This window comes from Pipistrellus kuhlii, unplaced genomic scaffold (genome assembly GCF_014108245.1).
Source record: "Pipistrellus kuhlii isolate mPipKuh1 unplaced genomic scaffold, mPipKuh1.p scaffold_m20_p_2, whole genome shotgun sequence".
In the NCBI taxonomy this organism is placed as follows: domain Eukaryota; kingdom Metazoa; phylum Chordata; class Mammalia; order Chiroptera; family Vespertilionidae; genus Pipistrellus; species Pipistrellus kuhlii.
Genome location: NW_023425515.1, coordinates 7,136,749 through 7,425,106, shown reverse-complemented (window position 1 = coordinate 7,425,106; position 288,358 = coordinate 7,136,749). Strand labels below are relative to the sequence as shown.

At 36.2% G+C, this 288,358-nt stretch overlaps 1 long non-coding RNA gene across 1 annotated transcript; it reads left to right on the top strand.

The window, feature by feature from the left end:
* Positions 1 to 115,821: 115,821 nt before the first annotated feature.
* Positions 115,822 to 124,779, top strand: LOC118723933. The gene is made up of 3 exons (XR_004989422.1): positions 115,822 to 115,841; positions 117,137 to 117,155; positions 124,656 to 124,779. It is a non-coding gene; the product is annotated as an uncharacterized LOC118723933 (long non-coding RNA).
* Positions 124,780 to 288,358: the final 163,579 nt, after the last annotated feature.

Below are 288,358 nucleotides of genomic sequence, written 5' to 3'. Positions count from 1 at the left end.
AATCAACTGATGCCAAATTGAGTTCAAGCTCTAAGGGAAGATCCTCTGCTAACAGCCTATGTGTACAAAATCTCTTTCAACTAAATACAGAAAGATTGGAAACATCTTGACATTTTTGAATCCTATTTGAAAGAAGGCAAGAAAAGAGGATTAAAGAAATTACATCAGTCTATATCATTCTCATCAACAGGGGATAAAATGGTTGGACAGAAAAAGATGGTAGGAATTTGGGGAGAAGAGACTGTGCCACTTCATTGTTTGCAATAGTAAAGGGCCAGGAAGAAAAGAGTGGTTCAATGTGAGCTGCCATCTTTTAAGAAAGCTGGCAGGTTTTAAAATGTTTAGAATAAAGTAAATCCATTGTTTGAAATTCAGACAGATGTTTTAAGAGAAGAGATAAATGTATATCAATATGTATATATAAATATGAATTTTTGAAGTTATCAAATATATTTATGTATTTAACAAGTAGAAAATGATATCTATCTTGAAGCATAAGTATATTAATGATTTTAAAGAGGGATATTTACAATGAAGAAATACAATAACATAAGAGTTAAGAATTTAGGCTTTAGAACATGACTTTCTGAGTTTGAATTCCAATAATTGCATTTACCCACTGAATGATAGTGTCAAGTTACTCATCCTCTGAGTGCCTCAGTTTCTCATCTAACAAGTAGAGGACCTGGTTTTACCTAAATTTTAAGACTTTATGAAAATAAAATGAGCAGTACATATAAAAAACTTATCAAACTTACACAAGTTTGGTATATAGCAAGAAAAAAATTATAGGTATTATTTTAAAGGAAAAGTTATAGAATATGGCTAGAAAAGAATGGTAGAAAACTACTATACTTTTTCTAAGAAAATGAAAAGGGAATAAATATTTCCAATTTAGCAGAGTCATGCAAACAATATTTTTTCCCCACTGCAACAATACGATGAACAAGAAAGATAAACTTACTGTGTTTAGTAAGAAAAGCAAATCAACTCTCATTGTTCTTGTAAATTATCTGATATCAGTGATCTGCCAAAGGAAAGGGATATGAATGAATATAATTTAAAGCCAAAATAAATGAACATCAGGTAAGCAAATATCTAGGAAGCTTTAAAAAACCAAAAGTCTTGTGCTTAGAATAAATTACATATTGTTTGATCAAGATCTTTATGATTATGTGGAGATTGAAAAGGTTGTGGAAAACTGGAGAAAAGCAAATGTTTTTCAATATTCCAAAAGGGATGAAAAGGAATTCTACACTTAGCAGTAGTAATGGTATTGCTGTTGTAGATAAACTGCTAGGCAGCACAAGAGATACTCAGGGGATTCAGAAGAGTAGCCGTTAATGCAGAATTGCAGATGCACTAGTGCGGTGACTCAGGGAAATCAACATCCAAAGCCTGAGTGATGAAGATAGGGGAAACCTTCCTTTTATCTCCTTTAGTTTCTTTGTCCCTCACAAAAAATGAATCAGGCTTCTGGACTTTTCATGGGCTTTGCAGCCCCATGTTGGTTGGGATGGGGGAAGTGAGATTATACCCAAAGGCCTGGCCTGGCTGGCGCCAGCACTGACAACCTCCTCCAGAGGTTGTGTATGGTTCATGCTTTGTGGCCTCTGCAAAATGGGAGTATTCCGGGAAATAGGCTCTGCAAGGCAGGACAAGCATTACAGATAAGAATGGAGCTAATTATCTACTAGCAAGAATATGAGTCAGGATACTGATTACTGGCACAGATTCACATTGCTAGGCCCCCAAATGTCTTATACTCCCCTTCAGTACTAATAGGGATAGTGGAAATACCTACCCTGTGGTAATGGTAATAGCAGAAGCAGTGATAGCAGCAGCAGTAAGAGTAGTTAACATTAAGAATGTACTTACCATAGCCTAACCATAATAAATGAAATGGCTCAATTAAATATTGAAAATAGTATAAATAATTGTTCTTATTCAAAATTCACATGTAAGAAAAAAAAATGAAGCTAAACGAAGTTAAGTAGCTTGGCCAAGATCATGGAACTATGCAATGTGGACCTGAAATAGACAGCTATGGCCTTCCAAATAGGTAGGTGTCCTATAAATTTGCTTCTTTAAATGTTATTTAAATGATATGTTTATTTCTAATTATTTATTCCTTAAAGGGCTTTTTGAGATCTTTGTGCCTGACACTGCTCTAGGGTTTGAAGTAAGACAGTGATTAAATAAAGTCCATGACATCAGGATAGTAACTTTCTGGTGTGGGATTAGGAGATGGGCAGTAAACCAATACAGACATGAATAAATACTTTGTCCTATGTCAGAATTATAGAGCAAAGACAAACAGGAAACAGGGGGAGGGAGAACTGGAGAAACAGTGTGGGTGCTGTCTTATATTGGTGACTAACAAGGGCTCTCTAATAAGGTGATACTTGAATAAAAAACAAACAGAAGAAAGCAAGGGAATAACCCATGAGGCTCTCTGAAGGAAGAACATTCTGGGTAGAGGGAGTGACATATTAAAATCACCTAAAATGAACACAAAGATTATTTTGCTCTCAGGGTAAATATATATATATATATTATAATGTTTTAAAACTTACTTATTTAAATATCTAATTGCATGTAACACCTAATGATCATTTTGCTACATTAGATCTGATTACTCAAGCCTATGATAACTCTCAAATTATATACACCCTATATTCCTTCTTGTCCAGGCAGGATACTTAAAAGAGCATACATAGTCCAATACTCATTAATGTTTGAAACTAAAACCTATAAAATAATGGTAAATGATACAATGCTATCTATAAAATAGGGGTTACATTTCTAATCTATAGCAGAGACACCAAAAGACACAAAGGAGAGGAAAAAAAGTTATAAAACCTCCAAATTTATCTTGAATTGTACCAAAGCTCACTTGTGAATGGCCAGTTTACCTTAAAGTTAATCTGACTGGTTGATGATGCAGCCATTATTGCCATGACTTTACCAAGGTCATTATCAACATCAATACGGCTAATGAACTTCATGGACATCTTTGCCTCGATTACCCCTATTTTTCAGTGATGGATGATATCCAATTTATGGTGAATAGGGAATATCTCCTTCCTCTTAGACTTGGGAAATGCACAGATTATTTACTAAAAAAAAAAATTGGAGTCGAAACTGGTTTGGCTCAGTGGTAGAGCGTTGGTCTGCAGACTGAAAGGTCCCAGGTTCAGTTCCGGTCAGGGGCATGTACATGTACATTGGTTGCAGGCACATCCCCGGTAGGGGGCGTGCAAGAGGCAGCTGGTCGATGTTTCTCTCTCATCGACATTTCTGGCTCTCTCTCTCCCTTTCTCTCTGTAAAAAATCAATAAAATATATATTTTTAAAAAATTGGAGACTGCAGTATGGATAGTTGTAGTCATTACATGTATTTTGTGACCATTGGCTGGATGCCTGACTAGGAAATGTAGAAAGAATATTCAAATTTCCCTCAAGTTTCCCCCAACTCTACCATGGTCACAGAGTCTCAGAGCCATGCTGGATCTATATAGTTTTAAAAAGACTGACGGTAAAGAGTACCAATCATTACAGAGTCTGTTTAAGATACCTTGAGAAATAAAAACGTTGGCAGCTGCTGGCAGTAATGTCTTTGTTACTATTTTGTAATCTCTTCCAAAGAGAGAAATGTCAATATATTGGACAGGTTCTTCCAGAAAACTAACTGCTCTGGCAACTCTGTGGACTGGTGGAGACAGACTGTGAAAGGCTGCCTCTTCTTTCCTTCCATCCATGACCGCCATCCCCACTTCCAGTGTTGGCATTTTGCCAAGGCATTCTTTCATCTTGTTAAATGGAAATGTCAGTCATCTGTTTTTGTTAGTTCTAGAGAAATTGATTTCAAGTTCGGAACACAATTCAAATATCTAGTAAGGTTAAAGTAGCATTTGAATATAAGACAATACATTTAAGTTTTTTGTTTTACCAAATAGATACATTTCACCATGTGCAATACTATTTTATAGATCTGTTCTATCAGGAAATATGATTTATAAAGGGATTTTAAATACATAACTTTTAGTATGAGAGAATATCTTCAAAGTCTATTTTAAATTATCACTGTTATTAAAAACTTTTTAGGGCTACATGATTGGAAGGTATAAAGAAAATAATGCAACTTGATGCTCATATTAATGTTCTACTACATTTTTGGAATTCCATTATATAGCAGATATAATTTTATATGTTATGAAACAAGATTTAGATTGATTAATTTGTAAACAATCTGTTTTATTTGTGATTAAGTTATGTCATGTTGAATTCCCTTCCTCTGATTTATAACTTCTTTCCTTGTAAAAGATGTAACAAGGTTTTAATGCTAAAAGAGCAAGTGAATAATATTTATTGAGTAGTCTGTTAGTACACAACTACCAATTCCTCGAGGGTTCCTAAAAGAAATAGGATAAACACTGGCTTTTATAAATAGCAAAAGAGAGAGCAGTTAGTTGGGAGTGTAACTAGGTCTGACTCTGTCTCTAGTTGGAAACAGCAAGAGAAGGATCAAGTCATTTGACAACAAAATGACCACTATAGTAAGTACCACTATCTTTGGCCCAGGTCTCTGCTACCTCACCCATAAATTGATGTAGGACTGAGGCATAGAGAATCACTGGTCACTAAAGAGAGTATGACTAACCATCTTCGTAATCTGATTTTATTTAGCTATAGAATACTAAAGTCATAGTTCTTAATCATTTTACTATCATAAGAATGAGAATAAGCTAATAGCGACTCACTAGTAAGTCCATAATCAACCAGAGTATTCTCTCATATTGATTATAAGATATGTTTTTCAAAGTATTCAATTCAGTTTAACAAAATGCAGTACCCCATTTATTCTCAGCTACATTGATATGTGGCTATAAATTATCTCCCCTCTTTTACTACTGTAAGTAGTGGGTGTGGGGTAGTAACTTATAAATTACTGTAAACAACAAAGAGGAAGTAAAAAGTCAATCACAGATTCTTGGAACAAGTCTCAACCCTTAGAAAATAAAAGACAAATTAAGTTGGGTATGTTTCTTTTAAATGCCATTTGTTGTAGTGATCATTTTAAGCATTTTGATAGTTGAAATCAGACTTTAGGATTCAAAGTCAACATCAGATACCTGGAGAGTATTATGCTAAGCAAGAAAGACAAGTATCACATGATCTCATTTGTATGCAGAATCTAATAAACAAAAGTAAACTGATGAACAAAACAGGCCCAGAGACATGGAAGCATGTAGCAGATTAATGAATTTCAGAGAGAATCAGAGGAGAGGGTGGGAAGAGATTAATCAAGGTATTTTATATGCATATGCATAACCAGGGACATAGGAAGTACCTTAGTGAAGGCTTGGGTGGGACGGGATATGGAGGGAAATGTAGGGGAAAAGAGGGAGTCAACAGGAGAAATAAAGAGAACTTCTATAATACTTTAACAATAAAGATACATTTCAAAAATGATATCTGGATTGTCACCTACTGCTCACAGGAAGGAATATTGGAGAAGGTCATTGGAGACTGCTTCTTGGTGAGCGCCATGACATCAGACATCTTATCCTTAGTGTTCTGATTTATATAATCATGACTATGCCCCCCCAAAACCAAACCTTCTGGATGCATTATGATTCACTGAAAGATTATAAATGGAGATAATTTTTAAAAAAAAATTTTAATGAAGAAAATTGTGCTCTTTCTCATGTTAAGGCATGCTATTTAAATCTGGGTGACTTTTAAAGCAGGAGACACTTTTTCATCAGATTTGGCTCTGGTTGCTTTTTGCCTTCATCAGACTCTCGGTGCCAAGTTTTGAAGTTTGCGTGTTCAGGTTATTGAGGGTGCTGCTTTTCTGAGTGCAAATAGAGTTCAGGTTCCTTAAAATAGAGAAAGTGATTGTTCCCTTCCCCCTCCCACTTAAAAAATCACTTATGGTTCAACATTATTTGATTTAGGTCAAAACTAAAAATAAAATTCCTCCAAGTTGTGACTAAACAAGGAAAACTTCTCAAAAGCACTTAACGTCATAATTGAGCATCAAGGAGGTACATGAAGAACTGCTATTGGTTTTGAAATTTAACCCTGACAAAGTGTCTTCTTCTGGAAAATAACTGCCAATGCTTTCTAAATCTGTGAGCTTCAATTAGCACCTGGCTTTGCTGTTGGTTTGCTGGCCCCAGTCAACACATAATTTTTCATTTTCCAGTCTTTGAAATAAGATGTTGCTTGAATGGCACACATTCTTAAGAAAGTCAATTACCAGCACTCTTCAAATAGGAAGTATTTTGAGAATGTTTTCTCATAAGTATCCACACGTTTTAATAAAGTTATAGCCATGAATACCTTGTGAGGAAGATCCAAGCATTTTCATTTATGCTCGTTTTCTCTTTCTGACATCCTTTCTCTCTGAAGGTCTCAGTGTCTGGCTGCTTCCCCATTGACACACGAGGCCCTTCTTACAGAGGGTCCTCATCAGGATTGTCAGCCACATGGTCTCAGGATGGACACAGCCTCCTTCCCTCCAGTTTTTCTTTCCATGATTTCCCTCTCTTTCCTTTCACGAACTTTACTTCCAAAGAGCCACTCAAATATACTTTTCTTATATTATACTTAGCATTCACCTAGGGCTAGTCAATAGATATTCAATGTCTACTCTAGGCCAGACAATACTATGGCATTAAGACTATGGAGGCATATAAGACGATAGACCCCTGCTTTAATAGAACTATGTCCTTAGAGAACTAACACCTAAATAAATAAGTAACCAAATAAAAATGAGAAGATTTCTGAGTCGATGATTGCCAAGAAAGGAATAATCTTGGGGATAATGAAGTGATTAGGGAGGTGCATATGGTGGGATGGAAGGTGATGGAAACAGTTTATGAGACAAGAAAGTCAGAGAAGGCATCCCTGAGATATTTTTCTCCTTATATTTGAAGGTTGAATAAAAGCCAGTTGGGTATGAGTCAGTCAGGCAAGAGCACAGCTCAACCTGTTCCAGGACAGTGTGTCCAGAGAATGGTTCACAAATGTGAATGATGTGAAATGGGATGAAAAGGTAAGGACGGAGTCTACTTTAAAAATTATATTGAAGCCATCATGAGATATTTGGATTCTGTTCTAAAAGCAATGAGATGGTATTATGAAATCAGTAGTTTGCTCAATTCTGAAGTGTTGTTTTGATCTGTCAGAGTATGAAGTCAGGAGCATGTTTGTTGACAATGTAATGTCTTAACTAACTTAGTAGTTCTGCAGTAAAAAAAAAAATAAAAAAAAATCAGGCAACATGCAAAGCTCTGTCTCACACTGAGGTGACAAGAAGACTTCTTAAAGTGTTTCTCTAAATCTCATTAAGTAGGCAAACACCTGTTCAGCCTAAATGTAAAGTGGTCCACTGACATGTTTTTCTTCCCAGAAGCTATATTTTGGAAGTAATTTCAGAAATCTGGAAGATGCATTGACTCTTTTAAGTAATGTTTGTGTCAACCATGTAACCTGAAAAAGTTTGTGTAAGATTCTGAAAACGTCAATTTATTCATTTGGAAAATTTGGTTATCAAATGACATTCTCAGTATAATGCGTTTTAGATTAATATCAATCAAGTCACAAAAATAATTAAGAAGCAGAAAGTTCCTGTCCTTATGATATTTTCAGCCTAAAATATTCTACATATAAACATAACTAAGAAAGAGCAAAATCTTATTGGAAGTAAATTTTAAGATGGATTGTATATGTTTAAATGGTCACACACTTTTTGGGAATTTTTTCCAAGGTCCAACCAACTGCTATATCATACATCTCATCTGTAAAAATTGCTCTATTTTAGTTGCCCTTCTGACAACCTTTCTCCTAGACTTTACCTACCCACTTTCATGTAGTATAGGCCAATAGTAAACACAGGAAATAAAGAAAGAAAATTATTGGACCAAGGACTGGCTTTATAGGTATGAAACCTGAGCTGTCATCCTAAAAAAGACACCACTCTGCTGTGATCATTTTGAAATTTTTAATAACATTTTCTCAACCTTATATTTTATAAGTTAAATTTGATTGAGCAATGGGACATACATTTTCTTTTCTTTTTTTCCTTTTTCCATTTTCCATTTATCTCTAGAAATTATATAGCTTGTCCTGATTGAATCAATTGCCCACATGCCTACCTATGGTCCTTAATCTCTGAATTTAATGCTATAAATTCCTCTATTTCTTTTTTTTTTCCTTTTTTTTTAAATATATTTTTTATTGATTTTACACAGAGAGGAATTGAGAGGGATAGTGAGTTAGAAACGTCGATGAGAGAAACATCGACTAGCTGCCTCTTGCCCACCCCCGACTGGGGATGTGTCTGCAACCAATGTACATGCCCTTGACCGGAATCGAACCCGGGACCTTTCAGTCCGCAGGCCGATGCTCTATCCACTGAGCCAAACAGGTTTTGGCATAATTCCTCTATTTCTTTAATATTAGACCAGGCACTAAACTTAAATATGTTAGTTGAGTATCAACAATTTCAAGGTATGTGATAAACTTCTAAGGTAGGTGGCAGAATGGTAAACTGCAAGCAAAATATTTTCTTTTCTGTAAATTGTGGCAAAATGTTTTCAAGTCATTACTTCCCTCACCCCCCCAAAAAAATTGTATTGCTAAATACTTAAACCTTTAAAACTAAAATTGCAAACTAAGGGTCAGTAGGTCAAGTTCAGCCTACACTTAGGTTTGACCAGTAAACATCCTTTGTTTGACCAGCATAGACATTTACAAAATGTGAAAGTGACAGCTTTTCATTGGGGCCTGAAGTTCCAGGAAGTCAATAGCTCAACCACTTAATTGTCTCTCACAAGTCAGTTACACAACTTGGTTCACTCTTTCAGGTCTTTTCAGCCTTATCAGAGGTTTCCAAACTTTAACATGCTGTAGGACTCATTAACCCGACTCCCGGAGTTTCTGATATAGTAGACCTGGGTAGGACATAGTGATTTCTAACAAATTCCTGGCTGTTACTGGTGCCTCTCGTCTGGGAAGCACAGTTTAAGCCCCACGGGTCTAAGATGGTAACTGCTATTCCTGCTATTTGCTGTTAAATATAGTAAACATCACCCCAGATATAGAAAGATTATGTACTTTAATTAGTCAAGCTAATGGAATAGAAAAACTTAGCTGTGACAGCATATATTAATGGAAGCAGTTAGTGAGTCTGCTTTTTTTTGTCCTCCTAAAAAGGGAAAACTATCCTGTATTCACTAGTCCTATCACAATCCTATTTCGGTGTCCTCATTCTTTTACTAACATGTTTTGCTTTTTCCCAAAATAGTAAAACGACTTAAAGATGTAGTCAAGTTGTGTCACCCTCGATAGATATCAAAAGCAATGAGGTAATGGAAGACGATGGTTGGGACAGTGGATGATCGATTCATATTGGGCAGGCTCTTATCCGATTGTCAAACATTTGTGAATGTCCTGCACCCAGGATGCCAAGATTCTCTAGACATTTAAGAACTCAGTAATATCCTTCAGATACACCCAACTCTCAGCTGGAGGCCTTGTGGCTCTAAACATTCCAAAGCAATGCAGAGTTCAGCCTGGAGGCATTTCCCTTGTCAGCGTCCTCTCTGAGACATAGCGTGTGAACTCACTCAAACAAGGTTGTTCTGTGATCATAATCAGCCATCAGTTTCTCAAACCCAGACCTTTTAGGGGATATGTGATACAGCAGTGTGCTGACTAAACTGGTTTTTCTAAATCTAATGTGTTCTAAATCCCTCTGTATGTCTGCTTTCCATTTGTTTAATAACTTTGCTTGAGTAATGAAATGGGAGATGATTTTAAAAGAAATTAGCATCTTAATTTTTCCATTTTTTCATTTATTTTCTTTCTTTCATGTATGGGGGACAATTAGAGGGGGGCTTATTAATATACTTTTATTAGAAGTTTCAGTGGAATTTTCTCTAAAACATGCCTTTAATGGGTTCATTAATTTTACTTATTCCGTTAGCCATCCTCAGGCACAACTATGGTTCATTTAGTTTTTATATACAGATAATTTGTTTTCCATAATAATGGGAGATTGTAAGGATGAGGATAAATTAAAGTAACATTCCTGTAATTGTGTGCATGCCTCTCTGATCCTCTACTGAAAATCACTCAAGCTGGAAGCTGTCTCATTTATCTTTGTCTCACACAACAGTGAACATAAAGTTGCTTTGTATAATATAGTAGATATTTAATAAAGGTAAATTAAATTGAAATAACCCCCCCCCCCCAACCAACACACCCACAACTTGCTGCTTCATTTTCTCATTTATTAAGGAGGGGTAATGGTTTTGACCTCACCGTTTCTCTAAAGGACTGAATAAAATAATGTATGTGAAGCACTTAGCTCCATGCCAAGTAATAGATGGGCATTCCATATATGTTGGCTTTTACTTATTGATAGCTATTTTTACTGCTTTTTGAATATTATTTATATTAATGGCTTCGAACACTTGGATAGTAAGTGCTCTAATAAATGGGTCATTTTGCTTAGCAAATTGGCCCTAATTACCTTCCATCTTTCCTTCTTGTGCCCAAAGCTTTGTTAATTCTTTCAGTGTCTTATAATTCGATTAGCTTTAAATCCAGATATCAACAACATACTCTAATCTGCAGTACAGCCTCAAGATTTTTGGGATACAATATTACTGTAGAGTAAAAAGGTAATTGAAAACGAATACGAAATATTCATTCTTCTTAAAAGAATATTTCCTGTCTGTAATGAGAGAGAATGTGTGATCCCTGGTGGTAGTTGGACTGAATATGAACTGTAGCCTAAAATAGAATAAGTCCCTTTGTCCAAAGTTATACTTTCATTTTAATCACTCAATAATTTATGCTAACCCCTGTTGCATATCATATAATATGTGATCATTGAATTTTCTTTCTTTTTTTTTCCCCCTGGGGGTTTATTCATAAGACAAGGCTAAAACAGAATCTTGGCTATTTTCTACTTTGTCCCTTTTTATTGAACAAATCATTCAGTTTTTCTGGGTACCAATCCTGTCACCTATAAATGAAGTAATCTCTGTCATAGACATAATGCTGGCGCCAGAACTTGTGGGTTTCTTCTTGAAGATGCTCAAAAGGCTGCCCAGATAAAGCACTGCACAACTCAAGGGTACAGGTCCCAAAACTCCAGCACAGGACTATTTCTTCTATATCTTGTCATCCATGAAGATATGCATTTCTTTGGTAGTCATGCTGCCTCTTCCCTGATATGAAGAAGCATGGCATGTTACATAAATTATTTGTGCACATTGTCCAACACAACCAAGAGAACAAGGAGGGCATTAACCACATATAATGAGTTTGCTTTTACTTTCTGTTATTGCCACTTAATCTTTAAATGGAGGACTGACTTTTTGGGATTTCCTAAGATTGGGGATTTATATACAGCAATAAAGACTGTTCAAAGCAGGAATATAAAATAAAAAATATTATCCCAAAGCACATTCATCTAAACACAGCTTTTTTTTTTTTTTAAAGAAGGAATGCAATCACCTTGCATGAATGTATATCTAGTAGATACAATTATCTCTATGTGTTAGCTGCTTATGGACCTTCATATATAGGAAAATGTGGGGCTGCATTGTGAGCCCAAACTAGCACAGCTGTTAGCAATAAGGGGCTATCTATGGAATTCAGGATGGAGGCCAGATTTGCCTCTGTAGCACATCTTTTCTTTTAAGTACATGATTCCATATTTTACTTCTTGACTTGATTTCATGGAACTCAGAAATTGCTATACACACACACACACACACACACACACACACACAAAAGCATAATAAACTCTTGCTATTCACTGGAATGGTGCCAATGGAAAATTAATGGACTTTTCTGTAATTATTGAATTGTTCAATTGATGAATTGTTGAGTGCTCTGGGATTTCATACCAAGAGACCCATATGGTTACAGAATCTTAAAATTGGTAAATTCCTCAGACATCATCCCATCTGTATGTGACCCAATTTAAGCTTGTCCCCAATTTCTCTTAGTCCCGCCCCTTGCTCCTGCTATGGTTAGCATTAGGTTATCACCATCTGATTCTGGGTTTGTGCCTGTGTCTACATCCTTGGGAAGGAGGCTGGCCTTTACTATGATTTGCACTGTGCTTGCTGATGCAGGAGCCACACTGGTGCTGGGACTCCAGTCTGATCCCATTGCACCCATATGAGCTGTTGTTGTTGTTGTTGTTGTTGTTGTTGTTGTTGTTGTTCTTCTTCTTCTTCTTCTTCTTCTTCTTCTTCTCCTCCTTCTCCTCCTCCTCCTCCTCCTCCTCCTCCTCCTCCTCCTCCTCCTCCTCCTCCTCCTCCTCCTCCTCCTTCTCCTCCTCCTTCTCCTCCTCCTTCTCCTTCTCCTTCTCCTTCTCCTTTTTCTCCTTTTATCCACTTCTGGGCTTAGAAGAATCCATGAGATATGGCTTCCCTACGGCATCCCAAAAGGACTGAATTTGAGAATCTAAAATGTGGGAAACATTAGCACCCTTTAGGGCAAACTTTCACTTGTGAGAAGCAAGAAACTGGAAGGAGCAAGAAGATGCATCCTCCTTCCTCTCTCCACTAGATGGACTGATCAGAAATCTAGAGATGTGATCTCCCTGATGTTCCTTATGTCTAAGTCACAGACTGTCTTTTCTCTTCAAGCTGTGGCCAGTTCAACAATTCATAACCTCTTATTTGTTTCCTTTCTAGTCTGCCTTGCCTTCCTGTGTTCCTCACTCTTATTGAGTTGCCATTGCACCTCCCGCCCTCACTCCCCCAACTCCCCTAGCATTAGTGTGTAAGCTTCACATTAGGTAGCTTTTTTAGAATCTAGACTGAGCCATGTTTTAAACTTCTTGTCTATGGGAGAGGAAACAGTGACTAAAACAATTAAATTACGTCTCTGTGGTCAAAGATTGTAAAGTACATTTTTAAAAGGTCATTCCCTTTGATCTCATCAAATATCTACAATAAAATTATCCCATAATCAACATCCAATTGAATAAACTATTCCTCTCCCACCATATAACCTATCCAGCCCTTATATAATAACTCACAATGATCAATTTCTATTGAATACAACACATTTTGTTTTGACTTAACTTACATATTTTATCTCAATTTCAGGATTATACCTTATCTCCATGCAACCTAGTATGTTCCCTGAGAGCAAGAGGCTCATTTTGAGTTTTTTGTTTTATTCTCTGAAATTCCGAATATAGAGAAGGTCATACATGAAATATTATGAAGAGTTTTGCTACAGATAAAGCAGAGTTAGTCTTCCTTCAGGGACATTTTCAATCATAGCAAGACTTCTGAGAAATCCTTTACCATAACCTTTTAAATACCAATGGCAAGTCCTTCTATGTTCCTGTAGTCCTGCTATGTTCCAATGGCAAGTCCTTCTATGTTCCTTCTAGATTTTGCAATATATTTTCTCTAACATCTTTCCATTTAACTTATTTTTTTTCTATCTTAGGCTAATTTTTTTTATATAAAGAATATATCCCTTCAAAACCTACATCTTTTAAGAGTATATGATGCTACCTTATGAAAAATAAGATATCATTGGCTTTTGTTTTATCCTAATTTAATGATGTAGTCATGTTGCTATAGAAAGAACATTGGTGGTTTTACAAAATTAGTCTTATAGGCAATTTTATAATAAATGTCTAAAATGTATCCCTAAAAAATAAATACCTTATATTTTACATGTATTTTAGATTAAAATATCTTTTTTAAAAGCCTTTTAAGGTTTGAAAATTCTCTGACATCTCACAATATCTTTCACAATTTTAATACAATTGTGCCATGCTCATTCTAAAAAAAAGTCATTCCTCAACTTAACTGAATAATTATGAATTAGTTCTTAAATGTGCATGGCAATACTGAAGAATTCTGTTCATTTTTTTTTATTGTTCATTCATCAGTCATACAACCCTATAACATCAGCTTAATAAATCAACTACTCAAATCAGCTTTCAATTTTTATTTATTTATTTATTTATTTATTTATTCATATTTAAAAACGTATCTATACTAATAAAAGGGTAATATGCTAATTAGACTGGGAGACCTTCTGGGAGACCTTCCAGATATCCTTCCGAATAAAACCATGGTGGCAGGGCCAATGTAGAGGAGGTTAGGGGCGATCAGGCCAGGAGGGAAGGGCAGTTGAGGGCAATCAGGATGGCAGGCGGTGGCAATTGGGGGAGAGCAGGCCAGCAGGCAGAGTGGTTAGGGGCAATCAGGGAGGTAAATGGTTAGGAGCCAGCAGTCCTAGATTGTGAGAAGGAATGTCCAACTACCAGACATCTCCAAGGGGTCCCAGATTGGAGAGGATGCAATTGGAGAGGGTGCAGGCCAGGCTGAGGGACACCCCCATCCCCACCTCGTGCACAAATTTCATGCACCAGGCCACTAGTGTGTATGTGTATGTGTATATATAAGCACACATATATAAGCCTAAGCAACTATCTGACCATTTGACCATCCAATCGGTAGCTATGATGAGCATTGACCACCAGAGGGCAGACGCTTAATGCAGGAGCTGCCAAGCTGCCGTGACTTGGCAGCTGCGGTTCTTGGGTGATGCACTTGGAACCAGAGAAGAGGGAGACTGATTTGGGGGGGTGTCGCCTGAGAACCACCCTCTTGCAATCCAGGACCACCAGGGAGATGTTGGAGAGCTGATTTCTGCCCAGTCCTTGAAGGCCAGGTTGAGGGACCTCACCTGCCAGAGGGACCTCTCTGCAGATGTCCTTCAAGCTCTGGTGCCACTCCAGCTGGGAACAGACCATGAGAGGTTAGCTCCAGGGTATGTTCAGCCAGTTTTGCCCAGTCCCATCCTGCTAGCCACCTTCTAATTAAATTTTTTTCCTATCTGTAGGAATCTGTGCACCATGTCTTTAATATATGAATATTTTTTTTCTTATTGATTTCATAGAGGAAGGAAGAGGGAGAGAGAATGGAAACAATGATGATGAAAGAGAATCATTGATTGGCTGCTTCCTGCATACCCCACACCAAGGACTGAGCCCCAAACCCAGGCATATACCTTGACTGGGAATTGAAAACCATGACCTCCTGGTTCTTAAGTTCATGCCCAACCACTGAATTATGCCAGCAGGCAGCTTTCAATTGTTTTGTTTCTTTTTTAATTACTTATAATTTTACTTCATTTTTTTCAGTTGGTTTATTGGTACAAGTTCCAAAAAGTAGTCCATGCTTTGCATCTGGTGGCCAGTCTCTTAAATCTATAGGCTTCTTCTTTCATTATTTTATTCTTGCAAATTGTTTGTTGGAATAAACAGGGTTGTTTGATCTGCAGAGTTTTCCTGAGTCCTAGATTTTGATGACTGCATTTTGTAAAGTCATTGACATTTTCCCCTGTGTTTTCTATAAATAAGTAGTTAGACCCAGATGTCTAAGCAGATTCAGATTCCGATTTTGTGGCAAGAATCCTCTATAGGTGGTCATATACTTTTATCAGGAGACACATAATGTTTGATTATCTTTTTTTTGTGATATGAGGGGCCAGTAATAATCACTATCTAGCTCCTTGTTAGAGTTGAACAAAAATGGTGATTTTTTTTCTTAATTCAATCACTTCTTTGTTTGTGTTAGTTGTACTATTTTTATAAAGAAATTTTCCCAAAATTATTTGTTTACTCTGAGGTACAACTTATACAGGAAAAGAGCATGATAAATCCTTATTTTCCTTTTATTAATCAGTAAGCAGAAGACAGTTGGTTCTTGAGCATCCTCCAAATGTGATAAATTACATTTTCCTTAAATATAAACAGGAGTGCATGGATTTCAGCATACTTGATGTATTAGAATCCACTGAACTTTTTATTATATTTAAGTTCAGTTTGGCAGGGGAAACTTAAATTATTTCCTTTTTTTTTTTTTTTTTTTTTTTTTTTGTCTAGACAAACCCCAGTAGTCTCTGATAGTCTCCTTGCTTTCTGGTCAAACAAGATATTCTAGGCTTTTCTTATGCGTTTCCTGTCTGAGACCTTTGTTAGTTATTTTCACCCTCCACACTTCCCATTCTACCCCCCCAAAATATCCTGTTTACATTTAATAGGAAAGAGTTATTAGAGACCACAATATGATGTTGGTATATGTATAATTTTTAAACTTAGGGGTATTTCCTGTGGGCATACGAATGAATATTAATATATATTTCTGGTTTACTTCCTAAACATCATATACTTTTCAGGGACATAGAGCAAATAGACAGGGTAAAAGGGATGATACTGAAGGTGACATGTCACTTAGCCATTGTGTGATTTTTCTTGCCATCACTGAGAACAGAGACTCTGTTTATTCTACATTTTAATCTGATGATAAATCATCAGTCTGAGTGAGCACAATCACCCTATTGATCCACATTCATCATCTTGCACTTGTGAGGGTTAGCCCTTTGCTCTTTAAGCCTCTGAGACTTTTAGAATAATGTATTGCCATAGCATAATCCTGACTGATAAAACAATTATTTTACACAAAAATGAATGCTTTGTCAACTTTCTCTCCAGTTGACAGTTCTCTTCTTCCTTAGCTTAAATCCATAGTCTAAAATTGGCTTATGTAGTTAACTTTCTATTCTTCACTAATGGCAAATCATTCTTATGACTTTCAGGATATTTACATTTTTTTGACATATGGTTTTCTACATTGTAGTATAATACCCCTAAGTGTTGAGTGCTTTGCAAGTGTGACTGTTGATAATTTTCAGCAAGTCATGATTTAAATTGCTTTGTCCTGGAGTCAATCTGCGAGCCATATTAGGACATTGATTTTAAGTGATTGCATCTGTATTCTGTCATGTATATAATCTGCAAAATACATTGTGTTGACCAAATGTTTCCCTTTTTGTACTATGGAGATACAGTAAATATTACCTCATAGAATATTTTCCTTGTAGATCACTGTAGCTGCAAACTTGCTTTGCTTTGAAAGATATTTTGGTGTCCATATAACATTGGGCCCAAAGATACTTAGTATTCCTGATACGTGACTACATATAATAAAACCCTCTGTAACATGACAGAATCAGCATGTAATGTTGGCACAAGGCAGGTGCTTCATAAATATTTATTAAATAAAAGAATAAGTGTGTTTTATCTCTTCTGTTGTCAAGAAATACTTATATTTGCAATAGTAGAAGAATATTACATGCTTTGATTTAGAAATTCTATTAGAATAAAAATAAATGCCAATTATCAACTTTGTATGATTTTTTTTTTAATTAAAACATAACAGGTGTCCCATATGGGTCCCTTTCATCAGTTAGAGCACATATTCCCCAGCTGCTAGAAATGCTGTCTGCATCTTCCAGACTACTCATTCCTCTTCCCCTATGGCAGAGTTATGCTCCAGTATCACAATAACAAATGACTGACTTACTGATATCTACTTAATAAAAGAGCAACATGCTAATTGACCATACCTTTGCGATGCCCACCAGCCAATCAGGAGTGAACATGAAAATTAACCCAACAAAGATGACAGGTTAATTTGCATATGCAGGCACGAAGTGATGGAGGTGGGGCAGCACACAGGATGCAGGTTTCCCACCCCACTCCAGCTGTTCCAGACTCTGGGAAGCATGGGAAGGCAGAAAGGTGGCTCTACACTGGAGTGGAAAGGCAGCTCCGGCCAGAAGCCAGGGGAAGGAAGGCCCATTCTTGTATGAATCTTTGTGCATTGGTCCTCTAATAAGGGTATAAAGCATGATCCTTTTGTGTCAAGGTGGGAAAACTCAGTGGTGTGAATGTGCTTAAGAGATCCTCAAGCATCAGGTCAAGATTAGACTTTATGTGAGGCATGTCCTTGCTCAGTATTTTATCATCCTTACATTACTTCTCTCATTCCCTTACACATTTTTTTTTTCTAAAGAGTAATTCATTGATATAGCACATGCACTTAAATTCCTGTTTGAGGCTCTGCTTCTAGAAAATTTAATCTTAGACAGCTGGTTCAGGAGTGGCCCTAGAAAGCAGTCTCTAAGGATGGGATAGTAGAGTCAAATTTCCTATAAATTTGCTTTGTGACAATGGGGACCACATCACTGAAGGTAGGTGGAAAATATGAGAATTGTTATTCCCTGAAATGCTATGGCAATCAAACTACATATTTTTTTTGTATTGCTGGTCAACTGAAATAGTATGCAGGTGGGAGTGATGCACTGGCTTGTGTAATATGACATTTGAGAAGCATAGGTAAGTAATAATTAAAATGAATGTGATATTATGTGACTACTGATCATGATTTTAAAAGTGAAAATGACAGGCTCACGAAGATCAAACACAAATTCTGAAAAACATGTGGATGTCAGCGAGTTTCACCAATATTGCTTTAAAAGTCCTCATCCCCTATAGCTGGAGAAATGGCCAATTTAAAGACCAGTCTAAAAAGAGTAGCAGAACTTCAAAGTAGCAGATACTTCAGATAAGAATTGTAGAACCTCAGAGATGAATAATCAGCTCATCAAGTTGGTGACAAAGCAAAGTTCTGATTAAAAACAATGTGGAACCATGATTCTTAGGGTGGAGATGCTCCTAAGAACTTTGAAATTCCAGACTCTCTTAAAGCCTCTGAGCCTGAATAATTATCCTTCTCTCCCTTGTTGAAAATCATAACCTAACTCTATCCCTTTTGCTTGAAGACCTTTCAGAAGCCCTCAAATGTTCCAGGTGCCTTGCAAGACAATTGTTGCCTTCCACCGTGGCCACATTAACTCCTACACTCCTACCCTTCTACCTTATGATTCGCATGGTAGAACGGTAACTACTACCAAAAACATAACTAAGTAGTAGCTCAAATAAAAACTTTGGTGTTAGATATGATACCTTTACTAAAGCATATTCACAGTCTCTGATGTGACTATCAATCCAGTGAATTCATTTTTTTTATTAGAAAGTAGAATTAGAAGCAAGTCACAAATAATAAGTAATGACATTTATCTTTTGTCTTGCCCCAGGGTTATTTTAAATATCTTGCTCTTGGTCACAATACATAGTCCAACGGGCTATGGACCAGATGGATATTCTACATAACCTTCCTTGGTCCACACTGTTGATGACATCATATTGACTAGAACTGATGAGCAAGTAATGCCAATTCTGGATGCTATGGTAAGAAATATGCACACCAGAGGTCATGAAATCCACTCCACAACAGTCAGGAGCCTACTACGTCCATGTTATTTTAAGGATACTATCTGTTTGAGGCAAAGTTCAATAACTTGTCCAAAGTCAAGGACATGTTATTGAACTTTGCATCTCCTTCCGCCAAAACAGAAGCACAAAGTTGGTAGTCTTCTTCAAGTCCACCTTTAGGAACATTTCTGCAATCCATTTATTCAGGGATGTGGGAAGTCTCTGGTTGTAAGTGGGGCATAGAGAAAGACATGGCTCCGTGGCCACAATAAGCAGGTCTTGCCCATTAGGCCACAGGATGCAGTAGACTCCATGGTTCTCCAGGGACATCTGTGATTTAAAACAAAACATGTGGAGTCAGTCTCTGGCAAACTCCAAAAGTAACAGTGAAAATTGCTAGTATCCAGGAGGAGCAAGGGCATTCCATCTTTAGCAAGGAGGTACACACCTTTGATAAAGCAGCTTCTGAAGTGCCATTGAGAGCTGCTAAAGGCAGAGCACACAACCAGTGGATACCAACTGGCCTGGTGACCAGAAATGCCAACAGGAGCTGTATACTCTCATGTCATGGATTTGACTGACAGAGGGGGCTGGTGATTATCAGTGACTAACTGTTGCTAATTTCCAAAGAGAAGATAACACAGAGAACTAGAGATGGGGATGCTTAGATCCTTCATTTTCCAATTTTTAGCAAAAACAAGAATTCTTATATGTATTTGATACTTGGAGTTCTAGTTAGAGATATGAGACAACTAGGCCCTTTTATTGGAAGTATGAGGTTTTAAAGAAAGGGGACATTATCCATGATATTACACTCAATTTTTATTCTAAAAACCCCCTCTACAAAGAAGAAAAGATTGTTTTGCAATAGTCTCCAACTGATTTTCAGCTTTCTTACCCCAGGAAATCTAGACTAGGTGATGTAACCATTTCTCGATACAAGGAAGATGACACCTAAAACAAAAACCTTCTATGAACAGTTTGGACCAAAGGGAGACTCAAGATGAGTTTGCTTTTTCTTTCCACTCGGAAAGATCTAACCAACAAGAATATCAGTTTATATATATTTTTAAAAAGCTTTCTCCTAACACCAATGTTGTTGACTATATTTACCCCCTTAATATGGATTTTGAAGTTATTGGAGGAAATTGGAGTACAGGAAATTGGACTTGCATGAACAAATGATACACATATCTGTCTGATATTCTGCAAATTTGAATTTTTCCATGATCCATGAACTAAATGCCTATACATTCCCATAAATGGGGTCAATTCCCTTGATTTAGTATTTTCAAAATAAATGCTGGAGGTTTTTGCATTCATAGTCTCACTTAGTTCTCTTAGAGACACCTTAGGGCTACTGAAGGAAGACAAGTCAATGAGTGAACCATAGAAACCAAGGACTATTGACTAAGTAGTAATGTGAAACTGCAAGTTGTACTGGTAATAAAACTGCATTGTGTGACGATCACTGATGTGTTTCTTGTTAATATTCAGTCCGCTGAGCTGTGTTTAATTAATTTATTCTCTGATCAAAACAAGAGAAAAGCAAATTAAAGTAGTAAATAGACTGTTAACTGAAAATGGAAAAATGCCTTTAATTGTTACCTTTTAAATTTGCTAGTTAGATTACATAGTTACTTTAAATGCTTAAGAAAGAAACAACTGAAGTTGTTCACTAATCTTCAGTAAAATAGCACATTTATTCATTTGTTCATTTATCCTTAAAAAAAAAAAACTGCTTTGAATTAAATAGACTCTGCCACTGAGGTAGAAAACAACAGGAACTTAGAAAAGCTCACCTCACTGTGACCAGTCACAATGCTTTTTGGAATAGAGTAATCCCCATTTCTTCACAGCTACTTACACATTATTCAACATAGCCATTTTACTTTATTTTTTATATAAATTTTATTTTACTGTTTAAAGTATTACAAATACATTTCCCCCCATTGACCTGTTTAAAGTATTACAAATACATTTCCCCCCAAGACACTGGGGAAGTGGGGGGAGGTCACGTGCCTTGTGTCCATTGGTTATGCTTATTTGCATGCATATCAGTCCTTCAGTTGATCTCCACCGCCCCAAAACTCCCCAGCCTTCCTATGGTAATTTGACAGTCTGTTCAATGCTTCTCTGCCTCTATATCAACCAGGCCAGGAATCAGCAAATTATGTCCTAGGAGCTGGCCATTGTTTTTGTTTGTTTGTTTGTTTGTTTTTCCCAAGTAAGTTTAGTTGGAAGCCTGCCACTTATTTCCTTACATACTGTCCAGGGCCATTTTCATGCTACAACAGCAGAGTTGATTAGCTGCAACCAATATCTTACAACCCACACAGCCTGAAATATTTTCTACTTGTTCTTTTATAGAAAAAGCTTGCTGACCCCTAGTCTAATACATAAAAAAGTAATATACAGTAGATTTCATTACCCTACTATATACATAACTGCCTTGCATTTTAAACTAGCAATGGTAGCTGCTTTAGAAATATCTCTCTATTCTACTAATAGATATAAAAACATCCCTGTTTTCACTTAACACATCTATAAAAAAGTAGGAAAGAAAGAAAATTTATTTTATTTGTTTTGTTTGTTATTTGGCTGGTGCCTCTGGAGAAACTCTGCAGCAAAGTCTAATAACAGACAAGGTCACCTTGTTCCTGGTGCTGAGTTGAAATTTGCTCTACCAGTTCCTGAGAAGTATCCAGAAGAATTTCAAAGGAAGTTTCATCTGGTGATGCAGAGTCCTTAAACTGTGACCTTGATTGTACTCTCAGGGTAACCTTCAAATGAGATTAACACACTTTTCATTCTTTAAAAGGAAATAAAAAATAATTTGAGTAATTTGAAATAAGTATATTTATATTTATTAATTGCATAATTTACATATTTAGAATTATATTTATTATAGCATATAAATATCAATAATATAATTATAGATTATATTTTAAGCATTTTCCCTCATAAATGGTCATTTAGGACTTTTAGGCTCTGACAACAAGTTAGAAACATGTCTAATGAAACTGTGTTTATAAGCATGTTTTTTTGTTTCTTTCTTTTTGGCACCAGACATAAACTAGATCCTTTTCATGGGGATGTAATTTTAAAAAAAATTAAATTAACTGGTATGAGTGGTAGGGTTTGGAAAACTTGATCTAGCCAGAGAAAATTGTTTGGGAGGAGAGAGGATCGAGGTGTGGGGCCATTTTAAGAGTTGATACAAAACTTTTAAATTTGATTCCAGGAAAAGTCAGAACTGGGTAGGTCAACCAGTTTTGTGGGTGTGTCGTTATATCCAGGAATTCAGTCATTATGCATGAGGTCAGGATTCTGGGAGGTCTGTCCACGCAGGAAAAGAAAGCCAATAAGTAGGTTTAAACAGGCAGGATCCAGGTCCCTGGGTGGCACATAGAAAAGAAGAATAAAATTATATACTTAGGCGTTGGTTTCCCATCACATGGATCAGGCCTCAGTGCAGGAATCCAGCCTACAGGGGCAACAGGAAACTGGTGGACTGACAACCTTTTGGATTCCCAAGGGAATATTGAGACAATTGACAAGAACCATTGGAAGTTAAGGAATTAAGGTAAATTGAGGACTGGCCCCAGTCAAAGATTCCTTGAGAAGGCAGAGATATTTTAGGGAAACTGTGTCTGTATTTCAGGTCCTTGAAAAAACCTTCCTCTACAGAGGATAACATGAGATACTTCTCACAGAATAGGGCAGACAGTTGAGGCTAGTCTAAACTTCACAATTGGCTAAAAGATAGAAAACATGGTAGGATCCGATAAATTCACTGGACCTTCCTGTGGTGCCATCAAACATATCTGGATTGCACAACCTTACTTACTCAATTTTGGAATGAAAGAGAATAGTGAGGAGAAACCTCTGATTGACTTCAAAATATACTTATTAAACTAAGAAATAATAATCAAATATCACATTATGAAATTTTTTTGTCACTCTCAAACCAGAGTCAGATAGCGTGAAGGCCATCTGTGTTATAGCCTTTAATGCTTGTCTACAGCATCCACGTTATACCAGATCCTGACTTCAGAGTTTCTGTCATCTGGGTTTTGCCCAGGTATTGACAGTATCATATGCGTTTTTGATCTGATGTGTGGACTCTGCCTCCGAAGAACCTGCTCTAGTGACTCAGCAGGGAAGGCTCAAATCCTTTCCACATGCAAAATGATCTTCCTATTTTTTCCACAATACTTTGTTCCGCCTTTCCAAAAATCTATTTAGCTAGATTGTTGCCTGATAGCATGTCAATGCCATCTTACACAGGGGACTCTCTCAGAATAAGTGCTTTAAGAATGTTTATTCATTAAATTACGATGACAATCAGGGGCTTTTAGTATTATTAGATTAACTTGTATCATAATGGTAAATCACAAGAGAATGTCATGAACTCTAGCTTTCAATTCTGAAGTTTAGATGCAAATATATAGATTTGAACATAACAGATTTATATCACTTTGAAAAGCCTTAATCTTTTAAACGTTGGGGAAACATAAACTTGCTCCATTTTAGGGTTAGGTCTAGTTTGTCAAACCTAGACTACATACTTCTATTTCATGTAATGATGCTTAAAACCATAAGCATGTTGTTTTTAAAAGTAAAGATTGACATGTGAAGAATTATTGACATGTGGAACCTAATTTAATAATAAATTAATTGGCCATTACTGGAGAAAATAAAAAGGTGATATGTTAAGAGATGTAAGGAGGAAAGTGAGGCTGGATAGTTCTTCCCTGTAGTACAGATATTAAAAAATGGTTTTCAAACCAAAATAAGAAAACAAGTCAATGAAACTGAGAAAAGAGGTAAAAATATTGTGCAAGGGTGACTGCACTTTGGGTTTGACCATGGTAAACTTTGCAGAAGCAAAAACTAAATTTCACTAAGAAATCCAGATTTTGTTAGGTTTTTGGTAATTCTAATTTCCCTAATAATTACTGTGTATGGACACTCATTCAATACACAGAGACTAAAGCCTAAAACCAAGGCCTAGTTTTAGGTCTTAACTGTGTTTGGAAATATGTACTTTGCAGCCAACTGATAGTTCCTGGGATGATTCAAATGGTACATTCATGAATACTTTTTCAAAGTTTATTTAAATATTAAATATGAATTTGAAAATATACCTGGCACATAAACACCATGATTTAGGTAGTTGCCCAAAGTTTTGTTTGTTTGTTTGTTTCATAGAAGCTATATAAATTTAAAATGTGAGAGTGAATCTAATGTAAACCTTTAAATATATAATAAAATGTGATACACAGATTTGGCTAAATATGTAAAAAGAATGTGAAATTAATGATGTTTTGGAAACTCTGAAATAAATCCCAAGGAGACTAGATCTTTTCAAGAATTGAAGTGTTCCCACTCACAATGGGGGTATTTCCCTCCCAGTTAAGGTACCTGTGAAGTCAAATTGGAAATCAGAAAGTTAATTGATAAGCATAGACTCCACAGTGAAGTCATTTTTCTAGTTTTGGTAACTATCAATAAAGTCATGTAAAATTATTAAACCATTTTGGAAAAATAAAGTCTTGTTACAGCATGTGATGTTGGAGATACTACATATATATGAGAGTCTTGAAAAGCTCCTGAAACATATTAACACCCTGAAGAAAAAAATCTGTGTCAACTTCTAGGGACAAGAGTCCTGGGAAGGCAGGCCCCTCCTCTGAAGGAGGAGGCAGCGGCTGAAAAATGTATTCCCAGCAGGGAATACCAGACCTCAGTACACGGAGAGATGCTTTGGTTGAGCATGAAATCAGGTTATATTTCACTTCTTCCCTTATTTCTTAACCCTCTGTTTCTTATCTGTAAAATAACTTGCAGAGTTGCTGAGATGAAACAAAATAATGGCCCATGGCAAGCACTCAATAATAACAGGATGTTTTGCCATGAGAAGATGGTCATGCTTTTCAGTGAGAGCTGTGACCATGATATTGAAGAAACCATATTACTTGGAGGGACCTGTGGGAAGTGTGGGCAGTCTTAAGTACAGACCTGCAATCACTCAGAGGGAAAACATTCTTTCCACTGCGGCGCTCTGGCAGGAACGGCGTCTGGTGGTGGAGGCAGCTGTGGTCATAACACACATTATGGAAGCAACAAGGTTGGCCCGGCACCGGGAGCTGACAGCAGCCTAAGTGAAGGGTCATCCTGAGCCTACTGGGAGATGCTGGGAAGAGAAAGGATCAGTGATTTTAGGAGGGTCTTGGGGGGACAACGTGACATGGTGGTCAGATGATGGATTCTGAACTTGAACAGGCTTATGACCACTTATGTGTCTCGACAAATTGTTTAGCCCCTCAAAGCCAGTCCTGTCATCTGTAAGAAGGCTGGTGACATAAATGTCCATCTCAAGTATTGCTGGGAGGGTTAAGTGAGACATCGGGATGAAGTGCCCAGCCCAATAAAAGTACTCAATGCAAACTGTCTCCCAAGGAAAAATAAAACAAATCAACAAACAAAAATGAACCAAAGCACTGTTACCTTCCAGACTGTAATGTGAAGAAACAAAAAAGAATGGATTTTTGTAAAATCCATTAGACTCCATCGCAAGCCTTGACACCATTCACATGGTGAGTCCATGACCCCATATAGCATGCGTGGGTTTTCACTTGTTCATACTGAAGCAAGATTCAGACTGAATGTTTCTGGGGCTTGAATTTAATACAAAAGAGAAAACAGCAGGGATTTCCTCCCCACATTTGAGATGATTAAATTTCCATACTCAGAGTGTCCTTTGTCCTGGTGAGTTCCATCCTTAGATATACTTTCGAAATAAAGATGAGCAGCTTTACTTCTCAACATTTAAAACAAAGAGTTTCATGCTTCCAAGGAATTAAAAACAAGTTAATGTCTTTGAAAATGTCTGCACTAGCCTCTTTGATAAAATGTTCTCCAAAGATGGGAAAGCACCAAAGCAAGGAGAGTGCATACTATTAATAGTTGCTCTGAAAAGTCAGAGTCTGAAGCTATGCACCCTTTTGCTCTGCACAAGTGTTTGCTGTTGTTATTATGGAAAAATATGCATATAAGTCAGGCATGTGAGCTCATGTTTCCCTTGTATGTCTCCCCATGAACTTGTTTTCTATAATTCTAAGATTACAGTAAGATTACAGTATCATCCTCTTCCCATCTTGTATACATTTGTAAAGATGCATATTAGGCTTGGCTTTCTGCCATAGCATCTGACTCTAATGGTTAAGGAAACAGAGATGCAATTTCCAAGAGATGGGCTCTTTAAGTCCCTCTGAAGGAGACATATAAGAACCGGTGACTTCTGAATCGAATTATAAAAGCTAGCATGTTTGGAATAAAAATAGCTAAAGTTGTTTAAATATGGACATTTGTGAAGTAATCCTCTTTAACTGTGTCCTTCACCTAAAGTAACAGAATGAATGTTGAGACTAACTTAATTTTGATGGCCCGAGTTTCTGTACTGTTTTAAATATAGTTTAAGCATAGCTCATTAAGGACATCTGTGGTGTAATGGATAGTTGAGTAGATTGGAATTGGAATAATGCTTTCCAAACTTGTCTGCAGGAAATAGGTCCTGCAAGATGTTTACAAGTGTTCGGTGAAAAGAGGTTTCCCTGGTCCAGCAAGCAGGAAAACGCTGAACCAGCAGGTTTATGAGTTTAGGACCCAGCTCTGCCATCAATAAAGTACCTATAGTTGAAGGAATTGCCAGTTCTCTGAACCCCATTTGTAAGAAACCAAAAATTGCTGTCTCATAAGATTTCTTTTCTTTAAAAAAAAAATCTTTATTTTTATTGATTTCAGAGGGGAAGGGAGAGGGAGAGAGAGATAGAAAGATCAGCGAGGAAAGAGAATCATTGAATGGCTGCCCTCAATAGAGCCTGCAACTCAGGCGTATGCCCTGACCAAGAATCCAACCATGATCTCCTGGTTCATAGGTCGATGCTCAACCACTGACCTACACCTGCCAGGCATAAGGTTTCTTTTCTGAAATAAATAATATACATGAAAAAACAAACAAACAAACAAAAACAACAACAAATAGCCGAGACCGGTTTGGCATTGGCCTGCGGACTGGGGGCTCCCAGGTTTGATTCCGGTCAAGGGCATGTATCTTGGTTGTGGGCACATCCCCAGTGAGGGATGTGCAGGAGGCAGCTGATCGATTTATCTCTCTCATTGATGTTTCTGGCTATCTCTCTACCTTCGTCTCTGTAAAAAATCAATAAAATATATTTAAACACACACACACACACACACACACACACACACACACAAAATACCCTGAAGTAAGAATACTTAATGTATGTCAAGGGACCCAGCCTCAGCTTTGGAGTTTGCAATGAAGGGGGCCTGAATTGGGCATTCTTTTCATGTGGTTGGCATTCAAGTTTAGGAGCAAGTAATTCCCACAGGGAATGGAAATGTCCTCTGCTTATTAAGAAGAGCTCTGGCTGCTCTGCTGGAAGTTAGGATGGTGATTACCTCAGAGAGGCAGTGACTTTAATGAAACTCAATGGGCCTGCCCAGGACATGCACAGATTCCATTCTCAATCTTGTGCTACTTACGTGGATGTGGTTAGTTTGTAAAAATATATTGAGCCTTATACTTAGGCTATGTGTACTTTTCTGTGGTGTATTTTACTTGAGTAAAAAGATAAACAAGAGCATTAAACATTTATTTCTCTTTTTAAATTAAAAAAATAATAGTCCCCCACTCAGACGGTATCCTACTTCAACATAGAATTATCTCTACATGTTATTTGAGACACCCTGTGACTGGTGTCTGCTTTATATACTATTTTTTTCTTTTTATACAGCGTTAAGGTTGACCTGCTGTGACATAACATTCTCTCTTTGTTATGCCTAATGATATGCTTCTATTCTTAAGTTGTTTCAAGTGTTCTTCAAGCACCACTAAAAGAGACTTAAAACCAGGTTGTGTCACAGGCTATTTTTTTTTTTTTAAGTCAAGTAGCTGTCCTTGCTCTGCCACTCAGCCAAAGCAATACTATCTTCAGTCAACATAAAAGACAAAGAAAGAATAAGTGCTTCAGCTTGCAGCCAAGTCAGATCCAGGGAGTTTAAATAGACAAACAAGTAACTGAACCTTTGCAATTGATGGTGACTACAGATTTCAGGAAGTAGAAAAATAATTCTAAAAATTTGTATTATGAGTATTTGCAGTGAAATCTCAAGAAGAAGTTAACATTTACTAAAATTATTCTCCAAAATGAAAATAATCTGCATATGGCCATCAGTTATGTATTTTAATTAAACGGTGAATTTTATGAATGCATGTTTCTAATATCTAGACTTCTGGTTTTTCTCATCTCCTTCCTTCTCTTCAAAAATGTTGAGTTTTTCCATTATTACTCCTCTTCATTGTCTGTTTTCTTTTTTTTTCCAGTTCACATAGATAACATAGACTTATAACATAAAGCAAGGGATTATGTATATGACTAGCACTGAGAATCATTAAAATGTATATGCCAGGCAAATTATAAGTAAGACGTTAGATAAATGAACTAAGGGCTGACCATGTTTTCAAATATTCATTTTCTCATCTCCCAGTCCTTCAGAAAAATGACAGAGATTGCTTTTTCTTTGGTAGTGGCACATGCTAGTTGCTAAAATAAATTTAAATACATGTCACTTGTCATTAAATACTTGCTAATGTCAAGTGTCTAAATATTATTGAACAAAACATGAATAAATTACTATATGAAAAAATTTATAGCAGTATCCTTATAATATATAAGATTGGATTGTTTATGTCTTCTCCATTAGGCTATCCAATAATTTAATAACTGATTTTAAAAGTTAAGACCATGAAAAGACTTTTTAAAATACCCAAGTGTCTTAAATTTTCCTTTAGTTCATGATGACACCATGGTGATTTCTGACACATAGGGCTATTTTTTGAAACAAAAGGTTTAATCAATGAAAATATATAAAAAGCAGCAACATTGTAAAACTTAAAAAAAATTACAATAAATAACTTAGCATGATTTAGGTGAGAGCTCATTTTCTAGGCTGCCAATGGATAAATAGTCCATGCTTAATTGTACTCAGGAATAGGTTATTATTAAATTATACTTTGAGTATTAAGTTATGCTAGTTTCATTTTATGTCATTTTGTTATCAAAGGTGTACTTTTTCTGTTGAGGTCATTGCTGAATTGAACAACAACAAAACACAAACATAAAAACTCTCAATTTGAGTTATAATCAATATAAGCCAAGTCAACAAATTTTCATTGTTTAGTGTTGAATTCTGCCTTTTGGTCTCAAAATACATAACTCCCATTTTTTTCCTACAATGAGATACAGTAAATATATATAAAATAAATTTTGCAATGAATAACTCAGTTTACTGAATTCTGATGGACTCATAGTCAAGTTGATGTACAGTAATTACACATTAACATTATCCACAATGGTTAAATCTTAGAAATATGGATTTGACTCTTAACACATCAAGAAACACAATGGAATACTATGCTGCCATAAAAAAGAAGGAATTCTCATCATTTGCAGCAACCTGGATGGAATTGGAGAACATCATGCTGAGTGAAATAAGCCAGTCAATGAAAGAGAATCACCACATGACCTCACTCATTTGTGGATAATAAAGATCATTATAAACTGATGAACCAAAAGATAGATACAGAGACAGTAAAGCAACAAGCAGATTGTCAAATTTCAGCAGGGAGGGGAGGAGGAACTGGGGGAGATAATAGATCAACTGAAGGACTTGTATACATGCATATAAGTACAACCAATGGACATAAAGCTCTGGGGAGGGAGGGGATGTGTGGGAGGGAGGGAGGGGGAAAAATCAATAAAATATGTAAAAATAAATAAATTAATTAATTAAATTAAAAAAAAAACAGAAACAAAGTGCTAGAGTAATACATATTGGTGTTCTGTGTCATTTGGGCATAAACACTCCATTCATATTAAAGCTGTATCTTACGATAAGCAAAGAAAGCAATACATGAATTAGGTATCATCCTCATGAATAAGAGATCAAAAATAAAAACCCTTTAGTGGAAATTAGCACCAAATGCAATACCACACACAAAGGGGCAATTTGATACCATCTACAATGCCAGTACCTTTGTTAATGACTGTCATAGTACAGCTTTTTACTAAAACTGAGAAGGAAAATATCCCTTCCTGTATCACGGTTTGAGGGTGGCCACCTTTGGGAGGGAGGCACAGTACTCAATGTGGAGGGAAATAATTGGTCTTCACAGAGAATACAAATGCATTCTTTTCACCAGTTCTCAGGAAAGTCAGCTTTTAGATGTTTGGACAGTTCTTGCCATTCTTATTATACTTGTATAGAGACTAAAAGAGTGGAGGCTTTGTAGCTGTTTCTACAAAAGCTGGCAGGTGCCCTAGCTGCTGTTGAAATCTGTTGAATTCTGGCAAGAACACTAAACTTTCATTTGTTCACCCTTTTCTTTTGCTGCTTATTTGCTTTGGAGCTTTGGACCACAATCATTAACGAGTGTTAATGGGGCCTTTTAAAAGGAGCAAGTAGGAAGGAGAAAAATAACAAGAAAGTAAAGAAGTCAAACAAAAATCACAAATGGAGTGGAAAGCAAAGCAAAAGAAGAATTTCCAAAACTTTTAGTGTGACTGTATTTAAATAGGGATGCAAATGATGACCTGGTTCATTACCCAGTCATGGAAATAGTATCTTCCCCAAATCCATTCTTTTCTTTAATCTAGAGTTTCCCCCATGTGCAGATTACTAAAATGAAGTTCATAATATTAGATCAGAGTCAATTATTGAATAGCAGGTTCATCCTGCCTATGAGGGTCATTGAAATGACTGGACAACCAAAATTCTCATCAATTCTACTTCCTTAAAGAATAAATAAGTGTAAAGCACTTGATGTTAGTGATTAAAAAATTAAAAACAACCAAATACTTGGTTTCTATTATATGGATAGCATTTGAATAAATAGTTATTATAAAATACAACTTAGTATGCTGAATAATTATATACTCAATAATAGTTGAGTGACTTGAAAGAGGATTAACATCTATATAAGTACCTAAACTAATCCTGATGAATAATTTGTGTACCAGACACTTATAATTAGAATAGTACTAAAAGATTAATTAGAAATTCTTTTAATCCTGATTTACTGATTCATTCCAATGATATTTATAAAGCACCTCCTACATGCCAAGTACAGTTTTAACTATTGGGAGATGCATCGGACAGCTATTTGCTAGAGGTGTTTTATATAACATACAAACCCTAATCCTAGTGGGTTACAAGAACATGAATGTCTTGCACATGGATCTGTAGATAGACTGTAGCTCTGCTAGGCTAAACTGGACTAGGTTTACTTTGTATGTAGGTGCAGATTCAGGTCTGTTATGCTTGCCTATCATTGTAGAAATATTCCCCAAAGAGCATGATTTAGCCTGGACATGTTCTTCACATGGGGGAAAATATTTAAAAGTGGCACACTGTCATTCCTGCTTACATTCCATTGATCATAACAAGTGACAAAGTGTAGCAATAAAATGTACTCTTATTTGCTGAACATTAAACATTAGACTTGTCTGAGGTATAGCAATGAACAAAAGAGAAAGCTCTATGTACACCCATAGTACTTACATTCTTGTGGGAGATAGACAATAATAAAATCCTGCAGAATAAAAGGGTAATATGCAAATAGATGAAATGGCAGAATGACTGAACAACCAATCAAGGCATAATATGCTAATGATATGCTAAGGCTGCTCAGCTGCTCACTATGACATGCGCTCTCCACCAGGGGACAGATGCTCCAACCAGGAGGTTAGCTTGCTGCTGGGGTGGGACTGAGGGAGATGGGCCATACATGCCCTGGAACCCTCCCACAGTCCCTCCCACACCAGTGGGGTCTCTCAACCTGGCCTGCACTCTCTGACAATCCAGGACACCTGAGGATGTCAGAGAGCTCGTTTCAGCCTGTTCCCGCAGGTCACTTCCCTTGTGAGGGCACCAGATGCAGGGCTCATGGCTGGTGAGCACTGCTATGGCAGCGCGAGCATCTCCAGATGGGGGATGATTAGGTGCGAGCCCACAGCAGGCACAGAGGGGCAGGAGCAGCAGGTAGGAGAAGTAGGCAGCATTGGACTGCAGGTTTTAACCTGATCCCCACAGGCCACCCAGAGGGACCCCAACCAATGCACCTGGCCTCTAGTAATATCATAAAAATACAATCATGTATGTTAAAAGATACAATTCTAAATACCTTAGTATAACACACATTGAAAAAGTGAGCTTTTAGAAAAAAAATAAAAATAAAGGACTTACAGATTTAGCCATGAGAATAGTTAGAAGAAAATTATTTCAGGCTAAGGGACTTTTTTTTTTCTTTTTCTAAAGTCCCAAACTGAGAGTGTGCTTAGCGTGTTAGAGAAAGAAAAGGAACCAAAGTATCTGAAGTGATATGGACAAGGGGTAGAGAGGTAGTAGGCGAGGTGAGAGAAGTAATGGAGCAAGGTACCCCGAAAGGACCATGCAAGACCATTATAAGGACTTTGGATCTCACTTTTACTGGATTTTGGAGCCATTGAAGGAGAAAGTGTACTTCTGGAGATACTTACTTCAAAATCACCAGTGTCTAGATGGTATTTAAAGTTAGAGGATAAGCCCTGACTGGTGTGGCTCAGTGGATAGAGCGTCGGCCTGTAGACTGAAAGGTCCCAGGTTCGATCCCAGTCAAGGGCATGTACCTTGGTTGCAGGCACATGCCCAGTAGGGGGTGAGCAAGAGGCAGCTGATCGATGTTTCTCTCTCATCGATGTTTCTAACTATCCCTCTCTCTTCCTCTCTGTAAAAAATCAATAAAATATATTTTAAAATAAGTAAATAAATAAATAAAGTTAGAGGATAAGAGGAAATCACCAAGGAACTAGAATACATTGTGAATGTAAAGAAGACTAATAACAGAGCTTTGGGTACCCCAGAATTACTTTCCTGTAGAATATTTCTTTATGCGTGTTTGATGATAATTAATGGAACTACAATATTTATTATCTGATCTTTCTAATTCAGAAAAAAACTTACTGTGGTGATTACTTTGTAAGTTATATAAATTTTGAATCATTATATTGTACATCTGAAACTAGTAGATGTAATATACTACTAGAACTGTATTCTAATTATAAATGAAAACAAATTTTAAAAGAAAAGGAAAATTTTAAATATTGCCATAGAATTTGTTAAGTACAGTGATCCAGATGGACAAGTTCTAGAGCACTTCAATAGAAATATAAGATAAGCCCCAAATGTGAGCCACATATGTAGTTTTAAATTTTCTATTAGTCACCTTAAGAAGATAAGAATGAACAGGTGACATTTATTTTAATGACATATTTTATTTAACCTAATAGATTCAAATAATTTTATTTCTATATATAATCAATATATAAAAGGATTCATGAAATATTTTATTTCTTTATACTCCTTTTCTCTATTAGATCTTTCAAATCTGCTATGTATTTTATACTTATACATTCTGCCTCAATTTGCACCAGCAATAATAGTTCAAGTGCTCCATACTATCACATAGCTAGTGGATACTATACTGGACAGGACAAATCTAGATCTATGAAAGTAGTCATCAGTCATCCTGTAGAAAATCAGGGATACCTCACTGGGGCAGGAACTCTTGAACCAGGATAGAAAAGGTATAAAGTTTTGAGATATGGAGCAAAAGTCACATGGTTCAGCTAGAATGAAGAACTAGCAGGAGAGAAGGCTGAGACGCCAGCAGGGACCAGACTTGAAGGGCCTTGCCTACCACTCTCTACCTAAACAGCTTCCATCCAACCACTCCCTGGCCCTAGAACCAGCCTGTGGTATTACATATTAATGGCTCGATCCTTTTAGAAAAAGTAAGTTTAATTACACGTCTCCTTTGTGCCAGAAAACAATTCACCAATGAGTAAATGCCAATCTTAAGAAAAAAAAAGATCACATGTGTTCACTTGGAGGCTGTTGCCGAAACCACCAGCAGCCTTTCACCTTCCTGGCTGTTTCTCGCTCTGAAAGGCAATTTTGCAAATGACTGGGAAACCTACAAGGTTAGCTCATGTTTTGGTTGGCCTCCTGAGGTCTTGCTCTCCAGATGCCCACACTGCTTGTTTGATTCCTCGGCTGGCAGGAGACGGTAACCTATTTGGATTCCATGGGAGGAATGGGAGGAAAAAGTGTTGAGAAATGCTTGGTGCCTGGAGTTTCCTTTTACATGACATTCTTTCGCACACTTGCTTGTCAGGGCCAGCGATTCCTAACATGGCAGCCACAGCCACAGATTTCTGACCTTTACTTAACGGGGAGTACTTGTCTAAATATAGACGCCTGGGCAGGGACAGAGCGCTCTAGAGAGAAGTCATTCATTTTTGTTCGGAATAACCTAGCCTTGTACTTTTCCAATAGAGGAAAGATACCACAGGAGGCCATGATCCCTAGAAACGGTGTCCAGCAAGCTGCACCCAGACATAATTGCTAAATTTGTTTTGTGGGGCACTTAATTTGCTTTTGTATTCATTTAATTTTTTTTAAAAGTGTGTGATCAAGTTAACTTCCCTAGATGAAAACACAATATTTTTTTCTGCATCCAAAGAATAGAGGTAGCAACTAAAAAGTACTACTAAAGAAACGATGAAAAATGACGATTCTTCCCTTCCACATTACACCTACATTTGAAATATATGTGTGTGTTTTGATGTGTGAAGCTATAACCACGCGTTCACCTTTCTGCCTCTGCCTGTCTTCTACAAGCTGACTTCTCCCATGCTCTATTTGACAACCGTTTCCCAGTGTTTACCCTCCCTTCTCTAACCACACTTACGCGGTATTTGTATTTGTTTCCTGTTGCTGATGTAAGAAATCACCACAAATTCATGGCTTCAAGCAACACAAATGTATTACGCACACTCCTGGAGGTGAGAAGGCCTGAAGTCAAAGTACTGGCAGCTCTGTTCCTGCTGGAGGCTCCAGGAAAGCCTGTGTTCCCTGCCTTTATGGGACTGTGCCTGAAGCAGCCCCTTCTCCATGGTCAGGGCCAGCAGTGCTGCATCTTCAAATCTCTCTTCCTATGACCTCTGCTTCCTGCTTCGCATCTCCTTCTTGGACTCCCAATTCCATTGTCTCTATAAGGATGGTAAGCAATTACATTTTACCACTTTGATCATCTTCCCATGTTAAGATCCACAGATTCCTCACATCTGCCAAGTCCCCTTTGCCATACGAAGTAATATATTTACAGGTTCTGGAGATTTGAGGGGAGGAGACATTATTCTGCCAAACATAGTGAATGACTTCCAGCCTTTATCTCTAGTCCATAATCTCCCTTAGTTTCCCAACTGCCTGCAAATACACAGGCATATCAAACACCTCAGGTCTACAGGCTTGAAAATGAATGTTTTCTTTTTCTCTCAGAAAGCTGATCGCCTCAGTTCCACTGGAAAACCATTGGCACATCACCTGAGCATAGAGAGAGCTAGGGTTATTTCACTTCCACTTGCATCAAAGCCAAACCTGACTAGTCTTAAATAGTTCCAAATGGATAGCTGCTGCTTCATTCTTTGTACCTCTTTTTTGGTTCCAGTATCATTTATTCTCATGTGAATTGTTGCAATAGGTTGTATTCTCTGCCCTCAATCTTCTTCCTCAATTATATTCCCAACAGTTCCATCTAAAATGCAAATTTAAGCCCTACCAGCATGACTCAGTGGTTGAGCATAGACCTATGAATCCAGAAGTCTCCAGTTATTATGGTTGCAGGCTCTATCTACCCCCAGTGGGGTGAATGCAGGAGGCAGCCAATCAGTGTTTCTCTCTCATCATTGATGTTTCTCTCTTCCTCTCTGAAATCAATAAAAAATAAAATGCAAATTTGACCATATGGTTCTCACACTTGTCTTTTAAGGTTCCCCACTGTCTATTATCATACACGGTCCTTCACTTGGCACATGACATTCTCCCTGATCTTGTCTCTGATTATTTCCTCAGCCTACGTTTTACAACCTCCCATTTCACATCTTAGAACTCATTTGCTTGTTTGTGGTTTGCTTTGCACTCACTTGTGTTTCCTGGATTATGTGATTCTCTCATCATAACCCTGGCCAGCCGTGTCCTAGTGACTTCTGTTGCTCTGTGTTGTGATCATCTATGCATGTTCTTCTAAAATGTATGTTTCTTGAAAACATTCCCTTGATTTTATGTCCATATCACTTAGCTAAATCCTTAGCACGGTGTAATCAAGTTTGATATTTTGGTTTTGTAAATTCAGAGCAAGAGGCTTTATAAGCCCTTTCAAATTATAAAAAGCAATTAATTTAAATGTTCTGGGTGACTTAATAATTTGTGATAATTTTGGTCTAACACATCCTATTTGGGGGGACCTGGGGAAATTGAAGAAAAGGATTAGGCTTTATAATGAAGCAAGAAATTATACTGACTACTTGAAGAGTGTATGAGCTTTTGGTGAACAAGATATATAAAAATAATTTAAATAGAATATGCTCATCTAGAATTTCTGTGTGATTGACATTCAAGCTGTTACTTTCTTTCTTTCTCTTTTTCTCTCCCTTCCCTTCTCTTCCTATTCATTCTCTCTCTCTTTCTCTCTCTCTCTCTCTCTCTCTCTCTCTCTCTCTCTCTCTCTCTCTCTCTCTCTCTCTCTCTGTCTTTTAATAATATGCTTGAAATGTACCATAAGTCACTGTTCTCATCACCAGATTGTTTTGGGTGGTTTCAGGCATATGAATCTGTTTATAAAAGATCCTCTTACACTCTTTCTTGCCCTTCCTTCAGCCTCACCCCTGATCTAACCTGACCATGACCTGAACAGCTCCCAATGCAGCTCTGCTCCCATCCCTCATATATGTCTTTTTTAATAGTTTGGCATGTGAAACTCAAGTGCTGCTAGTTCATGTTGGGAGGTCTAAAATATCCTACCAACTTTAAGCAATTACATTTTGGTAGACAACTCATGATTCCCGAAGCAATTATTCCTGACATTTAGTTTTCTTCAAGGTTATTTCACACAGAGAGGAAAGAATAAGACATTAATCACTGGTTGAAATTCTTAAAATAATCTTTACCTTAAGCCATCTTTGCTTTGTGTGTGTGTGTGTGTGTGTGTGTGTGTGTGTGTGTGTGTGTGTGTTTAATCTTGTGTTGCCTGGACTCATGTGGGGAGATGCAGGTTCTGAAGACACAGTTAAGAATCCAGTATTTACATGACAAATACTGGAGATGCACCAGATGGCAGGGTCTCTACTGCAAATGGCTACTGCAAATATAGAGGACATTGGTCTGCCCTTAGCTACCCACCATATCAAATTTTCTCCTGGGAAGAAGGTATGTGCTGTTCTTGATCCCTAGCTGCCAAAGTATGGCCATTTGACCTTGTGCCTGCAATGAGATGCTCCCAATGAAAAAAAAAATGCACAGAGATACAAAGACAGGCAAATCCATTGAGAAGGTAACCATAGAGAACCCAAGGTGCTAGAGTGAGTTTCCAGTGACTGGGGCTTTCTAAGTAGAGTTTTAAGATAATGACGATGTTCTCAACTGCCCACCTTTCTTTGTTCCTATCATTTTCTGAGCCTAGTTATGTAGACTTTTCTTCATTTCTAAAACTTTGGTGTGCATAGCCTCTACCTATCAGGTACGCCTTGTTTGCAACCAAAAATGTTTACTAAATTGGTTAGGAGTTGGCGAGAAAAGAACACTGAGAAGAGCTATCTTAGTAAGAGTTACTTCAGGAACAAAACGTGAGGCACCAATTTGAATGTCAATGTATTATTTGGAAGGTAACTTTAGGAAGCTCTGGTGGGAAAGTGGGAGGTGAGACAGAGGACAGGAGGTGATGAGCACACTGAAGCTGGGGATGACTAACCTCAGGCCTGTAGGGAGTTGCTGCTCCTGAGGATAAGGAAGCTGAGGTATTTATCTTCAAAGTGCCCTCTGTCAGTGACCAAGAGCATCTCCTGGGGGATAATAAGTCTCATACTTTCTCATACTGAGCAGCACATAGAATGAGAAAAGTCTCTTGGCCTTAGAGATACAAATACTCACAGAAGGACACTCTTGTGTATAAACCCCCAACTAAGGGTTTATACAGAGAGTACTAGCTATGTGATAGCTTTTCTTTCATGTGTCAATCACTAACCCAGCTGCTGCTTTGAAGATAATCTGTAGATGTAATCAAAGCTCCAAGTGGTGTCTTTGAGTAAATGGAATTATCCTGGGTAATCTGAGTGGGACTGAGTCAGTGAGTTGTCAAACCTTAGAAGGAGGGCTGACATTTCTCGAAGAAAGAAGACATTCTTCTTGTAGGCAACACTTTAGACCTGCTTCCACAAAGTTACATCTTGCTTGTCGTCTTCCTTTCTACTGAATGATAGCTTCAGCCTGCGCCATGGGCTTAAGGCTGCCTCTTCTTAACTACCTGCTCTATGGATTATAGACATTATTAACCAGTGTCTACAACATGTCTATCTATCTATCTATCATCTATCTATCTATCTATCATCTATCTATCATCATCAACCTAACACAAACACACATGTTCTTTACAGTTTCTACCTCTCTGGTTGAATTTTGATTGGTGTAGATGACTTTGGTATCTGGATGTGGGTGGTGCCATAACAAATACACAAAATGTGAGGGTGGTTTTGGAATCAAGGCAATAGAGATGGAAAGAAATTTGAGGAAAATTTTGAAAGTACAATGGAGAATGCTTAAAATTATTTTCAACAGATTGTAAATAAAATATGGATTTTATGAGCCCTTCTGGTACGTGCTCAGAAGGAAGTGAGGATCTTGATACAGGAAACAGGAAGAAGGGAGTTCTTTGCTATCTAACAGCAGAAATTTGAGTGGAATTATCTCTTGCAGTTATGTGGAAAGCAGATAGCTTTCTCTGGCTGGGAGCAGAAGGAAAATTTAGAAATATTTAAAGCACCAGAAGGTTTTGATGCACTGTTTCTGGGTCACAGATGGAAGGGGCCATGTGCAAGTACTAGAGAGCAGCTTTGTTTTGCTTTGCCAGGGTTGCCATAACAAAGGCCCACAGACTGGGGGCTTAAACAACAGACATTTATTTTCTCACCATTCTGAAGGCTAGAAATATGAGATCAAGGTGTCAGCATGCTTTTTTTTCTTTTTTTCTTTCTGAAGCCTCTCTCTTTAGCTTGTAGCCATCTTCTCCCTGTGTCTTTTTATTGTCTTCCAAAACTGTTCAAATTTTCTTTCCAAAGGACACCAGTCATGTTTGTCATCATTAGTACCTAATCATGTGACCTCATTTTTACCTCTTTAAAGACCCTATATTTAAATACAGCACATTCTGAAGTACTGAAAGATAGAATTTCAACATATAAAAATTTGCAGGACACAACATAGCCCAAAACAAATCTCTAGGAGCTAAGAGCACTTGCCTGCCAATAGCCAGCAAGAAAATAGGGATATCAATCCTACAACTGCAAAGAACTAGATTCTGCCCCAACAATCTATATAAGCTCAGAAGACATTTTCCCTCAAAGCCTTCCAATAAATGTCCAAGTTGACCAATACTTAATTTAGGCAGTCTTCCCTTATTTCTGATGCACAGAATTGTGAGAGAGTTTTTAAGTATCTACTTGAGTAGTAATTTGTTATGTATCAGTAGAAAACTAGCACAAACATCATATACTTGTGGACAGTCACAATTCCTTAAAAAACAACAATACACAAAACAAAGATTAAATGAAATAAACCACACTCCCCTCAAGGGAGTTGAGACCAACCTCATACTTTTTCTCTTTCTACTAGCCTCTGACACACTTCTCTTTCAACATGAAGTTCATGATCACAAACATTTCTCAAAATTCTACCTGCTGATAATTTTGACCCTAATCAGTATCTTTCAGGGTCATTCCTAAGTGAAGTTATTGTGTGACACAATCTTTAAAGAGGTAAAGATGAGGTTATATGAGTAGGTACTAATCATTTTGGCTTTTAACAATGTAATAAATTGATCCACCCATGAACCAGGACCATATTTTCTACCTTCTATATTATTTGATTACAGAGAACCCTCCCACGGTCATAGATGTGAGCTAAAGGAAAGAGACATAGGTGATAGAAGATCTTGGTTACTTATTTGCATAATTTTTAAAAATATATTTTATTGATTTTTTATAGAGAGGAAGAGAGAGGGATAGAGAGTTAGAAACATCAATGAGAGAGAATGATCGATCAGCTGCCTCTTGCACACCTCCTACTTGGGATGTACCCCAAACCAAGGTACATGCCCTTGAATGGAATGGAACCTGGAACCTTTCAGTCCACAGACTGATGCTCTATCCACTGAGCCAAACCGGTTTTGGCTTATTTGCATAACTTAATCATATGCTCTAGAATTGGTTGGGCTTAATAGCAAATGTACTATTGATATTTCCATCATAGAATCAATATTTTTGTGCCTGGCTTAATACGTTATTTGGTGGCTCTGACAATATCAAACTTTTGACAGGCATCTCTTATCACATTGTCACTAACTATTTTATGTTCTGTTGCTCAGTCTCTAGCATGGCCCCAAAGCATATAAGGAGTTGTTTTTCAAATGGTTTTTAGTTCTTTGCTAAAGATGGTATGGCCCTGCTCCAATGCCTAAATCTACTCTGTAGTTTTCTCTGTGGTTTGCCAGAGATTGGACATGATGAATGTGTCAACCATAATCACTTCCTGCAGCATGGAATCTGCTAAGCTACGGGCGCCAAGTGGTAGGTTACTTGTACCACAGCCTGAAACTGCTGCAGAACCAGCTCACTCAGGGCACATTCGAAACCGACAGCGGAATGTGTTGAAAACCAGGTTTGAGTTTTGACAGATGATAGGTAGAGTCAAAAAGAGGCTAAATTCATACATCTGGAACATTATTCTATATTGTATCCTGGACCCTGATTAGGGGAGTCCTGAAATTCTGAGCCTGGATAGACAGTTAAGAAGGACATAATTGAGCATCTTGAACCCTATCAGTCAGTAGGGTTAAATTTCCTCCTCCCAACTTCATCTTGATAGCCCTTGCTTCCATGATATAAAAATATACAAAGGATCCACCCAAGGTAAATGGCTCTGAAGATAATGTTGTCTCCCTCACTATCTATCCCTACTTCTCCTGCCCAGCCGATGTGGCTTAGTGCTTGAACATTGACCTATGAACCAAGAGGTCACTGTATGATTTCTGGTCAGGGAACATGTCTGGGTGGCAGACTTGATCCCCAGTATGGGGTGTGCAGGACACATCTCCTAACTGCTTCTAGACCAATCATATAGGTCCAGCCTCAGTAAGGCTTGGTCAGTAAAGTAGTATTCAACATACAACTGCTGACCTGGCTAATAAGTACCAATAAGAACTAGAAAAACCTGCCTGAGAATGGATCTCAAAGGTGCTGTATTAAGTAGAACAAAGTACATGCCTGGAAAAGGGTGACTGTTTACATAGCCACAATGGAGGGGGGGGGGAAAGCCAATCTCTTCTATTATATCTATAGAAATATCTAGTGTGTGTGTGTTTATCCCCCCTCCTCCCCTCCCCAATTTACAAGTCTGCTTTTCTAAACTGCAAGTTCTTTGGGGCCAAGGACACAATCATGGTTGAAGTGTCCACTACTTTAAAATTTTAATAAATATTAATTGTACTGAATAGTTTCAAGAATGAGGCCTGTGTGGTTTCCTGCATAGCAATCACAGTGGGCTCTGTGCCTGGTGCCCTGAGGAGCTGGGGACCGTGTGTGAGGCCTGCAGGTGTGGACCCTACACTCCCCCACCCAAGTTTTCACAATTCTCTGTCCAAAGATTCAAGAGGATATCTGAGAAAATAAAGCTTTGAATGGACCTGAGTGAGTTGTGACCGAGGTCTCCAGACATCTCTCAGTTTGTTGCCAAAGTGACCCTTTTACAAACCAGATTTCCTACCGTGATATTTTAGGTTGGGGGCTTTGCAGCCAGAATTTTGCATTTACAAGGCTGAATGCATGAAAGAATATCCAAGGGGATATTCTGGGGCCAAAGGCCTTTGAGGCTACTGCTTTTAAGATCTTTTGCAGGGATGACCTTACATTATTGAATCCAGAACAAAACACCCCAAACCATAAAGGAGGAATCCACACACTGCACTACATTAACGCTCATATATTGGGGGAAAACTCCAAACAACAAATAAAAACAACAGCAATGATACATGAGAAGGGCTGTAATCCACTGGAGAGGATTATGATAAGCCTTCATTGATTCTGAGTTGCACCAATTATGCCTGGAAGTAGATGTTTTGCATTTTGAGCCAGTTCTAAGAGAGTAACATTAATGGAATTTTTAAAGGGAACATTACACTTAATTTGAGAATTTGATTTGATTGGCAATAACAAAATTGTCATAAATGTTGTAAGTTTCAAGTCTTGTTGTAGGAATGTCAGATGATTAAAAGAGTGGGTACAAAGTGAACTATATGCAATCAAAGTGTCACTCTTAAAAAGAAAAAAATAATACTCCTAGATTCTAGAGATAATTGACAGCTTGGAAAAATCCACCTGGCCAGTCGACTTTCCTCATTCTACAAACACTGAATAGCATATTTTCATTATAAACTCGCAGCCAAAGTGTAAGATTAAACTCTGAAATGCAGGGCAGGGACTGCTATGGTTGGCTGAGTTTCAGGTTCGAGTGTCTGTGTAGACAGAGCCATGCCAAAAGTTATTAGATCAGAGCCAATCTCCTCCAACATCTCAGAGGGGACTGATCTTGGCGCTTCAGCATTTTGCATTTGGTTTCAACACTGAACCTACTTCCTTCTCCACCTCTCTTATCTCCAGAGACCTCCCAGGGCATGAAAATAGGAACTGTTTCTCCCCAAGAGCTTCACAAAAAATTGCAATCTATGAAATAAAACTCATTAATGGTGGTCCAGGGTAGTATGTTTTTTAGGAAGACTTATTTCTTTTCTTTGTTCTCAGAATTTCTTTTTTTTCCCCCTCCTGCTAAACAGTCTTTTTAGAAATCCTAGACAGTCTCTTTTATAAATGGTGTTGGGAAAATAGGACAGGTACAAGCAAAAAGAAGAAGGAGAAGAAGAAGAAGAAGAAGAAGAAGAAGAAGAAGAAGAAGAAGAAGAAGAAGAAGGAGAAGAAACTAGACTAATGACTTACACCACACATAAGAATAAACTAAAAATGGGTAAAATACTTAAATGTAAGTTGTGAAACGATAAAAATCATAGAAGAAATATAGGCAGTAAAACCTCAGACTTCACACACAGCAGTATTTTCACCAAACAGCTCCTAGGGCAAGAGAAACAATGGAAAAAAAAATAAACAAATGGGACTACATCAAACCAAATCCAAAAAAGCTTCTGCACAGCAAAAGAAACTATCAAAAAAATCAAAAGGAATTCCACTGTAGGGGAGAAAATATTCCCCAATAATACATCTACTATGGGTTACTTTCCAAAATATATAAAGAGCATATACAATTCAATACCAGGAAAATGTATATTCAGCAGCATAGTTTAAGATATTCAGAACTAGTATGAGAATTATAAAAGTACAAAATCATGGAATTAGCAGAGGAGCAGATGGTCTTCCATTCATGAGCAACTACTCTGGAATCCAGAATATGAGTGTCAGAAGCCCCAGTGGAATACCCAGGCATCTGAACAACACTCTTAATTGGGTAATTCCCCTGGAATTACATACGCTATGATTAAGACTTATAGGGAATAGGGGATCAGGACATTTTATAAGGATGATGACAATAGCAAATCTTTAGAGTAGAATTTTTTTTAAATGATGTTTTCCAGAGATTCTTTTGGTTCATAGAAATTCATACTGATGCTAAAATAGCCAAATCATAGTAGATTTTAGGAAGGGGTCTTAACTTCTTTCATAGGTATCTCTTGAGGTGATAGAAGGTAGGATTTCATGTTAAATATCAACTCACTGAAATTTCACAATTTAAATGAATCTCATCTATAACGATGTCCTTTTTTTATTATATTATTCAGACCAGCATTTTTGTATGTATGCATTTATTTATTTTTGTTTGTTTGGTGATTTGTTATAGGTGGTGAGGAAAATGAACTTTCAAACTACATGAAATTAGTACTTACAGGTTTAACACACAGTTCCAATGTCTTTATTATTTCATCTTAGCAGACAGTTCTTAGTGGGTTAAGGTCTGGTAACTCTAACCAGGTTCTACTTTCTACACCAATTCCCATGGATCTGCTCTTTTTTTCTGGACAGTTTAATCCAAAGACTCACTAAATGTTTTTGCACATGGTATAATATTTGCTATATTGAACACAAACTTGTGATGAGGTGGGAAAATCATATTAGCAGTTGGCATCAGAATTTTTTCTTAAAACACCACACACACACACACACACACACACACACACACACACACACCACCCAAATGTATTTATTCAGAGAATAAAAACATACATACACACACAACCTCTTGACAAGTGATTAAGAGTATAAAGTGAGGTCCCCAGGCACCTGGAAGTTGATGGAAATGTTCTAAAAGAGAAAGAGGGGTGGAGCTGTTCAGAGGATAGAAAGCTGTATGGAATGTAAAGTAACTCCACCCATTTTCCATTAGACATTGAGTCAAGTTGCCAAACTGAGAAATGTTGCTTGTGAGTATTTACATGTGTTGTCTGTGCGTATACATGCAAACCCCTGATAGGCTGGGTACCTTCTGTACTGACACAATGACACAAGGCCACACAGACTGGCAAATACAGTCAGAGGGAAGCCTCAGGGACCCAAGTGTCAGCAGCTTCCAGAAATCATGAGGAGGGTTCCGGGCAATCACAGGTTTAGCCAGAACTCTGAAGATCAGAAGGATTCAAGAGAACTTATGTGTCTCTTGGGACTGATACAGAAATCAAGAACATTTCCCTGGAAAGAATAGAACTAGAGGGTCAACCCTGGGTTCTGGCCTTTCTCTGGATTTAGAAAAAATAAACACTATGTATCTTGTAAAATGAGAATAGTTTTTGGACTAGGTTAAGCCAAAATATTTTTCGCCTATTCTCAGCCCACAAAAATATACTCTTGTATTTTCTCCTATTAGCTATGTAATTGTCTCTTTCACATTTAAATATCCCATCTCAAGTTTACTTTTGGATGTGGTGAAGGAAGGGACCCAAATTTATATTCTCTTATAATGAGCTGTTCTTGCCAATATTATTTAAAAATATGTGCCTTTTCCCCCCAGTGATCTGTGATATTATTCTCCTATAAGCTTTCCATGCAACCATAAATTAGTTGAAATCTCATTATCTCATTACCTCATTATCTTATGATCTCATTATGGATTTATAGCTCTTTTTCTTTCTTCTTTTAAAAAATGTAGTCAGGGAAGTATCAGGGGAATAAAAAGATACTGAATATAATTGATGTAACATCTTAGAAATTTTATAAACTAGTAATACACCAAATATTAAAATTCAACCCAAAACTACCAAGGCTTAATGGGAGGCACTCACATAAAGATATCAATTAAATTTATGTACTAAATCTTCAAGAAACACATATTGAGTGTCTATGATATGGGAAAATGAAAATAGATTCAGACCGAGAGCTGGTTTTTGAGTTGCTTTGTTTATTTTTATTGGTCCATTGTCTTCAATCAAACAGTTTTCACTGTACTAAGTAATGTAAAATTATATAAGGCACTGTACTAAGCAATCATTGTCATTAGATATTTAATGAGCTTTGCATTTAGAGAAAACCAAAGAAATAATATGAGATAATGAGAACTGTGTCAAGAACAGAAGCAAGAGACTGTGGGATCACCCAGAATTGCAAAATAGAAAGATAATATTAACTTTTTTTAATACCATGTATTTTTTAGGACAAGAGCTTGGTTATGTGTAACCTGGCTGTCATATTCTAAAGAGAGGATCAGGGCTGTTACCTGTAAGTGTGTTAGCACTGATTATTGAAGAAAGGTTTTAGGAACAAATTTCTCATTCAGAGGCTATTTTAACAACAGATCCCTCATTCAGAGGCCATTGTTCTCCTTAGCTATATTATCTTCCCAGAGCAAAATCAAGAACCATAGATTAAATAATAAGAAATCTTCACAGCTAAAATAAATAGCACAAAATCATGCACTAAAATCCATAGACTTGAACCATAACAAGACCTTCCCAGATTCTTGCTTTGTGGGACTTATTCCCTAATTCATAAAGTACATATAAATCATTCAGTGTTCATTGCAAATTAATCCTGATCAGATACTGTCATACTAGAGAAAATGTCTCTCATCTGAAATTAACTTAGAGCCTAAGAGCATTGGATATTCAAAAAACAGGTTGAAATACATTTTTCATGAAAATAAAATGTGATCAGACTTTTTTTTTATCCAAGGGTTAATTTCAAACCCAACTTCATATGACTTTAGAGAATAGATGATGATAAAATTCAAAAAGAGAGTGTTCCTTATATTCTATTAAGTCAACAGCTGATGGAAAATATTTAAGTAAACAGGAAGTTACTTGACTATTAACATGATTGTACTTTCAATATAACTTGGTTATAAGAGACCACTAGTAGCAAAATGTACCCCTGTGATTTATACATTCTCTGCCTTACTTATTGAAAAATAGAAAGCTTACCTTGGTCTCTAGCTTTCAGTACTTAGCAGAGTTAATAAAAGGATGACTTTCTTCACCCTTATCTTTGTGTTTATGAACACAACCAGCGAAGAAGTTTCCATTAAAATTGGTAGATTTTTCAAAATATTCTTTGGATATGAATTTTGGCCAGGTTTTAAAGTTACTCATTTGTTTTTGGATCAGCTTTTACAATGCAACTGGGATTGTTGTGTGTGTGTGTGTGTGTGTGTGTGTGTGTGTGTTGTAATGCTAAGTTGCATCGATTGCTGTTCTAAAAAGTGGAGCTACATGAAAATTAAACCTCAGAAAAACACCATGTTTGAGCAATGTTAAACATCTCACTTGAACTGACTAGCAGGGCAGAGCCATGCATTTCTTGTTATATTTATTCTTTGTGAGTAAAGCACTAAGTTAGAAAGTAATGGGTCTTCCTGTATATATTATATTATATTCAGCAGTGAAAAATGTGCCTGAAGTCCTGAGTTCATGTGGTTTTTAAATGATATCAGCTTTAAAATGAAATATTATTATAAAATTCAGTGGGGCTTTTTTTGGTATGGCTAGAAGTAAAAGAGTTAAAATTTAAGTAACTAAGAAGACTTTTAGAGTTCACTATAGTTATGAATTTTTCTGTTCAGATATTCTGTCTTTCATTAATCTTTGGAAAACAAATCATAGTTATCAATTTCCTTGAGAGTACTCAGCTCAATAAGACCCTCTTACTTAAAAATGCAAATTATTTACTAGAATATAATTGACACTTGGCTTTATATGGAAAGTTTGACTGAAAATTTAAGAGCATTGTTATGAAATGGGTATTTTTATTGCATAGGTGGAGTTTCCCATAACATAAATGTGAGATTCTTCTAGCCCTCAATCCCCAGGAGTGGAAAGTTGTTTGTCTCGCTAACACTATGTACATTTTAATCAGTATCCTGTTAGTATTAAATGGAATTCACAGCAAAAATTACTTGACATTTTATTATAGTTTAAAACTTTTTATCCACAATAAAACAAAAAGATAATTTTCAAGTTAAAAGTACTTGGAAAGAGTTCTATTATATACCTATAATAAAACTATTTTATTTTAGGACCTTTTATCAGTAAAATAGAATATGGAACTAATAAAAGAAATAAAAAATGCTGGGTGTGAGAGAATCTCAAAACATAAGGAAATTTTAAATTAATGATACAAATCCCTTTTTGGTAAAAATATTAATAGTTTGATGAGCTTACAAATAGACATGATTGTAGGAGGCTAGAATAATCTATGGAAATGTAATTGGATTTTAAAACCAACAAAAAATGACCTGTGAAAGTAACCAAGCCAAAAATTTTGATGTTGAAGTAGTTTTCTCATGGTTCACACCCATGAAATAGCTTTGTCATGATTTTACATTGGCAAACATTTCATTGGGATCACAATGAGGTAAGGAGATAGATATTGTGAGGCACCCTAACCTTATTAACCAACTCTTTTTTTTTTCAATGGTCTAGTTTTTGAAAGAATTATTAGTTTAACATTATTTGTAAATAATTGATATTTATAGAATTTTAGTTAGGGAAAGAACTTTAAAGAATTTTGTTTTCTCTCTGTGTATAAATTACTGTTTTTCAGAAAACAAACTTGAGATACAGTAAAATAGCTCTCCTTAGTGCTTTAAATGTATTATGTCATTTAGTTCTTATAACAACCCTATGAGATAGGCAGTTACAGAAACTAAAGTTTAGAAAAGCTGCCCAACTTATCCAAAATCTCTCACTGGTGAGTGTAAAGTTGGTAATGAACTAGGTGAGTCATGTGTCTTCAGATTCAGTCCTTTCTACCATGTATACTGCCTTCCTGTGCCTGGGTTCTTGGAAGCAGTAAGAGGGTGGAGATGAGGAATAGTTGGTGCTGAGTGAGTTTGGGAGGACTGTTTGATCTAGGGACACACAGACATGGGTTGGCATGGAGAAAGTAGAATTCTCAAGGCAAGAATTTTGAATCTAATTTTGTAAACAAGGAAAAGGAAGGTTTAGGCTATCTCTGAGAAGATACAGTGACTTTATTCTAGATTTGGGATCAAGTCTCTGTCAGTCAAGAACAAATGAAAACTAGTCAATAGAGATATTAGCAAAAAATATGCAATTGTTTATTTAGCAGATATCATTGAGCACCTCTATGTGCCAGCCATTGTTCTAAGTGTCAGATACAATGGTGAACAGGAACAGCAAAGACAATAAGTACATTGAACTTACTTTATAATAGAGAAAAGCAACAATGAACTAATAAGTCAAACCAATAAGTAAATTATGTAATTTCAGGCAGAGATAAGCTGTAAGGAGATAAGCAGATGGGGAAAAAGCAAGAGAGGATATTTTGTAAAAGGGATTAAGATCAATCCATTCATGTGAACTCCAGGAAGAGAAATGCACACATATAGTGTCCTGTTTCAAATAGTCATGTGTTCCAGAAACAATCTGATGCTGGTTATGAGTGGAAAAGTATTATAGTTGGTGAGGGTAAGAGTGGTAGGATAGGATTCAAAATCAACTAAGTAAAAAGGATCTAGATTGTGTAGGGTTTTATGAGTCAGAATACAAAGCTTATAATTTAATTTAAGCAAAATGGAAGACTGTGCAAAGATTTAAGCAGAAATACTCTGAGAAAAATGGACTGGGGTGGGGAGAAGTAGAATAGGCAGTTGGATAGTTGAAAGTGGAGTTCAATATAATGTTGGGAATGGTGATATATTTATATACATAGTAATAAATTATAACCACCAGAGACTAGAACAGGGCCCCAAGGACACCAATCTCTAGAGCCATAAACAGGAAATAAACCAACTTAGCTATTATAACAGTGGAAAATTAACCCAAAACAAAGGTGTTCATGAAGCCAAGTGAAGAACAAGTTTCAGGATGATAAGATAATGTGCATAGCAGTCCCTTAGAGAAAGTTAGACATGTTGAAAAATGATCACATCCCCCCCCCCCCACACACACACCCAATAAAGTTTTTTAATGAACTATTGAGTCGGAAAAATAAATAAAAATAAGTCAAATAAGTGTGAATTGGAAACAACTTCAAGATGTTAGCTCTTAACTAGAAATGAAATGAAATTATAGAGTAGATGGATTATTTATTTTAGAATGGAACACACGCACACTTTTAATGATTTAGTTGAAACCAGTGATGCAGATAAGAAGGTAATAACCAAGAACATTTAAGAGGGGAATAAAAGATATGATATCCACAGAGTGGCTGCTCCGAATGAAGGAGAAACTTTTGGAATATAATGAGAGCAATGATGTCAAGATGAGTGCAGGTAATACTAAGTTTATAGATTCCTCAGTGAAAAAAAAATAAGGGTTTCCATGATGAGAGAGTTTTTCTTCAGTAACTCTATAAAATCTTTACCCAGCAAGTTTATTGTGTAGGGAAGAGCCACAAATTTCTCTAGAATTAAAAAAATAATATGCTGTCATAAACAACATTCAATAATATAAAAATGCTAAAAAATAATTACTTAAAATACTCATAGTTAAGCACTCTCATAATTTTGGCAAATAATTCTGACATCTTGTTCTGAATACATAAAGAGAAATAAACATAAGTATATAATTTTTATAAATGGAGTCATTCAAAGTATCTTTTAAATTGCTACTTCATTTAACACTGTTATAAATATCAAAGGTGACATCTGTAACAATTTCAACAATAAAGATAGTATTTTCAGATGAAATATTGTTTTCATATCTTACATTATTGCAACAATCTTGTATTAATAAAAATTTATTAAATTTCCATAATTTTGATAATGTAAAGTATACTACAATGAGTTTAACCCATCTATACTAATAAAAGTCTAGGTCACCCTCATGTCCTCGCAGGATGCCCTCACATCATTACAAGATGGCCACCCCCATGTCAACACAAGATGGCCATCAGAAGGTGGCTGCTCCCACATTATTACAAGATGGCCTCCCCTACATCATAACAAGATGGTCACCACAAGTTGTCCACCACAAGATGGCTGGCAGGAGAGGGCAGTTGAGGGTGATCAGGCTGTGAGGAGAGGGTAATTGGGGGCAACCAGGCCTGTAGGAGAGGACAGTTGGGGTGAGATCAGGCCAACAGGGGAGAGCAGTTGTGGGTGTTCAAACTGGCAGGCAGAAGTGGTTAGGGGCAATCAGGCAGGCAGGCAGGTGAGTGGTTAGGATCCAACAGTTCCAGATTGTGAGAGGGATGTCCAACTGCCAGTTTAGGCCCAATCCCTGAACAGGCAGTTGGATATCCTCTGAGGAGTCTCAGATTGGAGAGGGTGCAGACTGGGCTGAGGGACTCCTCCCCCCACTCCCCTCCACCACCCCCATGAATTTTGTGCACCGGGCCTCTAATCTTCAATAATCTGTTAATGTAAATATTCAAGTTGACAACACTGGATCAAGTAGTATATACATTTAAAATTTGATATTTATCATTTACAGATGTGCAAAGAACTTGTATACAAAGCTATAGATTTAAAAACTGTTGTAATTTCTCATGACAATCTCAAATGCAATTAAGATGAAATATTCTAATAAGCACTTACAAAAAGATATTTGAAATTTATGAATAATTCTGTATTTGTTTTTAGAACTAATTTTGATTAATTTGTACATTCTCCTTGCTACTTTGTTCCTATCGTTAATTTTCCATTATACTTCCAGTAATAAAAACCTGAACAGTCCCATGATTATATCTATGTGGTCTCTGAGTAGAAAAGAAAAATCCAAAAATCCAAAGTTATTTAAGAAATTCCAGAACTCTTCAAGATAAGGTCATGTTCACAGACTGCTTAAGATTTGAGAGATTTGATTCAAAGTGAAAAAACTTTTGAATATCCTTTTGGGTGATTTTGCCACAGACATGTTTCATAATACCGTACAAAGTTCAAATTCTATTTGTCAGATTTTAGTGTTTCAAAAGTTTCACTTTGCAGCTGCAAAAAGATAACCTCTCAGCTGCTCTTATGAATTTATGGGAGTTGTACTTGGTGTGGTGGCCTGCCAACTGCTGATAAATCACTCTAAAGTCTGGATAAAAACAGGACTGAAAAATTCACTTCTAAGGATTCTGCAAAACAACCAAAATGGACCAGATTCAGTTTTTGCTAATACTTTACTTGTCTATTCCTCTTGTTAATGTATCCCTTCTAGCCCAGACATGTCCACCCAAGTACAACTTAGTGAAGGAGAAAGAGCATCAGCTCCAGTCCAAATATGCTAAACAAGATTCATCAGTCAGCAGGTGTATATCTTTTTTGTTTTGCTTTGTTTTGTTTTGTTTTGTTTTGTTTTGTTAATCCTCGCTGAAGGATATTTTTTCATTGATTTTTAGGGAGAAAGGGACAGAGAGAAATATTGACGTGAGAAAAACACATGGATTGGTTGCCTCCTGCATGTGCCCTGACCAGGGCCCGGACCAGGGAGGAGCCTGCAGACAAGGTATGTGACCTTGACCGGAATTGAACCCCGGATCCTTTGGTCCTCAAGCCAGTGCTCTATCCATTGAGCCAAACTGGCTGGGGCAGCAGGTGTATATTCTTAAAAGGTTTACCCTACCTTACTTACCTGACTTTCCTCATCCACAAGAGGCATATCTTAGCCACTTCCTAATAACAGTTCACTTTTGTTCACCACTTAATTGCTATGATTTGAGCATAAGCATTTATTGTCATAAAATTATGCTCCCAAACCTTTAACTCTTTAAACTGATTGAGGACTCCCGACTACTTTTATTTATATGATTATATTTGTCAACATTCTTCACTTTATTTATTTATTTATTTATTTATTTATTTATTTATTTAATATTTTATTGATTTTTCACAGAGAGGAAGAGAGAGGGATAGAGAGTTAGAAACATTGATGAGAGAGAATCATTGATCAGCTGCCTCTTGCACACTCCCCACTGGGGATGTGCCCGCAACTCACGTATGTGCCCTTGACAGGAATCGAACCGGGGAACTTTCAGTCTGCAAGCCGACGCTCTATCCACTGAGCCAAACCGGTCCCAGCAACATTCTTCACTTTAGAAATTAAAAATGAGAAGTTTAAGGCTGGTCGGGTAGCTCAGTTGGTTAGAGTGGCATCCCCATGTGTCAAGGTTGTGGGTTTAATCCCGGGCAAGGCACATGCAAGAATCAACCAATGAATGCATAAATAAGTGGAACAATAAATCCATGTTTCTCTCTTTCTCTCCCTTCCTCTCTCTATAAAAATCAATCAATAAATAAAAGAAAATGATGTTTAGAAAAATGTATTTTTAATAATAGTAATTATGATGAATCTATTATATGTTAAATTAAATTACATGTTTTTGTGAAAACTTTTTTAAAATGAAAAGACTGTCAATTATATATTTAAAATCTAATGTGTTTAATGGAGAAAAGCTAGAATCACCTGCACTGGTACTCAGTTTGTTAATGTATTGCTTTTTATTAAGTACACAAGGGAAATCCAATCTCACACAGATATGTAGTTGGAAAGGGAAGCAATATTTTAATTATATTTTCTGATAGTTATAGATATTCTTTATTGATATTATAAAAACTAGATAAGTGGCAATTTCATAAATGTTACTTGCAATGTAAAACCATGTCTGTGGACATTTTATACTCTGTTAATTTAAAATCCAATGGTCTATCTTGTATTTACAGTAGCTCATTTACCCATACATGATTTGTAACATCATATATTGGTTATTTGAACAATATTAGTTCATTGAGTTAGGCAGATTTTCCAAATGTTGACACACTTCATTATCCAATGTCAAAAACAACAGACATTAACATCACCGCTGATCTCCCCTGAAAGGTCTTTAAGTTTTGGGAAGGTGCCAGCCTCACAGTAACATACAAATTTCCTGAAGTTCTAATTTTAACTTTAATTTTAGCAAATACTGCCTGGTGTTTCCATTTAATTGACAAGCTCATGTGCTTTCTGAGAAAATATCTGTCAAATATTCTAGTTTAAATGACCATAGTTTAACTATCTGTCATTATTTCAAGTAAAAATTGGGTTCTAGGAAGAAATCAGTTGATTCAAATTCACAAAATAAGCATCATTTCTTTTCCTTTAGACAACCAGGATAGAGGAGTCAGCAAAGTGCTTTTAATGTGCACTTCCATTTTATCTCTCAGAATGTTAAAAAGACATGTGCATGGTCCAATGAAATTTATAATAAAATCACTGCAACACAGATACTTTTAAGTGAATAAAATATTTTACATAGACATCTTATTTTATATTTAATCTTTTACATCTATGCCCTATTATAGACCAATCATACAACATATAAGATCAGAATCTTTCTGTTCAGTCAGATTAATTCTATCTCTTCAAGTTCCTAGTTGTGTGAATTTATGTTTCTTAAAATTACTGACCAGAGAAAATTTATATATCACATTTATATATTACACAGAATACATCAAACATATATAATACTTTACACATGACATGTTACACACTGTGTTGTAGATTGTATATCATGTGTCATACATTATATGTTAAATATTACATGTTATACATTACCAGTATATATTATATGTCATATGTTATATATTATGTATATATTTTATATAATATAAATCTATAATTTATAATAATAATATGTCCTGAATCACATATTTGCTATGAGGTTTAATGGACATTTCAAAGTCTTAGCCCAGCTCTAACCAGTTTGGTTCAGTGGATAGAGCATCGGCCTGTGGACTGAAAGGTGCCACAACCAAGGGCATGTACCTTGGTTGTGGGCACATACCCAGCAGGAGGGTGTGCAGGAGGCAGCTGATGGATGTTTCTCTCTCATCGATGTTTCTAACTCCCTATTTCTCTCTCTTCTTCTCTGTAAAAAAATCAATAAAACATATTTTTAAAAAAAGTCTTAGCCCAGAAAGCAATTGATATGTAATATTAAAATAAGTTTAAAAGTCATTTGCCCAGAAGCGAAGCCCCTGGCCCTGATTGCATGTTCCAGGCTCTTCCCAAAGTGGTCAGCTTCTTCTAGCTGTATGGCATCCAGCATGTAGAAATGTGATTCCTTATTTCAGGTTGGTGAATGGCTTTCTCTCTTCCAATATTTAAACTAAATTATAACTCCTAATATAGCTCTTTTTTAATGTGAAACTATATTTCCTCTTATCTTTTTGAACATCATGCTGCATTGGAGAAGGAAAGAAAAGCACTTTCATTTGCCTTTTTAAGCATAATTGAACATTATTTTGAGTCCATTAGACATGACATCTCTCTGCTAAGGTTTTAGAAAATAGTTCATTCATGTTATCTGCAAAAAAAAGTGAGATACTTTTAAAATATATATACTTTATTGATTTTTTTTTTTTACAGAGAGAAAGATGAGAGGGATAGAGAGTTAGAAACATCAGTCAGCTGCCTCCTGCACACACCCCCTCCTGGATGTGCCAGTAATCAAGGTACATGCCTTTGACTGGAATTGAACCAAGGATCCTTTAGTCCACAGGCCAATGCTCTATCCATGGAGCCAAACTGTTTAGGGCAATGAGATGCTTTTTATTGGCTTCTTTTTCCCTTTTTCTCTACCAATCTCTCCTATAGTTTTTCTTATTGCCTTGATGTACAAAAAATAAATTATTCCTATATAATTTTTATAACCAAAATTGCTTCAATTTGTATATACTTAAAAAATATATACTTTTAGTTTTTCCCCCCAACAAATCTGATTATAGCAGATAGTTTTATTTAACTACTAGAGGCCCAGTGCATGAAATTCATGCATGGGGGTGAGGGAAGTGTCCCTCAGCCCAGCTTGCACCCTCTCCAATCTGGGACTCCTCAAGGGACATTCGACTGCCCACTGGGGATGTGTCCACAACCAATGCACATGCCCTCGACAGGAATCGAACCTGGGATCCCCCATTCTGCAGACCGACGCTCTCTCTACTGAGCTAAACCGGTTTCAGCTAATTTTTCTTCTTTATTTTTGCTGCGCCCTCACTTAGAACATTTCCTTAAAAATAGAATGGCGTAGAAAAAGGCACCATGAACATGTGTTAACGTTGACAAATTATGATCATTTTAACTAATATGTCAGTTTGGGCCTTTGTCCTCAAAAGATGTGTAGAAAACATTCTTAAAGCAATTAATATTCTATTTCTACCTGGCGGATTACAGTGAGGTGGAAAAGTCCAGTGAGCTGGACATCTGTGCAATGAATATTTGCTGAATCGAGGTCTTTGTAAACGTTCTCTACAATATATCGTGAGGGGAAAAGCAATCAAAGGTTTTTGTTTTTCTTAATGGCCAGATTGGTGAGAAAAGAAAATGAAGTAAGTGCCTTTGTTGCCCCTCCTTCCCACCATTTATTTGTCTTGTTGTGAAGAGTATAAATTCTGTGTCTACTCTATGGGTTCATGAAAGAGATGAACTAGATTAGTTTAGACAAAGGTAAATTAGTCCACCAGGTACTGTGGGCCTGAAATAAGATAGACTTACAATAGATAATGTTTTAAAGATAAAAATGTCATGCACTGTTGAGTCAATAGGTACTTTCAGAGATTCTGCACTGATCTCAGTGTTTAATTTTTGTACCACCCCTTTCCTTTAACCAGGAATTCTTATTGCTCTTTGAAGTGACTGGTCTTTTGTTTACTCAGACATTTTCTCTGACTGTTTTAATGTAATCATAGCTGTAGAGAAACAAAAAATAATTTGAATGAGGTTTTATTTTATACCTAAATAGCTATTGAATTTCTATGGATAATATTGGGCAATATACCCTAACGAAAAGGGAAGATAATATGTTTTTATCTCTGTTCACCATTTTGTCATCTAGAAAGATACGTCTATAATATTCAGAATAGCAATTTAAAAGATGACACAGGACTGATGGAGCACTACTTAACTATTCTCAGATTGGATTGCACTTTTTATTTAAATACCAGATGCCTGGTGCACAAAATTTGTGTGGGTGGGGATCCCTCAACCAGCCTGCACCCTCTTCAATCTGAGACATCCCTCTCATAATCTAGGACCTCTGGCTCCTAACCACTTACCTGCCTGCCTGCCTGATTGCCCCTAACTACTCTGCCTGCCTGTCTGACCACCCCTAACTGCTCTCCCCTGCCAGCCTGATCACCCCTAAGCCCTTTGCCTCAGCCCCTGCCACCATGGCTTTGTCTGGAAGAATGTCCAGAAAATGTCTGGTCTATTCAGTCTAGTAAACATATTATCCTTTTTTCCAGTATAGTTGATTATTATAGCAATATTGAATATAGTTTATTACAACATACTGTTTACAGTAAGTGAAAATATGTAGTAGCATATGGGATTAGTTACACTAAGTGTGACTCTTACATACCCCTGCATACCTCTTAATTCTGTGGCCCTTTGGCTGTTTCTATACTTGAGAAAAAAAACCATGAAGGCTATTGGTCACCCACTTAAAATCAAAACATATACTTAGTTGTTAATTTTTCTCATTTTCTTTCCAAGGTTTTAAAAGTCAGTAATAATATACTCTATAAATATTGCATACAAATTTTGCAGAAATTCATAAAAAATATCTAAGAGAACATCTGAAATGTTACATTTGCTCATTTTTTTACTAACATGAAATATACTTGGCTAGAATCAGTTCTGTTTGGGATATGAGCTGTTTGGGATGTTGCTATCACAGTTGTATGAGTTGTTGATCATCACAAAATGAAGCGGAACTGGTCATTGACATTATTTCAAGACAAAGCCAAAGAATAAGCTCTGGTTAATGCAACGTTATTTTGTGATTCTTCTTTCTTGCATTCTTCCCCTTATGTATAACATATTGGCTTGGAAAAAGTTCAGATATGATTAAAAGTGTTAAAATATGGATAAGTTTAGTTGGATAATCTTAAAGAAGACTTCTAATTTACAGTGAGTACATTTTTTATTACAGAATTTTGTTATAAACTCCAAATGGAAACAACTATCTATATAGAAAAGAGAATATAAAAAAATACATTTTATACTCTTTGAAGACTTCTCCTAGTAAAGCAATATTTTAGCAAGGCCATTTTCTGTGCAGAAAATACATATATAAAGTGATGGGTTCCTTGTGTTATGTCCCAGTAGATTCAAATTGATCTGAAGAGTGATATCCACACTCCCCATCCATTCCATGGGGAGGCTGATAGAGGGCGGAGAAAGCCTCAGTGTCCTGAGGCCTCTTAAAGGAGAGCATACTGTGAAAATGTAGGTCTGTTGTTCTAAAGACAACAATGAATTTGCAAGGATTTGGCAACATGTGGTTAGGGCATCTTTAACTCATCATTGAAAACTTAAAAAAAATTAGTATAGTTTCTATTACATAGTTTGTTTGTTTTTAAAATTGTGATTAAATACACTGCTTTTGATTTAGGTAATCATTTTAAGTGATTAAAAAGAGATGCATTCTATTTATAGTAGAAATGTGACATTTCTAAGGGCTCTATCATCTTTGAATTTACATATACTAAAATCCTGTCTAGAAAAATAACATTTAGAGAAAACTGTCAAAAACACCTCTTCTTGGCATATAAATGACTGCCTTCGTCCTGCATTTTTACATGACCAGTCTTCCCTCCGTGGCTGTGTATGTGTCTGTTCTTATAGTTTCCTCTTAAAAGGGTAATAATCATATTGGATTAGGGGTCACCTTGATGACCCCATTTCACTTAACTTTTTTAAAGATACTATCCCCAAATAAAGTCACATTCTAAGAGTGAGGACTTCAAATATAAATTTTAGGGTGACATGATTCAGACCATAACAATATCTACATGCAAGCAAATGAACTTTTTAAAAATACACTTCAATGTTAGAAAACTTAATTTTCAGATAAGTGAATATAAAATATGCTTAACTCAGAGATTATACCTTTGTCCTCAAAAAGATTGGCATGCAAAATTCATATCAGCATTATTCCTGCTTTTCAACCTAAATGTTCCTTAACAGGTGAATGGGTAGACAAAATCTGTCTTAGTTATACAAAGGAAAACTATTTAGCAATAAAAGGGAATAAATTGGCACATGATATGTTATGGCTGACTCTAAAAACCATGATGCCAAATGAAAAAAACCAGACATAAAATGTCATGTATTTTATGATTCCATTTATACTGAGTGTCCATAAAAAGAAAATTTATATAACAGAAACTTGATTGGTTGCCTGGGAACAAGTAATGAACTAAATGGGTGTGGGAGATCTTGAGAAGAGCATAAAAATGCTTTAAAACAGACAAAAGGTGTTAATTGCATCACTTGGTAATTACTGTTCCTAAAAGTCATTGATACATACACCTGAAATGGGTAACATTTATAATATGTAAAGCATACCTTAATACATCTGTTTAAACATGTTCAGAAAAAATATTTTGCATTTTGGAATTTAGATAAAGAAAGACTGTAGCATAAAACAAGATAATTAACATAATAAGATTATATATCCAGATACCCAATTGCTTAAATATTTATTTTGCTCTACTCTTTTAATGAATGCTGTTCCTGATGCTCTTTATATATTATTATTCTAAGTGTTAGAAAACTTAATTTTCAGATAAATGGATATAAAGTACACTAGAATGTAAAACTCATGAGTTTGAGGATTGTTTATCTCTCCATACTCAGAATTAAGCATAGGGTTTCTCACCGAGTAAATGCTTAATTTTTTTTAGATTGATTGAATGAATAAATGAATGAATGAATAAAAGGGTTATACAATAGCAAAGACATTCTTCCAAAATGCCAATCAGTGCTTCCATTTGTTGAAAATTATTTAATAGAAAAATTCCTTTCTGATAAAATAATAAAGAAACATTCAATTCCATTTGGTTTTCTAGCTACCAACTCCCTACTCTGTAACATGCAATCTAAATCATGCATGACTGTCACCTGGTATTCTTTATTCAGCATATATGAATAACGTCTCCAAGAACAGTTTGGAGACAACCCGACGGGTAAGCATTCCGAAAGACTCTCGATAGGGCTCATTTTAAGCAATGCACAGATTAAAGTCAGATAGTCCATTTCCTCCTTTATTTTTGTGCCTTCGCCCCATGGACTGTTGCCTGGCAGGATCCCAAAGCAATTCCAAATTCCGGCATCCAGAATTTCATGTGGAACTCACCTCGGACAAAGGCTGCTTGTGTTTTTTTCAATGATCACTTTCTTTCCTGGCCTGGCACATAAAAGATGGAGACTTTTCTCCCTCTTCTCCTGAATAATGGACTTTAAAAACCTATTAGACATCTCCAATATAATATCAACCTGGGGAGTATGTGGCAGAGTATCTCAGGAGTGCCTTGCCAATAAACACAAAGAATTAATCAGCCCATGCTTTTGTTTTATTAGCCTACCCTACTCCCAGGAGATACAGCAGGAGTAAAATTATTTGGTCCAACATTCTGAAAAACTTGCCAGATAAGAAGGGCTCCTCGCCACCACGTTGGTGACAGGTTGATAGCTGCATTTTGGAAATGTTTGTCCAGATCCAAGAGCTGGGGTTCAGTGCCATTTATTTACTTGGGAGATTTTTGGCAGGAAGTACTATGCCCTTACCTGGCAGAAAGAGAAAGGGTGGGGGACTTGCCTTCATTTTGAGTTGTTTCTAATTCAGTTTGAAGGAAAATAACTACATAGCATAAGTAAAAAAAAAAAAAATAGATAGAGCATCTACAGGCTGGGGTTTAAATGAGCTTCACCTCAAACATCGACAGTGAAGTCTCATTATCCTGTATATCTTAAAGGCATATTTCCCCGACTTTTCAGCTACTTCCTAGGAAGGATTTTTCTTTTAAATATATTTTATTTATTTTTTACAGAGAGGAAAAGAGAAAGATATTGAGCCAGAAACAGCAATCAGCTGCCTCCTGCACACTCCCTACTGGGGATGTGCCCGCAATCAAGGTACGTGCCCACAACTAAGGTTTGTGCCCTTGATTGGAATTGAACCTGGGACCCTTGAGTCTGTAGTTCGACACTGTATCCATTGAGCCAAACCGGTCAGGGCGGGACAATTTCTATTTAAACAATTTTTAAGCCATGAAAAGGCATATAACCAGGTTTGGTTGTTTTTGTTGTTTGTTGTTGTTGTTGTTGTTGTTGTTGCTGTGGATCTTACATTCATATGTCAGGCCCACGGTGTTCCAATTATACAACTTGTTTGTATCCCCTCAGAGATGTTCTCTGGGCACGGAGGGAGACAAATTAACTGCATCCCTCTTGGGCTAGGACGTATTTCCATCGGGCCCTTGACCACCAAAGTAGGGACGTTTCCATATGTACTGTGGAACACTTCACATCTACTGCACTTCTGGTAAAAGCAGATGGTTCCTTTGCTTTGTATTGTCTACCTCTATCACATCTAATTGCCCCATGCCACTCCACTACCATGTCCAGATCGGCAGTAAGGCTGCCACTCGTAGACTGACCAGTATACATCAAACAGAGCAGGTCAATCAGAATGCATGGAATCTATAGAAAATCTGGACACTTAAGGTCAAGATGTCCATGTAGGTCATACTCTAATGTTCTTCTGCAAATACTTAATAAAATCATGGAAGCCAAGGTTTTAAAAGCCCAGGCATTTTAAAAATTACTTAAATATCTCTGAACATCAGAATATTTTAAGCCATAACAAAGAGGACTTAAGTCTCTTTGGAGAATAAAAATGGTGGATGAAGACATTCAGAACATATTTGAATCTATGGATCTGCTTGGATCTGGGCAGAGTAGCAGGCAGAGTCCACTAAATAATTGCAGTGTATTTCTGATTTGTCATCTTTCATTTTGGCTACACATTCAGTGGGTAACAGGTTGGCTGTGATGGTATTTGGCCTCAGATCTCATAATCACATAGGACAATATTGAGGAAAATAAAGACAACAGCTCTTTCTTAGGTCTCTTCTTGGAGAAAGAAAATCTTCCTCGGAGTCCTCCAAGTAGACTTCTTCATACATCCCATTGACCAGAATTGCATCTTTTCCTCACTATCGCTCAGGTTTCCTTTTCATGATTATAAGAGAAATGTATCTATTTTTGCTTTAGTTTTCTCTCTAGGGAAACCTTGTTTATATTCACAATTCTCTGCAATATGTTGTAAGAGTCTGATTCTAACAATTCTCGTATTTGAGAAAACACTTTCTTTTCCTCTGATTTCTCTATGTCCCTATTCATTAACTGAATTTGTGGAAAGTCTATTACTTTAAAATAAGGTCAGCATTTCTCACGAAAGTGCCTCCCTGCCAGTCACTTCTAAGACAGGCATTATCTTCTAGGACTGGATTTTTCTTTGTTGTTTTGCTTCTGCGTGCCCGAAGACATCTGAAGAGCTGGATCACTAATACTTTTTTCAGTCATACCATTTTAGAATATGTTAAACACATGTAGGATATTTTCAGAGATGCTTTTTGTTTTAACTCTTAAACAAACTTTTGCTGATATCTGCAGTGTGGTTGTAAGTCACCTGCAGGAATAATGGAGCTAGGTATCACTTTACTGGGCTTATTTCTTAAAATCACAAAACAAGACAAACTGGCTGCACACATAAAAATACTGATGATGAAAGTTTTAAAATGTAGTTCTGATAAATACATAAAATACAACCAGGTGCCATGAATTACTTTTAAACTATAATTATGGTAGAGCTTGACATTTCCTGCTCTTCTAGTAAGTCTATTCTTTTTTTTTTCCTATTTCCTTTCATTATAATGGTTTCATTTTCAGTTGTGATACAGATCTTATTTACATATTATCTTGATTTTAAAAAGAATCATGCATGAGAAGAAGTCATCAAGAAATTAGAAAATTGGAGATAGATGTGAATTGCAATCTGGGAAGTCTCCTATAAATTGAATGTTGTTGGGTACTTTTAAATAAGTTTGAGATTATTACTTTTTATAACTTAATGCAAAAAGTATATTTCCTATTCTATTTGCTATTTTTATTTATTATATATCAGTCATTTACTCTTTTGAAAAATTAATATCATCATTATATTTAGTAAATCTCCTGTTATAGAACAATTTTCCTTTCTTGAAATTACTGCTCTTGATCTTTAAAAAATATTATTGCTAGATCCTGTTGATAAGCTACCCAAGATTTTCATACACTGATGTCCTGATATGAGATTGGCCTTCATTCCTTCGAAGAGTTGTCCAGTCATTGGGGGTATGATGAGGCACATTCATATCCAGTCACTGCCAGGAAACCTAGTTAAGGAGTCACCAAAGAAGAAATTGAGCAAAGGATTTTTTTGTTCAAGTCCAGTCCCACTTGGAGCTCCAGTTATAAATGACGCAACAGCTTTTGCCCAGCCTTAGGTGAAGGGATCCTCTTTTCTTCCAGGGATAATCAGTTCATCACTATGGGGGGTGATTAGAAGGGACTCAGAGAAGGTAAACTTCCAGACACTTCTGACCAGAAGAGATCCCGTGCCCAGGGGAAGCATTGGGGGAAGTAGTCCCAGATCTGGAAAATGCTGCCAGAACCCCGCCTTCTGTGAAAGCACGCAGAGGCTGGTATGAGTATCCCAGGGCGTGTAGGTGAAATACCGACAGTATCCAATTCAGGGACACATCCTGGAAGAGAGCTCTATGTGTATTTTCAGATTAGCCAGACTAAAGCACGCTTCTTAAACCATAGAATTACATTTGACCCAGGGCAAGTACATTTGATCACCAAACAGCTTGGATCCACTTTCAGAAGTTAACCCCCAAGATTAAGTGTATTATTTCTATATTTAGCAAAACTGAATTTCCCCCACCCACAGATTTTATGTTAATAGAATTGTTTTAGGAAATTCCAAACATGAAAGAGATGCTAAAATAAGAGTGTATTAAGCTAGGGTTTTGCATGTGAAAATGAGAGTTTGAGAAGTAATTTAAAAATAATAGTAGTTATATTAGATTTTTTTTTTTTTTTAGTTTGTTCATTATTAAGTCAAATATTTTGGCCCAGATGCAGCATGGAATCTCTGTGATGTCGTAGAGAAGGAACTAAGTTTATTTGGTCACAGGCATTTTAAGTTTCCTAAAATTAGAAAGACATTAAAAAAAAACAGCTAGTGTGAGCAAATGTCCATGTGTAATAAATAAATATGGTTTCCACTTTATACTCTACTATAGCGTTTTTAACCGCTGTTCCGCGGCACACTAGATGTTGCCTGGTGTGCCGTAGGTGCAGACAAGACAAGAATTTTATAATTTTTCACTATTTTGTTTACTTAATATTTCATAATAAAGTAATTATAAAATACTTTCTTTGTGTTTATTTGATTCCTATTCAAGAGAATTACTTTATATATAGTCAATATAGGCACAGAGTTAAATTTTTTAACATTTTCTAATGGTGGTGTGCCTCGTGATTTTTTTCATGAAACAAGTGTGCCTTTGCCCAAAAAAGGTTGAAAAACACTGCTCTACTATTGTGTTTCAGTTTTATAGCTAACATGCAATTTTTTAAAGGTGAGGCCAAGCAGCAGGTATTAAAAACAGATGATTATTTGATATGCATTCAATTTTGAAATGTCCAGTTAAATGCACTTAAGCATGTAAAAGACTTAGTGGAATGTTGACTAGTGTTTAGTCTCATTTCATATGACTTTTCTTCCCTTTGTCTTCCTACTGGATATTAGCATTATTAATTAACGACAATTACCTTAGAACTATCTACTGGCATTGTTGAATTGGGAAAAGCCCTTCTCATTTCACTCAGTCTCAATTATCTTTATGTGTTATACATGCAATAACATACATTATCTAAAATTCTCTGATGCAGAAAATAGTGTGATAAATTTAGCAATTATGTGTTCATGTTTAGCCATAGGGCTATACTTCTTAAGGTGACTGTATAATTTCAAACTGTGGAGTTCCCAGGGTGCTTCAGAGTACCACTGTTCTGGACTGGGACCAGCAGGATGGCCTGCCCTGGGCCACCCCCAGGTCTTCTTTCCTGTTCAACCTTTCTGCCAAGCCACATCCTCTGCCTGGCACCTGTTCTGTTCCTAGGAAGTGACTGGGGGAGAACTCACCTATTTCTGATGCTGATTCTGGGCTCTTCTCTCCTTCTTCTTTTCTCACTCTATTGTTTCACACCCTTTTTGGGTTACCGTGGCTGTTATGGTCCCAACATGCTGGTAGAGTTAACTCTCTATTGAGCTAGTTGGTAACAAAAATTAACTGATGTATTCTTTTTAAAAAATATATATATTTTATTGATTTTTTTACAGAGAGGAAGGGAGAGAGATAGAGAGCTAGAAACGTCGATGAGAGAGAAACATCGACCAGCTGCCTCTTGCACATCCCTACCGGGGATGTGCCCACAACCAATGTACATGCCCTTGACCAGAATCGAACCTGGGACCCTTCAGTCCGCAGACCAATGCTCTACCACTGAGCCAAACCGGTTTTGGCTAACTGATGTATTCTTATAAGGACGTGAGTATTTTTTTTTCCCTGTTCAAATAAGAATCTCCCATGAAACCTGTGTCAAGCTTATGTTTGGCAGGGTGGGTAGGTGGGGCATGTTATTTCATAGGTGGCTTGACATTCTCCTGACATATACTTTCCAAACTATTTCTTTTAGACCAAGATGGTTTTTCATTTTGATCTCCATTATGCAATGAAAATCTATCCCCTATGTCTGTCTTTTGTCTAGTATTGAAACTCTAGCATTCTTCAAAGCTCTTGAATTGTGGAGCACTGTCAGGCGTGTTGAAGAGACTTACGTCTTGGACACATGAAGAAGTGGTGGGATGGCAGTATGTATGCATAGAAGCCCTGACAACAGACTCAAGGCACTCAGAGCAGGGGGGATGAGGGCAAGTGGGGGGAAGTAGGGGAAACTGAGGGGAGGTCAGTGGGGGAAAAAAAAGAGACATTTGTACTACTATTTGCAATACCTTAAACAAACAAACAAAAAAAGTAGTGAGATGGCCCACCCTGAAGAGCCAGTGGGAGGGGCTGAGAGCCCTTTGTTTATTTTTTAAGGTAAAATTTTTATTATGAAAAAAAAAAAAAAAATATATATATATATATATATATATATATATATATATATATATATTTACTTTTAAGTGTTAAGAAATTGCTATATTGATGTGGGAGGAGTGGGGTGGACAAAATAAAATCCTTCTGGAAAAGAAATTCTTTTCTGTTTTTCATTTACAGGGAAAACAATAGTTTGGGTAAGTTGTTAATTATCCAGAGCACTATTAATCTTAAAAAATATATGTTTACATCGGCATGATGTGTTCGCCACCCACGTGAAGGACAGTTGCTTCTGCTTAGCTGCACTATTTCAAATTCAATTATAAATTTTGTGGATGACTTAAAATGAGCCCAAGGATATTCCCATACACACACTCAATAATTCCATTAATGTCGCTAATCGGTGAGGCTTTCTAAAGCTTTCTGGATGGTTTTAAAGCTTCCTGGATCATCACCTTCACGTTAAATTATTGTGTCAAGGCCCTTGGCTCAGCTGTCCTTTATTCTGTCTAACTGGCACTTATGATACAAAAGTATGTTTTTGGAATAACATACCAATGTGTGTTTGGGGATTAACTTTAAAAAAGTGAAATGCAATAATAAATCAGATTTTATTTTTTAACCGTATGCAGTTCTTCTTATATGAGCCATTTACAGTTACAGTTTAGTATAGGCTTGGCTTCAGCATGTTTTCTGCTGAAGAATCACTTAAAATTCCATCTTTCTATGAATACATAATTGAAGTTTTGTTTGTTTGCTTGTTGTTGTTGTTTTTTTAGTTTGTTTGTTTGTTTGTTTGTTTGTTTTTTAAGCCTAATAGCAAACTGTCACAATCAGGAGAAGCTTAAAGAGATATGACAGCTAAATGTTATAGACTTTCCTGGATGGGATCATAGAACAGATACGGGTCATTAGGTAAAATCTAAGGAAATTTGAACAAATCATAGACTGGTTGACTAATTGTTTCAAATGTGCCACACTAATGGAAGGTGTTAATTATAACAGAAAGGGGGTGTGAGGTATAAGGGAATTCTTTGTGCTTTCCTTATAATTTTTCTCTAAATCTTATAACTATTAAATTTTTTTTTAAATGTTATTCAAAAAATAATGCTGCACAACCAAAGTCAGGTTGCAGTGTCTATGTAGTAGGAGTCATTTGTGGCAGATTGATTATAAACAATTCTTCACCTCCATCTGTATCTGTGCCTTTTGCAATCTGCACAGTTCTTCTCATCACGAGGAGTCTTTTTCTTTCCTTTTTACATGCACATTCACCTTGTGTCTTGCTCCATGTAGTAGAATGTGACAGGAGTTGAGGGAAGGCCAGTTTCTAGACTAGGTCTCTCTTAGAGTCTTAGACCCTTGTCTTCAACATTTTGGGTGAGAGGCCCTGGGCATGTGAGGGAGTGCAGCCACCCACAGATGACTGATTGACCACTGAGGGGATGTTTAGCAGGAGCTCCCACCTAACCCAGGGTCCTATAACCAGCCACGCATATGCTTCAAATGACTAAGGTTTAGGGTGATTTCACTGCAACATTTTGTATATGCCTCTGAAGTTGTTCAAATAATGCATTAATTCCATGTCTAACTGACACATAATAGGTTTAAGTCAAGCAAAATCACTTCATGTATTTAAATGGTACACTTGAAATAAATGGTAATTTTCCATTTACACCCTGTCCTCGCTTTCTCTAATCAGACTTTCATTGCAAATAAATATGTCATGTAGTTGAGTTTCTTACAAAAGGTGTTTCTGCATTCTAGTTGCCTTTCTTACGATTAAAGTTTAAGTCAAGGTACCAAGAAAGGACGTTAATGATCCTCTCCTTGGAGCCTCCTTAATTCACCACAAGTTAATAGGAGGAGTTTTTGGGGGATGCTACCTACCAATGACCTAAATCTTTCTTGTCAGAACTTTCTCTGAAGTTGTAGATGTGAAAATAGCACAGTTAGATGATCAAGTTCAAATCTTGCCTTCCTCAGAGCTAACGGTATATGCTACCTAACTTCAAATAGCATACTTATTTCACTTAGACATGGTCAATAACGTGGGTGATTTTGTTTTAATTAAATGTGTTTGTTAAACAGATCAATCAGTTTAGGATGCTAATGTACACACACACACACACACACACACACACACACACACACACACACACACTGATTTTTCAACTATTCCTGGACTCCTACCCCTGTGATTCCTCCTAGATTATATAAAGCAGCTCTTTTACTTCCCTTTTGGCGACTGAATTTTAAAACAAAAGTTAATAAAAGTATCTTAAGATTATTTTAATTCTCTTTTGGCAGGTTAGGGATAACATTGTTAATATATTTTGTAACTTCAACTCTCCTCTTTAAAATGTATTGTTTGAAAAAACAACAACTAAGGGCTGAAACCGGTTTGGCTCAGTGGATAGTGTCGGCCTACAGACTGAAAGATCCCGGGTTCCTTTCCAGTCAAGGGCATGTACATTGTTTGCAGGCACATCCCAATGGGGGATGTGCAAGAGGCAAATGATTGATGATTCTCTCTCATCGATGTTTCTAACTCTCTATCCCTCTCTCTTCCTCTCTGTAAAAAATCAATAAAATATATTTAAAAAAGAAAGCTAAGGGATATTGTAACAAAGTTCCCTAATGTGCCCATGATCTATATATTTTGTTATTAATCAGTCAAGTAGATCACAGTGTGTCTTGAACTTTCCCATTCTCCGCTTCTTTCTCCCTGAAGAAGAGAGAGAAGTTCTTTCATAGCCATTTCGGATGTGACTGGAGCTATTAAAGAGCAGTGCATCTGTTCCATGCGTTAGAGGACTTCTATCAGGCCTACAAATAGGATCTCATCAAATCCTGAATGTTGAATGAGTCCCTTTATGTTAAAATTAAGGAAACAGAATTTCCATGAGTGTGGTAGTGGGTGTGGTAGAAGCTTGAAATAAAAACTGCTAGCAGATTTTCTATTTGTGCCATTGGCTGAATTTTTATTTATTTTTTATTTTTTGAAAAATTTAGAAGCCAATGGCACAGATTGCTTTAAATTCTGTTTTCTTCCTTGAAATTCTCTTTATAGCATGACCTAAGTGGTTACTAGAAATTTATGTAGAATTTGAGTATGTGGGGGTGAGGGTCTTTCCAAGATGTGCCACTCTGGCATCCTGATGAAATAGGAATTTTAGGGGGCTAGAGGCAGGTTTTAGGAAATTTTAGAAATTAAGGGGCCCCATGGAAAACACACAGGGCTACAGATTTGGGAGAACTTACATTTCCATAAAACAAGGGAGCAGCAACAGTAATATTTCCCTAAGACAAGGGGACTGGGAGTAGCTAAAAGGTCTATGTTTACAAAATAAAGAAGGAGGAAGAAAGCCCGGTGGGAACAGGAGAACAATGAGGGAGCAGGGCCTCTCATGTCCCATGTGATGTTTGACCTTTAAATTTAGGAGTTGATATAGTGACCAAATCAAAGGGAATATGGACCAATGAGAAGGGATAGCGGGACACAGGAACTGCAGCCTTTATAAACCAGGGGGAAAAGGAACTCAGTGGGACTCTTTCCCTCTCTCCACAATGGAGTCTGTACTTGTTCTTCAATAAATTCCCACCTTTGCCATACCATCTTCCACCCGTGGATTTATTCTTCAACTCATGGACAAAGAATCTGGGGAACCATCCTGCCTAGGGGAACACTCCGTGTCCCAGTCCAAAAATCCTGTGTCACTGGTTATTTTGAGCTGAATACAAGGCTTCTATGGCTCAGGAAGGAACTCTGAGCTTCCTTTTTACTGCCTAAAAGGATTTAAGTTAGAGGACCTACTCCAGGAAGGGAGATGCCATCACAGATAACTATCCTTTAAACTGAGCCAGGTATGATAGACAGGGAGGAACTTCACAAAGCTCATCTGGTCAAAGTGTTACAGAAGATCAGAGAAAAACCAAGCAGCGCTTAGAGAAAATGGAGTTATTAGGTGTGGGCCTGGGGCAGGGTGGGGGAGGGGGAAATCTTTCAAATTCTGAGCAGCACATGGAGGAAGTTGTTCCTTTTTAAAATCTTTTTCAGTCGTTTGTCTTCCAAATATGGGGTTTTCCTGTCCCCTGTGCAAGTTCTTAAAGAGCCCTATGTGTTGGGGCTTTGAGACCTCAACCAAAGGACTTCATTTGGGGAAGGTTTATGGCCCCTTAAAATGGGAATAAACAGGTCTTGCAGGACCAGGCAATTTAAGGGGCAGTGACTAGATTCAGACTGCTAGCCCCCCAAAATGTCTCTTTTTCCCCAGCAAAAGCCCTCCCATTTATACCCCACCCTTTCAAGATGGGCCAGCAAATATTTATTTACTAAATATGAACCCTTTTCATAACCTTGCAAGTTTGCCTTACTTCTCTTGAAATCTCAGATCCCTGCTTCTCCTTTCTTAGTCCAGAATGACATAGATGCCTCATTTTGTCTTACTGTCTTTGGAATTTTCATGTTTATGTACATTCCCCATGAGCATATAATAAAACTTTAATTTCTTCTGTTGATTTTCTGTATGCCCTTTGAATTATTCAACCAGCCAAAAAAAACTAAGGGCTAAGGGAAAAGTTACCCCATCCCCAACAAGTGTGTGAGTGTTTGCTTGCGTTTGTGTGTGTGTGTGTGTGTGTGTGTGTGTGAATGTGTGTGGTGTGAATGTGTGTGTGTGTGTGTGTGTGTAAATATATACATGTGTTTCATTGTAAAACTATGTTATGGTTAAAGAAGCTTTAATGACCTAATTAGGATGGAGAATAGCACAAAATTATTTTAGACATAAAAAGTCTTACTAAAGTAGATACTTCATTCTTTAAATATTTCTAAATGATTTTTGCCTAAAAGGTTTCGAAAATCCCCGGAAAATTCTTCCCAAAATAGAGCAAAGCATATTGAATGAGTTTGTAAACATTACCATCTCATTTTGTTTATCTACACTTAGCAGAATTCAAAATAGTTTGGCCTTGTCTCATGCTTTAAAAAAAATTAGAATAGTTAAATTTTTATCCTAATTCCTGAATGAGTAAACAATAACAGAGTTGAAATATAAACTTGAACTACTATTAGGATTTGGATGACATTTCCTATATTGTTGACATAATAATAAGCGTATTTGTGTGAGAAAGTTCAGATGCAATTTCTCTATATGTGTCTAAAAAGCCATATCTCTTCCTAATGAATCCAGACTACCTGCTGATTGTTATTTCTAGATGGATGCTTCCCCAATGAGAAATGTGGACTCCAGGATTCCAGGTCCCCAAGATACATTTGGAAGGAGGCTGCTTCTTTAGTTTGTTGTTGCTAGGTTGCAGGAGCTTACTCCTGGACCCATAGAGGAGCTAGACAGAGGGCATACAGTGACCATCGCCTGATTAGATGATTTGTAAATGGAAAGGAAGATAATGTTTTCCTACCACCCATCAAAACAGGATATATTTATTTCACACTCACTCTTCCCTGTTACTCATTTGATTAACAACATAACCTTATTTTACAGAAAGTACAGACACATATGTGGCTTCATTGGTTGGAGGTATTCTATCATGTGCTTTTCCAGTTTTTTGGGGTTTTTTTTTTTTGTGTGGAATATTTGGATCTGAGCTAAAAGAAAGAAATGCTCTTTAAAATGCTCTTTTCGAAAAAGCATTTTCTGGCTATTCAGATCATATAATGCTCAGCCTCATATGTTCTATTTTAATTCCATTGTTATATTATGTAAGGATACCCAAACATTGTTTTTATTGAATATATTTTGTCTGTTCTTTCTTATGCAATAGCTAATCTTTCATTACAAAATAACAAGTCTGCAAATGATAATAACACTAAATACCTGGTTATTAAGGATGACTACCCGCTGAAATAATTATGAGTATTTGGAAGACAATGGGGCAAAAAGTGAAGTCACATGCCAGAAATAGATCTATCCTTGTCACTGTGGGGTTGTGCTTAATATATTAGTTCCGAGAAGAAAAGGAAAATCTCCAGCATTTTTCTTTCTCTTTTCTTTTCTTTTCTTTTCTTTTCTTTTCTTTTCTTTTCTTTTCTTTTCTTTTCTTTTCTTTTCTTTTCTTTTCTTTTTTCTTTTCTTTTCTTTTCTTTTCTTTTCTTTATTTTAAAATTGAAACTGGGCTATATTTAAGTTAATTATTAGGTAAGGACCAGATCCCCAGATACAACGATTTATAAGGATTTAAGCAATTATGAGAAAGTTATAGAAATTGTCCATGTTCCATGAAAAGGCACTCCCTAAAATAGTTCTGGGAGGTCAGACATATAATTCCTTTCACATATGGTGCATTTTTTCTATGTTGAAATTTTAGTGCACCAGATACAATTGGAGTGAGCTTGCATTAACATGGCTTTTTAATTATTATTGCTCAACATTACCATATGATAAAAACTAATCTCCCTTTTTTACTAAGCATAGGGGCATTATTCTATCAAAAGCAGCTGTGACTAATTCTGTCGTATCTAAGAGTAACCCCCACCTGTCAAATATCTTTGGATCCATTTATTCCTCCATAATTAGAACATTCTATTGGTTGGCATTTATATATGCTATTGCTATTTAAAGCAAGCCATAGTTTTGCCTTTATAAAACTTAGATTATTAAAATTACAGTTTTAAAGTATTATTATAATAATTTTGTACCCACCAGATGCTTTTTCAAAAATATAATTACCACCTTTTTTATACAGATATGAATGCATAAATGTCTGTATGTGCAGGCATTTATGTTTAGATTTTTAAATTGGCATACTAATACTTTATTTAAAAATTCTTAAACCTGTCTGTTAACAGTAGTATTACAATACATTTAAAAGCAAAAAAGACTCTGAAGCCATCAGAGAGTTTTAGTAGACTGAAAGTAAGTATTTAATAACTCCCAATAATGTATTGACTTTAAATAGGACTACTAGAATTTAGTAATACTCACTGGCTGGATATAAAGCATTTTTAGCTATAGATACAAACAAAAGCCTATTAAATTGTTAGTACTTTAAAAATTTAGGACAGGATTTCTTATTTATGGGGAGGACTTCCTGATCCTACTCCTACTCAGATTTTGAAAACAGCCTTATAAAGGAGACAGAATAATAATTAATGTCAAGGAATATGGTTTTTATGCTGATTATGAATCAGTAATAATATATGGGATTGTTTTGTAGAATTCAGAGAAGTAGCTATAAAAGAGTGAAAAACATATTCAGTGTTGAAGGAAATCAGCAAGATGTTGTTTTATTGCTAGTACTGTCACAGAGCAAAACTATCTCTTCTTGATCATGAGTCATCAAAACACACTATATTCCTTCTAGCCAGCTCTTTGGAAATCATAATGGTAAACCATAAAGAAACTAAGAACAGGAAAGGAAGGGCATTCAGACTCTCTTTCAGTGGTCAGACATGGTGAAGCTACGGAAGGGTACCTCCCTGGGTGGAGACATGACTGAAGTCAATTACCAGCTCACAGTGGGACACACAGCCATTGGGGATTGGAAGACTTACCACTTTTGGCAAAGTGTATGCCAAAATCTGGAAAGGAAACAGAGGTCCCTACTTATAATGAAACAAAGAGGAAAATTAGGCAATCTCTGAATAAATCAACTTATTTCTTTCTCTCTCCCGCATTGATGACTGTCAAATATCAGTGTGCTTAAATTCCATGTTAGTTAGCTTATTAAAATGCAGATGCTAATATTTCACTAAATTCTGCCAAGCTCTCATACTTGTTTCCTCACTGACTCTGGAGGAACCACACTCTGAGGAGCATTACTGCCCCTCTCTGCCTTTCTTCCTTCTTAGGAGATCACCTCTTCCATCTATCACAAGGGAAACTGAAGCCATCAGAGGAAGGCTTCCTTTTATATAAATGTTTGCATCTCAGCCACCCATTCATTCTTCCTGATTATTGGTCTTAATGCGGACAGTGTACCCTTTGGCCTATCCAAAGCTGACCCTCTTTCCTTTCTCCCATCTATTCTCACATTTACAGGGTCATTATATCAGGTTTTATATCTGTTCCATTTCTCTCTAGCATCTACTGTTTCTTCCATATCTTCCATCTGAGAGCTGGTTAGATGCAGAATCTTAGGTCCCATCTAAACCTACTAAACTAGAACCTGCATATTAACAAGATCCTCAGGGGATTCATAAACACACCAGAGTTTGATAAGCCCTACTTAAATCCCAGCTCAAACCTCATCTCATCCAAAAAACCTTTCTGAATTTATTCAGCCTCTCCAATCTGAAAATAAATAAAGTTTATTTTTATTATGATTATACTAGAGGTCTGGTGCATAAAATTCATGCATGTGGTGCATAGGGCAGGGGAGGAAGGTGGTGGTGGTGGTGGTGTCCCTCAGCCCAGCCTGCATCTTCTCCAATCTGGAAGATCCTTTTCCCAATCTGGGACCTCTGGCTTCTAACCGCTCACCTGTCTGCCTGCTTAATCTCCCCAAACTGCCTCTGCCTGCCAGCCTGATCGCCTCTAATTGCCCTCCCTTGCCAGCTTAATCGCCCCTATCCGCCTCTGCCTCAGCCCCCACCACCATGGCTTTGTCTGGAAGGAGGACAAGACGACCTGAAGATGTCTTGTCTCTCCAGTCTAATTAGCATATTACCCAGTCTAATTAGCATATAAGTGGAGTGATAGATGTTTTCATGTATCACTCCACTTATATCATGGTTACTTATATGAGTATCTTTTGTCCCTCCCTAAATTGTCAGCTCTATGAGTCAGGAGATAAGGACAAATCCTGATTATCTTAGCATAGCCCTATTCTTAGCGCCTATGCTGGACTTTGCTCACTGTAGGTTTTCGCATAAGACAGGAAGGCAGCTTCTCTGCTTCCACTGTGGCTAAGCTGCATCACCACATCTTATGACAACACATCTTGTTGATTTCAGAATACACTTTGTCCACCTCATAATAATACTACTAATCATTTCTTTCTAGTAAAGCATTATCCATATTTAAATAGTGTTACATTCTTCTATTTATATGTATGAGTGTTAAACATGCAACATCTACTCATTAAAAAAAAAAATCCATAAAAAACCTAGATGGCCTAATGATGGACCTCCTAGCATTAGCCTTCTAAATGAACCATTTTGCTGAGTTTGGTAATATCAACTTGAAAATGATCTCCTTCAGAGTTCATCACTGCAAGCTATGGACAGTTTTTTTTCCCCTCCATCACGGAATTATTCCTGTGGTCTATGTTATTATCTACCTTTGATTTATTTGCAAAACATTGTCCTTCATAATTTTTTGCCTATTCATTTTATGCTTAGGGGGAAAATTTGTAGATTAGACTATCTGTATATAAGCCCACAAAAGTTTTCCTTTTTTGGATGATAAACTGAGTTAAAGTTTTGGGGGGGGGAAAAAATGGGTCACTCAGAACATCATTCTTTCTTAAGCGGCAGCGTGTACATGATTGGTTTGGACTAAGTGTTTTAGATAAAGGAAACACTCTGTCTAAAATAACATGCAGTTAACAGCTGGAAAAGAAGTAGTGAAGCGTTAAGCTGTCCATTATGCTTAAAGAATAACTTGGCTAAAATCCTTCCTTCCCATTAAAAGCACTGAGTGCTTCTTTGGATTTATGTAATTGTACTTAGGGGTCTGATGGACCCATTTATCATTTCTTCATTTATAATTTAGACTAAATGATTAATTCATACCAATTTAAGACTGCCCCCTTTTAAAAAATACAGGTTATTTTTAGTTTCAATGAAAAATGGTATTAATGATAGGTTAGAAATTAAAAATAATGAGACTTTCTGAAAGAAATCATTAAATACTTGATATGTTAGTAAGGTGTGTTTTCAGTTTAAAGTTATTCTGGATTTGTTGGGAGGTTTCTAAAAAATATTCAGATATAACTTTAGATGGCATTTGAAGTAGAGGAGTGGGTGGGGATAGAAAAGAAGGCAACATACATTCATGTGGGCTTGAGGATCAGATGCTCCATTGGGGAGTTCTAGTGCCCTCCCCTCTGATTGGAGGAACCCAAAGCTAAGGTCAAGGTTCCTGTGCACTAAGCTGACTGATTACCACAGTCTGTTTAGAAAACTTTTAGATATTTCTTTCTCACACTTTTTTTTCTTTTTTTTTGTTTTGTTTGCTGTATATAAAGGAAAGGAGGGTATTAGTACTAGTACTTCTTGAATGTCTGGTGTGTCAGACATTTTGATAGGTGCTGTAATAATTTTGATATTCACAATAACTGGGTTCTGGTGATGTGAGGAAACATATGCTAAGAGAGTAAAATTAATCTGTTTTAAATTACAATGATAGTTTCAGAGTAGGATTTGAACTCAGGTCTAGCTTGTAGATCAAAGATTCACCAATAGATTTTTCCCTTGTCAATAGTATCCATCATTTCTTTTGATCAATCATTTATTCTATTGTTGCTCTTTGAAGATAATGCACGTTTTTCTTATGCTTCCTGTGTTCTATTTATATATTCCAATTCCCTCCACCACTGTCTTTCTTTTCTGCTTTTACTTGCATTAGATCCCCAAAATTTCTGGTATAGGCAATATAGGAAAGGAGGGACAGTTATTTATTTGAATGTTGCTTCTGCTGCATTCTCTGTCGTTTCTAATTTTGACATTCTAATTATATGTATGTTAGACATTTTCAGCTTATATTTTTACATTCTGTTTCACTTACTTCCTATTTACTTTGTAGGATGTGTTTCTGACTGACTACTTTATATTGAAATGCCTTTTACAGTAGTTCAAAACTCCTATATGGTATGAATTCTAATTATTAAAACAATTCATTGAATTTTTAATCTTAGCTATTCAATTCTTAGTTATAGAATGTCTGTTTGAATATTTTTAATTGATTGTAAAACTTGGTAAAATTATTAATTCTTTTATCTATTTTATTCATCTTTTTTTTCTCTAAATTTCTTGTACAGATTATTTTCAATTATCCCTATTTTTTATTCAAGAACAATTAATAGTTTATTATTCTAATAACCGACTTTTCCATTTGTGTTGATTGCATTATTTTTACTTATATTTCAATTTTTATTTTGCAAGATATTACATATATATAATATATATAGTCTCTGGATCATGTTATCTTCTTCCATAGAAGGTTCACCCTAAATTCTGGCAGGCAGCCTGAGTGGGAACAAATCTCCTTAATCTAATTAAGGACTTAGCTGAGTCAAGAACTGTTTGCAATTTTGGCAAAGCTCATTCTAATTCTGTTTCAAAACTGTCTTAAAGATTTAGATCTCCAGGATGCCAACTGAATGTTTATTAAAAATTTCTTCCTTGGTCATATCTAAACTCCATTTTTTTTAATACCACAGGACTATAAAAAATTAACTCTGAATTTAAGTGGCTTTTGGCTTAGCGTCTTAATTTTTTTTTTTTTTTGCACCAAGAAATGTAACAATTTAGCAAATGTTTCAAAATAACAAACCTTCCACCATCACACCCATTTTTCTCTATTATTTTTCTCTATATAATGTAGGGAAGTCAATTTCTGATTTCCTTGGCAGCTCCAGACCCCAATGTTGTCTTTCCAGACCTATGCAATTAGTTAAAGTCCTTGTGGTTCCTTAGACTTGGCCCTGGGTAATTTCTCCATGTTTCTCTGGGAGAAAAAAAAAAATCACCAAAGGCCTGGGGAAAGAAACAGATTGCAGATGTAGGCAACTAAAATGTTGACTTATCTATATTTCTCTAAGATCTTGGCCTCTCAAGTTCTAGTTGCCTCAACAACTCTAGGGCCTTCATATATAATAAATAAATAAATAAATATGCAACATTTTATCAAGTTTTGATAGAAGTACTTTCATCCTGTAAGTTAATCCATCATTGTCAAAATCATAAGGAAGTAAATAAATATAAAAATATTTCAATGATTTTTGCATTTTTTACTTAAGTAAGCCTAGGCATATTAAGGTAGGAGAGTTTATTATAAATATAAATTTCTAAGACTTATTTTTGAAGACTAGCAATAACTATAGTTGGAATGGCAAAAATTTTCTGAAATGGCATGAAAGCATGATTGATTTCAGACTTTGAAAGATGTATAAACACTATAGACTTAAATGTTCTGGGCTATTTAAATACTGTGACAATTCAATATAGTATAAAACATGATAAACTGATTTGAACAGTTTTGTAGTTTCAGAATTTCAAGTCATATGCTTTTCAAACATGACTCCTAGTTAATGAAAAATTTTATAGTAACAATCATCAATAGCCCTGGCCAGGTAGTTCACTTGGTTAGAGCATTGTCCTGCACACCAAAAAAATAAATAGGTTATGGACTCAATCCCTTGTTGAGGTGCCTGCTATAGGCAACCAATCAATGTTTCTCTCTCACATGGATGTTTCTCTCTCTCTTTCTCTGTCTCCTTCTCTTTCAGTCTCTCTTCAAATCAGCAAATATATCCTTGGGAGAGGATTAAAAAAAAAAAACCAAAAAACAGTCATCAATATATAGCTGAAAAAATGAGTAATAAAATATGTCCACTCAAATTTTATTCATTTGTTTTTGTCTTGATTTTTGAAAAAGAATTTTAAATAAATAGCAGAAAGTTTAGCTTTTGTTAGTATCTCTTAGAGATGTATTTAGGGTAAAACGTAAAGGCATTTGTTTTTTCCAAGTAAACATCATAGATTTAAATTTCCACTTTTTACATGTGAAAATATGGTAAAAATAGAAATATTTTCCACAATATCAGAATTTTTATTGGTAAAGGTAATATTTATTTTTAAAGTTGAGAAAGACAGGGTTAAGAGAAGCAGTTGAGTATAGATAAAAATGCTGGAATTTAGAATATTATATATAATTCCATGAGCTTACTTTTAAGTTTAGTCTACTCTTACTGTATATTGGCACTTGAAAAATTACTTAATTTCATTAGGAATCAGTTTCTATAAAATGATAATAATGTTATTTAGCTTATCGATTTGCTGTAAAGATTAGAGAAATGTAAGGGAAACATTTTGAGTAATGTTCTCAGTAATGTGCTTTGTAGACATCTAAATTTTTGTGTGATTTCCCATAATATTTAAAAAAGATGCTATCACTGTTAAAGAGAAAAGCCCATAGAATAGCCCAGATAATTTAAATAGTCTGATATTTATGAATGTTGTGTACATTGCCTAATAAAAAAATAAAGGGAACACAATAAAAAACAGTATAATAAATACCTTTAAATTTAAGCATTGTTTTAAAATTAACAATATAAACCCAAATACATGACCACATTCCTTGTTGAAAGTGACACAATATAAATTTTTAAATAATGCAATTATTCTAAAGTAGAAGAAACCAAATGCGAAGATTGAAAGTTCAGTTGACTTTTGTTGATGGGCATAAATATTTCTCAAGACTGAAAAAATAAATGTTGAATGTCAATATATTCCAAAAATATATTATTAGAAGATATAAGATAAAATTATTTAATTCTGTTATAGATCTTCAAAGGCATTATTGTTGGTCAAAAATTCTTTTGCTTGAATTATTACACTAAATTCCAAAATCCAATAACATGGAATTTGGTACTCAGCTTAGAATTGTATAGTAATATACACTTGAAGAAAAGTATTAGTTTTAATAAATGATCTTATTTTTCTGTCAATTAGATGTTATTTCAAAAAATGAAAAGTAGTATAACATAAAAGGAACTAAAATAACATAAACAAGTAATCAAGTACATGCAATTTTAAATGATTAAAATCTTCACAGTGAATGAAGTGCTTAATGTTTCATTTGGAAATTGTGAGTAAAGTTTAATAGTACTACCTAGGGAATAAAGTGTTCAGGCCTTATTTAATTTAATGCCTCCTGAAAGGGACTTTGAAACACATATACATTCAATATCATGTGAAAGGAGCATAGAGTAATTTTATGATACACTACTGCATGCCTTTTGAAATTATATGGCAATTTTCCATCTTAGACTGCTTTAAAGAGCAAATATGTTAAGCTAAAAATGGTAGAACACATTAGTCAAGAAAGACTATGCATGTTTATGGGTAACTAAATTAATATAGAAATGAAAGTCTTGGCCTCACCTTTGTAAAGTAACTTAGGTAAATTCAGAGTTGGATAATAATCTACTTTTGACACACTGTATCCATTACTTTTGTAATAAGCCATTATTTCATAATTTATTCTTTCATTTATTCTTAATAATTACTTTTACACAAAAATATATAATAAAATATTAAAATTACTAATTTATATCTTAGATTCTACAAATTATCAGAATTTTGAGCTAAATAATTGTGTTTTGATGCATTTTACTGGTATTTGGTTTAGTTTTTGTTGTTGTTTTGATTTTAATATATTAAATGAAGCAACTTGCTTTTCTAAGTTCTGCTTTGAGTTTATAGAGCTCATAGCTATGATGTGAGTAATTCAACAATTTTCCACCTTACACATTCTTTTCACTGAAATGTCTTTTTTTTTTTTTTTTAAGTTTCCACCCTGAGGAAAAATTAGGTAATTACCAAACTTTTTCTTTTTTTAATATTAAAGGGATAAGTGAGCATACAAAAATCACTTTTGTCATATTTCTTTTTATTTCTATCTCTAAACTCACAGGTTTCATGTTCTCTTATTTCAATATTCCTTTTAATGAAAATCGTTACAACTCACATAGGGATAATTTTCCTGTTTTTCAATTATTCCCTACTTCTGAGGGAAATTCTAATTCCCAATGGAATTTTACTTAAACACTGATTTCACAGGAGAGCACATATCTTCTCTAGGTTCTCTCTGCCTTCATAATAAGGGTTCTGAGAGGTAACTTACTCCTAATACTTATGCTAAAGCTAAGAGCTATTAAGCAAAGGTGACAATCAAATTTACAGAGCAGATGAATGACAGAAATAGAAGGAAAGTAAAAAGGATGAAAATGGTGTGCCTTCTTTTTGTTGGGCCCCATTCTAGTTAGCACCTTAAGAGTATTACCTCTCGAAGTCTCCTAAAATAATAGACTTCCCATGTAATGTGAAGAAGCTGAATTTGGAGACAGTAAAATGACTAGAAGAAATATATCTGGTTTTTCTTGTGTGAACCATGTAAAGATGTTTAAGAATCCTTGGGGAAATAGGCAGACATACATTTTAGTGCAAATAACTAATTGCCTACAGCACCTACCTTAATGTTTCTCTATTTATTAGTAGACAATGGAACACTGTGACTACAGCAGATCAGCAAAGAAAGCTTTCTAGATCAATTTGCAAAGGAAGCTTTATTCCGGGTTCCATATTCCTTTAACTGGCAAAGACCATTGGGCCAGCCGCATTGTTTGCCCTCCTCCGTTAAGTCCAGTCTTTCACTGGGTCCTTCTTCCTTGCTGTGTCTGTAGACATCTAAACCAGTTTGGGGGTGAGCACATTGATTTTATCCTTGGTCCTGCTGGCTAGCTCTGTGGCTCCTGACATTCTCTTCCTCTCTGGTCTAGCTCATTACTTGTGGTCTGGAGATCAGCATTGTTAGGATGTTCCTGTTCCTTCCACTGTGCTATTTTGTCTGCATTGTAGATACAACCCTTTAATTTCTCACAATTAAAACAGAAGTCAGGTCACAAAAGTTAATAAGACTCTCTTGCAACAGAGAGAATTTTACATTGGTCGTGGCGCATACACTAACTCCTCTGCAGCTGAAGGGCATGTCTTCATGTCAAGATGAGTTGCCAGGTAAACACAGGACATCCAGTTCAATTTTAATTTCAAAACGAGCAAATAATATTTTGGTACAAAAATGGCCAAAGTATCTGGAGGTACTTATACTAAAACCTAGACATAATTATACCAAATACTGGCACATAATTAAACTAAAAAAAAAAATGTTGTTTCTCTGAAATTTCAATGGAAATGGGTGTCTGTATTTTCATTTGCTAAGTCTGGCAACCCTGGATTCAAGTGCCAGGTTTCCTCAACCACATGAGAGCTCTTCCCGGTGTCCAGCCTTCCAATTTCTCAAGTTTCCCCTTTTTATTCTTAGATCTATCACTTAAACATTGAGAATTTTAGAAGTCCCTTTAAAATATGAAACCCGTGTTTTTCTAAAATAACTAGCATGAAAAAGCCTGAATTCTGGCTCTCACTCCATTTTACAGGTTTTGGACATGAGAATGATGACTGAAACCTGGAACTCCTCTTATCTGTTGCTGTAGACTAAATGCTTATGTTCTGCCCAAATTCATCGGCTAAGTTGTAACACCCAGCATGATGGTATTTGGAGGTAGGCCTTTGGAAAGTGGTTAGTCATGAAGGAGGAGCCCTTGGCAATGGGATTCGTGTCCTTATAAAAGAGACCCTCTGCTCCTTATTCCAGGTGAGGACACAATAAGATGGCCACCTACTCCTGTTTCCCCCAAAATAAGACAGTGTCTTATATTAATTTTTGCTCCCAAAGATGTGCTAGGTCTTATTTTCGGAGGATGTCTTATTTTCGGGAAAACATGGTATTAACCAGAACTTGGGCTTTTACTATATATTAACTCTTCCAGCTCCTTGATCTTGGACTTTTCAACTTCTAGAACTGAGAGAAATAAATGTTTTGTTTAAGCCACTTAGTTTGTTTGTTTTTTTTTTTTTTTTTTTGTCTTGTTTGTTTGGGCTGCCTAACCTAAGACACCCATAGGAAGGTTCATTTCAAACTATAAGCCCTGTCCTGCGCAGTGGTTTTGAGAATTAGGTGAGATAACAGAAGATAAGGCATTTAGAGAGAAGAAATTCTGACCCAACTGTAAAGAAATATGTGTGCCTCATGTTATCTTTTATTTTTATTTTTTACAATGTTTTATGTCATGGGGATATAATTGGACAATCTGTACAACATACCTAGATGGTAGAAGAGAAATCAACAAAGAGGGCAGAACACTTAGTTTTGACTCCGTTTATCTGGATGCCTCCTTGTTCAATCTATCAGTGGGCCAGGCATGATATCTCTTCTGATTTGAATCTCAGATGTCCCTGAATGAAGTTCTCCAACCTGTCTCAGCTGTCTTATTTTTCTGACTTAAACTCGTGTTTAGTTGAACTTGGGTATGTTATATTTTCAGGCCCCTAGTTTTGAATCTCAGTGTTTGGTGTAAACTGACCTTAACTCCTGTGTTTAATTTAATGGTGGTTTGTTGTCTTTTTCCAGGTGTGCATAGGTGTACTCTCTTTTAATCTAGACCCTTTCAAAGTTTTAATTCTCAGTGGTGTTAAAAGAAGGGTCCTGTCTCCTGTTTCCAATGCTTAGAAGGCTCTTTTCAAATCATTTCCCTGTATTTGCATTCTCCAATTATTTTGCATTTTTTTAAGTCTTTCTGACAGTCTGGTGTACTCCTGGAGCTAACCAACTGATATCAAATGCTATGTGAAGTCTATGAGGATTGCCCTTGGAAGGCAGAATTTCTAAACTCTACTAGAGGCTTGGTGCACAAAAATTCGTGCACTCAAGCAGGGGGTCCCTCAGCACAGCCTGCACCCTCTTGCAGTCCAGGCCTCTGTCAGGGGATGTCCACCTGCTGGCTTAGGCCCTCTCCCCTAAGTTGTTAGTCGCATATCTTTAGTGTTGCCAGGGAGGTGAGAGAGGCTCCAGTCACTGCTGTTGCGCTGGCCAGCCATGAGCTGGCTTATGGCTGAGTGGCGCTCCTTCTGAGGAAGAGCACGGATCACCAGGGGTCATCTTCTGCATTGAGCATCTTCCCCTGGTTACCAGTGAGTGTCATAGCAACCTGTCATTCCTGGTTGTTCCTCTGTTGGTTTGTCTATTACCCTTTTATTATATAGGATTATTATCTGGGATGGAAATATAAAATTTGAGTTGATACCTTAGTTCCTCTACTGTGCCTTTCCATTTTCATGTTTGCCATGTGATATGCTTTTAGAATCCAAGAGTCACTTAGCTTTTATTACAAACCTTGAGCCTACAAATGGACTTTCCTCTACTGTGTATGTTGCAGAAAGAAAAAGCAAACAAACTAGCAAAAAGACTTTAGTAAGGCTTTGATTAAATGCTGCTATCAGGACATACCCATGATAAAGATAAAGCAATTATGAGATTTCCCCCTTTTATTAGAAGGGTGATATCTTTCAAAACTTATAAACTTCCATTTCTGCTTTCCAAAGTATCAGATTATAAACCTATTTTCTGTTTGTGACATTGAATGCTGACAAAATTCTTTGAATAATTTCATTGTGTGCCTTATTATCTATGAAAATAATTTGTGTTTTTGCTTAAGATATATAAGCTTCCAAAATAAAGCTATTTTTTAGGAAACCAATTCAATTACTCATGTACTAGGAGAAATGTTACTTCTTTGGCAAGACTGCCTCTCTGTTGTTGAATGTTTGGCACATACATTGTGCTATCAAATCTCATCATTTTCTCATGCTAAATTATTACTCAGACATCAAATAAAATAGTTTGGCAAACTTAACTAATGTATTCTTGTGAAAATCAAGTCAGCATTTACAATCAATTATTTGAAAGGTCACTTTAAAATGTTTTGTTTTCATTAGCATTTAAGTATTTTCTTTTTGTTAAGGGAAAGGAGGAAGAATGCCAAATTTATAGATTTAAGTAAATAAATAGTTATACTGTACATGATTTAGAGTCATATCTACCCAATTTAGTGTTCTTATATAACATTTGACTTTATAGCAATAGAGTTTTCTATGTATTTTTTAAATTCCAACTTTAAAAAACAGTATATACTAAACAAATTTCAAATCATTCTTTTTTGCACTAATTAGAAAAAGAATGAAGGAAGGTTACCTAATAAATAGAGAATGCTTAGTTAAATTGAATTCCATATATATATATATATATATATATATATATATATATATATATATATATATATATATATATATATATAAATAATTTGGGACATACTTATACTGAAAAATATCATTGTCTATCTGAAGTTCAAATTTAACTGAGTATCCTGTATTTACATGGTAATCCTAGAAGAGATCTATAGCAGATGACACAGAAAAAAATTAAGTTGAAATTAATGGAAGTTTTGGGAAGTAAATGTTCAAGGTCACACAGCTAGTAAGGGGAGGAGCCAAGTCAGACCCCAAAGGCCCTCGTTTTTACTGTGTTTTGTTATTCTACATCTAGTAATGGCCTAAATCAACTAATCATTCTGATTAATTGGTACCTGTATCAAATCAATGGTGAAAAACTGTCATTCCTGAATGAGGAGTGATTATTTTCTATACGGCTTCAAGCCCTTAGAGTATTTCGCATTTTAGGGTTTCCTTGGTGTTCTGCTTTATTTCTCAAAATTATTATTTCAATGGACTTTCTGATTTTAATTTTAATTGAGTTGAATTTAAATTTGATTTTATTTTAAAGCTTGAATGGATCCTTTCTGACTTGAGATTTGCTGGAAGTCCTGAGGTAACCTTGACTTATGTTATTTTGGAGGATGAATTAGCAGCTCCCTGGAAACGTGAAAGCAAAGGCATTTTTAAGTGGTACCATTAGAGTACACGCTAACAAGAGGCACCCGGATATGGTAAATACACAGATGTAGGTCAGGTCCTAGCCATGACATCATTAGTATGCGCTCTAGATATAGTAGCTTAGCTTGGTCCTTCATCTGAAAGTGCACATGATAAGACCAATCTTATAACACTGGTGCAAAGGCATATTAAAATATATTCATAGCACAATATAAACATTGGGCACTTGATAAATGGTAGTCATTTTTATTAATATGCTTAGAATCAACCATTAAATTAATTTTTCACAGAGATAAGGAAGTTAGATCTGAATGTGTTTTTCTTTGCTATTTGATTGGTTGACAAGATGGTCCACTCAGATAATGTGACAAGCAAGGTAGTTCCTGGTCAACAGAGACTATAGTTATACCAAATATGTTTACTGTGGTTTCAGCTTTAAAACAGCATGTATGATTTGTATTTGTTTTTTTGTGTTTTTTTCTTTTTCTTTTTTTATTTTCTTTTTACTTTTTGTTAATCCTCACCCAAGGATATTTTCCCATTGATGTTTTAGAGAGAGTGGGAGGGAGAGGGAGAGACAGAGAGAAGTATCAGTGTGAGAGAGACACATCGATTGGTTGCCTTCTGCATGCACCCTGACCAGAGCAAGGGAACCTGCAACCAAAGTATGTGCCCTTGACCAGAATTGAACCAAGGACCCTTCAGTCTGAGGGCCGGCACTCTATTCCACTGAGCCAAACCAGCTGGGCTCTTTTGCTTTCCAATGAAGGGGTAAGTTATTTTATGCAACTTAATTTTTGTGACTGCTAATTTGATCACTGAAATGAAAATAAATGACAGTTCAAATTGTAGATTCTAAATAAGCTCCAGTATTCAGTAATACTACTCTCTGATTTTCTCCAGTCATCACATGTACTGTGCATATCCGAGATTGGAGAATTTGGGGAAAAGAATATATCTTTATTAAGGCATCAAATGCATCTGCTGAGTAGACTATTGTGGACATCAAAACATTTTGGATCATCAGACCACACATATTAATTGAATACATTCTACAGAAGCCCTTCCCCCCAACCCCAGCATTTGAAACTACTGATTTGTTTGTTGATGCAGATTAAAAGTCTATTCCCCAATTTTGTTACATAAGAGACCATGGGATAAACAAAAATCTACCAGAAGAGCACAGATGGGTATTTTAATAAAATTTCTGAGAATCTCCGAGGAAGATTAAGTTTTAAAAAATAACAAAAATAGATCATTTTGCCTCTTTACACAGTTTTGTGAGAAGTCACAAAAATAATTCTATCATAGTCCATGCCAATGGTCTAATTTAATTGAATTTTACTGGAAATAACCTAGTTAAAAATATCACATTTAATATTCTGATACAAGAAAAATGTCAGATTATTATCATAATAGGAATATCTTTTCTCAGAAATGTGTGGCTTTCCAAATGCCATTAGATGTTCGGCTTTTTCGTACAACCAATGGACATAAAGCTCTGGGGAGGGAGGGGACGAGTGGGAGGGAGGGAGGGGGAAAAATAAAAAAAATATGTAAAAATAAATAAATTAATTAATTAAATTTAAAATAAAAAGATGTTGGGCTTTTTCAGCACACTGGCTATGTTTTGCACTTGGCTTTTATGACAAGCCACCTAGAGTACAATTAGTATCTTAGTGCAATTTCAACAATTACTCATTGATAGACTAGACACATTTTTTCAAAGACTGATGATCATTTTAAATAGTTTGTTTGGATATTATTTCCTTTATGAGGCAGCACTACCAAAGACTGTATTGAACATGAATTCATATGTAGACCCTAAGGCAGGTGCTTACTCTCTCCTGTCCCCAGGCTCAAAAGCAGTGGAATTATTTACTATTTACAGGTTGTCAGAAAAACTTTACCTTTACTTAGCAACTGACTCCTGTCGCTCCCTACTAGGTTTTTTCTTTTTCTTTCTTATATTAATTTATTTCTACGAAGAAGTAAGTTTTATTTATTTATTTTTAATTCTTTATTGTTTAAAATATTACATATAGTATTACATATGTCTCCTTTTCCCCCCACTGATTTCTCCCCAGCCACCCCACCTTCCAGCACATTCCCTCACCCCACTAGTATCTGTGTCCGTTGGTTAACCTTGTATGCAGGCATACAAGTCCTTTGGTTGATCTCTTATCACCCACCTCCCTTCAATCCTCCCCTGCCTTCCCTCTGAAGTTTGACAGTCTGTTCAATGCTTCTCTGTCTCCGGATGTATTTTTGTTTACCAGTTTATGTTGTTCATTATATTCCACAAATGAGTGAGATCATGTGATATTGATCTTTGATTGGCTTATTTCGCTTACCATAATGTTCTCCAGGTTCATCCACATTGTTGCGAATGGTAAGAGTTCTTTCTTTTTTACAACAGTGTAGTGTTCAAAAACTTTACCTTTGCTTAGCAACTTATTCCTGTTGCTCCCTACTAGTTTTTAAATCTATCCTTTGGGGTACTAGAAATGGCTGAAATATCAGTTTAGTTTTTGATAAACATATTTTAGAGTTACCAACTTAATAGAGCTGTAAAACTGTGAGTATGTGTCTAGGAATATCAAGGCCCCCGTTTTAAGAATTTGTTGTTTGTTGGTGGGAACACAGAGCTTTGATTTTGCGTAGTTAATATTAAAACAATAAGATAACCCTAGCTGGCTTTGCTCAGTGGTTAGAGCACTGGCCTGCAGACTGAAGGCTCCCAGGTAGATCCCTGTCAATGGCACATACCTCGGTTGCAGGCTCCATCCCCAACCCTGTAGGGCTGGTGTGGGAGGCAACCAATTAATGCATCTCTCTCACATCGATGTTTCTCTCTCTGTTCTTCCCTCTCCCCACCACTCTTTCTAAATAAATAAACAAACAAACAAAAACCAATAAGCTAATACTGAGATGCATAATCCTATTAAAAAATAAGCTTTAAAGTTTGCTTGGTATGTTGAGTTACCACTCAGCATCTATTTCCAGGGGCTGCAAAGTTGACATGTTTAGTCCCCAGGCAGTCATGCAGCTAGAGTTCTAGAAGTGAATTACATTCTTCAGCTAGATTTGAGGCATTTTTCTAAGTCAAGGTCCCAGATTGTTGGGAACCAATTCCAACATGTCATATAATTATGAGTCTCATCAAAAGGTTGGTGAAGTTTGGGCAGCTCAACAAGGGTGAGCCACATATGTAGTTTACCTGTTGGAATGGCTGAGGGCATCTCCCCCAAACCTGAATTAGGATTATTGCTTGCTGCCAGACAGCTCAGGGCATTTTACTGCCTCCTGTTGGCCAAACACCAGAACAGCTGTTGGTTATTTCCCCAGTCTGATAATGTTTCTGTAAACCTTCCATTTGAAAGTGTATATCTCCACCTTGCCTTAGGACAAATTGTGTTAAATAAAAAGCATGGGTCCTTAGACAAGGAGTAGTCTTCAGTTCCTTTAGCTGAAGATCCTCTGACCTCAAATGCCTTTAAAAATTATCTTTCATCTTTGGACTCCTTCCTGAATCTACGCATCAGTCCCTTTCTCCAGAATGCTGAATGCTTTGTAAGGCTGGGACCCTGGCACCAGATTGTTTCAGTTCCCTGGTCATCACTAGGATGGTATGTTATTGAACATACTGAACATACTGTTTGATGAAAGCCAAAGAGGTAGTTCCTTAGAGGTAAGTTCTTCTGAGCTCTGGGAGTCTTCCTAGCTCTGACTAAGGTGCTTATCCTCAGTCTTTCCAATGATATCTAAGCATCCAATTCACTTTATTACTTATATCTGCTTAAAACACAAAAAGTGGCCTGTTTTCTCACCACTAAGCCCTAAATAATTCAAGTGAACTGCTTTTGCATTCATTTTTGTATATGTGATTTCCAAAACCATTATAAACAGGTAAATAGTATTGTTAAATAGCTAATGCCTTAGAAAATGAGAGGTTACTCATTCATATTTATTATACCTGTGTGCACAACTACAATCCAGTTTGTGTTTTGCACTATAAATCTCAAAATGTGTTATATTTTTTTCCTGTCAACTTAGGTTGCCAACATAAAGTCAATATAAATTGGTTTTACAGGAGTTTGCATATAATCTTTAACAGCTGGGCTTGCAAATAATTCAGGTTTTAAAGTTGGAAATGTCTTCTATTTTACTAGGTAAAGAAATAAAAATCTGAGAGGAAGGATTAGGTGATGTAATTTCTTCTGTTTGATACTAAAATTCCATAAGAATCTATATTTGAGAAATATAAAATTATTGCTGAATTGCACTTTTCTAAGACTTTGAGAAGTGTGGGTGACAGAATGCATTTTATGAACATTTTTTATGCCCTGTAAAAATAGCATTGCATATATATGTTTAATTCTCTATAACAATGAACTTACTTTCTCTCTGCTTTTTATATTCCTTTATGGTTTACTACTTCAGGCACTAAATCAAGAATCTAATATGTTGAGGGGAAAGGGTTTCATATCAAAAGCTTCTTTCTTCAAGCAAATATTTGGTGGATTCCCATATGTCTACTAAAATAAAAACGAGTGAATGCTATGTATGAGTATCACAATATTCTTTTCAAGACTTTGGCAGCAGGATTATTTAGGTATGTCATTCTATCTTGAAAGCCAACTATGGGTTTATGAGAGGGAGGGGAATAGATCTATAAATTACTTCTTGCAAGGTTAAGAAGCTTTTGGATTTAAGATCTAGTAGTACTAATTAAAATATTGTGGTTTTCAACAAAAGTGGCCAGCTGCATGAGGTTTAGTTTGCATTGAAGTAAAAGGAACATCATCATTCCCCTCATCTAGTGCTTACCAATGAAGTCAGGCATTTCAACATAGATTCTGTGTTTTTTAAGCATTTTCATTCACAGTTCATTGCTATGGACACATAATCTGCAAGTGCATAGTGCAGTGGGTTTGCCATTATGGGATGGGGTGAGCATAGTGGCTGGCAAGGGTCAGCTTAGCTTTGTGGTTAAACACATTGGCTCTGCAGACCTAATATCTGAGTTGAAATCCTGACAACAGGATTTACAGCAGAATCCTGAACTTTCATATTCATTTTTTTTTAAATATGGACTATAATAGTACCTACTTCATGTGATTGGTGTGAGAACCAAATAAAATGATTCAACATATCAGTGCAAAGTCTTTCAAATAAGAGAGTTCTGTACTACTAATTGATTTTAAAGGCAGAAAAATAAAGAGTAATTTTGCCAGGACATAGATTAACTCTAATGACAACTTGCTAAGAAATATCCTGTCTAATAAAAGAGTAATATGCAAATTGACTGTCACTTCAACACACAAGATGGCTGCCCCATGAGGCCAATGATGGCTGCCCCCACATGGGTACAAGATGGCTGCCACAAGATGGCTGGCAGGGGAGGACAGTTGAGGGTGATCATGCCAGCAGGGGAGGGTAGTTGGGAGGGACCAGGCCTGCAAGAGAAGGCAGTTAGGGCCAGTCAGGCCTGAATGAGAGGACAGTTAGGGGTGACCAGGCCTGCAGGGGAGGGCAGTTAGAGGTCACCAGGCTGGCAGAGGAGGGCAGTTAGGGGCAATCGGGCCAGCAGGGGAGCAGTTAGGCATCAATCAGGTTGGAAGGGGAGTGATTAGGAGGTGATCAGGCTGGCAGGCAGAAGCTATTAGGGGTAATCGGGCAGGCAGGCAGGTGAGCAGTTGAGAGCCAGCAGTCCTGGATTGTGAAAGGGATATCCAACTGCCAATTTAGGCCTGATTCTGGTGTGGAATTGGGCCTAAACAGGCAATTGGACATCCCTCGAGGGATCCCAGATTGGAAAGGGTGCAGGCTGAGCTAAGGGACACTCGTGCACAAATTTCATGCACCAGGCCTCTAGTTATACATATAATACTGAAATATCAATTTAGTTTTAAAGCAGAAATGAAGCAGCCTTTGTTTCTGCTCAGAATAGCTTTGCTGATGGACAGTGGGCCTGACTGTGAGGTGCAATTTATGCATTCCAAGTCCCTCCCACATAGTCTGGGTGGAGCCTACACACAATCAGTATCATGTGCACACCTTGCCACCACCACATCCTGTCCTCCAAGTGGGGTTAGCTTTCTAGTCAGGTTAAGGCTTCAGGGATGCAAGAGAAATAATTTCTGTGGGTTCTGGGAACAAGTTCATCAAGCAACCTGGCACCCCCCTTTGTACCTGTGGGCTCACTCAGCTGTGTGAAAGGCTGTGTGTACAGCAATGGGAGTTTGTGATAGAGGAATCTGCCTTAGAAACTGGGACTTAGCCAGCAGCCATGGAATCTCTGCCTCTGACCTCACAGCAACCACTTAGAAATGTCACTTTTGGGCAGATTATCCAAGAACCTGCCTATGGTATTGCTGACCAGAGTCTCATTATTGACTCAAAAAACTAGTTCTGCTATTTGAAACAGAAGGACCAGTTGATGGTCCAGTTGTTTTAGGTTAATACAGGCAAGTTGTACTGATTGTGTATTTATCCCTCCATCCAAAATGTGCATTTACATTAATAAAAGCTGATGACAAAGATGGAGAGTTTCATTGTAGCGAGAACAAAAATCGCACATTGACCTCCAGAGGGTTTTTTCAAGTTGAGTGATGATATTAGCATTGATTTTCCATCTTCTTCTTATTGCCTTATTCTGCTTTCAACTGAGAACTTTAATGTCATTATTTTTCTTTATTCCCAAAAGCCTTAATCTCCTGCCATCATTTGCATTCTCCTAAGCATGATTACAGGCTATATTTTGTCATCTCTTAGAATTCCTCCATTCAATTCTTTGAATAATGAATTCTGTTATGAATTTAAGTAAAAATGATCACCCCTTGCTTTCTTTAGATATCTGCTCAAATATCACATTGACAGTCCTTGACCACAGCACATGATATAACAGTTCCATATCAACAGGTCAACAGGGCTCCCTCTTCATTATACCTATTTATGTTTTTCTTTAAAACACTTACTACACTATGCCATTATATATCTTGTTTGTTTGGGGTTTCCCTTCATTAAAAATATTTAATTATTGAGAATAGACTTCCTTTTTTAAAAAGTGGTGTTCCCCTAAGTACCCAATGCCAAGCTGATAGTAGGTGCTCAATCACTGTATTCAAATGATGAATGCTATTACTTTTGTCATGCAGCATATTCAGATATCAAGAGGATGAGAGGGAAGAGGTAACTAATAGAAAGCACACAACTTAGGAATAATACACCAAAGACAGGGACCCAACTTTTAAAATTCCTCCCCACAGAAGAGCCATATAGAAAAAAGATTAAGTTTAGATGAGATTGATATGTCCCCTTAAATTTGGTTTTAAATAAAGATGACTGGTTGAGTTGATTTTTGCAAAGACCTTACAGTATTGAAGGCCATAATAAGTGCTATCTGAGGATTTCTGATTATTATCCTGTTGTAAGAAGAATAGAATGGAGCAGGTGGAGAAAGCATACTGAAAGGATGGCTGAATGGCTATTAATGTTGTGCACCTTCCAGGTGGCCCCACTACCCTAGAACAAATGCGAATGGCTAACTAGGATTTGCACATACATGCCATCTGAATCTTATCTACTTTGTAGGCTTCCTGTTGAGACGTTGCTCAGGGGAACAAAAAGGGAGAACTTTTTAAATGAGTCTTGTAACAAAAAAGGTAAAAGAAAGTGCTTTCGTTGTTGCAGGAAATACAAGAGGGTTTATCTATATATATAAAAGGCTAATATGCAAAGTGTCCCCTTAGGAGTTCGTCCAGGAGACCAGGATCACTCCATCTAATGTGCACTGACCACCAGGAGGCAGCGCTGAGTGAAGGAAGTCCTCAACTGTAGCCAGTAGCTGGGGAAGTAAGGTCCTGGCCAGCAGCCAGAAGGCCCTTATCAGCCCTGATCATTGACCAGGCCTAGGGATCCTATCCATGCATGAATTTCCTGCACCAGGCCTCTAGTATAAATATAATCCATGTTGTTAGTTGTTAAAATCCCCCTTGATCTATGGGAATTCAAGAAAAAGAAGAACTCAGAGCATCTGTGATGTTGGAAGTTTTGTGGGGGAAGGCATCCGTGTGTATTAATAGCTCATGACTTTCTGGATCTCTGTACATGATTTATGTAAAAGATAAAGCAGTTAGGTGAATTCAAGTTGTTTTAGGAATTTCTGCCAAAAAAAAAAAAAAAAAAGTTAGGAAATTCCATAACTCCTTTATGTTCTGGCTTCACTCCCTCAGTGAAGATTAAAAAATAACAGCTTTCACTCTTAGAAGACAGTAACATGGACGTGGATTGCCTTAATTGTTTAGGATAGCAGATAATGGTAGCTTTGGTGAACTTAAATGTTCCTTTTAAATATTCAGTTATTTATGTACATTAACAAATTTTAAATTTGTTGTTTTACTACTATTACTTTAATGTTGGCAAAATAATCATTTTTTTTCTTTCCCCTTGGGTTATTAATAGTCATTATCCTGTTAACATTTTTCAATTAATCTCTTAGTAGCTCCTCTTTTTAAAGTAATTTTATAGATTTCAAAGAGGACGGAGAGGGAGAGAGAGAGATAGAAACATCAATGATGAGAGAGAATCATAGACTGGCTGCCTCCTGCATGCCCCACACTCTGAATCAATCCTGCAGCCCAGGCACTTGCCCTGACCAGTAATCAAACCGTGACCTTCTGGTTCATAGGTGGATGCTTGACCACTGAGCCATGCCAGCTGGTCTCTTAGTGGCTTATCTTAATCTTGCTTTTCTCCATCCTCTGCCCCTAAAGAAGAGCCTGAATTAAAAACTTGAATGTAGGTGGTTTATTTGGGCCTCTGACTGGCGAAAGTGAGAGGAGGGATGGAGTGAAAGCCAAGCCAGGAGACATTCTTGAGTTGAATTGATGCCACTGTGTGCAACTGGACTTGGGTCCTGCCAGGTATTTCTGAGGTGATCTTTAGAATGTGCCTCAGCATTGTCCATTCAAAGAATTGTCCACTCAACTGCCTACTGGTGTTAGGCAACATTGACCCACAGACACCTGTTTTCTATTTATCAAAGGATGTCCCAGAGGACATTAGCTCACCATGAACCCAAGTTGCACAAGAGTAAAAGGTGAAAGTCATGCAATACAGCTGAGATGGAGTGCTGCCAGGTTATACTTGTGCACATCTGGTGACTTTGGCAGTGATGACCCATTTGGATATGTGTGAGTCTTAAGAGATGTCTAAGACAGCCTACTCTATAACGATGAAGAGTATCATAATCCTCAACTGCATTTCAATCTCATGTTAATCAAACATTCTTACTAATAAATGAACATCCAGCTATGGTGTGTATGCCATTTTAATATTTAATAAAAAATGCTCTTCTACAAGAGGATGGAAGATTTACATGTATTGACTCTATGTTGATAAACGTAATAAATATATTTTTAATCTTTATGGAGATTCCTCTGGGGTAGTTATTGTAGGAAAATGAGATTAAATGCATATAAATAACTTCTTTTAAAGTTCCTTTGTCACTTTGCCCTTAAGTGGCAGTATATACTCTTGATTTTTTGTTATTATCACACCAAATCACCTCATACTCAGCAGTGTTTCAGATGAAGAAGATTATGTAACAATCTCTCCTATCGAAGAAAAAATACCACAGATCATAATAAGAGAATTATAATGCTCATGAACAGCTCTGAGTTTTGTTCCATTTGCCCTTCACAATAGTACCTCATGCACTTTGATTCTACTGATCTGTTCCTATCTATGGTGAAATAGTCTAATCACTTAGATTGAAGCATTATAATTTTACTTTGATTCTTTAAGATATCTAATCTCTCAATTTTATTTCACTTGGTAAATAGCATTACCTATAAGAAAAGCAAGCTTTTCAAATATTCATCACATAGAATATAATTTATAAATCAAAGTTTCAGGGGAAGCATATTTATGATTCCCTTTGAGCCTCAGAATGGAAAAAAAAACATATATTCAATTACTTTTCAGATAAATGTTTTCTTCTTTATACTTTATCCAACTTTTTATAAAAGATGTGCTTCTTTTCCTGTTATTTATGTACATTAACAAATCTTAAATTTGTTGTTTTACTACTATTACTTTAATGTTGGCAAAATAATCATTTTTTTTTCTTTCCCCTTGGGTTATTAATAGTCATTATCCTGTTAACATTTTTCAATTAATCTCTTAGTAGCTCCTCTTTTTAAAGTAATTTTATAGATTTCAAAGAGGACGGAGAGGGAGAGAGAGAGATAGAAACATCAATGATGAGAGAGAATCATAGACCGGCTGCCTCCTGCATGCCCCACACTCTGAATCAATCTTTCCTGTTGATTGTTTCATTAAACCTTAAATTAAGAATGATATACTTTCCATGTAATTGTAAAAATAATTTATTTCCTTATATTTGTTAAAACAAAGGGCAATTATGTTTCAAAATTTTTTAAGTATCTTAAATTCCTATGTGTCATGAGCTCATTAATTTTTGGGTGAGTTTTAGGTTGATGAATGTTTTATATTGATGGTTTTATATTGTCATATTATCTTAATTCTTGATGCTGTATTTTGACAAAATATATTAAATCTATCAAAGAAGTACAGTGGTGACTTGGATACCAATATCATTGATGTATAATTTAACTAAAATAGAATTATACTGATAATGTTATTTTCTTACTTTTTTTTTAACTCAGTGTTATTTTAGGTTTTCAGAAATAAGAGTCTAAAGAATAAATTTATGTGCCACTGTTTTATTAGAGAATAAATCCTAAGAGACGTGGAAGTGAGGGAAGAGAAAGGTGATGAAGGAGGTATAATTAGTGAGAGCATCTGCTACCAGCAGGCCATTGCTCAGCTTAGGGACAATTTCTTAATCTCTCACTCTATCTGACAAGAAATCATGAATTCTTGTCTCTCATGACAGTCTGTGCTAGAATAAGGGATGCTGTGGACTGAATGTGCTCCCCAAAAGTCAGATGTTAAAACTGTACCCCTCAATATGTTATTAGGAAGTGGAGTTTGAGGAAGTAATTAGAATTAGTTGAGCTCATAAGGTGGAGTCCCTTTTATTCACCTACAGATTTTTATTCCCAAAACTTAATTACTAATAGCCTATTTTGACCAAAATTCTTATCTATAACATAGTCAAGTAAAACATATCTTGTAGATACTATGCATTATACTAGTCTACTGTATTCTGACACTAAAGTAAACTGGAGAAAATAAATGTTATTTAGAAAATTATAAGAAGAGAAAATAAACTTACAGTTCTGTATTTATTTAAGAAAACTGGGTATTTCTTGGCCAGTGTGGTGCAGTGGTTTAGCATCAACCTATGAACTAAGAGGTCATGGTTCCATTTCCAGTCAGGGCACAAGCCTGGGTTATTGACTTGATCCCCAGTGTGAGGCATGCAGAAAGCAACCAATTGATGATTCTTTCTCATCATTGATGTTTCTATCTCTCTCTCCCTTCCTCTCTGAAAGCAATAAAAATATATTTTAAACAAACTGGGTATAAGTGGAACCATGCAATTCAAACTCATGTTGTTGCAGTCAACCATAATTCATTTCTCCCTGCAATACTCCCACAAAGCAATTACTTCTAGAATAAAATCTGTGCTTTTAACTCCAAGCTCATCTCATTCCTCTTGCCCTTACCATGATTCTCTTAATTCCACTTATAGAGAACATATTATTCTTCCTGTGAATTCATCACAACTTCTTATACCTCTCTATTCCTGAAAATAGTCTACCTTCTATTTTATTCTTGAATAACTCCAAAGAATTACTTAAGACTCAGCACCAGGATGAATGCACTTTTTTCTGGCTAGAAAATAAAATCCCTCTTCTCAGCCATGGTCACTTCTCTCTTCTATCTACCAGTACTGCTATATACTCGCAGGTAAAGCTTGCACAGCACACTGGGCATTGCAACCTTTAGTTCACATTGTTTGACTGCCTCACCAGAATGTGCCTTCTTGTTGGTGTGTCGGATGGAGTAGAGCACCTGACATGCAGTAGGAATTTAATAAATACTGGCTGACTGAATGAACAAGCAAACCTAGCTTAAGTTTAATATGGAGTTTAATTAAATTTGAAGAGGGGGGAACACCACTAAAAGAGGGATTAAGGAATGTTTTTTTTAAAAACTATACTTTTATGTTTGTGCTTGTCTTATTGAGAAAGGACCCTTTTATTAGTTATGCAACTATGTCATCTGTCAATTTGGCATGAAAATATATTTTTGTTGTTGGATGTTGGCCTTGAAAAATCCACACTGGATTACCAATTGTGAAATAATTCCATGCATGAGAAAATGCTGTCTATAGTCCAAGATCATAATTTATATTTTCCTTGAAAAAACACAGCTGTTCCAAGATTAGGTTCATTGAACGTAATTGCTACATATTTGAAAAAATGGTAAACTGAGAAAGAGAAATATTTATTTCCATAGGTAGTTTTTGGTGTTTATACTCACTGATATCAGAATCACAAGCAAAAGCCTGCACACTTTATTATTAGAATGAATGGAAAACAGACTGTATTTTGACAAGAGTAAACAATTTTATAAAAGTTCCTGAGAGTAAATAAATGTTTAATTACATATTAATACCCTAGGCCTTCAAGTGATTGATCTTTTGAACAGCACCTTTTTTATCTTCCACCCGATTTAGTGCCCAGTTCAGGTGCTGTCTTTTCCCACTGAAACTACTGTAGAAACTTTCAGTCTTGTCTCAATGCTCTTTTCAATCTTTGTTCGCCTGACCCTCTCACGGAATTATTTTTCCTAACACAGAAACTCCTTGTGTTACATGCTACCCTCATCAGATCATAAAGTCTATGATAATTTTTTTCTTTTTCAACCTCTTCAATAAAAATTTAAGTTCAACACTGTGGACAGTCACTTCCAAAATCCAAGTCCTACCTTTATGGACATGTCTCTCATACTCAGTGTCTGAATCATGTTTCATTAATTCTTTGTCCTTTCGTTTATATACTTATTTTAAAAATCTTCACCTGAGGTAATGTTTCTATTGATATTTTTTAGGGAGAGTGGAAGAGAGAGGGAAAGACAGAGATATATATCCATGTGAGAGAAACACACTATTGGTTGCCTCTTGCATGTACCCTGGCCTGGACCCTGGCTGGTGAGGAGCCTACAGCTGCCCTTGATGGGCTCCCCAGGACCCTTTGGTCCACAGGCCAATGTTCTATCCACTGAGCCGAACTAGTGAGGACATTGTTGTGTTTTGTTGTTGTTTTGTTTTGTTTTATCCCAATATTATGCTCCTGCTCCAAGATTCAGTTTAAATGCTACTTTCTTTAGGAAATGTTTCTATTTTCCACAAATAAAAATAAATAATTATTTATGTGTGTGTTTCCAGTGTCCCAAATTATTTTGTAAATTGTTCATGCCTCCCCCCACTCCAGTATTTTTAATTTTGGGAAAATAGGTTCTATATCGTTTTCATTTATTCTATCTGTTTTATAAAATGTAATGGATGTGCGCATATTACATCCATATGTATATTCAATAAATAAATATTTACTGATTGGATAGAATTCCTTTCATAAATGTTCAGAGTGATAAGTCTTCAAATTGGGCTCCAGTACACTGGAACCTGGAATATGCCTCTATGCCGACATTTCCCAATCTTTCTTCCAGATAAAAATCATCTGTCCTGGAGCTTTTCTCTCCAGTTTTTCTACTCTTTGTAAGACAATTTTATAAAATTATAAGACTAATGCATTCCGTGTGGTGACCTGAAGTGATATATCTGGTAGTATTTTTAACACAGGGGCCCCTGAAAAACACCAAACAGTTTTGTGTTTTTGTTTTGTTTTGTTTTGTTTTGTTTTGTTTTTAAGGAAAAGGAAAAGAAAATGTGGTCATATGACCTACTTCTTTCATTGTTTGGCACATGGGGGAAGTCACTTAGGTGAATAAGACTTACACCACTTATGCTTTTAATATTTCCCCTTCTTATCCTGAAGCCGACTGGTTTTTAAAGAAGAGATTATTTTAGGCATACATACATAAATGTTCACAGAGATAAGGTGAACTTGCAACATATTTGAAAATTCTAGAATTGGACCACAATACAGTTTACCATTACTCAGATGTGGTTGGTAAATTTCAAAACCAAGATGGGAAAGCTGGACAAATCTTCATTGTTGGAAAACTCAAGATACATTTAAACTTTGGAAAAACAATGGTATTCCCAGAATATTTGGTCAATATTAAGATAGCTAATGTATTTCAATACATTCAAGAACTATTTTACATAAGGATAAATCACATCCAGTTCATATAATCATTTGCTCTTTTAATTTATACAATGCCAGAAATACTGCTTCTGCTAATCTTGTAATCAGTATTTATTAAAACATTGTTTATGCAACTAAAAAATTTAGTATTTTGGAGAGCTCTGATTTTTTTTAGATTTTATGGTTAGTTAAGTGTTTGGTTTAAAAGAACTGAACTCAATATTTCTATTGAATCATAGATAAATCTTGCTTATTTGATTATATTGTAGTAAAATAACAGTTGGTGTCGAAATATACTCATTCTGAAAGAAGATTGGATGGGAGGAAAGCAACCCAATAAACTCCTAAACTACAGATGTTGTCAAGGTATTCTATTACTTTTACTTCCAAGACAAGATGCAATTCATCATTAATACATTGTTTTACCTCTTTGTTCACATCTCTCATCCAGCTCATTAAAGTAACTATCTTACAAATGACTGCATTCACTTGTCTCTAATCTATTTTTATATTTGTCGCTATTGTTTAGCTTTAAAACTGTTTGAATGATTACAAATGTTTGTATGTACATTTAGGAAAGACATATTTGATATATAGGATATTTTCATTTGCCTCTCTTTAAAATCATGACTAACTTTAAAATTTTATTTGACAATATTTAAATCATGGCATTGTTTCCTGAGAAAGAATGAAGAATTTATTTATTTTTTATCATATATGTATATAGCTAAGTGATTACCTGACCATCCAACTAGTAGCTATGATTCACAATGACTACCAGGGGGCAGATGCTCAATAATGCAGGAGCTGCTGAGCTACAGTGGCTTGGCAGCTGAAATTCTCAGGTAATGCACCCCAGAACCAGAGAGGAAGGGGCCTGAATGTCAGAAAGCTGGTTTTGGCCTGATCCCCGCAGGCCAGGCTGAGGGACCCCACTTGCCAGAGGGACCCTGCTCACTCTGCAGACACCCTTCAAGACTGGGTGCTGCCCCAGGTGCAGCAGGCTGATGAGGGACTGCAGGAGGTTGGTTCCAGGGCATATCCAGCCCTTCTAGCCTTGTCCTGCCTTGCTGGCCACCTTCTAATTAATTTCCTTTCAGTGTGCATGAATCCATGCACCAGGGCACTAGTTAATAATAAAGACCTAAAATAATAAGTTACTTATATTTCAAAGACTTTTCAAATTATGAGATTTATTGTGTTTTACAAAACAAAAGAATTCAAGTAAACAAAACCTGTTTTAATTAAGTTTGTCAGCCTAAGTACTTCTTGACTCAGCTAAGTAAAATTCCTTTGATAATCCCAAGTGACTGGTCCAATGTGAACCTGTAATTCTTTACAGGGGCTATAACCCTGAGACAGTAAGGGCAGTCTATAGCTTACAAAGTGTAGTAATTTAATTGGTGGAGTTCTCAAATGTCTTCTACTGGGTTTTAGGAGGTTTTATTCAGAGTCACCAAAACACAGGCTTTAACTGGCTGCATGCAATTTTTGTCCATATTTACCGTTAAGAAGACAAGCCACTGCAACTCCTAATGACCATACCATTCTACTAAAAGAGATAACATCAATAGCTCTAGTTGGTTAAGAAATGGATGTTTTCAATTGCTGAAAGTTAAGAATAAAATTTTGTCAATAATATTTTGATTCTTATGTATGTTGATTTCTCACAAGGATTGAAGAAAATGCCCATGACTGTATTAAAGACATCCTTTATCAAGATATTTTATGGAGAGGTCTATGTGTAAATATTTGGTACAAAGTATAAATTTAAGTTTTCTTAAAATGACTCTACCCTCAAATAATTTTGTTTTCAAAGGTCACATCTCTTGAGAAATGACTAATTTTCTCCTGGTGATTAGTAATCACAATTATGAGGAATAGTTTTTCTTGATGACTTTTTCTCCCACTGCATGAAAAAAACATATTACAAAATAGGGACTCTAGGACATTTGGTTCTTCTAAATCACATTTCCCCTAGACAGTAAAGCATCCAATACATTGGACTCATATATTGTCATATTTCTACATGAAGTTATGGGAAGTATTTTACTTAAGAATTTGATAAAGTGTCAACAAAATGTTTGTTAGTGATTTCTTTAAATGTCTAAATTGATTACAACCTAAAACATTATTTTTCAATGATTTTGGCTATGTGCACATTAGAATGGAAATTATCCTTTCACTTAATCATTTGGACATCTGTATCAAACATCTGGACATTTGACTTAATTGTGCTTTTCTTGATCCAGCTTTTAGCCAGCTGTTTGGTGCAATACAGATATCTGTCAAGCAAGCACATCAAGTCTACATTCTTATCACTCTTTGCACATCTGTTACTGTCATGACTTTTAGCCAGCTTTTATGCAGGCAGACACCAGTTTTCAAGCCTATTTTGAAGTTTTGAGTTAGTTCATAAGCTTAAGAAAAAGACACATAAAGAAACTTATAGGACAAGAAAGTAATAATGCACTTATAATGCATTGCTTTCTATCGCAATCCCAGGCTCTACATGTTACAAAGCTAGTCATGTATTTTGTCTTGTTTTCCTGGTTTTGTGTTCCATTGGCTATTTAATATTGGAAAAGTCACTTAATGATACTGGGCCTTCTTTCCACATTTACAAAATGTAAGGGTAACACAGTCCATTATTTTGAAAACAGTGTCTACAGAGTAACATGAGATCTACCCTCATAACAAATTTTTAAGTATATAGCACAATAATTGTCTACTAGAGGCACCATGTGCAGTGTTGTTAACTATAAGCATACCAGATCTCTAGAACTTTTTTTTATCTTCTTCATCTTGCATAACTGAAACTTTATACTCATTGAAAAAACAACTATTTCTCACAGGTCATGGTTAAAATCTCTTCTACATCTAAATTTTATTTCTGACAATGTCACATAAATGTTTACACCAACATTATAATCTAATAATATTTACTTAGTGTGTCTATGTATATGATACTGTTCATAACAAATTAAGGACCATAACCTTTAAGAACTAGAGATTTCTTAAATTTCTAACAGATGATTTTTATTTTAGAAAAGGTAGAGAATTGTACAAATACAGCAGAAATGTACAATTATACCAACCAGGAGATGATGCCATTCTTAAGCTCATACTGCTCACAGTTTGCAGAGCTTGGGTGTCTGAACATTTTGCCTATATAGTGTTTTGCTTACATGTTTGGAGAGGGAAATTATCATTCCACTTCTATTTGGTGTTGGCAAAGAAAAGCATGAAATTTGAACTTTAGAAATAAATTTACAACAATAGGTTTGCTATATGGTTAAAAAGTTGCACTAAAGTGAACCTTTAAATATGAGAACACATCAAGATAATAAATTTATGATAAAAGTAGTACTAAACATTTTCAGATCATTGTTTTTGAATAATAATAAGAAAACTACACATGCATATACACACAATTGCAACACAGCTCAACATCAATTTTTCTACTTCTATAAACATCCATAATTTTCTTCTGCTATCTCATAATTATTCAATTTACCAAGTGATGTCTTCGGAGCAAAGCACAGAAGTAAGAATAGTTGAAGTGAGAAGCATTATGGTGTAATGGCTAGAAGCATACATCCTAGAGCCCAATAGTCAATATTGAAATTTTGACTCATCCATTTCTGAACCATGTGATCACCATAAAAGTCATTCATTTTGGCTGTCTCTCAGTTTTCTCATGGATAAGAACTATATGTGATGCTAATGAAGTTGTTGCAAAAGTGAATGATTTAATAAGTGTTTAGGGCTTAGAACAGTGTTTAACCCTCATGAAGTAATTAATAAAAGAGGTTTTTTGTTTGTTTGTTTGTTTGTTTGTTTTTTTGTGTTTTTTTGTGTTTTTTTGTGTGTGTGTTTTTTTTTTGTTGTTTGTTTTTTTTTAGCACAGCGTAGGTATACTCAGTACAATGTAACAAATCTGGGAAAAAATAAAATAGTATTCTGTTATAATCAGGATTAATCAGGATAGAAAACCCTATTTCATGGCAAACTTTGGATGCTATGTTTTACCCACGTTTTATAAATTTGGAACTAAGGTACATAAAACCTAGGTACATATATAATTTTGTATTTTTCAATATCTATTTAATCCCAAAACTAAGAGAAGACTCTCACTTTTTAACAAAACAGACTTAAAAATACCACGTAAATGCTTAGATTTTAAGATATAATGAGGAATGAAAACTGTTTGGACTACTAGGACAATAGGGAATAATGGTCAAAGTCTATTTTAAAGCTTGAGGCTGTATCTTAATACTCTGCCACATAAAAGAGAATTCTGTGCAAATTTGTGTATCAAGAAATTTTCTAAATGAATGTAAACTTTCAATCCATATATTGCAACTAAGAGCTACTAGTAGACATGTGAATGAGCTCAGGTAGAGAGACAAAGGGAAATATACAATCCTATGAGATTGGCTGTGGTTGGGTTTACAAAAGTGCCAAAATGGCTTGAGCAGAGAGAACACTCATCTAGTCCTGTACATTGTTTTGAATCAGATAATGTTATATTGAATACTACTAGTTCAGGATGCAGGGCCAGGTTGGGGCTCAAAGTTAAATATTTCCTGTCTCTATACAACATTTGTATATTGCAGGTCCCTTTGGAAGAGATTCTTGGGGAAACTGGGAAAGGTTAAGAGTTTGATATTACCAGTTAGAGAAAGACAAATACCATATGATTTCACTTAAATGTGGAAACTAAAGAATATTATAAACAAACAAACAAAACAGTAGCAGACTAATTGATACAGACAATGGAGGGAATATGGGGAGACTGGGTGAAAAAGCTGAAAAATTTAAAAATATATATTTGTAGCTACAAAATAATCATGAAGCTGTAAAGTACAACATTGGCAATATAGTCAATAATATTGTAATGACTATGTATGGTGCCTTGTGGGGACTGGAATTATTGGTGGAAATACTTTGTAAAGTATATGATTGTCTAACCACTATGCTAACACAAAATAATATTGAATATAAACTTTAATTGAAAGATAAAAAAGGATGGTTATTCATATGCATCCAATAGCTAATAAATTGGTATCATCCAGGATCCTTTTTGATCTGATCCACCCTTCTTGCTCTTTCTCTTCACTGTAACCCACATTCATCTCAAATTTTTTTTCCTGTATCAGTTCATTAAACGTAGTTTTTCTTAGTGATTGTTAAATCCAAAGGGGGGACAAAGGTAAGGGAGGTTTATTCTGGGATGTTTTACAGAATCTAAGTAGAGAAAGTATTGTCTGGTCTCAGGAGAAATGGCACTGAGGATTTAGAAACCATTGTAATCCAAGGTCAATTTGGGCTTCAATAACAAACTACCATAGGCTGTGTAGATTAAGCAATAAACATCTATTTTTCATTTTGGAGGCTGGAAAGTTCAAGTTCAAGATGTTAGTAGATTCCATGCCTGGTAAAAGTCCTCCTCGTTGCTGATAGATGACTCTCTTCATTCCTCTCATGTCTATTTTTATAAGATCATTAACATTACTCATGAGGACTCAGCCTTCATGACCTGGTAATAAAGGACCCACCTTCAGATATCATAAAATGGGGATTAAGATTTCAGGATGTGAGTTCTGGGAATACATGAACATTCAGTCCATAGTAAACAGCCTATTTGGGTCTAAATTTTTGAGACCATTTGATCTCTTGGTGCTGCTTCCTTCTGTGGCTCAGCATCATCCCATGATGCTTTTCTTCAAGCCAGATTTTAAATCCATTACAAATGAATTAGCATGACTGAGCTGAACGGATGCTATTATTTCCTTAATTTATATGATTTTCCAGATCTACTCTTCACAAATAAGCACTACTAGAGGGCTCTGTGTTCAAAGCTGATTTGCTCAATCAGACTACATGCTCACCCCAGTTTTATTGGCCATTTCAAGGGTTGATTCATGAGGATGCAAGAAGGAAGCCTTTAGATCTGGGGACAATTTGTAGAGATGAGGCATAGATTGAGTAGGAACCCCAAAAGAAATCTACTATATCTATATAATTTATTTTACCTATTCACCATCACTGAAATCCTCAGTAGGCTAGTTTCTGACTGTGAGTTCCCATAGTAATGCATTTTTGTTTCTATTTTGGTCATAACACTAACCACAATGTATTATGTTTGATGTGTTTATCAGACTATCATGTCAATCAATCTGTGAACTCCTTAAGGACAAGCATTGACTCTTACTTATTCCTGTACTCCTGGCACATCTCATAGTGTTTTTCACACAGTAGATCCTCAAAGTGTGATGATGACTAAATGTTCCATGGTGAGTCATTGCATTAGTTATAACACTCAGTGAGCTGTTTAGATGGAAAAGAACTTCCATGTGATTTAAGGTGTCAATTATACATAGGTAGGGAAGCTGCAAATCTTATTAAATCACATTCGACGTAGCTTAGTCCAGACTTCATGAATTTTTACTTTATCATCAGTCACTCTATTTGGAGTACCAGGATTTGGAATTATCTAATATAATAATCAGCAAGATTTTGCAAGGTGCTCTGAAAAATTCTAAGAATTGTTTCCATCTTTATTTTCTTCTTAAAGGCACCAAAATAAAGGACAGTCTTTAAGCTTATTTATACCAGCAATTTTCAAAACATTCAACATAAAATTTCTCCCCACTCTAAACAATATCTCTTGTTCTTCTAAGGCATGATTATAAGCCATTGGCCAAAACCACATTGGCATATAGGGATTGGAAGAGCCCAGTGACAAAGTACCGTATTTTTCGGACCATAAGAAGCACTTTTTTCCCCCCAGAAGTGGGGGGAAAAAGTCCCTGCGTCTTATGGTCCAAATATAGCCTACACATATACTTTAAAAAAAAGTTTTTTTACTTGCCCGGCTCTGTGTGGTCTCTGTGTGCTTGCCCGGCTCTAAAATGGTTCTAAATGCTGCTGTTTACTTTACAGGGTTGATTACATGTGTTTATGACTGTGATGTTGGGTTTTAATGCACATAAAATATTTTAGGACACTATTTGTTTCAGAATCTTTTTTTCTTCATTTCCGTTCTCTAAAAACTGGTGCGTCTTATGGTCCGGAGCGTCTTATGGTCCGAAAAATACGGTAATAATATACATTAGGAGCTAGAAACTCAAGAGATTATCATGAACCAGGAGTCTACGACCATGAGAGGTGGACAGGAGAATCAAATTAAGGAGTATGAACAGGCTGTCTTTGGGGGAAATATTGCAATTCTATAAAGGCAGAAACTAATGCCCAAGGATCTGGTAAAAGTTGGTAGAAACAATTTAATATGAACTTAAAGACAAAAAGGACATTTTATGACTCCCAGGGCAGTTGGGTGATTTTATTATTTATATTTCTCTGGGACACAAATTTCTTCATATCTAGGCCTAGACCTGAACATCCCCTTATTGAAAATGTATTATGTTCATAGTACTATAGAAGGCATTTGATAAAATAAGAAAAAACATTTTTATAGGTCATTTTAGAGATATGCTTTTGGGAGGAAATATATATTTCATCTCAGTGTATAAGAAGTGACAATTATAAGTAGAATATATAGGGGCAGTGAGATTTCAGAAAAGGATTTAAAGAATTACCACAGTCCATGACTATCAGAAAATGATTCACCAGAGGAGATTACTTATATTTAGAATTCAAAGGCTGGATAAAATAAATTTGAATAAAGGTGTGGATGATAGACTGCATAAGGCATGTTTGTGATCAAGGAGACTGAAATATATTTTATTCTTCAAAGTAATAAAACATAAGATAGAAAGAGAGGTAAGGGCCAGACTGCTGAGGTAAAATTTTGATTTTATTTTATTCTGCAGAAATAGAGACTATTAAATATTTATGAACAATATAAATATAACAAAACAAAAATGGTGGATGAAGATCCATGTGTGGTGGTGAGGATCACAGATTTTCTAAAAGAGAAACCTTAAATGAAGAGAATTTAAAAATAAACAGTTCTCTGAGCCTCACTCTATGTTGTTTAAGTCAATATATTCAGAGGAAGTGGCAGATGAGAGGGACAAAGCAGGAGAGGATTTGTTGAGATACATTAGCAGTAGAATATCAAAGTAGCAAAATCCAACAGAAAGATGAAGGATAAAAATTTGTGGCTTGATTAGCATTGGGGAAGTAGATTAATGAATCTATACAATTTAGCTAATACACCTTACCCTCAAAAAATATGATCACTATTTCAATTTCACAAGAAGAGCAAACAAATGGAATCAGTAAGGAGTACTGACATTTTGAGAAAATAGGGGCATATAACAACTATAGACCCTATCCATATGACATCATTTTATCTAAACCTCCCATTTCCAAATAATCATTGTCTTATATAGTGGAGGTTGGGACTTCAAAATATGAGTTATGAGGGAACACAATTCAGCCTGTAATAATCATATTGTACAGAAAATCATAATGCATCTTTAGAAGTTTCTGGAATTTAAGACTTGGGAAGAATAAAGTTAATACGTAAATAATAATATAAGATGATTAGAAAACTTTGAGAGGGCAGGACTAGCAAAATTTGAGACCCATTGAATTTGATTTTCTATCTGGGAATGAAATGACTACAGCTTCTAGACAATACTTTATATTTCCTAGAACTAGGTTTTCAAAATGCCTTGATTTCCTGGATAATCTATTTTAAGACTATTGTCTCATTATAGTTATTAATAATTCTTCATTTTGCTCCAAAGATATACTTAGAAAATACATTATAAGGTCAATATGATTGGGACATCAATGGATCTTCAACCGAAACATGAGGAAAATGTTAAGCCTAAACTCTCAATAAATCTAAAAAATTGTAGATTCCATAGCCATCCATTTATATATTTAGTGCATATTACCTAAGGGCGTACTATTAGCAGTGCACTCTGCTAAGTGCTAGATGAGGAATGATGAATAGAATATGAGTCTTCCTCTTTATTCTCATTGATTATCATTAAACCCCCTCAATTAGAGGGTAGATTAAGCTATTTATCTTTTGCAGCTTAGAGACATTGAATAACTTGCCCTAGGCCACATAATTAGTATGTGGAAGATGATCTCAAGTTTGTCTCCAAAGGCCATGCAATTCTGGCAACACTAATCTAAGCAGTGAGTTTTCTCTAGAATGAAACCCGTAAGGACAGTGATCATTCCACTTTACCACATTCTCTTCTAGTCTCCTCTAGAGAGCAATCTTGACTGCAATCTCCAGATGTTTTCTAGTGTTATATCATAAAGATCTAAAATCACTCAAATGACAGTAAAAATTTTCAATTTGTGGATGTGTGCTTCAACTTTCTAAAAACAGATAAACCAATGAACTATATTTCTTTCTTTTCCTCTTTCTCTGGAAGATAGAAATATAGATCTTGAGATACCTCCTGGCTTCTGAAGAAGGTAATTTAAATGACAGGTAAGCTTTGTGTCACAAAAGAACTAAAACAGAGAAACAAATATTAATAAATGTATTACTTTGTTAAGCATGAAAACTACCTTGATTTATTGATAATTCTCTCCTTTAGTTAGTGAGTATGTGCAGATAATAATTATATTGAGTGTTCATAAAAATATCTCAGACAATAGTTTCTTATTGGGCAAACATGATTAAATTTCTAAAAATCTGCTATTTAATCAAAGTTATAACTAGCATATTAATTGTACCACAATTATTTATCATAATACAGAAGAGTAGATTGTCATTTCCAATCCTTCAGCTTTCCCACTATAATTCTCTTTACCACATGACTTTCACACTTTTCTCTCACTAGTAAAATATTTTTCTCTGCCTCTACCATGTCACTTGCTTTGGTTACTGAAATATGAGTAAAAATCACTTCTGTAGTTTCAAATCTAGGCTTATAGCCACACTGCCCCTTTATGCTTATGCCTCTTGCATTTCTGCCATTGCAATTAGAACATACCCTGGCTGACCCATAGACACAAGGAGGAATAGAAGAAACATGGAACAGAGTTCTAGTCTACAGCTTCTTTCCAAGTTCAAGCAGGTCTAGCTGATTAATCAGCCAAGTTTTAGTTGACCATAAAGCACATGACTAAATAAATGATTGCTGCAAGCCACTCATTTTGGGGCCCTTTGTTATATGGTATTGTTGTGATAATGAACAACTGAATCTATTACATACACTCAGAAAATGCTTTTAGAACTCTTTCATGTCAGACACTTGAACTAAAAATTCTTAAAACTTTAGAAAAGAAAACAGTGATAGATTATATATAAAGTACGGTCTAGGGAGTAATAGAGAGAGACAAGTAAATGGGTAAAAGCAATATAATGTGCACAAGTGTTTTGATCAGAAAATGGTTTGTGGAAGCAGCTGAGGCAGGTGTTCCACTTATACCTGTAGACTTGATGTAAACTCTCCATAGAGAGTGCTGAGTATGTTAACAGTAGAAGGAAGTAGAACTTTCTCTCATAAAAAGGGTATGGAAGATCTAGCTGGTGTGGCTCAGTGGTTGAGCATCGACCCATGAACCTGGGGGTCAGGATTCAATTCCCAGTCAGGGCACATGCTCAGGTTTCAGGTTTTATCCCCAACATAGTCATGCAGGGGTCATCAGATGGATGATTCTCTCTCATCATCGATGTTTCTCTCTCTTCCTCTTTCTGAAATCATTAATAAATACATTTCAAGAAAAGTGTATGGAAGAGTGACATGTACCCAGGTAGTTAACAGTATGAGTGAACAGAGAGTAGTGAATACCTGAGTGGCTCAAAGGAGATCAGAATGGGTATGGCGAGTGCTGGAAAGTGGAGGGGGAAGCTTTTGAATGAATGAACTTTACACAATGCAGTATCTGGTTAACTGTAGTAAGGGGCTTGGACTTGACTCAAAGCTCTATGGTGGTGGTGGTAGGAGGAAATTCCAGCTTTCCATTACTACTTTTTTATTATTTAGTTTTTCATCACAAGAGGGAGGAGGCTTAATAAAGTGCCCTTCCTGGAACACGTACTTAATGCGTTCCATGTGATAAATAGTTTTACAAATTTAAATTTGTCAGTGTGAGTTTCTGGAAGGCTAATGGGATATGGACAAAGCAAGTGGTTACTCATGTTTAATACGAGTTTAGGAATAGGGGGTGGATCAACTTATTAGATCAACTTGCATGCCTTTCCCTGCCAACTCAGAATGGATGAAACCTCCAACTATTCATTTCCCAGTGGTTTGTCTAGTCTAATCTTAAAATAATCAAGTGAAGGAACTTTAATTCTCTGGGGAAATTATTCTCTACTTTAATAGGTTGTATTGGTAGGAAACGTTTTTCTGATAATCTGACTAAATTGTCCTTGCTCCATTACTTTTAGTTTTCATTTAAAACCATTTCTTTTCCTTTTAAATAGTCACAAAACCAATGTTAAGATCAGTTTTGTTTGTTGGTTTGTTTCTTTCATTTTCCAGACTCTATTTTTTTTACACATATTTCAGCTTGAATTTTTTTCTTCAGACTTATTAGCTCATATGTTTTAGGTTCCTTTCACTCTATTTTAATAAAAATCTGGGGTTTAGGCATTTATATTCCTTTTTTTATTGTCCCTCTCCCCCAGTGGCGTTTGCATCATGTCCCTGATGAGGATAATTAGTGAGCTGTTTGTTCCCCTTACACAGCCATGCATGAGGACGTTATGTGAACTCAAGCTCTCACACTGATCTTTGCTGAGTCCTTAGGGAGACTTTCTCACACTTAATCCACTCTGCCATTATCATGAGGTACTTTTTCCCCTTCTTCCAGTTTTCAAATGATGTTAACAGCAACACAGGCAAACCAACTGAAATTTTCAAATCATATTGCTGAACTATTCAAATGGTTTCTTCAGATCTATAAAGCCTTAGAGTCCTTCCTAAACAGACAATGACAGCATCCTGGTTTGTACCCTCAACCGAACCTTTGAGACATTTTGGCTTGGCAGTTTTTGTTAATAGTAGAGAAATGCTAGCATTTGACGCTCTCCATAGCTTGGAATATTGTGTTAAAGGATGAGGAATGATATCTTTAGGGAAGAATTTATGCACACAGTTGGCTACTCATGATTTGGGAAGGGCATTATTTTATGTGGAAGAACACCTGTGTGCGCCCTCAGGACAGTACTGTTAGCCATAGTTCTTTGAATCCAAAGGACATTGTCCAAGGTAACTTTCTTTGTGTGACCTTGTTCGAAATTGAGTGTTGTGGGGAAGGGTAATGATGTGAGACAGGATGAGGTAAGTATGAAGATAAGCAAGTATTTAACTTTTATATATATCATTATATATAGAAGACACCCTCTAGAAATGTTAGAAATGGGGAAAATCTCTAGTCTTAAATGAAGCAATTTATTTAAATAATGTGTTCTCTGTCTAAAAGAACATAGAGCCTAGGTGGAGGGTGCACTAAGGCCCTCATACTCTTTAAAAGGTTGCAGGCATCATTTTCTTTATATCTTAAGGCAACCAATGGGGGCAGCTCAACTGTTACTCCCAATTTTCAAATTAGCAAAATGAGGAGTAGAGAGTTTGGCTCACTTGTCAGCAGACACACATGAGTAAATGCTAACGCTAAATTTAAACTCAGAGTCATCAGATAGCTGAGCCAGATTTTAACTACTATATGCACTTGTCTTTAGATGAAGTACTCGCCTGGCCCAGAATCAGAGCTTGATACACATCAACTCTTATTATTAATCTGAACAAATGGTGTGACTCCTTGTCTCCAACCAAAATTTAAGATTTTTAAAAAAGCAGTAGCTGTTCCAAGAATGCTAAGTGAAATTTTTCTACATCGCTATAGAGGTGCAGATATATATTTTTAAAAATCATGCACAATTAAGTTGATTTGTTTAAAAAAAATTTTTTAATCTATAATAATCTTCTATAATAATAAGAGTGTAATATGTTAATTAGACCGGATGACCAAATGATCTTCCAGATCAAGTTATGACACCCACTGGTGTCAGGCCAGCCAAGGTTGGTCCCATGCGATTGATCAGGGGCCCAGCCATCATCCCATGATTGCCCTGCAGAGGGAGGCCCAGGCCACCAGCCAGCAGAGCGATAGATCAATCAGAGGGCTCCAGGATTGCCCCAAAGAAGGAGGCCCACACCACTGACCAGTGGGCTGGGGCAGGTGAGTGGGGCCTCTCTCTGTGGAGGTGTGATCAATCGCATGATTGCCTTGCAGAGAGAAGCCCAGGCCACTGGCTGGTGAGGTTATCAATCAATCAGGAGGCTCCATGATCACCCCAAAGAAGGAGGACCAGGCCACCAACTGGCAGGCTGCAGGTGGGCAAGGCCTCCCACTGCAATGGCGATCTATCACAGAGCCCCAGGTGGGTGGGTGGGACCTACCTCTTTGTTATTAATTAGCCTTGTGTTTCCTCTAAGGTCATTTTTTTTCAGCTTTAGTTGTCTCATTGTAAAATGAGGGAGGTCTAGGTTGTTGATAAAGTGAGAGGATGCATATGAAAGCACCTTGAGGAGGATACAGTTACTATGGAAGTGAATAAGAATATTCTTATTACTGTTACTACTTTGAAGTTCCCACATTGGCTTGCAGTTGTTGAATGGTGGCCCCCAAAAAGGGATATTCACATCTTACTCCTTGGAACCTGTGAATGCTACCTCACTTGGAAAAGGGCTTTTGCAGCTGTGATTAAATTAAAGATTTTACTATGGGGACATCATCCTGGACTATCTGGATGGACCTTAAATCCAGTGTCAAGTGCCCTTGTAAGAGAGATACAGAGAAGATGCACACACAGAGGAGAAGGTGATGTGAAGACAGAAGTAGAGCTTGGAGTTATGTGGACATGAGTCCAGGAATGTTAGAAGCCACCAAAAACTAAAATAGGCTTTTCCATAGCCTAGGTTCATGCCCTTGATTTTAGACTTCTGGCCTAAAGAAATGTGTGAGAGAGAAAAAATTTCTGTTGTTTTAACTTACCTTGTCGTAATATTGGTAAGGCAGCCTTAGGAAGAAAACTAATAAAAGACAGAAAATGATATCACTCTCACCTGCTTAACTTATTCCACTGAACTAAAATCTTCACGTTATCCATAAAATGGCAAATTAAGCTGTATGATTCTGAAGTTCCTTTCCAAGGGCTATACTTAATAAAATGTGAGGTTTTTACCAGTGTGTTTTGGAAATGTACCCATTTTACAAGCTAAAGATAAAGGCCTGGGGCCTTAAAAAGGTGGCTAAAAAGTGGGTGCAGTAGCAAAGCCTGCAGTGTTCTAGAAGTAGCATAATTAGAAAATACAATGGTCCTTGTCTTTAGCTATTTTTTTAGTGGGAAATCTAAGCTCTGCAGGCTATAAGTAATTAATCCATTTTGTACATTTTACCTCAGTAATTCAAGGAAACTTTTTATGTTAAATATTATTATTTTTCCAGGAAGAAAAGCTGTATTTAATGCGTGTGTTTTAATATAAAATTTATAGTATTGTTTTAAGTAGCAAATTTTAAGTTTTAAAACAAAATGCTGCTCTTTTTATATATATCTTAAAAACAAAATTTTGCATTTTATGTTTCTATTTATGAATAGGCATTTCTATTATTTAGAAAATTGATTAATTTAGCAGTGGCCTTTCACTGAGTTACTAATTTGTACTTGATAAATAGTATGTAAGATTGACATGAACTCATTGTCAGGTGTTTTAATCAGTGATGATATATTTTTTTCATATTGAATGAAAACAAATTGATCAAAAAATTGCTTTCTCTGTTAATGAAAATTTAAACTCTAAAGTATTAAAATTTTAAGTTCTAAAGTGTCAGTCTAATAGTTAAATTCTTTGAATCCCAGGCAAAGTTCATGTTTTTAAACAGACTTTAATTGTGATATGTAAAGTAGAACAAAATAAAAAGAAAAGGCTTTTATACAGTATTTAAAGGACTTAAGAGGCTAGGGGATAGAGAATTCTCGGCCCTATCTATTATTTTCTTTTCTATTTTGAAAAAGATGTAAAATCTGTACAACAACACTTAATGTAGTGGCTACGTAACAATAAAATTAATTTTAGTTGTCTGTCTTCAATATATACTTTGAAAATGCTTATTGAAATTTTGTACAAATAACCACATTTATCACATAGGCAGCATCTAGTGCTGTTGGACTCTACAAGTGATGGATAATCGAAATGTTTCCAAAGGATTATCTTGATTATTGACTGACTGACCAATTAGTGAATCAATTTATATGTCTACTTTACACATGCATTTTTGAATATTTGTTATATACTATACCTTGTTCTAGAGACTAAGCATTGTAATGGTGACAAAAACAGATAAAAAACAAACAAACAAACAAAAAAAAAACTTCCAGGAACTTCTGTTGCAGAAGATGTGGTTGGTCACACATAAAGAGATAAGCAAACAGTCAAGAATGCAAGGATAGGTAAATTGATTAGAAGTGTGGCTGGATGGCATTGAGGTAAGGAAGCATGGCAGTGGATGGGGTGGGAGAGTAACCAAGAACAGGGCCTCTGGGCCAGAGTAAAACAAATTGAGAATTTACTCTGAATGCATGGAGAATCCAGTAGAAAGTTCCCAAAGTCTAAAAATAAACCAAACATCTAAACATAAACCTTCATGTTTTGAATAAATTTCTTTTCACTAAATCACCCCATTGCTCCCAATGCCAGCACCACAGAAAAGCAATTGTTTTGATTCAGAGGATTAATGGGTCTAAAAGTTAAAAGGGAAGGAGTTCAAGATGAAGACCACACACATCAATCTTTGACCAGAATTTGTATGTTGCATTTATTGTGTATACAGGGTAAACATTAGATAACCAATTTCATCTGTCAGTTACATTTGGTGAAAGCTTAGCATTTTTCATGTGGAATTATTGCATGGGACTGATTCCTTTCTGTCTCTGATATTATAAAGAAATGTGCGCTAAAATATAGATGTGGCAGTCATTGTCATACACCCTAATGGACAGTCATAGGGACAAGATGGTTGAGAATGTAGCCTTAAATAAGAAGTGAAAGAAATAGGAAAAATCATCTGCTGTTTGGTACATTTTAAAATTAATTGCACGTAAAAGCAGAAGAATAGAAGAGCAAGAATAACTCCATATAATGTATTTATAAAAAACAAAAACAAAAAAAAACTTTTTAAAAAAAATATATTTTATTGATTTTTTACAGAGAGGAAGGGAGAGAGATAGAGAGTTAGAAGCATCAATGAGAGAGAGTCATCGACCAGCTGCCTCCTGCACACTCCCTACTGGGGATATGCTCGCAACCAAGGTACATGCCCTTGACTGGAATCGAACCCGGGACCCTTAAGTCCACAGGCTGACGCTCTATCCACTGAGCCAAACCAGTTTTGGCAAAAAAACAAAACAAAAAAACAAAACAAAACAAACAAAAAAAAAAACTTTAAAAGAGAATAGGAAATCCTATCTAATAAAGAGGGAATATGATAATTGATCCTAGTGCTGTTGCAAAGATGGTGGAGCCTACAGCCAATAAGGAGTGAATGTGCTAATTGACTGCCACACCCTCAGAGATGGCAGCACCCACACCAATAAGGAGATAATATACTAATTGACTGCCACACCCTCAAAAATGGGGGTGCCCACAGCCACAAGATGGCAGTGCCCAGAACTCCCAAGGCTCAGGTAACCAGGGCCAGCCAAGGCTTGCACTGCCAGCAGTGGCAGCAGCAGAGGTGTGATGGGGTTTCACCTTCCCCTGATCTCAAGGGACCTCCCCCACTCCAGTGCATAAATTTTCATGCACCAGGCCTCTAGTCAGTAATATAAAATGCTATGGAAAGGATAACAAAACAACATAATTGAGAAAATTATATTAAACTTGATTGGAGATGACTTTCAACATATTAATTTTAGTGTGTGAGATGGTGATTTGGAAGATGATGAAAAAGAGTCAAACTGCAAGGGTTTCAAAGAAAACTAGTCGATAGAAGGTTATAAAATTTTGAACATGTGTCTGGGTAGAGCAATAAACCTAGTATTTTCAGGAGACTGAAAATCACGCCAGAAGGCATAATGGATAGAAAAACACATTGTTCTAGGCAGGAAAGTGTTAAGTAGAAATACGTACTCATTTTAATCTTAGTATTTATAAAAGGGAGCGTCTCCCTCTGAGGAGGTTGGATTGATGGAGGAAAAGGCATGCAAAATATAAACACAGCCTTAGGAGAGCAGGGAAGCTGGGAGATCCAATGCCAGGTAGGCTTGCTATTTCAGTGAATTGTCAGTGAGATCATCCGTTCAAACTGCTGACATTTATGATTCCAGGAAAGGTTGGAAACGTCAAGATGTTGAAAATTTTGCTTTGTTGCTACAGAGAGTGAAATCTAGAATTAAAATGAAGTCTGGATCACTGGCATTTCTAATGAAATCAGTAATGTGAAGACTCCTGCCTACTTCCTCCTACCTCCCCCAGCCATGCACCCTTTTTTAAAAAAATATATATTTTATTGATTTTTTACAGAGAGGAAGAGAGAGAGATAGAGAGTCAGAAACATCGATGAAAGAGAATCATCGATCAGCTGCCTCTTGCACAACCCCCACTGGGGATGTGCCTGCAACCAAGGTATATGCCCTTGACTGGAATCGAACCTGGGACCTTTCAGTCTGCAGGCTGAAGCTCTATCCACTGAGCCAAACCGGTTCTGGCAGCCATGCACCTTTGTAGAGTAAAGAAAACAGATGAGGATATCCCAGAGCTAGAATCGGGGGAAATGTGTGTGGACCCTGCACAAAGCATTGCAGATATACTGCCAGAAGCATCTCACACTGTTTGAACAAGAAGTTGCAAACTGGGTTGAGAGAAAATGAAATCATGTGGACATATGACAGCATGGGGAAATTGAGGGTGTGAGGGTCACAATGGAGACACAAATTAGGTCTGTGCATTAGGCAGGAGCACGTGTCCAGGTTGAAGCAGTGGTCAGACTATGAGAACTTGGAGAGAAGCGGTTTCAAAGGATGACACAACCAGGGTGCAGACATGCCAAAGAATGGTTCAGTAGGAGTGGAGCAGAAGGTCACCGGAGTTCAGAAGTTTTAAGACTTGTAAGGCTGCAGTGTGAGAGTAATGACAGGGAAAGGGAGAGAATGAGGCTGTGAACTAGGTGATGATTCCAGTGAGAAAATTTTCATGACAGTTCACCATGCCAAAAAGAAAAGGTTAGCTATTTAATTAATAGTTTAGCTACTTAATCATTTCCATTTAAGAAAGAGCTGTTTTCTAGGAAGCCATTAAGCATGTGTGCAGTGTACTTTGGGCTGAGTCCATGAGTTTTACACAAATGTAGACAGTTCTTATAGAAACACAGGATCATCAGTGGAACCATCATAACTGCCAACCCAATCTGAACTGGAGTCTTGTGTTCATGTATTTGGGCCTCAAGTGTAGATGAACATTCTACCTGGAGACATATTCAGTACAGAGCAAGCAAGACAGCAGAAAGGACTCAAAACCATTGCTTTATTGGAGATGCAATTTTCTCACAAAGAAGAGATTCAAGGGGGTACATTTCTGGAGTTTATTATTTCAGGTATAAGAGAAACTAGATGCAGTAGTTCCAACTCTGAAAGCTGGAACTAGGATCAATGGATAGGATTTATTGAAAGGCAAATTTTGACTTAATGAAAGGAAAGCAGTTTGATTGCCCCAAATTTGCCTCCTCCTATGCAAACTGTTCATGATAGACCAATTAGACAATTTTTGCATTTTCTCAGAAGAGCTATATGGCCTGAGACCTTGTTAGGAATGCAGAATCTCAGGGCCCATCTGAAACCTGCATTTTAACAGGGTCCTCGGGTAACTGCTATGCACATTGAAGCATGGATCAAGAGGACATTCCTGCCTTAGGTAGATAGTTCTGTTACACAAACTATAGTTTCTTCCGGTCCTCTGACTTTTGTCACATATTCTGACTGTAAAAGTAATTCTCTTCTTCCTTGGTTTACCTCGGTCTTTTAAAAATTTTAAACCGCTCATGAAAAAAAGGCCTATTAGACTTTGATTCTTCATAACAAATGTAATTGTTTTAAATTATTTTCATATGGCACCACATGAGCATTTGTTTGCATAGGAAGAACTTCCAAATGTTGCTTTTTGTAAATAATCGTCTGTGCCTCATGAGAGTTATCACTGAAATGCCATTCTAACAATGTGTTGAAAACAACAAAAACAATAACATCTGCAAAATCCTGTAGCATTCTGTTTTCTACTCGCCCCTCCGCCCTTTCTGATTATTCAGGGAGGTGTCTTAACTATTCTGTGAATTGTTGTTGTTGTTTTTTTCTTTCCTAAGGTTATCAAAATACTGCTTGTGGTGAAAGATACAGACCAAGAACTGTTGCTATTTTGTTTCTCTCCCACTTCGGCTTATTCCCTCCATTTGGGATGCAACTTCTCAGTTTCACTTCTATTACTCAGCTTTGTCTAAGGTCTCGGAATTTTCCTTGTCAGATAAATCAAGCCTCAGATAACTTTGAAATGCCTGCTACAAGTAACATACAGTGATCCGTTTATCAACAGATAAAAGAAATTGATAGACAGTGGTAGTAATTATTTCCTTATTTATATTCTCTGTTCAGAAAGCAGAGTTTTCTCTCCAAGTGGAGTGAATAGGTAATTAACATAAATATGATACAACTCTCGGAGAAATGAATAGGGCTTTGAGCTTACAAAACTTTTCATGCCCTGGCATTGTTTTGTGTGTGAGTGAAAACTGAGCTCTCTAAAAAATCTCTGCTGTCAGCAGTGGGCAGCACAATTTACAATGTCTCCCTTCCAAAAGGAGTTTTATTGCTACTGAGAAAAGTAGCTGGTTTATGGCAAGTGGTAAACAGCAAGAAATCATAGTTTTTAATAGTGGGGGTGGGGAGGGGTGGGGGGAAATGGAGCTTATTGTAAAGTTGGTTTTTTTTTTTCCTTTTCGATTGCGTTTTTTTGTTTTTTTCTTTTTTGCTATATGTGGTGAATAATAGCTCAGCAACCTAACTGAAGCCTCGCTATATCAGTTTTCTTTGTTTAATGGCAATGACTTTGTGGACAAACACAAAGTTCAGAAGAAAATCTGTTCAAGTATGTTTTTCCTTGCTTTGCAAATGCTTTAGTAATATTTTTATGTGTCTCCAAATAGGACAGTGATGCAAACCAGTTTACTTTTGTTTGTTTAAAACCTCAAAACTCAGTCATTGTTGTTGTTTTTTTAATTTACTACTTATTCCTTCTTAGTCTTTTCCTTACTGTTCCCATTGGCACATTTTTACATTTTATATATGCTCTTTTTTTTTTTTTTTTAACAGGCCCAATCTTCTATATAAAACTATGAGAAAATACCAACATAAATCCCTCAGGACCAGGGAAATATATATATATATATATATATATATATAGATAGATAGATAGATATAGATAGATATAGATATAGATATAGATATAGATATAGATATATAGATATATAATTTTAAAGAAATATATATAATTTTAAAGAAATATATATAATTTTAAATAAACATATATATAATTTTAAAGAAATATATATAATTGTAAAGAAATATATATAATTCTTAAGAAAAATATTAATTTTCAAGACTAACTGCTTCGCCTGGCTCTCATTTGAATTCTCAGAAATTTAAGCTATTTTCTCATGCTTTACAAATTCTATTTTCATCTTTTTGTAATCTTTTCTTCTGGGATTCTGGATTTGAAATAGAACCTTCTCTTTCTCTAATCTGCTTTTCCCAAATTATTTCTCTTTCCTCACTTTGTCTTGGGTCCCTAGCACTCCACAGTTTCTTGGGGTTTCTGACTCCTCATCCATCTGATGGCTTACTTCACCTTGGTGTCCTTTACGGAATCCTTTTCATGAGAATCTTTTCCCTTAATTGTCACTTTCACATTCTCAGCATAATTCATCTTTCAAGATTTGTGTCCAGCATGAGTTGTTTCTGACTACATCAATGATAGCTCAGCTAGAGATTTCCTCTTCTCCTTCTTGGGCTTAGGACATTCTCTTTCTCTAGGAAGCCCTCAACATGGGAAGATGCAGCTGATTCCTTCCCTCCTTCCACTGCTGTGCTCATTTATTTATGAACCCATGGCTTTTTAATGTGTTCATTTAACCATTAGTGCATTGTACAGGTGCTGAGAAATGGTGTGGAAGTCTCTTTGTAGAAAGGAGGACAGACTTTTGCACAATGAATCCCTGTAAAGTGCAATGAATGTTATGACAGGAGACACAGGCATAATCCTGCCCAGTGACTCCAGAAGATAAAACGAGTGATGTAGAAACATGTTTAGTTGCCACTGACTGGAGATGTCACATTATCCTTTGAAGGCTAATACAACCATGCAAACCAAAAATGTGTGACGTTGGCCTGTTAGTATTTTTCTCCATTAATAGCAGTGCTTTCCCTTCACTAGGCAGAGAAATAAGAGGACATAAACCACATGATAATACAACTTGGGAAGGAACAAGTAAAATAAAGGCCAGGAATTACCTGTTTGTACAGTTTCACTTACATCTAATTCCCTCAGACTTGTAGGAACACCAAATGTGTGGCCAGAATCAAAGTAAAAAAAGTGGTTTTGGTTTGGCTTACTGATCCGGGGCCTTTCAAGAGATGCCTCAATCCATGACAGAAGTGACATAAACCAAGAAAGAACACTGACATGTCCCTCTGTCATGTTAATACTTACCAGGTATAGGTTAGTGACCTGAAATAGAAGTTAAATGTTGTGTCGTTAATGTCATTTTACCTCATCAGTAGCAAACACGGTATTTTAACTGTTGTGTTTTTCAACTTAGAGGGTAAAATCATAAAATTATTATCATTTATTGAGTTTTAGTAGGTATCTCATACCTTTTATTCCATTATAAATTTCATACCAATTCTGAAAAGGGGACATTAGAGTCATCCCCATTTTGTAGCTAATAAAATTAAAACTTGAAAAGGAAATGTCACATGCCTAAGACCACAGGGTTATAAATTAAATAAAGTGGAGTAATAAGATAGAGAGGCAATGGGGAGAGCAGATTTGCTATTTTATTTTATCTTATTTTATCTTATTTTATTTTATTTTATTTTATTTTATTTTATTTTATAGAGCACTCTTCTCTGTGGAAGGTCATTTTTGTAGGACTTGGAAGATGAGAAGAGATAAGCCACCTCACAAAGCAAGAGAAGAGTGATAATGCAAGGTAAAGATGCCATAGTGTTGATGCGATACTGTAACTTTCAGGTTCTAAGAGAACATTTCTGGCACTTCTAATGGTAAGTGTGAAAAAAAATAGAACTTTTTCCTCCTTCACACCATCACCAACTTCACCACCAGGACTACCATCCCATCACCACCAATAAAAATCACACCATCAAAGAATTATCAATCTTTCTTTAATCTATATCACACAGAATTGACTACTCTTAAAGTGTGCCTAGGATGGGAGTCCCAGGAGGTAAAAAGCTACCTATAGTACTCAACAGTTTCTAAAACACAGATATAAACATTATCTCAAAAACTTAGAGCCAGTAGACACAGATTTGTGATAGAAAGGATTATTAACTTATTTGTGGTTAATAATGTTATGTCACTGGAATAAATGAGATATGTATGGCTTTCACATTAAAATTTTAGCTTGATTTTGTGTAAAAAGTTAGTCTAAGTTGGACTTTAAGTTACTTAATGGTAAACTTTTGAATATCTTAAAAAATATTAAGTATCAAAGTTTCATAACACATAGTCAAAATTTTCTTAACAAGGTAGAAGAAATAAATCATTGAGGACATATTGGATTTATTTTAAAAAGTGATCTGCAGTTTGGCACTTGACTCATATGCTTGTTTTACTGGCATGTTTTATCAGAAATGACTCAGAATTTAGTCAATAGATTTGGTGTATAATCCCAGTTCACTTGATTAATTTACCCAACTAATGCAGGCACTGAGATTCTCATGTAAAAATGAGGAGTTTGCATCAGAGGACTGCTGTTATTCCTCTGAGTATTAAAACCTCTGATTCTGAAATTGTATTATGAAGATAAACAAAAATTTGAGGAATTTGGTTGGGTGTGGTTGACTAACATTACACTTGACATCTCCCTACAATGTATCAGAGTATTTCATTTTCCTCCACATTTGAATAGAGAAAACATACTTTATTTGTGAACATAAACATTACTAATAAAGTATGCCTTTAAAATAATGGATAATCACTGAGAAATTAATTTAAGGATTTTGAAAGTAGAAGAAACAGAAGTAGGCTATTTGACAAAGATAAATAAAATCTTGTTCATCTAAAGAAAAAAAAAATCCAAACCAGATAACAGAAATGGTTCTGGAGAAGATTCATGAATATAGAAATGTAAAAGTAAAAAGAAAGAATAGGTCACTTATAAATTATAGTAAAATATTCTAAGACAAAGTTACTGCAATTTTGGCCACAGAGACAACTACCTAATAAACCTGCCAAATTTTATAATCAATAACCTCTGTGATTCAGAGCTCTAGGAAGACAAGTTTAAGATATATAAATAGATAATAGAGCATTCTGGCTTTTTAAGGTTATTTATAACATTCTCAGATACTCACATATATTTCCCCCTCAACACATAGCTATAGCAGCTACCCATTGCTAAGTTGTTGAAGAGAGATACCTGCTGCTTATTACGCACATCATACATACTCATCCAATTCTGCAGAAACCCATATGAGAAATGTTGTTATTATTATTGATATTTTACAGATGAAGACATTGAATTCATTTAGCCAGGAAATGATGGGGCAGGGTTTGATTCCAGACAGGTTTACTCCAGAGTCCTGACTTTAACGTACTTTGTCTCTGATTGCTTGTTAGTTGCTTTTGTCTTGTGATTATCACATTTTAGTGAATAGAATCATAGTTGGTCACCTTTAAACAAATTTGCAAAGGAGGGTTTCATTACAGGGTAGTTTCTGTGGACTCCTTATAGAGTTTTTATATTTAGGTTCCAGAACCACCAAAGGTGAATTTACTTCTTATGAGTGAGTCAAAGGGTTGTTTTTTGTGCTGTTAGTCTCCGTTTCTGATTATGATGGGGAAAATCTAGTTAATTTTTCAGTTGTTAACACTTGAGTTCAAAGTATTGTCTCATCTCATGTGTTAATATATTCCCAGAAGTTCTGGCATCACTAAATAAGCAGTTGTGTTGAAATGTGTTGATCATCCTTTATGTCATTTAGTATTATCTTTAAATAACTTGTACTCACTTAGAGGCATTTGGCCAATTCATTTCCAGCTTTCTTGATTCATTTTTCAGCATAAAGTGATTCAAACTCATAACAATGGCTATTGAAGTTAATAATTTTAGCCCTGCACGGTATTAAATGTGTTACTTTTCCATGTTTAAACTTTCATCATAAGTAATGTATTATGATCATTATTTATTATTGCATTGTCCAAGCCAATAAACATCATTATTTTATTTTCCAATATTTAATTCAAGTTATAATACAATTTTAGAATGTTAAATGGGAAGTCTCCTTAAAACTAATATAGTTCAAACTCTCATTTTCAAAGAAACCAGTCAGTATAAATTATTTGCCCAAGTAATAATAATAATAATAATAATAATAATACTGCAATTATAATAAATATGATTACAAAAACTAATTTGTTTTATTATTTACTGGAAATAGACAAATATACAGAAGTTAGGTGATTTTCTCAAGTTTATATAAGCATTAAATAGTAGATAGGGATTCAAACTCAAATCTTCTTTTTTATTTTACATCATACTCTGTTTTTACTTTTTAAGTGATTACATATATTTTAATAGTCTAAAAATGATCAAGAACATGTAATGAACATCTATATTTTCAGTATCCAGCTCAAGAAAGAAAACATGATCAAGCCAATTTGATGGGCTCAACATATTCTCCCATGATTTAATTATTTATTCATTTTTTTAAAAATCCTCAGTCAAGGATATTTTCTATTGACTTTTAGAGAAAGGAGAGGAGAGACAGAGAGAAACATGGCTGTGAGAGAGATGCATTGATTGTCTGCCTCCTGCTCGCACCCCGACCAGGGCAGGGGAACCTGCCACTGAGTTATGTGGCCTTGATCAGAATCAAACCCAGATTGGGTCAATGCTCTATCCACTGAGCAAAACCACATAGGGATATTTATTCTTACAGCAATGGATATTTTGTTCTTATAACAAGGTACAACAGCATTTTAATCCTTATATTTTTCAGTGTATGTGTAGAGAGGATTGAGAGATAGAGTAGGTTGTTCTCTCTCTCAAACAGGCACAAGTTATTCTGTTGTCCTTTGTTGTCAGCAACATTTACTGTGTGTGTGTGTGCGAGAGAGAGAGAGAGAGAGAGAGAGAGAGAGAGAGAGAGAGAGAGGTGCAAGAGAGAAGAGGAGAGGGAGGGTGGGAGAGATAATTTTTTTTTTCATATTGTGGTTTTTATTTACATGTCTCTAAGTACTGATGAAGTCTAACACATTTTCAAACACACACACACACACACACACACACACACACACACACACAGAGTTGGATTTTTTCCTCTAGGAACTGTCTTACATGAATAACCTTTACCTCTTTTTTAAAATAGCTTATTTTTATTTTATTTAATTTTATTCATTCATAGGGAGGTTTTTGTTTGTTTGTTTGTTTTTTTAGAAATTTTGGAGAATAATTCTTGTATATTAAGTTTTTAAAAATTATTTTCGCAAGTTTATTAGTGCTGGAGAAATTTCTGCTTTTGTCCTTCTTGTGATTTGTTATTCCTTTCAGAAAAAAAAGTACACACGGTTCAATTAAGATGTTCACATAAAGATTTAAACTTCAAAATATCACTCACAGAACTGAATGATGCTGGTGAAAGTGGAGGAGTAGGGGACTCTGGAGGTCAATTCTCTCCACAAACACTGAAAACACGGAAAAGCTGTTGGAATCAAGTTTATTGGAACTCTGGAAGATAGTCAAACATTCTTGGCAGCCAACAAATGCTGAATAAGGAGAGTTTTGTGGCATTGTCACATGTTCCTGCCCATTCCCCTCCCTGGCATAGCAGTGGTCTTGAAGGTGGCAGCCTGCATTCAAAGTGTGGTCCCCTGGTTCTGGAGACAGGAGAGCACACTTTATTACCAAATGAATTATGTTCATCTGTTTGAACCTGTCTGGGGGGCTCCCTGAGGGTCTGACACAAGGGGATTTATTGCTTTTGTTCCACCCAACTCCAAACACTCCAAGGGAAGAAAATCGGCTACACGTAGAATGAGCTTCAAAAATATTGGCAGGCATTGCCCAGCTGGTGTTGCTCAGTGGTTGAGCATTGACCCATGAACCAGAAGCTCACAGTTTTATTCCTGGTCAGTGCACAAACCCAGGTCTCAGGTTCCGTTCTCAGTAGGGGATATGTAGGTGGCAGCCGATCAATGATTCTCCTTGATATTTCTATCTCTCTCCCTCTCCCTATTTCTTTGAAATCAATGAAAATGTATTTTTTTTAATATATTGATGGGAACATAATGTATTAAAAACAGCAAGACAGGCCCAAATCCTGGGAAGAAGGACTGGGAAGTGAGCCACTTTGGAGAATAAGGGTTTTGCAATATTCTCATGTATGCCTGGGTGTCTGTGCAGAAAACTGTGCAAGACTCAGAGTTAGGAGAACCTAAGACGGACATAAGAGTTCACCTAGCTTTTTATTTTCATTTTTTAAAATTAATGAACAATTTTTTGTTTGAAGTATTACAAATAGTAGTACATATGTCTTCTTTTCTTCCCCCCACTGACCCTGCTCTGGCTTCCCCTACCCCCCTGTACCTGCCCTCCCCTCTCCCCCCATGCTTTGTATCCATTGGTTGTTTATATGCATGCTTATAAGTCCATCATTCATATCTTACAGCCCCACCTCAACCTCCCTTGCCTTTCCTGCTGTAGTTTGACAGTCTGTTCAATGCTTCTTTGCCTCTGTATCTATTTTTTCCCATTTCTTTCCTTTAAAAAATCTTGCCTTTGCAGACTAGAAATAATCATATAATAACAAAAGATGTTTGAGTCCCAGTTTCAATGTCCAACAGTTCTGAGTCCCCGTTTCAATGTCAAGTAGTTCCTTATATTTAGATATTGCCTGTTTTCATGAGCAGAAATGTTAAAACATAATTTTTTCCTTTTCTTGTTTTATTTACATTTGTTTAATAAACATTTACTTTTCCTGAAATAAAAGAGCTATTCTCCTACACATTATTTTAAGTTTTACAGTGTGTGTGTTTTTCCTCATTGTTTATAGCTGGTATATGGAAGCATAAGTGTAGTCTGTTACCTTACTAACATGAGTTATTAATTCTAATGGTTGTTCTTGTAAAAATATTTTAAAGTTTAATATGTACTTTTAGGTTTAATGTACCGTGAATTGGGTTTTTGTGTGTGTATTATGGATCTAATATAATTTGTCACATGAGTAACGGTCCCAGCACTGTGCTTTTAAATGTGGTGCCTGCCTAAGGCCTTTTTACATTAGTAATTTGAACTATCAAAGCCATGTTATTATTTGGGAGCTACTAGATACTCACGGCCTTTTTCTCTCTTTCTACATGCTATCTTTCAAAAATACATATATTTTATGTATTTTAAAGGGAAGGAGAGGGATAAGCAGAAACATCAATGATGAGAGAGAATCATTGATTGGCTGCCTCCTGCAAACCCCTAACTGGGGAATAAGCCTAAAACTCAGGATGTGCCCTGATCAGGGATCAAACTGTGACCTCCTGGTTCGTAGGTCAATGCTCAACCACTGGGCCATTCAGGCCCTGGGCTACATGCTATCATTTGTTACAGTATGAAATCAGATAGCAAAAGGACTAAAAAATGGGGGCATGTTGGATGTGTAAAATACAGCTTAGAAGGAAGAGGAGGACAAGGAAAAGCAACAACAAAATAGATAGAAAATCTCAGGAATGCTATGGAATGCAGTTTTTTTGAAACAGGAGCATATCACCCTGAATGAGCAATGCCTCTAATGTCATAACTATAGTCTGGAAAAATAATTGATGTCCTTTGGAAATACCCTAAATTGTGAAGAAGAATATGTAATACGCTTTTGAAAGATTCTCATGCTATTATTTAAAATGAAATGTGTTGGTAAATTGAAAGGTTAAACTCGACTTGGAAATATAACTGAAGCAATTTGTAGAAAACAATGAAAAAAAGTAAGGAAAGTGTGACAGATAGAAATTAAATAACATTTATCTTTTCAACACTCATTTCTATTACAGAAGCTAGGCTAGACATGTATTATATTCTTATTTAATTACATGCATGTTGAAATATGTAGACAAACAAACAAACAAAAACACAGTATACTGTTCCTTTAAGCAAACAATTCCTGGTTAATTGTGTAAGATACTTTGTTGCATGTTCCTACCATCGCCCAATTTGAACCTTCTTTTTTGCAACTTTCACTAGTGATTCACTCCTGGCAGAATCACATGTTTATGACTGCTGGAGTCTGTGCCTCCCTGTCTCTGGCTGCCCATCTTCCTCTAATAACATTTATCTTGGCCATCTTGGCTTTGAGAGGGTGGGGTTCACATAGCATTTCCCCTTTACCTGTGATTTTCTGTTTTCTGCAAATTTTTGTCTTGCTCTTCAATTGTTCTAGCTACGTAAAGGTAGACTTCTTCCATCTTGTGGCCAGTAGAGCACACTTAGGTCAAGAATGGAACACTCTATTAAGCTACCAGGCTAGACATATGTGCATCTTGTATGCAGCCCTAGTCAAGATGCAAACCATAGGCATGTGTTCTACAAGGTGAGCTGGCTGGGAGTCTCCCTCCTACAGGCCGGAGCAGGGCTGTGTACCAGCCATTAATTGCTTTTAGTGAATGAAGCAGAGGAAAATTTGAACTGAGTTTCCACAGTCCTTTAATATATGGACTGCGATGGCTTAGAAGAGGTGAAAAGCAGCTAAGATGGTACCAGACACGCTATTCTACACTGCTACATCTATCCTCACTCCCCTACATCCAAAATAGAGATTTCTCCCTAGTGTCCCTACTTCCAGGCCAGACTTCCAGGTGTGTGGAGAGCATGCACTCGGATTGGCTTGGTTATTTATGTTTGTCTTAAAGTTCATAGTGAAGCCCAGCCTGCGTGGCTCAGTGGTTGAGCACCAACCTAGGAACTAGGACAGTGGTTGGCAAACTGTGGCTCATGAGCCACATGTGGCTCTTTGGCCCCTTGAGCGTGGCTCTTCCACAAAATACCACGGCCTGAGAAAGTCTATTTTTGGAGAAGTGGTGTTAGAAGAGGTTTAAGTTTAAAAAATTTGACTCAAAAGAAATTTCAGTCATTGTACTGTTGATATTTGGCTCCGTTGACTAATGAGTTTGCCAACCACTGAACTAGGAGATCACGGTTTGAATCCCAGTCAGGGGATATGCCTGAGTTGCAGGTTCAAACCTCAGAGTGGGGCATGCAGGGGGCAATCAATTAATGATTCTCTCTCATTATTGATGTTTCTATCTCTCTCTCCCTCTCACCTGCCCTCTGAAATCAATAAAAATATGTTTAAAAATAAAGTTCATAGTGGATAATATATGTGTACGTCAACTGGGGAAATATACAATTAGAGTGTTTTTCTAAATTATTATTGGGAAAGGAGACTAGTGTTCACTTAGTAAAACCTTTTCAAAATTCTATTTTTGAAGTCTAAAACAAAAAAAAAAGAAAGATGAAGAAAGTAGGGAGGAAAAGGAGAGAGGGAGGGAGGGAGGAAGGAAAGAAGGAAGAAAAATTGGCCTTGGAGTTTTCAGTATTGGTCTGATTCTCCATTAAAGACTATAGACATATTTTTTTGCATTTTTGCCTTTATTTATTTATTTATTTATTTATTTATTTATCTTTATTGATTAAGGTATTATATATGTGTCCTTACCCTCTCCATTACCCCCCCCATAATGCCCCGCTCCTGCTTGTGAACTCACCCTTTTAGTGTCTGTGTCCATTAGTTATGCTTATATGCATGCATACAAGTCTTTTGGCTAATCTATCCCCTTTTCCCCCACCCTCCTCTGCCTTCCCTCTGAGGTTTGACAGTCTGATCAATGCTTCTCTGTCTCAGAATCTGTTTTTGTTCATCAGTTTATGTTGCTCATTATATTCCACAAATGAGTGAGATCATGTGATATTTATCTTTCTCTAAATGACTTATTTGGCTTAGCATAATGCTCTCCAGGTCCACCCATGCTGTTGCAAATGGTAGGAGTTCCTTCCTTTTTACAGCAGCATAGTATTCCATTGTGTAGATGCACCATAGTTTTCTAATCCACTCATCTGCTGATGGTCACTTAGGCTGTTTCCAAATCTTAGTTATCGTAAACTGTGCTGCTATGAACATAGGGGTGCATATATCCTTTCTGATTGGTGTTTCTGGTTTCTTGGGATATATTCCTAGAAGAGGGATTACTGGGTCAATGTTGGCTCCATTTTTAGTTGTTTTTGTTTGTTTGTTTGTTTGTTTTGTTTTTGTTGTGTGTGTGTGTGTGTTTTAAATAAATCTTTATAGTTCAGATTATTACAATTTTCCCCCCATTGCTCCCCTCCACCCGGTTTCCACCCCATCCTCTGCCCTTACCTCCCCTACGCTATCCTCAGTCATAGGTGTATGATTTTTGTTGGTCGATGTGTATTTGTTGTTCATAATTTTTATCTTTACCTTTTTCTCCTTTTTCCTCTTTTTAAAGAATACTTTTCATCATTTCATATAATACTGCTTTGGTGGTGATGAACTCCTTTACTTTTTTCTTAACTGTGAAGCTCTTTCTCTGCCCTTCAATATACATTTTAGTTTTTTGAACTCTATACTGTTTAGTTTAGAACTCTATACTGTTCTCCACAGTGGCTGCACCAGTCTGCATTCCCACCAGCAGTGCACAAGGGTTCCTTTTTCTCCGCATCCTCACCAGCACTTGTCATTTGTTGATTTGTTGATGATAGCCATTCTGACAGGTGTGAGATGGTATCTCATTGTCATTTTGATTTGTATCTCTCAGATGATTAGTGACTTTGAGCACGTTTTCATATGTCTCTGGGCCTTCTGTATGTCCTCTTGCAAAAAATATCTATTTAGGTATGTTGCCCAATTTTTTATTGGATTGTTTATCTTCCTTTTGTTAAGTTGTCTGAGTTCTCTGTAAATTTTGGAGATTAGGCCCATATCAGATATAACATTGGCAAATATGTTCTCCCATTAGTGGGCTTTCTTGTTGTTTTGTATATGAATTTTTTGCTGTCCAGAAGCTTTTTATTTTGATGTAGCCCCGTGTGTTTATTTTCTTCTTAGTTTCCATTGCACTAGAAGCTGTATTAGTGAAGCTGGAATGTGTCTGAGATTTTGCTGCCTGTGGATTCCTCTAAGATTTTTATGGTTTTCTGTCAGATACGTGCAAAAAAAAAAAAATGAAACTAGATTGTCAACTTACACCTTATACAAAGATAAACTCAAAATGAATATAGCCAGTTTTTGATAAAATATTTTGCATTTGGAATTAATCACATTCATTCCTTGCACCAGGCCAGTACTCTGGAAAATTGCTCAGAGACTTTAATAAGACTTTATCAATCAGAAATGCATTTGACTGAAACATCACGTCAATTTGAGCCAGGTAAATCTGTTTGCTTACTAATTATATTATCTTGGGAAAATTAGTTAACCTTTCCAATTTTAATTAACTTCTCTGTGAAATAGGGATTAAAAATAACATGTCATGTAGGCTCATGAAAAATATTAATCAGCATATGTATGTACAAAGGCAATGGTGCATTATACATGCTCAATACTTGTCTGTTTTCTTTCCTATTCTTGTCTCTCCTTTCTGCGTGTTCACTTATGTTTCTTGTGGTATGAATGGACTTTAATTTTTCTTTCACCTTCCAGCTGACCTCTCATTCTGACCTCTAATTCCTTCCCTGTTATTCTTCTTTTCTTAAATATATTTTTATTGATATTAGAGAGGAAGGGAGAAGGATAGAGAGATAGAAACATCAATAATGAGAGAGAATCATTGATTGGCTGCCTCTTGCACACCCCCTGCTGGGGATCAAGCCCACAATCCAGGCATGTGCCCTTGGCTGGAATCAAACTTGTGACCCTTCAGTCCACAGGCTGATGCTCTATCCACTGAAATAAATTGGCTAGGGCCCTTCCCTGATTTTCTTGTTCACTTAAAAGTGGGTGAAGGAATTTACTTGGCTTATATTTTATGTCCTATTATAACTTTTTAACATATTTTTACTATCTAGATTTTATTGATATTCAGTACTGATTACTACAGTGTTTTTGTTTTGTTTTTTACATCCAGGAAAAATATGTAACTTTAATAGTCCCAATGTGCCCAAAGATTTGTAGGTGAGTGGGCTGATTGTTTTATGATTGAGGGCCTGCAAACATTTATTTTGGTTTATTTGACTTGTAGATTTTCAATGTTTAAGCTAAGTAATGAAACTTTACACAACTTAACTCTGCTACAGATTTCATAAATGCATTTTAAGGATTTTCTTAGAATTGTTTTCATATCATAAATGTAGATATATCTAAGAAATATATAATACTGGAAGTAGACATTTTATGAAAATTTACCCAAGTGTATTTACCCTATGATGTAGCTCCTTTAACACTCATAAAAGTAGAGTGAATGTTCATTTTATTTCAGAAAGTGATTATCCATATCAGACAACATATAAAACTAAAATACCTAAAACATAGAAATCATTTAATTCTATGATTCAGTTTTGGTTTTCAAATGGTTCTGAGTAATGATTTAATTCTAAAAACAAAGCATTTTAAGGAGGGGAGGGTGTAATTCAAGAGGAAGAAAGCCTAGTTGTGTGAGATCAGAATGAACAGGCTAAAAATTATTTTATAGAAATTCATTGCCCTTTAATGTTTCCTTGCTGATGTAACAAATAGGAATATGCATTACAGAGCCATGTCTGACTAAGACTACTTATTCTTCATGATTAGTTTTTTACTTCCTCTTATAAAATAAAAAATGATCTATTCTTACCAGTTTAATAGAATTGCTCAACTCAACTTTATATACTTCAATACCTTTGGAAATTTAATAGTATTTCATAACATTTGTAAGGTAATGGAAGAATCTCAATTTTCATTCTTGTTTACATTTATTTTTAATTAAATATAGTACCACATGACCTAAGTACATTTCTCTGGAGGACATTTCAAATCCTGACTCTGCCCTGAAATGTCTAAATCAGATAATTTCTACAAAAGTTATCCAATCTTAAAGAATTCTTTATAAGACAATGATTCCAAAAGTCAACTTTATAGGTATACAACATCCTAAAAGTACAAGTTAAGCCAATTTTGAAACAAAACTGTCAATGCCTCTATTATTTTATTTGTTTGGCATGGGTCCAAACACTTTAAATGTAAAGTGTTTTATACCCTAAGTCACATTACAGTAAAAACTATTTTATGAATTTCCTTGTCTGCTACTAAGTCCTGCAATGCATTTTTGGAAAACATGTATTCTTGCTATCATAGCTATTAACAATGGTAATTTTAAAGATTAATATTTAATTTTCTCATGAACTTTAATTATATAAGAAACTAGAGGCCCAGTATACAAAATTCGTGCATGGGGGGCGGGCTCCTCTCAGCCCAGCCTGCACCCTCTCCAATCTGGGGCCCCTTAGGTGATGTCTGACTGGCTCCTAACTGCTCACTTGCCTGCCTGCCTGATTGCCTCTAATTGCCCCCACCCTACTGACTTGGTCCCCCCAACTACCCTCCCCCCGCTGGTCTAGTCTCTCCCAATTGCTTCCCATTGGCCTGCTCGCCCCTAACTGCCCCACCCTGCCAGCCTGGTCACCCCTAACTGCCCCCCCCTGCCACAGGCCTGGTTGTCCCCAAACTGCCCCCCATGCCAGCCTGGTTATCCCCATCTACCCCCCACACACACACACACACTGGCCTGGTCACCCCTCACTGCCCCCCTCTGCTGGCCTGGTTGCTCCTCACTGCCCTCACCCCCATCAGCCTCCCCATGCAGCCTGCTGCTTGGTTGTTTGGTCGCCCCCCTCACTGACCCCTCTGCAGGCCTGGTTGCCCCAAGCAGCCTGTTTGGTCATTCATTAGGTTGAGATGGTCACTTCGGCTTTTATTATATTGATTGCTTTATATGCCTGCCTCAAAAAAAGTATTTTCCTCCTCTGTACCAAATGATAAATTTATAAATACCTATGAAAAATTGAGGCTAAAAAATATTGTAATTATGTATGATGACGAATATTATCTTGAATTGTTGTGGTGATGATTTTGCAATGAATGCAAATATCAAATCATTATATTGTACACCTGCAACTGATATAATGTTATATGTCAATTATACCTCAGTAAATAAAATTAAGGTTAAGCTGGTATTGATATGTAAATTTCTGAAGTGAGTGGCTTCTGACCTATATAGCTCTTCAACGTCTTATTAATCTATATAGATACACATATTACCATCCTCCCAAATCTACTGTAAAGAAAATTAAAATATTCAATGAACTTTTATATCCCTTTCAAAATAAACACAAACCTAAAAAACAATACACCTCTCCTTTAAAAGATTTACTGCTATATTTAAAATTTTGAGTTTTACTTAGGTTACACTTTGGTAACCAAATAGCAATGGTCAATACTATGGGTAATTATGTTGTTGTTGTTTTAGTATGTACCCCTTAAATTTTCATTTATTAATTTGAATATAATTTGACCTTATGAACTGAGACCTAGAGTGTGAAATATGGTTATTGTTTATGCTTTGCCTTTTATTTTTATTTTTTTTCTTTATAACTTTCTTCCTTCCATTTTCCCTTCCTTTCTTCATTCTTTCATTTCTCCTTCCCTCCTCCTCCTCTGTCTTCCTATTTTTCCTCCTTTCCATTTTTTTCTTTCATTCATTCAGTCATTTAAAAATATAAAAAGTAAAGTATGGTGTTAATAAATATATTTTCTGTGCCTAGGCCATTTTTGGTTTGCATTAGAAATGAACAAATACATACCTCAGAAATAGTAAATAATATGCATGTTACTTAAATATATCTGAAATATGTTTTCTATAGCATCACAATAGAAAATATTCTCCCTTTAGAAAATATTTAAAATTAAACTTGTTGTGTTTGATTAATAATACAATATCCATCTTATATAAAAATAGTAAGCAACAGTTTGTGGAATTTTTTAAAATATAATCTCCCTCTTCTCTTCTCACTTGGTATTCTATCCTACGAAGAAAACATTTTCTTAAGATTATGTTCAAATGACATATTTTACTCCCTGGAAAGCCAACATTGATGCTTGAGAGATTTTTGTATCTAAAGAAAATAGCTAAAATGAGGGGTTGTCATCACTTAAGCCTAATGGAATTTGTATATTTTTTCTTTGGCATGACTCTAAGAATTCAGTCAATGTGACAAACTGCATGCTATCCATTATCTATGTTATGTTCCAAGAAAATGTAAAGAATTCCCAAATCTGGTGAATTCATTTATTACTTTGGAAAAAAAATTCTTCAACTCCTCTAACACTGGAAAAGCACGTGTGACTGGGTGTGTATGTCAGTTTATTATTGTGAAGTTCTTTTCATATGTGACCATAGGTTTTAGTTTCAATCTAACTTTCTTTAATTATTTTTGAGTGAGTCACTGAGATACTTAATTAAGAAAACTGAAATTCTTTCATCTTCTGATCTAATTTCAGGTGTATTCTTCAAAGTAATTTTCTATCTCTGCAAGTTTTCTTGCAAAGTTTTTATTTATTTCAATTATTGTTTAAATAGGAATAAGACACATTCTTCAGTCTTTAAAAAGGTTTTTAAATATATCATTTTATTTATCTCTCACAATTATATGATGAACACATTATCAGTACTGTTAAATTTTAGGAACCTAAATCTCAGATAAATTAATTTTCCATGACCATGTAAATGTTTATTAGGGGGGGAAACTGGGAATTCATATCTTATAATTCCTTATTTAGTTTTTTTTTAATGTCCTGTCGTTACTTGACCTCCTCTTAGCAGTACAACAAGTACATATTCTACTTTTATTGTCTTTTAAAAATATATCATTTTTTAACAATGCAAAGTTGATCATTTAACTCTGTTGTTTACAGCCTGTCTTTGAGATCCTATTACTCTCAAGACCATGATCAATGTCATTTATATGGTCTATAAGTGCCTGCAGTATGTCCCTGCCTTCCAGGCCAACCTCATTTCACTGCCCTAGTGTCTTCTGTCCTTTAGTCATATTGGCTTTTATTAAAATTTTGGACTTCCCTCCACAGGGACTTTCTTCATTGTGGTCATATTTTCCGGAATGCTGTCTCTACACATTCTGACGTCCTCAACTCCATTTTCCTGACTTCTTTCAGAGTTCCAGTTAACACAATTCCACTGCCATCCTTGATATCAATTTCCTTTATATCCACAGGATCTATCTATACTGAGCTGGTGACCTCCTGTGCCAGGTAAATGTCTCAGGTTATTGTTCCTACAAAGTGGGTTTTGAAGAGAAGACATAATCTAATTGCTCAAGTCACTCTGAGTTTGAGTCTTTGGCATAACCTCTCCTGCCTCTCACCAGTCTCCAATCTGGATGAAATATAATTGAATAAAGGGTACATGGTACTCTTCCCTCAAGTGCCCCTGACAAGGGGCAGTGAGACATTTTTGTTATTTAGAAGAGCAAGCACCCCTATTTCTTTATTCTATCCTTTCATTTTATTAAGCTCATATATTTCCTCTAGTAACTTGCATGTTAAATGTTTTCAAAAGTACTGAGAAATGATAAATATTCTGTTTTTAATAAATATTATAGCTATAATAGCTAGTGTAATTTTTTTCACTCTATAAACAATCGCTTTGATTGGCTACCTATTCCAAATGGCTATGGATTCATGGAATGAATTGATACATAATTTTGTGCTCCATAGGAAATCCCCTGTTTGGTTGAATCTTCGCATTCTTTTCTAGACCCAACAGACATTGAGTTAGAGTTTCCAAAAGAGTTTCCAAACTGTTGACTTCAACAATAAATCCTGCTAGCAACTTTTCAGGAAAGAATATTTTTTAGCCATAAAATAAGTTTATAATTGCTGTTTTTAGCTTGGCAGACTCCACATACATTGTTCCCCATTTTGTGGTGACGACAAACTCAAATGTGGCCAACTATAAATGAGCTTTGGCCAACTCGGTCAGCTAAACTATAACTTCATTTGCCAAATTATATCTTTCAAGGGATTCCATCAACTTTTGAACTAGGTTTTAAATACTCGTAATTACTCACTTAGTAGTAATTACGAGTATTTAATAATGATCATTAGTAATGTAAGCCACAGATAAATGATGAACAGCTAGAGCACTGCCAACTGCATAGTAAGTGATCAATTAAAATTTGTTGAATGAAATACACAGGGTGATATGGAGGAATCCCATAAAAATTATGCTGACTAAAAGAAGTTGGACACAGAAGAGTGATATATGATTTACATAAATTACAAAAACAGGCACTAGGAACCTATGCTTATAGAATCCAGGATAGCAGCTAATTACCAGGGAGAAGCAAAATCTGACGGTGGTCACAACTGAGCAGAGGCAACCACAGTGAGGCTGGCTGGTAATGCTCTGATTAATGATCTGCGTGCTGATTATAAGGGTCTGCTTAGTCTCTGAAAATTCAAATAGCTGAATACTTGCAATATGGAGGTGTATTATAATATAATAAGCACTTAAATATTATATAAAATAAAAGAAGACTACTTTCCAACTCATTTTATAAAGTCACTCTTATAGAGACACAAAAAACAGACAAAGACAGCACAGAAAAAGAAAACTTCAGGCCAACATTCTTCGTGAATATCTTAAAAAAGTTTCTTATCTAATAAAGAGGAAATATGCTATTAATACTTGACCCTCATGCTGTCACAAAGATAGCGGAGCCCACAGCCAATAAGGAGGGAATATGCTAATTGACTGCCACGTCATCCTCAAAGATGGCAGCTAGTGGTGCTCAGTCCCTGAGCCCAACCAGGTCGGCAGGCACAAGGCAAGGCCGGACCTGCCCCCAGCTGGCACAGCCACTCTGTGCATCCCCTAGTTTCCTCAGCCCCCAGCTGCCTTAGGCCAGCCCAAGGTGCAGCCAAGCCTCAGATGGCTGCTGCCCAGCTGCCAAGGGCCAACCGAGGCTCAGGTAACCAGGACCAGCTGAGGCTCGCACTGCCAGCAGTGGCAGCAGCAGAGGTGTGCTGAGGTGTAGCCTACTCCTGATTGTTGGGTCACCTTCCACCCTTGAGGGCTCCCAGACTGTGAGACGGGGCAGGCTGGGCTGAAGGACACCCCCTCACCCCCAGTGCATGAATTTTCATGCACCGGGCCTCTAGTTTTTAATAAAGAAAGATATAATTTCTATAATTGTAATATTAAGAAAGAAACATACATTAAGCTTATTATATAAGGAACCAAATACATGTCTTTTTTTCACACAGTTGCAAAATGTACTGAAATCTTGCATGTTGCCCATTTTCTAAAATAAAATTCAAAAATGTATTGTTAGTTGACCCTCCTGACATCTGACAAATTTGCTGATTTAGTGATGTAATAGTTTTGGATAAAATAAATGAATTCATTAACTACAGTTCCATTTCTGTACCTTCTCTAAGTATTTATAAAAACACATTTATTAATAGTCCTTGTCCTTTCATTTTTTGATGCCGGTAAATTGTAGATAGTATAATATGACATCAGTTCTTTTTAAAATTTTTGTATACCTTTTTCAGGTAAGAATTATATAAATACCTGAATTTTTTTTCTTATTTACCACATGCAAGTCTTGTATTTTTATTCATTTCTTTAAAAAAAAAAACCAAAAAGTTTTATTGATTTCAGAGAGAGAAGGGAGAGGGAGAGAGAGAGTGATAGAAACATCAATGATGAGAGAGAATCACTGATTGACTGACTCCTGCACACCCCCTACTGAGGACTGAACCTGCAACCCTGGCATGATACATATATGAGCTATTTTGTTTTCTTCCTATTGTTCAGATTAAAAAATTTTTTTGACATGTTTTCGAGTTCACTGGTTTAACCTCTATTTACTTGCTTGATATTTTCTATTTTTCATTTGTTTGAATACACTTGTAATTGCTTGTTGAAGCATTTTAATTATGGCTTCCTAAAGTCCATGTCACATAATTTCAACATTTGATTCACCTCAATGTTGGTGTCTCCTCTCACTGGCACAAGGAGAGGCAAAGGGAAGAAGTGGAGTGCAAACCAGCTTTGCTTCTGTCCACCTTCTTATGTCGCATTAATGCTGGGTAGAGGTGGGGACTCATTCTATCTTCCACCCCGAGACACAGACCAGAGGTGGAGGCAGATGCTATGTAGTCCAGCTTCACACAGTCTCCTTTGGGCTCTTTGCTTCCTTGTGGAGCTGGAGGTTCAGCTCCGAACTGGACTCAGCCAATGGGGCAGAGCTGGAAGGAGTAGGGGGATGATGGTGCGGGTTTAATGGCCTGTCTCAGCACTATCTCAGTGGATGTGAAGGCTGTTTGATGCTGGTCCCCCCTGACTATACTAGTGGAGGAAGTGAAGAGCCATCTGCTTCTATAAACAGGATATTGAGATTGGTGTTGCACTTGGTCCTTCCTATACCAGCAGGTGAATCTGAAAGCTGTCACTTGCTTCCACCAGGAGAGTGTTGGAAGATCATTATCTCTCTGCTCTGACCTGCTCACCCAGCTGGGGAATGGAAGCCCCACTTGTTCTGCAAGGCTGGGAATGGAAGATCAATTGTCTGCTCAGCCCTTTTGACCCCACCACATGAAAAATTAGAGCTCTGTTGTCTGCTTCTTCAAGATGGGGGTGCAGGTGAGGGTGGTAATCAGGTTGTTAAAATGGTTTTCTACTATTAGATCACAGTTTTCCTTTGGCCAGGGAAAACAGGCTTTTCTTTACTTTGGGGGTGAGTGTGTGTGGAGAGGACTGGTCTATTGGCAGTTCCAGTCAGAGGCTCCTTCAGCACCCTCTATGGGATATATGGGAGGAAATAATAAAAATCAGGGAACTCATCAGTATGGTTTCCTCAAATCCCAAGGTTCCTAGGTAGTCCACCTACTTCTCTAATCTTTCAGACTCTTCTTAATGCTTGTTTGTTGTGCTATGCTATTTCCAATGTTTTAAGTGGTAAGAGGGGGAACTTTGAATGTATCAGGGATTTTCCATCTTGGCTGGAACCAATGGATTGACTTCTTTCTGGATGGAGGGATTACTCTGAAAGATCCACCTATCTCCAGAAATCTTATTGAGACTATTGTGACTACATCACATTTCAACTCTCTCCTCTGTCTAATCCTATATCCTGGACTCCTCCAAAAGAGCTATTCTCAAGAGCACTCCATAACTATCTACAATTTAATCTAAACATTGTGGAGAGTGGCTACAGCGTTGGGACAGGATCCAGACTTGGACTGACTTGTGGCAAAGCCACATACAAGTCCCAGCTTAGAGGACAAAGCCCTCCCAGCACAATTATAGCCAAAAGGCTAGGGCTGTAAATTTGACCTTATAGTCCGGCCCTGCAGTCCTAGGTAGCTAAGGGATGTTTGGGCTGTGGGGGGTGTAGCAAGTGCTGCCTAAACAAAGCTTGATAGAGTTCAGAGAATTGCAACAACAAGAAAGAAGCAGATTTGAAATTCACAAGAACACTGTAAGCATCTTGCCCTTGTTTTGCTTTGTGTGATCTGACTATAAGATAAAGCTTCAGTTTACAGGCTGTGTCACTGTTTACTCATCCAGGCACAGTGATCCACCTGACTCCAACTATATTCTCTTGTCTGTCTTCTTTAATCCTTCACTGCCCCTCCTCAGTGGTTCAGTTTATCAGTCCATTTCCTGTAGAACCTGACCTAAGACATAGAGTTGCTCTATCCTATCAGAAAGAGCTGGTTATGTGGCCTTCTCTACTCCCCAAATAGGGCATTCTTATTCTTTCAGTCTCAGCATCCAAAGTTTTTGAAGGGACTGTCACATTTTATTCTCTACATTTTTATTTACTTCTTGATTCATATTTAATCGTTGTTTCTGCTTAATATTTTCATTACTTTTTTGTTGTTATTCATTGGCTTCTTCCACAAACTGCTAATAATCTCAGTATCTGACATTACAAAACTTTGTGAACAATTTAATTGACAAAATTTAGTTCCACTCATTAAACAAAAGGTTAGAAGAATTAGCTTTCAAACCAATCAATCCCATAGAATTTTGGTCAACCCAGAATATGTCAGTTCTAGATTAGATGCTCAGTTCATTCCTGGTTCAATCACTTATGTCAGACAAGGCTACAAAATATGTATTATCTTTTGCCAATTCCCTCAGCAGAATTTGGGGTTTAAAATCTTTTAGAAGGGCACTATGGGTGTGACACTTTTCCCCTTCTTTTGGTTGTCTGTATTTGAATTCTGTATTGGCCATTCTAAACATTCATTTGCTTTTTAATTTTTTATTTTATTTATTTATTTATTTTTTATTTTTTAGCATATCTGCCTCATACATACTCTATTTCTCCAAAATCTGGCAAGATGTATGTTTTCCTTCCCTGGGTGGCATCATTTACTTCATCCACAGTATTTCCATATATATGTCAGCATACCCACTGGCTGGACAAACTAAAAGGAACTTTCCTGTAAAAATAACTTAAGATATGCTAATTGACCATCACTGTATTTGTAACAAATAATCAAAGGCCTATAAGTTATTTTGATGAAAAATATTTATTTATAATTATGACTGCAATAAAAGTGGAAAATTCTGTAGTTTCTAATGCCTATGAAACTTACTGAGTTTGGATGTTGCAAGTGGTTCCAGGATGCATGAGGAATGTACAAAAAACAAAAGAGGAAAGACAGTGAGAAAATAAAATAGCCATCCAGTATCATTGGCTATTAGATACTTAGATTAACTCTATTCTTCATGAAAAAGGGGGTTTTATTTCTCTTCTAAGAAACTTCTAGATGTTTGGCCATCTGTTTCATCATGACATACTCTCTGATTATGTCTCCTTCCCGCCACAATCCAGCCCCCATACTGTTGGGTGTGCTTCCTGTACCTTTCCACCATGTGTCTTTCTAACCTGTGTGTATATGCTTTCATTTGCTAAGGTTTGATTTTTTTTTTTCTTATTCATACACACAGAGTTTTACAGTCCCAACTGCATTTTCTAGATGAAATAATACTATTACTATGGTAGCATTAGCAGAACAATTGAACCCAAAATTTATTTATACCAATAAATACTTCTGAAGTTCTATCTTCTTTGTAGCTCATACAACAATCTCAAAGAAAGACTGAAATGTTGATAAATACTGTGTTGAGCAAAAGTAGATTTACAGTTGTGAGCACCCAAAACATTTTGTCCCCCCTGTATTATTATTTATTAATTATTACATTATTTTCCATAGGAACAACTGTAAACCTACCTTTGCACCACCCGGCATATAGTTTACACCCAGATAAATTATGGACTTGGCATATGTTACTTAAAACCTAGATAGTCTCACAGGTCCCTACCAGCTTTGGGAATCAATCAGGCTTTTTAAGTATTATATCCCACATTTCCTTTTTTTTCTCTTTGAAAATGTTACTACCTATAACTTCAAAAAAGAAAATATACCCAAAGAAAGGAATGTATCAAAACCAAGCTCTGATAAATGCTAAACTGAACAGTCTATTTACAATACATGCCAAGCTTTGTCTTGGAAACATTTTGGCTTTAGCTTTAAACACTGACTTCCAGGCATCAAACAGTGTAGAGAACGAATAGCTGACCATGCCAAGAGAGTTTCAGCAGCATGAGAAACTCAATACATTCCTCATCCAGAAGTTGTAGGAAGCTATCAACTTTTTCTCAGTAGATTTTAAAATGAGAAAACCAAGCCTTCTCCAATGAGTCATACCTCAATAACTAAGTATTTTCCCATGCCTCTTTTACAACTACAAATTGAACTTTATTTATATAATTTTAGCTTAGAGAGAGAAAGGAAGAGAGAAGGAGAGAGAGAAAAACATCAGTCAGCTTCCTCCTGTACATCCTCCACTAGGGATTGAGCCTAATTTAATGGCAAATCAAAGAGACTGTCACTATAATGTCATTTATATCAAAGGCTGATAGAGGTCTGATTTTGCCCTCCCATGTGACTTAGTGGTAAACATTGTCAAGTTGAAGCCAAAAAAAGGCCAATATATGTCTCATTAATGCCTTGTACAGTAGTAGATAGTGGTCCCCTTCAGGTCACCACAGAGGATGGTTCCTGGATATGACTGGAAATGACACCCACTCTCTAAACAAGAGGCAGGGGAGGACTGCCTCTCTTATTCTGACAGATTTTGCCATCTTTGAAGAACGTTTCTAAAACTGTGATCATGAATAGAGACAGATTAAGGAACAAGCCAGTTCAGTAAGAATGGCAGAGAGGGTCTTCTCATATCCAGCAAAAATTGTATATTTTGAAGTATCAGTTGACTACTGTTGAAGCCCAAATCTTCCTGATTGATGCACCAAGCACTCATGCGGACATAGTTATAGAAAAATAATTTATTTAAATCTGGGACAATTTCACTTTTGTTACATAAAACTGAGATTTTTGCTTGATTTGACAATTGTAAAGTATGGAACATTTCTTTCTTCATTTTGTTTCCATTTATCCCCAGGTACGTTTATTAAAAAAAAAAATTACTCGATATAGCTCTTCCATAGTAATTATCAAATAATTCCAAATTTCTTATAAGGAGATAGATTTTTAAAATTCATTGCATATAGATATTTTTTAATGACTAAACCATATTTTTTCTCTGCCTAAAAAAGCTCTAACTGAGTGCATAAAGCATGATATACATACAATGAATGCTTTTATTCCCAACAGAAGGAATTGTACTCTATGAAGAAATGAAAGTCAAGCTGACACGATTAGATTTATTTTTAAAATATTCTCAAACTCCATATTAAACTATCATTTAACTAATGATTTTTGTTTGTTTGTTTGTTTTTGTTAATCCCACAAAGAAAAATTTTCCATTCATTTTTACAGAGAGAAACATTGATGGGAGAGAAACACATAAATTGTTAGGGCCCCAGCCAAGAAGGAGTCTGAAATCAAGGTACCTGTCCTTGACAGAATCAAACCTGGGACCCTTCATTCTGCAGGTCGATGCTTTATCTACTGAGCCAAACTGGTTAGGGCTTAACTAATAAATTGATTAATCAAATTGTGTCACATTCTCTCTTTGGATATGGAAAATTTTATGAATTATCTTTTGGTGGCAATAGTTTGCCTTTAAGGCAGGAATGACACGTTAAAAACAAAACAAAAAATACAAGTTATGACTTAGATAATTACTTCTGAATCAACACTGCATAAAATATTATTACACCTACAACTAGGTAAGATACATTTTAAACAAAGAAAAACAAGAATACCCATTAAAACAAGCACAGAAAAACATCAGAAGGAAAGATAATTTCAGGCAGGGTGAAATTGTTTAATCTTAAGATTAACTTATATGTCTGGTACTGACACTTAGACAGATATCACATGCCATTATGTTTTGTGATGATGTAGTCAAGGTCCAAAACAAGAAATAAGGCAAAGCCCCTCTACTCTGAATGTTCTCTGTTTAACACTTTCTCTGAAGGATTTGGAATTTCAGCAGCGGGGGTATATTTGGAGGAAGCAAGCTTTCTTTCTATCTTTCTATTTTTCCTCCCACTCCGACAATCTATTGCGAATTATAAGGACTTGTTTTCCTTTTTTCTATTGTCTAACACAATTCTTCTATCATGTCTTTCTCTTTCCATGCATTCCAATTCATCTCTCTTCTCTGTGACCATACTGAAAAATTGGAGTTAGGCCAACAATTTCAGGAGAAATGAAAGTTAGATTAGTTTAACATTTCCAAAATGTTATCCTATTTCTGTAAGTAATAAAAGTGTCTTAGATCTAAGTGATAAGATATGTTGATAAGATATACGTATATCTTATCACTGAAATAAAAGTTGATAAAACATGTAGAAAAATATAAATTTAAATACACAAAAATTGTTCAAATTCCCATCACTCTAAATAACTATTGCTAAAATTTTGCTTTATATCATTTTAAAAATTTTCTAATCACATATGTATTTTTAAAAAGCAATATTATAAATACTATTTTTTACCTTTTTTAGTCATCTAATATTTTGTTATAAACAACTTTCTATGTCATTAAAAATAAATTTATATTAGTGCTTAATAGTTGTATATATTCAATTTTTAAATGTATCATAATTCGTTAAATTAAACTCCTGAGATTAATATTTGATTATTTCCTAGCCATTGGTGGAAAGCTTACCCCTCATCCCAAAAAGCAGACTGCAATCGTTTAGCACTGGATCACACACAGAGGTGCCCACACCACATATAGAGGTAAGCAATGGGCTGGTAAGTTGGATCTCTTTTTTTTTTTTAAATGATTTGTAGTATTTGTCAATGTCTTTGGTGTAAATACTCCTACCATAGCCTAATTCAAGTTGCCAAGTGACTTGAAAAATTATTCAAAAATTAACCATCAACTCTCATGACTCATATGAGACTGTTACAGCACACCATTGGGCTGGATGCGGTTCCTGGGAGTGGTCCCAGAACTCTTCCTTAGAGAAGCGGTCCCTCACTTTAAGTCAGAAAGTGTTTAGTGGCCAACTCCCATCAAAAAACGTAACCACCTCCCTCTGCCTGTTTCTCCTTGTTTCCTGACTATCTTTGGGAACAAAGAATCTACATAAACTTGATTTGGACAATAAACTTGGATGTCCTAACAAATCACTCCACTTTCCTCCCAGAGCTGAGACATTGTAGAGTAAAAATAATAATACTGGTTTCCCTCAGAAGGCCCTTTCCTCCATTTGTCATTTATAAACATTTATGAACAGATCCAGTCACCAAGACCTGGTAAAGTGCAGAATCTGTGAGCGAACTTGCTGTTTCTCTCTTGAGACATTTTAAACAATTATCCTATTTAGTATCAGGATCAGTGAACAATATGAATTCTTATTCCCTCTCCCAAACTGAGATGCTGCTTATAAAAATATGTTGTAGACTGTAAAGTGAAGTGCACCATGAGTTTTTATTCTTTTTCTGTAGTCTTGATTCTTTCATTCTCCCTGTGAGAGTTTAGATCCCAACCCCTTTCCTTTATTAAGAATCAGTTATCCATCAGAAACTGCTTAAATCCTATGCTTAAACATTTCAGTTTTACTTGGCTGCAAAGCCTGTGTTTTTGAATAAGTAGCTTGAATCATTTATACCCCTGAATTTAAAACTATTAAAGGGTAATTGTAATAGCTACTATTTATGTAAACTGATAATTAGAAAATGGTTGCATTTATTCAAACTCTGCCTATGCCTTCCAATCATGGCCTTTGCATTTAATTTAGTTTTTTTCAATTTTTTAACCAACTATACTGAAATTGAGATGGCAATCTATTTTTACTTTTATCTGATGCCAAGGGAGCAAGATATCAGCAAATGTCAAATGTAAAGGGAAATACATCTATCAATATACACATGTGATTTTGCAGTATGTCCCACACTGCACACATTCAAGGGGAAGGAAATGATAATGTATAAAAATGGCTTTTGCTGCAGGAGGAATATATGCAAGTTGAAATTAATTCCTGACAAAAAAACAAAAGCAAAAAAACAAACAAGAAAAGCTCAAGGAAAGATTGGACTTGGTCCATGTTTTAGGAATTTTCAGATATAAAGAGTTAGTTATCTTCTACTCTGGCTCTGCAGTGTGTGGTGCAAAAATATTTGCTGTCAGGAAAAAAAAATGTTGGAATGTGTAGATTGCAAAGACAGGGCAAGCCCAAGAACCCTTTTCTTCTTTGTCTGACTTTTAGTCAGTGTTTTTAAAATGACAAAACTATTGGTTTCTATCCACCCGTTCCTCCCATCCTCCAAGTTTGTTTGAATCCACAAGTAGCTTGTTCCTTTGGCGTGTAATTCACTAGTAGGACATGCTGTGAGAGTTCTGTTTCCTTAGATTTATAACACTGAGTAGTTTGATATTACATAGCTGATAGGCTACTCTTTTCTATTCTTTTTTCTCTCAAATGTCATCAAGTTTTAGGCAAAAAAGCATATGAGGTAATATATCACATATGCCAATAGGATATTAATGTCTAAAAAATGCATCCCAAACATTTCACAGTGTTACAGGAACACTTTCTCAGTTAACTCCCCAAAGGGTGTAACGAAAACTAAATGTGATAGTAAAAAGTCATTTACAAAGCATGTATTATATTATGTTTGGGTAAATGTAGTTTATCAGTGTTTTTTAGCCACAATATGCAAATGTAAGTATCTCAATCTCAGTATTTGCAATGAATGTTCACTCAAAAAAAATTTTTTTTCAAACACTCAAAGATGAATTGTTTAGGTAGTTATATAGTCGGAACTTTTTAAAACTTTATGTCAACCGAAACAAATAATCCCGCCCCATTCCTTAGCTTTCATTAAAATTCCTTACTCAGTGTTCTCATTAATTCTAACCATGCAGACACAGGAGCACAAGTAAAATGTGTGCACAGAAAATGGTCAAAAATCATGACTCCATTAGGAAATACAATTTGATAAGTAGTCATGAGCCTAATTGCTTCTTCAATCTCTTGTGTAACACATACTTATGTAACTTGGAGACTTGGAATGCTTGCTAAAAATTTCATGTGTTGTCCAGTGAAAAAAGTACAGGGTGGTGATGTGGGTGGGTAGGAAAAAGACTGAAATTGTTCATTTCTGTCTGCACAGATAAGCAGGTGGGAGACATTCCATGACCTGAATTGCCCACGAGGCCGAATCCAAGGGCGAATTATTTTCACATTGAGATCTTTCTTGAAGTTCCAGTTTAATTTAAGGTCTCCTATTTTGTTATCTCAGAAGACCTGCAATTTTCCCTCATCTCACTGAGCACTAGTTGTTGTAACATTTATAGTTTGTAAGTATTTGATTAATGATGCTGCCTTCCGTGCTGAAATTGTAAGCCTCACAGGACAAAGCTGACTATTCACCACCATAAACTGTTGTTGGCTTTTTCTTTGCCCCAAATCTTCCCCTGTGCTGACCCATTCTCTTCTGCTGTTTGTTGTGATTTCCAATAAAGTTTAGCAGGAGGGATTGACTGCTATCTCTTCTCTCCCATCTAAATCCAAGATGCCTAATCAGGCTACAAATTGGCTATTGTTGTGGTCCATGCTGAGCTCTGGCCCAGAAACCCACTGGCTGAACTCTCATTATTGTTCTTGTTGATGATAAAGACTTTAAAATTACAGCCACATTCAGATACATTTCATATAAATCTAACTTTTCCTAGAATTTTTCTGCCCCATGGAATATCTTGTATAAATGAAGGAATTTTTTCTCCTTGAAAAATATGGATTACAATAATTAATGTTCTATATAAGTTATATAGAATTAGTCCTTTTTTTAACATTTTATTATAGAAATGTCCAAACAGAAGAATAAGTTGGAAGAAATTGATAGTGAATACTCATGTAACCATACAAAAGATAAAGTCTACAACTAACATTTTTACTGTACTTGCTTTATCATATAATTATTCATGTATCAGCCCCTCTTTATATTTTTCAAATTTTATATTTTTAATAGATTTAAAAGTAAGTGGAGATATCAGTATACTTTAATCTAAATGCTTCAGTATGCATAGCATTCATTCTTTTTAAGTATTAATAATTTCTTGTAATTTTGACAATGTGAAATATTACAGACTAGTATAAACTGGTTTTCTTAAAATTATTTTTGTAAAGTTAATAACATAATATATAATCACTTTTAAATTAATTCTATGAATTTTATGAGTTGCAGAAGCTTCATTTGCATAGATTTGTTTATATTACAAAAACCACCACACAACTTGGAAACCATTCGTGGCATTGCAAAAATCTATAAAACTCTGCCCTTTGCAGTAATGAGAGAAAAGAAGGAAGTAATTATTTTTGCTAATTATTTTAATTTGTTGAGAGCTGTACTACTGATTTTTTAGAAGAACTATTTTGAGTTCCACAAAAATAATTATTTTCAATGTAATAAAGTTACAATGAAAATTATAAAGAGCTAGGCAAATTTTGCACTACTATTGTTATTGTCCTCATGAAGTCTTCATTCATTAGTGTTTGGTTCTAAAACACTTTAAATTTACATTCAGGAAAGCATTTTAATATATATATTTTTATTGATTTCAGAGAAGAAGGAAGAGGGAGAGAGAGATAGCGATAATGAGAGAGAATCATTGATGGCTGCCTCCTACATGCTCCTTACTGGGGATTGAGCCTGCACCTGGGAATGTGTCCTGACCAATCAGAATTGAACCATGACCTCCTAGTTCATAGATCAATGTTCAACCTCTGAGCACACTAGCCAGGCAGGAATACATTTTAAATCACCCAAATCTGAAAGTGTAAATGTATGTATGTCTGTATTAATTTACGTATGATCTATAGTATTCCAAAAAGTATTTAGAGCAATGTACACCAATATATTAATTTTATGTCTCTGCTATGTGTACAAAACCACAAGAGAGTTAGAAAGATAATTATGGCTAATCCTTAAAAAGTCAGATTAAGGAGTTCATAGTCATATTAGCTGCCAATATGAAAATTATGAACATTTTTAATAGAAGAATTACATAGCTAGAGAAATATTTTAGGAATATTACTTAGAAACTGTGTGTTAGAGTCAAAATGAACAATTAAGGAAGGCTAAGGGGGAGATCTATTAGGATGCCACTATAATAGCAGATACTATTTTTGTTGTACTATAGTTTGTGCATTGGTTTAAATGATCCATATGTGTTAACATATTTAACTCTCCCAACAAACCTATGATGGTGGCACTATTTTCACTGACATTTTACAAGCACAGACACCAATATAGACAGTTTAAGAGATTAAACCAAGACCACAAACATAGTTAAAAGACTACTAGAAGTTCAAACTCAAGCTGTCCAGCTCCCAAACATAGGTGTTTACCCATAATCCAAGGTCAAGGAAATAGGAGCCTCAGAGTAGTTGGAGTGAAAAAAAGTAATCAATGGAGTCAAGCAGTACTTTACCTTTATCTTTAATCTCCATTGACAAGAATCGGGGGTTGATAAAGTAAAAGCTAATATAATTTTTGGATCTCGTGACTGAAATATTCATCGATATGTCAGAAAAAGACGCTTATTGGGGGAAATACAATATAATTTATGAAGCATTTACATAGCAATACATTTTAAACATACACAAGAGGCAATTTTTGGAGGATTTGGAACCCAAGAGGCATAGGCTGGAGATCTGGAATAGAAATCTAACAGGTTGTGTGCAGTAGTGATCCAAACATAATTCTTGCACTTAGCCAACAAATTAGCTCATAACCAGGGTAACTGGAATGTTTGCACAGTAGGGTAGGAGTTGAGGGAATTAGAATGGAAGAACTGTTTCTAACTAGTCAAATTCTAATTGTAGGGTGGTGAGTTCATCCTGAGTTTCATATACTGAGTGAGTCTTGGGACTGAGACAAGGTTGAGGCACACTTCCCTCAGCGAGCATGTTAGTTGTTCTGCATAATTGTTTTAATAAGTTCCCTCACATTTTTTCCACAAAATTTATATCCAACTTGTGCTTCTCTATGATTTTTATAAATCACATAATAATTCCTTTGTGAAAAAACAATAAATAGGTGAAGAGATTGCTAAAAAAAAATCACAAATGATTCCTAGAGGTCAAAAGACAACTTTGACTAAAGAAGAGAGATGAGTAACATAAAAAGTGTGGACTTCTTCAAAAGAGATTGCATCTGGAAAGGGGAGTGAGGGTAAGTGATAAGATCCTTCTCTTGCAGAATATCTCTTCAACATCCTGAAGAGAATTGAGACCAGTGTCTGACATGTTAGATAACAGGTGAAAAAATGAAACAGTCTTACTACATAGAAAAAAAAATAGATAAAGTGTTTAATGAATTCTTACAGCAATAATGAAGCATGCCCGGATATTGGTTGACCAAGAGTTATATAAGATGTACCCTGTTCAGTTTCAGGACTTGCCATTTACGATTGTAGTTATCAAAGATTTGCATATTAGTTAAATAGTAGTCAATCAAGTTTTCCAAAAGAGTAAAAAAGATGGAGTTTAGGAAAAGGTACTAAGGAAAATCTTATTTCAAGTAGCAGATATATCCTAGTACACAGTTTGGCACATATTAAATACTCAATAAATGTTAATTGTCTGAATGACCAACAAAATAAATAAATGAAGAAATGAAGAATGGATGGTTAGGTTGATTGGATGATATATTAGAGGCCTATGTTAGTTAAAAAAGAAAAAAAGGAAATTTGACCAAGTAAGCATATAATAATGCAAACTACAAATCTTAAATTTAAGAAAACAAATTAAAATTGGAAAAATATAGGGTCAATTTGTAATTCAGGTTTAGTAACAGAGGTTTCCAATATAACACTTTTGAAGTTTAATCATTTCAGCATGTTAAATTAATGGAAGTGCATTAGGAAATAATTAGTGATAGTTCTAAGATTCCATATATTATTTCCCATAATTATTTCTCAGAGGACCTGACATAATTGAACTTCCACTCCAACTCCTGCCTCTCTTGCTTAACTTTAAATATAATCAACCATTTAGTCTCATGTAAAATGTGTTTTCTTTAAATAAAAGTAAAACATGTTCATTGTACAAAATGTATTTACTTTGTAAAACCACATATTCCAGAAAGCAGAATATAAAGCAAGATAAATCTAAAGTTGAAATATTTGTGTTGTTAAATTCTTCTCCATTAGTCTAGCTCCAGTGAACAAACCAAACACAATTAACTTTGGTTTGAGGGTTTGTTCTCCATTTGCAATAAGGTTTTTGTGTTTATGCAACTATATTTTGCCAACATTTTAGTCTTGGTCTATTCCATCTGCCATAACAATCTACCATATAAACCGGGTGGCCTGTAAACAACAGAAACTTATTTCTCACAGTTCTGGGATCTGGGAAATCTGAGATCAAGGCACTGATAGATTCTGTGTGTGGTGGGATCCCACCTCCCGACTTATGTTTTCACTGTATCTTCACATGGTAGAAGGAGGCAAGGGAGCACTTGGTGGTCTCTTTTACAAGGGTACTAATACCATTCATAAAGGCTCCTCTCTCATCACCTAACTACATCTTAAAGGTCCCACCTCCAAATACCATCACATTAGGGATTAGGCTTTTACATACTAATTTTCTGGGGCAGTCACAAACATAGCATTATGTCAGACAGTCGGATAGGCTGTCATCTTTTACATTTTTGTGTGTCTGTTCCTGACTGAAAAGAAGCAAACAATCTTAATGTCCTTTTCAAGCAAAGGCAAGCAAAATGCATTGTGAGATTGTAGTGGAAAGAAGACTAATTTTGCAAAAGAAAGACCTCTTTCAAGTTTTCATGACACAATTTTACATACTATTAATTCAATTTAGCAGATGTTGATTGAGTATTGGCTAGGAGCTAGACATTCAAGGTAACTAAAATGGATCCTGTTTTTCTATATTCTGTAGAATATGCTAGTTGTAATGAGATGTGATTGCTGTTTAACTTAAATATAGTGGTAACTTGTATCCTGAGAGAATTCTTTAAAAATAAAAAGGGTATAGCTTGTGTTCCACACATATTTTACAAATAGAGTAAATCCTACCATCTATCACCTATCATTTATATTTTGTCTGTTATCTATACAATCTATCACCTATTAATTATTACCTATCTAAAAATCAATCATACATTAACTATCTATAAATCAGTAATTTATAAATCAATCATCTATCTATTATCTATCTATTTTGATTTTGCATCCCAATTTACAATATAGTGGCATGTTCTTGTTTCTGGAGAGAAAATATTCTGTTAATGAAAAGGCATTAGTTGTCCCTTCCTATTTCTTTTTTAGTAGCTGATTTGAAATGTAGAAAACTTTATTAACTACTATAGCTACTAGAAACATTATTTAATGCCAAGGCTGGACAAAATTAGAACAAAATAAAAAAAGAGCTATGCCCAATTACCTGAATCCTTTCCATATTATAAAAACGCACAGTCTATGAAACAAACAAACAAAAATACAGTCTTACTTAGATAAACTGAGACTAAGGGAAAACAAAAATCATAAACTTTAATTAAATACTAGTATATCAATAATGTTTAAATAACAGATTATAAATTATTGTCCCAAGTCAATGCATTATTATAGATTGGCATATAACATTCCATACTATTTAAGTTGTCTTCATTTAATAAGCATCAAAAAGGGATGTCAAATCCTCAGGGGCTGACCTACTTTTCTTAGGGTAGACTCCAGTTATCCTCAATGCTTGCATTTGGATTTCAAGAGCAAAAAATAATTACTTCAGCTTTGTTTGAAGTTAGAAAGAGAATTTATATTACAGGGGATTATTTTGGCCTATGTGCATTTATAGAATAATGGTGTGGTAAAAGCATTTATAAAATAATGATATAGTAGAAAGTCAAACCTCAAATTTGTGGGGACCTTAGAAATGTTATCTTCCATTTTAGCTATCTAAACATAACAAAAAATCATCAAAATAATACAATAACTAGTCAGAAAGTGAAAAGAAAATATAAATGCTAGCTTTCAGAAAGAATGTTAGAAACTTTGACCCCCAAAATGCTGTATTGACATTATGGAAAGTCGAGACACAGGCAACTTCATTTCTGGGAGAAACATGAAATAGTTATCTGAAGGATGATATATGCAAATTTTAAGTGGTTAGTTTCAGTATTGAAGTCAATACCCCATTAAGTAAGAGTGATACATTCAAAGTCGAGCTCTTCTATAAATATTTACATATAAGTTCTTCACTCTTGTTGTGCTTTCCAAATTTGAAAGTTTATCTATTCTTGTATGTCACTCCATATATTTAAAACCTTAATCACCCCGATGATCTGTCATCTCATACTTGAAAGAGAGCTCAGTACTCTGTGTGTGTGTGTGTGTGTGTGTGTGTGTGTGTGCGCACGCGCTTGCGCGTGTATGTGTTGAATATATATTTTACTCTGTGGTTCCTGGCAATGTTTTTCAGACTCATTTTTTCCCCACTGCTACATTTTAGAGTACTGTGGCAATATTTGTTTAACCTAAGTTATATGAAATTATATAGTGTTTTCTAGAACTAAAACATTCAGGCATAAAAGTACGTAAATGTGGTGGACACCAGCAGGTAAAGTAAGTATAGAGGAAAGTATGGGATACCTAACTTTGATTTATTAAAAATTAAATCTTTTGAAATTTCAAATGAAGAAAAAGGGCAGGAATGAGAAACAACCGGGACACATAATCATGAATACAATAAAAGAAAGAAATTTGGAAAATAGTAAGAATAAAAAGAGGAAAAAAGAATATGGAGCTATCATTGCTAACACCAGGCATAAACAAATTTTATTTCAAGCATCTCCTATGTCTCACATTCTGCTAATGTTGCACACTGGTTCTATGTCCAAAAATGTCATCACAAGAGGACATTTTAATTGATTTGAGTTTACCAAGAGCTCATTTTTAAAGAGGACATATTGACAACTACTCTAGCTACCTGCCACAATAAACAGAGCTTTGGTACATGTTCACAATGTATTTTGTTTAGAAATTGCCTGAAAATATTTATCTAATAGATGATGTTGAATTAGAAAGTTGTTTGTCCCCATCAATAATTGACTGAGTGAAGTCTTAGGGTTCTGCTTTTTTCTTGCAGATCATGGTACCCTAAAAGAAAACACTTGTTCTTTTGCTGATTCTATAAAAAGAATTCTGTTTGACAGAAAAACTTTATTACTCTTGGTTAACTTGAGAGCCAGAAAACTTAGAACTAAAGATATGATTCTTCTAAAAAGGTAGTTGGGAGTTAAATATTAAATGCATTTCAAAAGTTCAGCTTATTTTCTGGAAGTGGTTGACACAGTGAGGTCGTTTGAAATCTCATGTGATAGAACCCTGACAGAATATTGGGAAATTAATGCATTCCTGTCTTCACATCTCCCATATGTTAGTAACAGACTTAACATTGACCATAACAGGCTATTGGTGTGTTTTCTCACTCTGTAAGTACATTTAGTAGAAACTTATTCTGAAGTAGGCAGAGCATTAAAGTGCTATCAGTGACCCTTACTCTAACTTTCTGTCCACCATCCATATCTTGTTGTGTCATTGAATTTCAGTCTTTTATTGGTTGCAAGTTGGTATCTCTACTTTGACATAATGTTTGAGTTCTGCTGTGGGTTGAATATTGTCCTCCCCACACCAAAAAATTATGTTGGAATCCTAACCCTTATCACCTCTAAATGTGACCTTTTGGAACAGAGTTTCTACAGACTAAGGACTAATTAAATATAACTAGTATCTTTATAAAAGGGAACAATTTGGACACAGAAATAGACATGATGCATGGAGGGAAGTTAACGTGAAGTAACACAGGGAGAAGATAGTTATCCACAAGCCAAGGAGAGTGGCCTAGAATAGATCCTTCCTCATAAATCTCAGGAGAAACCAACACTGTGGATCTCTTGACTTCTAGGCCATCAGAACAGGGAGACAATATATTTCCACTGCTCAGACCTCATAGTTTGTGGTACTTCGTTTTGGCAATCCTGACAAACTAATACATGTTCAAGCTAAAAGATCAACTACTCTTGGCTTTTTCAGCTGTCTTTTTTTTTTTTTTTTTTTAAATCATAAAGCTACTCGTTCTAGAAAACCCTTAACTGATGTCTTCTCAGATCTCATTGTCCAGGGAAAGGTTATATGATCACTCCAAGCTGCTAATAAAGGGATGGCTAAGGAAGGGAAAAGAACAGACTTATCAACCTATAATTTTTATTTTTTTTTTAATTTTCTGTCAAGGAACATTTCTTCCTTGGGGGAAAATGTTTTGTGAGAACATATGAAATGTAATGACAGCAGTATCTACCAAAATGGAGATTTAATTTACTTTACTACTTACACACCTAATCATTCATGTAGACTTCTAGCTCTTTTATGAGTTTGGCTAGCGATATGTATGATGACTATTTAAAACAGATATGTCAGATGAAGAAAAATGATAGATAATAGTATGGTGGAAACCTGGGAGAAGTGGGTGTGGGGTGGAGGGGACCAATGGGTAAAAAACAAAGGGGACATCTATAACACTTTCAACAATAAAGATTAAAAAAAAGAAGAAGAAGAAAGAAAGAAGATGGAATTGCAAAGAGGTGCATTTATCATAGGTTTTAGAGAACTTGGAGTAAGAAAACTACAACATAATTCTAAGTGAATTATTTACCCTCCCAACCATTCTCCACACTTCATCTCACAGATTTATTTTTCTTCTTAATCTGTTGCAATATAGTATAACTTTAACAACTAGATAGATCTCATGTCAGGTAATTTTCATCATAAACCCATTCTTGTCTTCAACAACATAGAGCATACTAAATTGACAATGGGGACTGGGTTTAATATTGCAAACTTTTATAACTGCCTATTTCTTCTCATGTTAATACAATAATTTAACATTATTTTGAATGGTCAGTAATACTATTACCTTTGCTCAAAGAAGACAACTGTTACTCAAGTTTCCAAACCAGATATTTACCAAAAAAAATTCTTTATGATAAGCCTAAACATTTGCTATATGAAACATCTAAAATATTTTGTAAATCAAATATTCAACGCTTTTTAAACTAACATATTATTATTAATGCATTATGATGAATTATGTGTGATGTTTGTTTATGAATAATGTTTTCTGTCTTACTCCTACTATAGCGAAGTCTAATTCTTCACCAAAATTTTGTGCCTTCATTCATACTATAAAATGGTAGCTAGAAACCAATTATGATACTGTCTACCTCTGCAGCCCCCTTTATTGCTATGTGTAGTAGCCACTGCACGGATATCTCCTAGTTGAATTGCCACATTGGGACCAATTCTTTCAAGAAGTAGGCATACTTTCTTCTTGGTCTGTCCCCTTCTGTCCCTAATTGTGGATGAGTGGGGGGATAGTGGAACAACAGAATAAATGGAGTCTAGATACATGAATGGCCATTCAAAACGCACAATGTATGTATATACCCTGACTGGGAATTGAACCTGCAACTTTTTTCATGTTTGGGACAATGGACGTTCCAACCAACTGAGCAACCCTGTCAGGGTATTCTTATAGAAAAGTTTAAAGGATCAATTTAGGATTGATGTCTTTATTTCTTAACTGCTGAGAACCTTTAGTACCTGTCACTTTGCAAGTGCTTAAAAGATGTCTTATAAATGAAAGAAGCAAACATTTTAGAATACACTAAAAAAAAAAAAAAGATATTTAGTCTTGTCTGACATGGTTAGTTTGTTCTTAGCAAATATCTGGCTTTTGTATTTCAACCCAATAAAATGTTTCTCCCCATGGCTTCTTGACAGAATATTTCCAGCTGTTTCTTTGCTGCATAGCAAAGCTCTGACAGCTTTTAGAGCAAGAGTCAATATTAGTTAATAATCCATCTGCAATAGCAAGTATTTTATTTCACCACAGTGACAACTTATATTCCTTCTGCTACTATTTCCTTTGGGATTCGTGTTGCTGAACTTCAGTATTCACAGCCAGTCTTAGAACGGTGACTATAAATCCCTTTGAGTTATTGATTATTAATTCCAACTCAACATGTTTTAATTAACTCATCATAAATCTTCCAAAAAATACCACACGTTTTACATTTTTCTTTAGGATCCAATAGGAACAAGTTGTGCTACTTTTCTTCTGTGAACAAGCCAACTTTCTGCATCTTTCTTCATCAAATGCAACCATGATGTATTTTACAATAGTTTGACATGTCCATTATATAGCTTCATCAGTGTACTAAATTTTATCCTTCATTATTTGATAGAATATATTTGGAAGTGATGAAACTTTAAGACAGGGAAGAATACACATACCGAACGACCATATTATGATCCCTGAGGCCTTTGAGCATGAGAATATGTGCACATGTGTATGTGCGATAATGTGTATTATATTTCATGTATTGTGTTCTGAAGAATTATCCTGATTTCTTAATATACGCTCATATCTTCAATTTCTAATTTGCATTCTGGATTTGTTTGAAGAAATTCTAATATTTTTTTGTTCCTGGAATAAACCTTATTTTTTCTGTAGTTGAAGAAGCATATAGATGAAGAATATGAATGCTTCTTAGTGTCACGTGTTGTACACATGTGTCTATGTGTGTCTGTGTTGCTATAATTTCTAAAACAATTGGATATGACCAAAGAGATAGAAGTAACTTACTGCCCAAATAATTAAATCTTTTCATAATCTATGGGAGGTTCTTACATAGATGGTATAGAAACAAAACCATATGAACATTTTTGGCAGATAAAATATTTGCCATTGCTAGTCTCTCTTTGTTGCTCTTGTTAAATAAAATGTCAGTTTTGCCGTATCCCTCTTATGAGTGTTGTCATACTGACTGGTGCCTCTGCTTAACTAAATAACAATAATAATAAAAACTACTAGAGGTTTTGAAAATATTTTATTGATTTTTAGAGAAAGAGGAAGGAAGAGAAAGAGAGAGAGAGAAATATTGATGTGAGAAATAAACATCAATTGATTGTCACCCACAAGCCCCCTATTGTGGATTGAGTCCACAACCTGGGCATGTGCCCTGGTGAGAAATGGAACCAGCCACCTTTCTGTATGTGCACTGGACAACACTCAACTAGTCAGGACAAAGACTTCCAGAGTTTTAATCAATGATTTGGACTAGGGCAACAGTTTCGCGATTTGAAATAAAGAAGTTTTGAAATTGTGTTCACAGAATACCAGAAATTTGCCTACCCAAGTTTGAGGCTATAGCTCAAGGATATATATGTTCCTGATAGAATATACACTGACTTGCAGAGTTCTAACTTTGAGAAGGGTAGTGGAGAATATATTTACATAACCGTTAAAGCTTTATTAAACCATTTTTGAAAACATTCCAGGTTTTCTCAAAAATTTAGTAATCAAGAAGTTTTATATGTAACTTACCTTTTTTTCTTTAGGTTAAGATAAAACAAATAAATTCTTCAATTAATGAAACAGACTTTCCAGTAATAGCTTTGATAAATCCTAATGTAGAATATTATTATATAGACAGAACTAAAGCAACATGTTTCTTTAATGATAGTAATAGCTTTACATTGATCTCAGCGAACCAAAGCTCTTACTAAACATGTTGGGTTGTGACAATACATGCTATCTTTGGTTAAGCTTACTTTGAAGTCCTTCAGGTAGTGACTGTTGTATATATATCTCAATTTTTATGCTAAAAACATAGTTCTAAATCATTCTATGTCAAATTGTATTACAGAAGTTCTAAAAACATTAAAACAAAGATGAATGTCAAATCCTAAATGCATAATTATTCTAGTCAGTCAAAATAATATAAATTTAAAAAAGGATTACAAAGCAAATAAAATAATTTTAAGTCTTCCAAATAAATGAAATTATGTCACCCCTGCATTGCTTTATCACTAGGGTTATAAAAAGTGATATAATTCTGGCCTTAAAAGATTATTAGATTTGAATAATTTGAGAGGTAAGACATTATATTTTAGGTGATGAAAAAATATCTTGGGCAATGACTACCCTGAAAGTAAATCAGCATTTAGGTTGTTCTTTGGGATATAATCTAGGTATAATATATAGTGACAACATAGGGAATGCAAAGGAATAATAAATCCTCAAATCTTAAAGTCTGATGAGAACTGGGGAGATGAAGAAAAGTGATGAACCAAAGATAACAAGAAATCAGCTTGGAGGGGACATACATAATACCGTAAACAATAGAAATTTAAAAAATAATAAAATAAATAAAAGTTAAAAAAGGAATTAACTTGGTAATCTAAGAATGGGTATGTTCTAAAGATTACAGAGATTACAAAAAGGTTTTAGCTTTAAGAAAGCAAACCACAGTAAATTGGATATTCTGTGCCTACCTAACAGTTGTCTCTGATGAAACATTGTGGAGACAAAAGAGAATTGGTCATCTCAGCTTCAAAGTAAAATAAACTTTTTTTACCCCAAATTACCAAATATAACACTATTTTCAACATGTTATTAGAGGAGTCTGGAACATTTTAACATCTTGGGTGGATTTGTTACTCTTTTCTTAACAGTGAAGAATATTACATGGTAAGTATGATTAGAATCTTAATGATAACCTTTGTGAATAAAGTAAAAGTTAATGTTTTTTAGTATTATAGTTTCAAATAGCATGAATCTAAAATTTAAATTCTGCATAATTGTACTTCATGAAAATACTTTCAGGTCATGTGACTAAGTCTAGGAACAAAGATTACAGAGTAAAATTTAAATCATAATTCTTATCTAGTTCATCCCTCCCTTTAATAGATATTACAAGCAAAACAAAACACAGTAAAACCAAGCAAACAATCATCAAATTGTCTGAGTTTACCAAGTTAAAGCATCAGTTCTCTACATTTCTCTAGTGAGCTTAGGATATTATTTTTTCACTTCAACTCACTATTTCATTATTTTTTAAAAAATATGGAGGGAATAGAAAATTACTGGGTGTTATTACATGTAATAGATGATGTTTAACACAGTGACCAGAATAAAATATGTACTTGCATAGAAATCCTATGATTTAGGTGAATTATACAATTGGGAGGGGTAAATCCTGTTGAACTTGGAATTTGTTGAAATGCTTAAGATATTTTTTTATATGTTTTTGGTCTGCTCTTTTTAAAAAAGAAGAATAAACACACTATTATTTTCCCATTATTTTTAAACCCTATGGGATTGTAATAGAGCTGTGGAATGTAATCCATATGTTTTGGAATCTTTTAAAGTTAAATCATTAAATTACTGCTCAAAATATTTTGATGATTTAAAATACAAGGTTTTTTTTTATAAATATCATGTACCCACACAAGAAGATAATGCAAAATTTAAATAATTACTTTTTGGTTAAATATTTCATTTTAAAATGTTTCTTTTCATTTGGGGCTGAATGGCATATTACTCAAACACATGATATTATATTAGTAATGCATTATTTTAAATAATCAAGAACAATTTACTAATAAGTAATCAGTGTTCATGTGTCTCTCCAATTTATTTCCCAAGCATGTACATATCCCTGCTAACAAGCTGAATTAGGAGCAAAAAACTTTCAAATGTACTAAAATTTGTTATTATTTTACTAATGTCCTTGGGAAAAAATAATCTTTATAGGTAAATAATTTTTATTTAATAATCTTTTAAAAATAATCTTTATAGGTAAATAATTACCTATATTTTTACCTAAAAATAATTTTAAATAAAAGCATTTGATTTTCAGTGTGTCTTTATTAAAACATCTATTGAATAAATTCTTCATCCCATCACATTTGACTCAGAAGTGTAGTATTTCATATCCTCATTTAAATATTTTAGAGAAAAGTTGATTTTTCTTCTTTCTTAGGCAAGACCATTTGTTCCCATATCCGTGACTTCTCTGGCATTAAAGAGACTTTTTAGAAAGAAAAGAAATCCTATTGTTGGAAGAATCCCCTACGCTGAAACTTGCATTCATCAAGAACACTGCTGGATATGAGTTATTTCTCTTTTGTAAAAGATGTAAGCTAAGCTACAGTCACTGAGTGAGTCATACTAATGGCTGAGTCTTTTCAGGGATTCTCTCCTTTGCCTAACTGCACCTATGGGTATTAATTAACAATTTTCTTTTTCTTAGAGAACCTTTTCCTTTACTAATATAAGATTGAAAGAATTTTAACAAATATTTCTGATAGTATAGGTTATTTAATCAAACAACACAAAATGTGAATGCTGCGGCAAATTAGAAATTGAAAGAGCATAGCAGTATTTATTTTTTCTAAAGAAGCATATTTAGCTTTTGTAGCAGTAGAGAAAGTTTGGCTGGACATTTAAGAAAATATAAATTACAGGGTATTGCTAAGGAAACATTTTTAAACATAGTGTGTTTATTCCTTTGTACAAAAACATTGGTATCATGTTTATTATTCTGAACTTGCTTTGCATTGAAACACAGTTTTAATTCCCAAGAAACCTACATTTTTAGAATTCTACTTCATTTTATAAGAAGAAATGTAGACGGGTGTCACGTACGGTCTCTAAATAAGTGCACTGTTATGGTTTTCTTTGTGGAGAGCACTTTGTAACAACTACTGTGTGAGGATGTAATTACACATGTTCCGCTACCGTTGTGTGGAGATAGCACGATCTATTTGTGCAAACATAGAATATGGCCATATGGTTTAGATTCTGGAATTGTGTATTATGAAATCATTTGCAACCCTACCCTGAACTTCCACAGAGAAAACTCACACAGATGTGATCTTCCCATGGGCGATGCAGTTTAAAAGCTCTTTATGGAAAAAAAGCTGAGATAAACTAATAATGCGGAAATCTTCTCTCCTCACAATTGTGAATATCGTGTTCTGGAAAGAGTGTAGACCTGAAGTCAGATGGATGGAATTGCAGGCTTGTCACTTGGACAAATTATTCAATCTTTCTAAGTTTCTCCGTTTCTTAAAGAGAACTCTCTCTATTTCACTTGTTTATATATGAGTGTGAAAATGTTTAGATAATTGGTTGTACATGATTTTATTTTCGTTCCAATCACACTACTATACATAAAATGTCTTTGAATCCATTATGCTTTTTGCAAAAGGTTGGTTAACTAATATCAATATAAAACAAAGAGTATAAATAAAATGTTACATTAGTTCATGAAATAAGCCAGTTGGAGACATAAATATCACATAATCTCACTCATTTGTGAAATATAATGACCAAGATAAGTTGATGAACAAAAATGGATGCAGAGAAGCATCAATCAAACTGTCAAACTTCAGAGGAAAGGTTGGTGAAGGGGGGGTTGTCAAGAGATCAACCAAAGGTCTTGTATGCATGTATATAAGCATAACTAATGGACATACACACTGGGGCAGTAGGGAGGCGGTGGCTGGGGAGAGGTTGATAGGAGGAAAATGAGAGATATATAATACTATATGTAATACTTTGAATAAAAAATCTATAATAATAAAAAGGTAATATGCTAATTAGACCAGAGGACCTTCTGGACAAAACCGGTGCTGCGAGGGAAGCCTAGGTCATAGGTGTCTGCCAGCAGCCAGCAAATTTTGTTCTTCGGGCCTCTAGTAAAATTAATAAAATGTTACATTATTTTTTCAGTTTTATTACATTCTTTATTTGATAATTGAAAAGAAATCACTATTTATTAGAAGATTCAGGTACTTATCAAATAAGTGTATTGGCCAAACTAAATTTCTTCATTTTAAGAAAATGAAAAGAATATTATTAAGCCTTTATTGATTGATGATAAAATGTAGTGATCCAACATTTGTGTTTCTTGGTACTTACCCATATGAGCTGAAGAGTAAAAAACCCACAGATGTTTATAGCAGTTTATTCATAATTACCAAAAACTTGGAAGCAACCAAGATGTCCTTCAATTGGTGAATGGATAAAAATAAACTGTGGTACATCCTGACAAAGGAATATTATTCATCACTAAAAAAAGAAAGGGTCATCAAGATATGAAAAGACATGGAGGAAACTTAAATGCATGTTACTAAGTAAAAATATTAGTCTGTTAAGGCTAAATACCGCATGATTTCTACTATATGCCATTCTGAAAAAGACGAAACTGTGGATACAGTAAAAATAACAACAACAATTAAAAAAACGATCAGTAATTGCCAATGGTTTAAAGTGGGGGAAGGTAGGAGGATGAACAGATGGAGCACAAGGGATGTTTAGGGCAGTAAATCTTTAAAATAGCACAGTGGTGGATATATGCCATTTATACACTTGTCTAAACCAACAGAATGTACAATATCAACAGCGAGCTCTAATGTAAACTGTCAACTCAGATTAATAATCATGTGTCAATGTAGGTTCATCAATTGCAATAAATACACCACTGTGTTATGGGATATTGATAGTGGAGGAAGTTGTGTATATGTGGGGACACTGGGATATAAGAATTCTCTGTATTTTCCACTCAATTGTGTTGTGAACTTAAAATTGTTCTTAAAAAAATAAAGTCTACTTTAAAATATATAGGTAATACACACACACACACACACACACATACACACACACACACACACACACACACACACACATATATATATATATATATATATATATATATATATTAGACATTTATTTTAAAATTTAGAAATCTTTATGGGAGAATATATTAATTTATCTTTTGTTTAAATAAAATTACCTTAAATTTTAAAAAATGAAGATGCTCTTGTATTGGATAAATAGCTAAAAATACATAGAAGTAACAGTCATTACAGTAATTGCAAAAATGATGTTGTGCAAAGAGGCAGGAAGATACACATAGATGGGTATTTGAGCCCTATTGTTCAATGTCAAAATTAGTTTATTTAGTGAAAATATATGAGCATAGATGTGCGGAGGAGCATACAATGTGCGGATTCACATATCCCACGTGTTCATAGACAGGGCATACTGGACAAAACTCACAGGGAAAAAACTATTAGAGGAAGCTGGACCCCATTAGGCTCAGTCATGAGGACTGAGGAACCTTAGTGGATTGTGCATCAGAGGAAAGCTTCCAAGATAGGGAAGGTGCCTTATTAGAAAGCAGAACTTCCATAGCAAGCTGGAATTGGTCTCCTCTTCCCCTCTCCCGCATGAAGGACCTCACCTTCACTGAGCCAGCTCTTCAGTCTTACTAAAGGAGTAAAAGAAATGAGCCTCCAAGGGCCATTTTCACTGTCTCTCCTCACCTGAGTTCAAGGAAAAAAGGAAGCAACAATTGGGAGCCTATAAGGAGCCAAAGTTTACAAATAATATTTTCTTTTACCTCACACAAACCCTGTGATAGATAATGAAATATACAAAGAGCGTAAGTAAATCATCTAAGATTGCTCAGCTATAAAAGAGTACAGCCTTGTGTTTCAAATTCAATTTTATTGGCTCCAAAACCTATTACCTTAACATATTCTTGCTCCTCCACAATTGAAAAGTTTTAATGTTCCATTTTAAAGAGAAACAGAATCAGTAATAACTAACCTGGAAAGAAAAGCCAGAGCATAACCATTTGACAATTTGAAGGCAATGATAACTGGTTTTCATTGGAAACTGTGTACAAGGCATTGTGTTAATCATCTTCAATGCACTGGGGATCAGAAATTAGTATTAAGAGTAGAAAATGCAAGTCTTCTTGGAGAGGAGCTAGATGCTTTCTGCAATGAGAAACCAGAAAAATATAAAGCCCATCATCCTTTTCCCACCCTCCAAGTGGGCCCTCAAACTGTCTAGGTCCCTGGCAAAATCCCTACTTTTCTCTCTTCAATGTTCCTGGTTTCACCATCACGTAGGTCTTGAGACCACTAAGATTTACATTTCTTATTTCAGCCTGTCCTTGGTCCTTCCATATCTTCTAATATTTCCTACTTTGCCACCATAATCTCTTATCTTGGTTTCTCTTCTTTCTTCCTATAATGTCTTCCTGATATAGCAACTTGGCTAGACTAAATTAACATTCCCCAGAATTTCCTTCCTAGTGTGCTTCTGGATAAATTGGACTAAAGAGATGGTATCAAATGGGAGATGGAGGAAGGGAAGCTGATGCTTAAACACAGTTCCTTCCAGTTATTCAATCAAATGCTAATCTCCATGCTGCTATGAAGGGATTTAGTAGATTAATTAAAGTTTGTAATCAACCGATTTAAATTAAGATTATTCTTTTTGAGAAGGAGGTTTTGCTTAATCATTTGGGAAGCTTTAAAAACAATGCTTAACCTTCCATGGGGAGAAAAAGACTTCAGCCTGTGGTAAGCTTCTGGGCAGGGTTCTAGCCCTTTTGTGCTCTTCCCTTCCTACATGCACAAGCAACTGGGTACCATAGGCTAGTCAAGTCAACACAAAAAAGTCCTTCCATCTTGTGAGACTACAAGAAGTTTGTGACCTGAAAACTGGCCCTTACCTGACTATGCTGGCACCTAAATCTTGAACCTCCAGAACTGGACACACATAATGGTGATGTCCCCATACCCATGGAATTCCTAGATGGTGGCCTCTGGCACAGATAAGACACACACTGGAGATTAGGTGAAATTTCCTTTCAGCCTGCATTGAAAAAAGAAAATAACTGAGGCAGAAGAAATTAAGAAACTTGACCAAGATCATACAGTTAGGAAGAAATAAGTGCATGGCAAAAATAAAGGTGAAAAAAAAAATTTAAATGACCCAAGGGAAGCAAAAGTTTCAGAAAGAAACAGAACATGAATAGCCAGGGGCTCAAGAAGCAAACATGGAGAGTCAAGTATCCCAGAGTCAAGAAAAAGCTGAAGAAGATCCTCACCACCAAAACAATATTATAAGAAATGTTAGAGACTTCTTTAAGAAGAAGATATGTATAATATATGTGAATAAGGAGGTATTGTAGAGAAAAAAAAATCCTTATTAACAAAGGCATACCCAAAAGCAGCAGTGGGTCAATCAATGCTAAATCTAGTAAAAAGATTAAAAGGCAAATGTAGGAAGAATATGTGTGATTATAATAGTAAATTAAGGGATACACACAAACACACATGCACACACAACAAATAATGACAAAACTATAAACATGGAGGGGTTGAGAAAAAAATGGTAGTGATCTTAGAATGTATTGAAACTTAAACTTTATATATATGAACATAGCTTGATATATATGACTAAACGTTCCTCAGCCCTGCCTGTGCCTTCTCGCTCCCCTAAGTGGGCCTAATCCAGCAGTTGGACATCCCCTAAAGGATCCTTAGTGCCATGGTGGAGGCACGAGTGGCTCCTACCACCACCATTGCACTCACAAGCCATGAGCCTGGCTTCTGGCTGAGTGATGCTCCCACTGTGGGAGCACATTGACCACCAGAGGGCAGTTCCTGCATTGAGCATCTGCCCCCTGGTGGTCAATGCACATCATAGTGACCGGTTGTTCTTCCATTTGGCTGATTTGCATATTAGAATTTTATTATATAGGAAGCACATGATAACAAACCGAAAATCTACAAGAGATATACAAGAAATAAAAAGAAAGAAATCCAAATACAACACTGAAGACAGTCATCAACCTACAAGAGAAGAGAGCAAGTGAATAAAAAAGGAACAGAGAAGAACTACAAAAGAAATCACAGAACAACAAGTAAGATGGTAATAACTATATACCCATCACTAGTTACTTTAAATGTAAATAGATTAAATGTTCCAATCAAAAGATGAATTCATAAAAGAGTGTGGTGTATAACAAAATATTCCTTAGCCATAAAAAGAATAAAATCTTATCATTTGCAACAACATGGATAGAACTAGAGGGTATAATGCTAAATGAAATAAATCAGATAGAAAAAAACAAATACCATATAATTTTACTTAAATGTGAAATCTAAAACAAACAAATAGATAAACAAAACAAACAAACTCATAGATACAGAGAACAAATGGATAAGAGTTGGAAGGCTGGTTGAAGATGGGAAAGAGATTAAGAAGTATAAATTGGCAGTTATAAAATAGTTATAGGGATTTAAAGTACCATTTAGGGAGTGTAATCAATAATACTATAACTATACATGCAATCAGGTAGGAGTAAAACTTATCAGATTACTTTGTAAGTGATGCTATACACCTGAGACTAATATAATATTAAATCTCAACTGTAATTGAAAAATTGATTTTTTAAAAAGTTGACACAAAGATTTAACCATTATACCCAGCGATTCTTAAAAATATCAATATATATATATTTATTTCAATATAAAAAGAGATACATGAAACATACTCTACTAAAATATGCCTCACATTTTAATTTCCTTTTTACATTTAGGAAAGGTCTTAGTTTCATGTCCAACTGGCTTATCGAATGACCACCAGTATATAACATTTATAAAAAATAATTCACTAGATCTGTACAATACTTTTATAAATTGTCAAGATCTTGTTTTTAGTACGAAATCAGGGGGGGAAATCCAAAATGCATGCCAATATTATAGTTTTTATCCCTTGAGTGTCAGACTTACTTCTTATAAGATTGTAGCTTTTACATTCTGCTACCAATCAGACAAATGAGAATCTGAAAATATTCACTTTCTCTGGAAACCACTAACCTGTCTTTATCTTATCACAAACCTTAACAAGGTTGTTTGTATTCACTCTCTCAATTTTCTTATCAATGGTTAATTGCTCACCAATGGTTAATAGTTATTTGGATTTAACCTTTATTATTTCACTAAAACAACTCTTGGTAATGGTAGGTAGCTAAATTCATGGAAATATTTCAGTTTCTATCTTATGCAACTTTGCTTCCTGTCTTGGGGAAATCTAGTTGCAGATGTCAAAGACAGAGTTGGCCACAAAAGGCTAAAGTTCAGCCAGGAAATGAACATGAAAGATATCATTCTGTCAGTTATCTCCTTGTAGGTAGTAACTGAAGCTGCAAGTATGGATGAAATTACCCAGTCAGTAAGTATGAGGTGTGAAAAAAGAGGGCTTCAGACAAAGTTGTAATGTCAACACTTAACTCCTGAAAAGGACAGGGAAGTTAATGGGGAACTACTGCAGTGTGGCATTTTAGAAGGGAAAAAGTGTTTCAAACATGTAGTCGGTCAACATTTTTGAAAGCTGATGAAATGTCAAGAAATATGAAACCTTAAATATTTGCATTGGAAGGCCACCTGGGGCACTAGTAGAGGGAGAAGACAAATTGGAAGAGGTTGAGGAATAATTAAAAATCTACAACTGTTAATTCCTTTGCACGGCACCAAATATGACTGATTTGCTATTCCTGGCTTTTCTCAATATGGCCCCATTCTATATTTAACTTTATTTTGTATTTCATTCCATTTGGAATTTCAAAATGTGTGCTATAATGAAAATGACTATTCTCTTATTTAACTCACTCAATTCACCATTTTACTAAATCATCCATAACTGTTTATTGAGTTCTAACTATGTGTTAGTACTGGGCAAGCACTGAAAACTCAGCAATGAGCAGTGGTGAAGTCCCTTCCATGCAGAGTAAATTTATATAGCCGAACTGCAGCAGTAGAGATTGTTATAACAGACCAGCTGAAGGAACAACCAACCATACAATTTCAGTGCTTTACAACAGTAAAGCAACATTTATTTATTGTTTAAGCTACATGTAGGCTGAGGCCAACTATAACCCTTATCCATATATTTCCATTCCAGGACCCAGACAGAAAACAGAAACAAGTGGACAGGAAAAATTCATTAGAACCTGTTGAAGATCTTCTCCAAAACACAGTAAACACAAGGTCCACTCATAAATAATTGGCCAAACCACATCACCTGGCCAGGTTCAATGTCAATAGGACAGGGAATATATGGCACTTCTATAATGAACACCTTGAACTCTAAGGCAATGAGCAACAATATATAATTCCCTTTCAGAAAAGAAACAATGAGTAACGGTCTGCAATAAAACAATCTAGCACAAGAATTAACTCATATATTTTATCTACAAAATCACCCTATAAATATCTAATAAAAGCTGGCTCAACTTTTAAATATCAACAATAATGCTAACACAGTTCTACTGATTTTTTTAAAATATATTTTTATTGTTGATAGTATCACAGATATCTCCCATTTTCTTCCTCCTACCGCCTCCCCCCAGCTCCTACTTACCCACCTTCAGGTCTTCACCATCCTATTATCCATGTCCATGGGCTATGCTAATAAGTATATAAATTCTTTGTTTTTTTTCTTCTTGTCCCACTAACCCCACATTGAGGTATGTCAGTCTGTTTCATGCCTCCCTGCTTCGGCTCTCATTTTGTTGGTCAATTCCTTTTGTTCATTAGATTCCACAAATAAGTGAGATCATGTGATATTTGTCTTTCTCAGTTTGGCTTATTTCACTTAGCATAATATTTTCCAGGCCCATCCATGTTGTCCCAAACGGTAAGAGATCCCTCTATTTATAGTTACATATTATACTTGCACTAGAGGTTCTGTGCACAAATTCGTGCATGGGTGGAGTCCCTTGCGGGTAGGGATCATGGGAGGTTGGCTGTCGGGGTGCACTGACCACCAAGAAGCAGCTCTTTCACTGAGCATCTGCCCCCTGGTGGTCAGTGTGTATCATAGCAACCAATAATTTCATCTTTCAGTCTTAACAGTAACTTAGGCTTTTTTATATATGGACTAGAGGCTGTGTGCATGAAATTCATGCACATGGGGCGGGGGGGGGAGTCCAGGCTCCTTCTACCAGAGTTGTTTTTAACATGATTATACTATGGCCCATAACCACAACCAATGCTCTTTGTAAAGGTACTTCATAGCCTTTAGAAAAAATTTAGACTCACTGTCACAGCATAGAGTGCCCTGCAGGCTCTGGGCTTTCTTCCTCACCCTGCCTATTTCTTAAAACATCTTGCTTCTCACAACCTATAGCCAGTCTGTCCTCTCTTCAGTTACTAAATCCTATGCTATTGGGTCTAGTAATAATTAATGTCGTTTTTAAACATTCGTTTAAAATCTTGCTTGGCGTTGACTTGTATTGACATAACCTTCAAACACGTGGTATCTACAGAACGTGTGAAGTGCAGTTAACAAGTTTTGCTTGAAAAAGTTTGTGTTTGGTTTGGTTTTTGTTGCAAAACTAGGGCTAAGAAGATGGCGGATAAAGAGCATATTCGGCACTGCATGCTTTACGAGTTCCAATTAGGAAGAAAAGCAAGTGAGGCTGCAGAAAACATCTGTAGTGCTCTTGGTCAAGATGCAGTTAGCGCCAGAAAATGCCAGCGTTGGTCTGAGAAATTTCGTGAGGGAAATTTTTTGTTAGATCAGTGTTTTTCAACCTTTTTTGGGCAAAGGCACACTTGTTTCATGAAAAAAATCACGAGACACACCACCATTAGAAAATGTTAAAAAATTTAACTCTGTGCCTATATTGACTATATATAAAGTAATTCTCTTGAATAGGAATCAAATAAACACAAAGAAAGTATTTTATAATTACTTTATTATGAAATATTAAGTAAACAAAATAGTGAAAAATTATAAAATTCTTGTCTTGTCTGCACCTACGGCACACCAGGCAACATCTCACCGCGGAACAGCGGTTGAAAAACGCTGCGTTAGATGACAAGAGTGGTCGAGGCCATGTGTCCAATTTTGATCAAGAAGCTCTTCAAGCTCTTTTGGTGCAAAATCCTCAAATTACCCAACAAGAGCTTGCGACAATTTTAAATTGTTCACAAAAAACAATTTCCAATCAATTGCGTGCACTTGGCAAAGTCCAAAAGTTTGGAAAATGGGTTCCTCATGAGTTGACTGACAACAACCGTAATCAAAGAGTCACAATTTGCAGTTCGCTCCTCTCTCGTCAAAACCGTTTGCCGTTTTTAGAGCAAATTGTTACTGGAGATGAAGAATGGGTGCTGTATGTTAATTTGAAAATGCGGCCTCAATGGTTGGACAAAAATGAGGCTCCGCAGCCCACGCCAAAACCTGACTTGCATGCGAAAAAAGTGATGTTGTGTGTTTGGTGGAATTTTAAAGGAATTCTTCATTATGAACTTTTACCATCTAACCAAACCATTACAAGTGCAGTGTATAGTGCCCAATTGGAAAGGTTAGCCCAAGCTTTAAGAGAAAAAGAACCTGCGCTGATTAATCGGAAGGGCGTAATTCTTCACCACGATAACGCACGACCGCATACTGCAAAATCACTGCTGAAAAACTGCGCCAGTTGGAATGGGAAGTTCTCCCTCAACCTGCATATTCTCCTGATATTGCCCCTTCCGATTACCATTTGTTTCGTTCTTTGCAAAACTTTCTTCTTGGAAAAAAATTAAAAAATGAAGAATGCCTCAAAAATGCATTGACCGAATTTTTTGCATCAAAATCACAAGAATTTTACAACAGAGGGATTAAAATGCTTCCTGAGCGTTGGGCACAAGTAGTAGAAAACAACGGCAACTATATTGTTGATTAAATTTTGTTGTATTGTTTAAATAAATTCGATTTAAAAAAAGTATTAGAAAACGACATTAATTATTACTAGACCTAATATTTGATGTCACCTCATTTTCTACCCAGAAAGCTTCCCTCCTTCATTCATTCTTCTTTGGAGAGAATATTCTTCACCTTTTTATATAAATTATGATTTCTATTTTATTTGTTCATATCACCCTGTATTTTTTCTTCATGGTTATATAAAAATCTGTAATTATTTACATTTGCATCATCATCGTCGTCATCATCATCATTTGAATGCTTATTTTGCCTTCTAGACTTGGGTACTACTTTGATAATCTCATGGATTGGAGCCAGTGGAAAATTATTTGTTACTAGTTTCGGGCATGATAAGTATAAGCATTGAGAGTAAGCATTACAAAATGCTTGCAGCAATTTGAAATTGCCAGGCCATGCAAGTTTGTGAATAGTAGGATTGTTTCTTATAAAAAAAGTTAGGGTGATGTGAGTCATACATAATATGAGCTTCATGCTAGTCACCTGTAGTAGGACCATATTGCAATATGTGACCTTTTAAGGTTATTTGTGTACTGTAATCCTAATATATGTAAAATTTTGAGAAAATGTAAGCTTTTGTTTGTTTTTATAATTTGTTATTTTTAGAAGCATTTACATTTCTAATTACATATGATTTTCAAATTATATTTTAACACTATGTTATCTTGAGGCAATATGATTTTCATTATTTATCTTTACTCCTAATTTACATAGGGAAAAATAAATTACCTTGAGCTTATTAAGAGGACATGAACCTTCTGTGAAGGCTTTAGTAGTTGTACATCAAATGATGGCAATGGAAGTCATTATGAATATCTGAATATCAAGAGTTTATACTCATTTCACTCAATCCCTAATATGAGATCAGTTTTTTACCATACTTAATGATAATGTGCTAAAGCCACAGTATATTATCTGTGGAGATATATTTCATAATTAAGGAATGGAATCATCAAAACTTAACTGGTATTTACATAAAACACATAAATAAATATATTCAAAACCAAAATGATATTTGTAAAAAAAAGACTACTCAATTAAAAAGCTGACAGAAACAGATGTTCAACATTTCACATATAAATATTGGTGCCATGTGGGCTTCATGTAAAATAGCACTTTGGGTTTGCTGAGACTAAACAAAACATACAATTGCGGACACGTCAGTGAAATGCGGTATTAAAGATAATCCCTTGATAAACCAATGTCTTTCGTAGGAGGTCAATGAAATATCACTTTCCAGTAATATTGTGTGTTCAGGGACTAGGTAATAACATAGAAAATCAACCCATAGAGTAATTAATGCCATCAAAGTGTTTTTAATTGAAAGTGGAATAATTCACTGATACTGCTAGCATGACAATTCTTTTAGCATATAACATTTTCAAAGTGATGTTGATAGATGACATTTTTTCTTCATTTTGACTTCAGATGACTAGATCTAAACCGTATAAAGCTACGAGTGGTTAAACAATGTGGTTTGGAAATCAAGCTTTGTGTAAGAGTATATCTTGATAGCACAATATTTGTGACAGAAAACATTCTGGAAGAGTTTCTCAAATATGGACTTTGCACCAAAATGCAGTCAACACTACTTTGTGTAACAAAAAAGTCTTGCTCTGCATAAAACATCAGTTTAAAAAACAGGATGCTGAATAGAACATTAACACTTATGAATTAAGTAAATGTTAATACATGGAATTTGTGATTTCTTTCTTTATCAAGTAACACTATGGAAGCTGATCACACTATTGTATGGAGAGGCATGATACTTATGTAGAGGAAAGTTCTATTGAAGACATTTGGATTACTGTATAAAAACTATTAATATTTCAGTAAGATAAGAAACCAGTTTAGTACCAACTTTTTAAAGTTGTTCAATATTTCTTATATGATACTTTGTGTATTTCTGGTTTGTCTGAGTGTGGGATCCCTTAACATGACCCGCGTGGTTCAGGGCCCACTCAGGGTCCGGTTTCTGGAGAAGGCCACACACTAAAATGAAGACTGGAAAAGAGTTAATTTGGGAAAATGGGGGCCAGGTGGGAAGTCCACCTCTAGTGGGAAGACTAACCCCTCTTTGGCCTTTTACCATTCCTTTTATTGAGATTCTGAAACAAAGACATCTCTTAGACGGGAATTTCAAACAACAGAAAATCAACTTACATTTACTTATGATTAACAAATTAAAGTTGCCTCAACCACCACTATCTCAACTAGACAATGAGTTAAGAGCTCTGACCATTCAGAGCCATCAAGGTTGGCTAGCACTTTCTACAATTTACTTCCAGTGACTCTACTTAGAGTCAATGAATTAATGGCTCTGACCATTCAGAGCCATCAAGCCTGGCTAGCTCTTTTTACATTTTATTATCAGTGACTCAACTTAAGAGTCAATGAATTAATGGCTCTGACCATTCAGAGCCATCAAGCCTGGCTATCTCTTTTTACATTTTATTACCAGTGACAATGTTAGATTTTGGTTCCAGGCATCTGAGAGGATGTTTCTTAATAAAATCAGCATTTGAATCCATGGACTGAATAAAGAAGGTTGTCCCCAACAATGGGCATAGGCATCATCTAATCTACTGAGGGCCTGAATAGAACAAAAGTCCCAGAAAGGGTGAATTCACTCTCTTGAGTTGAGTTGGAATATCCATCTTCTCTTGCCCTTGGGCATGAACAATCTTCTTTCTTGGGCTTTTGGAATTGAACTAGGACTTACATTTAAGTGCTACTGGGTCTCAGGCCTAAGGACTTGGGCTAGAACCACACCAGCTCTCCTGGGCCCTCTGCTTACTGTTGGAAGACTGTAAATTTCTCAGCCTCCATAATCATATTAGCCAACCCTTCATAAATCTCCTTCTACATACACATTTAAATACTACTAGAGGCCTGGTGTACAAAATTTGCGCACTGAGGGGGGGGGGGTGTCCCTCACCCCAACCTGTACCCTCTCCAATCTGGGACTCCTTAGGGGATGTCCAACTGCCTAAAGTCATACATCCCTCTCACATTCCAGGATTGCTGACTCCCAACCACTCCCCTGCCTGCTTGCCTAATTGTCCCTAACTTTCTGCCTGCCAGCCTGGTCATCCCCTAACCATTCCCCTGCCAGCCTGATTAACACCTAACTGTTCCCCTGCCAGTCCGATTGCCCCCAACTGCACTCCCCTGCCAGCCTAGTTGCCCATAATTGCCCTCCCCTGCTGGCCTGGTTGCCCCCAACTGTCCTCCCCTGCTGGCCTCGTCACCCCTAAATGCCCTCCTCTGCTGGTCTGATTGCCTACAACTGCCCTCCCCTGCCAGCCATCTTGTGGTGGCCATCTGTGACATGAGGGGAGCCATCTTATGACTATATGGGGGTGTTCATCTTGTGAACACATGGGGGCAGCATGATGGTCAATTTACATATTTCCTCTTTATTACATAGGATTATTACGTAGGATTTGTTCTGTTTATCTCAAGAATCCTGACTAGTGCAGATTTTGGTACTGAAAGCAGTCATAGAGGAACAGAATTTTAAAAGTGAGTTTTTGGAGTTGGTTTTGGATTATTGGAATTGATTCTCTAACTTGATTAAATTTTAAAATGCTAATGATTCTATGTCTATGCCCAGATCTTTACTCCATGGTGTGAACTGTTTATAGAGATTACAAAATATATACAATGACTACTCCTAATTAACAAGGCATAAGCAAGGAGCTAAGTTACCCCATGTATGATACTTGCAAACATTTTTTGGAAAGGTAAGGAAAATAATGACATTGATTTGTTTTTCTTAACAAATCTGGACAAAGTGCTGAAATAAGAACATGAGCTCAGGGATTTGAAACCCTAGCCACACTGCTACCAAAGTGACCTAAAAGCTTCTCTGAGTACGTTGGAGGCCATCTTTATCTTAGAAATAAGTTTGTGAAGGGAGCTCAGCATCCTTGAATAACTCCGTATCCACTCCTTCCTGTAAGCCAAACCTTAGAGTGGGAACTTCAGCCCCTCAATTGGAAAAACTAAGTGCAATGGGAGTAATTGGATCCAGGGTGACAGGAGCCAAGTGGCAGCTCTCCATCACCAAAGACAAGGTGGGTGCGGTTGCACTAATGGGAAGCAGAGTCACCCCACCATCAGAATAGTGTGACTCATGCAAAATTACAGCATTGGCTAGTTAATCGAGGTGTTCCTAGAAGTGAAATAGATAGGGAGCCTATGACATTCTTACTTGATTTGTATAAACAAAAAAGTTCTAGGTCAAGTGAACTTGACCTGAAAAAACAAAGTCACAGCTCCTCAATCAATTCTCAGAATTGAGACAGTTTACAAACCCAGAATCATTTGAATAAAGGGGAGACCATGTTCCTTTCACAGAACCCATAGTCTAAGTGAAGAGTGTGGTTATTAGGCAATAATTTAGAAGCAAACATGTTTGGTACAATGATAAGAGGACAATGTACTTTAAGAAAGATGTCATGAATCTGAAGGATAATCGAATTCTAGCCACAGAGAAAGCTACAGAAAAATTTTAGAATAAAGAAATAGTAAGGTGTAGTCCGAGAAGTTAAATAAAAAAAATATAAAAAAATATTTCACCATTGCCAGATATAAATTGCAAAAGGGAAGAGAGTAAAAAGAAATGATACTGGGTAAATATGCATGGCCAAATAACAACATACCTATAAGTCATAGTGAGATCTGATATTTTCCTAAATATTATAGAATGGGAAGCTATTGAAGTGTTTTAAGCAAAACAGAATAATGAGCAAATTTTGCATTTTCAACTCACTGAGGCAGTAGTGCATAGAATGCTCTGGCAAGAAGCAAGATTGAAAGCATGTCTGTGACTTGAGACTCTGTTCTGATGATTACAAAATATGATGGTGGCTTCACCAGGTGGTAAGAGTGGAGAAAGGTAAATGGAAATATCCACCTGAATTGACTCAACCTTTTGATTAATTAAAGTTGTCAAGGAAGGGAGACAATGCTGTCATGTGTGTGACCTAGATTTTTGGCTTAGATAATCAGGTAGATGTGTTCACAGATAATGAAATGAGAAACTGAAGGAGAAATGGAATATCAGGGAGAGGGTTATTTTTGAACAATAAGATAAATTTGAGGAGTAATGTGCTAAAACTACAATACTTATTTTGGCTATCAAGCAGAAAAATAGCAAAGTATTGTCTGAACTTTGTTAAGATTAGAGTAAGGTAACTTCACACTGGTACCAATATGCTATGTTTAGCTTTACAGGTAAAAGCAAAGTGAAAGTGGTTATTGAATTGGGTTGGGCTTTTGGCAGACTTATTGAATTGCAAAGTTCAAGGAGACTGAGTACTTCTACAAAAGTAATTGAAAGATTGTTAGACAGTAACACAAAGAGGAAGAAGTAGTTGGATTAAGATAACATCAAGAGAGTTAATACAATTTAAATTCAAGGGAAGCTAAAAAAGAGTTCCAGTGGGGGTAGGTTAACAAGGAGACCTGAAAGGATGAACATTGTATTTGAAACAGGCATCTCTGTCTCAGACTTCTGATAATCTGGGGCTCAATAGAACTTTGAACTAAGAGAGAGAAGAGGGAAAGGAGGAGTGTGAGCCTTGAGTGATATCAATGCTCTTAGAACATTCTCTAATGCCTTGGTAATTGGACTCATGGGCCATCTTCTTTATGAGATCACATGTCCCTTTGTGTCCAAGTTTATAACATAGTCTTTTTCCCTCGCCAAACACACACACACACACACACACACACACAAGCTTGCAGCATTGTACAAAATGAGGGCTCTATAACAAAATCCTGTGACAATAAATGAGTGAGAGTAGTGTGTGGTGATTTTCCCCAAAATTAGATTATTAAATTACTCAATAACCAGGACAGAGCACATATTTCCAAAATGAACTCATACCCAAGAGCTCATAGAGTCTCACTGGTTATCTCATGACCAGAAAAATTCCAAATCTGTTGACCCTGTGCTATCCTCTTGACTTGCTTGCTAAATCTGAGTGATATGCTTCTCAGAGATGAATGCTCCAGAAAGAGATCCCTATAGCAATAGCTTCATATAGGAAGGCCTAGAACCATTCAGTAACTAGCTGAAGTGCAGATGTGGGACAACTCTGTGCAGTGACATGAAATAAATGTGTTTTTATTTTTATTTTCATGGCAAATAGAACGGCGGCCTCTTCTCCCTGGGAACTGGCTTCAAAGGGTAAGCAATACCATCTACTTAACAAATAGCCTTTCTGAAAAGCAGCTTTGAAAGTATCATGCAAACTGATTTTTAATGGTTTTGGGCAACATATTTACATTTTGAGCTTTTGAGTTTGCATTTTCCTCTTTTTTTTTTTTTTTTTTTTAAGGCTGAATCTGTCAACTGGTTGGAATTTGTAATTTATGGTTCTGCAGCAATCCAATATTCTTTGTCCTCAAGTGATCCTATTTCCATGAAAGTTTGTGTTACACTGATGAAAATCATTTTCCAAGTAAGAATTATATTTTTGCATCATTATATGATGTTTTTAAATATATTGTTCCATGTAGAATATTCCTTTATAGTTTTTTTCTGAAGGATATTTTTATAGTACACAATTTTTAAAAATACTGGAAAATTAATGAATGAAATGTCTAATCCTTAAATTATTTCCTGCAATACTTTTTTTTGAGTAGTTATTTTTCAGCTTCAAGTGGTTGTATTTTTTCTTAAATTAGTTTCACTATCTTTATTGATTCCTTACTCCTCAATGGGTATTATGTACAATGTTAATGTTTAAAAAAGAAAAAAAATACATAAACAGTCTCTAACTTAAAGCTCTTATGATAAGTCCAGTAGCAAAAGCAAACATCTAAACAGATCACTTAACTAAAACTTGGGCACATTTTGGGGGAAATTATTTAGCAGCCCAAGTTCTGGTGGAATTGAAGATGTACAAACACATCCATGATTACATTCATAATCATTAAGCTGTGTTTTACTTGAGTAAGCTAGAATGCTTTACTTTTGTCAATACAGAATATTTTAATGTTTCGTTTATTTGTTTAACACACAACTGCTTCTCTATAATTTTGACTTTCCTAAGCCATGATTTGTTTTAGAACATTCCAGGGTTAAATCAAAATGTGGCTTCAAAGTTACAATGCTAATTTAAAAGCACAGAAGCCACACATTTACCAGAAGTATAAAACTGCACCTGTCTACTTCAGCTTGAAATTATTCACATTATTTCTAGCTCCAAAGAGCTTATTCAAAAGAAAATTGTCCTTTACTCACTGAGACATTGATTTTATGTAAGTGTCATTTCTCCAAATCAATCTATTTATACACAAGAAAACATAGGTGTTTTATGGAAAATTATTTGCTTGATTTGGTGAAGTGCTTTTTATATTTGCATTTCTAAGATCGTATTGAAGAAGAAAATTTGACATCCTGTTTTTAAGTGGTTAAGGTTGCCTAACAAAGCATTGGCTTGCCCACACTTTCAGCCAGTGCAACTTGACCCCTCTGGGCAGTCAGAGGACCAGATGTTCTCCGGGTCCACTCTGGTTTCTGTAAAAGTCTTTCCCTGTTAGCCAACGCAGAGCATGAGAATTTCCCAAGTTTGTAGTGGTGGTAGAGCAAGTCTAGACTTAGGAATCCCAAGAGTTATCATTATGCCTATGACGTAGGACACAGGCAAGGACCCGAATCTGGGGAAAGGTTGAGCAGATGAACTGGTGGGACTGAGAGTCTCTCTTGTGGTGGAAAAACCGGGTGCATCACCACTTTCATTGTTTTTTGTAATCTCAATACTCCTCCTTACAGGTAACTCGTGATTTTGTCCTTCAGCTGTTTGCACTGAGCCTACAGAAAAGAAAGCTTCTTAAACCTCACCTACTGTTCCAAAGCACTAGCTCTAATGATCAGGGGACGCTAATTGACGTAAAATATAATCTCCCAGAACTCATCGGAGAGTAAATTGATCCTTGCCCCACAGCGTTTAATGCAGATACTCAGCCCTCAGCAATGCTCTTCCCAGCTTTAGGGGTCAACAAGCCTTTAATCTGGTCTCGCCTACTACTGCCAAATGTTGCAAAGTGCTGAGGACTCTTGGAGTTCCCTGGTGACACACTGAATGTGGACATCAAACAAGAGAACAAGGTGCTTTAACAAAATGATCCACATGACTTCCACCCGCATTTCATCAGTCAGAACTTCTCCTGCTCCTCTCTTCTCCAACTCTGGAATACACATCACTTTTAGTGCCTAGTTAATTCTCTGCCACACTGCTGGTCTTCCTAAGAGGGAAGGAGATGTCTAAGGAGAAACCTCAAGGAAGGATAGTAGCAAGAAGACATCAAGAGTCCCTGTATCAGGATAATGTACTGTGTACACATCAGGATGTGCTTAGAGATACATAATACTCTTGTGCAAGGTTTTAACTTCCTTGAATTTATGGGGGTTGTATTTGTCGGTCACTGTAAATTGATATACTGTGGCTTTAAATTCAACGCATGTTGAATGTTGTCAGGGAAACAATAACAGTAAGAAATGTGTCAAATTCCTCCTCTCAGTTCACTCCCCCAAAGGCAAATTAGTCTAGTGGGGCTTCCTTAATAGTAATCAAGTTGGCAAACATCCAACTTTCATTTAGTACACTGAGAAAAAAATTTCTCTAGAAAAAGAAAAAACTCTCAAAACTGGCAATGAATGTAACATAATAGTTGTTTTTTAATATGAAAAACATGATGTCTTATGATTTGTAGTTTATGCTTAGCACATAATAAGTATTCAATAAATACTGTGAACATCTGCTAAATAGTGCTTTTCTGGCTAGGTATTCAATATAAGTAACATTTTGCTTATGTGGCCTGAAAGTTGGAAATAATTTGTGAGGCCAGTGCTTGTACTGGCAATCTAAATATTCAAAGCCAAATACGTGATTTTCACTTAACTCTGATGAAAATTACTATACTTTCTGGTGTGTAGCTTAATTTTGCCTTCTGAGACTGATATCAAATATACTGTTTCCTTCCTAAAATACACAGTTAGTAGGCTTTCCTGATCTTGTGGGTTTTTTACTACAGCGCCTATACAAATGGATAGAAAACACAAACACAAAAAAATAATAAAGCTATTATGTAAGCAGCAGAAGGCTCTGGTTTATTTATTTCTAAAATAAAATTTAGACAAAATCACAACTTTTTTTTTTTAGGTATTTCCTATCCTACTACAGATTAAATAATGGTAGGACAATTGGGATTGATTCTTAATATGAGCTGTTGTGGTCACATGGTCACTTGATGTCCCGTGATTAATTATCCTGTTTCTACCTCAACCCAGTTACAAATTGGGGCCTATTTTCTGTGTGTGTGTGTGTGTGTGTGTGTGTGTGTGTGTGTGTGTGTGTGTGTTTTAATGTATTTTTATTGATTTCAGAGAGGAAGGAAGAGGATAAGAGAGATAGAAACATCAATGATGAAAATCATTGATTGGCTGCCTCCGACATGCCCCCTACTGGGGATAGAGCCCACAACTTTGGCATGTGCCCTTGACTGGAATGGAACCAAGGATGCTTCAGCCTGCAGTCCTACACTGTATCCACTGACCAAACCAGCTAGGGCTCTCAGAAGTATTTATACACAAATCATTTATCTATTGATAGAACAATGCTGCACAATAAAACTCACTGCAAAGCATTAATTATTACTTATGAGTCTTGGGTCCATTAGAAATGAACCCAAGTATCTGCAACTAGCTGCAAGTTGGGAAAGCAATTTTGCTAATCTTGATTGGGCTGGATCACATGCTTTGAGGTTGTTTGGCTGCAGGCTGGTTTAAGATGGCATTGGTGAGAGCAAGGTCTAGGATAGTATTTCCAATAGGCTTCTTATTCTCCAGCATGCCAGTCTGGATTCCTCCTCCCCCCATTGCTTCTTTTTATTTTATATATTTATTTTTTTTTTCACATAGCATACAAAGAGTTTTGAAAGAGTGAGCAGAATTATGTAAGGCCTCTTACTACTGAAACTGGCACAATATTTGTCTGCTGCATTCTTGAACACAGCAAGTCATAAGGCATCTTCAATGATTGTTAAATAAAGTCCACCACTTAATGGGAAGAATTTTGAAAAGTCCCCTAGCAGAAGGTGAATAACTGGGGATATTTTTACAATTAATTGACCACAATATGGAACTAAGACTTCCTCTAGGCATTCCCCACTTCCTATATATTTCATAGCTTGTTTCATCTCTAAAGTTTTGAACTCCCACATAAAACATCTACTCCTATTTAGGGTTCCTGAATTTATTTCCCACTTGTCAAAACCCAAACAGAATAAAAATATTTAAGGCTGTTCAAAAAATATAATAAATTCTTGTAAGCTTGGGCCATCCAGACCATAATATAAAACCCACTTCTCTATTTCCTGTGTTAATGCCACTTGATTGCTGACCACCAAAATAAACACTGGCACAACTGCAGGATTTTCAATTCTTTCCAACAGAAACCGGAGGTAGCAGAAATAGAACCGGGGGCTGCAAGGTCAGCGCGTGACATGTGCTCAGAATGCTGGCTGGCCGCTTGTCCCCACTGATTTATACTTGTCACATACTAAGGGCTCAGCTCAGCTGCACTGCGGCGCCAACTTTCTTTCATTAGAAGCTTTATATTAAAGTGATTTGTGTGATGGAGGAAAAAATGAATTGCAGGAAGTTAAAAATTCACAGCAATCTTGGTGTAATTTTGGAAACTAATAGGAAGAAAATAGCAGAAAAGACTTTGCCATTTCGCTTCTAAATATGTTATATAAGACCCCAAAGCTACCCAATGTGTGCGTCAGCGTGTAAAAATTAATCATTTTTACTTGTAAACAGATGCCATGAGGTAGACTATCTCCAAGGTCATCTATGGCCCCGAGGCTGAGAATGGTGATTAGCCACTATTTGTCTTGTCTATTTGTGTATATTTTTTTCAGTTTATTTATTACACTTCAGTACTTTTATATTGTTGTTAATGACAACTAATTTTGGGGGCATTGACATCTTTCAACTTTACAATCATAAGATTGTCTGTATGAATGGCAGCTGTTTAACATTCTTGGAATTTCAATTTATGAAGATCAATGTTTTTCTTAATATATTTTATTGATTTTTCACAGAGAGGAAGAGAGAGGGATAGAGAGTTAGAAACATTGATGAGAGAGAATCATTGATCAGCTGCCTCTTGCACACTCCCCACTGGGAATGTGCCCGCAACTAAGGTACATGCCCTTGACCGGAATTGAACCGGGGACCTTTCAGTCCGCAAGCCGACGCTCTATCCACTGAGCCAAACCGGTTTCAGCTATGAAGATCAATATTAAGAACCAATCCCAACTGACCTACAATTATTTAATCTGTAATAGAATAGGAGACACCTAAAAATGTTGTGGGTTTAATTGCTTCAATTTTATTTTAAAAGTAAATATACCAGCCCAGCCTGTGTGGTTCAATGGTTGAGTACCAATGTACTTGTATGAATCAGAAGGTCACAGTTTGATTCCTGGTCAGGGAACATGCCCAGGTTGTATGCTCAGTCCCTGGTATGATGCGTGTAAGAGGCAGTCAATCAATGATTCTCTGTCACCATTGAGTTTATCTCTCTCTCTCTTTCTCTCTCAATCTTCCTCTTTGAAATCAATAAAAATATATTTTAAAAAAGTAAATACATCAGAATCTTCTGCTGCTTACACAGTAGCTTTATTAGTAGTAGTATTTGTGTTTTTTATCCATTTATATAGATGCATATAATGAAGTTTAAAGATTGTAATGTCTTTGTGTGCCTTCTGTTGGGGATGAGTATTTCTTATCAGAGTGAAATTGATTGTGAAGACATGTTTGAGGAAAAAAAGCATAGGGAAGCAAATTCTTAACTGCCTTTTTTTTTTTTAAGGTTTATCATGAATTATGAACTAACTTGAATCAATCCAACATTTCTAAGGGTTATTATTTGAGTTCAGATACTAAGCATTGACTTGGGGTCACTTGATTATACGATCATATAGAAATTTAGATTAATTAGTGACTGATGATAGTTGCATAACAGAGCTCTACAGTTCAAAATTTACCATAAAATATTCCAATAGAAAAAACTTGCCATGATCTGTGATTTTACCCACACTCATACCACATGAGAATAATGCAATTTCTCATTATAAGCAATTCTTTCTATTCAGCAGTATTTTAACCTTTATTACCTGACTTGTCTGACATAATAATATGGCAAGATTGTTTAAGGTTATTTTCAGTAATAGATGGGAAAACCAAGACATGGGTTATTTTAAAACTCCATAAGTAATATTCAAAATTTGTTAAGATTATAGCAGAAATTAATTGGGGTGGGAAAGAGAGAGAGAGAGAGAGGGAGAGAGAGAAAGAGAGAGAGAGAGAGAGAGAGAGAGAGAGAGAGAGAGAGAAGAGAGAGAGAAGAGAGAGAGAAGAGAGAGAGAGAAGCTATTATTCTAGTCATAAAGAGATAGAAAATAAACAGATAAATGCATAAATAAGATATTTTGAAGTAGTGGTAGGCCATATGAAAAATAAAAGATAAAATAGCAATATAATTTAAAAATAAGCATTGCAGTTTCTTCCAACTGTGTGATTAGAGCAGATTATAATTTAAACTGAAACTTAATGTCAAGATGGAAGCAATTGTATGGAGATCACTAAAAGAAGACCACCCCATGCAAAATCCGTTAAGTAGAAGCAAACCTGGTGTGTTTGCAAACCCAGATAGAAAGCCAATGAGGTTTTAGGGAGCAAAGTGTAATTGGCATAGCATGCTATCAGAGAGTTAGGCAAAAGCCAGGTGCTATCAGACTATGGTTGTCATAAAGATATACATTTTAAGTGAAATGGAAAACTGTGGAAAGGCTTTAAACAATGATATATGATAATCTAGTTTGAATATTTGGAAAGCCATGCTGTTTGCTTCTGGACAAAAGGATTTGTCTATGTGCACAGTATGGAGACTTGGACTTGGAGTACAGCCATGGCAGCAGAGAGTAGTATAAGGCAGCAGGTAGATTTAGTAACAGTGCTTATAGTTGTGTCTCTAGATTAAAGGTGAGAATGAAGGAGAAGGAGAAGGGAAAAGTGATTTCTAAGATTTTTGGATAAACAACTGGGCAGATGATGATATCATTGGTCATGACTGGGAAATGGATGAGGAGTCGATGTGGTAAAGGTGACCTACTTATTAGAACTAAGCAAAAATGTCACATAGGTAGGGATGTATTCTTCTGAAGTTCAGAGAGGAGGAGCAGATAGTTATTATCTCTGTGGGGCTCTTTGGTATACTGCTTTCAAAAGCATGCGACTAGAAGAGATCCAGAAAGAAACAGGGTGTACATAGAGAAGGAAGCATATCAGCATTTTGAGTTTTGGCAGAAATACTTTTGGATGTAAAAATATTGCTTATTGTGTTTTTTTACATTTAATTAGTAGCTGTAATTTTAGTGATTTGCAGGATAGCTATTTTGCATTCTGCATACATTCTCAATTATTAGGCTTTTAATATTTTTTATGAGATGCCCCGCTTTCAACTTTATTTATTTACTTTTTCATGGTAAGGACAATTTTCTTGGCCACAGATGGCAAAACTAGTATAATTTATACTAAGATGATGCTTGGCATCATTCTTTTAATTTTTTTTTAGATGATAGTATTCATTGATTATACAATTTTCCCAATAGGAAAATCTAGGTATGATTGCAAAATAAGGTACTCTTTCTCCAGTGGTCCAGCAAAACATCTCATTCATTTGTGTATCAGAATCCTGGCACAAAATACTGAGGTTGAAATCAGTCAAGGTTAATAATTTTAGAATACTTATTTCTTTCCCTATTTTCTTAAGTTTTTACTATAGAGTGAAATTACCTCTTAGCAACAGAATGTTCTCCATAGCCAGAGAGCCAACCTATATAGCTAAGCAAATATTTCTGTCATCAATTACCATTTTGAGATGTATTAGAAAACATTCTTTGAAGTAATCCTTCTTCAAATCCCACTTCAAGCTGGATTTATGTAACGGGTAACTGTGTAAACATCTTGTAGAATTAAATGGATGAAGAGGAAAATGAGTTTTGTCATGCACACAATTTTTATCTTTAAAGGAATGTCTAAGGGGAATTCCTCCTCAAAATGCCAGGACATCCAGATAGAGGATGGTTAACCCACGTAATTTCTTACTCATGGCAGGCAAGGGGATTTGTGAGAAGTAAGTTTAATGAAGAAGAGAACTGAAAGAGCCCAGTGGATACAGAAATGTGATATTGATTCACCAAGTTTTGCTTGATACTTTCTATTCCATCTTTCCATTTCTCATTGCCCAAAATCTGCCTATGTCTTAACACCAATTTTGAATTCTATTAAGCAACTTGATAGTTGTTCAGCATTGTTTTGAATGAAGAATAAATATAATTATGCATTAAGTAGAAATTACTTTTAATATTACTTACACAACAGATTCATATTATCAAGACTAAAAATAATAATTCATTCATACCTTTTCAAATTTTCATTGATAGAAATAATGACATCCTGACTTTTTCAAAGTTATAACTGCATCTAAAAAAAAATGTATGTGCACTTGTAAAAAGTGAGCAAATTACTTGATGCAATTACTTAAAAGACTTCTGTTTACTCAAGTAGTGCTGTTCTTGAAGTAGATGTTATAAAAATAAATTTATAGCATTGCTTGGTATAAAACATAATTAAACTTATTAAGACTTGTCTCTCTCATTAACACACATTGCCTGGTCTATAGTAGGGACTCAACAACTGATTTCTAGGAATTACCTTTAATTAAACTTAGAACTTTAAATGCAAGAAATATGAAAGTGCATGTCTCAGATTTAGATGTAATATATGTATTACTTGGCAGCCTATTGAGAAACCCAGAGGTATGAGTAGGGGTTGAGGGCACCACTCTGTATCTCTGTCAGATCTATTTTACATAGAATTTACCTAACATTGAACTCAGATTCCTAAGGAATATAATATAGAAGATGTTTTAGAGATATGCATCCTTTAGCCAAATTTAAGTCTTAGAAGGAAACCTCAAGATTCCCTTATTATTTACTGCTTTCTTCATTTCTCTATTCCTTCATTTCTCCATTTTTTCCTTTCTTGTTATGAACATTTGTGAAATTTTAAATATGAACACATTAGTAGATAATTTCCTAAAATATTTGTTAATTTATTCGTGGGGATAATGTAATTGTGTAGAAGAATGTCATTCTTAGGAGATGCATGATAAAGTTATTAAAATTATATCATGATGATGATTACAGTATATTTTCAAATAATTTCAAAACTATATACACACATAAAATATACTTGCAAAAAATGTTAACACATTTTAAATCTAGAGGAATCTGTGGGTTTTTCTTATAAGTTTCTTTCCATTCTTCTGCATGTTTGAAAATTTTTTATTATGAGAATTGGGGGGAAATGCAGACCCTCTGATGATCAATTTATTTTATTTCTTCACTTTTTTGTTAATTTAGCTAGGTTATAGTCAAGTTATTTAACATATACAATAATCTAAGTTTTCCTATGAAGATGTTTTGAGGGTATGACGACTATTCATTATCCACTTACTTTAAGTAAAGGAGGTTACCCCAGATAATCTGGGCGGGCTTATTCTATCCATGGAAAGGCTTCATGGTAGCAGAACTGAGATTTTCCCAGAGAAGAAATCCTGTTTGTAAATGAAGCTTCGGGTTCTGCCCTAAAGTTCCAGACTCCACTTCCTGAAGGCTGCCCTACAGACTGTAAACATGCCTTACCAGATACCAAAGTCAACTAAGCCAATTACTTGCAATGAACTCTTTAAGATGTAGGTTATCCTGGTTCTGGTCCTCTTGTATTATAGAACCTTGACTGGCACAGACTCTTTCTACCAGTGTGGAAACATGTAAGTAAAAATAAATAAATTACTATACAGAGAGCTAAATGTTATACCAATTAGAGGTTATCACAGATTCCTATGTCAAGCCATATGAAGGGCACATAGCTCAGATGGGGACAATTTCAGAAAAGATTGTGTAACTGGTTACCTCCAGGAGAAATAGATGTATTATTAAAGATCTGAAAACCATGCCATAAATGATAAAAGAGTAAAGGAAGTTATTTTCAACTAAGTTCCTTAACATAAGAAATTTAGCTATAGGCATCAATAGCAAAGACTGCAAACAATTTGAATGGGGTTGGGTTACTTTCGTGGAATACAATTTTTTAATGGATTTTCCTATTAGTCAAAAGATGTGAGTTATGGTTAGGAAGTTCTTAGCATTTTTTCGAGAAAATATGACTTCTAATTTGTGTGTTTTATAAGTGGATTTACTGTTCAATTAAAGGTAAATGCAGAGGAAACTTAAGGCTCGCATTACTGACTACTTGTCAAATAAGATTACTTTTTCAAAATTTTAGCACAAATTAAATTTCTTAGCATGACAGATAATCTCTTCAATTCACTCTACTAATTTAAAAGTTCATAGAGATTGTTGATTTACAAGTAAAATGAAATTGCCTAAAAGCCTTAAAATAAAATTACTGGTGATGACTAATTTATACTTCCAGATTTCTCAAGTTATTACAAAAATTGCCAAAACAGAAAGGCTGGAAAGCCATCCTGGAGGTGTAGAAAGTGGTGGGAGATAAATGAGATAAAAAGTCAAAGACTTCTATTTTCACCCCGAAGAATAGCATTAGCAGCTTCTTTCATGTTTTAAATAAATGATTTAACTTTTGCCTTGATTAGTTTTTCTTAATCTCAGTCACGTATCTTCTTATTTCTGTTTGTGTCAATTTAAATTTCAATAGATGGCCTTCTCTTTTGTGTTGTAAAACAATTCTTACTGTGAATATATATTTTTTTCAAAATTTATTTTCTTGTGACAAGAAATTTCAAGATCCATTTAATTAAATTTTTAATCAGAACTTGGTTAGTTTGCTCCCATGATCCAGCCATGAGCTGTGTTTATGGAGGAAGCCTAAACATTCAGCAGCCTTTCAGGCTAAGAGCTAAGTGAAAATGGAGAGAACAATTTATTGGCAAAAAGTTTGTTTTGTCTAACCTATATGCAAAATAATCCACAATGTTGTTTCCATTCACCCATTGTTCAATCACAGGAGACTTTCAAGGGAACCTGAAGCAAAAATTGCTGAAATATATATTTGGAAAAATCAACCCTACATGAATATGGAATGCCAAGAGAAATAAAAAACAGTTGTATGAATACCTTCTACACGCAGAGCAATTTCTAAAGAGAAGGCAACGAAGAAAAGTTGTAAATGGGAGAAATACAGCTGAAGCAGGAGGACAGATTTAGCAGTCTGGGTTCAGTTCCTTGGAACGTCACATCTCAAATTGATTTTGGAGCTCTGGTCAAGCTTAGAGGTTGGCTAATTTCACCTGCTTTTACAATGTCAGTACTTAGCAAAGGCATTTTTTAAGACAACACACAGAACCTGCAAGACAGAAAGGAACCTTAGAAATGTCGCCAACCTGAGTGGATACTTGACTTAATAGCTTGTACTTTTAAATAAACAGCAATGACATTTTTTAGAGTTTGGTGTAGTTTTTTTTTTTTTTTTTTTTAAGAATCACATAAAAATGTCTCATAAGAACTATGATGCATTACCTTTTTTGGAGAGAATTTTCTTGGATAAAACCCCAACAATAAGCATGTTTGGTTTGAGGAAAACCCTTTCTCATATTTCCTACTTAGTTTTCAAAATAAAAGTTAAACCACTATTTTATTTTATTTTTTACATCTTATGAAACACAATGTATATTTAGTTTTAGAAAGCAATATAAAGAATCAGGGGTCCCAATTCTTTTTATCCCGGACATTTCCTTGCCCAAGGTTGGCCAGAGAGGCACATTCAACAAGGTGCAGATGATTACTTTATCTATAGAGTGGCCCTCTGGGTGTGAGGCAAGAGGAGTAATTGTTGAAGTCCTGAACTGGCCTGGGTCCCCACCCTTGTGATTAACTCAAACAAGAAGGGATGTGGCAATAGCAGATCCTGGAAAACTCAAACTTGAGATAGAAACTGTGTTCTTGTTTTTCTCAACAGATTACACTAGAATGGTGCCAAATGATCCTGCAATTTGGTAAGGGAGACCAGGAAAGCAGAGTAGGAAACAATGGAAAAAAGGAGAAAAAGCTACATTTCTCATATCCTTTTTTTGTAATTTAAGGTAGTCATCAATGATTTTTTAAGGCGTTTGCTTGATTAATGTTTACTTGATTAATTTTTAAAGTTTTTAGAAAATATTTGAAGTTAATTATAAATTTGAATTTAAATGAAACAAAACTTTAGTGATCATTTTAATAAATAATTTAAAAAGTGAGTTGCCCTGGCTATTGTGGCTTGGTGTTTAGAGTGTAGTATTATTTTTGATAAAATAACTAATTTTCTGTTTCATATTTCTTTTATTAAGATATGAGAATGAGAATGAGTGCATATATATGTGTACAAATATCTATTTTCACCTATTATATATATAGTTGTCATCACTGAAACATTGAATTCAAATACTGAAATAAATCTTTGAAATGATAACAACTTAAAAATATAGTGCTTTATATATTATCAAGTATTTTCCTATTTATTTATTTAATAATATATTTTATTGATTTTTCACAGAGAGAAAGAGAGAGGGATAGAGAGTTAGAAACATCAATGAGAGAGAATCATCAATCAGCTGCCTCCTGCACACCCCCCACTGGGGATGTGCCCGCAACCAAGGTACATGCCCCTGACGTGAATCGAACCTGGGACCTTTCAGTCTGCAGGCCAATGCTCTATCCACTGAGCCAAACCGGTTTTATTCATTTATTTAAATCTGACATCAATTTAATAAGATTTAACAGATAAGAAACTGAAGCATAGAGAAGTAAGTCAAATAACTTGATCAATGTGAATGTAGCTAACATAAGGCAAATAGGCCTTAACCCATTTTGCGTTCCTTTGTATCTACTGCTCTTAACATTATCTCATGATCCACTTACAGTCATTCAGTGTAGCCTACCAAGCTAACCGGCTAGCATTTAGCCTCTGTTCATCCACTTCTAGTAACAGGATGATCACCAACCCACACATACTACCCATTTTCATTTTTGAACAGCTTAATCGTAAGTACGGTAATGTCTTCCTTACATTACAATGCTGATTTTAATCTTATTCTCTGGAGTTACTCAGAATAAATCTAAATAATTTTACCACATTTCACCTCTTCTATTATTTTACAATATTGATAAAATTCAAGGGAAGGACGATGATGTGTTATTGGCAGGTAACATGGATAATTTGAGGGAAAGTAGAACAAAGTAACTTTTTAGAGCTACTTAGAAATGGTCAAAGATGACAAAAAGAAGGACAGGGATAGGTAAATAGAATTAGGTAAATTTGGTCATTTCTTCAACTCATCAAATACTCACTATCAACCAAGTAATCTGTTGGGGACTGAGAAGAAGAGAAAAGTATATGATCTAAACCCAAAAGTAGTAGGATATGGAACATGAAGTTCAGTGGCACAGAATTACCTGATCCAAGTAACCCAGGCAATGAAGTTTAAACCCCAGCTTTGAAAGTATGTTTCAGTTCCAAGTGCATGCCTTTTTCACTACATCATCAGAAAGTAAGCTGAGCTTTTTAAGCAGAAGGAGTTTTTCAATGTCAAATATCTTCAGTGAGGAGTTAGGAACTTGGAATTGAGGCCATATTTGGTAATGGAGGCCCTATTTAAAAGCGAGTTTTGTTAAATTGAAACTATGTTCAATGTAAGAGATATAAACTGCATACTGTGATTTTTTAATACATTTGGAGGTTAAACAAAAGGAGAGAGGTAGGATATAATTGTATGGGGAAAAATTACCAAGGAGAGTTTATCTATCTATCTATCTATCTATCTATCTATCTATCTATCTATCGTCTATCTACCTATCTACCTACCTACCTATCTATCTATAATCTGTCTATCATCTATTTATCTATCTATCTATCTATCTATCTATCTACCTACCATCTATCTCTCTATCTATCATCTACCTATCTATCTATCATTAATCTGACAGATTAAAATGTTTTATGAACTTTGTCTCCTTAGGCTAGGGTTCCTCACCATCAACACATTAACTTCTGGGATCTGATTATTCCTTGTTGTAAGAACTGCCCTGTGCATTTTAACATGTTTAGCAGAATTCTTAGCCCCTCCACACTTGATTCCGGTAATACTACTTCCCCAGATGTGACAATCAGAAATGTCTTTACATATTGGCAAATGCCCTTTGGGGGGAAATTCCTCTTTCTCCCTTACTTTAAAAGCACAGCTTTAAGGAAACAAACAGTGGTAATGAAGAAAAAAAACATTCCTAGAAAATAACTCATAAAGAAATAGCACATACAAAGTTAATCTTAGAAGGTATTAAAGACAATAGAAAAGGTGGATGAAGACATATGCTTGGTAAGGGTATAATCATACCTGAAGGCCTCTATTTTTTCTCTGAAAAATAAAAGAATAGTCATTTATAAATGAAAGGGTGGTTAGATGTTAGAGGAGTTTTAATGGCTTGATAAAAGATGTGATTAAGGCTTTTCAAAAACAACTTGCCCAGAAATATTGAGGGAGCAGTTAAGGTGGGATAATAACCTGGAAAGATACCAACCAGCAAGATGATGAACTATTCCCAAGCAATGTTCACTATTAAGGGAATTGATAAATAGGAAACAAATAGTGAGAATGACCAGTATTTGAGGGTTTAACAGAGCAGGTGTGGCTCTGGAGAAAGATGGAGAGCAATCTGATCCAAGGATAGAGTGTACATAGAATAATTTATGAGTAGGTCTAGGCTCAGGTATTAAGAAAGGAATCAGAAAAGGATGGAAAGGCAAGGGGAAGAGATGAAAAACAGTAGACTATTAATAGATTGTAGATTTCAACAAATTTCAAGAATATGCTTCAAGTAATTAATAAAGTGAGACAGTGAATTGTAAAAAACTGTTGTATTTACTAGTATCTCCATGGAAGGGAGTCAGTTATGCCATATACTGCCTAGAATGTTTAGGTATCCCCTTGCCAATCATGTGTGTATATCTATATATATAAAAAACTAATACACCAAGTGTCCTTGCTACTGCCGGACCAGTCGCTATGATGTGCACTGACTATTGGGGGCAAATGTTCAACATGGGAGTTGCTGAACTGCAGTGACTTGGCAGTGGCAGTTCTTGGGTGATGCACCCTGAAACCAGAGAGGAGGGAGCCCGATTCCTCACAGGGGCACATGACACCACCTTCAGCCATGGGTTATGTTGTTGCTGGGGCACTGTCAGCTTTGAATCTGCACACTTGGGTTCCAAATTTGTATGACAACAACTTTGTAGAGTAGCCTCTTGTACTTCAGGACCCCTCGGAGGATGTAGGAGAGCCTGTTTCAGTCCAATCCTCGCAAGCCAGACTGAGGGACCCCACCAGCCAGAAGGATCCCGCTCACTTCACAGACACCAGGGAGGGACCACAAGAGGTTGGCTCCAGGGCATGTCTGGCCCATCTGGCCCAGTCCTACCCCACTGACTACCATTTAATTAATTTCCTTTCAATGTGCATGAATTTGTGCACTAGGTCACTAGTACGTATATATAAACTATATCTTCTTTTCTTTTTTTATTCTTCATTCCCTCCTTCCTTCCTAGTTAATATTTGAGAGTCTTTAATCATTGATTTCTCATATCATGGTGAAGGACATGTAATCTATATGTTAATCTAGTAGGACTCAGTAAACGTAATGCAGTGCTAATTTATTTTTTTCTATCATTGTTTCTTTCAACCTGTACAGAGTGTGGTGTTATGTCCTTGCTATTGGATCAAAGCTTGGTAAAGACACAATACATTTCTAGTTACATTGGATGGTATAAAATCCTTTGGTCACTTTAAGTTGCAAACACAATCACATCATTTCAGTAAATTAACATACATCAATTGGCATTTTCATCTTCACTCAAGATAACTTGCCTTCCCATTCTTCTGCCATCTAGGGCTAATCTTCAGGAGGGCTTTTGGTTTTCTGGAAAATGGATCTTAGCATTCCTCATTCTATCGATATTTGTCACTCAAGTATCACCCCACTGCTGGATGCTAGTTTTAAGCCCAGAGGGGCTGGTCTGAAGGGAAGGAAGATGGAAAAGGAGGCTAATTAAATCCCTCTTTTACTACTGCTACTGCATGCAGGCCTACCAGACATCTAAAGCTGTGGTTTCCATTGCAAGGTCCTTTGTGGGTTCCTTGAAGGCAACGTGCTTGTGTCCTCAGACTATAGCTTCCATGATGTGAGTGATGGAATAGATCTAGATAGATAGATAGATAGATAGATAGATAGATAGATAGATAGATAGATAAATAGATAGATAGATAGATAGATAGATAGTTAGATAGATAGTTTTCTGATATAATGGATCCTTGTAGTTTCTGCCTCTAGGACACACTAACTACTCTCATCGTTTTGCTATTGGAGAGTGTCTTGTTAGGTAGGGTTCATTTTGAATCACCCCACAGGCTAATGCTCCTTTTGTATGTGTCACGCTCTGTCCATGGAATTCATGCACTTGGACCTGCCTGCTCCCAGTTGGAAGTGCAGTTACTGTCCAGCTGCACTTGCAACTGGGATGCATGAGTCACCTCAGTCTTCCTCCTGGAGGAAGTATGTGTCAATCTTGCTGAGTGTGCCTGTGAAAACCTCTTTTATTAGACTGGGGATGATTTCTCAATCAGCCCACCTCCACCCATTACTTTTCTGGGAAAGAAGAGTGAGTCCAAGCACAGCAACCTAGCAATTATCCTTATAAAATCTTTATTCCTTTTGACCCTTAAACTATTCCCACTACCCAAGTTAGCATTGCTACTTAGTATAATAATTATCACACTGATATTCTTACACCAAAACCTTTATACTCCTTGGCCACTGGAAAAGTTCTCATTTAAGATATAATTTTACCCTCTAATAAAACCAATATGTTTTTCTTAAGAATTGAAAAACATGCTCTCTGCTAGGAACAAAGCTTAACAACTGATGGATATCAAATAAATTTTGAGAAATGGCCTACTTTTACAATTGCTACAGCTGCTGCTATTTGCCAAAACTAGTCTTTGAAAGTAAAAACAAACAAACAAAAACCACATAAAGGTATAGAAGAAAAAGCACATATTTGGGGCTGCCAGACCTCTGACTTCAAACCAATTTTTTCTTCCTTTATCACTAAGAGGTACTTTTTTCTAAACATAAAAAAAATGAAGTCAATTAAACTTGATCGAAAGGAAGAATTAAACTTGGAAGCTAGTGCTATGATTTACACATTCAATAACCATTCATTCTCTGTCTTGTTTGGCTGAAATTTTATTTAAAAAGAGGCATTTGTAATTTAATAATTTCAGAATCTAATTCACTAATTATATAATGCAACCATGAGAAACTGTAACAAAGAACTAAATCTAAATAATTCATATTTTATTAAACATTTATATACAACTGCCAATGTCCATAGCATTCACTACTTTTTGCTGTCATATCCTAAAACTTAATAAGCTGATACATCAAACATCAAGACTGATGACACAAAATAGCTATGATTTCCAGTTATTATCTCTAAAGGCAACAAGCAGGATGTGGAAATGTTTGCTTAAAGGTGAGAAGCAGGTCCTAAAACAATAAAACTTAAAGAGGAAAAGCCAAAACCCCTGACACAGCTCTTGGGAACAGGATGATAAGTTCTGACTATGAATTTCAAAGTTCCAGGTGGATTCACTGACTTATGCGTGAGAAAACGTGCCTCACCAGATTCTCTTGCTGTTTCATGTTTCATGGATTAATGATATTTTCCTAATTTTGTGACCACCCAAGTAGACATCTGGTGGCTAGGATGCATGAAATAAGTGACTGCTCAACTTGTTTGTGACAACTGAAATTTATTTTCCCATTAGTCTGTTTATTATTATCAAAGATGCAAATGAATGCTTTACTTTATATAACCAACATACATCTAGGCCTTATGTAAGAAAGGGGAAAGGAGAGGAAGGAAGGGAAAGAAAATCCTTCTGGAAACACAGTCTGGGGTAAGAGTAAGCACGGGAAGCCTTACTCAACCTCAGGATATGGCTACAACTGTAATATATTTGCTTACTCTTTTGCATTAATTTTCTTGTCCCATTCAGCTTCTCACACATTCTAAGAACAGGAAGAAGTGACAGACAATTTGGAGGGGAGGGGAGATACTCTCTATGTTCAGACACCCAGTTCTTCTGAGACTTGTTCTAGCAACTCTCCAAGTACTGTCCACAGCACACTTTTGTACTCTGAGTAGCAAGACCTTCTGAGAAAAGTCCTACCTTATGCTCATAATATCATGTTACTCCCAGAAGTATCTTTGTATGGACAATACGTTATAGTCCAGAGTTTAGAGGATGAAACTACTCAAGGAAAAAAGTCTCCTTCCCAACCCCTGAACTCTTTTTATCACTTGTAGTCCAGGTTGTTCTTTTCTCTATAACTAAGTTTATCTCTTTAAAAATTGAGTTATAAACTCTGGTCCACAAATAACAATCCCCTCTAGTATTTATTGCCTATAATAATTTTTGGTTATTTTTCTCAAATCATTGCTATTTTTTTTTAAAGTGCTCGTGGACAAGATACATTGGTAAACTCGCAACATTTTTTCCAAAATGAATTCACATGTAAGGGCTCCATCCTGTGCACAGAACCAGGGCTCCCCTCAAAAGACCATAGTTCTATTAACTCCTTTTTATTGTCCTTATTATAACCTGGCTTCAATAAGGATATGTCTTTTCTTAAAATGTGTTTTGATATGTTGAAATCTTTATATATCACTCTCTTTTTGCATGTCAGTAGATACGTGGGAGGAAGAATGCTACTCAGACCAACTTACAAGAATTTAATTTGCAATATGCAGGGTTGTGTTGACAGGATGGATGCCACTAATAACATATGTTCCTGCAGAAGTATACTTAAGAGAAAATGTAAACAAAGACTATCTCCGGATATAGCATAAGTCTCTCAGAAGCCTCATTGAAACAAATAACTATCGCTAAAAATTAAAAATAATCTTAACAAAGAAATTAGTCTCCATGCTCCTTTGTCACCATCCATGCCTCTTTTATACTCTTACTAGAGGCCCGGAGCATGAAATTCATGCATGGGGTGTGTGTGTGTGTATCCATCAGCCCAGCCAGCACTTTCTCCAATCTGTAACATCCCTCTCACAATCGAGGACTGCTGGCTCCCAACTGCTTGCCTGCCTTCCTGCCTGATTGTCCCTAATTGCTTTTGCCTGCCAGCCTGATCACCCCCTAACCACTCCCCTGCCAGCCTGATCGACGCTTAATTGCTCCCCTGCCGGCCCGATTTCCTCTAACTGCCCTCCCCTGCTCCTTGGTCACCCCCAACTACCCTCCTTTATAGGTCTGATTACCCCAAACTGTCCTCCCTGTAGGCCTGGTAGCCCCAACTGCCCTCCTTTGCTGTCCTCATCACCCCCAACTGCCCTCCCTTGCAGGCCTGGTCCCTCCCAATTGCCCTCCCCTGCTGGCCATCATATGGTGGCCATCTTGCATCCACATGGGGGTGGCCATTTTGACCACATGGGGGAAGCTAACTTGTGTGTTGGAGTGATGGTCAATTTGGCTATTACCTCATATATAGGATTAGCAACCCCTTGACACTTAGCCTTGGCTGGCTGAGAAGAAATTGTCTTAGTAGTGCTGCATCCCACCCTCCCTGTCTAAGTTGGTGATCTACCCATCTTCTGATTTTCTTCCCTTCTTGGAAAATAACAGTAAATGGTACAAAGGCTCAAAACTGGATTGACACTCCTACTGGTGTTTCAAAACCAGGTTCATTCTCCTACAACTTGTGGTCTAACACATTGCCCCCAAATTATACAGCTATTCCAATTGATGTCGAATATAGCTTATATATGTAAAATAGATACCCTTTTTGTCATCCACAGGGATATTTTTAAAACACCTTTTAACTGAAATTAATCTGTATTTTGTGATATTACTAGTATGTGACACTTGATATGAGGAATTAAAAAAAAAACTGGGATTGCTTTCTTTTTGATCAATAGGATAAAATGAATGGAAGACTTCATTACTTTTCATATTAATAAAATTATTCTGTATTTCATACTATCCTTAACAATGCTCTAATATTTTCAGATCCTATAGTTCTTGGTTTTGCTTCTTTCAGGATTCAGTTATCTGAAAGCAAGGTAGTGAGATAAAAAAAAAACAAAAACAGAAAAACACAAAAAACCCTATATTATTTAAATCTAGCATGCAGTTTATAACCATGGTACCAATAAAATAATTAAAAAGTTCTTTTTGTTAATTTGCACAAATGGACACACAATCTGTCACTCCTATGTGGCTCACCCATATTGAGCCCCCCAAGTCCCATCAACCTTTTGATGGAGCTCTTGTCATTATTACATGCTGGAATTGGTTCCTGGCAGCTTCTTTTACTTTTCATTCCATTGCAATGTGACTTTGAAATTCTTTCTTTCAATCAGTGGAGTCTATTGTCCCTGAGTTGGTCTTGTGACTTGCTTTGGCTAATGGAATGAAGCAATAAGGTACCAATATTCAAATCCCAAATCTAGATCTCCAGAGCCTTACACAATCCCACCTTTTTTCCTGGACCTCTGTCTTTCCAATATACATGAGCCTGGGCTAGTCCACTGAAGAATGAGATTTCATGTGGTTCCTAATCAAACCAGTTTTCTATTTACCCAATGAAACTACTGCCATTGGACTGAGAACAGAACCACCTCCCTGAACCCAGTCCCTGTTGCTGACACACAGAACCATTAACTAAATAAACGGTGTTATTTGAAGCCACTAAATATTTTATTGCTTTGTTATGTGGTCAATTGTTTGTTGTTTTAGCCATCATGTTTTGTAATAGATTGGTATGCAGTATAATCCACAAAATTAATTTCAAATGTTTTAGCCTGGATGTTTAGATCTTTTGCAATTCTGATTCTCAGTTCTGCTACTTCACCCTTTATGATCTATTCTTAATTTATATACTACACTGGTTTTCTTAAACACGTAATATTTTCCTACTCTATATTTCTATTTTTTGTATATTTTGTGCCCTCTGACTATAATGCTCACACTTATCTGTTCTCCTTGTGAACACATTTTTTTTTCTGCAGACCTGGTCATAATATTACTGACCCCATAAAGATTTTTCCCAACTGCCCCAAAAGAATAAAGTCATCCACTCTCTGTTTCCATATTTTTCACATTTATCTAGCCTATGACATTTACACATGACACAGTGTTGTTTTTATTTCTCTTACCTAGCATAGTGGTAGACAAGCTGCAGTTGATTCAATCATTGCTCAAAATGTATTATCTGCCTTCCACTGACCCACTGTAGCCTATACCTGTGTGCCAATTCTGATCTAGGTCCCAAAATGCATCATGCTTCTGACCCTTTGGGGTGCTTCCAACCACATTTATTGGGTTTATTTAGAAGAGCAAGTGGCCCTCTGGTCTCTAAACAAAGAAAACAAAGAAGAAGCTACTTGAGCTTACCTGCTAACATGTGATCAATCATGGTATTATAATAATAGCAAACTAAGATAATAGCTAAGTGATATTTAAAGGGAAAAGTTAAGATTTTATGTAGACTCTTAGTGTTTAATAAAAAGGCACTGAATCAAATAGAAAATTTTGGTTGAAAATAAGCCACAATGTCCTTAAAATACTATTAAATAGTGTATATGCCATCAAATGAAGTTGAAAAGAAATGCATTTCAGTTCTTTGAATTTAAACACATTTTTATCAGTCTTTGTCAGAGGTTTTGTCTTTGAGCACATCTAGCTTGATTGAAAGTTTTTAAAAAATACATTCTATTGATTTTTAACAGAGAGGAAGAAAGAGGGATAGAGAGTCAGAAACATCGATCAGCTGTCTCCTGCACACCCCCTACCAGGGATGTGCCCACAACCAAGGTACATACTCCTGACCGGAATCGAACCTGGAACCTTTCAGTCCACAGGCTAATGCTCTATCCACTGAGCCAAACCAGTTTCGGCTGACTGAAAGTTTTTTATTAATAAACAGATTTTTTTGTGTGTGGTTTAAATGGATATTAAGTACTCTCAAAAGGTAAACTATTCCTAGGTGCACACAGCTCAGGATTTTGTGAGAGAATAAAATACATTTTAAATGAGTGGTATTAGTTAGAGTACTGGAAATATTGAGGGGACCACTATGTAAAGTATATGATTGTCTAACCACTAAGCTGTACATGTGAAAATAATACCAAAAAAAAAATTGGGAAAAAATTAAAAAGTGCAGCAAGTTCTTGTAGGAAAAAGGAGTGGCATCATTTCTTCCACCACCCAATTTCTAAAGTAACATATATTCAAGTAAAAATATTTTAGAAATTCAGAAATGTATAGATTGTAAGGTAAAATCTTATGATCTTTTAAAGTATAATACCATTAACACATTGCATATAAATTTTCAGATTTATTGTTTTTGTGTATATAACAATATTTCTCTTAAATTACATATATATTCTAGATGTCCTTTGTTATTCATCCTGCATATTATTATTATGTAGAAAAATTACATATTATATATAGTTTCCAATTTTGAACAAAGTCTGTGAGTAAAATGTTTTGCATTTTTTTCTGTTGAAACTATGTGCAATGCACAGAATTGTGTGATGTTGAGTTATGACTTCTGAGTTGAAATATGTAAGTGTAAACAGCTAGTTTATTTGAGAAATACAAATGAGATTTTCCGTTAGCTCTTTCGTTTTATGAGCTGTGGTTTAACAATCTTACCTCACTGTACACATCTGAACTTACAAAACATGTGAGGTTGGCACTTTACATGAAAATGATGCCATCCTACAGCATTTTTGTTTAAACCTTTCTTGATGAAAATATTTATCTTGGAGAAACAAGATGGGTGATTTTTTTAATTTCCATAAGAAGAAAATTGTTAAGTATATTTTAATGTGTTCACAAATTAGATTGTTCCAAATAAAAATGTACATCTTTCATGTTTGCTTATGTAACAGTAGAAATTCAGAACTTCAAAATATGTGTTTTCAGAGCCATCCAAGGAAAATGAGAGCCTTTATTTTCTTTTCCTTTGGTAAATTATCTGTTCTGTGCCAAAGAGTTTCTAGCTTGACCATGGCTCATCCTCTGCTGTGCAAGACTAAGTATTATATGACTTACTTTCTATTTCTAAATTTACTCAGTCCAAGTTTATTATGATCTACTTGAACCATGCAGGAAAGAGCACCTACGCCCATTGAGGCAATTCATTCAATTCATCAAGAGAGACAAACAAAGAGGTAAATACAGAGAAAAGTATACATAAAAAACATACAAGAAAGTTATGCATAGCAATTGAGTCCTTCATGGTTCAATGGGAAGATGTATAAATAATAAGTACTAGTATATAAGTATGTTAGTAGATTTAAAGCAAAAGTTAACATTTTCCATATAGAATGAAAGGAAATAGGCTATAAAATGGTCCGTAGAAGGTAGGAATAAATTTTACTGAGAGAATTACGGAGTATTATTTAGTCATTGATTTAAATCTGTCAGTAAATTCTCTGGAAGAAGGAACTAAGAAAGTCCCAGGGGAAAAAAAAAAATTTATAGCTTCGGATAGCTATATAATAAAGGATAAAAATGTCTGGGTAATTAGTCAAGTGAAGAGGATCTTGAAATATGAACACAATAAAATACTTTAAGTGTGTGATATGGTCATTATGTGCCATACTAGAAATGTCATAGGCTCATCTATCTCCAAAGTTTACTAGATAAGTATAATGCACAGTGGCAGACAGAGTTTAAGTGTTTTGCACAAAAACCTGCAATAGGTAAGAAGCATAGTGGAAATACAAATCCAAGCCAGCTTTCTCTTTAGACTTTTAAAACTTTACCATACCATCTGTTTACCCATTATAGAAAGCAAGTAGGCTCACAGAAGAGTAGTGGTTTTTATCCACAAAATACGCGATCTTTAGAGCTTCAGTTTCATTCACTGGGGTCACATATCTTCTCTATTTACTTCATGTTTGGAAAGGGAAAAAAAAGTCAGACCTACAGGGTGTTAGTTGGAGAAAGTAGCAAACAATCACACAGGAATTTATAGGCAGCTATAATTTAGAGATTGAATTTTAGGTTTGATGTTTATTGAGGCAGATGATTTAAAAAAAAAAAATGGAAAATGCCCATTCTTGCCATTGAAGCTACAAAGAGAGCTTATAATTATGAGCTTTTGATTTCAGAAGCTAACAAAGGAATTTAAGGATTAAATATGAAAATAAGAGCTTTTAATAGTTTAAAAGGAGCAAATGTAATTAAAATGAATTAGTATATTTTTACCTTAAAATATGCACAGGGAGGCAAGATATAAGTATAACAAAACAATTCATACTTAAAAATCATAAAATTGGTATTTGGCAGGTTTTTAAAAATACTTTGTGAATCATCCTTAGCTAATAGGTAATAGCAATGGAGGAGATATAATTTTTCAAGACCCCCCCCCCCGACTTATACCTCCCTCATCAGTCTTACATTTTTTACCTTCCTTGTATTTAACTTTTAAAATGCATTTTGATATTATTGTGGTGTTCTTTGTCTCTTGCATTATATATTGAGTTCTTCAATAGTAGAAAATTTGTTTTGTCTATTATTATACCTTTAATCATGGCACCTGTCACTCAACACATTTTTAAAGAGGTGTTTAATGGTAAGTGTGAATGATTGATGTTATGATATCTAGTGATTAAATCATTTAATTTTAGCCAAATACTGTTTTCGAATCTTGCATAATTCACCTGTATGGAAATAATTATTCCATTTTTTTGTCATTTGAACAGTACATGTCCATTTTCTGTAGAGTTACAGGGGTAATATGTACATAGACACTGAGTCATTAATGCTCCAAACAGAAGTAAAAGACATATAATCAAATTGCTATAAAGACAGGCAGAATGGGAAATAGCCTAAGAGAATAAAAAAAAGTGTAATTTGGGACAATCATGATTATAGTAGCATTTAGGAAGAACTGGAGTGGGATATTACAGGAAAGCAAAGCATCTTATGCGGCAATTGTATTAATCCTGATTTAAGAGCCTGAATGTCTAAACAAGAGTAACCAAGAAAATATAAAAGACCAAAACCTAGAAGTAGAGAAAATCAAAGAATTAAACAAAAAGTGTCAGAAAATCCTGTTGACAGATGATTGTTAAGAATGGAATTCTAAGACTTAGCTATATGTTGAGAAAGTCATTTTATACTAGAGGCCTGGTGCACAAAATTCGTGCATGGGGGTGGGGGGATGTCCTTCAGTCCAGCCTGCATTCTCTCCAATCTGGACACCTTGAGAGATGCCCCACTGCCCAGTTAGTTGGACATCCAGCACTGCTGGCTCCCAACTGCTTGTCTGCCTTCCTGCCTTCATGATTGCCCCAAACTACTGCTGCCTACCAGCCTGATCACCCCTTAACCACTCCCCTGACAGCCTGATTGATTCCTAACTGCTTCCCTGTCAGCCTGATTGCCCCTAACTGCCCTCCCCTGTAGGCCTGATTACCCCTAACTGCCCTCCCCTGCAAGCCTTTTCCCTCCCAACTGCACTCCATGCAAGCCTGGTCCCCCCCAACTGCTCACCCATGCAGGCCAGGGTCCCCCCCAATTACCCTTCCCTACAGGCCCAATAGCTCCCAACTTCCCTATTCTGTAGGCCTGGTCCCTCTCGACTGCCCTCCCCTGCAGGCTTGATCACCTCCAACTGCCCTCCCTTGCAGGCCTGGTCCCTCCCAACTGCCCTCCTCTGCTGACCATCTTGTGGTGGCCATCTTGTGTCCACATTGGGGGAAGCCACCATTGACAACAGGGGGGCAGCCATCTTGTGTGTTGAAATGATGGTCAATTTGCATATTACTCTTTTATTAGATAGGATAGAGGCCTGGTGCATAGTTGGGGGCCAGCTGGTTTGCCATAAAGGGTATCTCAGACCAGGGTGGGGGTTCCCTTGGCACATGGGAGGCCTGGGTGAGTGCCTGTGGTGGTTTGCAGGCTAGCCATGTCCCCCAGTGACCCAAGTGGAGTCCCTGGTACCTGGGGTTTATTTATCTTCTATAATTGCAATGTTGTAGTCTTGAGCAGAGGCCAGGGCCAGCCACACTGGTGGGAAGCTTGGCTTCCTCCATTGCCAGGGAAACCTAAGTCTCCTGCTCGCTCCATGGCCACAGCCATCTTGGTTGGGTTAATTTGTATACTTGCTCCTGATTGGCTGGTAAGCATGACTTGTGGTATGATCAATTTGCATGTTTCTCTTTTATTAGTGTAGATATTTGTAGGACAATAACTAAAGATCTGAGCTTCACAACCAAAGGAGATATTTACAAATTTTAAGAGAACACTATTAGGGTCACTGTTGCTATAAGCGTGTTTTAAAACAGTAGTTCTCAACCTATCTAATGCTGTGACCCTTTAATGCAGTTCCTCATGCTGTGGTGGCCCCAACCATAAAATTATTTTTGTTGCTATTTCATAACTGTAATTTTGCTACTGTTAATGAATCATAATGTAAATATCTGTGTTTTCCTATGGTCTTAGGCTCCACAGCAGCAACCGACAGATTGAGAACTGCTAGCAGGGTCACCTAAGACTATCAGAATAGTATGTCAATTATTGAGCACTTATTATGAGCCAGGAACTGTGATAAGAGTTTTGCATTAATGCACCTACCACCATCTTTGGACAAAAAGGTAAATGTAGTGGAATCTAGTAAAATTTAAAAGCAATGTCTTAGTTATCAAGTGAGGACGATTTTCATGAAGATAATAATCAAAGGTCATTGTTAAATATACTAAAACAAGAAACAGATTAAGAAAGATGTTGGGGTCTGGCTAACCTGGGTATGTCTACCTGGAAAGTCTGCAAAGAAGAAGCAATGACTTTAGGAAAGGCAGTTTGAAAGCTCTGCTGTTCAATTAGCATGAGAGCCAAAAAAGGCCAGAGAATTCATGTGGAAAAATCATGACTTTTTACTGAAATGAGCATTGTATTACCATGACTATTTAAGAGATAACAGATGATTCCCAACTGAAATTACAGATGATTTATGAATACAATTACACATGCAGTTCTCTTCAAAAATGTTCTACAGTGGTTTTTATAGAATCAATAAAATGATAATAATGATTTATTTCAATAAAATAAATAATAATTAGAATAATAATCATCTATCATACATAGAGATTTCTAATAACTAAGTAATATATTAGCACTGATACTTACAACTCTTCAAAACAGATTTTATTACATGAACTTTCTAGGTAACAAAATTGAGACCTAGATTGCTTAAGTATTTGCCCAGTTCATCCAACTGCAAGTGCCAGAAACAGACTTTGAGAACCAGAGCTTCATGAACCAATAGCATCCCCTTTTCCCACTGCGCATGTCTGCTTCTGTGGGATTTTTATATCTACCTCTCTGTTCCTGAATATAAAAACATATATTATTTACATCAATAAATTACTATGTATAACTCTCTTTTAACAGCTTTATCATTAACCCATAATGTTGGAGATCCAGCCTCAAAATATTTGACAGTTTGATTGTTTTAATCCTTAAAATGTAGTCTATTTAGGAAATTGGTCAGGGCAAGCATAATACCATCCATGTGTGAATTTTGTGGTTCTATAGAAAACAAACAAGGAATGTCACAAATGTGAATTGTGCTCCAGAATGCTAGAAAGATACCAGCTTCAGAGTAAAAAATGAAGGATTCACCATTATAGTAAATTCTCTGCTGACAGATGAATTGTTTTTATGTTTTTATAATACCCACAAATTTTCCATCTGAGGTCATTTTTAATGTATGCCACGCATTATCTCTCTTGATCCACCTTTTTCTCAAGGTATGTGAGACTGAGGTTTTGTTTTCATTATCCCACCCACATGTGGTTGGCCTACGCAAACATACACACGCCCTGCCTGGCTTAATTCCAACACAAATACCAATGGTATTCACACCCTGGGAAGAAGAATATCTTGGTTAGAAGTTGAAGTGGAGGTTAATGTCCAAATCAAAGCTTATATTGCACAGTTAAATGCTAGGAAAATGACGGTGTTGTAGAAACAGAGTACGGTACTTAGGAGCTTAGAGGCAAATATGTATTTTCTTTCTGTCATCTAAGAAAATTAGTAAAGATTTTCATAGGAAGCAAAGGAAGGCACATCATTTGAGGAAGGTCAAAAATCTCACAGGCACTTAAGAAGCCTCTTTTTTCCTGAACGTACCATCAGTTCTATTATTTTAATAATTACATTTTACACACACACACACACACCAAACACAGGTGAGGAAAAGACATACATTACCTCTGAGTGAACAATATTCAGAGTTAGTGATGCCACAGATGCTTGCCTACTAATTTTACCTTTAAAAATACATATAGAACATTTAGGTACAAAACTTAACTGGGGAGAAACAAGAGAGGAGGAAGGATGGGTTTCAAACTTGGCGAACACTTGGGCAAATTCTAAACCAAGGAGAAGTTTGGGAAGAGCACTGTGAAATTAGGGAAGAGCTGAGAGGTGAGTGATTCACATACGTGCTGATGGATGTGAAAGACATTTAAAAAGGATAAAGAACCATCGGGATCAAGAGATGCATCAATTCTCAGGCAGGTCTGGAGTTGCTAACCACATTAAAACACCTTCTTTCTATTTTGCTGAGCTGGTTGTGTTATCTTGTATGTTTCAGTTCAGCAACACCTCCCCAACCTCAAGTTACCCTTACATGACATTTTGATCCTCACACATTTACTTCTGAATTCCTTGTCCCAGACCACAAGAATTTTACTTTGAGTGTATGTGGATTTCGAGTCATTCCAGTTGAGAATAATTAGAAAAAGATGAAAGTAGGAGATGGGGAAGGAAAAGGGTGGTGAAAAAGAGGAGGAAAGGTTTTGGCAAAGCATCCCTGGGAAAGATAAAGAAAGCCCTGTGCTCAGAATCCTTTCCCAAGAAGTAAGCTAAGACATTGGTAAAAGGGATGGATGGTGCCAGGTCACAGTGCTCTCCTGGCATGAGGTTCCTTAGAGTGAAAGTGAAAGCCACAGAGCCCTGTGATTGGCCAAGGAGGGTGAACACCTACCTACCCCACTGTGGCAGACTTGAATGGGTTAAAAATGGTCATCGGCAACTTTTTTTTTCCATTATAAGTATTCCAACTGCATTATGTCTACTATAGAATCAAAAGTCCAAGTCATAATCAGAAAGACATTAAATATCTGGATGGAAGAACAGATCCTGAAGAAAAGGAAATACTTCTTGACTTAATTCATGTGAATTGTCAGCAACAGAGCAGAATTTTTTGAAGCATCTAATTTCAACACAGGAAGAAGGAAAACATGAATTGAATGGAATTGTAGACTATGAATTAGTGCCTATATAGGATAAATAAAATAATGTTTCTATGCTTTGCAACTAATATGTAGTGTGTATAACTTTATTTTATGAACAAAAAAAACTTTATTAAAGTGGTAAATCTGAACACACTTACCCCATTCTTTGAACACTCCTAGTGCCCGCAGGCAAGAACTACAAATTTGGGTGACTTCTGTCTTAGCCAGGGAAACTAAATGATGCCTCCTCCTTGTAGCTGCGAGGTGAGAGAGTGGTGGAGAAAACATGTCCAGTTAAAAAAAAAAAAAAAGTGAATTCAATTTTCCTAAGCTAGTTTGTAAACAAAAAAATTAGGTCTGTGGGCCACAAAGAACTTTCTCAGTCTGTCAGTTTCAACCTCTTCAAGGTCTCAAATCCCTTAACAGCAAAGTGTCTTACCACAAGGCGTTCAGGATGCTGAGAGCGGGAAAGGAATACGAAAATGAACATACAAATCAGCCGAACCTTTCATTTAACAAACATGTTCTTTCCCGTCCTTGTGGTTTTCAACTTTCATTTCTGATGTTATTTCTCTTTTCAAGTGTTTTGTGCATATGTTTTGTTTGTGTATAATATGTGTCCCTACTTTAAGAAAAAGCTCATTACAATGCTAGCCATCTTTGTCTGACTTTAGCAAAATAAGTACTGGGGAACTATTGCACTTGTAGCATAAAAACACAAACACAACACACACACACAAACAAATCCACCAGCTTACACACAAAGATATACAAACATACATAAATATCCAAATGCATATGCACATACAAATACATAAACACATATACATGCAAGCACACAAATACACTAACACATACACATAAAAACACACAGAAATACAGAAGCATGTTTGAGCCTTCTGTCAGACCTTCTTAAAGGTATACACACTCCTATAAGAGGATATTTGGGGCTTTTAAAAGGAAGGGTGAACTTGTATGTATCTCTTTCACGATCTGCGTGGAAAGAGTTCCAATTCAGGGTTCGGGTTCTGGAGGAGGGCCGCACACAAATGAAAGACTTGAGACTTGAAGAAATTCAATTTGGAGATATGGGGGGCCAGGCGGTAGTCCAACTCTAGTGGGAGAACTACTCTCTGCTCTGGCCCTGCCATCCCCTTTTATTAAGACTTTGGGGAAAACATCTTAGGCAACATAAACAGAAATGAACATGTAGCCCTTAGGCAGGAAATAACAGAAACTTACAAGGGTCAAACAAGGTGGACGCTGCTTCAGCTAACAATGTCTCAACTGAAGGGTGAGTGGTTAGAGCAATTAAAGTTGTTGACCAGCCTTCCTGGCTTCCTGTCAACATCTCTTTTTAGTGAAACTGATTTGTTTTCTAGCATGAACTAGTTTGTTCTTACTATAAGGATCAGAGTCTGTCTAGAGCTCACGCCTCATTGCTTCCCTCCTTGTGGCCCACCCTTGTAGACACACCTATGAGAAGAAATTGTGGGATATGTAGTTCACAATCTGTCTCAGCCAAGTTGACACATAACAAAACCATCTCAAGTAGCAAGGCCTTTTATGACCTGGTCTTGGATGTCACATAGTGTCAATTTCACCATATCCTGTTCTTCAAAGTCATCACAGTCCCACCCAGAATAAAAGAACCCACATCATCCCCTTAGGAGAAATACCAATGAATCTTTGTATTTTAAAAGGACCACAATGGCTCTGTCCCCGTGTGTGTGTGTGTGTGTGTGTGTGTGTGTGTCCCTGTGTGTGTGCGCAAGCACGTGCACACACATGTGTAAGAAAGAGAGAAGAGAAAGAGACCAAGGCAGAGAGCCACAAAGACACAGAAATTGAGAGAAATCGAATGATAGAGGAAAGATGGTAACATCTTACAATTAGAAAATCCGGATGTAGGAGCTAAGAGATAAGTAAGATTATTTTTTATTGCTCTCACAACTTTTCTATCAGTTTTAACTTCTTGAAAAGAAGATGAGAGAATGGAAGAAGCAACCTAAGGAGAAGCAGTTGTCTACCCACATGTATAAAATATATGATTTTTCATTGTAATGTGGCCAAATATCATAAGTTATTTGAAAGGAAGAAATGTTCATGAGGAAAATCCTGTCAGCACATAACCCATTTGCCATGACCACTTCCCTTCCCAAATGTCGCTGGCTTGACACTATAAAAAAAAGAGAACTATGCCAAATATGTATTTGGCTTGGAACAGTTAGAGTTGTTTAGACACTTACATTATTTTGTCACTTTAATAATTTGCTGTTTTTCTTCTATATTGGAAAACAACAACTTCATATAGCCCTGTTTCTTAAACTTGAGGATCCATGATGGACATCTCTGCTACACAGATGTTGTCTTGTTTGCATGTAAATGAATCTGCTAAAACTTTATAATCCAACCTTTCATGTGTTCCTAATAGACTTGTTCTGGTGCTTGGACTGAAATTTGCTAATTTGCCAGAACTATTTTTTTCTGAGTGCCAAAAGTTCCAATCTCTCCGTGGCTGCTTCTTCCTGTCACTCCTTCGGCTTCTGCACGAATCTCAGGGCTCCTGCACTGGTTGCAATCTTTCTTCTCTTTCTCAGATGGTTCCTAATTATAGCTTCAGCCCAGAGTTGAATGTGAGCATTTCAATCATTCCCTCCCCCCCCCCCCACCCCCCTATTTCCCAAAGAGACTATTATTCAGAGAAGACATTGGGAATTCAGAACAATTTTATTTTTTGCTTATCTTCCAAGGACATGAGATCAGGATCCAGATGTTGTGACTTAGCCAAGGGCAGGGTTGTTCCCTAGCAGAGGAACACTGAAGTTATGCATGCAAAAGAGAAGCCAGGGAAGGAGATGCTAATGCCTGAAGGTTAGCCTTCGGTGCCTATTCCAATATATTTATTGGGAGAGAGAGAACAGGAAGACATTAAAAAACTGAGTGGTCCTTTGGTATAGTTATTAGAAAGTTCTTTTTCTATTACAATCTGCTTTTCTCTTTTTCTCACCTAAGCATCTTATCTGTGACTTTGAGGTTCCCAGAAGTAGTGTCTGCCTACTCTTATAGGCCAGTGGGGGTTATTTAAAGTAGAATAAGTTTGTTATCTTCCAGGAGCTATGTATTGTTCCATTGAGCTCGGCTGCAAGCTCAGGGGTTGAGCATTGACCTATGAACCAGGAGATCATGATGCAATACCCAGTGCCTGGAACATGCCTAGGTTGCAGGCTCAATCCCCAGTGGAGGGTGTGCAGGAGTCAGCTGATTGATGATTCTCTCTTTTTCCTATCTTTTTCCATCTCCTGTGCTGTCTGAAATCAGTCAAAATATTTTAAAATACTGTTCAATTTATATAGATTCTACACATTTTAACCGGTTGTTCTTACTCTGCTGGACAGAATTAAAAAGGTGAATGACCCAATCCCCTTTTTTCTAAACAATACATTTTCATCACCTAGAATTTCTGGATACTGCATGCCTATTAATTTATTTACTAGATATTTTACCTTACATTGAATTTTCAATTACCTAAATCATAGTAATTTTCATAGAAGAACCCACTGGAATTGCATTTCATAATTTCCTGACCAGAGGCACACAAACCCAAGCACTAGTCCCACATGTTGGTTGCCCACATAATTGAAACTTCCTCTGGGTCAATAGGTTGGAATGTTTAAACCACTTAACAGAATGTGTAATTATACGCAGTGTATCACTGTATACAGTAACATGAATTATACTTTTATAAGACATCTTTTCTTTCTTCAGTTAGTGAGCTACCACCACCCCTTCTCTTAGGTTTAATGTGAAAGTGACAAGGATGACAGACAAAAATAGAGATAAAGGTGAAAGAGGTATATATATATATTTTCATGTGTATTTGCATGATATATATATAATTTCATGTGTATTTGCATTCAATGTTGTTAAATTATAATTAGGTCTGGAGAAGGTATTAATTATAATTTGTTTTTTGTTTTGACAGTATGTATGGCATGGAAAATAGGATTCACATTTAAACTCATTATATATGCTAAGTGATTATCACTCAAATGATCATTTGTTTTAAAAATGGAATATTAATTTGTGTTAGAATATTAAGTTTCTAACACAATGCCTTTATATAATTTCATTTAATCATATAAAGGCATTGTGTTAGAAAATTAATAATAATATGAAGTGGTAAGGTATATATATTTTAAAATGTAATTTTACTGAAAATAACATTTCTGAAAGTCCATTTATTTTTAAAAATAGACTTGTGCTAAGTATCCTTTATTTTTTGGTGTTTGTTTTTTTTTGTTTGTTTGTCTTTTTTTGTTTGTTTGTTTGTTTTACAATTAGTATCCAGAAACTCAAGTGTAGTATTTATTTATTTATTTGTTTGTTTGTTTTAAATATATTTTATTGATTTTTTTACAGAGAGGAAGGGAGAGAGATAGAGAGCTAGAAACGTTGATGAGAGAGAAACATCGACTGGCTGCCTCCTGCACACCCCCTACTGAGGATGTGCCCGCAACCAATGTACATGCCCTTGACCGGAATCAAACCTGGGACCTTTCAGTCCTCAGACCGATGCTCTACCACTGAGCCAAACTGGCTTCGGCTCAAGTGTAGTATTTATTAAGGACAATTTTGAAATGAAGATTAAGATAAATTTTTTAAAAAAACCTTTCTTTTCTTTAAACTTATTCAAATCAAGACATCCTATATTAATCATATTTTAGGAAACATAAAGCATAAAACAATAAAAGATATATTTGTCTACCTGATCCAAAATAGTTATCACCATCTTTTAAATAGCAAAAAATATAAATAGCAGCAGCTATTGTCAACAATGTCTTCTGCTTTGGTATTTTTTGTTTTGTCTTATCAACATAATTCTTTTATGTTCCTCACCAGGAAATTGAGTGTCATTCCACTCTTTTTGTTCCAATTTCATCTGAGGGACAAAGAATATTCAAAAAGTGAGAATTTGTCCTCCTTATAGTATGACTTTTGACTTTCCTTCAGTGCTCATCATTCCCACACATCCCCAGTCCAACAGATTTAAATACAATTGATTCCATGGAGAATTCATTTAAGATAACCTGACCCTGACACTGACCCTAGAACTTTGCATCCTTTGGTCACAGTGATTGTCCTGGGAATGATATGGAACCCAATGTCATTCAATGAAACTCAATTGTTAGACTTTAAATTGCTATTAAAAAAAAAAAAAAGGAAAAAAAGAACATGGTTCTCTCTGCTAAAAGATGCTGAAAAAGATAGTGTATTTCTTACTCATTCTGCAACTATCTAGTAACCAGGAATGAAAACCCTGCAGAAAAGCAGAGCAAATAGAATAGATTGAAGCTAAAGCTTGAAAGTCTCAATTGGGTCCCTTTGTTTCAGCTGGCCTGATAAATTCTGCCTTTTGTTGCTTTTATTTCTTTCTGTAGGTGATTTGAATTGAATTTTCTATTAGTTATAACAAAACGAGGCCAAACATACATGTTAATGCATTTTGGAGAACTCGCTTGTCCTTGTAATACCTACTGAAAAAGGCAGCTGTATTGTTTCAAGACTAACAAGTCCAAAAGGCTTAATGTTCTTAGAAATTAATCCAGTTCCTTCACAGTAATACTTCTCTCATTATGTATTTGTCTCTTTTGTAGGACTGAGTCTCTACACGAACCTTCTTCTAAGTGTCAATAAGCATATTCTAAGAATGACCAGAACACTGCCATTAATTCTTGAATAAAAGTACCGGAACAATTGTCCTGCTAGGGTCTTGATAAACTCCATCCTTAGAGGTGAGATCTTTTCTAGAGAAAAAAGATCTGTAGTCAGCCTATAAGCTTTAAACTAATGTATCTGCCTAATGCCCATGTGTTTGTTAAAACTGCATTGGAAACATAGTCTATGCCGTGACATCTTCAAATGCATCCTGCCTAGATTATTTCCTTCTGTGTTGCCTGTATTTAAAGATTTAATCTCATGTGAAAATCATGTATATTTCATACTTATAAATCTTGCTGGATTTTAAAATGAAATTATAAAAACGATTGCAACACTAATACTTTTTATATACAAAAGTTTTAAAATACAAAAATACAATAAGAGAGAAATAATAAAGCTAGAGTCATCTCACTATTGGTAATGTTTTTGGATTTCTACTGTAACATGTTAGATTAAATTTTAATGGGATCGTACTACAGATAACATTTGTTAACCTCCTCACACCTAATGTATCCTAAAGATACTTCCATGTCAATACAATTTAAACACCTGCATTATACTCTCATGAAGAATGTATTTTCATTAAATTATTTAACCAGTTTCCTATTATTTGGCATGTCTGATAACAATGATAAAGCCAGCAGTAATTATAATTACTGTTGTAGCAAATGCTATGGATGCTACACATTGAGTGTCTCCTTCCTACTGCTAGTATGTGAGCATATGCTCGTCCATGTTTGAGTTGTAATGTCCTGTGCTTACAGTCTTCCTCTGAGGACATTTCTCAGGCAACCAAGAACTGGTGCTAAAAGGTCTGTTTCTTGCCTTGGGTTAAACATGAGGCATATTTCACAGTCCACAGTTTCCCTGTAGGATAAGGCTGACATTGGGAATTTATCTGAAAACACACACATGCTTGAATTTCTTGGGTTCTCTTGTACTATTTCATCTGCTTCCTCTGTGTCTTAATAAATCTCACACATGAATTTTCTTCTTATAGATTACTTCTAATAAACCTGACCCAAGACATCAATATGGAATTTTTGGTCGACTTTTCCCTTTAGGAAGGAATATGGTGATTCTAAACACTTGAAAAGTATTATAGGAAAAGTTAAGATATATTGAAATTTAATTATAATGAAGGTCTAAACAAAAACTTTCAGGATCTTATCTACAAAGCATATCTATTTTGTCAACCCCTGAGTGAACGCATTAATAAGTTTTACTCAAAATGTTAAGGTTCTCATGTTTTGGGAAGGCTATTCTGTGTAATTCATTATTCATAGGTTGATATGTTTGTGTGATAGCTTCTCTCAGGCTTTTTGGCAGTTAGTCCAATTTATAGCCAGAAAGAACCAGAGAAATTAAAGACTATGTTCTCATTCCCTCTTCTATTTGATTATAATGAAACATTTAATATGCAATATACTAGTGTCTGAGCATAAAAGATCATAAAAAAATGAGACCTGACTTCATAGTCTTTACAATCTTTTGAGGTTATTGGATATATAAATAGAAAACTGTAGGTTATTATGAAAATATTATCACAATAATGTTATAAAACAGTACTATCTATTTTTATGGAGCAAAGGAGGAGAATATAAGGCCTTCAATAAAAAAGGGACAAATAATACACAGCCAAGGTATTATTGCATTTCTTTGAATAAAATTTTTTTTTTTAATTAATGTCCTAGGGGTCTTAAATCATGAAACAATTACTTTTTCTAGGACTGGACTTTATTTATTTATTTTAAAAAATATATATTTTATTGATTTTTTACAGAGAGGAAGGGAGAGGGATAGAGAGGTAGAAACATAGATCGGCTGCCTCCTGCACCCGCAACCAAGCTACTTGTCCTTGACCAGAATCGAACCTGGGACCCAACCTGGAACCCTTCAGTCCGCAAGCCAACACTCTATCACTGAGCCAAACAGGTTAGGGCAAGGATGGGAATTTATTAGTGGTCAAATAAGTTGTCAAGGAAGTTTAAAGTAGGATGCACATGTGGACATTCTGAGGGAACAAATAGCATGAGCAGGAGCAGATTTTGTGTTTGTGAGTGGAATGGTGGATAATTGACTGCAACTGAAATCAGATGATTTAAAAAACTATGATAATAAAAACAGCAAGATCTTATTATATGGAGAGGTGCCAAAACTTAGTGACTATTACAAAAAGCTATCATAACACTGTTACACAGTAAGGACTTACACTATAATGCATGGAATGAAGTGTTTGCTGTGGGATGGCTCATATTTGCTTCTTTCTGTGGTCCTCAGATATCATCCTGCATGATTGCTTCCCTAAACCTGGTATATTGTAATTATACCTTAGAATGTAGAGAGCTCATTTTATAAATTTTGGACTGTCATCGCAGACTAACAATTACCTAAGTTACTTTTTAACTGGAACTTGGGGAAGAAAATTACTTACCCTCCTGTATGCCACCAACCTATGTTACTGTTATGTTGGTAGGGTTCCAGAACCCCAAGATTTCTGGATAAAATGGTCATATTTGGAATTCTCTTTGCTTTAGGTAGGGTTTTTGATTAGACTCTTTCTTGAATTAAGAGTGTGCCCCTTTTAAAAATATGTTCAACTTGATTTAATCTCTATACATAAAATTTTATAATTACATGTCTATCAACAATTGAATATAAAAATCAAATTAATAAAAAATTTGATGAACAGAATGAACTGGTGAATGAAATAAAATCAGGGGCATGGAAATGGAACAGACTGACAAGTCTCAGAGAGAAGGTGATGTGTGTGTGTGGGGGGAGAGGATGTTGCTGGAAAAGATTAGACAAAGATCTTATATGCATGTATGCATTACCTATGGACACAGACAATAGGGTGGCGAGGGCTTGGGGTGAGGTTGGAACCAGGTGGAGGGGTGTTATGGGTGGAAAAAAGAGGAACATCTGTAATAAACTCAACAATAAAGATTAATTTTAAAAAATTATAATTAAATAACCATCTCTCATTATGGCTCACACTGAAGGATAGTAATCATATTATTTGGCACATTTCCTACTGAAAGTATGTATTTAAAACAACATCCAAAGAAAAAGTGCTTTAGAGACTATAGCCTTTTTGTTAATAACTAAGAGCATCTTTTATATATTAAAAAGAGTCAGAAGCCCCATTATTCATTTCAGCAGAAAGGAAATGGATGTCTAAACCAGTTAAGTGGTTTAACTGAGTTCAGCAAACATGCTGCAGTTCAGTACTCTTTATGCTTTACTAAAATGACCCAGCCCTCAACAAATAATTAGCAAACTTTGATCCAAACATCTTTGGCAAATCTTCTAAGAACAAGCTTGGAAAACAGTATAAAAGTTTGCTGGAGTAATGATGTACTCAGCATTTTCTTCATCCAGAAATTTTAGTATATTGGGGAAATGAGTTCTAATATTAGAACTATAATTTTAATTTGAAGAGCTTTAGCTTGACTATGTGTTTCTTGGATATTAATCTATGGTAATTGTGATGACTCACATATATAAACATAACATTCAAAGTTTCGTAAAGGAAATAGAGAAGAGGGCATATGAGAAAGATAGTAGCATATGTATGCTTTGAAAGGCAAAACACATACACACAAAATGAAACAGCAAAATCAATGACAAGTGACTAAAGAAAGAGGAAATTAAAGAAGTCTTTGCAGAATATTATAGCAGAGCACTTTTTTTTTCTTTCAGTTTTGCATTTGAATTAACTGGAAAAGTAACTTAAAAGTACAAAAAAACAACAATGCATATTTCAAGTCTTTGAAAATGAAGCAGACGACAAACTCTGGCCCAGAGGTCATCAGAGGATAAAAAGAGTCAGTTGCTGCCTTCAAGAGAATAATAATTTTGTGGAGTAAAAGAGGAATTAAGCAACAGTGTGGTAAGACTCATCCTTCAGAGTAGGTGGAGATTTTATGTGTCCCTCTCTTCCCTGTCTCAGGTTAAGAATACATTGAGGCCTACCAGCATGGCTCAATGGTTGAGGGTCAACCTAAGAACAAGGAAATCATGGTTCAATACCCAGTCAGGGCACATGCCCGGATTGTGGGCTTGATCCTTTGTGTGAGCTATGTATGTAGGAGGCAGCCGATCAATGATTCTCTCAGCATTGATGTTTTTACTTTCCTCTCTAAAATCAAAGATATATTTACCTTTGATTTTAGAGAGGAAAGTAAAAGTTAGAGAGGAAAGTTATTATATATATCTTATATAATAAAGAGGTAAATTGACCATCATGCCCTCACACACAAGATGGTCATCCCCATGTCATCACAAGATGGCCACCATAAAATGGCCAGCAGGGAAAGGCAATTAGGAGCAACCAGACCAGCAGGGGAGGGTAGTTGGGGGTTGTCAGGCCAGCAGGAGAAGGCAGTTGGGGGTGACTGGGCCATCAGGGGAGGGAAGTTGGGGGTGACCAGACCTGCAGGGAAGGGCAATTAGTGGTGACCAGGCCAGCAGGGGAGAGTAGTGGGGCCAATCAGGCCACCAGGGGAGCAGTTAGGCGTCAGTCAGGCTGACAGAGGAGTGGTTATGGGGTGATAAGGCTGGCAAGCAGAAGCAGTTAGGGATGAATAGGAAGGCAGGCAGGTGAGTGGTTAGGAGCCAGCAGTACTGGATTGTGAGAGGGATGTTCAACTGCCATAGGGATCAGGCCTAAATTGGCAGTTGGACATACCCTGATGGGTCCCAGATTGGAGAGGATGCAGGCTGGGATGAGGGACCCCCTCTCTCCGCCCCCCTCCTCCCCAGTGCACAAATTTCATGTACTGGGCCTCTAGTGTATATAAATATAAATAAATAAATACACACACACACACACACACACACACACACACACACACACACACACACATCTATATATACTAGTATAAACTGCGCCAAGGACCTGGCTCCCACAAACCAACACTTGGTTTCTCCAAGTGGGACACAGGCCCTACCACCACCTCAGAGCAACAGCCCACGAAATTGTAGCCAACACTGTCAAGACCCCATGACATTAAATGTGGCCCACCACCCAGCCCAGCCCAGATATAGTCACTGTGGGTGCCAGGTAATGACATCACATAGCAATGCCTGGCTTCCTCTTCCTAGTGACTAGCCTCTTTGGAGTTTCTTCAGCCCAGGAACATGACTTGCTTTACAGCCAAGTGCAAACAGTTTACACTTTAACCAAATGTTTGTGAAGCATTTTCCCATTCCTCATCTCATTTGATCCTCACAGGAATCCTGTAGCAGATAGGTAGGAGACTCAGTGGAATCATATTTTTTTCATTAGATAGAAAATGGAGATTTAGAAAGTTTAGAAACTTGACCCAACTGAAAAGAAGTAAGAAAGGTGGAACTTGAAAATGACTTCAGGTTTTCTCACTACACAGAATGTAGTCAAACACTGCTAGTTAAATATTTTACTATTTGTTCTCCCTGTGTGATCTACAGTAATAATCTGCTTCGTGTTGACATTTACTGCTGTGTTGCTAACAATTACCTGAAAGAGAAGTTGGGGTGCTTCACTGGGCTGGGAAAAGTTTAGCTAAATTGAAAAGCAGGTCTAATTAAGCAAGTTTATTATATATATATATGGCTAAGTTGACTCACACATGCATAATACATATAAAACTCTCACTGGCACCAATCTCATGTGTGTGTTTCGGTCTGTCATTGTTGACCATGAATTTTGGTTGACACTTCTATTATAAAGAAAGGGTGAATAGTGATATTAAAATATTTCTTCTAATTAATTTCCTTTCAATGTGCACAAATCCATTAATTAATTTTCTTTCAATGTATATGAATCCATGCACTGGGACACTAGTATTTTAAAACAGAATATATTGAATAACATTGAAATTCTAACCTAATCACAATATGTATTTCTGATGCTGAAACAAGATAATTCTTTGGAAAGCACTTGGCATAGTTTTTTAAACAACCCATGCATCATGACAAGATAAACTTTATAGATTAAGTAGAAGGGAGAAAAAATAAACATAGGATAAGCTGAGTACAAGAGATTGCAAGCCAAGATGAGGACCTGTGCAATGAGTCACACATTTAAATAAAGTCTAGTATGTTTATTTTTCAGTGGTAGTTTAGTAATAAAACATAAATTTAGGAAAAGTTATTATAAATAATACTAGAAGCCTGATGCATGAAATTCATTCAAGATTAGGCATGCCTGCACTGGCTTCCCTCTGGCATCCAGGACCCAGGCTTACCTGGCAGCCTCAGCTTCCTCGAAAGGTCATCTGATCTAATTAGCATATTGTGTTTTTATTATTATAAATGAATATTAACTTGTGAAATGTGAGGTTTTATTTTTCATATGTAAATAACATGAAAATATATTAATCCATCACTATCATCATGGTGGCTGACCCTTTTGATGGAAAATATCCTTTACTTTTGTGAAAAGAGGGGCAGATATCTCTTTGTACTTTCTGAAGTCCTATAATGCTCTCTCTCTTTCTTTCTGTCTCTCTGCCTCTCTCTGCAGGTGGAAGAGGAGGAAAAAAGTTACTTCAAAGGAAGGTTACAATTTTGTAGAAACTTTTAAAAATATAATCTTATTGATTTCAGAGAAGAAGAGAGAAGGAGAAAGATATAGAAACATCAATAATGAGAGAGAATCATTGGTTGGCTGTGTCCTGCACAACCCGTACTGGGGAACAAGCCTGCAACCAAGGTATGTGCCCTGACTGGGAATCGAACCGTAACCTCCTGGTTCGTAGGTGGATGTTCAACCACTGAGTCATGTTGGCTGGGCAGCAATTTTATTAAATTTAAACTATCAAACTTAAAAGATGATTTGGTCAATTTTCCATGTAAAAGTTTCTTTTATTGACTGGAACAATTTATTTGTCAGTTTTGAGTTTTAAGGTCCCTACTGTATTTGATGATTCACTCATATTTTCACTGCTTGAAGTTGATAATGTCCTTATTGATTGGATATTCTCTTCATTACAGTAGTAGTGCACTGAGGAAAGACCTGGAATCCCTGAGTTAACACCACACTGAATTTATCGCATTCTAAGATACTGGCTGAAGGCTATCCCAGAAGCAGGACATATATTAAAGCATGGCATAAAATGTCAAAACAGTAAAAAACAAAAAACACTGAGTTAGTTGAGGTCAACATTTTTATGGATTCCCATATGAACATTCATATATATAACATAAATTTATTTTTTATCTCCTCTCTTTACTTGGAAGCCAAATAATCTGTTTCCTCAAATTTTAAGTAATGTATGGTATGCTTTTTTCAGGACCATTTTGAAAGTTGTTGAGAACAGATTATAAAAATAAAAAAATAAAAAAACTAAAAAAACTATGTTTCCTATTATATTATGACATAACCAATGGAATTCTACTCTTGGAAGGAAGGGAAAGAGGCCAAAACTTGTTCTGGGACCTGTGGTCATGCAATTTTGCTTTGTGGTGGGAACTCCCTATTGGTTTTGGTTGTCCAGACCTCCTGAGTCTATTCTCTTATGTGCTGAGAAAATTGCAAATAATCAGGGGGAAAAACAATTTTTTTTTTGCATCAGCTGGTCTCTCCAGTCCCCGCTACAGATGAGGAACTTTGCATTGGAGCAGGATGAAAAGGAGAGGAATGAATCTGCTTTTGTAGGCAGTTTATAGGGAATAGATGGAGTGCACTTTTTTGAGGCACACATGATCTTCTGAGCAGCAGCTTATTGAAGATTTGATGGTAATTGACAGGGTCAGCTTTCAGCTTGTCTGGAAATACCAAGTAAGTTCTCTGGGCACAGTGAATCAGCTTGACCTCAAAACCCATTCTGGTTTATCCACGATACTGCTGAGATACATATATGAATAGCCACACGGAGTCTGTTAGTCTCAAAGTAGTGTTATGTTTACCTCCTTCACTGTCAGACACAGAGCTGAAGGCTGATTGTAGCCTCTAAGTCTTTCCTTAATAGGAGAGAATAAAGCACTAATGCTTGGAGCTAGTTTTAATTTTTGTCCTAGTTTTAACTTTGAAATGACTTCGCTTTTTATATTCATTTATTTTAACTTTAGTTGGGTGTGTTGTGCCGCATTATTAAGTTTTGTTTGTTATTTAATGTCCCCATGTCATTCCCAATAAATTTAGACCTTTCAAGTATTTATTGATACTTTTCATATTCTCATTTCATGTTTGCATAACGAAGCAGCACATGTAAAATTCCTTTAATCTCGCCTTATTAAATCAACCCTCCATGGCCTTAATTATTCTAAATGGTGCTTTTTGAACTTCCCCAGCCTCTTTTGGCAGAATTATGGCAAGACAGCTGGCTCAGGAGTGCAGTAGCAAAAGTGTTTGCCATGCCATTGCCCTTGCCAATGGCAGGCCTCCTCCAGGCTACACACAGTCCAGAGCTTGCCCTCTCTTCCCTGTGCTCCACCAGCCTACACATTCCAGCTGTGGTCAGCTGGGAAGCTCTGAGCTGTAAGGATAACTTGGCAGATGTTTTGAGTCTGACTCAGGACTCATGTAAAGTTGAGGCAGTGAACTCTCAGATGGGGCCCAACAACAACCCTGGCTGTGTCCACTTTGACCAGAATGTCTTAGCTGAACCCAATCATCATAAGATCAATGACAGTGGCTGGAAAATTTTTTCATCAGAGCCTCTGAGATGTTTATTTTCCATTGCACATTTCCAGAACTTTGATTTTCCTGATGAAATGCCTGTAGCATGGGATGTGTTCCCAGACTTACCTATGTTTGAAGAAGATGTACACTCAGGGGAGGAGAGGTGAAAATGCACATAGGTAATTCCACATTGTGATAATCTAGTTGATGCTCTCAAGCAGCAGTGTTGCTACATGTCAGGACTTTTAAAGTCTTATCAGGTTTTCATATATATATATATATATATATATATATGAAAACCTGATATATATATATATATATATATATATATATATATATATATATATATATAGCTTTGCTTTGCTTTAAAAAACCTCTATCAAAGAGAGTAAAAGTTACATGAATTTCTTCTTTTATTGAACACTCATCCTTTTAGCCAAAAGATTATTATAATGTGGATGTCATGACTGAAGAGAAAGTGGGGCACATATAGATCATTAAGTGGTGCATTTAAGTATTTGTTACTTTTGAGATTTAGAATGAAAGTATGTCTGCTTTGGGGGGGGGGGGGGCAAAGGTCAATTACCTACTACCATTCTGCACCATTATTCCTTAGGTTGAGGTGCTAAAAAGAATCTACCTCTAAGTTCATTTAGATTGTTGGCCAAATTTAGGTCTGAGATTTCCATTTTCTTATCCTCTATCATCTGGGGGCTGGCCATATCTCCTAGAACCCTCTTTCCAGTCCTCACTAGTGGCCACCTACATCACAGAACTAGGGAAGACATGTTGAAGTTGAATCCTTCTCTCATTTGGAAGCTCCCTGACTTCCCCAGCTGCCTTCCTTTTCACTATATCCCTCTGACACTAGCCAGAGAAAGTTCTCTGCTGGGGCTCGAGTGATCAGCTTGTGCCTATCCAGATAATCCAGTATAATTTCCTTATTTTAAGTCCCTTTTTGTCATGTACCATAAGCTAATCATAGCTTCCAGAAATTTGGGTATGTATTTTTGGGAGACAATTTTTAACTTAATAAACTATGCAAATTCATATCTATCTATCTATCATCTATCTATCTGACATGGTGCTTAGAAGCTAAAAAAAAAAAAAGAGGTGTTAAAAGAACTGGTTTTAAAATTTCTTTCTCTACCAGATCATTAGTAATGTGACCCCATCAAGTAATTTGATCATGGGGACTTTATTTTTTCAAAGTTTTTTCATTGCTTGTTTGTGTTTCTTCTTAAACAGGTAATGGTGGAATTGATGACAGAGTCACATGCATGCATTTAGTGCAAAGCCTGCTGTATGGGAGGGAATGGGGAATGGTGCATTTGGAATCCAATTTTGTTTGATAGGAACCATCATGCATCCTGTCTCTTATCAAAACCTGCTTCATGGCAGTTTACCCAGGTCACTGAGACCAAGCCAAGGCCTGTCACTCTGGGGGTGATGAGGGGAGAGAGATAAGAATACAGGGGAAAGATCAGCAGAGGAAGGAAGCTGGACACTGTCCTCTCTCAACCCAGCATGTGGGAAACAGCTGGGTGTATTAATTTAACCTTTGTCATCACTGGCACTGAAAAAGCACATCCAGTTTACACAGAAAAGATTCATTCCCAAATGGAACTTTTACAAAGTCATGGTGAAGAGCATTAGGAAAGTTCTTTGAATGAAAGCATGGCCTTGATCACTCCCTCTGCTAAAAGCCATTCCATTTTCACATTCTAAGAGGTGCTTTGTAGAATTAGGTGCCCCCTGGGGAAAAGAAAAAGAGAGAACAAACAAAATGCAATGTCTAAAAAATGAGGAAGGACCTACATTACAATGGGGAAACTAATCTCATTTCTTGTCTTCTAATATTGCTTATAGGAGAAAGAGGAAAATATTCAAAAAATATAATGCATTCCTAAGGAACCAGTCAAATATGTGAAGATTCTCTTAAAGTCAGTTGTTCACTTTCTTATTGACTACTAGAAGCCCAGTGCATGAATTCATGCATGGGTGGGATCTGGCCAGCCCACCCTGATTGGGGGAAGAACCATGGGAAGTTGGCTGGCCAGCCCCTTCTCTATTGGGATAGGGGGGCCTATCAGGGGTCAGTCCGGCTAAGGGGAAGGGCCTAGGGAGGTTGACCTACTGGCTCCACCCCTGATCAGGGAGGATATTGGAGCATGGCTAGCCAGTGGAAGGGGCTGCGCCTGATTGAGGTGGGAGGCCAATTGGGGGTCAGGCCTATGGGTGGGGGCCATGGGATGTTGGCCAGCTGACCTGCCACTGATCAATGTCAGGGGCATCGATCGAGGGCCAGGCTGGTCAGGGGAGGGGCCATGGGAGGTTGGCTGGCTAGCCCACCCCTGATTGGGCCAGTTGGCCAGCCATAGTGTGTGTCATATCACCATTCTTTCTGGTTGTTCTGGTTGTTCTGGTCACTTGGCTTTTATGTATATAGATAACTCTAAAATTGAATATGTCCTGTCTTCTGCATAGAACGTGGAATTTACATTATTTTAAGTGATTTAAGAGTGATGTGTACACAGCTCTGATAGGGGCATTCTGTGAGCAGTGCAAGAGATATGGTTCTTGAGAGTTCATTTGGCTTTTTTTAATCAGTATGACTCAGAGATGAATATCCATTTAACTAAATGACTTCTACCAACTCCATGAATGAAGTACATTCTCTGTCCATGAAGTTTATTTTTTAAGAATTATTAGGGAATTCTTTTAGAGATGGATTATACCTTCTACCAATTTATATGGTTCATTTTTTATTCATTTACTAGCTATCTATTGAGTGCTATGATATTTTGCTGTTGTATTGCCTATACTTTTATTTGAAATATTTCAGTATGTGATGTCTATGTCCTGCAATTTACAATAACATGGCATTTGCCCAAGAATGAGCCTTTCATGACACTTATTGGAGCACCACAGTCAAAGCACAAGGACAGAAAAGATGCAGGACTGATGGTGCACTTGCTTGTTAATAAACATCCCTCTTCCCTGTAACAAGTTATTGTTTCCAATAGCTTCTTTTTTTATTTATTTAATATACTTTATTGATTTTGTACAGAGAGGAAGGGAGAGAGATAGCAAGTTAGAAACATCGATGAGAGAGAGTCATTGATCAGCTGCCTCTTGCACACCCCCTACTGGGGATGTGCCCGCAACCAAGGTACATGCCCTTGACCGGAATCGAACCTGGGACCCTTCAGTCCCCAAGCCGACCCTCTATCCACTGAGCCAAACCGGTTTCGGCCCAATACATTATTATTGGCATTGTGTTGATGGAGGAAAAAAAATATTTTACTGATATGTAATTGCTATAAGTTTCAGATTATTTTCCCAAAGAAGGTGAATCAACAACTTGGTTTAGGTTAATTTTGCCACAGTCAGGAACTACAGATAATGAAACACATTGATTATGTACAATAATAACATATTTTAATAAAACCTATTAATTCAATTAACATTTATTACACTAACTTTATATCAATTCCTTACTTATCGTTACCCATCTGAAAGAAGGTTTCAGTGAATAGAGAGTAAATTGAAGGAGCCTTTAGAATTAGTAATAGGAGCGATGTGGGTCAATACTGAGGGTTGCATTGATTTGAGGTGGAATGCAAACCACTCTCCCAAAAGTGAGGGCAGTGCACTTTCCCAGTCCCTAGGCTGAATCTCATCCCATGGCCCAGCTCCCAACTGAGGTTTCTGATTCTCCCCAAGAACTCTTGGGAGAATGAAAAACAATTTTCAAACTTGTTATTTGTGACCTCTCATATCCTCTTACTTTCCACATCCATCATTTCCCCAGGCAGATCTAACAAATTACTTGCCAAAAATAGTCACCTGTGCTAATCTAATGACTGCCAATTTAGGGTCTGGGTATGAGTTGAGATTTCCTTTGTCATCAGCATTCTAGACCTGAAGTGCTTTTTAAGGCCCACCAGGTACTGTATTTTTCCGACCATAAGACGCTCCGGACCATAAGACGCACCAGTTTTTAGAGAAGGGAAATGAAGAAAAAAAGATTGTGAAACAAAGAGTGTCCTAAAATATTTTATGTGCATTAGAACCCAACATCACAGTCATAAACACATGTAATCAACCCTGTAAAGTAAACAGCAGCATTTAGAACCATTTTAGAGCCGGGCAAGCACACAGAGACCACACAGAGCCGGGTAAGTAAAAAAACTTTTTTTTTAAAGTATATGTGTAGACTATATTTGGACCATAAGATGCAGGGACTTTTTCCCCCCACTTCTGAGGGAAAAAAGTGCTTCTTATGGTCCGAAAAATACGGTAATTTAAATTGGAGAATGTTCTTTGGGATGCAAATGTGTTGGGAAAAAATAAACAACATCCCTTTTTCAGTGAAAACTGGCCAGGAACACAAAGGAAGGACTGATACATCAGAGCAAGTTGACTCAAATGTGGGTTTCCAGTTGTAAATTAGCTAGAAGTCACATGATCTGATTGTACTATTCTCTTTAAGAATGTGGCAAACACACACACATAAAACCCATCTATTTGTTTATTGTTGTAGTGTGTGTTCCACAAACTTGCTCCATGTTTATTCACTTTGCGTTGTTCATGCTCAACAGACACTTTACTCTCATGTGAAAAAATTTCAAGGAACTTAATGATTTACAAAAATGCATTGTGCTGACATTATAGTGGCCAACACTTTACCCAGTTCTCACAGACTCAAGGCCAAGAAAATCTCACTGCTGTGATTGGAAATGAAAGGAAATTCTTAGGATCACTGAATAGTTTAAGAACTTTAGGGCTGCTGGATTGCCATTGCCCCTACTAGTCAGATTTCTATAATTAGGTCAATATGCACTTTTAAAAAAATGGAGGCAAGTCAAATGGAATAAAATAAAGGCTTGAAGGGAACTGGCTTGTGCACAACACCAGCACATGATTTTAATATTCATACTATAAAGTAAATCAGTGTTTGGACAAGTTATAGGAAATATTGTCAAGTAACCACTCTAAAGGAGGAAATCTAGACATACAATGATGCTTGTTCCCTTTGCAGGGGTAACCTGGGGCCCACTGTGGGTGTCTTATAGAGAGGTTTTTAGATTTTCTTGAGAATCAAATCCACAGAAGATAAAATGCAGTTCTCATGTGTATTAGTTATGACTTTTTGGTTGTAAGCAACAGACATTCACTATATCTTGCTTAACTACTTATTGGAACATGGCAGAAAACATAGGGGTGTCATCCAGGGATCAGGATGCAGCTGGGCTGAGGAACAGACTAGAATTAGGGATCAAGGCAACAGGGAATCCAAAACCTTCTACCCTCCCATCGCTTCTCTCTATGCTTTATTCTTTTCTCTGTGGAGCAGCTTTTATATTCTGTCCACAACTTAAAAACAAACAAACAAAAAACACAAAAAAACAAATAAACAAACAAACAAAAAAAACAGGTTGCCAAATGTGATTACCTATATATTTCTTTTGGCTTATATATTTCTCTTTCTACATGTATTGTCTCTCCCCCTTTCAAAATAAAAGAACATTTTAGGTCCAATCTCAAGCCAGACTATCCCTCTTCACTTGTTTCCTTGCCTCTTACACCCTTTCATCTATCCAAGCACTTTACCCCTCTTCTCTCTCCTCCATGATCAAATTTTTATATTCTCTTCTCTCTCCTCCATGATCAAGTTTTCCTTTATGTTGGATGATTTCTAAACACATAAAGATAACCCTTACTTTCTCTCACATCCTATATAATAAAGAGGTAATATGAAAATTGGTCATCACTCCAACACACAAGATGGCTGCCCCTATGTGGTCAAAGATGGCCATCCCATGTGGACACAAGATGCCCAGCAAGGGAGGGAAGTTAGGGGCAACCAAGCTGGCAGGGGAGCAGTTAAGTGTAGATCAGGCTGGCAGGGGAGTGGTTACCACATGTGTTAAACACAATGCCCGCGGGCCAAATCCGTCCCGCCAGGCCTTGCAATTTGGCCCGCACCGCGCAGTCATCACTGCACTCTGCTGCGTTTCCATCACAATGACAGTTTATGACTGTTCAGTAAACCATTCGGCCCGCGATTTAGGCTGGATTTTAGATTTTGGCCCCTTCTCTGATTGAGTTCGACACCCCTAGGTTAGGCAGTGATCAGGCTGATAGGCAGAAGCGGTTAGGGGCAATTAGGCAGGTAGGTGAGCGTTTGTGAGCCAGCAGTCCTGGATTGTGAGAGGGATATCTGACTGTCGATGGGATCTGGCCTAAATTGGCAGTCGGGCATCCCTCAAGGGTTCCCAGATTGGACAGGGTACAGGCTGGGCTGAGGGACATGAATTTCATGCACCAGGCCTTTAGTTTAAAATAAAATATTAAACAAAGCAAAAGCAACACCAGCAAAATATCTTCAACAACAAATCAGCATTCCATCGGTTCCACACCCTTCTCCATCTATTACCTTGTTCATTTACCAACTTTGCAGCAAAAGTTTTCAAAAGAAATGAACAGTATTTACTTCCACTTTAATTTTCTTGAAGGGTCTCAATGAGGCTTTCATTCTTACCATGCTGCTAAAAATACTTCCATTTTGCCAACTCCTAAACTCCTAGCCCCCATTTCACTATACTTCTCCACAGTATTGGTTGTGTTTATCAATTCCTTAGTCTTAAAAACATTTTGCATTTGTTTTTCAAGAAATCTTAGCCTTCTGACTTTTCTTCTACATTATTTGCTTCTCTTTGTCAAGCTCCTTTGTGAGACTCTTCCTCTGTTTCTGAACCCCAAAAGATGGATTGCCATAAGACACAGAATTCAGCCTTCTAAAAGCTCTCCTTAGCTCATCTTATAATTTCATGGCTGTAAAAATCCCCAAATTTCTATTTTCAGCCCAACAATCACAAAACTCGCTTATTTATCCCTATATTTTAGGAATGTGCTTATACATCTGGTTGATATTTAAACTTACCATGTTTTAAAGATAACATTTCAATTATTTCTCCAAACTGATAACCATCATTTTTTTCCATTTCAGTGAAAAGTTCTACTATTCAATGAGTTAGTGAAACCATAAAGTTATAATCAGTCTTTCCCAAATTTCACACATCCAATCTATCAGAATGTCTTATTTGAACCTCTTCAAAATGTCTCAAACATTGGCAATTCTCACTACTTTCTGAACTATCTCTTTAGTCATAGTGAACAAACAACATGTTTGACCTGGTTTACTGCAGCAACTACCAAAATGACTTGCACAATTTGACTCTTATCCCTCTTCAAGTCTACTGTTGGCCCAACATGTGAGATATTTTTAAATAATGTATTTTTTAATGGTCACTCAGACCATTTGAGTGACTTCAAATGACATTTTGAAAAAATATTCCAAACTCCTGATTATGTTTTCAAGGCCTAATATGGTTGGGCCAACTTCCTACTTCTGTGAACTAAGTTCTTACCATGATTCTTTGATCACTCTCATCAGTCATGTGGCTTTCCCATGATGCTTTAACACACTAATATTTCTCTCTCAGGACATTTTCAATTGCTGTTCATTTCACTTGGGCTGCTCTTCACCTAGCAGTCTGCATGATTACTTCCTTTCTTTTATCCGTATCTCAATTAAATATTATCTATGAAAGTATATCTGGCCCAACTTTTCACAGTATCTTCTTCCCCCTGTCACTTGGTATATTATTATTCTCTTGTATTACCTTTATAATTCTTATGATATTCCATACTTAGCTACTTTATTTGAGTAATTCCTCATTTCCTATATTCTCCATAGATCTTTAAACTCTATGAGATCAGGGATTTGTCTTTTATAGAGAGCTTCCCAATTTGATACAAAATTGATGTTCAAAAATAATGGTAAAAAAAAAAAAAGGATAGATACAAGAGAAAAATGAAGGAAGAAGAAAAGGAAAGAAATTAGTTTGAGAATTTTCAGTGGCTGTATATATTATATTTTTTAAAAGTGGATTTGCAGTTTGAAAGCAACAAACTCAGTAGAAATTTCTACTGTAAATAAACTTTATCTTCACGCTGGATAGTTGAAAATCAAGAGTGGGGGAATGACACTAATTTTTTATACTAATAAAAGTTTTTAAAAAGTTTCTTTTAAAAATTATTATAAATTAAAATGCATATTAGACATAATTTAATTTGGAGATGTATGTTTTGGTAAAATACATATCCTATCTAATAAAAGGGTAATATACAAATTGACCATCACTCCAACACACAAGATAGCCACCCCCAGGCTTGCAGGGGAGGGCAGTTGGGAAGATCAGACCTGCAGGGGAGGGTTGCTGTGGGAGAGGGCAGTAAGGGTCGAACAGGCTGGCAAGGGAGGGCAGTTAGGAGTGACTTGGCTAGCAGGGGAGGGCAGTTAGGCATAAATCAGGCTGGCAGGGGGTGATCAAGCTGGAAGGCAGAAACAGTTATTGGCAATCAGGCAGGCAGGTAGGCAGGCAAGCGATTGGGAGCCAGCAGTCCTGGATTGTGACAGGGATGCCTGACTGCCCTTGTAGTCGGACATTCTTCAAGGAAGGCAGGCAGGCAGGCAGTCAGGCAGGCAAGCGGTTGGGAGCCAGCAGTCCTGGATTGTGACAGGGATGCCTGACTGCCCCTACAAGGCAGTTGGACATTCTTCAAGGGGTCCCAGATTGGAGATGGAGCAGCTAATAAAAGAGAAACATGCAAATTGACTGCACCTTCCCTATTCCCACTAGCCCTGCCCACCAGCCAATCAGGGCAAGTATTCAAATTAACCCAACCAAGATGGCAGTTAATTTGTATAACCAAGCCAGAGCAAAGACCAAAGATGTGTAGAAAGAAGCTGAGTGCTGTGGAGGCGGGGGAGAAGGGAGGAAAGCAGGCGAGGCAGTGACCTCAGCAGGAAGGCTTATTGCTGGAATCTTCAATATAAGATATAAAATATAAGAAAAGTAATGTTACTCATGTTATTTCATGACTTGCATTGACCGAAAAACTACCAGATGTATAAAACTCTTTACTTCGAATATAAAATTATTTATTTGTTCCCAGCTTACCTCTCTATCTTTAAGTACATAAGCCCTTTTCATTTGATCAAACTAAATTCTGTTTTGCCTGCTACTCCCCTTCTCCCAGCCAACAAATGCTTCACCTAGCTTATTTTTGCCTCCAAACTCAATTTATATATATCACTTCTTCCTATAACTTCTACCAACTGTTATCTGCACCCTTCCTTCCAGTCTAGATATGTTAGGTTCACCTTCCAATTGGCTCTTAACTGGTATCAGGAAGAACACTCTCAGCCTGGAAACTCCTATGTCCTCCTCTTCCCTTTGTCAGTCCCTCCTTCTCCAGGGTAGGGAGGTTGATATGATTTTTTTGGATTCCTGGACACATAGTTGTGGGCTATTTCAGACAAGCCAGCATCTTCTTCCAAATAAGCCATTTCCTTTTATCTCACCATACAAGCTCCATTCTTGGGATATTGCAAATGGTAGCATGAAGATGAGAGAAACTAGTAGGCTCTTACACCTAAGTCATGTATTGCAATTTGATATCTAGAGTAGTTTTACATGGGGGATTCTTCAAGAACTCAGTTAACATTATCTCATTTTCAAATGTTCTTGTACCTTTTCAAGTATTCATGGAAGGAGCAAGAAGAGGCATGATTGGCAGGACATGTTTAGAGAATTTGCTAGATCTTCTACATTAATGCTGCTTAAATTCATTTAGTATATTGTACCATTATTCCCTTGAGGCTCAGAATTTTTCTTGCATTATTTATAAGAATTTACAAATTATAATAATAATTCCCTTATATTTTCAAGATTTAGCTCCGAATCAAGTGTTTGTAGTTGTTCATAAATGTTGATTGAGCCAAAACCGGTTTGGCTCAATGGATAGAGCGTTGGCTTGGGGACTGAAGGGTCCCGGATTCGATTCCGGTCAAGGGCATATACCTTGGTTGAGGGCATATCCCCATTGGGGGGTGTGCAAGAGGCAGCTGATCTCTCTCATTGATGTTTCTGGCTCTCTATCTCTCTCCCTTCCTCTCTGTACAAAATCAATAAAGTATATATTTTTTAAAAATGTTGATTGAATAAAAGATTGCTTAAACAAATAAACAATAATTTTTTATGGATGCATAGGTTGCTAAACAGTGCAATTATTTCTTCCCTTCTTTTTTTGGTATTTAGTGATTTACTGTTAGGCCAGATCCTTCTCAGGAGAATTTATTTTTTAAACTTTAAAAGCTCTGTTAGAATAAGCACAAACTCTCAGAGCAAAAGTAACCATAAGTTCAAGTTAAGTTCTATATTTACCAACAATTCATAATTTCATGCATTCAAAATAGTGTTTTGAGAGAAATGACAGGGAAAACTGAATTCACTGGAAGCACTTGAAACAACTTAAAATTCTAATAATGAGGTACAGAATCTGCACACTATTTACCTTTGTATGTAATTTTAAGTGTGATGTTTAAACATGTAATAAGCAGTTACAATGGTTTGCAAGCTACATGTCTCTAGTTTGGGTAAGAAAGTTTTATGCTTTTGCTAAATTTTAAAACTGAAAGTAGAATTGTGTTGCCTGGTTTAAGTTAGGAAAATTCCAGTTCTCTGTTATTTAATTTTGTCATGTGTATAATAAACTAATGCTCTCACCTACTTTATAAGTTGTAAGCATAGCTGCCTGAATATAGTAAAGATTTAATATGTGTCCTTATGCATTAGTAAAATTAATAATTTGATAATTAAATAGTAGAAATAATATATATTTTTAATTTAAATTAGAATATAGATACAGGTTTTTAATTTTTATTATAATCATATATTTCAATAAATGGATTGAGAGAAATGCCTAGGGGAAATGCAAGACTCTGAACTGTAGAGGGCCCCTTGAGAAAGCACATGGATGATCTTTAAATTAATGTCAGCTGAGTCCAAGGTGACTGGCAAGGCTGTCCCTAGAAACAGCCTCCCAAAATGTCCAAGACTGTAGTTGGTACCGATTTCTTATCTTTATTCATGTGCTTGGAATGAGGAGCCAATAGGCCCTTGACTTACCTAGGTCTTGATAGGCTAAATCTCAGGAATGAGGGAATGAATAGGACCTGGGCTCACCCAAAACTTCTTTGACCTTAAACCCCCCTTTGGAAATAAATAAATGCACTGTGTTGTCTGTGGTGGGTGGTTGACTGTCTCTCCATCAGAGTGACAGATCCCCACCCAGATCCCAGCTTGATGAATCTATTTCTGCCTCTTGGTCTCTTTTTTTCTTCAATTTCTTAATCCCCAGGTCCTCTACTCCGGAATCTGTCCTTTTCCGTGGGTTGCGGAAAATAGAGAAACAGCCACCCCACACTGAACTCTAGTTTTTTCTTCTGAAATAAAAACTTAACTCTGAGTTTGAATCTTCCTCTTATTCTTTTTCCATGGGGCCCTAAGAAATACATCTTGATGTCTAAATAAATATATCAGTAGAGGAATACATACCTCATTTAAAATGAATGCATTTTAAAAATAAGTTTTAAAACCCCATTTCTGTTTTACATATAGTATAAAAACACACCTTGATTTTCTGTATAAAATGAGAGTAACACAGTAATGATAATTATTGTCTATCCTAGATCACTTCTTCTGCTACCAATGACCTTTTATAAACCAAGGTCCATAGGTGGTCTTGAAATAATCACATAAGTATTTTAGAAAAGGTTTTTCCTTTTACATAATCATAATCTTTCTGTGGTGCCTGTAAATGGCATTTCCATAGAGCATACTCATGCATTGTCCCACTCCCATCCCTTTTATATAAATCGGCCCTCTACAAGTATACCACCTCCCCTCTTATGCTTCCCTGCTATGTAACCCTCCTACAAACCCATGTTCTTTCTAATTATTTCTATTTTATTTGGTAAGAAGATGTCCCTTAAGGACATTTTAAAGTTACCTTTTCTTTTTTTTTTTTTTTTTTTTTTAAATATATTTTATTGATTTTGTACAGAGAGGAAGGGAGAGGGATAGAGAGTTAGAAATATCGATGAGAGAGAGTCATCGATCAGCTGCCTCTTGCACACCCCCTACTGGGGATATGCCCGCAACCAAGGTACATGCCCTTGACCGGAATCGAACCCGGGACCCTTCAGTCCCCAAGCCGACGCTCTATCCATTGAGCCAAACCGGTCCCGGCTAGAGTTACCTTTTCTAGAGTCCCATCGTCACCCTTCCTTCAATTCTATTTGTTGATTTTGGCTGTCAGTTATCCTTTACAAGCACAATTAATACTTTTAAGGACCCATAAATTCATTATACTATTATTTTCAAGCATAAAATATGTGCCTCATCTTCCACAAGAGACCTCTCATAAATTTAGTGCAACTGCTCAACCAGAGTGGAATTCGGTATTTTACAATGAGGTCAAGTGGAATTAGAATTGGATTGATTATCCATGCCAAGAAACTTGAAACCTAAAATATAAGCTACTCCTAAGTCTACTCTTTTGACCTAAACCTAATAGAGACAAAGAAAGTAAAATCTAAATAACCAAAAATAAACTTCTTGTTCAGAAAAGGGTAGAGTCCAAACACAAGGTGTTTGCTGATCCATCATAATTAGCAAATGCAGGTATATAAGAATTGGGACAACTCCTGACTTGGTAGCAGAGCGGAGTATTTGTTCAAACTGAAGTTCTGTTCTGTGATGGGTTGAATTGTTTCTCCCTAACAAAAGATATATTGAAGTTATAATCTTCAGTATCCCAGAATGTGGATTTTTTTAGAAATGGGGTCATTGTAGATATAATATATCAAGGTAAGGTCAAAGTGGAGAAGTCCTAGCCCATAATCCAATATGACTGGTGTTTATATATATATATATAAAAGGGAAGAGACACAGACAGACAGAAGGAAAACCCCATGTGAAGACAGAGGATGCATTCACAAGTCAAAGAATTGACCAATAGTGCCACCAAACTACCAAGAAGTAGGAAGAGATACAGAAGGATACTTTAACAGGTTTTTGAGGGATATGGCTCTGTTAAGACCTTGATTTCAGTGGTCTCCAGAACTGTAACACAATAAATTTCTTTCATTTTAGGCTCTCCAGTTTGTGGCATTTTTATAACATTCCTAGGAAACTAGTATATGTTCCTGAGAGTATCCTTTGAATTCTTCAATTTCCATGTTCATATGTGAAGTAAACATTGTATAACTGTGTGTGTGTGTGTGTGTGTGTGTGTGTGTGTGTGTGTTATGACTCAATGGCTTTATTTTTATCTGGTCTAGGTCAGAACTACTCATCATCTTCATAAGTTTAAATCACTTTAAGCTACAAAGCAAAATAAACTTGATTCATTAACTTCCAGATGACTTATTAAGCCTATACAAATTTGAAAATCTTTCAATAGAAGCAATTACAGTCTGTGTATAGTGGAATATGAAATAGTACAACTCCTTCTGTACTGAGTCCAGCCCTTAATAAATGTCAGTCATTCTAAGAAATTTGAAAAGAGATTCAACTTATTCCTAATAGTCTTATAACTACCATTTGAGTAACTTTTCCAAGGCAGAAAGTTGCTGCAAGATGAAAATGTATCTACCAGTGCAAATTAGTACTAGTAACTTTCAAGTGACAGTTCATTCACCAAAATACTTAGTAAAAGCTCTGTTTCTTCCCCTACAGTTTTAATAATTAAACTCTTCTCAATTGCCAATATATCAACACCCTTGTGCTGTAATAAAGACCTTTCCTCAACCCCCATTCCATATAATCCTAATGACAATATTAGCCTGAGGACCCTAACTTGAGTCCCATTTTGAACTTTGTGTGGTTGTAAACACTACATATCCTTTGTCTCCCTCTGTATGCCCTGTACCTAGCACAATACCTGCACATGGTAAGTGCCTACAAGTTACAGAGACTTTGCTGTTTTCTACTTCTTAGTTATAAAGGGAACATATTACCTCTTCTTTCAACCAAAACTCAGGGGAGCAATAACATACTAAAAATCTGAGAGTAAAAAAGAGCTAATAATTGTATAAATAAAAAATATGGGGATGCGGTATTATGGTAAGTATGCTCGCAGGGTGATGTGATAAATAAATGCCAATCTGGGCAGGTCATGGTGGGTAGTCATGCCCCAGGCTTATAACTTCTTCATTGAAAGGTTTTAAGCCAGCCCTGTCCATTGCTCTTGTCCACTGCTCTTTGGAACGCCAGAGGTAAAATCCCTCAAAGAAGGAATTAACCTTCATAAGAGCACATAATCCTGTGTTCCATTCCCTGCTTTGCTTCATTCAATCTTCCTTATGTCCCCTCTTCAGTTTCAAATGAATAAAAAAAGTTGTAAAACTGTTTAGAGCATTTGAGATCTTGCTCCCTGGCAAAGTCTTCAGTTAGTCTTATGAAAATTCTCTACAGGTTTGGGTGTTATTTATGCTGACACTTGTATTTTTAATGTTTGTTAATTTTATTATTAGTATATGTTGGATCCCTTGCATCTCCAGACTCTAGTCATCTTAGGGTTGCCTGTGTCCCCACCATTCATTCACCCCAGAGGAGAAGTTAGAGAATAGCAAGGGGCAGTAGCTAATTTAGAGGCAGCTCTTAGCCACTTCCTATGTTTCCATTCAATTGGCAAGGAAAAACTAGCTCCAACGTCATCACTTGTACCTTGACCCAGTGCCTGCCCATTGAGCAAAGGAAGGGCAAAGCCTATCAGTAGCTTAGCAACCAGTACGTTTTCCTTCCCACTTGAGAGATTCAGCTTTTCAGTAATAGATCCGGTCCAATTGACGTCCATCTGGCTGAGCAGTTTCCTTCCTCTACAGAAATAGGGAGATCCTATCATTAAATGCTTACCCTTGATCTAGATGTCAGGATTTTAGACTCATAAAAGAAAGCCTCATCTAACTGGGTGAATTTCAAGGGTAGAACACAATTCCCAAATTAGAGAGCCAATAAAACATGATTTCATTGTTCACTAGATCACCCCACCTCACCCCTCCATGTTTCCTATAGCCCGCTTTTTCTACAGACTGCCTCTTTCTAAACTTTTTGGTAATACTGAAGCAGATAGATAAAAGAGAGGAAATAAAAATGAATGAATGTAAACCATTTTGTCCTTCAGAGCAGGGCAGGATACCTTGAGGGGCAGTTTTCTTTAAAATAGCATGGATTTTAAAGACAATTTTGAGGCAACATTGCAGGTAAATGAACTGTCCCAAATGGACTATAAATTACTAGGCATTTATCCTAGAAAATGTTTGCAATCACAAGGGCTTCAAAGCAGCTTTACAACAGGTTAAAGCAAATACATTGGACTGATTTTCACTTTGCCAAAATAAAACATTTTTGAGAAATATTAATGTATTTTAGTTTTGGGAAATGGTGCATTATACTTGAGATTTTTTTTTTTAATCATGGGCAGTAATGCTGCTTTCTGAAACAGATGGAAAATATGCTTTTTATTAGGTATTAGACTTCAAAAGCAACAGAATTTATTATAAGATTGTGCTATGATTTTAAATATAGTCTCAGTTTTGGCAGAAATTAAAAATTATTTATTCTAGCAACTTACAAAAAAAGATAAAAATCTTCTGTGTTGAGTAGTGATTTGCATGCATAGCAATGAAAGTAAATTTGATTAAATCTCCACACAGTAATGTTGCCAAATTTTTCTAAAACTTCTAACCTTTCCAGACCCTGACTCTAAGAACTAGACAGTTGTCTCTTTGCTCACAAATAAGATTTTATTTAAATATATAAATAGTGGTCCACTGTTATTTGTGAATTGTCATTGCTGTTCAAATGGTGAACTCTTATAAGTAAATTAATCAAAAATGCTTTTATCAAAAATATAACTCTTCAAATACTGGCGTTTTACTTTTTACCTGTAGAGAAATGGTACCTTAGTTTACTCAAGATTTTTCTCCCACAAACATGATCAGATTGTTTAACCTCATTTCCTGCTTCCCTGTTTTAGGCTGAGGCCCCAAAGAACAGGATGGGGGAAACAGGAAATGAGGTAAAAGGTAGTCATCATTTTAGGCAACTTGGACTCAAAGCAGTGGCACCTTAAGTTTGTTTGCCTCAAGGACAGAAAGAGGATATTTATCTACTTGTCTTCCACCCCCAGCTGGTCAAGGATAGCACTATGAGGTGTTAACTTTCCTAAATGTTTACATTTGCTTAAGCATCTGTGCCAAATACATTCTCTTCATCCCATCAAGGAAGCCCAGGGAAGGAACCAAGAGACTCTTGGCAGAGATGAAGCAAAATGTTTGCAAGTGCACTTCTGTGGAGCTGATCGCTACAGGTGGAGTAAAGGAGAGTTCAGAGGCCTTTCTTTTCAGTAAACACAAGAGGTATCCTACATGATACCCCTTTCTCCTCAGACCCACTGAATGAGCTCCATTAAGTCAAACACATCCCAGAGCCTTTACGAAAGAGACCAGCCACAATCTGTTCTGAAACCTTCACACTGAAGAGTCAGGGAATAAGGTCTTTTTAGACCTTAGTTATTTAACATTGGTTGAGCTGTGGTTGCTACAATTGCACACTTAAAATTAACACTGGAAATGAGTGCGCCATGAAATGCCCTAGGTCAGTGGTCAGCAAACTCATTAGTCAACAGAGCCAAATATCAACAGTACAATGATTGAAATTTCTTTTGAGAGCCAGATTTTTTAAACTTAAACTTCTTCTAACACCATTTCTTTAAAACAGACTCTCCCAGGCCATGGTATTTTGTGGAAGAGCCACACCCAAAAGGCCAAAGAGCCGCATGTGGCTTGCGAGCCAGTTTGCGGACCACAGCCCTAGGGAATACTTTGTGTTCAAAGGGTATTCCTTCTTGCCCTCATTTGCAGCAGCAACCCAGCTTCTGTTGTTATTCATGCTGCATTACCAACCCTCAACCCCCACTACTGCAACAACTCTTCTCATTGGCAGCTGGTTGGACTCACAGGGGCCAGGTTCTGCCCCGTTGATCAGTGAATCCTGTCTGTATGGGACCTGAGAAGACAAATCAGTCTTGTATACATGTCAGTGTGGAGAGGTCCCAGTCCTCAATCAAACACTACCGTATTTTCCTGTGTATAAGGCGACCCCCTAATTTTACAGTTAAAACATAGGTTTAGGCCTATATTCGCTGTATAAGACTACCCCCCACTTCCGAGGCAACACCAGTTCTTTTTTTTTTTAATAGACCGCCTCTCTGACTCTGGCCAATCTGAGCAGGCTTTTTACTAGAACACAGTGTCATCTTATACGCCAGAAAATACGGTAATCTAGGTGTTTCTGTAAAAGTGTTTTATAGATATAATTGAAGTCCATAATTACTTGGCTTTAAGTAAGAGAGATCTTCCTAGATAATTGGAGGGAGGGGGGATAGCGGGGAGGACTTGATTTAATCAGTCTGAAAGCCTAAGAGCACTAGTGAGATTTCCCTGAGGAAGAAAAAAATTCTCCTTGTGCCTTAGAGTTCCAGCCTACATTTCCTCAAGGTCGGCCCTTTAGATTTCTGACTTTCAGACTTGCCTAACCAGCCCCCATAATCACACAAGCTGATGTATTGCCAACCACCCCCTCCTATCCCATCTTTCACGTTTTGTCTCTCTTACTGGTTCTGTTTTTCTGTTGAATCCTGACTGGGCCAATCTCTGTCTGTCTCTTCCTGTCTCTGAATTGCCTATTGTCTGGTACATTGTCTTAAATAATGTTAAACTTGGGAAAATCTGTCATTTGTAACTATTTATATTTGGAGCTCTTTCACATGCTTTATAAATATCATTAATTTTTATTCTCTTCTATCCCACATCTTTTGACCTATATGGTAACAAATTCTTGCTTTGCTATTAGCTGGGCACATAACAGATAGATGTTAACTAAAAGAACTCCAAGTATAAGTAAAAATGTTAACTAAACAAGAGTCAGTTTTCTAAGGCATAAAACTAAAAAGATAGGATGACAGGGGACAGGTTTAAGGTTTTATGTTCCCCATTTCTTTTGCACAGATGCAATAAAGAATTAATTAAATGTCCCTTTAGAACTAAAACTATTTCAGTGAGTAATGGTACTTCCAACAAAAATTGAGCATTTTAAAATGGAAACATCCCTTGAGTTGATCTCTACTGAAATATAATCAGCAACTATAAAAGGCTATTTATCTCCTAAGCCCCATAATTAAATAATAGCTCTCAAGCTAATGGTATAAATGCAAATAAAGAATAGATTTCTAATTCTATGGGCATTTAATGTCACTGAATGGAAAAAAGATGGAGCACTTTAAATTTAGCTAATTAATTTAACATGATCAAGCTATTTAAAAATTGAAATTGATGTAAATAAATACTAGTATATTTTATTAAATCCTAATGAATTTATTTATTTAATGTTATATTACTTTTGTATATTATTTATAAATATGTACATATATAGATATCTACACTAATAAAAGAGAAATTTGCAATTTGACCATCACTTTGCAATGCCCATCAGCCAATCAGGAGTGAATATGTAAATTAACCCAAAAAAGATGGCAGTGGTCTTGCTCCCCAACCCCCTGAGGGTGGGGGGTGAAGGAAACTACAGGAGTGGCACTCTGGCTGGAGCAAAGACTGAAGGCACCAGCCATAGCAAAGACTGAAGCAAAGATGGAAGGTGGCGCCCAGAATGAAGGCCTGGGTCCCAGGTGCCAGAGGAAAATCAGTGCTGGCAGTGAAGGCAAGGAAGACCTATTGCATGAATCTTCATGAAATGGGCCTCTAGTATGTATATAATCTCCCCTAAAACTGAAACAATCTAAAACAACTGAAATGATATCTCCCCATGCTACTTTCCCTCTGGTTGCCAGGGCTTGTGTGCCAGGGAAGCTCACATGCTCAGGTGGCAGGCACCCACAAGGAGCTCACCCTGCACCTGTGGTGCAGCCTTTTCTGGGTGAGCTGGGCCACAGCGATCTGGATTGTAGGGACCAGTTAGGCTCCCTGTTGGTTCACACAGGAGCTGAGAGGCCAGCCAGGAGAGAGTGCACTGTCTGTCCAGCTTCCATGTGGCACCGCTGGGCAGCCCAGAGGTCTATGTTGTGCCCCAGCCCATAGTGTCCGACAACGCTCACCACATCTCTGCATGGGGACTTGGACATCATGACTCAGGCAGAGGGGGCATGCAGGGGCCCATGGGCCCAGGTGCTGCTCAGACCTTAGAGATAAGCTGGGACTTGCCCTTCCATGCCAGACATTTGCACTTTGTTTGCTGGCCAAGCCTAGGGACCACACCCATGCATGAATTTTGTGCACCAGATCTCTAGTTATCTATCTATCTATCTATCTATCTATCTATCTATCTATCTATCTATCTTAAAGCCTAATATGCTAATTGTCCCTCTGACCATTTGACTGTTCAATCAGTCGCTATGACATGTACTGACCACTATAGGGCAGACACTCTGACTGGTAGGTTAGCTTGCTGCTGTGGTCTGAATGATTAGATCTGGGTGAGATGGGCTGGACTCTCCATGGAGCCCTCCCACAGTCCTTCTCAGGCTGGCCAATTTCCCACAGTCCCACCCCAGCTGGCTGGCCCTAATTGTCCCCCTTTGGGACTGGACAAGGCCCAAATCAGCCCAGATCGGGACTGTCAAGATGGGCCAGACATTCCGTGGAGCCCTCCCACAATCCCTTTCAGGCTCTGAGTGTGCACCATTGGGGTCCCTAGTTCTGGCCTGCACCATCTCACAATCGGGGACCCGTCAGGAGATGTCAGAGAGCCAGTTTCAGCCCAATCCCTGCAGGCCAGGCCAAGGGACCCCACCAGTGCATGAATCTGTGCACTGGGCCTCTAGTATTATCATAACAGAGTATTTTCACTATCCTAATAATCCTCTGTTTCTGCCTATTCATCATTTACTTCCTCCCCATCCCCACCCCATCTGAGGCAACCACAGATATTTTTACTATTTCCATAGTTATGCTTTTTCCAGAGTGTCATACAGTTGAAATTATACAGTATGTAGCCTTCTTAGATTGTTTTTCTTTAATTAGTAATATACACTTAAGATTCCTCCGTGTCTTCTCATGCCTTAATCACTCATTTCTCTTTAGTGCTTGATAATATTCTATACTCTGAATGTACCAGTTTATTCATTCATTCATCTCCTAAAGGACATCTTGGTTGATTCTAAGTTCTGACAATTATTAGGAAAGCTTTTATAAACATCTGCATGCAGGTTGTTGTGCAGACATATGTGATCAACCCCTTTGGGTGAATACCAAGGAGTGCAATTGCTCATACAGTAAGAGTATTCTTAGTTTTATACAAACTGCCAAGTTGTCTTCAAAGTGGTTGTTTTATTTTAATGTAGTCCCATTAGCAATGAATAAGAGTTCTTGTCGCTTCGAATTTTTTCCAGCATTAGGTGTCATTAGGATTTTGGATTTAGGCCATTCTATTAGGTCTGTAGTGGTACCTCATTGTTGTTTTAATTTAAATTTCCCTGATGATGTGTTTGTGGAGCCTCTTTTCATATGGTTATTTGCCATCTGTATATCTTCTTTGGTGAAGTTTCTGTTAAGATATATGGCCCACTTTTTAATCTACATTCTACTACTATAGTCTCCAGTATTACTTTGATTACTGCTACATGTATAATTCATTCAACTTCTTCCAAAGAAGTAGATCCTAAAGTTTCACCAGTCATTATTCAAAGTATAGAATCCCTAGGTTATGTGTGGCATATTAATAAATGAGTAAACATATAGTCAAACAAGCCAACTATTTAATTCACAGTACTTAGGTATCTCTACAAATGGAAAATATAACTGTTATGAATATTACAGATATTTACATATTTATAAGCTTTCAGTAAAGTGGCCTTCAGGTGTGAAAATGATGCCAGTTAGGTTTGCACAATAATTCCTTGGAAAGTTATGATTAATAAATAATTAGAAACATCAATAATATCAAAAGGACATAAAATTGAAAGGGGGATAAGAAAAACAAGTTGGTATAAATAAGAAGTCTCTCCAAGTCCCCTAACACTTATGATTTGAAGATTAGAAAGCAAGATGATATATGAATTAATTTACTTTGTTTGGTCTTTCTTCTGCCACATATTGACTTCATAAAACATAAAGTTGCAAGTATAATAGGACACTTTATGGTATTTTAATGCTCATATTTATTTTGTTTTCTTTTGGTATATCAATAGCTGAAGTGGAAGAGATGACTCAATTAACTATTGTTTCTTATGTACTTGATGAAATGCATGAGCTGTTCAACAGTCATTTTTGCCTTTGGGATTTCCTTAAAATTGAACATGGGAAAGAATGGCAGGATACCAATGAGTAAGATTCTATATTAGTGAAATAAATATGTTAATACTGATTCACCAGGTGACTCCTATAATCTTTAGCTGGAAATGGTGCTGTGGAAAATGTAAATGACAACAGTTTTAATTTCTTTTTTACAATGAGAAAGAATTAATTTAATCCATCAACAAGCAGAAATAATCAATTTACCCAAAATATTAAATATAGTGCAAATACAAGCTGCATTTATAGTTTTCAAAGTATTCAGTATATAAGAATAAAATATAACATATATTGTTTCATACATTTTTCAATTAAAATTAAACAAGCTTTTTAACTATCATGACAGATAAGTATGAGGCACACAAACAAATGTAATGTTTAATGGAGGTACCTTGGAGATATGACTTAGGCAAAAATTAGAATTTATTAAAGACTGGGTTTGAATATACTACCTTCATCTGTCAGTTATGTTGAAAGTCCCCAGCATACTTCTCATTTGTATATTATATGTCTCATAAAAGTAAACGTATTTAACATACTCTTTATTCTTACTCTAGATGTCAGTAATCAGTTAGGTCCTTTGTTAAATACAGGGTGAGGCAAAAGTAGGTTTACATTTTTTGTATGGAAAATAATACAATAATTAATAAATAATAACACAAGAATAAACTGTGTTTTGTGTACTTACAACTATAAACCTACTTTTGCCCCATCCTGTATAGATGACTAAAGTTCTGAAAAAGCTCCATAATACCCAGTCACATGCCCAGTTACAAGGACATGTGAATAAAATTAATATTCCAAGAAAGAATTAAGCCTTACAATGAAATTATTTAAGAAGTGAATACTGTTTACCTGGTTTTATCCCCTATAAAGTATCAATAGTTGAAATGTAATGCTTTGGTAGGACTTGTTTAATTTCTGTATGTCTTCATAAAATTACCTTATGCAACAACAAAGTATTTTGTAACTTAAAGAACAAGAATTCATGACATATATAATGTCTCAGCACCGAGAATGGCCAGGCCAGTAAAGAGAATCTAGGAAGGGCAGTAATGGTACTGATTATCATTCATTACATCAAATCAATAATATATTTTTTAAAAGTACTGTCCTTTAACAAATGCTCATTGCATTTCTTCAGGGTACTTTGAAACTAAAAATTTATAAAAGCTTCAAATAAAGCAGACTGGTAGCCATAAAATAAAAAGATATTAGATTTTGACCTCTACTATTAAAATGTGTGCTTGGTTTCATCTTCTTTAATAATAATTTCACAACCCATTTGGAGAGAAAAGTGATGCCTGTTTATGAGTCAATAAATATAACTTTGAAGGCATGAAACTGTACTCAAGAGTGCTCAGATATTCTTAAGAAGTGGTTTTTCTGTTAAAATGTCATGATATGATACTTGGAACACAGATTTGGCTAATGACAAGGGACTCACATCTTTGATGAAAGAATTCAGATCTGGATATTGTCATCGTGCAGAGAGAATGGTCCTCCAATTTTTTGGTATGAGGAAGCCAATGCTTTGGACATGATGTTCCCTTCTGTTGAAGCAACATATTTTAAACAGTGGAAAAGAAACTGCTGCTCTAGATTTGCTTCTAAAGTGCTTTAATATTTTATTTTAATTTCTGCATAAAATATTATCAGGGGATCAGGGGTAAGTGATGCAATTGTTGGTTTGGAATTGGCAATATGAGAGATTTGCCTTTCCTCTGTTTGGGAACCAAAGATGAGCTGCTGAAATTTAAAATGTTATAATCTCTACTACATATAAGGGCAATAACTTTCCCTTAGACGTGCATTTTTTCTTTCTGTAGACACATTTTTATCAAGTACATCTACTTTTTATTAAAATCATCTGGCAATTCTCAGTTATAGTTACGATAAGGAGAAAAAGCATCATTCTTGCAAATACATTCTGTAAATTTAAAAGATCAAGACCCTATGTCTTTAGGAGTAGAAATTAAATGTCAAGAAGCATAGAGGTTCTATTAAACTACTATTATAGTACTTCCCAGGGGTTAAACTTTTCTCCAGAAAAGCAGGTTGTTAACACCTTTTGTTCTGAACCCCCCTCTTTTACACTCTTGATAATTTTAAAATACAGGAAGGTGCTGGGCTTGAGCATAAAAGGAAAAAAGAAAGAACTCATAACCACAGACAGCAGTGTGGCAATTATAAGGAAAGTGGGCGGGTGGAGGTGAAAGAAGGTATAGGGGAAATAAATGATGGTGGAAAATAAATGAAATAAAGAAAAAATGCACAAGCAATACATTCCATTGTCAGCTATGTTGATATCATCATGATATGCCATGTAATGTCTGGAGAATTCCACCATACGCTAAAAAGGGGATGAGAGTGAAAAACACAAATTATGATTTAGCATTCTGAAAAGAAAAGGTTTTGTTCCCATAGGTCTACTAAAAGACCCACAGGAGTTTCAGAAACCATGTGTGTGATCAATGTGATTTTTTTTAAAATGTCTAAGCTACCGACTAGACTACAGGAACTGAATATTGCTCAACATTGCTCTCTCTTCTTAAACTTAGCCCAACTAATTATTACAGAACTAAGAAGCAAATAATATAATCCAGTATTTGTCAAATAATATAATCCAGTATTATATAATCAGTGCATTTATTCTCCTAATAATAGTATATATTTTCTTGCTAATTATTTCTACTGTCACTTGTTAATAGCAAAAATAAATATTACATCAATTTAAAGGCCACTTACTGAAATTAAGAATAATTATCCAAGTTGTTTAAATATTATCTCATATTTCTTAATCTGAAGTATTACTTATAAGGAATCTCATTAAAATACATACTGTGTGATGTTCTAAATTGAGATATAGACTCTACCTGTTTTCAAAGGCTTTCAGATCTGTTAAGAACAATGCATGAATACATAAATAACTATGACATAAGATGGATTATGCTCATTACACATCTGCTTGTACTGTCAGGAAAATCTTCTCTAAAGTGTAAACTTTTAAATGTGAACTACATTAATCATAAAAAAAGATGGCTGCAATTTAGTAATTCTTGTAAAGAATTTGCATACTAATGAATTATCCTGATGACTCAGACTTTTTACACCCTAACAGGTTTGGTTTTTTAAGATATTAGAAACAGACCATGACTTTTCCACTTAAACTTCTTTTGTCTTTGAATCTCCAGATTGTTCAGATAATATAGGACAAGGAAGAAACGTTCTGAAGTGTTGTTCCCTGAGGTACAAGACACTGATTTAATTTAGGGGTAGGACTGAAAGTCTGAGTTCAGACAATACTCATTCTTAATCAGAATGTTACTCATAAAATGTAGGCTATACAAAATAAAGGAAAGTTCATTTGGCAGAAAGTTCAAAGACTATTTATCTAAGCCATGCCCCCAAAAAACAATGTAATAGTTTCTTTAAAAACATAGGAGAAGTGTTCAACCTATTTAACAAAAGTGTATACCAAAACATTCCCTTAAGGTTTATGTACAAATTATTATAGATTGAATTTCAGGCCCTACCAGATAAGCATATGAGAATCTGGAGGTCCAGCAACTGCCTACTTTTAAGTTTCTTTTATGTTGATGTCAATATTCCATTTAGGAAATTATATAAAGGAGTCTGCATTATTTGATATATATCAAGAGAAGATCAATTTCATTTTACAGAAAATATAATGTATTTAAATCTTTAATGAAACATGACATGTTACAAATATATTAAAGGACATTCAACATATTCTATTCTCTTAATATGTATATAGTAGGCATCAGTTGAGATCCAGACTGTAATTATATTGTCCTTCATGTTTGCAAATATCTTCATTACATGTTTCCATTGAGCCTCACTACTTCAGGTATTAAATACCTGTCCTATGTTAGACTCAAGCTCAGAAAAATTAAGTAAGACAGCAATATGACTCAGGTCTTCTGACTTCCTTATAACACCACAGCTTAACCTATTATACTTGAGGTACCAATATACCCTCCCTTCTGGTCTCTTTATCTCCTTGGGAAATAAAGGATTAAATTATGTTTAATCTTATTAGAATCCTTATAAAAACCTATAACCTAATAACCTAAGCAGTCGAAGAGCTTAGCATCTCGCTTTTGGAATTCTTTGTTTACTAGCTGATAACTAAGACAAGATTTTTGTTCCAAAGCTACCTATGAAAACTTCAAATTGAAAACGTGTTGAAGTTTGGGTATGCTCACATTACAATTAAATCAATCATTCAATCAATCAACTAGAATAAATCCCTGATAATAATATAATAGTAAAACTACAATTTCAGCCAGAAGACCACACCCTTTCAGTCCTGGCTAAATTAAGAGGATCTCTCATCTCTGGAAGAGAATCTGCCTGAGCTAGCCTGAGATTTTTATCATGCAAGAAAATTCCGTTCTGGAAGTAAGAGAGACTAGACTGCTCATGATAAATTGTCTCAGAGTTCAGATAACTTCCAAGACATCACTAACTAACTGCTTCATTAGTTAAACCATATGAAATTGCCATTATCTTTAGGTTAACGCCAGTTTGATAATTTCATATGGTTCAACTTATTACCTTCATTGTATGGGAAATAATAAAATATTTTCATTAAATGGTATAAGCTTCAGGGTCCAAAGACCTTCATTCACAAGTAATCACTTGTCCATGCTAATTAGCGCAAGTTAATTAGCTCTCAAATGGACACGATTATAATAAAGATAGGCCTCATAAAATTGTTCTGAAGTTTCACTGATTCACTGAAGCTATGAATACCTTTATATTTAACACATCTGATATTAGATACCAGAATAGTACTCAGCAAATAAAATTTAAAAAAAATATTATAGTGATAATATTGTTGCTGAGCTCCTGTATGTGAACTTTGAACCCTGCCCAGCTCTCTCAGTGAGGAAGACTTACTAGTTATTTCTGGTGAAACAGGACTGAACCTCCATCTTTGAGCTTATTCCTGCCATGGTGACTATCTAGCACCTTCCATCCATGGTGTTCTGTGGATGTCTACCTCACTGAGCTGAAGTAGTGCTAACATTAGTATTTGCCCAAACGTGACTTTAAAGCATTCATAAATAATTTCACTTTTAATTCATACAGAAAGAATGCTTTTATTATTCTATAATAAAGTCATGTGTAAAAATACAATATGTGTTACTTCTGAAATCTCACTGCTATTTGCTCTTGGATCTGGGGGACATGGATCTGGGCAACCAAGATCCCTTATTTGTTTCTTTACTAGCCTCCCACACATTCTTTTGAAACTCTTTCTTCAGATTCACAGACTATTACTTTTCTCAGCCATTGGCCTCTTCATACCTTTGCTCTGACTGCTGTGTAGCATCAATTGTACATTTCTTAAAAATAGGTCTGTATTATTCATGTTTCCATATGATTAGCACAAGACCTTGTATATTACCAGCACCCTAATAATATATGTTAAATACAATATAACTTATTTCACTATCCAATTTATCAGTAATTAATTTCAAAAGTGTATTGCAAAACTTATACTTGGAACTTGGAAGTCTTAGGAAGTATTTTTTACTATTATTTGTTTGTTTTAATAGTAAATTACATGTTTATTTACTATTAAATATTAGAAATATTTTACATTTTTTATTTTCCAATTACAGTTAACATATAATATTATATTAGTTTAAGGTGCACAGCCTTGTGATTTGACTTTTATATAACTTAGGAAGTGATCACCTGAATAAATCTAGTATCCATTTGACATCATACATAGTTATTATAATATTATTAATTATATCCCCAATGCTATACTTTACATTTCTATAAGTATTTTGTAACTACCAATTTTTCTTTTTAATCCTTTCCCCTATTTCACCCATCCCCCAAAACTTTTCCATCTGGCAACCATCAAAAAATTCTCTGCATTTATATATTTTTTTCTGTCTTGTTTGTTGATTTATTTTGTTTCTTTTAGATTCCACATGTAAGTGAAATTATATGGCATTTGTCTTTCTCTGTTTGACTTATTTCACTCAGCACAATATCCTCCAGGTCTATCCATATTATTGCAGATGGCAAGGTTTCACTTATATTTATGGCTAAGTCATATTTTGTTGTATACATGCACCACTTCTTTATTCATTCATCTATTGATGGGCACTTAAGTTGCTTCCATATCCTGGCCATTGCAAATAATGCTATAATGAGCATATGGATGCATATGTCTTTTGAATGAATACTTTTTTAAAAATATACTTTATTGATTTTTTACAGAGAGGAAGGGAGAGGGATAGAGTTAGAAATATCGATGAGAGAGAAACATTGATCAGCCGCCTCCTGCACACTCCCCACTGGGTATGTGCCCACAACCAAGGTACATGCCCTTGACTGGAATTGAACCCGGGACCTTTCAGTCTGCAGGCTAACACTCTATCCACTGAGCCAAACCAGTTAGGGCTGAATGAACATTTTTAAGTCTTGCAGACCCACCATCATTGCCTATTGACCCACATTGTAGCTTAGATAATACTGGGGAGGGAGGATCTACTTGAGTTTCAATGCCCCTTAATTATATCTTGAGTACTTGATGCCAAAACCTTTTGCCTCTAAGTAATGGTTCTTTTGCTGTGTGGGGATAAGGATAATTGCCTGGGTTACTGGGAATGAAGGCTCCAACTTCCAAGGATCCTTGGTTGCACTAAGGGAAGATTTTTACAAGAGAAGAATTCTTAAGATCTGATGTCTATGTTTAAATTCACAATAGCCAGTTTGCTGGCCCAACCTGGGCTACACAATATGGTAGCCAACAGCCATACAGGACTATTTATATTCAAACTAGAGGCCCGATTCATGAATTCATGCATGGGTGAGGATCCCTCAGCCTAACTGGCAATCAAGGCCTATTGGGGGGTCAGCTGGCCAGGAGGAAGGACCCTGGGAGGTTGGCTGGCTCCTTCCCCCCAATCAGGGCCTTATGGGGGGGACAGCCATTGGGGTCAGACACCGTGAGAGGTTGGCCACTGGTTGGGGGGGCTGGTCAGGGGGAAGGGCTAAGGGAGGTTGGAGGAGTCAATCAGGGCCCAGATCGGGCCAGTTGGCTGCCTCAGTGCACATCATAAAGACTGGTCATTCTGCTATTCTAGTTGCTGGGCTTTTATATATATGTAGATTTGATTTATTTATTTTTAAATATATATATTATTGATTTTTTACAGAGAGGAAGGGAGAGGGATAGAGAGTTAGAAACATCCATCAGCTGCCTCCTGCACACCTCCTACTGGGGATGTGCCTGCAACCAAAGTACATGCTCTTGACCGGAATCGAACCTGGGACCCTTCAGTCTCCAGGCTGATGTTCTATCCACTAAGCCAAACTGGTTTTGGCTATATATATCGATAGATTTTAATTAAGTAAAATTAAAAATTCAGTTCCATAATCACATTAAACATATTTTTAGTGTTTATAATCACATGAGGCTTGGATCTAACAAATTGAAAAGCACAGATATTGAGCCTTTTTTTTTTTTTTAAGTTCTATTTGGCAGCATTGGTCCAAACAATGGCAACAAAGAATGGGAGTCATAGGGGAAGGAGTAATTTGTAACTCACATTATGAAGGAGGGTCAGTACAAGATAGTCCTGTTTTCAGAAATGCCTTGCCAATTCTCAGCCATTGACACACCTCTTCACATGGAACAGGAATTCCAACTCATCTTTTATGGTACATATAAACTTTTTTATACCAAGAAAACACAGGTCACTTTTTCCAAAGCTGAAAGGTAATAACAAGTAAAAATATATATATTTTCTAGTGTATTTTTCCTATATTCTCTCTCCAACAGTCTATGATTAAGTTATAGGATTTTTATTATATATGAAAGTATTTTATGTCGTTTTACCAGTCAAATATATATATTAAATTCCAGACCTTTTGGTGATGTTTTTACTTAAAAGACTATTCAATCTAGGTAATATTGCAGAACTTATTACTATCTTGACTTTCCAAGATGCAAATGTAAACTGTGACTTTTAGCAAATTCCCTCTGCTGTTATTAGCAGGATTACTGTGACAAAAAAAAATAACACAATTTTAGAAACTGAAATATGAAAAATATAAAGTTCACCTTTGAAAAGGAAGATCCAATATTGATTCTACTTTTTCAAGGAAATTATTTCCTGACGTTTAAGTTTTCACTACTTATATATTTGACCATCAAGACAATAAAATAGTCTCTCTTGCCCCTTACTTGGCTCATATTTTTTATCTATATATAAAATTTCTCAAATAAAGGAAATTGCATCCTATGGGTGACCTCAGGGTTTGGTTAATCACTTACATTTTATAAAACTCTGAAACATACATATAAATAAGAATGTAAATATTGCTGGCACTCTGCATTTTTCTATGAAGTTATATGCCCGAGGCTATATCTGGTTGTATTTCATCCTAAGGTTAGTAGAAGTTCATAAATATTTATAATGTCATAATAAGACTTTTAAATAGTTAATTTTTCAATATCATACAATAGGGACTCTTTGACCATGTAAATATTTTTAGCCAAAACTGGAGCAATTATTTGGCATTTCTTTTGGAACATAAATCCAAACGTTAGCCCAGACTTCTCAGACTGCTCCTGGTTGATCAGAGAGCATCTCTCCGATACAACCAAGGATAACTTCATCCTTAGAATGAATGAATACTTTTAAGTCTTGTTTTTTTAGATTCCACATGTAAGTGAAATTATATGGCATTTGTTAATATCTATTAACACTTGCACTTTGATCATCGATTTGTCTTTAATTCAACAATGCCCAATTAACCCAACTGACAATGCAGTCATCAGAAACAGAGAGCAAATATATAAACAAATGACTGGATCAAATGCTAGCTACCCAGTCTTCTGCTTTCTATGGCGGTGGTACTCTTTATACTCCAATATATTTCCCAAAATATTCAACAAAGGTCACACGTGATCTTGACTTCATATCACATATCTTGGATCTAAACTTTTTTCAACAAAACAAACTAAGTTTTTTTTTTTCTTTTCTAAATGTTACTACTATTTAGTTTTAGCAAAATATCTTTTAATCGGAATTACCTAGATATTTGGAAGGGGAATATTTTATTTTACTACAAAATATTTTTTAGACTAAGTAGTATTCAAAACTTACATTAAGACATTCAATTTCAAAGAGATATTATATATATATAATATATATATATTGTTTTATCTCAGGCCCTACCTTATGGCACAGTCAGATAAACAGACTTCCAATATCTAAACATATTGGGTTACTGCAGAAACTCAGTGCCTTATAAGGTTGTACATTTCCTTCCTTCTTTCCCTTCTTATTCATTTACAGATTTTGTGACTAGTATTTAAGACCAATTTTATATTTTATAACATCAAAAATTCACCTTATCACTACATCCATTATGTCTAAATCATACTTCTGGAACTAAGCAGAAAATATCTAGTTTATTTTCCATGTGACTGTTTTTTCTTATCTTTCTCCTACCCACATTTCTTTTTTTGACTCAATAGCATTTCCTCCTCCAGATAATTAATTTAAAAATATCAAAACCAATTTAACATCATACCATGTGCCACCAGTGGCAATGAGTTTCCCATATTTGAATATAAAATTTCAACAAATATTATATTCAACTAACTTTGAACTTTAGAAAGTTCATTAGGATTTTAAGTAAATGATTTTAATAATTTCATCCTAATTTTTTCATTATTCTATAATATCAGTAAGAAAATGATACACCCCTCTAATAACTAGACAAAGATTTGCATAATTACTCTTAGTGTAAAACATCATTTGCTTCATAGAACAATTTTTCAGGAAAATATGAAATATTCTGTATAAAGCAGTTAGTATATTGCCTGATATATAAAAATATGTAGTAGTTATTAATAAAATTGCTATTAATTACTCATGTTTATTTATAAACACTAAAACCTAAGGAGTAGAGCTCTACATCACCTTCGAATTTATTTGTGTAGCTAAAACACATTTTATTGTGACATCTGGCTACTGCATTTATCTTTAACTGTGATTGAATAAAATTTGCACAGAAGCACAATAATCTCACGGTGTTGAGACAATCATTCCAATTTCAATGTTAGTAAGTGAGTCAGCTAGCCAGTGTCATGATCAAACAGACTTGGAAATGCCAATAACTCCCATCAGGCACACAGATTGATCTGTTTATGGCTGGAAATAATGCTCCCATTGTTCTCAACACCACTCTATCACCACAAAGTATTATGGACTAGACAGTTTAATCCTTCTCTACATGTGTGCTTTGGCTTGAACTGTAGGGAAATAACATGAAATTTAATAAGTAGTAATAGTAAATTAAAGGAGAAGACAAATAAATGTTTTTCATGGTGTTATCGGGTTAATATTAAGTAAGTCGTTTGTTTTATTTGTACACTTAGATATTTTAAACTATGTGGACCATTTTATATTTCAGGAGTTTTTCCTATTTGAGAAATTATATTTCAACTTTGCACTCATGTGAACAATGTTAAATTACATAAGCAATATCATTTTTTTTAAAACAAAGCATCACAAACATTTTAAAAATAGTACATGTCTCAGAGCATTAATCCTTTAGGGATTAATTTACACAAAATAACATAAGAGAGGTTCATAAAAGTGTAACATTAACATATATTTATCAAACAATTACTATATGTTAAGTATGTTTTGAGTGTTGTGCACAAGTTATTTTATATGTCCCTGTGCCTGAAAATATTTCTAAAAGGTAAATTTACCTGTCAATTAAATTGACAGTTACATGTAAATGTGTGTCTATCATTCACTTAACTGATACACAACAATGGAAAATTAGCATTTAAACATAATAAAATGTCATCTATTTGAAATCCTAATGTGAGGCTTGAACCTACCACCCATCATTCTTACTAAGCGTTATTCAAAGTTAGTATTAATGCATAAGGAGCTCATTGCCTCTGAAGAGGGACCATCACATCTCTGAACAGTTTGTAGCTGTTAGAAAACTCTAAATTGAACCAAAAATCTGCCTCTCTTTAGTTCCTCTGGTTGTCTGTTTTCTATAAGCAAAACAGAAAAAAATTAAATAATTATTAATAAATGTATACTATTTCCTATCTGGATGTCCAAGACTTTTTTCTCTCAGAAAAAAACTTAACCGTCTCTTTTAACTGTTCTGCGTATGATCTGTATGAAGTTTTTTCACTCCCTATGAATTGAATCTTTTTTTTTAAATATATTTTTATTGATTTTTTACAGAGAGAAAGGGAGAGAGATAGAGAGCTAGAAACGTCGATGAGAGAGAAACAACGACCAGCTGTCTCTTGCACACCCGCTACCGGGGATGTGCCCGCAACCAATGTACATGCCCCTGACCGGAATCGAACCTGGGATCTTTCAGACCGACGCTCTGCCATTGAGCCAAACCGGTTTTGGCTGAATTAAATCTTAAAGGCTGATGCCTATAGTAGCCTGTTGGTCAGGTCACAAGTACAGATTTTCAGTTTTACTAATTGCCTAATTCTTATTGTTTCACTCACTTTCCCTCTTAGCAACTTACTTCAGCTCCTCTGTATCTCATCTTACTGGGAGGATTATAATAGTCTCTCTCTCGTAGACTTGCTTCAGTGTGCAATGAGATATTCTATGTAATGTCCATAGGCTAGGTCTTAGCACATAAAAAAATATTTGGCAAGTGTCTTGTATTATTGCCATCATAAGTACTATTTTCAATATTTAATCTTTCCATAGTGTAATGGTAATTCCACTAATTTGTCTAAAATGAAGTTAGTTTTCGACACAATATGACAGAGGATATTACAATTATTGATTGTATACTTTAACATATACATAGAATGTGTGCATAATAAAAGGTGTGTATATAATTTACCTCATGGTGAAACATAATTTATTTCATTATTAATTTTTCTCTTTTTTTATGCCAGTGAGGTATAGTCTTTGTTTATTATTGTGTCATTCTAGATTGGCAACTCAACACATAAATTCTGTAATCTACATAAAGTTGAACCAGTGACAGGACTAATGTTACTATTCAGGTAGCCACTGAGCAGTGGCTCCCAAGATGGGGGAGGGGAGAAACACACACACACACACACACACACACACACACACACGTGATATTTTACAATGTCTGGAGACATATTTAATTGTTATAACCAGGGAAATGCTAATTGCACCTAGAGGGTAAAAAAACAGAGGCGTTGATAAACATCTTACAATGCACAGAATAGTCACTATCACAAAAAATCAAAACAAAACAAAAGAAACCTAAAGCTTTGGGTCCAAGATTTCAATAGTGCCAAACAGAATGGTGGCAAAGAGCAAGAATTTCTGGAGTCAGACTGTTAGTGTTCAACACATCTATACCTCCAGCTCTACCACATTACAACTGTATGACTTTGGAAAATTTATTTAACCTCCCTAAGTTTCCTTTTTAACATCTATCAAATGCAGATAATAATATCCAAAGGTTTACTTTGATAATGAAATTCCATAATTAGTTTAGTACTGAAGGTGTGAAATGATATCTCACTGTGGTTTTAATTTGTATTTCTCTAATGGCTAGTGACAATTAGCATTTTTTCATATGTCTATTAGCCATCTGTATGTCCTCTTTAATTTAGTCCACTCTGACTGCTTTCCTAGCTGGTACTTAATTTTCAACTGTACAATTTCACTTGATATCAAAATGAATTAAAAGATTCAAATTAAAAAGGACAGGAGTGGCAATGTTCCTGGGTCTCCTAAACAATAGCAAATGCAAATAGTCTCTAAAAATGTACATTTCTCTGACTTCCCTTCCCTCTACTTCAGTGGTATGAAATTCCAGTTAGCCAACAGGTGCTCTTGGCACTAAAAGATCACAACTGTTGCCAACATTCTTCCTTATCTCCCAGGAGAGAACCGTGAAACACTTGTAAAGTTGCCTCCCTTTAAACTTCATCCTAACTTGTGGAGCTGTCTAGGCTGTGTTTATCTAACCCCTTCTGGAGGTAAATTCTCTCACCTTGGCTACCTTATCCAACTACTCCCTCATCATGGGCAGGTTCTGTGTTTGCTAATGTAGGAGGTAATAGTCTGTCATCCAAAGTTTTATCACATTTCTCAGCCATGATATCATCACTAACACTTCCTTTTATCTTATCAATAAATATTTAGCCCTGACACAAACACAAATGAAATCCCATATTATTTGAAATCATAGAAGAACTGTTAATTTTGTTAAACTATGCAGAGAAAGGAAAGTTTTCACCACTTTATGCTGCTATCCATGATGTGCATGCAGAAGTTAACCTTTATCAGGAGTGGAGTTTAAAGAGTCAGATAGAATTCTGAGCCCTGCGTTGAAATCAAAAGATTTAAATTTAACTGATTAATATATAAATAAATTTAAATTTAACACTGTGTGATATGATATGTAAATCGATTTAAACTGAACACTACCTTCTCTCCTTATGGTAGGAAGAAGATAGTTTCTAAACTGGGAGCTGTTATCACAAGAATTATCTATAATAATAAAAGTATGACATGCTAATTAGACCAGACACCTGAACGACCTATAGGATGTCCTTCTAGATGAAGTCGGGGCTGCGAGGGCTGAGGGCCAAGTCTCTTGTATGAATTTCATGCATTGTGCCTCTAGTGATAATACAGAAAATGATACAAGAACTCAAACTATCAAAATCGTATTTCCATAGATGCACTAGAGCACAAATACTCAGGAGTTTCTAGGGCAATGTGGCCCACCAATGTCAAGGAACAGAAATTAATCAGAGAGGGGTGCATAACTTAGCAAAGATATTTATGCATATGGAGAGGGATATCTTTGAGATGACAACCAAGAGCTCTGGTGCTTCAAAGCTCTTGCCCATTATTTGGTTAATGTTCTGGCACCTTTACACATCACTGCTTTAGTCAGTGGCACAAGTAAAGCACAAAATTAGGATAAGAGCCTCACAGAGTCTTGGTACAGATGGAGAGCAAGTAACTTGGTAGTGTTTGAACTACAGAGTATGCCTGGAGGTAACAAAGAAACTAAAGGAAATTACTCACAAGGTGAACTAGTAACCTATCTACACTAATAAAAGAAAAACATGCAAATTGACTATACATCTGCTACATTCACAAGCCACACCCACCAGCCAATCAGGAACAAATATGCAAATTAACCCAACCAAGATGGTGGCAGCCATGGAGCTGGAGCGAGCAGTAGGCTTGGGTTGCCCCCAGCGATGGAGGAAACCAAGCTTCCCACCCACTCTGGCCGCTCTGGCCTCCACTCAAGGCTATAAAGTTTCAATTATAGAAGATAAATAAATCCCAGATACTTGCTTCCAGCTGGTCCTGGCCTCCACTCAAGGAGGCGCTAAAAAAGAGAGAGAGAGAGAGAGAGAGAGAGAGAGAGAGAGAGAGAGAGAGAGAGAGAGAGAGAGAGAGAGGAGGGGCTGGGTGTTTGGATTGCTAGGTGGTGATCAGGCCAGGATGGGATGGCAGTTGTGGGTGATCAGGTTGGGGGGGGGGGGCATTGAGTGTAAGCAGAACAGCAGGGAGGCCAGTTGGGAGTGAGCAGGCCCTCATTGGGGGTCAGTTTGGAGTGAGCAGGACAGCAAGGGGGTATTTGGGGTGAGCAAGCTGGCATGGGAGAGTATTTGGGGGTGAGCAGGTTGGTGGTGGAGGGCAGTGGGGGAAGCAGGCCAGTAGGCAGAGTGGTTAGGGGCAATCAGGCAGGCAGGCAGGGAGGTGAGCAGCTAGAGCCAGCAGTCCCGGATTGTGAGAGGGATATCATACTGCCAGTTTAGGCCCAATGCCTGTAAACTGGCATTAGGACATCCTTCGAGGAGTCCCAGATTGGAGAGGGTGCAGGCAGGCCACCCCCATGCACAAATTCCATGCACCAGGCCACTAGTTGAAAATATAATGATCAGGAACATTTTAGATTATATATTTATGAAGCTTTCCTATTTATACTATGCCTAATGTTATAAGAAACTTCAGAGGGAGAATTCTATACCCTAGGGATTGAAACTGTTGTTGATGCTTTATCATTAAAAATATTTGCTAGTAAAGAAGAAAACAGCATATACTATTTTAGAGTTTCTTCATCAATGAGAAGACTATTGAATAAGTTTCAATTTTCTATTCTTTCTACGGCCACTTTACAGAGGGAGCTGAAACACCATAGCTACAGGTATGTGAGATGTAGGAAAAAGAAAAATATAATAAAAGAAAATAATTGAGAGAATGGTGATGATAAAAATGTATTTTTCTAGCATTTGCTGAACTGGTTTTATTCTCCTTAAGTTTAATTGATCTTTCTGTATGTATGAGTCTGATCTTGAAAATCAGTTCACATGGACAAAACTTCCATGTGACTTCCAGATCATCTCCTCTTGTTGAGAAGAAACTATGACCAATAACACATTTTCATACCTCTGAGGCTGCACACTCTTTTTAATTCAATAGAAGTCCCACCATGTGCCAGAGCCTCTTTTAGACACTTTTTAGACACTTGGGACACAGAGATGAATGAGAAAACAATGCTGAAAAACAAAGCAACTTTGACTTTATTGAGTTTGCATGCTAATAAGGGGTGTTAATAATAAATTTTACATAGCAACTTAGAAAATAAATATTTTGGAAAAATAGAAACAATCAAAGGATTGTTGCAAAAGTTGAGAAGATCAGTTTCAGTTATACTTGTCTAGGTAGGTCTTATAAAGATGACTTCTGAGCAAAACTTAACTCATATTATTATTGACTGTCAGCCATATTTTAATTGCTGGGGTTACTTAATGAACAGTCTGTTTCCACTGTTTATAGTCTACTAAGAGAAGACGTGCAACAATAATAAAGAATTATGTCATATATCAAGTAATGGATATCCCTAGAAGGCAGAGAGTGATCAGAATGGGGTGCTCTTTCAGATAACGTCGACGGTGAGGCTTTTTTATGGGGTGGTATTTAAGCAACAGACCCTAATTCATGTAATTCCATAGTGTAGGACTCACAGTAAGTAGACCTCTAGCAAATCATATGTTGTAACACTTCATTAGGGAGAGCAATTCCAAGGAAGGGAGGTGAAGGAGAAGAGAGTGGTCAGAGAAGAAGGGCAAGAGAATTGAAAAAAAAAAAAAAAAAAAGGTTTGTTCCTGATCTGGCTACCAACTGCAATCAAACACACCAGGGTGCTCCTTCTCCCAGTATCATCTTCTAAGAGATGGGTGTACTGTGACATTCCCAGGCTCTCCATTGGGAGACAAGAGGAAAGCATTTACCTGTCCCTTGGAGTTTGTTAACTTTCCAGCACTGTTGGGCTGCTCACGTGTAGGTGCTAAGCTGGTCCCATGGTGTTTCATGCTTTAATCTTTACCAGGGAAACGGAGGTAGAGGGTGAGGGGGCCACATGAAGTAAAGGTATGGGGCACCTCCCTGAGGACTGCATCCCTGTGAAGTTGGGAGGAAATCCTGCCTGTGGGGTTCATGGCCTCAGTGATGCTCAGGGGCTGCCTAGCAAAGGCACTGGAGATTTGGTGCAGTGCAAAGGAGAGCACCCATCTTACTCCATGAGCACACATTGTTTTTATAATTAATGGTTGGGGAAATTACCTGAAATCATTTAATAGTTCTTTCTAAATATGATTCTCAATATGCCTCCATTTACCACTTGGTTAAGGTATCCATCAACCTTAACCAGATTCCAAATTGCTGGTCTTTAATATTCATGGAAAGAACCATAAGGAAAGCAATAAGGAGTGAAAGGGGGAAACTGTATGGACAGAAATATTAGAAGAAAACATTTTTATTTTGCCTATTTTTGAAAGCAAAGAAAAATTTCACCGAAGTACATTTTCTCATACCTCATTTTGGCTTCATCAGATAAAAAAAACAACACTGAATTAAAAATTTTGAACTACTTAATGCCACTTTACATCATTATTAAAAATATGTATTTTTCAACCTGCATGTTAAGATAAAGGAACATGAGCCCTAGCTGGTTTGGCTCAGTAGACAGAACATCAGCCTGCGGACTGAGGGGTCCCTGGTTTGATTCCGGTCAAGGGCACATGCCTGGGTTGTGGGCTTGATCCCCAGTAGGGGGTGTGCAGGAGGCAGCCAATCAATGATTCTTTCTCATCATTGATGTTTCTATCTTTCCCTCTTCCTTCCTCTCTTAAAGAAAATCAATAAAAATATATATATTTTTTAAAGATAAAGGAACATAATATTGTATTTCAACATGATATACAAGATAGTTGAATATCTTTATCTTATATTATGAACAATTTGACTTCCATCTGCTTTGGGCATTTTGGTTCTAAGCACCAGCTATCAGAAGCAAGATAGATAGGTCAGACCTTCATTCAACACGTCAGTATGAAACTTCACAGGCCCAATAGAGAGGATAGAAGAACAATTGGTAACAAACTCTGCTATCTTCTTGTCAGTCTCTGTTCCATATGTGAGATATTGTCCATTTGATTGAAGTCATTCCAAATCTCTAAGTCAAATAAATATCTCTAATTTCACTCACTTAGGACAAGTTCATTAGTATTTAGTATATCTATGTATATATTTATGTGTGTATTATTAAGTCACATGTTCTATTATTTGGTATATTATATATTAAAATAAAATGCCCTTAATTCACAATTTTGTGTAGGATCAGTTTTCTTCCAATATTAGGCTAACCTGTAGAGCCTAATATTGAGGTTATAAATTGTATTTAAAAAGTATCGTATCTTTTTTTTTTTCATAATGGAGAACTGGATCAGACAAAATAATTGCAAACAGGAATTTAAGTCCTTCTTTGGGTAGAAACTCAGAAGAGGGATTATGGCCTCATCTTCCCATTTAAATATCTATTAAAATTTAAGTTAAGTTAAACTTATGTCTTTGACTCAGTCTTGAAGTGGTTTTTCCTCTTGTTTGCACTGAACACCTTCTACAGAGCAAAGAGAAATTTAAAACTCTGCACAAGCAACCAATTTGGAGTGGTTATAATATTTTGGCCTCCATCATTATTGTTGGTTAAATGTAAATCTGATTTTTTTAAACTCAAAAACATCTAAATTCTACCTCCCAAAGAGGAAAAAATGATTCATCTTTCTGTGTTCTTTTCTATCAAAGAACCAGAGAAACCAAAGGTAAAATGCTATCTAAAGGCTTCTGATTTCTTAGCCCATCAACCAGTGTTTTATTAGGGCAGACATTTAGCTGATGAGAGCAATTTTAAAACAGATTTTAAGGAAGAAACTTTCCTGGAATCTGTATCTACTTGTGCTTTTAAAACTATGAGTTCAGGTCAAAGATGCTGGTCTTTTCTCTGGTCACTTCAATTAAATCATCAAGATTCATTCAATAAAATTATGGGGGGAGGGAATTGTGAAAAACTTTGGGGAAGTAAAAATAAGCTTACTTTTCTACTTGTCTTTGTATTGATGAAACTGTGTTATAGCCACTCAGTAATTTATCAGCAATGTACTTAAAAAAAAAAAAAAAAAAAAAAAAAAAAAAAAAAAAAAAAAAAAAAACTACATCAGAGTGCTGGCCATTGTGGTTCAATGGTTAGATTATCCGTCCCCAGTCAAGGGCACCATATTTGCATTGTGGGGTCACTCCCCACCCCAGTTGGGCACATGTAGGAAGCAACTGAACAATGTGTCTCTGTCAAACCCTCCTCCTACCCCCTCTCTTTCCCTCTCTCTCTCCTCCTTCCATTCTCTCTAAAAATCAATGGGAAAAAATATCATCTTTGATGTGAATAATCTTTCCTTGGATTTCCTGCCTTATTACCCTTTCATTGTGCACATCACAGACTTCTGGGAATACTTTATGGTAACCCTAGGGAATCAACTGTGCCCTCCTACGTGCTTTTGCAGAATTTGCTCTGCTTCTCTGTGGCAGGTGGGTTATGTAAACTACTTGTGGCTGTCAGCAGCTCATGTCTTCTTCGCTCAGCTCATAGTTAACAAGAGCCCACTTTGTACCAGGTATTCTACTTCAGACTGAGCAGGCAGCAGTGTCTACAACAAAACACAGTCTCTCCATTTTTTGAGGACTGGTAGAACTCCAACCTCAGAATTCATATTGATCACTTCTGGCACTTTACAAAAATGCATATTCTTGAGATATTCTGACCCAAAAGCTTGGGATATGGCCCAGGAAGGTGCCTTTTTGTGAACCACTCTTAAAAAGGATGGTACATGTGGCTCATTTACACAACGTGACAGACACTGTCATAGACTCTGTGTTCTATTAGAAATGACATATGTCTTTGTTCGTTTCATCTTATTTTTGTTACTGAAGACCTGGTGCATGGAATTCATACACTGGGGGGAGGAGGTGTTCTGCACTTGGCCTGTGCCCTCTCACAGCCTTGCATCCCTCAAGGGACATCCACCTACTGGCTAAGCTGGCAGGTAGACATCCCTCTCACAGTTCGGGACCCCTCTCTCCTTACTGCCCATCTGCTTGATGCTCCTTACTGCTTGGCTCACTGCTCCTTAGCACTGCTGCAGAGGCAGGAGAGGCTTCCGCCACCACCGCTACACTCGCCAGTTGTGAGTGCTTCCCCATGGAGCACACTGACCACCAGGTGCAGCTCCTGCATTGAGCGTCTGCCCCTTGGTGATCAGTGCGCATCATAAGGACTGGTCATCCTGGTCATTCCGCCATAACGGTCTCACTTAGGCTTTTGTTATATACATTTTATTCTATTTCTACACCGATAGTCCCAGCAACCAGGCCAATACTGGTACTTTCTATGTGCTCATGCATATTTTTGACCTAATGAAACTTTCATGAAATTGACATTCTAGTGGAAGAATGCGGGAGATCACAATACTATATGCTGATTTAGAAATGAGGGTGGTATCTAAGGAAAGGACATTTAAGCATGGGTGCTTAATCAGGAAAGCCTTCTCAGGAGAGATATTGAAATTGCCAGGTGAAGTGGATGAGGGATGAAAGAACATACCCACTGGCTGGGGTAAGGTAAGGTGTCTATCATGCAACACAGATGTGCGCTGAGTAAACAAATACATTCTGTATATTTTTGGATCACCTGTTAAATATGTAACAGAAGAGCTGGCATGCAGAGGTGCTAAGTTTTACAAAATAAGTATTTATTAAATAAACAAACTAGTTTTCTCTTGGTCATTACAGCCCATCAATAGCTTTAGGTGGCTATTTTAAAATAAATAATAAATACATTTTAAGTTGGATTGTGCATCCCGTATTATATATAAAAATTTTAAGCACAAATAAGGAGCACACATTTCTTCAGTTTCTCTGTGTGTAGCCATCAAATTCCATATTCCCAGGTGCATCTATGAATGCCTTCAAGACCACAGTCATTTTGACAAGCAATGCAATGCAATGCAATGCAATGCAATGCAATGCAATGCAATAAAATAAAATAAAATAAAATAAAATAAAATAAAATAAAATATAAAATAAAATAAAAAAATAGAATTGCCCTAGCCGGTTTGATTCAGTGGATAGAGTGTTAGCCTACAGACTTGAAGGTCCTGGATTCCATTCCAGTCTAGGGCACATGCCCAGGATTGCAGGCTCAATCCCCAGTAGGGGGCGTGCAGGAGGTAGCCAATCAATGATTCTCTCTCATCATTGATGTTTCAATCTCTTTTTCCCTCTCCCTTCCTCTCTAAAATAAATACAAATATATTTTTTATTTTTTATTATTTTTAAAAAAATATATTTTATTGACTTTTTACAGAGAGGAAGAGAGAGGGACAGAGAGTTAGAAACATTGATGAGAGAGAAACATCAATCAGCTGCCTCTTGCACGCCTTCTACTGGGGATGTGCCCGCAGCCAAGGTTCATGCCCTTAACCGGAATCGAACCTGGGACCTTTCAGTCCGCAGACCGATGCTCTATCCACTTGAGCCAAACGGGTTTTGGCACAAATATATTTTAAAAATATATAGTTAATATTTCAATCCTGGCAACTTACTTGTGTCACTTTTTAAGAGAAAGCAATTTTCATCATTACTAGTTCTTCATAAAATTCAATTTAATTGTTATGTATTTTAATAGAAAATATAGAATTTTAACTTCTTTTTTAATGAATTAAATAATTGAAAGCATATGATCTAGTAGAGATAAACATGATGTTCCTTTTACAAGATGTGAGAAATTTTCTAATAACTACCGTCAGTCACATTTTTTTTAGTGTGTAATTACATACACTTAATTCAAAAATTATAAATTCAAAGTCCATTTCCTAGAACTTCTGGATGTCCTACTAGATAGAAAGAAATCTTGACAGTGACTGTTTTCCTGAGTCAGTTCCTGTGTTGCTGCCCAGCAATGCAAAGCACTTACTTCCTCTAGTGGCTGGTCATGCTGCCTACATAAGATAGTTCACTTTTCTCCTGGGTCAGTAGATACTAGCTAAGGGAAAAGACAACTTATGATACTTTGCTTTTAACTGGAAGCATTCTCATCTTATTAAAGGAATCTTTTGAAACCAGTAGAAGAGTACATGAAACCGTAAAAGAGAAGCTGTTGATGTTATTTTTGAAAGTAATAAAAGATATGAGAGCCTACTATGTGTGTGTGAAATTCATGAGGCAAAGTCTTTGTGATGTCCACCCAATGTAGAGCAGTCATATACCAAGGTACTCGCTGATTTAGTGACTTGCACAGAGATGTCATTCAAATATTTATTAAAACTGTACCTGCTAAGGGGGAACATAAGACATGAATGACTAATACTCAAAATAATATAATTAAAAATTTAGTAAAGTACAACTGCCTGTATCAGAATTAATGAATTATCCAAGCGGCATTTCAAAAATGAAGAAAACATGGATTGATCATTAACTGGGTGGAGAGAATTAGCTGTATGCTTGGGAGGAGATGGCATGGCAGTTGTATCCATCTTTCACAACTTTTATTTTGAATAAATTCCAATTGGATTAAAAATCAAATCATATAAACTGAAACCATATGCAAACTAGCAGGCTTTGCTTCATACCAAAGACCAAACTGAGGAAAGATAGCAGCTCAACAGATTTAAGTGTTTAAAGACTTCTGCTTGTCAAAGCATACCAAATCAAGTACTAAGGCAACAGTCAAGGATGAGAAAGATTTTATAATGTAGAGAGATAAATTAATACCTTTTATATATACGTATATATCTATACATGACTTTTATAACTTATCAAAGTGCCTGTACTCTGTAAAATGGGTAAAAAACATGAACCAGTAAACTATAGAAGAAAGAATTAATATATTCTTGTAAATAATCAACATTGTTAATAACTCAAGGGTTTCACATTATGAGTTAGTTTCAACAATGAGATTACCAAGGATGAAAACGAAGGAATTTCCATTTTTGTTAAGAGTGAGGAAAAAGGTGTACACAGTGCAGTATTAATGAAGGAAAAAATTGCTTCACTTCCAAGAGAGCCATCAGCAATACCTATTAAAATTTTAACTATTGATGTATCCCTTTCTCTAGAAATTTCACTTGCATTATGGATTGGCAGATTTTTAATGTTTACATTAACTCAGAATAAGTTCTATAATTGGGATTATTCATACTATGTTATCAGGAAGAATTTTAAAAATCCCAAAGTTCAGGCCATCCTACCCAAGACCAATTAAATCAAAAGCCTGGCCACAGTATTTTTTAAGGTTCTTCACGTTTTTAAAATATATATTTTTTATTGATTTCAGAAAGGAAGGAAGAGGGAGAGAGAGATAGAAACATCCATGATGAGAGACCATTATGGATCAGCTGCCTTCTGCAAGTCCCCCACTTGGGATCAAGCCCACAACCAGGGCATGTGCCCTTGACCAAAACTGAACCTGGGACCTTTCAATTTGCATAGGCCAAGGCTCTATCCAAACCAGCGAGAGCAGGTCTTCACATTTTAAATGTACAGCCAAGACTGATAGCCAGTGCTATGGAATCTGTCCATTCTCACCACTGTCCTTGGTAATAATTCTCCTAGTTATAATCTTAGTAGAGGCCCAGTGCGTGAATTCGTGCACCAGTAGGGTCCCTCAGCCCGGCTTGCAGTATTGTGTTGAAACAGGCTCTCTGACATTCCCCAAGGGGTCCTGGTTTGTGAGAGGGTGCAGGCAAAGCCAAAGGACCGCAACAGTGCACAGTTGAGGCCAGGGAGGGACATTAAGAGGGCTCCAGAGAGTTTCTGGCTCATCTCTCTCAGTCCTGGCCAGACCCCAGAAGCAAGTTAACTTACTGGTCACAGCGTCTGCCCCTTGGTGGTCAGTGCACATCATAGTGAGTGGTTGAGTGGCCTTTACATATCATTAGCAAGTTACACTTTGATTGGTTGAATAGATAACTGGAGGACTGGACACTTAGTATATTAGGCTTTTATTATGTAGGATAGGGGTGTCGAACTCAATCAGAGAAGGGGCCAAAATCTAAAATCCAGCCTAAATTGTGGGCCGAATGGTTTACTGAACAGTCATAAACTGTCATTGTGATGGAAACGCAGCGGAGTGCAGTGATGACAGCGCGGTGCGGGCCACATTGCAAGGCCTGGCGGGACAGATTTGGCCCGCGGGCCTTGTGTTTGACACATGTGATGTAGGAAGTCTTCTAACTAAAATTCAGAATCATTCAAAAAATGTTCATACTAAATGATTAGATAAAAAAAATCTTAGGAAATCATGCTAAAACTGGTTTAGCTCAGTGGATAGAGAATCAGCCTGCGGACTGAAAGGTCCCAGGTTCGATTCTGGTCACCTTGGTTACTGGTACATCCCCAGTGGTGGGTGTACAGGAGGCAGCTGATCGAAGATTTTCTCTCATCTCATTGCTCTTTCTAACTCTCTATCTCTCTCCTTTCCTCTCTGTAAAAAATCAATAAGATATATATTTTTTAAAAATCCTAGGAAATCAAGAGCAAACCAACATAAAAATAATAATCCTGCAATTTATTAGTTATAATTTTTATATAAATAATAATTATTAATTTTTCTCAATGATTATGCCTCTGGAGATAAACTAAAATCACCTATTTTAAATTATGCATATTAAATTTTTAACATTTATATATTATTTTAAATATTTTTTTCGATTAGTTCTGAAATATTAAGTATATTTTTTTAACAAATAAGGAGAATACAACCATTTACCACTGTTAAATGTAAGTGCTCAAATTTTATTAATCATTTTTTACATATCTGTATTTAAATTGCTAAATTCATTCATATGTTTTTTGCAAGACCTATAGTTGATTTTGGCACATTTTCTTCAATCATGATTTTTTTCCAATGTCTGAAAACCATCTGGGAAACTAAAAAACCCACAGACTTGTGGGCACTTTTTGGTTTATGAGATTAAGAATGTCCACAGAGAAAAATTTTAAGTCAACTTTGTGAGTCAAAATTTCAACTCTCTGCCAATTTGCTTAATTTTTATTAATTTCCAAGCCAACTACCCATTACATATATTGTTCATTCCAGTTACCTAGGTGTGTTAGAATAATTGATATAATGTACCTTAAAATACCATAAATGTAAGAATAAATTGTTGGCACAAAAAATGTAATTTTTAAATTTCTTCATAGATAAATTCCAAATAATGATTAGATTTTAACAACCTGTCAAAATTGAATTTCTTATGTTTTCACTCACAAAATTTACTTTCTCCTATTTTTAATTATTACTTTAAAAAACCTGCTATTTTTATTTTCTCTAAATCTAATCATTCATGAGCTCTATCACCTCTATAGTCAAACATTTAAATAATTCTTGCATTTGTCCTGCTCACCACCTAATATTAGATTTTTATGACATTATTACAAAAACTGGAGGCCTGGTACACGAAAATTTGTGCACTGGCGGGGGGGTGGGGGGGGGTGTTTCTTTCAGCCCAGCCTGCACCTTCTCACAGTCTGGGAGTCCTTAGGGGGATATCCTACTAACGGCTTTGGCTCGCTTCCCCCACAGGAAGCAGGCAGTCTGGCCTCCCATGCAGGAGATGACCAGGCAAGCTGAGCAGAGGATGGCACTGGCCCTATTTCCCCTCCACTGCTGCCACCTGGCCTCTCTCTCTGGGAGGAAACCAGACAGGTGATCAGGGGATGGTGCCAGCCTGCCCCCCGTTCTGTGTTTTCTCCCTCTGCCCACTGGCACATGCCTTGGCTGGCCTGGCACAACCTGCTCACTGACCATGCCTCCTGCTGATTGGTGGTTCTGCCCATTTGCATATTACGCTTTTAAGATAAACCCCTAGCCCTCATCAGTTTGGCTCAGTGAATAGAATGTTGGCCTGCAGACTGAAAGTTCCCAGATTTGATAACGGTCAAGGGCATATGCCTGGGTTGCGGGTTCAATCCCCAATGTAGGGTGTGCAGGAGTCAGCCAATTAATGATTCTCTCTCGTCATTGATGTTTCTCTCTCTCCCTCTTCCTTCCTCTCTGAAATCAATAAAAATCATTTTTTTAAAAATAGACCCCTAACTATTCTCTCCCTACCTCCAGCATCTTGCTCTTGCAAGACCTATCTTTCTAGGTTTGTTTGTCTTCAGATCCATTTTCTTCCTAACAATCAAACACCATCAGTGACAATCAGGAGCTAATGTCCCAAGTGCCTGCACCTTTGGCTTTAGCTCAAGCATATGTAATTCCGCATGATATTTTGAGGCCACCTAAGCATTAAAATCACCAAACTAACTTCATTCGGACAAATTGGTTTACTGTTCTTGGCACCAATCTCCAAATACCCACTACCATGTCTCATTTTGAGTCATGATTATTAACCCTAGATTTGTCTTAGATTTGCATGTAAAGTTTTTGAAAACATGTGTATAAGCCCTCAATATTATAAGTGTCATTTTGGTGTTGTCCTAGATTTGATTATATCTGACAGCTTCTCACACACCAGGGGCCACCAAGTCCTCCACCTTTGGGACTTCATCCCTGTGTAGAGAGGAAAGACTGGCTTCCCAATTTCCCAGGTGAAAAAGGTCCACTATTCCAAATTATGAGGGGGAAGAATAAACAATGAAGGAGAAATTTCTCTGCGGAATGCATGCCCAGTAGAAGCCAAGATGGCAAAGCGGGAGGTCTCTCACTTGGTAATATAATACATGCATTCACCCACCCTTTGTTTGCCTGTTCATTTGTGTGTTCTCTGTCTGTAACAGCCTTGGGGACCTGGCAGCTGTGTGGGGGCACAACCAGGAACAGACTAAGCTCGCAAGTGGGGACAGAGACTGCACTACACTCAGCTTTGTCACGGACTAAACTGAAGACACAGAATCTCTGGAGCCTGACCCTTCTTTTAGGTTTGATGAGGACAAGGCCGGGTTTCTCCCACAGCAGAGGGACAGAGAGGAGAAACTGGGTGGGGGGAGGGGGAGTTTTTTATTTCTACTTCAATAAATGGTATTTCTACACCTCACCCTTCCATGCATGGTCCCAAAATGTTTTTCTTGCAACTCCTTGGAAGAACCCCATTTTCACTAACAACACCTTCTATCTTACTTTGACCAAACATCATGTCTCACCCACCCCACCCTGCCTTTGAATCATAAAACATTTGTGGGAAGTTTTATTCTCCACTTTGTGGTGAAATGTGCCATTTTCTGTGTTTTTCATTTTTTTTAATTTTATTGATTTTTTATAGAGAGGAAGGGAGAGGGATAGAGAGCCAGAAACATTGATGAGAGGGAAACATCGATCAGCCACCTCCTGCACACCCACCACCGGGGATGTGCCTGCAACCAGTGTACATGCCCTTGACCGGAACCGAATCTGGGACCTTTCAGTCCGCAGACCGACACTCTATCCACTGAGCCAAACCGGTTTTGGCTGTTTTGTTTTGTTTTGTTTTTTACTTTGTTGCAGAAAAGCATGAGACTTGGTTGCAAAGTTTGTAAGGAGGACATTCTGATGAAAGGGAAGAGTGTGGAAGGCTGCTTGCTCTGTTTATCAGAATTCCGACTAAGAGAAGTCTTAGGAGAATGTTGAAGGTGGGGCCCTAATTATTTCTTGACTTTTCCAAACAAGTCTGTGTATAGGCAGTCCCATCCTTATGCTTAATTCCTAGATGCCCTTGCCTAGAGGACAAAGTAAACACATGTGTTCTTCCAAGGTTACTCATCCTACTGATTGTATCTAGAGATAAAAATTTCAATAAAAGCCTAATGAAACAGGCAATCAAGGCTGCCTGGCTTCTTCAGCCGGCTGTCCCTTAGCCCTCTACCCCACAGTCAAACTGTGTCAGAGTAATCTGTTCATCTGCTGTTCAGAGGCTGCTGTTCATCCCTGGCTCTTTGTCACTATAAACTCCTACAAAGCTATAAATCAGATACTAACAACCCCTACCTTCTTTAAATGCATGAGGATAGAACTTAGAGCTTTCTGTTTTAGTTTTCTATTTTTCTATAATAAACTAGCCCAAATGTACTAGCATGAAACAATAGTCTTCTTATGTTCCACATTCTTTGGGTCAAGAATTTGGAAAGACCACCCTGGGAATGGCATTTCGCTACTCCACAATATCTGAGCCCGTATAAGCAATGACTTGAATGGCTGGGGCGATGGAACTGGAAAAGCAAGTGCAGACTGCAGAATCCACTTCCAAGACTACTTGTTCACTCATGTGTCTGGATCCTAAAAGTGGGTCACTCTAACAGTGAGTACTCAGGATAGTTGAACTTCGTACATCATTGTTCACAGTTTCAAGACCAAGTACTCTCAGCAAACCAAGAAAAAGCTGAAAAAAGCTTTAAGATCTAGACTTGACCCTCTTGTATCATCACTTTTGCTCTACTCCTTTGGTCAAAGCAATTATGAAACCACCTAAAATTCAAGAAAGAGAATTTAGGACCCCTTCTCACCGGGCAAGTGTCTAAAGACCACTAAATCCCTCAAGTCATGCTCTTGAAGCATGTTTGAGTTGGTTGAAAAGGAGGAGAAGGTTTAAAAGTATTTTCTTACAATGAGTCATGACACTCAAACCTGGTTTATTTCCACTGTTTCTGAAAAACGACTGCATTGATACTGTATTTTTCGGACCATAAGACGCTCCGGAAAATAAGACTCACCAGTTTTTAGAGAAGGGAAATGAAGAAAAAAAGATTCTGAAACAAATAGTGTCCTAAAATATTTTATGTGCATTAAAACCCAACATCACAGTCATAAACACATGTAATCAACCCTGTAAAGTAAACAGCAGCATTTAGAACCATTTTAGAGCCGGGCAAGCACACAGAGACCACACAGAGCCGGGCAAGTAAAAAAACTTTTTTTTTAAAGTATATGTGTAGGCTATATTTGGACCATAAGACGCAGGGACTTTTCCCCCCCACTTCTGGGGGGGAAAAAGTGAGTCTTATGGTCTGAAAAATACGATATATATATTTTTTTTGACACCTCAATTTAACAGGGAGATGTTCTTGACCCCTATTATTTGGTTGTGAGCTACAAATTTCTGAGTGTGAAGCATTACATTTTAAGAACTCATAACAATATGTTTTGAACTGCACTTTTCCCCTTATCATCTACAAAATCAATATATCTATATTTCAACCTAATGGCTAGTTAGTCCACTGTGCTATTATATGTATATTAGGTCTATTTTATATGTATATATTAGGTCTATATGTTGTAGATAAGCATTTTTTGTGGGGTTTCTCTACTGGAATTACCAGGGAGGATTTAAAAAATCCCAAAATTCAGGCCATACTACTCCAGACCAATTAAATCAAAAGCTTGGCAAAAGCCAAAACCAGTTTGGCTCAGTGGATAGAGCACTGGTCTGTGGACTGGGGAGTCCAGGGTTCGATTTGGTTCTAGGGCAAGTGTAGAGGGCCTGTTGGGAATGCACATAGATGACCTTTAATTACCATCAGCTAAACTCAAGGCTAGGCAGAGCCACACCCCGGGAACAGAACCTGTTTCACAGAGACAGTTATCAGTACTGATTTCTTATCTTTATCCTTGTGCTTGAAATGAGGAATGAATAGGACCTTGGCCCACCCTGATCTTGATATGCTAAATCCCAGGAATGAGGGAATGAATAGGACCTGGGCACACCCAAAACTCCTTTGATTCTAAGCTTTTCAGAGAAGCCTCCCTTTATTCTTTTGAAAATAAATAAATGAGCTGTGCTGTCTGTGGTGGGTGGTCAGTGTGACAGCCCCCTACCTGAGTCCCAGCTTGAATCTATTTCTGTGTCTTGGTCTCTCTTTTTTTCTTTACTTTCTTAATATCCAGCTCCTCAACTCAGGGACCTGTCGTTTTCTGTGCTGGTCTCAGAAAACAGAGAAACAGCTCTCCACAGGCGTGTACAATGGTTGCGGGCACATCCCAGGTCGATGTTTCTTTCTCATCGATGTTTCTAGCTCTCTATCCCTCTCCCTTCCTCTCTGTGAAAAATCAATAAAATATATTAAAAAAAAAAAAAAAAAAAAAAAAAAAAAAAAAAAAAAAAAAAAAGCTTGGCTACAGTATATTTTAAAGTTCTTCACATTTTAAATGTGCAACCAAGATTGACAGCCAGTGCTATAGAGCCTGTCCATTCTCACCACTGTCCTTGGTAATAATTCTCCTATCTATATCCCTGTATCTTCTAACTGAAATTCAGAGTCATTCAACTTGTTACATTTCAAAAAAAAAAATCTTGGAATGTAAATTGTAATGTTTTAAATACTATATTGAATGCTTTTTAAAAAAGCTGTCTGCCATCTTTATAATATTAAGACGTTCCACTGAAGTTTTATCTGAGGGGTTTCCTCTGTGTCCCCACCTGTTGTTGGTGAAAGTGGACTCTTGGGGTGCTACAGGAATAAGAATTTCCAGACCCCCCCCCCCCACCATGGGAGGATGAGGTAACATGTTAAGTGTTATTTCTGTAGAATTAAACCTCTGGGTTTTCAAGGTCCCATCTCCCTCCACCCAGCCATGGAAAAGGTCCCAGTTTGTCTTCTGAAGAGCTAGGATGAAAGCCATTGTCTGGAGTTTCAGCTCCATGTTTGCACAATCCAGCCTAACCTCAGGCTAGCTTAGCTTGTGTTCCCAGCTGCAGTCCATTCCGTGTGGGGTCCACATGGCCATGGGCCATGCAGCTGCTTAAAGCCACATGACATGGGCTAGTGCAGGTCAAAGAGCCAGCAAGTGCAAGGCAGCATGAGCAAAGCAAGAGGAACAAGACGTCAATAGTTCTTTGTCTGGGAATATGTGTTCCCAAATTACGTGTGCTTGCAGTGGCTTCACCCCTTCTAGCCAATTCTCTTTGTTCCAGGTTAGACTGACAAGCATGAAGCTTCCTTACTTTAACCTGACTTCACTGCACATGCACCCATCTCCCCCTTTGTTGTTCCCCTTTGCCCAGATATTTGCAGGGAGTTGACTGGTGGTTCCCTCTGGAATGTGAACTTACAGCTTCCTGGTAAAGCTGCCCAGATGACCATGCTTCTCATATCTGGCCTTGCCATTGCACTTTTCTATTATTAATATTAGTGGCCCAGTGCACAAAATTTGTGCACTTTGGGGGAGGAGGGATTCTCCTCAGCCTGGCCTGTGCCCTCTCGCAGTTCAGGAGCCCTTGGGGGATGTCTGACTGATGGCCTAGGCTCCCACCACCACCGCTACCCTAACAAGCCATGAGCCGGGGTCAGAGTTTCTGGCTGAGCAGTGCTCACCCTATGGGGACACACTGACCCCTATGGGGACACATCGACCATGATGAGACAGCTCCTATGTAGAGCATTTTCCCCCTGGTGGTCAGTGTGTGTTATAGTGACCAGTTGTTCTGCCATTTGGTTGATTTGCATATTAGCCTTTTATTATATAGGATTACTAAACTGGATCATTACAATGGTAACATAAGGACATCCCATTTTTCTTAGATCATTTTTATTTACATTATTTTATATCTTGAGTCTTTATTTAGGTACTATGTAGTGCTTAAGTTTATTGCTAGATGTTTTAATTTTTTTAGATACAATGAATGGAATCTTTGAATTTATGTTTTATATTGCTTTGTCTATATGTCTAGAATACAAATTTTTAAACCAAAAACTATTGGAAATTTTGTTATAGTTTATAATTTTTTTCTGTTAGAAAGTTAAAAATGAGATTTAAATACTGTAAATATCAACATATGTAATTAGTAAATATATATTTATTAATATTAGTAGATTTTAATCTATTTTAATGTGATTTTAGAACTTTAAACAAGATTATTGCTCTCTTAATTGCTTATGATGTGTAAAATACTGACCTACCAATCTGTACACTAATACATGTTTACTAGTACCTGATATTTAAGAGAAGAATTTTGAAAAGTTTGCTAAAAAAACAAACCTGTGCTGGACTTGACTATACCTTGAACAATATAGAATGCATGAGGGAAGAAAAAGTGACATTTGAGAATCAGAAAAAAAGTGGGTTGGGAGTGATGTAGAACCTAATCTTATCAACAAGAAGGGAGTAGGTCATAAATTTGACATCAAGGGGATTTGATATTATGTGGAAAGGAAGTCAAAACCACTGATGTGACACTGCAATGATAAAACGTGGGAAAAGGAAACGCTGTCCTCAGAGTCCTGCCAGTGATTGTTTAAGTGGGTCATTAAATTGGGATTAACATCTCAAAAAAGAGCATCTATTCCTACCTCCCCCTTTCTGATTTTGTTGTGACTATCCCTTGTTATTTTTCCCCATCACTGACTTTTAAAATATATACATATATCTGTGTTTGACACCCTTGTAATCCTTCCAGTAAATGCTGATTCCCATGAAAAGTAACTCAAAAGAATTAAAAGGCGGAGCCTAGCCAATTCTTCCTTAGACCAGTTGCCTGGCTTTTGTTAGACCCACCCAGATTATTCGGAGGTCCTGGGAAGAAGGAGTTTTCCTTATTTTCATGGGTAGAGTGCATGGCACTGAGTGTGCATCACATGTTTCTTCTTGATTAGGAATGGTTACGTTCATTTGGAAAAAGTGATCCTGAAGTTGACCACACAGTTCAGTTGGCTTTCTCATTGTTCTTGGCTTGGGTATATCGTGTAGGAGTCCAAATTCCTTTCATCTAGGTCAATTTATCTTCCTATAACACTGAAAGGAATGGTTCTCTGCTAACGTCTCAAAGTGATGTGCTAATGTATGGTCATCTTCTGCTTTGCAGCTGTAATTAATTTAGACTAAAAAGAACTGTTACATATAATGTTTACATCATAAATCTCCATATTTCTTAGAAAAGGAATTAAGCCCATTTTAGCTGATCTGATAGATAAAAGATGCCTTTTCCTAAGTCTCTGGAACTCATGGCAGATTACTAATTGAATTACATTGCATAAATTACATTATATCATTTCAATCCAAATTGACTCTCCCATGTACTTCATCCAATTTGGTATTAAGTTAAATTTTTCTTTTTTTAATTTTAAAGCTAATAGACTTAGATAGGTCTTTTTCTATCTATATTAAGGCAACATGTTATGCAATCCTATGTTGTTATGCAGAATATGTTTCTAAAAACATTTCTTAATATTATTGGAAATACTAAGTTTCCACAATTCTTTTTCTATGGAAAATGTTTTCTCCTGGTAGGTTTTCATACTTTTAGAAATATTCCAGAAATTGTAAACACTTGAAAACTCAACAGATTTTTTGCTCCAATCAGAAATAATCTTGGTCACTTCATAATAACCCATATGTAGAAAGACTGTGAGTTAAAAAACAAACAAACAAACAAACAAAAACACAATTGGATTAAAACTTTGTGCAAGTCATCATTAGCTACACTGCCTTTCAACACCATTATCTAATGTCTACTGTCTTTTCTCTGCATTGCCCAGGCCAGAGCATCTCAAATACTGTGGCTCAGAATTCCATGTGGGCTTACTAAATACATATTTTCTGGCTCACTCAGAAATGCTAGGTTGGTAGTTCTGGGGTATGGCTTGGAAATATGTTGTCATTTTGGTAGGGGCATGGTTGATTTTAATGTAAATTGTCTGCAGATTATACACAAAGATACACTAACAAAGGACAGTATGCTTTGCGGTATTTCTTAGTTAGAAGTATTACGTATATATATTTTTTTCCATTTATCACCCCACACAAATAGAAGCTTCATGATTTGTGTGAAAAGAGAGACTTTTTATTTCTGTTTTGTGCTCTCTCCTCAAAACCTAGGACCTGGTCTATTCTATTTCAGGTGCTTATTAAATTGTTGCTGAATAAACAAATCATGTGAATGAATATATATATATGATATATTTGCTTCTATTTCTCACTCCACTCCTAACAACTGCTTAGGATAGGGTCCTAAATATACAAAGACAATAAAGTATAGTAACTTATTTGTAGAAAATGTCCCCAAACAGTCACTTGATTTATTAATGTGTTTCTAACTCATTGTCTGAGCAGCTCTATCATTAGTATCATGAGAACTCTATGGTATATGTACTTTTAAATGGTTGTTTGTACTTCAAAAGATTATGGATGGTTTTCCTTGGAAAACAGAGCTCCAGAGCTGTTCTTCTCCTGCATATACTTTATTCATAGAATCTATGAGGAGGTAGAACACTCAAGGCGATACAGTGAAACATTGGATTGAGAAGCCTTGTCAACACCTTTTTCAGAAGAGCTAGCTCTTCCTGTGATGTGTATGTGTGTGTGTGTGTGTGTGTGTGTGTGTGTGTAAAGGAAGCAGGATAGTATGTGAGCTGAGATTCTACACCCTTAGTTCATACTTTATTGTCTTATTGGATTTTATGTAAAACACATAAATTCAAAGACAACACTATTAAGAATTTTTCAGAGAATATGTGGTAACTACAGAGCACTAAACTCAAGGATGGGGCCCCTGTTAGCACAGGGGTCTCTGTACCAGCCATGGTCACCAACCCCTGAGGGTCAAGCTTTTTATTCAATACATTCTAGTTTGTGTTCCCTGTTACGGAGCGAGACCCGAAGAGATGGGCCACCAAAGCCAATTTGATTAAGCCAGCAAGAATTTATTACAGATTTGAATCTGGGCTCAAACCGTGGTTGATGCAGCAGCCGGCAAACACCCAGGTAAGGGCCCCGATGGAGGGGCAGTCCCTCCAGAGCGCTGACACAAAAACACAGACAAACACACACCTACCGCGGCCAGTCAGGCTCTCTGGACCGGGATCCCTCATGGTCCTGGCTGGGGATTCCAGACGAATTCTTGATCCCCAAGGACCATCAGGTCGCCGAGTCTCATGCAATAAACAAAAAAGCCTTTTCCATGCTAGCATGGGCTCTGTCCCACTCACGCTGGCAGCATGGCGGAAGAGAGTGAATTTCGCCCAGTCCAGGGGTTTTATTCAGGTCGGTGGTGATGTCACTGCCTCGGCTAACCCTGATTGGCCCCTGAGGACAAAGAACTGGCCGTCCTTATCTGTTCCTAAATCCTAAAGACTAAATTCTAAAGACTGGGGACAGCCAGCAGGGTTGGTTCCCAGTCACACCCTGCTGGACATTGGAATGTGGCCCTATCTTGCCGGTAATACAAAAGCAGAACTCAGAGGTTAATCTCTAAAAGTTATCTATAGTTTCTACCCCTGAAGCTACTGAGTCAGTGGGAGTTAATCTCCTGTAACTACCCTATTGTTTAAGCAAGTAATCGAAGGTCAAAGTCAGATAGCAAGGTTAAAATTCAAACAGCAGTTTTTACCCAAGTATGATTGCTACCATATTTAATTCCCAAGGATATTTTTTAACCAAAGAACTATTTCTGCACAGGATAATTCATGTGCAAAAAAATATACAGAGGAGATACACAGGCAACTGTTGATGTGAGCGTAACCCACAGTGAACAGATGAACAGCTAATGTGGCTCTTTTGTATTTTCTTTAAAGGAGGCAAATGACCCATAGGCACTGAATGAGCTGCCTGGGTATTGACTAGGCTGCCAAAAAGCTGCCTGCAACCAAGCAAGAAGGTAACCCCCAGTCTATTGAGACTGAACTCTCTCTTCTCATAATATTTACCTCCTGCAAGATCCTCAATCAGTCCTGCTCCCAGGGGACAGGTGGCACCAGATTGTTTCATACGTCTTCTCTTCCATTTCCAGCTCTACATGATGCTATAGATTCTGTGCTCTGTGTTCATCTGCTCCTTCACAGTGATTTCAGAAGTTTGTTCCAGACATGATGGAAACATTTAACAATTACTTTTATCTTCCTATTCTTTTCATAAAAAGCCTACTTTATGTATATACTGAGTGACCAGATTATTACGATCTCTGAATGCATAACAGTCTGGCCACTCAGTGTATATCCTATATAATAAAAGGCCAATATGCAAATTGTCCACTCTACCAGGAGTTTGACCAGCAGGCAGGCTGGCAGACCCCACCCATGCACGAATTTATGTACCAGGCCTCTAATATATATATATATTGAGTGGCCAAATTATTATGCATTCAGAAATCATAATAATCTGGCCACTCAGTGTATATATACTTCAATTGTTGAGTTAAATTCCAAAATTTATTTTTCAGTTTTAAATATGACTATACATCAGAAAAACATTTAAAAACTTTAGTCATGCTCAAGGATAAAAATCTGATTTTCTTACATTCCCATGTGATGCAGTTTTTACCTTAGTTCAGCATTTTTCTTTGCCATCACTGTTTTGTCATAACAAAACAGGTGGGATAGAATCAGGACTAGAAATAGCACACGGTTGTATTGCTTTTATATAGGAGGGACTGCAACCCAAATATTATAAAATGTTAGATTTATTTTAGTGACTATATTAATAAAAATTACAATAAATTTTACTGATTAAAAAACTTTGGAGAGTGCAAATGAAATTTTCAAACAATGTGTGTGTTTCTAAACTGAGATCTTAGGGTATCATCAATGAATCTAAATGAAAACTAACTTCAGGAAATTTTTAATTTGACATGCTCAATATTGAAGTATATTCTACATGGTTATTTTAGGTCCAAAATGCAGCAATTGTTTTTGCAAATGTGTATTAATTCATTTTAAATAATAAAAGTTCATATTTTTTTTATGTATCCCAAAAAATTAAACCTACTACTATAAACTTGAGGAATTAAAATGTGTAATTCTATTTTCAAAAATGACATTCTATGAATATTAGTATTTTAATATAAAATAATTTTAAATGTATAAATAGCATCAAGAAACCAAAACAAAGTTCACTTGAAATATGCTAGCAGATTGAATTGAAGAGCTCATTGATTTTTTTTTTAAGTGACAGTCAATATAAGGAGTATCTGTATTGTTTCATTAAGTGATAAGGCCTTAAGAGAATTCCAGCATATGTGTTTAAGTATAAGTTACAGGTTGTGAAGTCAGAACCACTTTCCTAAACTTAACAAAAAATATAACTTGGATGAAATTACTTCATATCTCTAAGTTCTGATTTCTTCAGCTGTAAATTGGTGGTACCTATCTCATTTAGTAACTAGAAGATAAAATAAAATTTAAAACTCTTACTACTGCCTGATATTGAGTAAGGACTAAAATAAATATGTAGGATAAGAGTAAAAAAAGAACATGGCTGTCCTGTAGATTCAGAGATGTAAGTTTGCTTTCTTTCTAATCAGGTGGCATAGGGTTGGTTATTTTATTTTAGATTCATTACTAGAATCACTATTGTCACTAATTAAGAGACAGGATTTTGTTGGGAAACCCACTGAAGATTTAGAAATAGTGAAAGAGGCACATGTTAAAAGAAAAGTGTGAAAAATATCCCATGAAATTCAACATCAAAATCCTCAGGGCATGATTCCCATTCATTGCAATGATGGTACACAGAGTTAACCGCAGTGATAAAACACATCTGCTGGAGTCAGTCTCAGTTGTTACACACAAGTTTGTCAGTTTGCTACCACCTGCCAGACTCTTTACTATGATGTTAATTTAGGGGGACCACTTTAAAAGTACAGAAAACTGTTCTCTTTAATAACAGTTTTTATAACAGTTCTCCATGAACAGAACTTTTCGTTCTAAAATACCCTCCTTCCTGCAATTAGTGCCAACCCTCCTTAGAGCCACCTACGCACAATCATTAGCCAGGTATGCATAACACTTTGCCCTCAGCCATCACAACGATCCAGTGTCTGAACAAATGAGTGCAGGACTTACCGTCAGACCCAGTTATTAAAATGTGGGTGGAAAACAAACCCCAAATATGCTGGTTATGGATTCTGCTTTATTTACCAAGAATGTATCATCTTGATCCAATCATTGTCCTAAGGGATTCTCAGGTGAAACTTGGAGGTAGTAAAATATTTTTCTCTTAAAATAAACAAATGGATTTAACACCGAGGGAGAAATTTAAGTTGAATCCTTTCCCAGGAAAGAAGGAACAAATTCAGAGAATATTCTTTGCTGGCCATTCTGACCGTGTTGTTTAAAACTAGAGGGTGACCCAGTGACTTACATTATCTCTTACCTCCCAAGCTAAGTTCAGAGAGGTATTACACTAGTAAAAGGAAGACTTGTATTACTGTCACTGAGCCACCGGTGGAGTAATTAACTCAACAATGCTCATTCTGACACGCAATTTGTATGGAGTCCTCTATTGTGGTAGAGGAAAATATAAACAAACTTTACACATATGAAACATGCCTGATAAGAGTTACTAGGAGAAAAATGACCAGACACTTCTATAACATCGTTCCTTTCTTTCCATTGGATGGAGTGTGCATAAAGCTTCAAACACATTGATGTTGTGAACCGCACTGCTTAATTATGTACACAAATTGGAAAGAAAGGAGTCAACATTTGAAACTGGCTGCAAGCTAAACTAGTTTTGAGGATTTAAAGAGAAGTTTTTGCTTAAAGGAGTGAAAGTGGGAACAAAACACTGGAACTAGCCATGAAGCAAAGTTAATTGAAAATCACTTTAAATTTTATGATTTGGCCAGGAATTTTAGGAATGGCAGCTAAAATGAAGAGCACAACTGACATATTAAAAATACATCTGTACATATATATGCAAAATATGAAATATGCATATTTTAGTAAAACTATTTAGAGATATATATTTAACAGTTTAATATTAATATAGTTACCAGTCAACAAAATCAAAATGTTTATAAATATTGAAAAAATCAATAATTATTTTCAAATAAAGAATTTATTATAAAAATGTACATATAATTTTATTATATAAATATGTTGACATGAAAAAACAATATGAGAAAGACATTTTAAAGTGCTTTATAATGGTTTTATTTTTTAATAGACCAATGCATTAATGATTTTCCAAAGTCTATGGAGGGAAAAATTTCAGATTTCAAGCTTGAAAAATGTTTTTCACTGACAAAAAAATGTTTTTTGCTGCCATTATTTCACTAAATAGAGGCTGTATGGTTTGATAAGTTCTATTATCTGTATAAAGTATGTTTGAAAGCTTCTCCAATGGGATCTGAAAATTCTGCTCCCATAGGATGAGTTAGACACAGCTTTTTAAAATAGGCTTTTGTTTGTTTGTTTGTTTGTTTGTTTTTGGTTGGTCTTTTTGTTTTTAATTATTTTTTTTAATCACACACACACACATTGATTTCAGAGAGGAAGGGAGAGGGAGAGAGATAGAAACATCAATGATGAGAGAGAATCATTGATGGGCTGCCTCCTGCATCCCCAATACTGGGGATTGAGCCACAACCCAGGCATATGGCCTGACTGGGAATTGAATCATGACTTCCTGGTTCATAGTTGATGCTCAGCCACTGATCCATGCCAGCTGGGCCATTAATTATTTTCTTGGATAAAATTTTACTCTATTACAGATAGTGTTTGTTTCCCCAATGGCTTTTACAAAGTGTTGCTAACACTGATTCTTCTTTGTCTTCCCAGGGACTTTCAAGTGTTGTGAGGTGTATATTAGATCCTGGTTGAAGAAAATCAAACAAGTCTTGTTTCAGAAACAAAGATTAACAAGGATCTGTGACCCTGGGGTGAAGCATAACTAACTATTTCTTAGGCAATGTAAATGAACATTAAGTACTGGGAGATGGTTTGAAGATATAAAACATGAAGTCTTAACATGTCCAAATTAATAACAGCATAATGAGCAATAATCGATAATCCCTTTCTTTAAACACTGAGTTGTTATTCTTTTTAATTTGCAAGAGACAGAGTCATAAACTTCTAAATATACATAGAAGCATCTTAAGGATTTTACTATTTTATGAATTTGTCTCTTGAAAAATGTTAGATAGCCCTAGCTGGTTTGGCTCAGTGGCTAGACTGTTGGGCTGTGGACTGAAGGTCCTATGCTCTGTTCCGATCAAGGCCACATGCCTGGGTTGCAGACTCAATCTCTAGTAGAGGAGGCAGGTGCAGGAAGCCGCTAATCAATGATTCTCATCATTAATGTTTCTATCTCTCTCTTTCCCTCTCTCTTCCTCTCTAAAATAAATTTAAAAATATTTTTAAAAGAAAATAAAAATGCTAGAGAAATACAAATTATGTATGAACAAATAAAAATTGTATCTAAGAATTCTGTGACAAGTTTTTTGAAAAAAATTATGAATATTCTTTCAAAGATTTCAATCAACCCCAGTATCCACATGAATTTTCCGTATTCATTTTTTTTCTCATTTTTTTTAATTGGTGGTGGTTATTTATTTTTTTAATTTTTAAAATATATTTTTATTGATTTCAGAGAGGAAGAGAAAGAGAGAGAGAAACATCAATGATGAGAGAGAATCACTGATCAACTTTGTAAATTCACTGTTTTTACACCTATACTTATTTTTTCTGAGGTTCGACTGAATTAAGAAAAATTGTTTCTTTTGTTAGTGCTGAATAAATATAAAATGTCATCCTTTTTGCAATATGGATATTAACATAAACAGCATTAAACCCTATTTTATTTTAATAGTGTTGTAACCAAACCCAGGTTCAGATGTCTGCTTCAAGGAAAGTCAAACTCGTGAGACAGGTCCTATTGGAAAGGAAAGCAGTTTATTCTAGTGCCTGCCACCTGAGGATGGGGGGACCCTCTTCCCATAGCCCATCTTAATATGTCAGTACAGACAGGGTGAGGGAAATTCTCTATGTGTAAGCCAGCATAGTCCACCCCAATGATTATGTAGACACTGGTCAAGCAGAGGTCCGGTTTTCATGATTGAAAGTCAACAAGTCTCCCAAAGCCAGAACATCCACTTGCTGGACCTCCTCCCCTGAAGATAGTTCCTGGAACTCTTACAAAAATGTCCAACTTATTCACAGGTTACATATTAGTTAACAATTCATCTTTTATAAAATCACCTTTAGCAAGAATAATATTAAAAGGAAAGAGGGGTGAGTTACAGTGTTGTTACCTATTGTTACATATTCTTCCTCTTAAAAACAGGGCACAGCAATCTAGAAATGGGGGTTTCATTGTAATGTAAGAAAATGGCATTACATTACATCTTTCCTATTCCTAATTTAATACTCTGGTATCCCAGAGGTTAATTAAGTAAACAAAATGAAGGGAAAGCCAGGAGAAGAATTCCAAACCAAGCTAATGCTATGTTTCAATAGTCATTTAACAGAGAGAGACCAAAAATAATCCTACCTGTGGAAGAGAAGGAATAACAGCTACAGTAAAAATAGTACTAATCTTAAACCTAAAATATCTTAGTTGTTTCTGTCACTAACTGGTTCTATGATCTTGGTCATACTTTAATTCTCTGAGCCTTGGGTTCCTCAAATGGGAACTAAGAAATATGATTTGTGGGATTCCCGGCATTTTCCATGGCTGTACAAACTTGAGTCATCTAACAATGACCAGCCATATATACTGACTATGGACAAGAACTACTCAGAGACCTCTACTTGGGATGTGAGAGTGGATATTTTTTCACAAGTGTATGAAAGCTTTACGAACAAAAATCTTCTGTAAAATACTAAAAAAAAAAAAAACCAACAAAAAAAAAACTAATTTGAGTTTTCTCAGCAACTGAAAGAGTAATTTTTACTTCACAGAACTTCAGCAGTCTCAGTGGACTTATCATTTTACTCACTTCACCTTGTTTTATGATTAAACATTAGAACACCCTCTCAGAGCCTGGACTCATGATATTATTGCAGCTGGCCAATCAATGCATCAGTCATAGTAGAGAATGAAAACCAAATAATAGATTCTACAGGACGATAGGTAGAGGCTTATGTATACAAGTCAGTTTTAGAGTGACTTAGAAATATTTGAAGTGTTGTTTGTTACACTTCTGCAAAGATAGTGACTTAATTTCAAACCCCCATGTCACATTGAAAAATGTTCTATTAAAAGAAAATCAGCTCATGCTACCATCCTTTAAGAAATGTACCAGAGCATCTCACAAACCTAGAGTCAACAAGCTTACCTTTTTACATGAGGGGATGGAAGGATGTACAGTGTTAGTTTATGAGTGATTTTATCTTACTAACCATTTATTTAAACAAGGCTGTTTCCTACACATCTGTTTTAGTCAACTCAGGCTGCTATAACAAAATACCATAATTTGAGTGGCTTAAACAACAGAAATTTGTTTTTTCACAGTTCGGGAGTCTAGAAGTCCAAGATCAAGGTGTCAGTTGATTCAGTTCTTGGTAAGAACTTACTTCCTGGTTTGTGGATGCCTTCTTAAAGCATCCTCACATGTTAGGGAGATAGAGACAGAGCTCTCTGCTGCCTCTTTATATAAGAAGACTAATCTTTTTTAATCTTAATTTCTTCTTTATTCCAAATACTGTCACACGGGGGTTGCAGCTTCTATTTATGGATTAGGGAGAGACATAATGCAGTCTAGAGTATCATGCTAACATTTTATGTCTGGCTTGATATATATTCTGCTACCATTGGGAGCACCAGGTTGCTTAATCTTACTGAATATTCAAGAGTCTTACAATGTGTATCCCAGAGCCATCTACCTGGAGAGAAGGAAGGAACATCCATCTCTTGACTCTCCTACACATTCATGTTAAACATTGGTTCATGCTGAGTGGGTTTCCATGAGCCTTTCACAGAATAGTGCCAGAGATGCCCAGGGCAGGAAGTCAGGGGCTCACAGTGAGATGCAGTTGAGTGTGTCTGTGCAAAATGAGTTAGAGCCTGAATGGAACTAATTAGCACAGCAGTGGCTTGAAGAGGAAATGAAACCCAGAGTCCCTGATTGGGTGACACACAAAAAAAATGTATAATTAAAAACGACCACAAATCCTTTTACACTCTTCCCTGGAGAGGCAAAGGGGGATGTTTGTCCCCTCTCCTTGAATCTGGGAAGCTTCCTATTAGAACATAGGAGAAGGGAAGCTGTGTCTGTCCAGGCTTTAAGAGACTGGCAACTTCCAGTAGTTTCTGTCTGTCGAAGAAGCTGTCATTCTGTGAGAAGTCCATGTGATGTGGAGAAACCTTAGGTAGACAGTCTGGTCAACAGACTCAGCTAAATTGTCAAGGCCATTCAATGGCCAGCCAAGTTAGTGTGCCATCTTGGACAACCAGCCCAGTTCCAGCTGCCATGTGGTATTAACCACATGAGAGAATCTAAAAGAGAATGTCCATCTGAGTCCACTCACCCACCAGTTGTGTGAGAGAGAACTAAATCATTGTTGTCAAGTACAAAGTAAGAGCACAAAATTGACATGGTATTAATAATGCTGTGTAGCCAAAACCGGTTTGGCTCAGTGGATAAAGCGTCAGCCTGCAGACTGAAGGGTCCCAGGTTTGATTCTGCTGAAGGGCATGCACCTTGGTTGCGGGTACATCCCCAGTGGGGAGTGTGTAAGAGGCAGCTGATCGATGTTTCTCTCTCATCAGTGTTTCTAACTCTCTATCCCTCTCCCTTTCTCTCTGTAAGAAAATCAATAAAATATATTTTAAAAAATTATGATGTGTAATCTTTAATATGTAAAAGGTTTTAATAATCATTTCTTAAAATTTTACTTTTGATTAACACTTTTATGTTACTCTTGGTTGTTGCAGCATATTTTGAGAGAGATGCCAGTGTATTTTGAGCTCTTGATGACAGAAAATATGCCTAATTCTTTCTTTTTTTATGTGTCCCCATGGCACATATGAGACATTTAAGATTCATTACTTAAAATGGCAAAAATTCACCACAATGCATTAGTGTTGAAGTGAAAGTAAAGAAGACCACTAAGTAGGAAGGCCAGAAAAAAATGATAGACCACAACTATCCAAACACTGTTTATAATAAATCGGTGAATTTTTTCTCTCTGAAATGTTCCTATAATTTAAAATAGTCTTTGTAACTTTCTGATCTTAATCAGTAATTAAAAGCCTCTGTGAATTACAAATAGTTCAGGAAAATATTTAATTTGCCCACATTTCTCTAGACATGTCTAAATCAGGGGCATCCCCATCGCAAACCAGTTTTTATCCAAACTACCCATAATATGTCCATTGTTTTCCTAGTGGCTTAACAATAACATGCATTATACAAATATTTATATATTTTTATTATGCAACCCATCATCATTGCTTGGAGCTACATTTAAATAATGTGGGTAGGAAAGGATATGGTCTACAAGATGACCTAAGGCATTGATGAAACTTAGAATTCCCAATTACTATGCTCTCCAAATTGAGTAATAAAATACCTGTCATATTTTTATGATTTTTTCTAAATAGGTTTCTGATTGTTGGAGTTTTATATATAGAAACAGTCCTCTGTTTTTTTAAATGGTCATATTACATTACTATTAAATATTTCATATTTTATATTTTAGTTTATATTTCAGGTTGGCACATAAAGGGGTAATTAAAATACCTACATGTATTGTTGCTATTTAATGATTTTCCAATAGAATGAAACAAGTAAAATCTTCACAACGAAGTGCTCCATAAAATTATTTCAATTATTTCAGGAATTAAAGAGATGGAGATATAGCATACTTTTAAATTTAATAAAGTCACATTTTAAGCTGTGCATTACTGTGACATTAACTAATTATAGTTCATGGAATGTCACACTGCTAAAATCATAATAAATACAGTCTTCATTGACATTCATGCTGATAATCATTTTTTTATTTATTACGATGTTTCTATTTACTAATCATTTTAAAATTTGTTATTTATTTCTATTTACTTGTCGTTTTTTACTTACTAAGACACTTGTTCATGATGGAATCCAGTTTCAAAATAATCACAGGCTCACACACATGCTCTGACCATGCAACAAGGGGTGACTTCTCAGTTCCTTCTCTATTCCTGATCCTGTAGAAGTAGACTGACTGAAGGGTCCCTCATCTATTCTAACAACCAGGGGTCCTTCCTTGGTGGTTCTCCCCTCCCCAGTATTTGTCAGAGCTCAGAAATTATGAGCTCTGGTCCGGCCAGTGTGGCTCAGTGATAGAGCATTGACCTGTGAACCAGGGGGTAAAGGTTCAATTCCCAATTAGGACATATGGCCAGATTGCAGGCTTGGTCCCCAATGTGGGGCATGCAAGATGCAGCCGATCAATGATTCTCTCCTATCATTGATGTTTCTTTCTCTCTCTCCCTCTCCCTTCCTCTCTGAAATCAATAAGAATATATTTTTAAAAAGAAAAAGAAAAGAAATTATGACAACTCAGAGCACTTATGACCCCTGCAGCAAACTTCTGGGAGATAGCTGTCTGCTTTTAGAGAAGGGTATGCAAGTGCCACCCCAGAGTCTAATCCTAGTAGATAAAATCTATACTATAAAATAAATTTATAAAATAATTGTTATCATGTGATTGTTGAATTTTGCATGTTGTACAAATTGTGCCCTTATTTTCTACTGTTGTGCCCTTATTTTATAGGTAAACTAGGATCCTCATTTTTCCACCAATATCTTGTTAATGTTGCTAAGGCACTTTCATCTTTGGGAAATAATAAAGTAAAAAAAAAAAAAAGATAATAGTTATTAAAAGAAGAAACTTGGCAGTAGGTATCTAGGCATAACTGAGAATTATGATCATAATGGGCATTCTACCAGCCCTTTAACAAAGGTTAAACACTGTATATGTTTGAGAAATTATCTTTGCTCATTATAATACCTGGTACATCATGTTATAAGTAAAATTGTCATGTTATAAGTAAAATTGTCATATTTTCCATTATAAATTACTATTTTAACGACTCATAAAACAGCTATAAATGAGTTCCAGGCTCTACCTGGCATGTGAAATATTACCCCAAGAAAATTTACATTTTTTATTTTATTTTTTAATTTTTAAAATTTAATTTTTCTTTACCAAAAATGTCTTTCAGGTCTTTTTAAAAAGAAGCAAAATTCAAGTAGTTTTTTTTTTTTTTTTTCAGGTGCCTTTTTTGCACTTCATAACTCAAGACCCGTTTTGCTTG